General features: G+C 46.9%; 5 protein-coding genes and 3 long non-coding RNA genes across 15 annotated transcripts; 5 read left to right on the top strand and 3 right to left on the bottom strand.

The window, feature by feature from the left end:
• The first annotated feature begins 13,519 nt into the window (after positions 1 to 13,519).
• On the top strand, positions 13,520 to 52,215 carry Hnf4a (hepatocyte nuclear factor 4 alpha). Of its 3 annotated transcripts, none has more exons than XM_035446784.1 (10): positions 13,520 to 13,685; positions 33,798 to 33,972; positions 34,906 to 35,000; positions 40,888 to 40,994; positions 41,646 to 41,801; positions 45,244 to 45,331; positions 46,733 to 46,888; positions 48,646 to 48,882; positions 50,768 to 50,920; positions 51,855 to 52,215. In XM_035446784.1, the coding sequence occupies exons 2-10, from the start codon at positions 33,959 to 33,961 to the stop codon at positions 51,995 to 51,997; spliced, it is 1,149 nt and encodes a 382-aa protein (XP_035302675.1). In that variant the 5' UTR covers positions 13,520 to 13,685; positions 33,798 to 33,958; the 3' UTR covers positions 51,998 to 52,215. The 3 variants fall into 3 exon arrangements, with proteins under 3 accessions (XP_035302675.1, XP_035302676.1, XP_027279297.1); XM_035446785.1 differs by having other exon boundaries at positions 13,520 to 13,747; positions 50,768 to 50,890; XM_027423496.2 differs by having other exon boundaries at positions 13,520 to 13,747.
• Positions 52,216 to 85,874: 33,659 nt separating this feature from the next.
• Ttpal (alpha tocopherol transfer protein like) lies at positions 85,875 to 102,011 on the top strand. Of its 3 annotated transcripts, none has more exons than XM_027423491.2 (5): positions 85,875 to 86,007; positions 89,686 to 90,148; positions 94,104 to 94,297; positions 96,777 to 96,887; positions 98,010 to 102,011. In XM_027423491.2, the coding sequence occupies exons 2-5, from the start codon at positions 89,701 to 89,703 to the stop codon at positions 98,286 to 98,288; spliced, it is 1,032 nt and encodes a 343-aa protein (XP_027279292.1). In that variant the 5' UTR covers positions 85,875 to 86,007; positions 89,686 to 89,700; the 3' UTR covers positions 98,289 to 102,011. The 3 variants fall into 3 exon arrangements, with proteins under 3 accessions (XP_027279292.1, XP_027279293.1, XP_027279294.1); XM_027423492.2 differs by having other exon boundaries at positions 85,896 to 86,007; positions 89,683 to 90,148; XM_027423493.2 differs by having other exon boundaries at positions 85,943 to 86,079.
• A 4,259-nt stretch (positions 102,012 to 106,270) lies between these two features.
• Serinc3 (serine incorporator 3) lies at positions 106,271 to 126,280 on the bottom strand. Of its 2 annotated transcripts, none has more exons than XM_027423490.2 (10): positions 126,125 to 126,280; positions 121,880 to 122,041; positions 119,529 to 119,722; positions 117,179 to 117,258; positions 115,097 to 115,234; positions 113,836 to 114,005; positions 111,372 to 111,462; positions 110,818 to 110,998; positions 108,332 to 108,556; positions 106,271 to 107,603 (listed from the first exon to the last, which is right to left on the bottom strand). In XM_027423490.2, exons 1-10 carry the CDS (start codon positions 126,161 to 126,163, stop codon positions 107,465 to 107,467), a joined length of 1,419 nt encoding a protein of 472 aa, XP_027279291.1. In that variant the 5' UTR covers positions 126,164 to 126,280; the 3' UTR covers positions 106,271 to 107,464. The 2 variants fall into 2 exon arrangements, with proteins under 2 accessions (XP_027279291.1, XP_027279290.1); XM_027423489.2 differs by lacking the exon at positions 126,125 to 126,280 and adding an exon at positions 125,818 to 126,112.
• Positions 126,281 to 138,253: 11,973 nt separating this feature from the next.
• On the bottom strand, positions 138,254 to 138,810 carry LOC113836497. The gene is made up of 2 exons (XR_003486798.2): positions 138,564 to 138,810; positions 138,254 to 138,437 (listed from the first exon to the last, which is right to left on the bottom strand). It is a non-coding gene; the product is annotated as an uncharacterized LOC113836497 (long non-coding RNA).
• Positions 138,811 to 138,821: 11 nt separating this feature from the next.
• Pkig (cAMP-dependent protein kinase inhibitor gamma) lies at positions 138,822 to 209,163 on the top strand. Of its 3 annotated transcripts, none has more exons than XM_027423486.2 (4): positions 138,822 to 138,949; positions 185,838 to 185,907; positions 203,606 to 203,779; positions 208,446 to 209,163. In XM_027423486.2, exons 3-4 carry the CDS (start codon positions 203,629 to 203,631, stop codon positions 208,523 to 208,525), a joined length of 231 nt encoding a protein of 76 aa, XP_027279287.1. In that variant the 5' UTR covers positions 138,822 to 138,949; positions 185,838 to 185,907; positions 203,606 to 203,628; the 3' UTR covers positions 208,526 to 209,163. The 3 variants fall into 3 exon arrangements, with proteins under 3 accessions (XP_027279287.1, XP_035302914.1, XP_027279288.1); XM_027423487.2 differs by lacking the exon at positions 138,822 to 138,949 and adding an exon at positions 139,024 to 139,134; XM_035447023.1 differs by lacking the exon at positions 185,838 to 185,907 and having other exon boundaries at positions 138,927 to 138,949.
• A 656-nt stretch (positions 209,164 to 209,819) lies between these two features.
• Ada (adenosine deaminase) lies at positions 209,820 to 234,018 on the bottom strand. The gene is made up of 12 exons (XM_027423484.2): positions 233,885 to 234,018; positions 221,097 to 221,158; positions 217,968 to 218,090; positions 216,002 to 216,145; positions 215,278 to 215,393; positions 214,152 to 214,279; positions 213,533 to 213,604; positions 213,351 to 213,452; positions 213,059 to 213,123; positions 211,100 to 211,229; positions 210,540 to 210,639; positions 209,820 to 210,058 (listed from the first exon to the last, which is right to left on the bottom strand). The coding sequence occupies exons 1-12, from the start codon at positions 233,915 to 233,917 to the stop codon at positions 210,042 to 210,044; spliced, it is 1,092 nt and encodes a 363-aa protein (XP_027279285.1). The 5' UTR covers positions 233,918 to 234,018; the 3' UTR covers positions 209,820 to 210,041.
• On the top strand, positions 214,180 to 215,638 carry LOC113836498. The gene is made up of 2 exons (XR_003486799.2): positions 214,180 to 214,321; positions 215,348 to 215,638. It is a non-coding gene; the product is annotated as an uncharacterized LOC113836498 (long non-coding RNA).
• Positions 234,019 to 234,046: 28 nt separating the features above from the next.
• On the top strand, positions 234,047 to 251,322 carry LOC103160742. The gene is made up of 4 exons (XR_003486779.2): positions 234,047 to 234,200; positions 234,586 to 234,726; positions 238,935 to 239,010; positions 251,109 to 251,322. It is a non-coding gene; the product is annotated as a cellular communication network factor 5 (long non-coding RNA).
• Positions 251,323 to 286,182: the final 34,860 nt, after the last annotated feature.

Here is a 286,182-nt window from a genome sequence, read left to right as displayed (position 1 = left end):
TGTAAGCATATGCCATATATGTGCAGGTGTCCCGAGAGGCCGGAAGAGAGTGTCAGAGCCCCTGGAGCTAGAGTTAACATGCATTTGTGAGCCATCCACTGTGGGTGCTGGAAGCCAAATTCAGTACCCCTGGAGTTTGCCTCTACCTTCTAAACCACCAAGCCAATTTATTCAGATCCCACACCCAGATTTTTAGAGACAGAGTCTCACCCACAGTATAGCCCAGGCTAGCCTTGAACTCATATGCCACCCTTCTGCTCCTGAATGCTAAGATTACAGGAGGGACCCTCCAGTCTAAGATTTGTTTATTTGTTAGATATATTTTGAAACAAGGTACAGTGTAACCCAGGCTAGCCTTGCATTGGTTAGGGAACTGAAAATGATCTCAAACTCCAGATACTCTTGCTTCTGTCTCCTAACTTTTTTTTTGGGGGGGGGGTTGAGACAGGGTTTCTCCGTGTAACAGCTCTAGTGGTACTGGAGCTTGCTTTGTATACCAGGCTGACCTCAAACTCACAGAGATCTGCCTGCCTCTGTCTCCTGGGTGCTCAGATTAAAAGCATTCACTGCCACTGCCATTGCCCAGCTTACCCTGCCTAGCTTTAAGATGGGTTGTTTACTTCCATCCTGGACACAGCAATAGACTTAGCATCTCTAAACAAGTTTCTCTGTGTTGCTTAGAGAGGAATTAGAATGTAGTCTCATGTGACATCCATGCTCCAGCTGGGCTTAGCCCTCACATCAGCTTCTAGAGACTGTGCAGCATAGCTGCTGGTTCTGGAACCTGCCTGGCTTCAGACTGAAGTCTAGCTGTGTGACTCGGGGTATGATCCTTAGTCTTCTGTGTGTTCTGTTTGTCCCTTGATGCCTAGAAGCATGGCTGACATCTCTTTCATAAGGTTGTGATGAGGGTGGACTACAGCTCATATAAAGTGGATTTTTTATTAATTAATTAATTTTGTGGTGCTGAAGATTAAATTGAAGGCTTTATGCATGCTAGACCAGTGCTCTACCACAGGCTCATCCATAGCCTGTGATGTCCCTGGGAGGGGCTACCTGTGTACCCCATGGAAAGGGCCATGTGCATCTTAACCAGTGATGTTATTTCCTGTAGCTATAGAGGGTGCATCTTCCATGTGCAAGCAGCAGTGGGCCTACTGTGTGCTAAGCCTCTTTTTAGCTGTTATAGAGCAAACAAATGAAGGAGGGCAAGGCGACAGGTTCTAAGAGGCAACTGTCTGGAAGGGTATATGTGCTTGTACTTGCACCATAGGGAAAAGCTGTACTGGTCTAGTGGCATGCAATCCCAGTACATGAATATAACCCCAACACTCCGGAGGACCAGGGTGGAGTTCAAAGCCAGCCTCTGAGACATAGTGAGTTCAAGGCCAGCCTAGAATATTTGAGACTCTGTCCAAAAACACAAAACAAAGACCTGGATAGTATACCAATAAAGTCTCTTTATATGCATTATACCTAATTCTCAAAGTGACCCTGTGGGGTGAGCAGTGTTGTTGCCCATTTTACAGATGAGGAAATGGAGGCACAGATTAATCAGGCCACTCAGCCAAAATGACCAAAGGCACTCAGAAGTGACACAGTGCCAACCCAGGAAGGTGGGCTGGGATCTGTGCTTTTACTAGGCATAGCATATACAGTATGTACAGTATATACGGTATTTATACCACATTGCACAGTATATACTATATATACCATAAATACAGTGTGCACATATATACAGTATATATAGTACATATATACCACATTGCACAGTATATACTATATACAGTATGTAGAGTATATACAGTATGCACAGTATATACAGCATCTATACCACATTGCACAGTTTATACTATATACAGTATTACAGTATACACAGTATATACAGCATCTATACCACATTGCACAGTTTATACTAAATACAGTATTACAGTATACACAGTATAGACAGTATCTATACCATATTGCACAGTTTATACTATATACAGTATGTACAGTATACACAGTATATACAGTGTGCATGGAATATACAACATGCACACATACACAGTACATACAGTATGCATGGTATATAGCATATATATACCACATTGCACATATATACTGTATATACAGCATATATAGTATGTGCACAAAATATACAGTATGCACAGTATATATGGTATACATAGCCAGTGTGCTCTGAATCGAGGCTGGTGATAAAAGGTTTTAAAGCCACAGGACAGAATGTTTGAAAGGTGCATGACCACATTTCCAAGCAGCATGGCTTTCATCATGTCCCATGGGGGGAACAGGGTTGGTTGTATCAGGACATGGACAAACACTTATAAATCTTTCTGAATTTACTTTGCATTGAATTAGGAAGCCTTAAAATGTCATATTAAGACATTAAAAGCTCTCAAAAAACCAAAAAAAATCCATATTCTTTTTAAAAACTTAACATGTGCCTTCAAAGAAAGACAAATGGCAAGTAAGTGTTTGCATGTAAAGAAAGTGGAGCCAATCAGTCCCCGAGTGAAGAGCTGTGGGGAGGACAGATGAACACTGGAGGCTGACTCGAGTCAGGAGGCTGTGTCAGGTCCCACTCGTTCACTTGCTAGCCGCTTATTTCATGACTCCTACGGGACTCCTACTGTCCAAAGCACTTTGAAACTCAACTTTTTCGTTCCTCTTAACGGCCCAATGAGGTAGGTGCCATAATGATGATGTTTCTCAGGCAAGACAGCAAGGCTCAGAGAGGCTAAATAACTCACCCCAAATCACACAGCCTCTGAGTGATGGGACCTGAACTCCAACCAGTTCGTATGAAGGAGAGCAGAGCTGGCTGACATAATAAACAAGCCCAGAGAATGGACCTCATTTACACGGTTATCCTTCTTACCTCTTGGAAGATGCCTCTGTTTTTTACCCCAACACCCCATTGCAACAGGTAAAATTTTCTTTATCACCCTTGCTTAGCTCCTGGTTCTGAGAAAGGGGTAAACAATGTCTGTTCTGTTCCCCATTCTGGTAGCCCAGCTGACAGAGGGAATTCTGGGATTCTCAAGATTCTTCTGTGCACTGCAGAAGCCTTCTGTGTGGAAAACGTCCCTGTTATATATGTTGATGGAGAGAGAATGCGTAGAAGGCCTTGGCGACAGTTGACAACAGCTGTGGATCACAGCAGCCCCAGCAATGAGCTCCTTCCGTTGAAGACGGTGAAGTTGCAGCTGTGTGTGGTAGCTCACATCTGTAATCCTAACTCCCGGGATGGTGAGGCAGGAAGGTCATGAGTGAGTGGTTAGCCTGGGTGACAGGGAAACCTGCGACTCAAAACAATAACACCCCCCCCCAAACAATGGTGGTGCTGCGGATCTCCACGAAGGGTGCAACAGGAAAGAGGCTGAAGTCCCTTGCTCTGATGGCACTTGCAGTGTGGTGAAGACAAGGGACAAACAGCTCACTGAGTATGTAATGTCACAGCCTTCGGGGATAACGGGATTGATGGAGATAGACAGACGTGAGGCAGTCTTAGATTTGAGTGGTCAAGGAAGACCTCTGAACGGAGGTCACCTGAGATCCCATCCAAATTACGATAAGAAATCGGACCTGAGAAGAACTGGAGAAAGGGCTCCTCCGGCAGAGGAAGCAGCGTGTGCTCGCGGCGAGGATTAGGTCGGGGTTAGGGTGGGGTGTTGATAACAAGGCTGCTGTGGCTCGAAAGAGGTTAGCGCCGGGAGCAAAGGAAACGACCATTGGACAAGCTTAGATCTTCTGCAATCCTTCCAGCCACAAGAAGGATTTATTGTAATAAATCTTCAGAAGAGCTGAGATTTATTATCCACGTAGCATCAAGCCCCAGAGGTTCTTCTCCCATGGGTCTCAACCCCTTAGGGGTCTAAGGACCCTTTCACAGGGGTCATCTAAGACTCTCCAGAAACACAGATATTTACGTTACAATTCATAGCAGTATCAAAATTACAGTTTACAAAGTAGCCACAAAATAATTTATGGTTGGGGGTCACCACAACATGAGGAACTGTATTAAAGGTCACAGCATTGGGACAGCTGAGAACCACTGCTTCAGAGAATGCAGCAGGAACCTTAGAGCAACAGTGGTGCTCTAAGCCTCTCTGACACTGCCCTTTACCCCCATGGCCTTCTGACATCTGTTCCAAATCCTTTTTGCCCTTTTCTCTCACTCTTTAAAATTGTTTTGTATTTTTAATTTATTTAGAAACAGGGTCTCAAGGAGCCCAGGCTAGCCTTCAATTTGCTATAATGGCTGGAGCTGGTTTTGAACTCTGATCCTCCAGTTTCTAAGCGTGGGATTCTAGGCATACACAACCAAGCCTAGCTTTACTTATTTACCTCCAAGACAGTCTTGCTGTATAGCCCAGGGTGACCTTGAAATTGAGATCCTCCGCCCTTAGCTAGAATTACAGGTGTGCTCCACACGTCTAGCCTGGCTTTTTGTTTTCAGATGTCAGTGAAGTGTGAAGCACTGTGGATGGCACACAGTAGGTGCTCCATAGACATTTGTAGACTGTGCAAACATAGATGGGGACAGTAGGGTCTGTGTACTCAACAACTGGCTGAGTTCTTGGTGTGGGAAGGAAGCCACAGCCCCTGCCTGGGCCCTGCCCTAGGTAAACATACCTCCCTCTTCCCAGACAGCCGCTGTTTGAAAAGTGTCTGTTATTGGACTGGCCAAGGCTTGCCACCACACTGCCAAGGCCCCAGGATTCCCCAAGACAGCAGAGGCAGCCACACTTTGGGGAGGACCTAGGAGGACCCCCGCAGAGTTCTTGGAATGGACCTGAGAAGGACTGGGAAGGCAGAAAGACCCTGGGAGCAGGCAGAGGGAGGCCTGTCCTGAGGGGAGCCCAAGGAACTGGAGCTGGCATTGGTGACCCTTGCAGGCCTTAGCTGTGGACACAAGAGAAACCAAGAAATAGTCCCAGGCTTGGGCCTCAGGCATCTGTCTTGTCTGAAGTTCAGTTTCCTCAGATGTACATTGAAGGGTGATATTTGGATTTGTTTATTTGACACAGGGTCCCACTCTGTAGCCCAGGCTGGTTTGGAAGTCTCTATGTAGTCCAGGGTGGCCTCTTATTCATGGCAATTCTCCTGTATGAGCCTCCCAACTGCTTCGATACAGGTGTTCGTTAAGACAGTGTCTGATGTAGCCCAGGCTGCCCCTGAACAAATTATGTGGATGACAACGACCTTGTACTTCTTACATCTACCTCCCTAGGGCAGGGATTGCAGGTTGTGCCCAGTCCATCCGGGTTCCACTTCCAGCTACTTTTAAGAAGGTGGAAGGTTGGGCTGGACAGATGGCTCAAAGGTTAAGACCACCTCTTGCTTTTCCAGAGGACCTGAGTTCAGTTCCCAGAATCCATGTTGGATGCCTCACTATTATCTTTAATTCCAGGGGGATCTGATGCCTCTGGCCTTCACCAGTGTTCGAGTGTACACACACACACACACACACACACACACACACACACACACACACACACACCACATATACCAACCACATACACACACACACACACACACACTCTCTCTCTTAAAATTACAAAATTAAAATTAACTAAGGAAAAAGGAATAACATTAATGCTGTTCCCTCCCCCTCCTCCCTTCCTTCTTCCCTCCCTCCCTCCCTTCTTCCCTCCTTCCCTCCCTCCCTCCCTATTAATATTGCACTGCCAGCTAGTCAGGGCATGCTAGCTCTGGGCGAGGCCACAAGTTAGTGTCAGAAACCAGGCTAGAATGATGACTGGTGAGACCTGGAAGGAGCCTTTGAGGTCACCTGTTACCTGGCCTTTACCATGAAATGCCACTGAAACAGGGAGGATCCTTTGTCAGGTGTGTGAAAAATGTCCCATTGCAAAAGCAGGGACTTCAGGACCAGAGAACTCAGAGCCCTTCACACAGGGCCATGGGCTGGGAAGGCAGTGTGTAGAGACCTGAGTGAGTTTGTCCCCTCCCACAGAGCTCTCTCTGCCCCTAGCTTTTCCAGGAAATGCTGTCTCTTAGATGTGTTTCCACACCTACAGCCTAGTTTTAAAAACTAGGTTTCTAGATATTTCACTTTGGTTTTCTTGTTTGTTTTTTGTTTTTGTTTTGTTTTGTTTTTTGCTGGTGTGTGTGGGCGGGGGAGATCCTGTATAACTCAGGGTGGCCTTGAACTCACAGTGTAGACAAGGATGACTTTGAACCTCTGATCCTTTGCCTCCACCTTTCAGATGCTAGCACCATGTGCTCAATACAGGTGAATGCTACTGTTAGTAATGGTCTTTCCAGACTCTCGGCCTCTTACCCAAAGAACTGAAAATCAAGGATCACACAGATGTACAGAAGCACCTAGGTAACTTCATTTGACAAGGAGATAGTGCAGGTTACCCAGGGAGACACTGTCATGATTGACAGCAGGCCATATGAGTGAAAACACTCAAGAGCCCTGATTGTTGTCCCAGGCTTCCTTCTGGGGTTCAAGAGAAGGAGGAGCTGGTTACTAACAGGTGGTTCTCTGTTTCGATTTATGGATTAGGCTATATAGTCATTCTCTGTTTTGCATGTCCCTTCCCATAATGCACCTCTTTTAATCATATGCTCACCCAATTATGCAGAGACACGAGATGGTAAATAGGGGGTTCTCCAGATATTACTAGAAGATTTCTGCCATGTACCCAAAGCCAATTTAGGCCAGATGGGTTCTTCTATTCTTCACACCCAGGTGTGCTGGAAATACACTGTACAGAAACTAAATCTGAATGTTTCCAGGAGTGGGGAACATATGCAGAGATAGGACTATATGTAGCCCAATGCGGTTGGGGGCCCCTGGGTGTTCCAAGGTTGCTAGATGCATTACTTAAAGGGGAGCGCGTACAGGTGAAGGAACTAGACTACCAAATGCATAACTCCAAACCAAATGGGGGCCCAAGCTGAACTATTTCCTTTGATTGCCTGCCTTACTGCCCTCCCTGCTTTATGTCATGCTGTGAATGGGACCTGTGGCCTCATGGATGCTAGACAAACCCTCCAGCAGCTGAGCTACACTCCCAGCCCTATTTTCTAGACATTTTAAATGACAGGGTGTTAAAAATAAAGTCAAGAATGATGTCATACCCCTGTAACACCAGTGGTTGGGAGGTCAAGACAAGAGAACCAGGAACTCAAGGCCATTCTTTCTTTCTTTCCTTCTTTCTTTCCTTCTTTCTTTCTTCCTTTATGTTTTTTTGTTTTTTGAGACAGGGTTTCTCTGTGACTTTTGAGGCTGTCCTGGAACTTGCTCCATAGACCAGGCTGGCTTCGAACTCACAGAGATCTGCATGCCTCTGCCTCCCGAGTGCTGGGATTAAAGGCATGCGCCACCACCACCCGGTGAGACCCTGTTTCAAACAAGATTATATGACTGAATTGTATGTTGCCAAAGCACAGAAAGACAGTAGATCAGCCATCCCCCAAGTCTCTCTCTTTTCTTAAGTAGAAAATCTTTCAAATATGGAGAAATGCCCAGAAGGTAATATTTTGTGAACAAGGATAGATTCACCTTTCACTCTTACCAAATCCTACCATGTGGTCATATGTTCTTTGAGTTCGGTTGTGTTGGTTTTATTATTTTATTGACTTATTAGTGATGTGTGTGTGTGTGTAGAGGCACACTGGTGCCACAATGCATGTGTAGATGTCCTAGGATAAGCCTCGGGCGCCGATTCTCTCCTTCCTCTATGATGGGCTGCAGGTTTTCAGGCCTGTGTACTGTTTCAACTGTTGGGTTATCTCACTGGGCCTATTTATGTCGTTTATAATCTAGCCCCATGGATCTGATGCTCTATTCTGACCTCTGTGGGCATCAGATATACATATGGTACATAAACATACATGTAGGCAAAAGAGTCATACACATAAAATAATAAAGTAGCTGGAGAGGTGGCTCAGCAGCTAGGAACACTTGTTGCTCTTGCAGAGGACCAGGGCTCAGGGCTCAGGGCCTCTTCTGACCTCCTTGAGCCCCAGTCACACATGCCATGTATACACGTGTGTACAGTTAATACACGCATAAAATGAACGAACTTGAAAGTCTAAAATGAAGCACGTTTATTTATTCATTTATTTCTTGTGTGTGTCTGGAGTGAGGCAGGTAAGTGCATGCATGCTAAGGAACTTGTGACTCTCAGGACAGCTTGTGGGAACTGGTCTTCTCCTCCCACCTCTCGGATGCTGAGGGCTGGACTCAGGTCATCAGGCCTACAACAAAGCACTTTCACCCCCTGAGCTATCTTGCCACCTTGTTGTTATTATTGATGTTTTGTTTTGTCTGTCTGTCTGTCTGTCTGTCTGTCTGTCTGTCTGTCTGTCTCTGTGAGACAGGTCTCCCCAGATAACCCAGGTGGGCCTTGAACTTGCATCCTCCTCCCAAGTGCTGGAATGTAGACACAAGCCACTATGTCCAAGCTGAGGACTGAAGTTCATTTTGGCCACAGTTCTGAAGGGGGAAGTGTGTGGTGTAAGCAACTCCTGAGGGCTTTCCCTCAGGAGTTGACATCATCAAATGCTAACTAACTCTCGGAGACCCTTCCTCCAAAATATCATTAACATAGGCATTTGACAATTAGATTTCTGATACCTGGTCACCTGGGGACACTTACACACCCCTGCAGACATCATTACACTTTTGTCATGTGGATGAACAGTGATCTAACCTTAGCCACAGAACAGGTTATCCCGCTGGGCGTTGGTGGCACACGCCTTTAATCCCAGCACTTGGGAGGCAGAGGCAGGCAGATCTCTGTGAGTTCGAGGCCAGCCTGGTCTCCAGAGTGAGTGCCAGGATAGGCTCCAAAGCTACACAGAGAAATCCTGTCTCAAAAAAACAAAACAAACAAACAAACAAAAAAAGAACAGGTTATCCCTTATTGCCTATTTTCAATGCCATAATTATTTCTTTCATTTTCAAATATATGCAGACCTGTCTGTCTTGGTTAGGCTCCTGTTGCTGTAATAGAACACTGTGATCAAAGCAACTTGGGGAGGAAAGGATTTATTTCATCTTATAATTCACAGATCACACTCCAGCATTGAGAGAAGTCAGAGCAGGAACTAAAGACAGGGACTTGGAGGCCACACCCTTTTTATCTAGAATGTTACCAGAAACTACCACAGACAAATAGAATGGTTCTTCCCACATCACTTAAGGCAATGGGACAACTCCTCAAGTGAGGTTCCCTTCTCAAATTGACATTGAAACCTACCATCACACAAAGTTCAAAGTCATCCTCAGCTGTATAGCCAGTCTGAAGACAGCCTGGACTACAGGAGACTATTTAAAAAATTAATCAATGGACGGCATTGGTGGCACATGCCTTTAATCCCAGCACTCGGGAGACAGAGGCAGGTGGATCTATGTGAGTTCGAGACCAGCCTGGTCTCCAGAGCGAGTGCCAGGATAGGCTCCAAAGCTACACAGAGAAACCCTGTCCAGAAAAAAAACAAAACAAAACCAAAGCAAACAAACACACACACACACACACACACACACACACACACACACACACACACACAGCATACAGGAAGCCCTAGGCTTGATCCCCTGTACCATATAAGAATCCACTTTTAGGGGCTGGAGAGATGGCTCATTGGTTAAGAGCACTGGCTGCTCTTCTAGAGGACCTGAGTTTAATTCCCAGAACCTACATGGCAGCTAGCTAACTACTGTCTGCAACTCCAAGACCTGACACCCTCACATAGCCATACATGCAGGCAAAACACCAATGCACACAAAATAATTAATAGTAATAGTAATAACAATAAAAGAATCCACTTGTAAACTCAGGAGATGGAGGCAGGAAAATGAGGAGTTCGAGGTTATCCTTTCCTCCACAGTGCATTGGAGGCCAGCCTGAGAACATGAGAGAGACCCTGTCTCAAAAGACAAACAGGAGGAGGAGTTTATGAGATCTTACCTCTCTGTAATGACGTGTTTGAAGTTAAATTGGTTGATGGAAGATGGAGAGACATTTTCTTCAGGGGTGTGCCCTGGTGAGATGCCACCTCGTGTGCGCACGCGCGAGCACACACACACACACACTACATACACACACACACACTACACACACACACACACACACACACACACACACGCAAACACACTACATACACACACACACACATACACACACACATACACACACACACACACACACACTACATACACACACACACACACACACACACACACACACACACACACGTGCGCAAAAGGTATGAAAGTGGAAAGTGGGCCTAGTTAAGAAGAGGGAAAGGATTGGTGGGATGAAGAGTGTGGCAGGAAGGGCAGCGGAGGGAGAGTGAACATGACCAAATCATAACTGGACGTGTTTGAGAAACACGATGACACTTTCCACAGAGGCTGTGCTGTTTTAGATTCTCAACAGTAGAGCACGGGTTGTCCATGTCTCCACATCCACACAGACACTCTCTATCCCAGGCTGCACTGGAACTCACTCTGTAGATTAGGCTGGCTTCAAACTAAACCCATGGCGATCCCCCGGCCTCTGCCTCCTTATTGCTGGGATTAAAGGTGTGCACCATCTATTCCCTGCTTGGGTTGGGTTTGGAGGCAGAGTATTGCTATCTAGCCCAGGCTGGCATTGAACTTTAGATCCTCCTGCCTCTGCCTATGAATTCTGGCATGGTAGGCGTGCACCACGACACCTGGCTTTCTTACTCTGGTGGGTTTTGTCTGTTTTGTTTTTCTGCCATGTCCAGTGATGCTAGTCTTTCCATGGTTGCCTTGGTCATTTGATCGTTTCTTTGAAGTGTCTGTGTGAAGTCCTCAGGTGAAGTTGTCTGTTTTCTGGCATTGGGTTGTCTGTATTCTTACTGGTGGTTAGATGATTTACAGGGATTGTCCTCCCAGTGGACTGCCTTTCTACTCTGTTGATAGTGTTCTTTTGATGTGGGTTCTTTGAGAGCAATGGAACTTTTCTTGGCTCTTAGTAAGCTTAGCCCAGAAACCTAGAGTGCTGGATGATCACGGTCATCAAAGCCATCCTGGGCCAGTGGCTTCTGGGCTCATTGTCTCAGAAGAGTAAGAAATGCAGACCGGGAGAGAGTAGATGGAACATAATTTTATTAAGAAAAGTCAAAAGAACTCAGAGGCAAGAATGTCCTCCTGCCACCCTGCCCCGTGTTCTTTGGGGGTCTTATGGTGGGAACTGAAGGCAGACTGAGGTAATCTTTATTGGGACTGGTCACTTTTAGTACATCATGGGCTGAAACCATGAGGAGTCCACATGTCCTACACAGCTCTCTGAACCCAGCTAGACAACTTCCTGTGTTCCAGAATGACCTTGAACCCCTGATCCTCCTGCCTTCACCTTCCCAGTGTTGGCACAAACATGTCCAGCGTGTCAACCTCATTCTTTTACATGTGGGGACCCTACACGTCTGCACTGCCTTTGAGTTTGGTTATATTTCATTTGAGATATTTGGCCCCTGAAGAGACTGCTTTGTCCGGCCTCTGAGATCCACAACCCATCTTCCCTGACATCATGATTCCTGGGCTGGCATCTGAGACCCCCCACTCAGTGACAAGAAGCTAACATCTGGACCTATCAACATTGCCCCTGCTAGGACAATCACATTGCATAGTAAGGTCTTTATTCTGGGCCCAAGTTTTTCTCCTATCTATTGGTTCTGGTTACTCTCTGGGATGGTAGGAAGCAGAGAATTCTTATATCCCAAGTAATACTTTGTTCTGCAGTGCTGGAATGAGTTTCAGGGATTTGCACGTACTGGGTAAGAAGTCTAATGAGCTACCACCTTGGGCCCATTTTGAACCCAAACATAGCTGAACGTTGAGCACCTGCATGCCAGGTGTATAAGGCTTATCACTGCCAGTCCACAAAGCCCTCTATAAAGAGGCTCTATTGGTGAGTCCTATCTTGTAGGTGAAGCAAATAAGCTCTGAAGAACTTGTAACAGTTCAAAGGCCACAGCCCCAGCCTTAAGCTGAACTGCCTCTCTGCTGCCCCACAGCGCCTGACCCAGTCCTCTCCACAGCTGCAGTCATTCTGCGAAGGGCACAGCTTTTCCAGCCTATCCTGTCCTAAAGGGCACAGCTTTTCCAGCCTATCCTGTCCTAAGTGTTCCTCTGAAAATTCAAGCCCAGTGCCAGTGTCCATAGATGGTCATTTCAGGACAGTGTGCAGAGGGCATTGACTCTTCCAACCGGAGGCTGCATCTTCATGAGTGACCCATGACATTCTAGAGTTGGAGTAGCTGTCTCCAAATAAAGCCGAGGGCTCTGTTACATCACCTGCAGCTGAGTGAGCCCCCCACCCCCACCCCAGCATCCCTGGGATTTATTTTTATCATATGGAGAGGATTTTTTTTTCCTTCCCCATGGGGTTCATGCTGTGATTCAAAGACATTCAGGTAATTGTGTTTTGTTTCTCTGTTTTAAGACAAAACATGTAGCCCATGCCAGCCTCTCTCTCCAGCTCAGGCTGGCTTTGAACTCCTGATTCTCTTGCCTCAGCTGCACTGGTGCTGGAATCATAGGTGTGTGTCACTGTGGCCAGATGGGGTTTGGATCTTTATACTGTCTGTGTTTTGCAGCCAACATCTTTGCAGCACTCACGGTGTGCCAGACAAAGTTCTAGCCCTTCATCTACACGAATGCCAATAGTCTCCACGATAGCCCAGAAGACTACACATTATCAACAACATTTGCAAGTAAGAACACCACAGACACAGGCCCAGTGCAGTGGTAGTGTATGCATTCAAGGCCAGGAAGTCTAGGCCCAGACTTTGTTTCTTGAGCCTTGGCATGCTGCTACACTTTCTAGGCATCTCCACTTTATCTTGCAGAGTTTTTATTTTGCAGACCAAGGACACAGAAGCATTTAAAGGCAAATAATTTTAAGTTAGGATATAGCAAAATGGTTTGTTTCATTCTGACTATTTTCTATTGCCCTCTACTTAGGGAATGATATTTCACTTGAGGGGAATAACATTTCCTTTGAAAATAAATCCAGCAGCTGGAGATGTAAGCCCGATTGATGGGGTGGGGGTCTAGCGTGTTTGAGCCTCCCGTCTTTATAACTGCATAAAAACTGGCCTGGTGTCGCATTCCTTCAGTTCCAGCACTAGAGAGGTGGACCAGGAGGACCAGAAGTTCATGATCATTCTCAGCTATATAGCAAGTTTAAGGCCAGCTTGGGCTACGTGAGACCCTACCTCAAAAAGGAAAAAAAAAAAATAGGGGGGTTTATAAAATAAATCTAAGTAAAAAGAAGTGACTTGGTGCAAGAAAATTTGTATGTAGGTGACATTAGGGACGGTTACCAATACTGGTCTCGGGGGAAACACGTGATGCTTTTAGGAAGTCTGTCCCAACTGATTTGTTAGGGCTAGTCTGTGGCAAAACGCCTGGCTCCCCTTAGCCGGTCTCTAGCTCTCTTAAAGTGCATGTCCCTCCTTGGTTAGCAGGGGGCGCTAGTACACACCCTTGTTTCCGTAAGGAAGCACCTAGTCTCAAAGCTTCGGACTGGGGCAGGCACAGCTTGCTTTTCCTGACATCTCGCTGGCCCAGACAAGTGTCACAGTCAATCTACCACCTGCCTGTAAAGAGAAAGAGTAGACCAATGTGAGCAGTCCCGGGTACACTCGGAGCAGACTTCGATTTGCAGGTCCTTACCCACCAATGTCCTGCACGTGACCTTCGAGTCCCTGTTCCTAGGGACCCGAGAGGGTGAGCCTGGCAGCCCCTCTAAAAACAGATCCTCCACGCCTGTTGGTGCCGACTCTTCATAACTGGTCAGGCTTTATCTAGGTTCTGAAGGGAGTTGGGCTGGGGCTAGGCGTTGGCTGTGTTTTGTTTTGAACGCACAGAAGAGCAGCTGAGTAGCTGGAAAGCAGAGGAAGGGAAGGGGAGAGCAGCAGCTGACAGCCTCGTGGAGCACGAGGTTTCAGTCCTCAGGAGACCGCTGGAGGAGCGCTCCTCCCCTCTGAAACTTTTAAAAACTATTTTTATGTGTCCATTAAGAAAATGGCTTATTAATTCACTTGCATGCACACACGAGTGCTCGTGTGTTTGTGAAGGTCAGGGAACAGTTCAGGAGACTGTTTCTCTCCTACTGTGTGGGTACCAGGGATGGAGCTGAGGTCATTTCACGTGTTTATTGTGTGTGAGTGTAAGTGTGGCAGTGAAGTTATCTCAGAGATAACCAGTGAGAGAGGGTTCTGTCTTCCTGCCACGTGCATCCTGGTAGCCATCTTTATCCACGGAGTTACCTCACTGGTCCATTGAAGAACTTCTTTCCTTCTTCTTTTTCGTTTCTCTCTCTCTCTCTCTCTCTCTCTCTCTCTCTCTCTCTCTCTCTGTCTGTCTGTCTCTCTCTCTTTCTTTTAAATACGTGGTCTCATATAGTGCAAGACTATCTATCCTTAAACTCACTATATAGCCAAGGATTGCCTTGAACTCTGCCCCCAATTTCCAAGTGCTGGAATTTTAAAGCGTTTGCCACCATGCCCAACTTATGATTCTCAGACTGTTTATTTCACTTTGCAAAAATTTTACTGTAGGCATGGAATTCTTTTCATTGATTGTCTACTATGTACCAGGCACCGAATGGCATTCTCTTCCTTAAGCACGAATGTAGTATGTATGTATGCATGTATTATGTATTGGGGAAGGGTGTTCTACAGTGATCACAGGGAGATCCAAGGGGAGGAGTTGCTTCTCTCCTTCCACCAGGTGGGTCCTGGGGATTGAACTCAGGTCACCAGGCTGAGAGGCAAGCAGCTTTATCTGATGAGCTCACTGTGGGCATTCTCATCAATTCCTCCTCAAGGGCCTCTTTGGAGAACTCTGTCACACTCCATTAGCTGGCCTTTTCTTTGTCTCATTTGAGCCTGCCCAAGGTTTGGGGTGTACGATGAGGAACGCAGTCAGTGGGCGTCTCCACATCGGGAGCTGGAGAAATGTAAAAAGATCGTCAACAAGTAACTGAACACACCGGCCATTTCAAGTCGGCGAGCAAGGAAGACACAACAGAGACAGAGAATAAAGGTTGAGGGAGGCACAGAACTCACACAAAGTGTGGGAAAGTGACGAGTCTGGGGCTGAAGATCCGCCCTTACTCCAGGGATGACAACAGTCAACAGATGTGCAAAGGCCCAGAGACAGGAAGGAAAACATGGAGAAATAAGATGAGGTTGGAGACGTGGGGACACAGTAGTGAAACCCTCGTGACAGGAGTCTTATGAGCTTTATAAATGCCCAGGACACTGTAAAAGTTTAAAGAGGGGAGAGGTCTGAGGCAAGGTATGTTTGTGCATGATTACCCTCGGGTTTTGAGTGAAGAGGAGCTGGCACAGGAACCAGAGTGGGCAAGGAAGAGTTTGTATAAAGACTTATGCTGGCTTCCAGAAAGCATGGTGATTGTGCCAAAGTTGACTGCAGTGGAGCAGAAAAAAAAAAAAAAATAAGGAAAATTCTAGCTACTGTGGAGGTGGCATGGACTGGGTTGTTTGTTTTTTGTTTTGTTTTTTGATGATCTAGAAGGACAGGAGGACACAAAGCACAAAGATAGGAACTGATTCGGGGGTGGGGGTACGTATGACATGTTGTGATGACGGTGTCGATGATGATGTTAAGAACCTCGGAATGGAGGAAGCCATCCCACAAAGCTTCCAGTGTGTTTAATATGATCCTCGATAACAATTAGGTGTGATTTTTCACTCATATCCTCGTGTTAACTTTTATTTATCTTCATTTTATTATTAGCATACACATGTGTGGTGTATGTGTATGTTTGTGTGAGTTTATGTGTACCGTGTGTGCAGGAGCCATGGAAGCCAGAAGGGTATTGGATCCCATGGAAATGAAGGTATAGTGTTAGACCCCCGGAAAACTCAGGCCTCCAGGATCTCAGCCCCGGACCTCGGTCACCCCAATCAGCAGGCAGATTCGAAAGCTTGATGCAAAAAGCATGAGGCTTTATTGTTGTTTAACGAGCTAACCCCATGTTAGCTCGGGTCTTTCACGTACCTGCCATGGCGGATGGCTAGCAAAGACAGCTCGAAGGGGCTGCACAGAGATCTTGTTGGGCAGTGTAAGGGGAGTGTCTAGGGGTACGCACAGGCTCAGGATTGGTGTGCCTCCAGGCTTGGAGGGCTTGCCCTGTGTTGATTGGCCAATTGGTTGTTATGGCCCATAGGCCCTCCCAGGGTGGTTTCTATGCTCTGCACATCATTGCTGTGCACTTGTCTGTAAAGCACACCCAGAGCCGTAAAGCATAGCACCACCAGCTAACTTCTGATTGGTTCCTTGCCAGGAGGCAGGCATCTGACTTCTAGTGACTAGGACAAGGTCATGGCAAGCACGTGTTACTGTTATGGCTGCAGAAATGGGGAGCTGTCCCTTCAATAGAAGGTTGTGAACTGCCACATGGGTGCTAGGAACCCAACTAGGGTCCTCTGCCAGGACAGTCAGCACTAGTCAACACTAAGCCATCTCTCCAGCCTCCATGTTAACTTTTATGATGGGAGAGTGGCACTTAATGTTATGAATACCATTATAAATGAGAATGAATGCAAATGAAGCCGGCACAAAGCCTGGGGACTTCCTCAAAGGTGCCCATTATGACTGGCGCAGTGGTCAGGGACTGTGATTGGAGTACAGTGAGGCCTCTGAGAAACGTATGTGACTGCAGCGTCTCTGAGCGCCAGTACCCACATTGGCCACTAGGAGGAGCCCTAGAAGGCCAAATCGCGGTGCTGAACCAAGTCAGGCAGATTTGCAGAGCAGATTCTGCAGCACCCTGCTGCAATCGCTAGACAAGTTGGGCTAGAAGAGGGTGTCGGAACGCTGAGCTCTGTTAGGTGGCCACGCTTCTCTGCGCAGTTCCTTTGGCCCTTTTCCTCTGGCTCTCAGCCTCGCCAAGGACATTGGCTGACCCAGGGGGGTGGGACCGTGGCTTTGCAGGGGATTGCGAAAGCCGAGATCCAAGGTGCAAAACTGCAGACTGGCAAGTGACTCAGCAGCCAGTAGCCCCCTGCCTGTCCTTCCTGAGCAGTGGTTCTCAAGCTTTCTAACCCTGCGACCCTTTAATACAGTTCTTCATGTTGTGGTGACTCGCCAATGATAAAATTATTTTCGTTGCTTTTTCATAACTGTAATTTTGCTGCTGTTATGAATCGAAATGTAAATATCTGTGTTTTCCCAAGGTCTTAGGCGACCCCCGTGAAAGGGTTGTTCAGACCCAGAGGGGTCTCAACCCAAAGGTTGAGAATAGCTGCTCATGAGTAACAGCCTGGATCACTGCTTTAAGCTTTTCCTAACTTCTCAGGTGTAAGATTGTCTCCAGGCAGGAGAGGGCCACTGGCTTAGCTCCCCATATCCAGAGTCCCGGGTCACCTGGCCACCAGGCGCTGTCATCTCGCTCAGCTTCCCTGTTCTCAGGCAGTAGCTCACTATTTAAAATTCACTTCCTTTATGTTTACTTCCTTTACTGCCTGTTCCCACCCCACCTTCCCACCGAAATGCAAGCAGGCCAGGCGGACAGCGGGGTTGCCGGACAAAGCCCCGGGTTCTCAGTTCTGTTTGGACTTGAGATAACCCATGCCCTTCCTTAAACTTTCAGTTATATTTTTTATTTTTATTTGTTGTGTGTGTGAGCGTGGGTAGATGGTCACTGGGTGTCCTGCTCCTGGAAAGGTCAGAGGCAACCTGCAGGGATGGTTTCTTACCTTCTAACAGTCAGGCTTGGGAGTCCATGCCTTTACCTGCTGAGCCATCTCATAGGCTCCACCCCCCCTTTTTTTTTTTAAAAGTATAAACATTTCTAATGCATTGTTTAGGATATAATTATTCTACAAAGTATATGTTGCTTATATGAAGTTCCAATGTCACTGGATGTTTTTCTTTTCATTGCTAATTGCAATCCTGTACTGGAAGGCTTTCGCCTGCTGTCTTCCTTGCTCCTCTCCAGCCTCCACAATAATGATGCTGCTAAAGCTCAATGCTCGGACAGACGAGCGAATTCCTTCAATTCTTCCCTCATTTATTCAGCCAATCCATTTATTCTAATCACCATTGGGTCCCTGAGAAACAATGGTAAGCAGACAGTCCAAAGCAGGAGGCAATCGCCATCTGATTAGACTATGGTAAATACAACGTAAAACCTTGGGGACTGTGAAGGGACATAGGAGGAATCCCCAAGGCCACCCAGGTCATCAGGACTTTTCTGGAGAAAGATGACCAAGTTGAGACATGGAGAGTGCAAAGGTGAAGAGAGGTGGGACCCCCACCCCCGTCACAAAGCAGGGCAGGGCCCTGGGGTTCTGCAGGTGGCTGCAGACAGAATGTCACTGGGTGTCACTACTCACCAACAGACTCCCAAGTGATGCCAGGGTGGCTTTACTATACTCATCTTACACATGGGGAAACTGAGGCCTGGAAGGTGAGGGGCCTGGCCTTCCCAGGACAGACTGGGAAGTGAAAGTGTAACTTCAAGCTCAAGTCTAGCAGACTCAGAAGGGGGCCTGTACTCTTCTAGAAAAGCTACTGTGCTGGGGGCCAGAGCCCCAAAAGGAGGACAAGGAGCCTGGGACTCAGAGGGGAGCCCGACTCTGGACAAATGTGCAGGCTCTCAGGTTAGCAGAAGAACATGAAGAGACCGTGGGAGGTCTTAGCAGGTCCCCAAGGGCAGCCTCTGTGCCTCTCACTTCTATCTAGGTTGGGACTTGAGGCCCCTCGTTGAGGCCTGATTACTCCCATGGGTCCTGGAAAGGTCTTCAGTCTCCATGGTGACCACCTCCCACCCTCCCTGAAATCTCATTGTGACCAGTATTAAGGGATTAACTAGCCGGCAGCCCTCCCAGGGTCTTGGGTGCCAGAGTGGCAGCAGGAAGTTCAAGGATGAGGAGGTTACCCACCGTGCGTGACCCCATAGGACCAGGAGGAAGATGTCGGACAGGGGCCAGGGCTTCCCCCAGGACCCACCAGGTATGCTCCTGAGTTCGCATCTGTCTGGAAGGAAGCCCAGAGTGGTGGGAGATAGATGAGGAACTCAGGGAGAAGTCCAGAATTCGGGGTATGTGGGAAACTTTAGCCCCAGCCCAGGAAGGTCAAGAGCCCTGATAGGTGAAGGACTTTTGATCAAAATAGGGTCCAGATCCCCTCAACAAGAGACTCTTTAATCTTCATTTTGCAGTTGGGGAAACTGAGGCAGAGAGAGAGGAAATTGAGTTGCTTAAAGTCAGTAAACTGAAGCGGGTGAAAAATTCAGAGGGGACCTCAAGGTAGCCTAACCAGAACATTGGTAAAAATAAACAAAACAAAACCCACTGTCACATGGTCCTCTCTGTCCCCAGGAGCCTGCAGCAGCCTGTCTCACAGGCCCTGCTTTCTTCCCTTCTCATTGCTTTCCCCTCCTGACGTCCCCAACTATATACCCAGTCACCCCAAGGCTGGCAGAGAGGTCTAGACCGGCTCCACAGTGCCAAGCCTTGTCTATGCCACCCAGGGGACGGCTAGTCTCTGGGTCCCCATTTTGATGACTTGTTCACCCTTTAGCCTCTCTGGGGACTTTTGATCCAAAACAATGGATGTCCTGGCAATCCAGCAGCCAGGGAGGGAATTTAAACCCCAGGGTCTCCCCAGGGACTTAGCTGGCAGAGTGCTTGTCTAGCATGCATGAAGCTCTGGGTTCCGCCCCCAGCACCGTATGCAAGTGAGGGTGCACACCTGTTATCAGGAGATGTAGGCAGTTGGATCAGAAGTTCAAGGCCATTCTCCACTAGATAGCAAGTGGTCTAAGCTACTGGTACGAAACCCTGTTGAAAAATAAAAATCTGAAACTTAGCTCCCCGGGAAACGGAGTACCCCTGGCTGAGCTCCTAATGGTGTCAGGTAAACTACCGACCACCACAGGAAGTGAGAAAAGCAATGGACAGAACAGAGCAGGAGGCTGGGTGATAACACAGGGTATGTGCAAGGCTCCAGGCAGACAAAAGGTAAGAAACAGCAGTGGATGGTGCAGAGGCTGGGAGTCCAAGGGAAGCGAGGCTTCTCAACCGGTGCCGTTTAGTATCTTGTAGCAATGTAACAATGTAACAAGGATTAAAGACTAAAAACTTCAACAAAAGAGATTAAAATAGTAAGTAGTAATGGTAACTACATGTACCTCCGCAAGGACAGGTGTGCAGCCAAGATTGTGAGGTAGGAATTACCTCCATGTCATTCTGTCCCTGACCTGGAAGCCACTATGATGTTGCCAATAATAACAGCAAGAGCCACTCGTACCTGGAATTGGAGCTGTCTACAAACTGGGGACGGGACCAGGTGTGGTGCAAACATCACGCATGAGTCAGCGTTCTGACTTGGTGAGGCAGTTATCCCAGACCCACCTAACAGATAGGGAAACTGAGCCTCACCACAGATTTGACTCATACGTTGTCAAACCTGGGCCTGCATTAGGGTGCTTCCAGCTCTCCCTTGCCCCACAGAAGTTCTGAATTATGGCCATCCACCAGAATTTTCTTGGAATTGCTGACACCTAGCACCATGCATCTGACTCCAAGATTTTTGTTTTGAGATAGAATGTGTCTATATGGCTCAGGCTAGCCCTCCACTCACCAGGATGTAGCTCAGGTTGGCATGGAATTCCTGGCGCTCTTGCTATGATTCCATGTGTGTGCTACATTGCCTGCCTGACTGTCCAACCCCAAGATTTGTCTGTTGGTTTATGACAGGACTTAGAATCATTGTTTTATTCTTCTTATTCTCCGGGTGGTGTTAGGGATGGAACCCAAGGCCTATGACATGCTAGATAAGCATGCCACCACTAAGCACAAGCCCTTTAAGACCCAGGGTGTAAAAACCTTTTACAATTTCAGGTGAGCCAGGTGGTGGTATCTCCCCCTTTGATACCAGTGCTTGGGAGGCAGAGGCAAGAGGCAAGCAGATCTCTGTGAGTTCAAGGCCAGCCTGGTCTACAAAGTAAGTTCCAGGACAGCCAGAGCTGTTACACAGAGAAATCCTGTCTCAAATACAAAACAGTCTCAAGTGGTTCCGTTTCATTATCCAGACTGAAATTCTGCTTGGTTTTCTAAATGAGAAACCAAGACCAAAGAGAGAAATGACCTTTCCCAGGACCACACATGGCTGAAAACAAAGCTGGGACCAGGCATTCAGTGGCTTTCATGGAACCGTTGTTCAAATAAGAAATGGAATCCCCTCCTGGGGCTTTGGAACCAGGGCTGGATTTCCACCCCCTACCCCATCCCCCACCTCAGTCCTCTTGACTGGAACATTTTGTGCAATAAGCAGCCTGTGCAACTGCACACAGTGATCCTGGCCTATCTCAGAACTCCCAAATACTGACTTTACCCTGATGACCTCAGACAAATCCCCTGGACCCCTCCAAACAGGAGTCAGGGGTGATTAAGGGTGACTTCTAAGTGGCAGACTCATTCCTCATCCCCAAGACCAGGACTTATACTCAGGGGCTCCCCGTGACCCCTGAAGTCCCACAAAGGTCAAGGTCACCTCACAGAACACAAACAGGACAGTAACACCCTCAGCCCAGATGTCATAAGCCACCTGGCAGTAGGCAAACAGCCCACAGGAAGCACCGCCCACGGGGCCCAATCCTGGCCTCTTTCCTGACCATTCCCCAGACTATCCACTTACCCAGACCTCCTTAACCTTCCCCATGGCATCTCCCACAACAATACACTGCTTTCTGCCCAAGCAGCTTCCATGTCCTTATCCTGCCAGCCTTCCCTGGGTACTTACTACATCCGGGAAAGTCTCAGAAGGCTGGGGTAGTCTCGGGATTGGGAATACAGGTTCTGGAGTCAGCTTGGATTTCAGTCCTGCATCTCATTTCCTATCAACTGTGTGAGCTTGGGTACACCAGCGCCAGTGGAAACTTCTCTGGGCCAGCGGTCTCACACCAGCATCAGAGCAATGTGAGGAGTCATGAACAAAGCCCTGGACCCACCCTGACACAAACGTCCACACATTGGCTCTGTGCATCTTTGGCACTATTCAACCTCATGGGAAAATTAGAACTTAGGCATTTTCTCAATTCACAAGGAAAGAAACTGAAGCTGAAGGGTCTAGAAAGTCAGGGAAGGGCTCTGGGTTCTGAGTCTTTTCTCTAGGGCCTGATGATTCCAGGGACAAGACATAGCTAAAGCTGGGAGGTGCCTCTACTTCATGCATCTGCTGCGGGGACTACTCACAGACCTGAAGGACACAGTGACATCCCCTGACTTGGGCCTCTGGTGGCTCTCAGACATCTGCCAGCAGAGGGAAATCCCCCTTGCCCTTAAGGTCCTTCAACTCATCACTCAGGCCCTAGACCAAGGCTACTTAGAGCAGCCTGTTCCTGGAAAGAATGCATCCTTCTTTTTCTCCATGTCCCCATCTGCTGGGTCTGGGACAGAGCTTTCTTGGCATAAAAAACCAACTATTAAGAGCTCCTCTAAGGCTGGGGGGTTGTGCATGCCTTTAGTCCCAGAATTTGGGAGGCAGAGGCAGGCAGAACTCTGAGTTTAAAGCCAGCCTGGCCTACAGAGTGAGTTCTAAGACAGCCAGGGCTACACAGAGAAACTCTGTCTCAAAAAAAAAAAAAAAAAAAAAACTCTTTTAAGAAGGCATCATTGGCCCCCTCAGTGAGCTCTCAGGAGCCCCAGAACCCAGCTTGCAAAGCCTCCCTTTGCATGTCCCCTAAGATTCCCTGACTGAGACATTAGAACCAAAACCTGCTGCTTCACATCCCACGTTGGGAAGCTTCCTGGCTGCCTTTATCTCCCTGTGGTAACAGAGCAAATATGCTCAGGCCCGGGAGCAGGGGCACATGCAGGCTGTTGACTCTTGAGCAAAGCCTCCCCTCCGGAGGGCGCAGTGGAGGCTGTTGGAGGTTTGTGGAGAGGCCAGTGGCCTCTTGCATAACCTAGGAGGGCTCCTGCCCACCCCGCGGCCTTTTCAGGGTTAGGGATGAGGCAAACCGCAAACTCATGCCCAGTTAATTTTTTAAAGCAAGACCAACAGGCTCAGCAATGATTAGCAGACAGGTAAGTTCATCTTAATCACACTGAGGACAGAGAGGGAGGAAGAGGCCACTGGAGGCCCGGGGATGGGGCCCAGTTATCAGTTAACCACACAAATGTTGTTTCCTTCTAAAGCCACTGGCCTTCAGCCCCCAGCTCCCTCCTCTTCCTCTCTGAGATACTGTGGTCACTGAGTGAGCAGGCAGTCATCACTCATTGAGTAGAAGCAACATGTAGTCATTCACAGTCTGTGAGATGGGAAAGCAATGGAGTCCCCTTTATTAAGACAGAATTCACCTGTCACCACTAATTAGCCTAAAGCAAGTCCCTTCTCCTCTCTGGGCCTGGTGAGAGGCCCCAGGTCTTTGGCCCAATTCCCAACCTGCAGCAAGTACCCTTCACTAGGGCTTCGGGGTCTCCATCTGACAAGATGGCTTTTCCAGTCTGAAGTTCCAGGAGGTCTCGATGGAACTGAGCCATGGTAGACAGGGCTCAGGAGCTCCAAATGGAGCAGTAAGGCTCCCAAGACGACACTTACCTGGTTTCAGTTATTGGCACCAAGAAGCATCAGATTCCAGCTTCAAGCAGAGGTGGTCCTCTCAGATAGGAACAGGGGTCCCTGGGTAGTGAGCTGGGGGCTTCAGGATGGCCTGGTAGGTCCCAGCTGCCTAGGACTCCTACCATCGGGTCTTGGGAGCTGCCAAAGGAAAACAGCAAAGCCAGGCCAGTTTCAAGCCAGGTGGCTGCCTGGACTGGAGTTTGGTCAGCAGTTGGGGACCTATATTGTGAGATAGTTAGGACTTTGTCCACAAACTGGAATTTGAAATTTCAAAGGGGCGAAGCTGAAGGCCCTACCTACCCCAGAGTAGAGATGGCTCTTGGCTTCTTGCCCCCACGACTTTTGTTCTTTGTCTTGATAAAGTGCTCGTTTCCCCTGCACTGCGCCCCGGGTGGCAGGTGGGGGAGGAAGGAGAGGAGATAGAGGTGAGGTGAGCTCCTAGAGGAGAAGCTAAGGCGCCAGGTGGCCCCAGGTGGCTGCATGTCTGTAGTATGCCTCTAGACCTGCATGTGGCCCGAGACAGGGCCCTGGCTACTCAGGTTCAAGAAAACACCCCTGCTGTACTGCGATAGGGAAACCAGCTGGAGCCAGACCCAACCTCCAGGATACTGTAGTTATTCCAGGGATCCTGGGAGTGGGGCACCACAGAGGGAGAGGCCCTTGAGCCCCATAGTCAGCCTTGGTCCACATGGCAGACTCTTCTGCTACTTGATTCGTGGCCTTTGGGCAATTGCCACATTGAGTCTCATTTGGTCTTCTAACATGAGGACAGCCTGGGCCTCAGGAAACATGAGAGGAGTTGGCGGTTCTTATCTTGAGGACAAGCACATGCTTGCATGGCCATCTGCTGTTATTGCAGTTTGCTCTATGGGCTGAGGATGCTGCTCAGGCAGAGGGCTTAGCTAGCGGGAGAGACTTCCCAGGGTCAGTCTGAAGCGCTGTATGGACCAGTGGCGGCGGGGAGGTGGGGCGCGGGGGGCACAACTGCAATCCCAACACTCAGAAGATAGAAGCAGGAGAATCAGAGTTTAAAGCTAGGTAGAGAGCTTGGGCTCCATGAGACCCTGTCTCAAAAAGAAAGAGTGAGGGAGATGGATAGGCTCCATTGTGGCAGGGCCCCTGACCTCTGTTCACACCAGGGATCTCCCAGCCCACATCTTAGTCAGCAGCTACCTCTCTGGACCATCCTCTTCCCTGCTCACACCCTGTCTCCATCTACAAGGTGAAGGGGTTGGGCCTGAAGGCAAGCTTTAAATCCATCTCTTCCAGAGCCTGCTACTCCTCCAGCTGAGGCTTGGCAGCTCAACAAGAAAGGACCGAGGTGATGAACAAGTCCCACATTGATGGTATCCAGGCAGGAAAATGCCCTACCTAGGAGCTCCCCAGAGTAGGGGTTCTGAGATCCAAAGATTATGTGGCCTGAGGGTCCAGAAGTCCCTAACCGGTGATGACAATCTGTTTGTACATTGTATCCCTGGGCATCCATGAGGAAGGTCCCAGTACCCTCCTCAGATATCCAAAGCCACAGGTACTCAATATCAATACCTGCTGCACTTGCATAGGACCTATACACAGCCCACTGTGTTTTTAGTCATCTTCCGATTGTATATGCTACCATGAGAGTGCTGTGTAACTAGTTTTTAATTGTTAGGCTAAATTAGTGAAGGAGTAATGCTCAGGCATGTGGTGCTTGCCTGTATTCCAACTCCTAGGAGGATTGCTTACCCCCAGGAGCTCAAGGCCAGGTTGGGTAACTCAGTAAACCCCATATCGAATAAATAAATATCCCCTATTTGTACATGTTGGCATAGGTATATAGTAATAGTAATGATACTTGTAATTTTGGTACTATGTGTGTCCATATGTTTATGGTTTATTGAGCTTCGTGCGCACGCATGTGTGGGATGTGTATATACATGTGTATGTCTGTACGTGTGGAGCTGACATCAGGTGTGTTCTTCCATCACTTTCCACTTTGTTTTTATACAAGGTCTAACTGAGCCTGGGGCTCACTGATTGGTTAGGCTGACTGGACAGTGAGCCTTGGGAGCCTCCTGTGTCTGCCTCCTATTACTGCGACCAGAAACAAGCTACACCATGCCCAGTTTTTCATGTGGGTGCCGGGGATCTGAACTCAGGTCCTCACTCTCGTACAACAAGCACTTTACCCTCTGAGCCATCTCTCCAGAACCCTTTTATTGTTTTTAAATAAAAATTATTTATGTTTGTGGGTGGAGAGAGACAGAAGGTGAGGGCAGAGATAGAGAGGTGGGGTAGGGGGTGGACATGATCTTGAGGAGGTCAGAATGCTTTGCTTTAGGAGTTGGTTCTCCTTCTGTGGATTCCAGGAATTGAACTCAGGCCAGTAGTTTTGTGAAGCAAACTCCTGCTAAGCCATCTCTCCAGTCCTGTTGTTGCGTTGACACAAAGTCTCATATGTTCCAAGCTGGTCTTAACTCATCTTCTTTGCCCCTACCTCCCAAGGGCTATGATTACATGCATGTCCACTATGCCTAGCTCAGACATATTTTTTTCCTACTATTTTCCATCCAAAGTGTCAGTCTTTGAATATACAGACTGTGGGTCAGGAGGGCTGACTTATGCCCTGGTCACTTACTCCCTCAGCCACCCATCTGTGGGAAGGAAACACTCCATTTTCCTGATGCTGAAAACAAAGCTGACAAAAGTAGAATCTGTGGTGACAGATGTTGACCCACATATGCTGGACTCCATGATCTATAGAGACAATACTGAGCAAGGACAGCTAAGTGACCGTATGATCTCAAAGACAATGAGCAGGGACAACTCTCATTGTCCCTGTAAGTAACAGTGTGATCTCACTTAATCACCACCAAACAACAATAACAGCAAACCCCACAGGTTAGGCCCATTTTACAGAGACACTAGATTCAAAATAGCTTGTCCCAACTCCAGGACTGTTAGATCACAGAGGGGGCGTGTCTAGGTGAAGGAGGGCATTGCCCAGAATAAGCTGAAGGTGGAGGGAATTATGAATGTGACAGTTATGCAATTCATGATTGATGGGTGGGTAAGTTGCTATGGGTGACTTGTGACTGGGTGGGACATGGGTGTGGAACATGCAACACGCCATGTGGGCCATGGTTTGTGTAGCTAGCAGTTCTTCTCATGTAAGCTCTCTTGTCCTTTCAGTAGATCTCTGTCTATACACGATGTGTCCTGGCCAACCCTCGTTGATCATAGACTGAGTTGAATGGAACCTACCTACATTTTCATCTATAAAAAGATGCATTGTTAATTTCTTAGCTAATAAAATTCTGACTTGCTAACGACCACATTCCACTTGTAGAAATGTGGGATTGTGTCTCTTCCGGGCAGACAAGTCACAAGTAGGACAGATATGTCCAATGCTGTGGAGTGGCTTTGGATGGCCTGTCACATGTCTCCCCTTTCCTCCATCCCAGCCCTGCACCCAGGATCTCTGGGACCAGATGTTGCCAAGTGGAACTGGAAAGGACCTGAATGTGTCTTAAGTCAATGTTAGACCTTTTTAGGATCTCGAGGTGTGGGCTGCAGGCTCCAATCTTTTCTTTCCCCACAACTAAGAAGTGGAGGGGGAGACTAGGATCTTCCCCTGCTAAAATGAAAGGGAGAGTTGCCCAGAGAAAAGATGGGAACTAAAAAGCTATTTGAATAATGGCAAAAATAGTTTCTATCTGTTTTTAATCATGTGAGGATGTACAGGATAGGAGCAAGGGCATGCCAGGGAGCAAACACAGTCACCACACTTGCAAGGCAAGTGCTTTGTGACCTGTTGAGCCATCTTGTGGGCTGCCAGGAATAGTTTCTAAACCTAGGGCAATCGCCCCAATTATAATCACTTCCTTCCCCACAACTGCCTCCCACAGTCTCTCCCACGATCTTGTCTCAAGGGATAGGATGGACAGGAGCACAATAAAGAAGGCTTCCAATGGTCGCACCAGAACAGTGTGAAGGCACGTCTACTTGCTCACTCTTTAACTCACACACCCATTCACTCATTCACCTACTCATTCATTCATTCACCCTTTTACATACTCATGAACTTCACTCATTCATTCAAGTCCCTCACTTTTCTGGTTCATTCACTCATTCCTAAGCAGCCTCCATCTCTCATTCTTGCTCTGCGTTATTACCGTGCCCTCTGGATTGATCTTCCAACACACTGAGCAAGACAGGCCCTAAAGTTCCCAAAGTTGCTGCCCTCACACTCAGCCTTTAGTGACCTTCTCTCCCCAGCTAGTGTGAGAGTTTTAAAAGTGTCAGCAGAGGCGGTGGTGAGTTCAAGGCCAGCCTATTCAACAGAGCAATTTCAAGGACAGCCAGAGTTGTTACACAGAGAAACCTTGTCTTGAAAAAGCAATAACAAAAAAGTGTCAGCAACAGAACACAGAGGGGGAATCTCATCATTGTTCAGACCCCAAACAAAAATACAAGAGGACAAGTGCACAGGGCTCATAGTCAAATCTCATAAAGGATGTAGCCAATGAAATGAAAAAAAAAAAGATTTTAAAGGCTTAAAAAAGTGGGGGAGGGGTATAGAAGATATAGGACTGAGAGATGGCTCAGCACTGGTTACTCTTCCAGAGAACCGGAGTTTAATTCTCAGCACCCACATGGTGGTTCACAGCTGTCTGTAACTCCAATTCCAGGGGGTCCAACACCCTCTTTTGGCCTCCACAGGCACAAGGCATCCATGTGGCGCACAGATAAACATGCACGCAAAACAGTCATACAGAAAACTATTTTTTAATCTGAAAAAAAAAACTGTTTTAAAGGCTGGAACAAGTGTTGAGCCATGCAAAGACATTTTGAACACAGAGCTGCCCTGAGACTGTATAGGTTACATCCATGAAGCCCACCCCAACAGGAAGAAGTGGACAGAAAGAAACAGGGAGGCAGAAAGGGGACACAAAAGAAGAGGAATTGGTTGGCCATGGTGGTACATCCTGTTCATTCTGGCTCTTGGGAGGTGAGGCAGAAGTGTCAAGAATTTGAGCACTGTCTTTGCTACGTAACAGAACAAAACTGATGGGTTGGGGGTGAGACACTGGCCAGCATAGCTTTGTTTTGTTTTTTTGTTTTTTGGTTTTGTTTTGTTTTGTTTTGTTTTTGTTTGTTTGTTTGTTTGTTTGAGAGAGGGTTTCTCTCTGTAGCTTTTAGAGCTTGTCCTGGAACTTGCTCTATAGACCAGACTGGCCTCTAACTCACAGAAATCTGCCTGCCTCTGCCTCCCAAGTGCTGGGATTAAATCTGAGCGTCACCACCGCCCGGTTTACTGGCCAGGGAGCCTTAACAGTTATTTTTATATCTCATGTAATGCCCAAACTACCCTTTCAGACTGACTGTAGATTTGATAGAGGAGAAAACAAGGCTTGGAAGGAGAATCATTTACCCAGGGTCACAGTTAGCAGGTGGTAGGTGCCTGAGCATAAGCCCCTGTCTGAGGGCCAACAGATCTTGATTGTGACTGTCTTGGGAGGGGTGGGGGCTGTGGAAGCATTCAGTGTGACAGGAGACCATCCCTAGTGTCTGGGTCAGCTGGAGCAGCCGGGAGCTATCAGGAGCCAGGTGAGAACCAGGAAGGCAACCCGAAGGACCCGAAGAGTCTTCTTTGGCAAGGATTCAAATGACCCAAGTGTGGGCCTGCGGCTCAGATTCCCAGTTTGAGGGCCTTGGACTAGCTTTATCTCTGTCACAGCATCCAGGATGGAAGTCAGTGATTTGGGAAGTGGTTGGCTTAGGAACTCTTGGAGATAGACTTGTCAGTGTCTAAGTATGTCGGCTAGGATCTCCAACTTGGAGTGACACTGGCTTGGGGGCTGCTGAGGTAAGGGTCCAACAAATGCCAGCCCTGTTAGATGTCTGCCTTGGAAGATTGGTAACTGAATATTAATGAGCTGGGGCCCAACAGTTGTAATTAGCACCCCAGGTGTCAGTCAGAAACCAACAAACAGCCAAATCCCTGCGGCTCCACCCAGCCTACCCAGCAACGGGGGTGATTAACCATTAACCCCCACTCCTCCCCACAGAGCCTCCACCCTCTGCAGAGGCTAGGCCAGGACGCCAGGCTGAGCCTCCCAGAGGACAGTTTGAAACAGAGGAAGACAGAGAAGGGACTTGGGAGGAGGCAGGGAGAGGGCGGGGACGGGGGCTGGGGCTCAGCCCAGGGGCTTGGGTGGCATCCTGGGCAGGGCAGGACAGGGGGCTGAGCCGCGGGTAGGGGAGAATGCGACTCTCTAAAACCCTCGTCGACATGGATATGGCTGACTACAGTGCCGCCCTGGACCCAGCCTACACCACCCTGGAGTTTGAAAATGTGCAGGTGTTGACCATGGGCAATGGTAGGTGGGGGCAGTTGTGCCCAGGTATGGAGTGGATCTTTGACACTGAACTTTGGGCTGGGAGGAGAAATATAGAAAATTGTAGGTTGGTCCTATAGGCTTGTACAGGTGTTGCCAGGGGAAGCAAGTGGGCCCACGTACTATGGCCAGAGGCATTCTGGTTGAGGGAGGCCTACGCAGGTAGATTTCCAACGGAAACAGTAGTCCCCAGATCGTCCCTATTTAGGCCCTGGGACCTCACACTGCCTTCCTTACCAAGTTACAGCAACAGGCCATGATGGTGAGTTTCCTTTGGGTGGCTGCAGAAATCCCACCCAACATGGCCCCATCTTCGGGCCCCTGACCTGTTCCTAGAGATGGTGACAGCAGGCATGGCTACATTTCAGGGAAACTGGAGTTCAGGGGTCAGGGGACAGGGATTTTTCAGGCTTCCTAGCTAAAAAGCCAACACAGCAGTGCGGTTTTACATTCATGGTCCTAGGTGTCCATGTAAGTGCATGGGTGGTATGGCAAATGGAAGAATACAGCTGCGTGTTTGTTCTCCCTTTTAAGTTCCTGCCCTGGCTTCAGCTCTGTGTGTTTATTGAATGGTTTGTGGTTGTATCTCCAGGGGCATTTGTTTTTCTTGCTTGCGTATATGTGTGTATGCATAGTGTCTGTGACTGTAGGTCATGGGCCTATAACACGTTTGATGTGGACTTGTGGACATGCCCTGTGCTTCCTGCCTGGTGGCCCTGGATGGCATTTTTCATATGCACATGTGCATACAGCCCCTGTGCTGTTGGGCATCGCTCTCGGATGTACACAGTTGTGTAGCTCCATTGCACAGGGTTTTGTTTGTTTTATTTTATTTTGAGACAGGGTCTTTACTTTTCAGAACTGGCTGTTCTGAAACTCACAACATAGACCAAGCTGGCCTCAAAATCACAGAGATCCCACCACCACTGCTTCCCAAACACTAGGATTAAAGGGGTGCACCACCACACCTGATTTGGCTGCCTTTTTGTTTTGTTTTGTTGTTTTTATGCAAAGAATATGTTCCTGAGCTGGCCTGAAACTGAGAACATATTCCCAGGCTGGCCTGGAACTTGGGATCCTCTGCTCCAGCCTCCCAAAACATCAGGGTTATGTTGTGAGGGTCTTAATTCTTGCTATATACTAGACGTTGAGATTCACATCAATAGTATGTGTTTGTCTCTGAGCCAATTCTGTTGTTGGTGTATGTCACCCCAGTTCAAACATCTGCTCCAATATCACTGAGAATATGTCGGTAGGGGATAATGGTTTTCCTTTGCCAGGGGATTGAGAAGATAGGCTTCCTGGGGGATGGGAAGCTCCTGAGAGGGAGGGGACCAGGTTCCAGACTAGCCTTGCAGAGATGGCACCTGGCTGAGGCTGGCCTACCACCACCCTCCATCCGTGACTGACTGTACAGCAGATGTCAGACTACAAGGCTTAGGTCTGGAAAGCTGTATTCTCAATTTAGCTAGAAAGAAGAGGCAACGTGTATGCTCTGTCCATGGTCAGTCCCCCCCAGTTGCCTGCCCCTAATAGCTCTTGCTGTGTACAGTGTGTTCTTGGGCACATTACCCCCTCCTTTGTCTCTTGTGCAGTATAAAAATGGGTTCCTTTACTCCAGCCCTATTGGCCAAAAGCTTTCAGAAGGATGGACAGCTTGGAGGAGGAAAAACACACTGGAAGTGGTGAACAAGTGGCTTCTGCCCAGAGATGGAATCATGTGACCCCCCACAGGGACAGCACATGCTGTCACACTCCTGGCCACTACACAGCCCCTTCAGTACCTAGGAGTGCACCTGCAGCCAAGCCCTTACATGTCCTGAGGACACATCAGTCACCCCCAGCCCTGGAAAAACCCTTCCTCCCCAGCCTCAGTCTCTATCTGTAAAATGGAGATGGGTAGTGCATAGTATAAGGTTTACAAGAGCTTTCCTTGGTGTTTGATCCTGGCTCTGACATGGATGCTCTCTAGGACGCTACATATGATAGGAGGGTCTGTGTGCCCTGTTGGCGTTGTGGTTATAGGAGGTTGTCCTCCAAAGTGACTGGGGTCCATTCTGAGCTGAGGCTAGAAGGTTCTAATGATATCTGCTCCCACCTCCCATCCCCAATTCAGAAACGGCAGCAGAAGGGTCCTCACAGGTACCCGGGCATGGGCGGCATGGCCAAGCACAGCACACCACCCCATAAACCCAGCCCCCTCTGCTTGGCAGCAGTGTAATGACACTTGGCAAGTCCCTTTTCTCTCCGAGCCTCAGTCTTCTTAAATGGGAAATGGAAGTGGCCCTGCTGACCTCTGGGGAGATGATCCGGCTAACTATGCCCAATCCAGGCTGCCCAGGAAGAGGACACCTTGCCAGTCTCTGTCCGGAGTTGCGGGCTCAGCTCTCCCTGGGGGTCGAGGGAGGAGAGGCTGAGGGAGAAAGGGCACCAATGAAGCTTAACAATTATCCCTGCCTTGGGAATAATTCACAGCTGGAGGGGGCTCCACTGTGAACATTCAGGAGTCCTAGGAAGGGTTCAGCCAGGAGACAGCAGAAATGAGAAGCAGCTGCAAGACTCTGCATATGCTGCGAGAGTTCTCTTCTGCTGGGAGAGTAGCATTTAGTTCACAGACACAGATCTAGAACCTACTGTATGCCAAGCACTTCTGGCAGACTTACTGGACCTATGAACAGCTCGGAGAGATGGCTATGCTCCATCTGACAAGTGGGGGAGACAACAACAAGAAATAACCCGGTACCACCAGACCAATGGGGATTTGAGCCCATGCTACAGGGTTTCAGAGTCTATGCTTTAGCATGCCACAGCCCTCTCCCATTTGCAATAGGACATTCCTCTAGGAATCCAAGGTCATATACAGAATCTCTATGGAAAAGTGTGTGTGTGTGTGTGTGTTGTGAACATGCATGAACTTTTGTTTTGGGGGAATTATTATAGAGTTTATCATCTTCTTTTTTGAGACAATGTCTCAAGAAGGCAGACTGACCTCGAACTTATTATGTAGCTGAGGCTGGCATTGAACTCTCAATCCCCCTGCTTTTACCTCCCCAGTGAAGAAATTTCCTAAAGAATTTATCTGTGGTGGAAGATTTGCCATTAGAAAAAGAGAGATCTTCTGCTGACTTTTATTTTCTTTAACCTAAAACTAACCAGACCAGTTAAACTGATCCCTTTTGTAGCTGGGGAAATTGAGGGCAGGGGAAACTGGAAGTGGGAAAAGGAGCTGGCCTAAGACCAGAAAGAAGCTGGTACAAAGGCCCAGGACTCCTGACACACAAGCTGAAACCTCCTTGGCCAGAGGTCTTGAGTGCCCTCCTCACACTCTCATGGGGAGATGGCTGTGGTCAGCACCCAGCCCCAAGGCAAAGAAAAGGATGTTCTTGGTGTATACCTTTCCCCTCCTTGGGAGATTCTGTGGAGTCTGAGGCTAAACTCAAGTACCCCTGGGCTAGTTCTCCTGATAAGGGTCATCGCTGTCCTTTCTGAAGCTCCCAACTTGGAGTCTGTAAGTGACTGCTGCTAAGTGGTGGTCAGTTTTCACTCCTTCCTGAGGCAGCTGGTGCGAAGGCTTCCTTCTCTGTGGAGAAATAAGTCCTTGCAGGTGCCCCAAGAGATCAGCAGTTGGTTCTGATTTACAGATTGGAAACTGAGACTCTGAACACAAGTGAGTCTGTGAGCAGAAGGGTGGAGTGGACATTGCTTCCAGCTCTGGAGACCCCGCTATAAGTCTCAGGCTTTTGTTCCCCCTCACTCTCTGCCCCTCCTGGGTTATCACTCATTCTCTTTTGTTGCAGACACATCCCCGTCTGAAGGTGCCAACCTCAACTCATCCAACAGCTTGGGTGTCAGTGCCCTGTGTGCTATCTGTGGAGATCGGGCCACAGGCAAGCACTACGGAGCCTCGAGCTGTGACGGCTGCAAGGGATTCTTCAGGAGAAGTGTGAGGAAGAACCACATGTACTCCTGCAGGTGAGGAGCCAGCTTGGGCCTCGACTTACCCAGTTGGGACATGGGTATATTGGGATTCATGTCCTCCAGGGGTCCCTCTTGAGGCATCTGCCCTTCCAGACCTTCAAAGATAGTCTGGTTTCTTAGTATCTGTCGATCCAGGTAGGATCAGCTACTTTAGCGGTTGCCTACAAACCTGAGAGAGGATAGGACCAGCCCTCCAACCTGCTTCTTTTTCTAGGTTCCAACAAGGCATTGGCCCTAAGCCTTTCCACCCTATCACCATGGCCCCCAAGATTCTGAAAATCTCTCTTTCAAATGCATCTCTCGTTTTTGGATAACAACAGTAAAACATTAGCAGTGGTTGGCTGAGTCCCATGCCAAACCTATAATATCTCATTGCCCCCTGTCAATGCCCTTCCAAGGTGGTCACAACTATTATCCTCATTTTGTAAATGAGGAAGCTATTTCTTGGAGAGCTAGGAATTTACCTGAGGCCAGCCAATTCAAATAAGTGGTGGAGGCAGTGTTGAAACCCATCCCTCCCCAATAACCTTACCTTTATGCTTTGTGAGCCAACTACTGACTCTAAGCCACAGCTAGCAAGCCTGCTATGGGCTGTGGGCTCTCATAGTATGTAGTGGGAATAACTATGCTCTGGTGCAAGAGAATAATGTTTCTAACCCAGCTCCACTGACAGTCATCTGAGTGATCAAAGTCACATGTCACCTTTCTGGTCTTCCATTTCCTGTGTTGAGTGGGACAAATTGGACTTTTGGACGGTCTATAGACCCCTCTGGCTTCTGATGGGTTTAACATTTGAACTCACGGGGTGCAGAGATGGAGCAAGGAAGCTGGGAGTTGGGTCAGGGTCAGAAGTAGCCAGGGTCCTCATCCTGCCCTAATGGGGGGAGGCTGTGTCTTCTCCATCCTACCATCCCACGTCCTCTCCAGATTTAGCCGACAGTGTGTAGTGGACAAAGATAAGAGGAACCAGTGCCGCTACTGCAGACTCAAGAAGTGCTTCCGGGCTGGCATGAAGAAGGAAGGTGAGCCTCAGCCCTCCCTACACCCCTGCCCCACCTGCACCCGGCTCCAACCAACCCGGCATTTACAACTAGAGCCATACTTTATGGCTCCTCCACAGGCCCTGGGATGACTGGCTAATGGCTGAGAGGAGGGAGGGCCTGGGGATCTGACCACAGGGAGTGGCTGGGCTTGGTCTTGAGAAAGATTCAGAGATAAAGCTCCCACTCACTCACTTCAGCTCCCAGCAACTGCCACTGGGCCTTCCTGTGCCACCATGAGGCAGCCAAGATGGATGCTTTTTCTAATGGATACTGAAAGCATTAGGAAAAGCATAGAACACCACATGGCAAACACCCAAGCGCCGGCCACCAAGACTTCACAAATACGACCAGAGGACCCTATTTCAGGTGTCCTGTCCAAGGACAAGCACCCCAATTCCCTTAGTCCTCATTTCTGGGTGTCAGGCAATCTCTAGAATTTTCCCTTTGCAAACAGTGGGATGAGACCCCAAACTAGTCCTGATGGTAGAGATGCAATTTCAGAACACAGTCTAAGTCTGCCCCAGCCAAGTCAGACACATGCCATCAGACACGGAGTTGGCTCTTTCTCAGTGGTTCTTCCTCTTTCATTCCTGTGACAGTTCTGTGAGGCTGGAACGAGCACTGCCCCCTTTTCATGGCAGAAGGAACTGAGGACCACAGTGGTTAGTCACCTCGCTGAAGCCCCCATGGCAGTTACTGGAAGAGCAGAGGTCCCAAGCCCAGGTTCATGCCATTTGAACACCTCGGCGCTGCCTACACTGTGCCCTCCAGGCCTCATTTAGGAATTGTTTTCAGCGGGCAGAGCTGTAGCATGGTGGTAGAGTCATTGCCTGGCAAGCATTCAGGGCCCTGGGCTGGCCCCAGCCTACAAAATGAAGAAAGACAGAGAGACAAACAGAGACAGAGAGACAGACAGACAGACACAGAGGCAAGGTGAGAAGGAGGGAGAGAGAAAGGGAAAGAGGGGGGAAAGAGGGGAAAAATTATTTTCCTCTTAAGCTCAAAAATTAAAAAAAAAAAACCTTTAAACTCTTTTTTTTTTTTTTAAATAACGAGTTCATTTCCAAATCTCTTCCCTTCTCTCAGCTCACTTTTCCCATTCAACATCTACTTCCAGCCTATAATGTGTTCTTCTGGCCAGACCCTCAGTCTAGTCCTGTGGGAACACACACACACACACACACACACACATACACACACACACACACACACACACACACACACACACCGGGACCCAGCCTATCCGAAGCCTAGCAAGACGGAAGGGGAGCTAAGCATGACAGTCTCTGCTCTCCCATTCTGAGATTATTCTTACTGTCTGTCCCTCCGAGGGTCCTTGCAGGTCCTCAGTGCAAGTTCAGGAGTTTTGTTAGAAAATTAGAGCCCAAGAATCCTACTACACACACCATATTCTGGCAGACCTCTGCTTCTCTGATGGGGGCGGGGCTTATGCTCCCCTCTTCCCCTGCTGCTTCCCATGGGCGGCTCAGGCATCTTCTCATTGAGGACTGCTCTGTGGAAGGGGATCGAGCTGCATATGCCAATGTTAGAGACAAGATAAATGACTGCAGCCAAGGGCCTCGTGTTCTTCATTCTGCTAGCCAGTGATTCTGTTTTCCAGTCCTCTGTGACATTAAGCACAATGACTGCCCATAGGACATTGTGTTTGAGAATGCACCTCTCCTGTAGGGTGATCAGCACTTGGGAGAAAAGCAGACAGACCAATGGGGCAGGCCGATGGCCAGCTAGTAAGTCTGCATGTGGTCATGTGTCTTTTGTTAAAGTTTCTGAGGGGAAACTGAGGGAGGCTTCCAGCTCCTCAGTGATCCATGAACCAAGTGACTCTAGATCCCAGCTCCTGAGAGAAGAGGAGCCCACCCACCCAACCTTAGCTCAGCCTTGAATTGAACTGCTTGCTTCTTGGGCTGAGAAATCAACCTGCCAGGAGGACAGGAGGGCCACCATGTCACCAACAGAGAGTGTTGCAGCCAGTAAATGCTCCTGTGTGTGTGTGTGTGTGTGTGTGAGAGAGAGAGAGAGAGAGAGAGAGAGAGAGAGAGAGAGAGAAGAGAGAGAGAGAGAGAGAGAGAGAGAGAGAGAGAGAGAGAGACTCACCTACATTATTGCGGGATTGTGAGGTACAATTAGACCAGGAGTGCAGAGCGTTCTGGACCACCACAGGAAGGATATTGCTCACTCTGCCTAAGTCATAGCATCCCCAGTACCTGTCCTCAACTTAATAGGAAGATCCCAAAGTCACTGACGGGGTGATTAGGGACACGTTTTCACTTATTTTCCTATCACCCACTCCTGCACATGGACTTAGGAACTGATACCCTAAAGTTCTCAAGGGCCAGAAAGTGAGCTGTAAACAGGGTTTCCAGAGCAGCTTGGGCTAGTAAAGGAAGATCAACCCAATACTCAGGTGAGGAAACTGAGGCAAGAGAGGTGATATGACGAGTTGGGGTGGGGAGAGATTTACGGCTCAAGGTTGTGAGAACGAAGCCTCAAGCTCTCTGGACTGAAATTTGGGAAGATCCACTTAGGGTGGCACATTCTGTTCTTGGTGACAAATCTCCCGCACAGCAGAGAGCTCCAGAGAGATCTCACAGGCCTGGAAGTCCATCCTGGGCAGAGGATATGCCACAGGGGGCTTCCCTGGAGGGCAAAGACTGGGGATGGGGAAGCCTGAGGGTGTTAGTGAACAAGCAAACAGCTGGTGAGAAATTCTGTCCTGTGACTAAGTCAGGGAGAAGAACAGCTGCCCAGCCTTGGCTCTCAGGCATCAGAAAGCCAGGCCAGAGAGAGACCAAGAAGTGCAGAAGGAGCATGGCCCATCCTGTAGGACCGTCCTCACAAGCCCAGCTCAGCCCCCAGGCCCACCCAGGGTTCTCTAGGAAGCCAGGCTCATGTCCTCTCCACCTCTGTCCTGCCGGTTAATATTCAATGGAAGTTACATTAGGTCCCCGACCCTGCTAATACTGCGCAAACATTAGGAAAACATCATTCCGTGACTGAACTCGCTCGGTGCTGATAAGGCCACGCTAACCTTGAGGAGCTCTCTCCACAGCTGCTGACAACAGTCTTTCATTCGCCCGCCTCCCCGCAGCGCCCAGTGGGGGCAGGCGACAGGGCAGGCTGGGTTGCCAGGGAGGGGTGTGGCAGGCTGGTACAACCGATGCAGTGGTGGGGACTTGTATACCTCAGGGTCTCTGTCCTACGCTGCCTGACTTTCCTGTCTCTGGGTTTTTGTGACAAGGTCTCACTTTTCTCTTTCCTTTACTTTTTTAGATTTATTATTATTATGATTAATTATTATTGTGTGTGTATATGGGTGTGTGCGTACAGCAATGAGCACGTGTATGCACGCGAAGACACTTTCAGAAGCAGAAGAAGAGGTGCTAGATCCCCTGGAGTTTGGAGTTACAGTTGCTTGTGAGCTACATGACGCGGGTGCTGGGAACCAACTCGCATCCTCTGTGTGCAAGTGGTCCATTCTCTCATCAGCTGACCTATCTTTCCAGGCCCCAGCATCTATAATCCAAGCTGGCAGACCCTCCTGCCTCAGCCCCCCAAATGCTGGGATCACAGGCATGAGCCACTACTCCCGGCTCTGGATTTCGACATTCTGAAACCAAGAGGGAGTTGAAGAGTCAGTGTTCCTTGAAGTCATATGCTGTCTTATCCAGTGACAGTGACATCTTCACTCCACAAATATATGCTGCATACCTACTGTGTGTTAGGGTATGCTTTAGTGGCCAGGTTAACAGTGAGAAAGAGAGAGGAAGGTCTGGCTTTTGGGAGCTTTGGAGCTAGATAGTAAAGAATTCAGCAAATAATGCTACAATAGATACCTTGGGGAAATTTAAAACAGAAGAGGGCAGAGCCTAGGGTACTACACTGTCAGAGGAGGTTGAAAAAGCACCTGAGGTAACTTTTTTTTTTTTGAGAAAGGGTTTCTCTGTGTACCCCCTGGCTCTCCTGGAACTCTCTGTGTAGACCAGATAGCCTCAAACTCATAGAGATCTGCCTGCCTCTTCTGAGATTAAAGGAGTGGGTGACCACTGCCTGGCGATATTATTATTATTATTATTGTTGTTGTTGTTGTTGTTATTATTATTGGTTTTTCGAGACAGGGTTTCTCTGTGGCTTTGGAGGCTGTTGTACTGGAACTAGCTCTTGTTGACCAGGCTGGTCTCGAACTCACAGAGATCCTCTGCCTCTGCCTCCCGAGTGCTGGGATTAAAGGCGTGCACCACCAATGCCCAGCCAGCGACATTATTTTTTAAAGACTTGCTTTATTTTTAATTGTGTGTCTACAGACATAGACTTGAGTGCAGATTCCTGCAGAGCGTTTGTGAGCCACCCGATAGGAATTCTGGGAACCAAACTCAGGTCCTAGAGTAGTACATTCTCTTAACCACTGAGTCATCCTCTGACCATTGAAGGTGATGGAAAGGGGGGTGTGAGGCGTCAGGAAAGGCTGGGCAAAGGCCCTGGGCACATGTGTGGCCTGTGTGGGTATCTACACAGAGGGAGAGGCAGTTGTCGGGGACAGACTGAGTGAGAGGGAAGTAGTAACGGGGAGATGGCCGTGTGCATCCAAAGGAGCCTGATGAGATGGTAGGACCGCCATTGTGACCTGGATATATTTAGGTTGACCTGAGAGCAGTTCAATCCCAAAGGTAAAGCCAGAAGCCTCTGGTCTCAGGACCTCTAGGAGGTCCTGGTCCAGCCCATGGGAGAGTGTGGGGCCTTTGGGAGCAGATCAGGGTCTTCTGTGTGATGAGCATCACAGCAGGTCCCCGTGAATGAACCAGTGTGTGTGTGTGGGGGGGGGGGTGTCTGTGTGCAGGGAAGACACTGCCTGCCAGTTCCCAAGATGGAAGATGGGCAGAAAGCAGGCTAAGGGGTAGGAGCTTCAGATAAATGGGGAGACAGAGGACCCAGGGAAGGTATTCCAGCCATCACAGAGTGAGAGCTCTCTGCAGCCTCACACTCCCTCCTCTTCCTTCCATAGTGAGGAAGGGGGGCAGGTGGGACAGTGAAAGGATGTCTGATACTTTAGGCCTGTGCTGACTTGGCTAGCGGTGGGTGGTGGGCTGGAGGTGTGGGAGGCAAGGCCTTCGGTCCATGGATTCTGGAGAGTTCCTGGTGTGGGAGGAAAGAGACTGCCTTCTCCTCTTTTCCCAGGTTAGTATAGAGAGCAGGGTTCCTCCCAGCAGACAGTCCACTAAGGCAGCTGGGCCTCCAGGTCCCAGTCCAGGACTTCTGCCTGGCACTTAGGAATCCCAGGGTCATCTCTGTGTCACCAGGAAAAAAGAGTTGCTCATCTGGAAGGGAAGGGACCAGGTGGCTTGCAAGCAGAGAATGTGGATCTGGGACGGTGGCAGATGCTCACTGTATTGCTCCACTGAGTTATAACTAACCTTCCCCTGGTGTTGGCCTGTCATTCCTTCAGCCTTCTTATTGTATATAGGGCAGGGGGAAGTTTTGGTGTGTGACAAGCTTTGCAAATTGAGTTAGGAAATGTCACATGTGACAGGCAAAATGACTCAGCGGGACATCTGCCACCAAGCCTGACAACAACCTGAATTTGATCATTCCTGGGACCTATATGGTAGAAAGAAAGAACTGATGCCTATAATTTGTCCTCAGACATGCGCGTGCGCGCGCGCGCGCACACAAACACACACACACACACACACACACACACACACACACACGGTAAATGTCCCCCTGCAGCACTCTGGCAGCCCCAGCCCAGGTTGAACCATCTCCTCCCACATCTCCCAACTCCTTAATGGTTGTGGAACACCCTCCCTCCTCTCAGTGCTCCTCCTTACCTCTCTCTGCCTCCTCATAGCCGTCCAAAATGAGCGGGACCGGATCAGCACTCGGAGGTCAAGCTACGAAGATAGCAGCCTGCCGTCCATCAATGCGCTTCTGCAGGCAGAGGTCCTGTCTCAGCAGGTACCAAAGGACCCTCTCATCTTCCTGGGCTCCCTTTCAGGGAGACCTCACTTCTACCTCAGCCTCCTCCTGCCAGACCCTGGAGCCCCATGTGGAAAGGGCCACAGAAACTGCAGAAGGAGAACTGAACCCAATGCCACACACTGGTTTTGTGACAAATAGAACCTAGATCTGGCACCCTGGGGGCACTGTCTAGTTCATCTCCGTGGCCATGTTCACTCAAGTGCTCTCCTTGAGGGCTCAAGAGAAGTCCTACCAAAAGGAAGTAATCGTTGCAACAAGGTAGCAAATAGGCTTAGCCAACCTCGGGCTGCGTGACCTCAGGCAAGTCACAGTGCCTCTCTGGGCCATGGTGACTTCGTATATGAGATGAGGGTGATGCCCTGTTCCTCTCTTACACCCAAGGAGTTACTGAGACTTGGAGGAACTAGAAGAGATGGGAGCGGGGTAGGCAGTGGGTGGTGGTCCAAACGGAGTGCTCCCCTGCTTATGAGTCCTCCCTGTCCCTTTGCTCAGAGCTTCCTACTGTCCTGGCAGTACATGGAGTACAGCTGTTAGCAGACAGGGGACTTCCTAGGGAATGGGCTCTGTGCAAGGGACAGGAATTTCAGGGAAAACCCGCCATTCCCAGCATTTTCTTGTCTCCTACAGATCACCTCCCCCATCTCTGGGATCAATGGCGACATTCGCGCCAAGAAGATCGCCAACATTACAGACGTGTGTGAGTCCATGAAGGAACAGCTGCTAGTTCTGGTCGAGTGGGCCAAGTACATCCCAGCCTTCTGTGAGCTCCTTCTGGATGACCAGGTAAGGGCCCATGTGCTGGGAGCGGAGGTGGCTGCTGGGCCATCAGGGTCCAGTCGACCTACCCAAGACAGCCTTGGACTGATTTGATTTGATTCAATGAAACATATAGCACTCATGTGCTCCCAGAACTGTTTAAGTAACTCTACAAATATTAACTTAGTCCCCCTAAGGGCTATTAAGTAGGAATGTTTCCCATCTTCCAGGTGAGGAAACCGGGGCACAGAGAGGTTAAGTAAATCACTCAAGGTCACACAGCCAGTAACCAACATAACTGGGATTAGAACCTGCCAAGGACGATCCAAAGTCCAGACTCTTAATCAGCGCATCATTCAGCATTCCTGGTGGTGTTGACAGGGATCTGAAACCGGGGATCAGGAGATTTGGACTAAGCTCTGGGCGATTTTGGGCAAATTACTTTGCTCCAAGGCCCAGTGTTCTTATCTACCAAGTGGAAGTTATTTCTCCAGAGTGTTGTCAGAACTGGGGCCATTCTTGTTTGAAAAGTGCAGGATGATGCAACAGCATTTCAGCTGGACTCCGCTGCCTGCCCCAGTGTTGTTTCTTGCTTTTCCCCGAGATGCTTTGTCAGCATTTGTGTTCCAAGACACCTTCTCCAGACTCCCAAAATGGGTCCAGGGCAGGGAAGTACAGGGTTAGGAGGGCTGTGTGCATCTTTGGATGGATAAGTTTCTGAAATGCACACACTCCCCTTGGCCTCCACAGACATCTTCCTGCCTGGGTAAGGGGGAGGGACCAGTCACCTTCCCAGCATTGAAAGCCCCAGGTCTTTGCCCATGAGTTTGATACTACAGCATCTTGTGTCTTGTTATTTGCTTGGGGGATTGTTTTTTGGTTTGAGACAGAATTTCTCTGTGTAGCCCAGGTTGGCCTGGAACTCACTCTGTAGATCAGGCTGTCCTTGAACTCACAGAGATCTGCCTGTCACGGCCTCCCAAGTGCTGGAATTAAAAGTGTGCTTCACCACGCCGGCTGCATAGTTTCAGTGTTTCAGAGAAGTCATGAAGCCCCGTGGTTGTTCCTCTCTGCAGAATCTGGGTCCTCCCACGCCTCTTTAAACACCCATAAAAACACCATGGGGCACTCTAGGTCAACACTGGCTTGTCTGCTCCTTGGCCTTCTTCTGGTCTGTACTCCAGACACATGTCTCTCCTATGGAGAGCTGACAGTCCGGGATCATGTCCAAGCTGTCCCTGCTTTCTCCCACTCCTCCTCGTGCCTCAGCCCCGTGCCTCTGCTGGAGAGCCTGAATTAATGTTTAATCCCCCCTGTTCCTTCCCAGGAACTTAGCTGGACAACAAGATACCCCCAAGCTGAGCAATTGTTAACCTCCGTTTCCCACCCAAACCTCCCTGGCTGGGCTCAGAGCATTCTCGGAGAGCAGTGATGGGTGGCCAGTAACATGGGCCAATCATTAATGCTCCCTTGCCTGCCCACACCCCACAGCTGTCATGTCTGAGGGTTGGATCTGGGAACCTAGTCATGGTACATAAGGAGACCATATTGCCTAGCATGCTGAGGCTATCTGTGAGATTTGGGGACATGGCCTTCCAAGGGACTTGTTACAGGGACCATCTTCTTGTTATACCTGGATAGCCAATTCCTGAATCTGGAAGGCCAGGTCTAACTGGATAAGCGGACTAAAGCATAGAGAGAGAAAGAGATTGGCTTACATCTCAGAGCACATTGGCCACCACTCTGGGATTTGACTCAGTCCTCTGTTCTGGGGTCTAAGAGCCACAGAGCTAATGGTTGAGAGCACCACAGTGCCTTCCAGGTAGAGAGGGCTCAGTGATTAGCGTCTTCCATATCCCTCTCTATTGGTCACAGAAAATAGTGTCTTACCTCCAAGCTCTCCCATTCCTCCCCACTTTTAGTTTCTCTCGTGGGTTCCAGCCATGGTGGATTGGAAAGGCTTCATAACGGGCAGGCTCAGGAGGAACCGGAATTGGGAGGAAGCCAGGGTGCTGGCTCAGTCATTCATTCCATTCTTTTCTTCATTTGTTTCACTAAAGATCTGCGTGATCCCTGTGTTCTGAGGAGCTTCTGGGCTGTTCAGCAAGTCACCTCTTTAAAGAGGTTTGCCCTGCTTTCCTGTCCACACAGCCTCTCCCATATCACTGCTCTGTGTTCCCTTCCCTCCCCTCCCCTCCCTTCCCTTCTCCCTCCCTCTCACTCTCCCTCTCCCTCTTCTCTTCCCCTTCATTTGCCCATTGCAGCACCCCCCCATTCCCTTGCCCGCTTTATCATTCCTTTCCCCCCACTCTCAGCCTGGCAGTTGTATGAGCTCAGAGACTCTTGTGCCCCACTCCGTCTGGGAGGGGCGGTGCAGTGGTTCAACAGGTAAAGGCGCTTGCTGTCAAGGCTGATTCCCAGGACCCACAGAGTGAAAGGAGAGAATCGCTGTTCTCTCCCCTACACACACACACACACACACACACACACACACACACACACACACCAATACATTTGTTTTAGATGAGTGACACATTGGAGGCATCTAACATTTGACAACTAAATGAATGAGCACCCAGCAGCCCCTGACCTTCCCAGCATGGCTTGCTAGCTGCAGCCTCCCACAGAGTATGCAGATCCCCAGGGCCACCAGCCTGCTGCCATTCTTTGGTCTTCACACAAGCACTACGACCAATGGCTCTAGAGCACAATGTCCTGTGAGGCAGCCAACTTGACCTCAACTTCAGTCTTCACAGACTGCCATGGAAAGACAGGGCATGGTGATGCCCTTTACTTACATAAGCACATTGTAAGAACACACGTATGGAAGCTCATGAGGTTTCTCTGAAAATCCCAGATTCTTACCGTGTCAGCAGAATGGGCTCTGCAGAGATCTTTAGCATCAGTGACTTTCTAAACTCAGTGGAGCTTTGGGATCAATAGGGAAGCTTGTTGTCTACATACCCCAGGTCCAGCTCATGCATATAGAATCAGTCACCGGCAGTTGAACCCAAGACTATGACTTTCCCTAAAGTGCCTTAACAGTTCCCTACAGCTGGCACATGGGTAAGAACTTGGAACCCACAGTTTTAAAACATCTGGGACAAGCTGACACTCTTTGAATGTCTGGTTTGAGGCATGCACATCATGTATGGCCTATGCCCTGATGAGGCCAGGGCACAGCTCTTTCCCCAAAGATGGAGACACACTGGTTCAAGAGCAGAGTGAACAGGAGGTGCCCTGGTTGGGAGAGCACATGCTTCCACCTTCCTGGTCTCTATAGAATCCTCCCCCATGGTCCTTGCTTCATCAGTCATGAGAGGTAGGCAGAGGTTTTGTGGTGTATTTTTTGGAGCTCAGGTAAGTAAAGGAAGAAGGGACATAGTACTGCCTTGCCAAGGCCACTGACCTGACTCTGAGCAGCCTTCCTGGGGTGCAGATGCTAAGCTTCACCCTGCCTCTCTTCCAGGTGGCCCTGCTCAGAGCCCATGCTGGTGAGCACCTGCTGCTCGGAGCCACCAAGAGATCCATGGTGTTCAAGGATGTGCTGCTCCTAGGTGAGGAGGCTGCCAGTCCCAGACAGAGATTGAGGGATGGAACCCAGCTTGGTATACCCACAAGGGAAGAGTATCTCCATGGTAACACACAGGGACCAGACAGGAAGATCAGAAACATCCAAACTGGATGTGCTGTTGTAAGCCTACAATCCCAGCTTGTTTAGGAAGCTAAGGCAGGAAGTTTACAAGGTCAAGACATGTCTGGAATTACATGCCATGCACTACATGGAGGGCTCAGGTCAGCCTGAGAAACCTAACATGAGCCTATCTTCAACTAAAATTAAAAAATAATTGAAAAAAATCTAGCAACTATCAGTTGAGAGTTCACTAGCAATACCTTGGACTGGCAAGATGACTCAGTGGGAACAGCACCTGTTGCCAAGACTTACAGCCTGAGTTCAAGCCTAGGAACCCATGCGGTGGAAAGAGAAAACCAACTCCTGAGATTGTGCACTGACCTCCACGTGCACACTGAGACACACAGAATAAATAAATAAATAAATAAATAAATAAATAAATAAATAAATGCAATTTAGGAAAACTTTTAAGGGGAGCCTGGAGGTGCAGCTCAGTGGTAGAGCATATGCACCCCCCAGCACCACAGCAAAATTAAAACAAATGTAGCCCAGCCCTGTTCTTAAGCTTGACCAAAGTATAAGGCTCCAGAACCCAGCTCTCAGGTGATTCCCCAACTCAGATGTAGGAAATAGAGTTGCAAGAGAGGGGGTCTTCTAGACTTCCAGTTAGAGAGCAATCTGTTGTCCCTGGAATTTCAAGTACATTTCAAAGTTCTTTGTGGGGTTGAAACAAAAGATGGCTGGGAATGACTCAGCCTCCAGCCCATGTCACCTGGGTCTTTAGGACATACTTATTATTGGAATGCTTGTGTAATACACCCTATATGTCAAGGACCATGTTATCCACCAGACAAATGTGTATGACCTCTTTCAATACAACAACCCTAAGATAGTTGTTAGATATTCCCATTTTTATAAATGAGGAAACTGAATCACAAATAAGTCAAGTATGTTACCTAACCACACCCAGCCATAAGTGACAGAACCATTCAGATGGGGTGACCCAGTTCTGGAATCTGTCCCTTGACCTTGACACTTTAGTGCCTCCTGAGTGGGCCTTGGCTTTCCTTCATCTTGAGTCATGCAGGTAAAAGGAGTTTGGGGGAACATGAAAGGTCTCTGAAAAAGCCAAGTTCCTAGCTCACCCAGAACTTCAGGCATTCACCTTCCTCATTGGCCTCAGATTTCTGATTTGTAAAATGGGCTTGGTGATCCCAGTAGCTCCTCCCAGGAATATCAGGCACACTCTTAACTGCAAATCACAACAGGGGTGACAGGGGACAACCAAGGCAACAGCCCCATCTTCTCCCCTCCACCCATCCAGGCAATGACTACATCGTCCCTCGACACTGCCCAGAGCTAGCAGAGATGAGCCGAGTGTCCATTCGCATCCTTGATGAGCTGGTCCTGCCCTTCCAGGAGCTGCAGATAGATGACAATGAGTATGCCTGCCTCAAAGCCATCATCTTCTTCGACCCAGGTACCATCCACACCTCCTAATCTGTCCTTCACATCCCCAGACCTGCTGTCACACCCCTTATATATAGGCTCACAACCTCTTGGATTGTCATGACAACCAGAAGTTATTTTCATCAACCCCATCGAGCAGATGAGGCAGACTAGGGTTCCCGGGAAGGAAGGACTTTACAGGGCACAGACTGCAAAAGCCTGGGTTTTACATTTTCCATCTTCACCCTTAACATCCTTTCTCCCACCCTCCATTATTGGTGCTCTCCTGTCTCTTGTTGATTACGTCTGGAGCTTTCAGCAGCCTGTCAGCCACAGGCAGCATCTTCTACTCTTCAGTTGTTGAGATGAGGATGCTGCATCCTCTTCCTTCAGGTTCTCTCTGTCCTCTCCCTATTGGTTGTGTTGACTCTTGTCCCTGAGTTTGCACTGTATGTCTGTAGTCACATCTTTGTACAAAGCCTGCTTTGTTTCTCAGTATCTTCGGTCTTACCTGCTTAAGTGGGCTGGGCACTCGGCGCTGTCCTTGGTGCTAGTCCCTGATTTCGCAGAGATGACCTCTAGCAATAAAAGCAGCCAAGAGGAAAATGACTACCGTTTATTGAGGACTCCCGGGTGCACGGTTTTAAACACTTCATGCAGATTATATGCAACATGATACCTGTGATATAGGAACCATCTTCACCCCATTTTCAAATAAGGAGAAGATGAAAATGTAGAGACTGACTCAAGCAAGGTCACACAACTAGGAACTTGTAGAGCATAGACTTGAACTTTAGGCCATTAATTTATATACATTTTTCAAATTCATGGTCTTGATTTCTGCCTGTAACATGCCATTTCCCAGAGAGCAAGAGTCTAGTTCCAGTCCTGTGGTGCAAAACTTGATACTGGGAAGGTGGTCATTGCTCAGTGACAGGTGTGCTATTACTAACCTCAAGGCAAAGTCAGCAGCTTGGTCCAGGGAAGGGAACCTAGTCTAGGCTGGTATAGATCAGGAATTCATGAATGATGATTGACTGAAAAAAAGTGCAAAGTGTAGGTGGAGTCTCTTTCTGCTGGAGGAGCTGAAGACTCAGCTGAGTCTCCAGGTGACAGCAGCAGGCAAGGAAGGGTAGATGTTCAAGTACGGGGTCTAGATGGTGGAACCTTATCTGTGGGCCAGGAGCCCCAAGTTCGCATCATGGTTCTTCCAACACCTGATTGCATGGCCAAGTCTTCCTTATTTCCCTTTGCCTGAGACAAGGAGAGACTGGGGCTCTCAATAGTAGAGCATTTGCAAGATACTGGGTTTGATCTCTAGTATAGCATAAGAAAATTTAAAGAGAAGTGAGAGTATAACATGCTATACCATGCTTAGTATATTTTTCTGCCTGGGTCTAAGAAACCACTATTTATTCTAGAGTAAGCTAGCTGTTGAGGACCCAAAATTCTTGTCCCAGCACTGGTGAAGACTCTCTGTCTTCATGGAGCTGTAGAGATGGCTCAGCAATTAAGATCACTGGCTGCTCTTCCAGAGGTCCTGGGTTCAATTTCCAGCACCCACATGGCAGCTCAGAACTGTCTGTAACTCCAGTTCCAGGGAATCTGACACCCTCACACAGATGTACATGTAGGTAAAACACCAATGCACACAAAATAAAAATAAATAGAATCATTAATAATAATTTTTAAAAAAAGATTCTCTGTGTTCCAAGATCAATAAGTGGCCCAATTGGGGGCTACAAGTTAGGGGATTTGGACCCTTCCTGACCACCTCTCCCACTGCAGACGCCAAGGGGCTGAGCGACCCGGGCAAGATCAAGCGGCTGAGGTCACAGGTACAGGTGAGCCTGGAGGACTACATCAACGACCGCCAGTACGACTCTCGGGGCCGGTTTGGTGAACTCCTGCTGCTGTTACCCACCCTGCAGAGCATCACCTGGCAGATGATCGAACAGATTCAGTTCATCAAGCTCTTTGGCATGGCCAAGATTGACAACCTGCTGCAGGAGATGCTGCTTGGAGGTCTGTAGCACTGGGGTGCCGGTAGGGGTGGGGGGGCATGGTAGGGGTGTCATCTCTTTGTAGATCTGAAGTACTGCCTCTTGAGACAGGCTTCTCATGAACCTAGCTGGCCTCTGGACTCCAGTGCTTCTTTAGTGGGAGCTTTGGACAATCTGCCTTGTCTGTGGGACCTTGGCTTCTCACCAGGAAAAATAAATAGAGATAAGGACAGAGGTCCACTTGTTCAGACGCTGAGGGTCTAGCATGAGTCAGTCAATCACTGTTTTAAGGAGGAAAGAATGTCATGGAAATAGACAATTACCAAATGAATAGCAAAACATAAAAATAGACAGGTCACATGAGGGCCTTAAGATGAGTCGACCAAGAGATGCCTCCCTGAAGTGGTGTCTAAGACTGATGGGTACAAATTACTAGATTTTAAAATCTTGGAAAACATTCTAAGCGGAAGTCATTTGTTCTAGGCTCTGAGGTAAGATTCATGTGTGAGGTGGCATAGTTGGAGGAGATGAAGGTGGAAATTAACTAAAAACCAAGTCATTAACGGGGCTTGATGGGTCAGGATCAAAAATTTGGGTTTTAGGCAGTGGTCCAGGACTTTAATCTCAGCACTTGAAAGGCAGAGGCAGGCAGATCTCTGAGTTCCAGGGCCAGCCTGGTCTAAGAGTTCCAGGACAGCCAGGGCTACATAGAGAAACCCTGATTTTGAAGGAAAAAAAGGGGGGTTATACAGGAACAAACCAGTATAATTCCAACAACAGGGGGCTGTGGCAGGAGGACCAAGAGTTAGTGAGGCAGCTTGGGAAACAGGGAGACTTTGGAAGGAAATAGTAAGGGAAGGGAAGGAATGGAGAAGGAAGGAAAGGGCAGGGAATTTGTATTTTACTCTCTCTGCAACTTTTGTAAAGAGGCTGAAAATTGAACTAAAAGTTTAAAGAAGCCAGTCTGACTTAGGGGTCAATAGTGAGTTGAAGGGGGCAGGGGGCAGTGGGAGCATCCAGGAAGGGTATTCTTCCTACCATTGGAGACAATGGTAGCTTAGACTGTGGGAGTGGAGCAGGCAGAGAAGGAGGAGACTCTTTGGATGCAGCAGATGCTGAAGCAGGGAGGGACAGAAGCAGGAAAAGGGCCAAGTCCGAATGTTTGCTCCGAGTGTTGGAAACAATGGTGGAATGATTTCCTGACAAGGAAGATGGGAAGACCTGAATCTCGGTCTAGGGTGGTGAGCAGATGACCCAGAAGATCCACCCTGGACTTGACACGGGAGATGGGTTAGAGAGGATGGCCCAGCAATAGAGGCAAAGCAGCCTTGGGCTTTCTAGCAATAGGAGTCAAAAGAGGTGCGTCACAGAAGGCTTTAGAGAAGACCAGCCAGGGGCATGGGAGAAAAGCAGGAAAATTATAGAATCCAAGAAAAGGTATGTTTTCAGGAAGACAGGGTACAATGGTGCTGAATGGGGGGGGAGAGGGGAAGGAAAGAGAAAGAAGGAACGGGAGGGGAGGAGTGTGGGGAAGGGGTGAAGTTAGAAACCAGCGAAGGACTAGGAGAGAGGAAGGAGTGGGAGCACGCAGGGTCCGTCTCTTTGTTGAGTGCAGCGTCGTCGGCAGGTTTGGAGCGTGGAAACCAGGTTGGCAGAGTATCACAGAGTAAGTGATGGGAAAGTGACACACAAAGGACAAGCCTCTGATAATGTTCCCTGAGAAGGGTAGCTGGGCCAGAGCTGAGACTGGCTTGGGATGGCGACTTTAACCCCAGAATAAGTGCCCAAGAGACATTGTTGGTCGTGACGAGTAGCCTGACTGCCGCACTGAGGAAAATGGTGCTGCAAGGCTGTGGTCCTTTTCCAAGACTTCCGGTCCTGACGGATGCCCTTATTTCTATCCACAGGGTCTGCCAGTGATGCACCCCATGCCCACCACCCCCTGCACCCTCACCTGATGCAGGAACACATGGGCACCAATGTCATAGTGGCCAACACGATGCCCTCTCATCTCAGCAATGGACAGATGTGTGAGTGGCCCCGACCCAGGGGGCAGGCAGGTGGGCAGCCTGGGGTCTACCCAGCAAGGGGTACAGAGGGGTCTAAGAAAGGCGTCAGGAGAAGATCGTATCTAGATGGTGGGACCAGGGACGTACTTCTCTGTGTTTTGGAGTAAGGAATGGGGGGAGGCTGTTGGTTAAAGCTGTTTCTTGAGTGAGGCTGTGTGTTCAGCAAAGTGACCGACAGTATCTACTGAACGAGGCAATCCACCATTGAGAATGTTTGTTGGCTGAGAATTCCATTAGATAGTGTCATCCACCAGGTGAAAGTGTTCACTGACATAGGTCTGTCCAGATGGATGTGGCCATCCTGTGGACAGCTGAAGAAGACTGGCAGTTAAGTAGGACTGCCCACTCTACTAGGCCATCATCTGAGGGGAACTCTCCAATGGCTGAGTCGGTCATTGGGCCAAGCTCTTCAAAGAACAGTATCATCAATGAGATGAGGTGGCCACTGGAATGAAAGGGATTTTATAGTAGTCTACTAAATGAAAGCAGGCACGCAGGTCAAAGTCGCTCACCCAACCTGTGATAGGAACGAAGCCTTTTCATTTGCATTACCCTTCTCCTAAACATTGAAGAAATGCCAGTTTTGGCCCTGTTGGCCCAGGACCTCAACTGCTGCTCTTTCTTCCAAGTCAGTATTTTTATCACATATTATATTGCCTTTGGGAACAGTCACACCTGGACCCTGGTCTGGAAAAAGCAGCCTGAGCCTCTATATCTAATGGTGGACAGATGGATGGTAGGACCTCGTAACATAGATTTTAGAGTCTGGGAGTCCTAGATGTTTGAGCCATAAGAACCTTAGGGAATACGTCCATCATCTTATTTTATATAACTGTCTCGGCTGTGGAAGAGCTTCCCCAGGGCTCTTCAGTTATTCCCACAAAGGCTGGAATTTAGAGCAATTTCTATCTCTTTCTCATTTTAGCCACTCCCGAGACTCCACAGCCATCACCACCAAGTGGCTCGGGATCTGAACCTTACAAGCTCTTACCAGGAGCCATTGCCACCATCGTCAAGCCTCCCTCTGCCATTCCCCAGCCAACAATCACCAAGCAAGAAGTCATCTAGCAAGCCGCTGGGGGTCGGGGGTTCTGCTGGCTCACACCTTCAGGGAGTGCCTGGGTGTAACTTAAGTCACAGCAAGGAAGATGTGACAAGAGGGACAGTCCCAGAGCAGCCATGGAAAGGGTGTGGGGCCCAGAAACATGGGCTGAGTGTCACATGCATTGCCACCCCTGACCCCACACCCCGGAAGGCAGGGCTTTGCCTTGAGGAGACCCTGGCTGGGAAGTTTTCCAGTGCCTGGACTATTTTTCCCAAGTTGAAGCCACTGTCTTCATCTTTCTCCGTATCTTCCCTCAGCTTCTTCACCCCTGAAGGATGACTGTCTGCAGTCCCTGCAGGACCTTGTTTAAACACAACTCCCTTCTCCTCCCCCTGCTGGGACCTCTTCCTCCCTGGTGCTGGTCAGGGGGTCTGAATACAAAGCTTCTGAGGCTGAGGCAGCTTGTGGTGTGGTACTCCCTCCCCTCTTCTGCTGTGACAACCTCAGGTGGCCCTCCATCCCATCCTCCGTTGTTACCTTCCTCAGCCATTCTGACTTCTCCAAAGCCACCTCCGGAGGCTGAGGAAGATGTAGCAACCATTTCCCCACTCATTCGGAGAACCTTCTGTAAGCACTGACCTGGGTGAGGCAGAGGGCAGGAGTCACCATCCCCTCTCTGCCAGTACCACCATGATTCTTCCCTCCAGCACGAGGCTATAACTTGGGAGTGATAAGCCCTATGGCTTTCTACAGCAGAGTCATCCAAGGGTGACAATTGCAACCGGATGTGGAGAGAGGTGGGAGCCATGGGAAGGCATCTGGAAAGAGGCAAGCTCTGCCTCTGTCCTTTGACAGAGAAGGTGGGCTTCTGGTTAGCACAGTAGATGACACAGACCAGTTTATGGGAGGAGAGCCCGAACAAAGGCCCGGAAGTAAAGAAACATAGCATGGGAGGGAGACAATGAAGAAACCAGTCTCCAAGGAGCTGAGACAGGGCACACGCTGGGAACCATGGAACCTTGAATGCTAGAATGAAGTCGGGAGTAGCTGCAGTGTGGACTGTCAAAAGATGAATACAGCATCCTGAAGAGGTAGGACTGCTAAGAGGGAGCAAGGAGGCCAGGCTAGGAGTGAGACTAAGGGATGGATCAGAGTTCTCCCCAGGGCCTGCCAAGCTCTTCTGTACTCAAGGATGACACCGTAGGCATTTGACATCCACCATCTCATAGAATCTTCAGAAGATGAAAGCAGAGGATCTTAATTGTCTCATAAGAATGAGGCTATTGTCTCCCCTGTGATGGAATTCAGAGATTTTCTCATCCTTTACTGGTGTCAACCCTAGAGGCTTGCTCTTTCCAGAACTGGCCAGCTAGAGGGTGTTCTAAAGTCCTTTGGATGTCAAGAATCCTGTTTGCTGCGAAGTAGTGAAGTGGATTCATGACTCCAGTCCTCTTTTTCCTCTCCTCTCCCCCAGTATGAGTGAGGAGCAGCAAGGGTGTGGTTCCTAGAAGAAGGACCTCTCTAGTCTGGCCATCTAGGGCCGAGATGGTCTGGGTGAGGGGCAGGAGAGGGATAAGGAAGCCTAGGTCAGGGTTACTTGAGGAGCTACATTCAGGACACATTCTGGAACCGCTAATCCCCATCAGTCAGCGTTTAGCCCTGCCTGACTCTTGGTGGCTATGAGTGGCCTCTACAAAGTGCCACTGACCGATGGGAACATAAGCAATGTTTCCACGACTGGAGGTGTGATAGATGGGAGGAACGAACTATGAGACTGAATACCACAGTCCATCAAGGCTGACCCTTCTGAGTAGGTGTCTAGCACCCCAGTGTCCAAAAGTGCCAGCTTTAGTGTTGGTCCTCTGTAAAAGGGTATGGAGGAATCCTGAGGCCACCTACTTAAAGAAAAAATACCCAGAGTCCAGGATGGTCAGGATGAGTTGTCCTTAACCCCTCAAGCTAAGCCCTGGGTCTTGGAACATACTTTTCCATGCTCAGAGCCCTCAAGCCTTTCTTGGCCACCCTCACTCCGGTGCTCCCAGGGAATCCAGGCAGATTGTTCAAACTGCTCTGCAGGAGACAGGGCAGCTGAATTCCTTCTGGACATTGTCTTACCCACTCTTGTCCCTCCAATCCCAGTGATGTTCATGCAAGGAGTAGGTATGTTGGCCTTCAGTGGTAGCAGTCTTCTGGGGCAGGGGTCAGCCATTGCCCCATCCATCCTTTCCGAAGGAGAAATCCATTCTGCATTAATAACTATTACAATATGGGAAAAGTGAAATAAAGAAAAGTTTACTCTTCTGACTACAAGCTGAGGACAACAACTATGTTGGAGTTGTTTTTTTCTGAGTTTTGGTCCTAATACATAATATGATGGACTAAGTACAAGTTGGAGGCAGACAAAGGTGGGTACTGCAGTTTTTTCCCCTGAGACACCCTCCTTTCTCAGGGAACGTTCAGAAACTTCCAGAATTCAAGAGGCTTTCCTGAGAGTGGATGCAAGAGAAGGGAGGATCAGAAGTGGATGTCCTCTATTTCTTGTGATAACCATGCCATTTGCCTTTGCTAGAACTCTCTGTGACCTGTCCTGGTAAATAGGAGTCATAAACTTCACACCAAGCATCTGTAAAGTAGACTGTAACCCCATCAAACTAGTCGGCACCTTCCTGTGGGTGTGCAAACATTTACGGGGGTCCCATACCGATTCCCAAATCTCATCATTACTGCCCCAGGGGTCAAAAAAAAAAACCCAATAACAGTTCCTGCTCCTGTGTTTTAGCATTAGTTTATCCAACAAAATAAATGGCATGTATGTTTTCTAAGTCCTTGTACTGGTGTCTTTTTTCCCCTGTTAGAATAAGGATAGTCTGGGTAGTCACAGTGGATAAGAATGCTTCCTTTTCAGTTGTCCTGTGAAAAGGCTAAACTTTATGGATAATTTCACATCATATAGATGGGAAAACTGAGGCTCATGGCAGTTATTTTCTTTGAAAGGCTGAGGTAGAAGTCCAGTCCTGCCCTACCCCACCCGTGTGTGTGTGTGTGTGTGTGTGTGTGTGTGTGTGTGTGTGTGTGTGTGTGTGTGCTGGAATTTTCATTCGGAAGCCTGCACATGTGTATGTATATATATGGGCTGATGCCCAGGAAGGGCAGAGAATGGCTTCTTGTGTTGTTTCAAGGGCATTGTCTGCCTTGTCTCAGAAGACGAGGTCTTTTGCTGACATGGAGTTCATGGATTAGGCTAGGCTAATGGCCAGCAAACCCTAAGGATCTACTTGTCTCCATCACTGGGATTTGAATCATTTGCCAGGAGCTAGGGAGATGGCTCAATGGTGAAGCGCACTGACTACTCTCCGAGAGGACCAGGGTTCAATTCCCGGCACCCACATTGTAGCTCACAACTATCTATAGCTCCAGTTCCAGGAAATCCAACTTCCTTTTCTGGCCTCCAAAGGCACCAGACACAAATGTGGTGCACAGACATACATGCTGGGAAAGCCCGTGCACATTAAATAAGCATGTGATTCTATACCCAGCTTTTTGTTTTGTTTTGGTTTTTCGAAACAGGGTTTCTCTGTATTGTTTTGGAGGCTGACCTGGAACTCGCTCTGTAGACCAGGCTGGTCTTGAACTCACAGAGATCCTCCTGCCTCTGCCTCTGCCTCCCAAGTACTGGGATTAAAGGCGTGCCGGCATAAACCCAGCTTTTATATGCAGGTTCTGGGGATTGAACTCTGGTCTTCGTGCTTACAAGATAAGCACTTTACCAACTGACTTATTTCCCCAGCCCCAGTCCTGGCTTCTTAGCTCAGGGTATCAGGTATATGGGGAGAGTGAAAATCAGTCTTCCCCCATAAAGAGAGAGAGGGCAGTGGAGAGATTGGGAAGAATAGCCAGAGGTTCCAAGATGGTGCTCTCTTGGGGGCCACATCAACCTTTCAGACACATGGACACCAGGATGTCATAAGAGCAAGAGCAATCAAATGATGTGTGTGCCAATCTCAAGGCTATTTTGATCCTTTCCCCTTAAGTAGATAGCCTGATGGCCAGCCCCTGCAGATCACACCCTCACATCCATGCTGCGGGCAGCTTGTGGAAGCTGGGCGTCTGCCTCTCTTCCCAGCTGTGTTCCCAATATCATTACAAGTGGCCACAATGGGGCATCTCAGCGTCACAGCTGACCAATGAGAGATCAGGGCTTTTCTCATGGAAAGCCCATTTATCCAGCATCCCGGGCCATCCAGGGATGGAGAAACCTTCTAATGCAGCGACACTGGTAGCCTTTTGTGGTCAGTGCCATGTAGGCCTGTCACTCCGCCTCTGCAAGCCCCAGCTGTAAACAGGAGCACTGCTCAGAGGGATGCTACAATCACACAGGTTTCTGGAGAGGACTGACCATTCATCTTCTATCTTCAAGAGCACCCACTAACTGCCTCTCAGAGGCCACTTCCACACTCCCGTCCCTTCCCTTAGCCCTGAACACCAGGAAATGCTTTGATGATGTTGCAATAAGCCTTCTCCACTCCTGCCAACATGGCTGTGGGGGTGGGGGTGGGAGTGGGAGGAGAACATTTCGGCCTTAAATTGTGCTTAATAAATCCATATCAAAACCATAAACCTCAGACTGCCATAAATTCCCCAACCTTGTTTCCTCCACCTCACCTGCCCTTTGCCCTCCGGGCTCAGCGTAGGCAGCCAGCGCCTCAATCTCGTTCCCATTTCAGTTGCTGAACAATATCAGGTAAAGTGAGAAACAGAAGTACCCTCATTCAAAGTTGAGAAAAGCGAGGGAACTATGGCCTGACTGAGACCTGGGCCTTCTGGGAGGGTTCTTCCAGTCAGCCCTTCTCTAAAGGTTCTTCCCCAAGACACAAACTAGGGGCTTCTTGCCCCATGATCCCCAGCAGGGCCCTAGTGCTCACAGTAGGACCAGAAACCCAAAGAGCACTGAGTGATCGGCAGGCAGCTCAAGGAGCCAAAGAAAGTCTCAGGTAGCCTGAGTGACCTAACACCTCAAATTGATGAGATTGTCAACTTCCTCAGTTGTAGAGCCCAGATCACCTTTGATGGACACTTCTCCAGTCTGTGTATCCTATGTAAAGTCCAAGGTGAGGTCTAAGGGACCAAAGCCCCAGAATCCCTTGCAACTGTTTGATGATGGAGTGGGGACATGGTGTCAATCAAGTACAGTGTTCCTGGAATGCTTCCTCTTTGCCTAGCTTGCTGGACATAATGAAATTCCACCACTCTCTAGGGCAGTTATTGTTCTGTCATCTAAGTGAGGGAACAGGCTCAGGAGAAAAAGGGGACTTGCCAAAGGCCCTTAACCCATGTGACAGCTGATCAGGTGTCCATTGACTGATTCTAGAGGCCACCATGAGGACACTGGGGAGCCATTGATGACTCAGTCTTTGTGCAGTGGACACAGTGGGGAGAACACTGGAAAGTGACAAAGGTCAATGGGCAAAGACCCAAGATGAGGCATTCTGGGATCACAGAGAAGGAACACCATGAGGCACCTCCCTTCCTCTCAGAGCTCATCTTGTTCACGTGTAGAGGGAAAAGCAACACGTAGCTCAATATTAAGAACCAAGGAAGGGCGGTGAGGTGGAAGGAAGGGAGAGATTGCTGGTGTCTGGGAAAGGGAGTGGCGTGCATGTTGAAAGAAAGGATTCAGAGGCAATAGCGAGGCAGAGAAAAGTACACTTGAGGTGGGGTTGAAGTCAGAGAAGCCACAGAAGGCCTACAGACAGGAGGCCTTCCCTGCATTCCCCTTCTGGGTCTCAGGCACAGCACATGACATCTGGACCTTCCCCAACCTGAACCTTTCCTTCAGTCCATAGTCATTCTCTTTAAACTCAAAGCCACTGACATAAATTGGAAAGCTGTAAAAAGAAAGGACTGCAAGCCAGGCGTTGGTGGCGCATGCCTTTAATCCCAGCACTCGGGAGGCAGAGACTCTGTAAGTTCGAGACCAGCCTGGTCTACAAGAGCTAGTTGCAGGACAGCCTCCAAAGCCACAGAGAAACCCTGTCTCAATAAATAAATAAATAAATAAATAAATGACTGCAAAATTAAAGCGGGAAGAAAATTAATTTCAGCTGTAGACAGACAGAAGTGGCTAGAAAGAGCTCTACTTTCATTTCTTCTCCCTTTGTATGTTCACTTGTTTTATTTCTTCCCCCCACCCACTTTGGTTTTTTGAGACAGAGTTTCTTTGTATTGCTTTAGAGCCTGTCCTGGAACTCCATCTGTAGACCAGGCTAGTTTCAAACTCACAGAGATCTGCCTGCCTCTGCCTTGTTTGCTTGTTTTAATCTGGCGTTTGAGACTCTGTCTCTTGAGTAAAGATTGAGGGTCTGAGCTAGACTCAAACTCTCAATCCTCCTGCCTCAGAATTCCAAGTGCCGGGATTATGGAGGTGTATCATCATACCAGCGTCCTCTCCTCCCTCTCTCCCTCCCTCCTTCCCTCCTTTTCTCCCTCTATCCCTCTCTCCCTCTCTCCTTCCCTCTTTCCCTCCCTACCTTCTTTGTTTGGAAAACTGGAGTACAGTGCAATATGCCTGTAGTTCCAGCTATTCAGAAGACCAAGGTAGGAGGATGACTTAAGGCCATGAGTTTTCAGCAAGCCTGGGCAACACGGTAAGACCCACTCTCAAAAAATAAAGTGGGAGATGAGTAGCTAACAAGTATCACAAGAATATTGAAGACATCTCCTCACCCAATGGGGAATTTTTTTCTTGATGTTTTCAGAAGGAAAGACCAGCTGGACAGTGGTGGGTGTACACCTTTAATCCCAGCACTAGGAAGGCAGAAGCGGGCAGATCTCTGTGAGTTCGAGGTCAGCCTTGTCTACAGAGTGAGTTCCAGGACAGCCAGGACTACACAGAGAAACCTTATCTTGGGGGGCAGGGAGTAAAGACCAGAAAAGGGGCAGACTTTGAGGGCCATGTCACCTAATGCCATTCATGTGGATCTGTTAAATCTCTCAGCATCCCTCCATGACCCTCAACTCGCATCCAGAAGCGTGCTTGCTTGCTTCTCTTCTCACAGTGGTGGGGCCTCAGGTGATGGACAGAGGAATCCTGGGGAAATGAGAACAAACTAGTGGTTTCCAAGCAGGGAGGGCTGTGGCCAGTGTGTGTGTGTGTGTGTGTGTGTGTGTGTGTGTGTGTGTGTGTGCAGTTTCCTGACATGGCATGCATATGAAGGGCAGAGAATAATTTGCTGGAGTCAGTCATTTCCTTCCACCATGCGTGTTCTGGGGACTGTACTCAGGTCACTGAGCTTGGTAGCAAGTGCAGCACCACCTCACCCCCTTTGTAGACTAGGTCCCATATAACCCAGATTGGCTTTAAATTTGCCATGTAGCCAAAGACGACTTTGAATTTTTGATCCTCCTGCCTCTATCTCCCGAGTGCTGGAATTACAGGCATGAGCCACCAAGCCCTGATTCATTCAGTGCTGGCAACGGAACCCAAAGCCTCATATATGCTAGACAAGTGCTCCCTGCTTCGTGCGCTTAAAAGACCGAGAGAACAGTGTGTGTGACAGACACAGCGTGGAAAGAGAGAGCTTGGGAGTGGTGCAGGTGAGGGGCAGGCGCACGGCATGAGATAACGGAGCAGGCAGATTCTACAGAAGGCCCGGGATTCCCGCCTGCTACATGCGGGTCTCCTCCCGGCCTTCAATCTATCACTCATTCATCTGCTACAAGAGGACTTTCAAAAAATGGTTTTAAAGTACATTTTATTTGTTGTGTGTAAGGGGGATGCCCATATGCATCGTAGCATTGTGAGTGTGAGTGTGTGTGAGTGTGGGTGTGTGTAGGGGGATGCCCATATGCATCGTAGCATTGTGAGTGTGAGTGTGTGTGAGTGTGGGTGTGTGTAGGGGGATGCCCATATGCATCATGGCATCCTATTTGTTTTGGGGGGGATGTCTGTGTGCATCGTGGCATTTTTATTGGAGGGGATGCCTGTGTGCAGTATGGCATCTTATTTCTTTTGTGTACATGTGTGAGTATGTGAATGGGGATGCCAGTGGGGAACCAACTCGCAGAAGTTGGTTCTTTAGGGTTTTTTTGTTTGTTTGTTTGTTTGTTTGTTTGTTTTGACAGAATTTCTCTGGCTGTCCTGGAACTCACTCTGTAGATCAGGCTGGCCTTGAACACAGAGATCTGCCTGCCTTTGCCTCCTGAGTCCTGGGATTAAAGGCATGCACCTCCACCACCTGGATGAAATTGGTTCTTTCCTTCCACCATGTGGATCCTAGGAGTGAACTCAAAGCGTCAGGCTTGGTGGCAGGTGCCTTTACCCACTGAGCCATCTTTTCTATCCCTATAGTAAGGGTTTTTACGGGTTTAATTAAGTCCCTAAACCCACCTACCTCATCAGTGAGCCCTTGAAGGAGACAGAGCAATTCTGTCATATTAAATAAGAAGTATGGGAGGGATGCTGAAGGGGACTCCATAGCAAGAATGTAGGTGGCCCTTGCTGGCAAACAGCAAGAAAATGGTGACCTCAGTCCAGGAGGAACTGAATTCAGCCAACAACACAAAAAGTTGGATCTTTTCTTAGAGCCTGCAGTTAGGAATAGAGGCAGCTGGCTTTAGCACACAGTCATGTCAGGCCCATTCTTCCGACCTAAGAACACTGCAGGGTAGAGGAAGTCAACGCACAACACTTGACCTCATTAGAGGTTTCCAACAGAGAACAGAGACGGGTGTTGGTGGGAGAAGATCACATTTGAGGAGAGTGGTCGAGAACTTGCTGCTGAGGATGAAGAAAAAAAACAAAAAAACAAAGCATGACATGAGGAAAAGTGGACGAGCCACGGTTTGAGTGGAGCTTTGCCTGTGTTACTTGAGATGTCAGTGAAACACCTACAGAAGCACTGAATATCCAAATCTTGGGGGAAGTTGGGGCTGGAGAGGGGAGGTCCACACCGAGTTGGGCAGAGAGGTGTCGTTAGCCTGTTCTAAGCACTCAGGATGCTGAGGCAGGTGAGTGGAGATTCTGGGGCTGCATAGTGAAAGAAACTTTGTCAGAGAGAAAGAAGGAAGGGGAGGGGGAGAAGAGAGAACAAATTACCAGTGCAACCAACATGTCTCTCAAATGCTTTGTGTTTCTGGGAAGAGGCAGAATCCCCATGAGCGTCTGTGGCAAAGATGAGGCAAAGCCACAGGGACAGCTGCAGCCGCCAAGGGCCGGGGCTGCTAGGTGGAGGGGAGAGGTGTTCAGGGGACCAGGGTTAGAAGTGCTCTGACATCTTGACTTGAAGCCTGTTGATGATTGGGGTGTGGCAGGGAACAGTGGCTTGATCTCATTTAAATGGGTGCAGGTAGCACGGAGGTGAAAGGTGAGGGCTTATCTTGGGCCAGACTTCACAGAGGCTGGGAAGAGGGTCCAACAAAAGCAAACAAAATGAAAGTTGGTGGTGACGACAAAGGTTCCAGGTGCCTTTGCTGTAGGCCTACTGTATGTTACACATGCTCGCTGTCTATGTGGACCTCAGTGAGGCTGTGGGGAGGGTAAATGAACTCTCATTATGCAGAGGAGGGAAGCAACTTGTCTGGATCCATAGGCAGCCTGGTGTGCCCTGGTAGGAAAACACAAGCTGATGTGTCCTACACACCATTCAAAATGAGGGAAGGAAGGAAGGAAGGAAGGAAGGAAGGAAGGAAGGAAGGAAGGAAGGACTGAATGAATGCCAGAATGAGTGATTGTCACTGGACTCCAGGTGCTGAAGCCTCATCAGCACACTCAGGCTGAGGCTATGAGAACGTGGTATTTTTAGAGAAGTGGAGGCCATAAAACTTGTACCAGTCCCCAACACCCAGTCCCTCCTCCTGAGCTCCGAGATTGTGCCCGGCCTTGGGAAGGGCTCCCCAGCCTTATCTTGGAAAGAATGAAACTGTAAAACTCTTTATGGCATTGAGATCATGTCTGGCAGGAGCAGCGATTGTTGCCATAAACCCGAGCTTACCCTGCAAGGAGGGCGATGCCCTGTGTTGCAAAGAGTCAGGGGACAGTTGAGCAATGCCAAGGGAGTGGCTGCTGCTAAGCTGAGTGCCTTGGGCCTGTGAATTAGAGCCCATTGCAGACCTAGGCCATACTGCCCCTGGGTGGTACTCTTACTTTTAAAGTCCACCATGCCTATTTCCACGTTATGATGTCATTGAAACTAGGATGTGTCTTTAAGTCACACATCCCCACAATGGCTGTCAGTTAGATCAGTGAGGGTTGTGGCCTGGTTGGTTCTGGTCTTTTTTTTTTTTTTCTGTGCTCTTACTGCTCTTTTTGTTTTATCACAAGTGACATTAGGGCCATTTGAGGAAGGGCCATGGACAACGGCAGTTTCCGGAAACCTCTTAATGAGAAGACTGGAGCCTCTGCAGCAGTGTCCCAGGAAGAGTATCTGGAGACGCCCACGGAGCAGCCCTCCTAGAAACACTGCACGGTGGAGAAGCACCAGTGTGGACAGTGACAAGTGAGAGTAATGGGAATGGCGTTTTAGGAGGCAAAGGGACCTGGAACTGCTGGATGGTGACTGCAGGGTTTTGGAGATTCCTTAATAAATATGGTTTTTTTCTTACATTTTCCTCTTTCTTTTCTGCTTTCCCCATACAGTCCAAGTTAATCTCCACCTTTCTGTGTAGCTGAGGCTGGCCATGAATTTCTCATCTCTGCTTCCCAAGAGCTGGAATTACAGATGTGCCCCACCACAGCCGTTTTATGCAGTGCCGGGGATGGAACCCAGGGCCTTCAGCTAGGCAAGCATTCCACCAATGAGCAACTCCCAGCCTAGTGTTTTTATTTTTCTGAATAAACAAAAGAGATACAAGGACCACTAAGAAGCCTGGTATGGTTGCTCAAGCCTATAATCTCAGCACTTGAAAGGCTGAGGCAGGAGGATATCCAGTTTGAGGTCAGCCTGGGGTACATAGTGAGTTTGAGCCAGTGTAGCTTGATTCATGCATGGTAAGACGTTATATCAAAAAGAAGAAAGAACAGAAAAGAAAAAAGACAGGAATGAAGGAAGAAATAAAGAGAAAGAGGGAGAAGGGGGAAGGAAGGAAGGAAGGAAGGAAGGAAGGAAGGAAGGAAGGAAGGAAGGAAGGAAGGAAGGAAGACACACCTATAAACATGGCTGAGAGTGTTACCACATGTGTACTCAATATGTGCAAGGCCCTAGGTTCAATCTCCAGAGCATATAGACAAAGAAAACAAGACAAATAAACAACAACTCAAAGATCTAAAAATCTCATCTTTAAGAACTTGGGGGGGGGCATGCTATCATGAAACATCATGACCAGAAGCAACTTGGGGAGGAAAGGGTTTATTTGGCTTACATACCCCAACTCACAACCTGTTGAGAGAAGCCAAGGCAGGAACTCAAACTGGCAGGATCCTGGAGGCAGGGGCTGATGCATAGGCCAGGGAGAGGTGCTGCTTACTGGCTTGGTCCTCAGGGCTTCCTCAACCTTTCTTACAGAAGCCAGGACCACCCGTGCAGAAGTGGCCCCACCCGCAATGGGCTGGACCCTCCCACATCAGTCACTAAGAAAATGCCCTGCAACTTACCTGTAGCCCCATCTTATGGAGGCATTTTCTCAGTTGAACGCCCTCCTCTCTGAAGACTCCCTTGTGTCAAGTTGATGTAACACTGGCCAGCACAATGGCTGAACAAGTAAAGGCACTTGAGGCCCAACAACATGAGCTCAACCCCAGGGGCCTGCGTGGTCAGGGGAGAGAACCAGCTTTTGCAGGTTGTCTTCTGACCTCCATACTTGTGCTGTGGCACTCCCTCCTAATAAGTCAATGTCATGAAATTAAAAAGAGGTCTTTCAGGGGATAGTGAGGATAGGCCTGGCTATGCAGCCCCACCCAGACTCAAACTGGAAATCCTCTTGTCCCAGGATCTTGAGGCTTAGGTTATACTTGTGCACAACCACACCTCGCTCCAAAAGTTCTTTGAACAAATGTAAAATAGAAATTCTAAGTGACAAGAAAGTACTATGTCACCATTTGGCTGGCGGTATTTTCTTCCTTTCTATGTGGTACATAAAATGCTGGCTCCTCTTAAAACCAAAGCACCTCAAGCAACCACTTCCCTCTCACCAAAGACAGAGGATCGATGAATATCAGAGCCAAGCTCTCAGCAGACCTGTGCTCTCTCGGTGCCCAGACCTGATTTGATCCGCATTAGCCACTAGGTCAGACATTCCTCATTCAAAGTCTTGTTCCAGCTGGACGACAACCAACTGTGCCATTTGAGGCACTCTGAGAAGCTATGAGCTGCCTTGTTCAGGGTTCCAGCAGAGGAGGGGTTGTAGAATGCCGGGTGAACCAGCCACCCTGTGTCACACTGTTCATACCAGTCGGGCTAAGCCTGCTCTGAATGACACTGTCACACAGCCTTCACACCCTTCTCAGGACACTGGCTTTCTGTGTGCCTGGGACAGCCCTACCTTTCACAAGCCATTCTTAGACTAACAGATGTGACTGAACTATCTATCCCCTTATTGTCCAGCTGAGGCAAGTAAGACTCAGAGAGATTAGCGACAGGAACAGCTCTAGAATCTACATCCCATTCCCTCAGATTTCTTGGCTGTTGATGAGTAAGGAAGGAAGGAAGAACAAAGGATTAAAAATGAGTAGAAAGCTGGGCAGTGTCGGTGCAAGCCTTTAATCCCAGCATTGGAGAGGCAGAGGCAGGCGGATCTCTGTGAGTTCCAGACCAGCCTGGTCTACAGAGTGAATTCCAGGACAGCCTCCAAAGCTACAGAGAAACCCTGTCTCAAAAAACCAATAAATAAATAAACAAATAAATAAAATGAAAATTTAAAAAAACTGAGTAGAAAGAAAGGGCATCCTGGTCTCGGGTTTGCAGAGGCTTGTGAGTGCGTGCGTGCGTGCATGCCTGCCTGTAGTCAAAAGCCTTTACCTGGGAAAGCTGCACAGTTGAGGGGGACTAAACCAGAGCATCACAGCTATCAACCTCACCATGCCCCACTTCTCCCTGCTGAGACTCCTCCAGGGCCTCCTGTCCGGCTTAGAACAAAACTCAAACTCAGTTTGGCGTAGGTGTTTATTCTTACAACGAGGCAAGAAGATCATGAGTTGGAAGTTCTTGGCTATACCCGAAAACCTAAGTCTCAAGACAAAGAAACAAACAAAAGTACCTGGGGAGGGGCTTGTCTTGGTCAGTGGGTGGGTGGGTGGGTGGGGCTTGACATTGAGCCTGGTATTCTGAGTTAGATATACCCCTGAACTGACAGGATGGAAGGAAAATGCTACTTTTACAAGCAGTACTCTGACCTCCACAAATGTGCTATGGCGTGCTCCCTGCCCTCATATAAATAAATAAGTAGATTAGGATTGTTGTGTTGTTATTATTGTTTTGTTTTGTTTCCTTTGTTTTTGTTTTTCAAGATAGAGCTTCTCTGTGCAGCTTTTGGAGCCTGTCCTGGAACTGGCTCTGTAGACCAGGCTGGACTCAAACTCACAGAGATCTGCCTGCCTCTGCCTCCCAAGTGCTGGCATTCAAGGCCAGCGCCACCACTGCCGGGCAGATGTAGGGGTTTTTTGTTTTTCTGAAACACCCTCTCAGAGAATCAAGTGTCTCTTTGTGAGTTCAAGGCCAACCTGGTCTACAGAGCCATTTCCAGGGCAGCCAGGGCTACCCGGGGGAAAAAAAAAAAAACTCTCAAAAAGACAAAAAGCAAAACAACAACAACAAATGCCCCTCAGACTCACTAGGGCCCTGAGCCCTCCCGTCCAATAAGCAGATCGTGATTTGCCCCTGTATTCCCTCCTCACTCTTGGTCATCCCTCTGTGGTCTTTCCACACCAGCCCTCTGGACTACTTCCTGTGTGTCTTTGTGCTCAAGGGTTCCCATTTCCTAACTCTTTCTTGAGGTCTCTTTTGTCTGGAACACCCTTTTCCCTACTCTTAACACAGCCACTTCCTCCTACCCATTTGGGTCTCTGCTCCAGTGTGGTCTCCAGGAGACGCCCTCTGTAAATATAGCTACATACAGGAGCTTCTGCAAGCTCAACAATCTCTGTAATGGTTTAAGTCTACCCTTACTGCGTGCAAGGGCCCTAAGCTATCTAAAGGGAATGAGCATGGCTGAGTGCCAAGCAGACTTCATCTGCAAAGTGGGCAGCCGGCTGGACTTGGCTGGAGATCTTAGCATCGCAGCCCTGTTCTAACTTGTCATCTTGTTTGATTTTCTTCATTGCCCTTAAAACTACCAAAAGCATCTGTGTATTTGCTTATTGGTTTATTGTCGTCCTCTCCCCTTTCCTCCAAGGGTGCTAACTCCACAAGAGCGGAAACTTGGCCAGTCTTGTTCAACATGACTGTGTTAGGTAGTCTCCAAGATGCACCCTGAAGACCCCCTTTTTCAGGTATCCATGCCATCGTATAGTCATTCCAGAGAGAATAGGGCTTCCCTGAATGACACTGCAGACTTCGGAGGCAGTAGAATGCAGCTTCTGAGGCACCTGTCTTGGGTCCCCGCTCTGGGGTATACGGAAGCCTTGATGAAGACACTCGGGGAGCCATGGAGGTGCTCTGAGGCTTGCTGCCAATTGGCAGACATGGAAAAGAGCTGCATGAGAATGAATGATCCAGCCCATCAAGCCTGCTGGTGACCATGGGCCCAGTGACACTTTTCCCTGCATTGTCATGGAAGACCTACTCACTTAAGCCATACTCCTCAAGTCCAGCATCCCCAAACCATGAGCTAATACATGCTTGTTTGTTTAAACCACAGTAATTAATCTTGAAGTCCAAGCTGCATAGCAGGACATTTATATTAATGTTGACCAAAATATATGCTTAATTAATATTGGTTAATAAATACATCAGGGGCTCAACAAATATAAAACACATTGCAGAAACGAGTATTTGAAAGATAACTATCGATGTGAATAGTAGAGAGAGTGGAAGCTAACTCAGTGGTAGAGTGCTTGCCTAGCATGCACAATTTCTTAGATTCAATCCCTCCCTAGTGCTGATAAAAAATAAATATTAAATCTATTTGGAGGTTTTAACATTGAATTGATCTATGTATGTGTATGGGGAGGGCGTGAGCATGCTACAGCACACAGATGTGTGTTAGAGAACAATTTACAAGTTCCTTTTTCTCCCTCCACCATGTGGGTCCTGAGGACTGAACTCAGATGAACAGGTTTTCATGACAAGCGTCTTTACTCTCTGAGCCATCTCACCAGCCCAAATTAAATCAGTTGAACAGCACAACAAAGACCTTCTAAGTCACCAATGGTCCTTAGACAAGAAGTCTGGGCAAGAGTTTTTTCCACCACCAGATCCTCAGCTTCAGGGATTCTCAGCATACTGATTATAGATTCCCAGGTTCTGTCACCAAGTTTGGTTTCTACAGTCTTGTAGGCCTGTCACTCTGTCTTATGATTCATATATCCACAAAAATCTTCCCTCAACAACTTTTTATTTTTAAAAAAGATGTGTTTATTCTTAACTTGCTGTGGGTGTTTTGCCTGCAGATACCTCCATCAAATGCGTGTGGTACCCACAGACACTAGAAGAGGGCGTTGGATCCCCTGGCACATATGGCTGTGAGCTGCCATGCAGGTACCAGGTCCTCCAGTAGAGCAGCTAACTGCTGTTAGCTGCTGAAACATCTATCTAGCCCCTCGACTCTTTCTGTGTGGCACAGTGCTGGCAGACAGGGGTTCCGGAGAGAGATAACCCCCATTTCTCCTCCTGTGGTAGCAAAAGGATAGAGATCTTGACAGGACTGTGTACACACACAGGCTGTGCGGCAAGTATTGGAGCCCAGGGGCTGCAGTCAGGGTGGGAGAAGAAAACAAGCAGACTGGAGAGAAGGGCCTTCAGGAAGGAGAGGATAGTCAGGGTCAGGGGTGAGAGGGAGACCTGCTTTCCATTTGATGCCCTTTTGCCCATTTTGGATGTTTACTTTTCACCAAGTACACATGGCAGAGTCAATCAATGGAACAAACAATCATGACTAAATAAACAATTCAGTTAGCGGGTGCTTTTGTAACTGCAAGCATGCTGCCTGCTCTTCCCTGTGATGAAATACCCATTTCCTGGTGTCTTGATCCATTTTCTGTTGCTGTCACAAAATAAGGAGACATAACAGTCTATAAAGAGATACGCTTAGCTCATGGTTCTGGAGGCTGGGAAGCCTATGAACACAGTACTGGTATATGTTGAGGGCCATTGATCTGTATTATAACACGGTGGAGGGCATTGTGTGGTGAGATAGAGTCATGGTGCTAGACCACTTCTGCAATGACTTATTACCCATAAATCCACAAGCAGATCATCACCAACCCATTTCCCCAAAGTTTCCACCTATCAATTCTGCTGTGTTAGGGACCACGTTCCAAACACACAAAATTGAGGAGACAATATTCAAACCACAGTGCTTCACATCCTTCAAGACGTGTTCAAATGCCCTGCTGCTGTCTTACCTGGTATAGCCCCCACTGATGACGCCCACGTGTGCACCATCAGATCTCTTCCAGTTCCTTCCCCTCCCCCACCCCAGGAGGTGTCATGCCTTTTGACTTCTGATGGAATTTGGCAAAACACAAGATCCACAGAGATCAAAGGCAGTGAGGGGAGATATTGGATGCCTACATTTACTTTTGGCTGAGGCCACATTATTCTTCCATGGCTTCTGCTTTTGGTGTCACTTCCCCACCGCCAGCTGGTCTGAGCCAGTACCACTGTTTGGTGTACATTTTTTTTTTTTGGTGGCCTTGAGATACTGGCATCTATTGCAAGCCCTCTGGTCCCTCACCATTCCCTAGAGTTGCCCTTTGCCTTCCCACCCCACACGGTGTTGGGGTGGAACCCAGCTGGAACCCTGGGCTCCTGCATCCTGGGCAAGTGCTCTACCTCTGAGCTACACCCCCAGCCCTCAAGTCAGTTTTTCTGTTCCCAAGCTGACAGAGGGCTGTGCCAGGTGTCTAATGGGTGGAGGCTACAGACAGCATTTGTGTAGTGCCGAGGATCAAACCCGGGGCTTTTTGCTAGACAGACAAGCACTCTACCAACTGAGCCCCAATCCTTGCCCTGAACTTAGAATTTTCTGTATATTTTATATGTCTGGCTTTCATGGGTAAAGGCCTTTATGACAAATAAACAATGAGATTCAGAAGGTTCTAGATTTCACCCATCAGAAAGAGATGGGGCGAGGCAGGCTGCCCTGAAGGTGATTCCTAGGTGCTGATGGGTGCAGAGGTCTGTAGGAAATAGGAGTCTCCCAACAGGTAGTAGACCACTGTGGTCACTGCCTTAAGGGTAAGTGGGGACCCTCTACTCATGTCTTCAGTAAACAACTCCTCAGGGCCTGCTCCATCGAATCGCAGTGATGCACCTTAATCCAGTAATCTCTCAGACAGAAGCAAGGCGTCAGCAGGGCGTGTGGCTTGGGAGGGTCTCTCTGCTCACAACTCCACCAACCCAAACATCCACAGCCTGCCTCTTCTCACCACCTTCCCTCTCCTGGCCCTAGTCCTCCCTACCAGAAGCCCAATCTTGCCTCCCTCCTGGCCTCCCTACCCCAGATGAACATAGCATCCACCCTCTGCAGTGTTTATATAAAGCACAAATTACTCTTAGCCTCACTTCACCTTATCAGGCCACACGGAGGAACATCCAGGTTTCGAGCACCGTGTGGTGGTACACACCTGGAATCCCTGCATTCAGGATGCAGACACAGCAGAATCTTTGCAAATTTGAATCTAGCCTGGTCTGCACAGTGAGTCCTGGGCCAGCCAGAGCTACATGGTGAGACCCTGTGTCAAACAAGAACAAAAACAAAAGGCCCCCCTCCACCATCTACCAATCTAACTCCCCTCTCCCTCAGAACCAACAACACTGGCCCACACCTCAGGACCCTTGAGCTCTTGTTCTCTCTACCTGGATGGCTCTTCTGCCACAGTTTCAAAATCACTGCTCAGACAGGAGAGATGGCTCAGAGGTTGAGAGCACAGGCCACTCTTCCAGAGGCCCTGGATTCCATTTGCAGCACACACATGACTCACAACCTTCTGTAACTCCAGCACCAGGGGACCCCCCAACCTCTTCTTCCCTAATTGAAAACATGCTGCACAAACATACATACAGGCAAAAACACCCAGACACATAAAATGAAAAAACAAACAAGCAAACATGGCTGCCTCTTGAGGTTCTGAGGCCACTAAACCCCATGAAACTGGCAGCACATGGGCAGTTGGGGAGGACTGCAGACGAGGGTATGCAGCTGGGAGAGGTGCTTCAACTACTTGAACTGTATACTGTGTGCAGTCAAATCTTAATAATAAAGTATTAATTATACCAGAAGGATCTCCTTGGTGAGGCTTCCCTCCTGGTTTGCATAGTAATAGTGCCCTGAAGGCGGGTATGCTGAAGACATGGTTGCCAGCCTGTCTCAGTTGGAACTGGGGAAAGGAACCTTTTGGAGGTAGAGCCTAGTATAGGGAGTGTAGTGCTGAGAGGAACGCAAGAGGGCTGATGGGAGTAAAGATGAGAGTGCCAGGGCAGAAGGCAGCCAGGCGCTGGCTCTAATAAGTGGAGGGATCTGAGGCTGGAGGTGTCAAGGGAGTCACCCAGGTTGTTCTTGGGGTCAAATCCAAGTCCCGACTCCTAATCAAGCAGACTCTTAGGTTAGGGGCACCTGCACATCCTCATAAGCCCAGGACTGCCACCCCTTTCTCATTGACTGATGAGGAAGAGGAAGCACTCTTGCCCGAGCTCATCCGGAAAGGAGGAGCCTCGCTTTGGTTTTTCCCTGGCTCTGGATGACATTCGCTTCCTACCTCTCCTACAGCTCTGAGCCTCACACCAGGTCCCAGCCTGGACCTCAGAGGGGACTAGGAGTTCAAACCTTGGCCTTTCCCAGAAGCTTTGGACAAAGTCAAAACATTCCCTGCGCCCTCTTGCCTTCCCTTAGCCCATAAGGTTGGGGTTCCCCAACTCTAAAGTAAAAGATGACCCAAACACCCTGCTTAAAAGACTACTATTTTTAAAAAGTGGCAAAGCAAGGACAAGGCTTGTATAAGAGATAACAGTGATGACAGGGCTCCCGGCAAACGGCTGGGCTGTGAGGTGTTGACCAATGAGCAGCAGGTGTTATGGCCTGTGGCCCAGCCCCCATAGGAACTGAAGTCTCAAGTGGAGTCATGGGCAGAAAACTCCCATCATCCCTTGCCTGGGGAGAGGCCTGACATCTCCTTTACATATCAGGTGGGAAAGGGGTAATTTCTGGGACCACTCCCCACAGATACCATGTGTTACCCATCTGGTTGGGTCTGGCATGTTTGGTATTTCCCTTGCTGAAGAAACACCTGTAAGCACTGAACATTACAGAGAGTCGATCAGTTCACTTCTTCCCAGGCCTGAGAGAGGGCAGTGAGCAGTCAGTGGCCATGAAGGAGGAAGGACAAACCTAGCATCAGGCAGACAATTACTGAGGACCACTCTGTGACTAGGATACCAGTAATTCATGTCATGTCAAGAGGGACCTAGAGAGGGAACCAGGGCTGGGCCCCAGTTCCCCAATTCCTGAAATGGGGTCTCCCACTGTGAGGAGCTTGGCCATTAGGCCCTCTGAGAATTCCAGCCTGCCTTTCAGAACTCACAGCTCATTCTTAGATGCCAGAGACCCCCTCTGGAGACCCCATATTATTTGTTTGTTTGTTTGTTTTAAGCAGAACCTATATAGTGCAAGAGTTCAAACAATATGGAGAAACACAGAGTACAAAGTTCAAAATGATGACATTTTGCTCTCCAGAGACAAGTCATCCTGAGTGAGCTGGCCAAACTATGTAGTTAACAGCCAGTCCCGAGGGTCCAAGCACCGAATCCGCCCCCACTCCCCCCCACCCTTCACCCCCCCCCCCCGAGCCAATTTGTTCAATGGTTTCACCAAGCTGTACACTTAATAGTGTTAAGCAGTGCCATATGTATGAATTGTGCTATAGGAACAGTTTTAAAATCCGGAAAAGTGATATACTCTATGTATAAAGTCCTCAGTAACCATGTCTAGCTCTGCTGGGGTGGTGGGGGGAGGGGGTGGCTAGAGAGACGGCTCATGGATTAAGCACTCTTGATGATCAGAATTTGTCCCAGCATCCAAAGTCGTCTGTAGCTCCAAGGGATCCAATACTCTCTTCTGACCCCCACAAGCACTGGCACACACACACACACACACACACACACACACACACACACACATTTTTAAAGTAATTTTTTAAAAATAGTGCCTATTGGATGGGGTATTTACAAAGTTAAAATGAGGAAAGGACCAGGTATGGTAGTGCACGCCTTTAATCCCAGCACTCAGGAAACAAAGGCAGGAGGATTTCTGTGAGTTTCAGGCCAGTTTGTTCTGCATAGGGAGTTCCAAGACAGCCGAGTTATACAAACAACAACAAAGCAAAACAAAAATCCTGTTTTGTTTTGTTTTAGAGGATCTATGACCCTCTAAACACAGCTCAGCATTCACAGGAAGAACTTAGTCCATGAAAAGCATATTGAGCTGGGCATCGGTGGTGCACGCCTTTAATCCCAACACTCGGGAGGCAGAGGCAGGCAGATCTCTGTGAGTTCGAGGCCAGCCTGATCTCCAGAGCGAGTGCCAAGATAGGCTCCAAAGCTACACAGAGAAACCCTGTCTCGAAAAACCAAAAAAAAAAAGCATATTGATATTGACATTACTTTTAGTTTAGGAAAAATTTTCCCTTTTATTTATTTGGGATGACACACTTGTCAGTTTGAGAGTTTGAGAGTGGGAGTCAAAGGACAGCTTTCAGGTGTTGATTCTATCCTTGTACCATGTGGGCTCCAGGGATTGAACCTAACTCTTTAGGCTTGAGTTGCAAATGCCTTTAATAGCCAGCCATCTTGCTGACCCCTTCATGTTTTCTTTTAATTATTAAATGTGTTGGTATCTCTCTATTGAAGATTGGCTGGAGTGCCCCCAAGTGTTCACATTCCGTCATTGCACCCTTTTATCCAAGTTTAGAGGTTCACTGAAAACAAAGTGTAGTTTGTGCACAAATTAGTGAATTTCGTTATTATGTTTTCATACATATATATCATTGTACTTTGTTCAAGTCCCCACTTCCCTCCTTGTCCCTATTTCCCCCATATCCTTCCGCCCCACCCCAATGATTCTCCTAATTTCATGTCAAATGTGTGTATGCACATACACAAGTGTAACTAAGTCTAGACTCCATACATTTAAAAAGTGATATTTTCTTTCTTCTTTCTTTTCTAACTAATAATTAAGTAATTATTGTTATGTCTGTGGGTGTTTAGCCTGTCCGTGTGCCTGGTGCCCACAGAGTCCCAAAAAGGGCCCCTAGACCTGGCGTTATAGATGGTAGTGAGCTGCCATGTGGGTGCTGGGAGCCAGAGATCTTACTCACTGAGACATCTCTCCAGACCCTCCCATTACCTTCTCTCATTCCTCTTTCCTCCCTCTTCTTTTGTGTCCCATACATGTCATATATATGCTAATATGTATTGTATATTATGTTCCACACTTTAAAAAACAAGCATGTGGCATTTGCCTTTCCAAGTCTGGTTTATTGCATCCATTTTTCTACAAATGACATAATTTAATGGGGGGGGTGTTTTGTTTTGTCGATTGGGCTTCTTATCTGTTTGTTTGAGAGAAAGTTTCATGTAGCCCAGGCTGTCCTTGAACTGGACCTGTAGCTGAGGATGGCCTTGGCCTTATTGTCCTCCTCTCTCCAGCTTCCCTGGTGTTGGCATCACAAGTCCGCACCGCTACACTGAATTTATGCAGTATTAGGAAATCCAGGGTTGGGGATATGGCTCAGTTGGTAAGTGTTCACCTACCATGCAGGTAGCACTGGTTTTGATGTCCAGTTATCTCATAAAGCAGGATGGCACAGGCCTGTAGTTCCAGCATGTGCGAGGATCTGAGGTTCAAGGTCATCCTTTGCTTATTCTTTACAGCTGAATACAATTCCATGGTGCATCTATGCCAACTTCCTTTTTCTTTTTTTGTACATTTATTTTTATTTTATGTTCACTGGTGTTTTGCCTGCATATGTGTCTATGTGAGGGTGTCAGATGCCCTGGAACTGGAGTTACAGGCAGATGTGAGCTGCCATGTGGGTGCTGGGATTTGAATCCAGGTTCTCAGCAGTGTTCTTAGCTACTGAGCCATCTCTCCTGCTTGCCACATTTTCTCTGTCCATTCATCTGTAGCTGAGTGCCCAAGCTGTATCCATATCTTGGCTGTTATACAGTGGGCATCAATAACCCTGTATAGCTTTGTGGAATGCTGGCATTGCTTCCTTGGGGTGGATATCCAGGAGTGGCATAGCTGGATCATATGGTGGATCTATTTTTAGTATTTTGAGGAACCTGAATACTGATTTCCATAATGACTACAACAGTTTACAGGCTTCAAGTCTTGATTCCAAAGGGCAATTCTTTGCTTTTCTTTTGTTTCAAGGCCACATAAAAAAAAAAAAAGTACCCAAACCTACACTAACTCAATGGGTCCCAAGTCCAGCCTCAGCCTTGCTATGATACCCTCCCTGAAGGGTGCCAGAGGCAACTCAGCTGGGAACAATTCTACCTCCTCTGGATTCAGGTGCCAATGTGAACATGCTCTGGCTTTTCAGGCACTGCCACCAAAATGTATGTCATTGTGACATTACCTATGCTTAAAATGCTTTCACCTTAAAAATCAGCACAATAGCTTACACCCATAAGCCCAGCATTTGGGGGGGGGGCAGATGAGGCAGGAGGCTTAACAGTTCAAGGTTATCCTAGGTTACATAGGGAGAGCGTCTCTCCAAACAAAAACCAAACAGTAATAATCATGCTAGCTCTTGCCAGCCATATAAGATGTGCCTGTCTGCTTTTCTTCGGGGTTTTGAATGACCTGCAGAGTGCCTGTTATTTTGTCTTCTCCTTTCCCCACTATGGTGAACTTTGGGCATCATTTACGTCAGTTAATGGAGTTGAGGCGGAAAGTGCTTGATTCAAAGGCTGAGAAACTTGAGCAGTCAGCAAGCACTGGCCAGGGGAAGGCTGATAACAGCTAAGATTTACTAAGAACTCTATGGTGCCAGGCCTTGTGCTGATGGTACGATGTGGGTGCGCCCTCGTTTGATCCTGGAGGCAATCTGGAGCAATCATCTATCATTAATCAGAAGCAACCCTGGAGCTCCAAGGTTACCGCTAGAATTCTGACCCAGGGCCCTTGGGTTCAAGTGTAGAGCTCCTAGGTAGTACATTTGGGGGGACAATATGGAGGAGGACACCAGGGAAGGTCTTCTAAGTGGGAGTATCATGTGACAGACCCTGAAGGTAGCCAGCTTGGAGTTACACAGTGAGAGCCTGATCAAAGAGGGAAGAGAAAGGGAAAATTCCACTTGGTGAGAGCAGCCCAAAGCACAAACCCCACCTTTGACCTTTGACACAATTAAAGCAGATCTGTGTATTTTTTATCTCCCACCCCCCCCATTTCTAGAAAGTGTGTGTGGAGAGAGAGAGAGAGAGAGAGAGAGAGAGAGAGAGAGAGAGAGAGAGAGAACATGAATACCATGTGTGGAGATTAGAGGAAAGCTTCAGGTATCTTCCACCATCACTCTCCACCTTAGTTTTTGAGACATGGTCGCTCACTGAACCTAGAGCTTGCTGATTCAACTAGACTGGCTGGTCACCTGCCTGTCACCACCTCCCCTGCTTAGGATTACAGATGTGCACCGTCTCACCTGTTTATCGTTTTGGTGTTTTGCTTGAATGTATGTCTGTGTGGGCTGTGCCTATGAAGGTCCAGAAGAAGACATCAGATTCCTTGGAACTGGAGTTACATTCTCTGTGAGTGCTGGGAATGGGACCTGGATCCTCTGTAAGAGCAACAAGTGTTCTTAACTGCTGAACTGCTACGTACCATTTTGGGTTGGGTTTTTGTTTTGTTTGTGGGTTTGTTTGGTTATTTTGTTGTTATTATTTTGTTTTGTTTTGGTGGTTTGTTTGTTTTCTTTGTTTTCTTTTTTTCTTTTTCTTTCTTTCTTTTGTTTTTTTGTTTTTCGAGACAGGGTTTCTCTGTATTGTTTTGGAGGCTGTTCTGGAACTCACTCTGTAGACCAGGCTGGCCTCGAACTCACAGAGATCCTCCTGCCTCTGCCTCTCCAGTGCTGGGATTAAAGGTGTGCGCCACCATGGCCTGGCTGGTTTTTTTTTAATTATTTATTTTATGTACATTGGTGTTTTGCCTGCATGAATGTCTTTATGAGGGTATTGGATCCCCTGGGACAGGAGTTACGTACAGTTGTGAGCTGCCATGTGGATGCTGGGAACTGAACCCCGGGTCCTCTGGAAGTGCAGTCAGTGCTCTTAAGCACTGAGCCATCTCTCCAGCCCCCTGGTTTGGTTTTTTGTGAGTGCCCAAACTCAGGTCCTTGTATTTGCATGGTGAGTGGTTTGCCAAGGAAGTCATCTCCCCAGCCCACTCCCCAAATCCCTTTAAACGTGTTCTGTAAAGAAACATCCTCCTAATCTCTGGAAGGAGACTCCACCCCTGCACTGCTCTTCTGCCCAGTAGACAACTTCACAATCTCACTTTAGCACACCCGGTCAAGCTGCCAACACAAGCCCCCAGTCCGATTCAGGTGTAAGCCTCCTCCACAGCCCGGCCAGGCTTGCTGGAGGGCTCGGAATGGATGCCTGTGACCCGCTTCCTCTGAGCCAGGGATGCTATGGGGGTGAGGAGGGTAAGCAGCCTGGCTGTCTTCCAGCTCTTGGGACCCAGCAGGCACTGCAAGCCTCCAATTTAACTGGAAACCACAGAGATGGTCACGTGCTCAGGCCTTTCTTGCCTTTGACCTTGGCGGATACCCTTCTCTTGTGCATGCGCATCATGGGAAGGGGGCAGGGCGTTCCCCTTAGAAATCCACCCCCTGTGCCTTGCGGCCTACCCTCTCCCTCCAGGAGACATTTGGTCACCGAGCCAAGCAGAGTCCTTCTTTTAGGCGGTTTCTGCTCACCCTGATCCGTGGGAGACCCTCAAATATTCTGCCCCCGAAAAGCCTCGAGTGTGGGCTGACCTCGGCAGTCTCAGACACGTGTTCTGGCGCTTCCCCCTCAGCCCTAGAGGTCCCTGCATCAAACCTGTCCTCCCTCCTTCCCCGGAAACAGCTGCGGGGTGGGGGTGGGGGTGGGGTGGGAGGGCTGCATCTTCTGCTCCCTCCTTCATCTTCCCATCCCGGGAGACCTGTGGATAAACGCGGGACCATTAGATAGGGGAAGGGTTTCTGTCCCTCCTGGCCAGATCTTAGCAGTGGGGAGTTTGGCACTGTGCCTTGAAAAATGATCATAGCTATCCTGGACTTTCTCTAGCTTTGTGCAAGTCCCTTCCACTTGCCTGAGCCTCCCTCTTCACATTTCTTCACCGGGCTTGTGATGACGTCAGGAGTAAACCAGTGAATTTACACAGCCTCTTCAGATCTGACACACTGGGACTCCCAACACAGACCTGCAATTCCTTCCATGTGACCATTTTGCTTCCTCTTCCTTTATTTCAACAGGGTCACATTGTATAACCCCAGGCAGGCATTGAATTCACTATATAGCCCAAGCTAGCCTCAAATTTGAGATCCTCCTACCTCAGCCTTCTGAATGCTGAGTTTATGGACTGTTTGCTCAGCTGAGTTTATGGAGTCTGTTTGCTCAGCTACCACATGGAACTCAGAAGATCTGATGCTATCCCACAGTAGCTCTGTGGGTTAGTAGCCTGAATATACACAGAGAGCCTAGTACAGTGCCAGATGTGTGGTCAGAACTAGGTCTAGCTGTGTATTAGGACAATGGAAGGTGAGAAGAGCTCTTAGGCTGGCGTTGATGGAACAAGAGGTGGGGTCTCCCCCATCCCTGCCCCCTCACCACTTCAGGCCATGTTTTGGAAAATATTTAGTCTGGCTGGGATCCAAAGCCCCTGGGAACAGACAGGACATCCTGTCCCTGTCCCTCCAAGCAGCCATGCTGACTCAGGGAGATCAATGTGTGACCACAAAAACACAGCTGGGCTCTGACCTCTTCTGGGAAATCCACATGGCTAAGCCCTGGGCACTACACTATTCCTGTTCAGAGACCTGCAAGGCTCCCTTCTAGGGCCTGATTGTGAGCTCTTGGGCAGAAGGTGGCACACGGAGAAACAGAAGGCATGCCAGGCCTGAGGGTCACAAGCTTCACATGACCCTCCGATTGAAGTCAGACATCTCTCTTGTGCTTGCCAAGCTTCTGACTCCCCTCCTCCCCCACCCAGGTCTGGATACTTTTCCAGCCAAGCCAGGCTCCAACAAAACCACTGGTTGGGCAACCCTTGACCTCAGACTGGGTCATACCCATCAGTGAGATTGTTGAAGAGCATGGGATGTTTTGTTCTTTAGACTCCCAAGAACTAGAGTGAGTCCTTCTCATCCCCAAACTCCAGCGCCCAACCCAGTAGTGTCCTTTACTTGTTTTGTAACTTTGGGCAACTCTACCCCTCTGAGTTCCAGCCCTGCGCCCTCCCCCAAGAACTTAGGGACCCCAGGGGGGCAGGTGGCCAGTGAGGGCAAGGTATTATTGTAAACAGCACTGGATGCCAAACAGAGAGTGCTGTGGGCACAATAGATAGGAATCCCTAGACTCAATCTCCGACCCCACCCCCACCCCCACCCATCGCCTCAATCAAACTAATGAACAGCAAGAGGTGTATGCTACAGTGGGTGAGAAGGTCAGGGTTCAAAGCCAGGGGCAAAGGAATGACCCACAAGTCCCTACCTCTCTCTGAGGACCTTTAGGTAGTTAACAGGTACAGAGAAAGGGGAGCTGTTTACAAAGTTGGTGACACAGTTTAGCTACTCAGCTGGTAGAGGAGCTTGCAGCCAAGCCTGGTGACCTGAGTTCGAGCCTCAGGACTCACATGGTAAAAGAAAAATATGATTGCCAAAAAAGTTGACCTCTGACCTCTACACATGTGCCCATGAACACCCACATCACATACACACATATCACACAGAGACACACTAAATTAATAAATGTATATTTTAAAACATTTTTTAAAAATCCAAATGCTTTGCCAGCCCCTGTGTGGCCACAGGTAATTTCTTTGAGCCTTGTAAAACTGTTGGGAGGAGTATATTATCTCAGATGCTCTGGAATCCGGGGCTAGCAGACAGTAAGCCCTGACAAGGACTAAAGCATTTCTAACTGTGTTCACACTGCTGCTGGAGTCATACAGCTGTTTCTGATGAGTCACATGGGACTCATATTTCGTGAGTGTCTACTATGTGTCTACTGCTACTAGAAATCATACAACCTGAGTATGTACAAGCACACACATACACATATGTACATACAAGGTAGCAGCTTGATTTTCATTTGGTTTTTTGTTTTGTTTTGTTCTGTTTTGTTTTATGGGTTTTTTTGAGACAGGGTTTCTATGTATTGCTTTGGAGCCTGTCCTGGCACTCACTCTGTAGACCAGGCTGGCCTTGAACTCACAGAGATCCTGCTGCCTCTGTCTCTGGAGTACTGGGATTAAAGGCATGGGCCACCACCACCCCGCTGATTTTCACTTTTTAAAACCTTGATTTTAGGGGGCTGGAGAGATGGCTCAGTGGTAAAGGGCACTGACTGTTCTTCCAGAGGACCTGGGTTCAATTCTCAGCATCCACATGGCAGCTAACAACTGTAACTCTAAGATCTGACAGCCTCACACAGACATGCATGCAGGCAAAACACCAATACACATAAAATTTTAAAAAAATAATAATAAATTACTAAAAAAGAGACATTTAAAAAAACTTGATTTTATAAGAACAAAACAGATGTAGAAAGTCAAATTTATACCTTTTCCAGGTGTGGTAGTGCATACCTTTAACCCCAACACTTAGAAGGCAGAAGCAGGCAGATCTCTGTGAGTTCGAGGCCAGCCTGATCTACAAAGACTGTTACACAGAGAAGCCCTGTCTCAAAACAAAACAAACAAACAAAGAAGAGTTATTTCAAGGGTCTAGAGAGATGGCTCAGCAATTAAGAGCACTTTCTGCTCTTGTAGAAAGACCAGGGTTCCTCTCCCAGCATCCACATGGCAGCTACCAAGCATCTGTAACTCCAGCTCTAGGGAACCCACTGCCCTCTTCTGTCCTCTGAGGGTGGTGCACAGACGTCTATACATGCAAGCAAAACACCCACAAACAGAAAATAAAAAATAAATCATTTCTTTTCTTTTTTCTTTTTTTGGTTTTTCGAGACAGGGTTTTCTGTGTAGCTTTGGAGCCTATCCTGGCACTCGCTCTAGAGAGCAGGCTGGCCTCGAACTCACAGAGATCCACCTGCCTCTGCCTCCCGAGTGCTGGGGTTAAAGATGTGCACCACCAATGCCTGGCTAAAATAAATAATTTCTAAATGACTTATTTCGAGACAGGCAGGCACTCATAACTGTTAACCTGCGTTTGATCCTGGGAACTACATAGTGAAAGGAAAGAACTGATTTCTGTTCTTAAGTTGTCCTCTGACCTCCACATATGTGTGGTGATATGTGTGTGCTAACACATACACAAAAGGAACGCATGCATTTTAAAATAGTGTAATTTATAGCAAAGTACGGTAGCTCATATCTCTAATCCCAGAACGTGGGAGTCAGAGGCAGGAGAATTCCCACAAGTTCAAAACCAGCCTTTCTACACAGTGATTTCCAAGCCAGCCAGGGTTACAGTGCAAAACCCTATATCAAAAACTGGGGTAGGGGCATCTGTAAGATGCATTTACATGCTTATATATTTCTCTTTAAAATAGTCTCTTGAATTATGCCAAAAATTCCAGTGAAGTATAGACAGCCCAACACAGCTCAGTGGCACACTAGCAATGTCAGGATTTATTTCTTTCGAGGTGAGACGAAGCTCGGAGAGCAGGCTGTTTGCTGCCTTCTAAGCTAAGATGCAGGATAAGCTGCTCTTTGGTGACCTTTCTGCTCTGGAGTGAGTGGTCATAGCTAACAGACATTCCAAGTCACAGTGTGCCAGATCTCTGCACACGCCATTCCTTGGAGGTTCCCAAGGGGCCCCTACACAAGGCTCACAGCCCTCCTTTACACACATGGAAATGGGTCTTTTCTTTCTTTTTTTATTTGAATTAGAAACAAGATTGTTTTACATGACAATCCCAGTTCTCCCTCCCGTCCTCCCCTACCAGCCCCCCCCAACTGAAACCCTACCTATCACACATCTTTTCTGCTCCCCCTGGATGGTGAGGCCTTCCATAGGGTGTCATCAGAGTCTATCGTATCCTTTGGGATGGGGCCTAGGCCCACCCCCGTGTGTCTTGGCTCAGGGAGTATCCCTCTATGTGGAATGGGCCCCTAAAGTCCACACCTATGCTAGGGATAAGTACTGAACTACTACAGGAGGTCCCATAGATTTCTGAGGTTTCCTCACTGAAACCCATGTTCCTGGGGTCTGGATCAGTCCCATGCTGGTGTCCCAGCTATCAGTCTGGGGAGCAAGAGTTCCCCAATGTCCAGGTCAGCTGTTTCAGTGGGTTTCACCAGCCTGGTCTGGACACCTTTGCTCATTACTCGTCCTTCTCTGCAACTGGATTCCAGTTTAGTTCAGTGATAAGTTGTGGGTGTCTGCTTCTATTTCCATCAGCTGCTGGATGAGGGCTATCGGGTGGCATATAAGTCAGTCATCAATCTCATTATCAGGGGAGAGCATTTAAGGTAGCCTCTCCTCTGTTGCTTAGATTGTTAGCTGGTACCATCTTTGTAGATCTCCAGACATTTCCCTAGTGCCTGATTTCTCTGTAAACCTAAAATGTCTCCCTCTACTATGGTATCTCCTTTCTTGTTTTCTTCTATTCTTCCCCTGACTCAACCTTTCTGCTCCCTCATGTCCTCCGCACCCCTCCTCTTCTCCCCTTCTCATTCTCCTAGCTCCCTCCCCTGGAAATGGGTCTTTTCAATGTGATATTCCAGATCTGTTACTTCTGAGTGTCCAAGACAGAAAAGGATACAGAAGTTCATGCCTCTGCTCAACCTCTTAATTGTCTTGTAATCATGGGCACTGTCTTGTTCTTCCTTGATCTGAGCCTGTTCTCCAACCTCTGAAGCCAAAGAGTCAGATTGTGAGTGATCTCTAGGACAAAGTGAAAGCTGGGGCTGTCCCGCCATAAACTTGAATTCAAATCCAGCTCATCTTAGATTGATTTCTGAAGTAGAATGTCCTGTTCTGTAGAGACCATCTGGTCTGTTGCTGTCCACTGGATTACTATAAGGCATAAATCAGATGGCAGGAACCCAGTGCCTCACTGTATACAGCTGCTCTACACAAAGAAACTCTTGCTCTTGTCTTGTTTATCTGAGACCCTTCTTCCAACTCCAACTGCTCACTGGGAGTAAGGAATGCCCCCCATGCACCAAGATTATCTCCCCCTGCTGTCAGCCTCTACAACTGCAGTCTGTGCTCCCAGCAGAAGGCCTGGTTAAAGAGAGGTTTAATCTCAACACCTAGGACAGCAAGGTTAAAAGCTTTGCTAGAAATCGACCATCTATTTGTTCAGTTTGAGCAAAGTTTATTATTTTTGTCCGAGGAGTCATTTAATTGTCCTTTTTAAAATTTTATTTTGTTTATTTATTTGCTTAGGATGACTGTTAGTTACTTCTCTGCTGTCATGATAAATACTCCCACAAAACCAGAACAAACTCTTCCTTTCTTTTTTCCTTTTTTTTTTTTTTAAACCCTCCTTGTTTTTTCAGGCAGGTTTTTCGAGGCAGGTTTCTCTGTGTAGCTTTGGAGCCTGATCTGGAACTCACTCTGTAGGCCAGGCTGGCCTCAAACTCACAGAGATCTGCCTGCCTCCTGAATGCTGGGATTAAAGGCGTGCGCCACCACCGCCTGTGGAACCTTCCTTTCTTAAACCAGGGAATAGTCCCAAGCAGTCTTCCTGCTTCAATGAACACGATTAAGGTCATGCTATACAGACATGCTGGTGGTTCTAGAGTCTGTTAAGTTGACAATTAACACTCACCATCACAAGGATCTATCTAGATGCTCTGAGAATTTGAATGGTTTGGCCAAGGTCATATAAGATGACCAGATTTGGAGCTGGAGAGATGGCTTAGAGGTTAAAACCACTGGCTGCTCTTCTAAAGGTCCTGAGTTCAATCCCCAGCAACCACATGGTGGCTCATGATCATCTACAATGAGATTTGGTGCCTTCTTCTGGCCTGCAGGCACACATGGAGGTAGAATACTATACATAATAAATAAATCTTAACAAAAAAAAAATACCAGATTTGGGTGGCTGAATCATGTCCTGCCCTCTGAGATGTCCTCATTGTAGCCTCTGGAATTCATGAGTATTTTATGGGGTAGAAGAGATGTTATAGATGTGATTAAGGTTCTTTTTTTTTTTAAGATTTATTTATTCCAGACAGTGGTGGTGCACGCCTTTAATCCCAGCACTCAGGAGGCAGAGGCAGGTAGATCTCTGTGAGTTCCAGGCCAGCATGGTCTACGGAGCTAGTTTCAGGACAGCTAGGGCTGTTACACAGAGAAACCCTGTCTTGAAAAACCAAAAAAAAAAAAAAAAAAAAGTATTTACACGGTAGTGTTCTGCCTGCAGGCCAGAAGAGGGCACCAGATCTCATGGCAGGTTGTGAGCCACCATGAGGTTGCTGTGGGAATTGAACTTCGGACCTATGGAATACTGAAGAGTAGCCAATGCTCTTAACCTGTGAGCCATCTCTTCTCCAGCCCATTATTAAGATTCTTGAGGTATGAAGATAATTCTGGAATAACAAGTAGGCCCAATGTAATTGCAAAAGTTCTAAATGGGAGGCAGGAGGACAGGTAGGATGGTGAAATAATCTAAGTGGGAGACAGGAGGATGGGCGCGATGGTGAAATAGTCTTAGCTATAGTCTTACTCAGGAGGTTGAGGCAGGAGTATTGGAAATTCACGAACAATCTGAGTAACTATCTCAAAAACAAAACAAAAATTTGAGACAAGGTTTTATTTTTGTGGCACTGGCCAGCCAAGGACTTACTATGTAGACCAGACTGGCCTTGAACTCACAGAGATCCTCCTGCCTCTGCCTCCTGAATGCTGAAACTAAAAGCACAAGCACCACAATGCCCATATTTCTCAAATATCTGAATAGGGCTGACAAAAGAGACATGAGCACACACACTTGTAATCCTAGCACTTGCAAAGCTGGCACAATTAGACTGTGAGCTTGAGGTCAGCTTAGACTAAAGCAAGTTCCAGGGTAGGCTGGGCTACCTCAAACAAACAAACAAACAAATACCACTACTACTGATGTAGTTCAGTAGTAGAGCGCTTGGCTAGCACAAACAATGCTCTGAGTTTGAAACCCCCCTTCTCTCTAACACACACACACACACACACTCATGAAGGAACCAGGAGTCAGTTATAGCTGTGAGAACAGAAACTAGATGATGCAGTGATGTGTGTGTGTGTGGAAGGCCATGGACAAGCTGAAAAAGACAAGAAGAACCCAGAGAAAATGCAGCATCTCCAGCTCCCTGGTATCTTTAGCAAGGCTGGAAAATACATTTGTGTTGTTTCAAGTCACTATGGAGTGATTTGCTATAGGAGGAACATGAAACTAACAGTTAGATTTGGGGTAAGGGGAGCAACAGCACACCTATTCACAACTGAGTTTCTTTCTGAGCAACAACAGTTTCTAAAGTATGGGTGTGCCCCATATGTTACATAAGGCAACACTTTGTTTTAAAAATAGACTCCTGTTTATCTGAAATTCAAATTTAACTGAGTGTTCTATATTTTATTTGGCAACCTAGAATGTTGGGGATTGGAGAGAACCTAGGATCACAAGTCTCATGGCTTGCAGCCTGGGGTGATTGGTACTCATTTACATGCCCAGCACTCGGGAGATAAAGGCACAAGGATCATGAGTAGGGGGGCCAGCCTGGTCTAGATGATGACACCCTACATTAAAAACAAACAAACAAACAAACAAACAGATAAACACAGCTCAGGATTCCTAGGCCACTTCACAATTCTCCCACACATGCAGTCTGGCATCTGGCAAAGCCTCTATGTCCTTACATCCTCTGGGCCCTTCCCACAGCCCTAAGACTCCTCTTATCCCTAAGGTAGGGAAAAGAAGAGGTGCCTTAAGGTCATTCCTTTGGATCTGACATTCTTTTGGACCACCAGAATTTTTCTAGAAATGGTTTGTTGTCCCTATTGTACCTGAATGAGGAACCTCAGAGATTTGCCCCCAAAGTATAGTTGCACAAAACATGGATATGCATGTAGCGAGGGTAGTTAATGAGCCAGGCATGAGCTAGTGAACCCTTTTCCAAAGTATTGCTGTCTGGAGACAAGCGCATGAGTCCAAAAGCAGGAAACAGGTAGTTACTGCGTCGGGGTCTGGGGCAAGAATCGTATTATTATTCATGAAGAGCTGAGACCAGGAGGCTAGGACACTGGGTCAAAACGGTTCAGCTGAGGGCATACTGACATGGGACAGCCAGTCCAGATATCAGCTGAGGACCAAGGAGCTCTGGAACGCCAATCCTGAGGTCTGGGTCTGAAGCCGGTTACAGCACCGACCGCCTCCTCCCTGTCAGGAAGTAGGGGATTTGCAAGCCCATGACGATTTAAACGAGAAAATGGTGTAGAACACCAGGCATACGGCAGAATGTTCCAGGGAAGCAGCTGCTTTCCTCCTCCGGGCCTCAGTTTCCCCTCAACGCACCCGGCTACACAGCCAGGGCCGCCAGGTGGAGACAGACCCAAGGCAGCGCCGCATCACGATTCACTCCCGCGCGCTCCCGGTGGGCGCCGCCTTCGCGCGCCCGAACGTCACTTCCGGCGCGAGTGCCGGGCGGGCCGGCCCGGGAGTGCGGGTCGGTAGTGCGCGCGCTGCCGCCCGAGGCTCCTGCCGCCGTGACCCGCGCTCCGCCTGCCGCCGGGCTGGTGAGTGCCCGCGAGCCCGTGCGTGCGCCCAGGGGACAGAGACAGGGACCGCAGAGGGCGAGACTGCCGGAAGTGAGCCAGAGGGGCGGGAGACCCCAGGAAATGGGGACACCTGGGGAGGGGGCGACGACCGGAAGTAGGGGCCTTGGAACGCTGTCAGGGGCGCGGAGGTCTCTGGGGCTCCGAGAGAGATGGTTTCCGGCCTCCGGTTGTTTTGGGAGAAAGGGAATGCTCCACGGGGAGATGGCTCCAGGTTGGGAGGATGCTAGGCTTTGTATCCTGACCCCAAGGCCACCCGTCACGTCGTTTCCACGACTGACAGCCCCTGCTGAGCTGAGCCCTTGGGGATACAACAGGAAGCTGCAGGTGGAGGACAGAGATGATGAGGCCAGGGTGGGGCATGACACTTCTCTCTGCCTCACCGGGCAGGGTTTGCCATACTTTCCCCCATGTTTACTGAGTGCTGTCATGAACCGGCGGCACTGGGGGCTGTGGTGACCCTGGCAGGCAAGGTCTCTGCTCTGTCGGGATTCGCACTGTAGGGGGTCAGTTTCTTCCTTTGTAACATGCAAACAGTGATGATAATATGCTGGCTCAATGTTCCGAAGATGAGATACGGAGTTTGACCGTGTAGTTGGGTGGTAGAGTAATGCCTAGCATGTGCAAGGCTCTGGGTTCTGTCCCCAGCAAGACACAGAAAGAAATAAGAAAAAGGGTGTACAGTGTAGAGCTTGATTCAAAGCAAAACCCTCAAGCGTGTATGACCTCTTTCCATCAGTCCACTGGGATGTGAGCTGAGCAAGGCAAGGTTTTATTGTTTCCCATTGTGTCCCTAGCATCTGTCAGCACAATGCCCGACACATACAGGAGGCAGTCAGTGATTCTTTCATAAATGGATGGGTAGGAACTGACTCTGAAGAGTTTCATATCAACACCTGTGACACTGAGCAAAAGTTTCTAAGGAGCACCAGGAGCCCAGAGCTATGGAAACTTGGAGGGACTGGTCCTGAGGACATGGGCAGGCTTTACAGAGTAGATGACATTGCAACTGGGCCTTGGAGATGTTGAGTTGTGTGGTTGGCAGCAAACATGGAGAGGAAATTTCATGCAGAGGCTATCAGACAAGTGAGAGTTCCAAGAATGGTGGGTCATTAGCTTGTCTTCCCAGGCAGGGGAGGGGTGGAGGAGGAAAAGATGGGGCCTTGAAGGCTAGTTCTTGTAGCCTGTGACACAACAGTCAATCTCTGGTAGGCACCAGTGGGTGGGGATTCCAGGCACCTACCTGTTGGTCGTTGCCATGGAAACAGCCCATGGTGGATCCAGTGAGGCCAGAATTATCCTATTCCTTGCTCTATGAAGCACATTGAAATAAAGCATTTATGGCATGGGGTCTATATGTCCTAATACCTTGTTTGGTGCTACACGGTATTACAAATCGATTACCTGGATATCACACACTGATTACCTACATATGTGACAAGATTGGGGATATCCTAGTCCACAGAGCTGATGTCCAGGCAGCTCAGACAGCCTGGAGTGGGTGAAGACTGAATTCTTCATGTCACTGTCCCCTTTTGCCTGGATTGTTGTTGACCCTTCGATATCGTCACTTCATTCCAGTCCACTTTTTAAACTAAAGTTACTTTTCATATAGCTTTCTGTGGTGTACACATGGCATGGATACGCATACATGAAGGTCAGAGGATAGCCTTGAATTGCTTTTCTCCTTCTGTCACATGGGTTTTGTAAAGTTTGTAAAGTTTAATTCCAGGGATTGAACCCACGTAGCCAGGCTGGAGCTGCAGGTGAGCCATCTGGAAGGCCCTAGTGTGGTTTTTGAGACAATAGAGAGGTATTTTGAAACAGAAATCATGCCAAACCCTCTCTGCCCTCTTCATTCAGCACAGAAGTTTGAAGTTCTCACTGGCATACAGTGCCCTGGCCAGTAGCCCCCAGAAAGCCTCTGAACCCATCTGTTTTCCCCCTTCTTACTTCCTTAGCTATAGCTACACTGGGCATCTTGCTTCTTGGAAAAGCCAGGCTTTTTTTTCAAATATCCTTACTGAACCCTATGGTGTGTTTGGCTTACCCTGTCATCTTTGCTGAAATGTTGCCTAGGCAAGCCTTTTCTGACTGCCCTGTTTAAAACTGCAATCCTGGTGCCACTCCCTCCTTCTCCTCTTCATAAGAGTAGACTGTATATTATGTTAGAAATTGTCTCCCATCTCCACTGGGCTCAACGAGACAGGATTTTTTTTTCTTTGCTTCTGCATCCACAGTTGCCAGGGGGAAAAACCTGGTACATCATAAGTTGGTACATATTTGTTGGATGCATGTGTGCCACCCAGTCAGGTCTTAGGGTGAATTTGTGTGGGTTGGGAGGAGCTGGAGTTAGAACATACTATTGAGAGGGACCAGAATATGCATGGAATGAGGACATCTTTGGAAGCAAGTGAAGGAAACTGGTGTGGCTAGAGGTTGGAATTTGAGAGATGGAGTGGGTGATCCTAAGATTTGGAGGGAGTGGCCTGCTTGGTCACTAGCTGCCATGGACCAGAGGGAATGCAGCCAGGACATTGCAGGTATGTGCAAGGACTCTGAGGTGGCCCCTGCTCTCCTTTTTGTGCATGGGGTGGAAGATCACTGTCTGCTCATGGACAAAGGCTTAGGCTCTGCAGCCAGGGAGTCCTGCTCCAGCTTATTCTCAGGACAGCTCAGGCAGCTGGCCTCTGATTTTCATCCCATAGTGTGTTAGCGCAGTATTTTAGAGAACATGTGTTTTAGTTCTGAACTGGATCTGAATCTCAAGGTTGTTTGAGTTCAAGTTTATTTGATGACTGATCAAGCCTCTATGTAGACCCTTCCACAGAAGGCATAGTGTTGGGCTGTTGGATTTGACTTAGGTATGTGACTCAGGTCAAGACCATTCCTCCTTGGGACCCATCTCCCTGGGGTTACTTGCCCAAAACTCCCACTCTCCCATTTCCCACTCTTGGGGTCCCATGCAAGCAATGCTTCACCTTAAAATATTACATGCACAGGGATTGGAGAGATGGCTCAGAGGTTAAGAGCACTGTCTGCTCTCCCGGAGGACCTGGTTCAATTCCCAGCACTCATATGGCAATTCACACCTGTCTATAACTCCAGTTCTAGGGCTTCTGACACCCTCACAGAGTGCAGGCAAAGCACCAATAAACATAAAATAATAAATTTAAGGAAAAGATTCTGACTCAAGGAGCTGGAGAGATGGCTCAGAGGATAAGAGCACTGGTTGCTTGCTCTTCCAGAGGACCTGAGTTCAATTCCCAGCAACCACATGGTGGCTCACCACCATCTGTAATGAGATCTGGTGCCCTCTTCTGGCTTGCTTGCAGGCAAACATGCCGACAGAACACTGTATACATAATAAACTTTAAAAAAAAAAAAAAAGATTCTGACTAAAAAATAAAGGTTAAAAATAAATACAATACTAATAGTAAGCATTTTTTAATTATGTGCACACATATATGTATGTGCACATTTGTGAGTGCGGGGTCGATTGTCTCCTTTCACCTTTCTGTGGCTCTCGGGATCAGACTCGGTCATTGGGCTTACGTGACCTGTTGAGCCATCACAAAGGCCTGGTCTGCACTTCGTCACCCTCACTTGTGACCTGTGTTGTGACCTGTGTGTCAGCAGGGACCCGCATAGCTAATGTCAGAAGAAAGTGACTCTCAGAGAACCAGCCCCTCCGTGGCCTCGCTCTCCGAAAATGAGCTGCCGCTGCCTCCGCCTGAGCGGCCCGGCTACATGTGCTCCCTAACAGAAGACCTGGTCACCAAAGCCAGAGAAGAACTTCAGGAGAAGCCCGAATGGAGACTCCGGGATGTGCAGGCCCTTCGAGATATGGTGCGCAAAGAGTACCCGTACCTGAGCACATCGCTTGACGATGCCTTCCTGCTGCGCTTCCTGCGGGCCCGGAAGTTTGATTATGACCGGGCCCTGCAGCTGCTGGTCAACTACCATGGCTGCCGGCGGAGCTGGCCAGAGGTCTTCAGCAACCTGAGGCCCTCAGCCCTGAAAGACGTTCTTAACTCCGGATTCCTCACAGTGCTGCCCCACACGGACCCCAGGGGCTGCCATGTCCTCTGCATCCGGCCAGGTACTGTGTAGTCTCTCTGGGGTAGGTCTGTCCTTTCTCTGCTTCCTCTCATAGTTCACTCACTTTCGTGTTTTAGTGAAGGTTCATTTTTGGTTTGGTTTTGGCTTTTGAAAACAGTCCAAGCTGATCTCAGACTCACTGTGAGGCCAAGAATCTTGAACTCCTGACCCTCTTTGCCTCTGCCTCCAAGGTGCTAAGATTTTAAGTGTGTACCACTATGCGTGGCCTCAAAGCTCTTTTGACTACAGATGACAAAGCCATCTCAAGACTGACTGAGGACCACGGGAATATTTGGCCTAATTAGTAAGAAACCGCTCCAAGATCCACCACACTGAAGCTGCTGCCACTCCTAACAGGTCCTAGACACCAGAGCACAGGCCCCAGGACTATCTGTGCTGGGCATAGACAGTATCTTTATACTTTTTACCCCCGGAGGACTAAAGCTAAATCTGGCCCCTCAGTGAACTTCTATCAGTGCAAACTCAGATTTCCAAAGGAGAGAGTGCAATGGGCTGAGGAATCTGGGCTTGGGTGTGGGGTACAGGCGTGATTGCCAAGCCCCTCCCAGGGCCTCCTCTGAGTGGGCTGAGGACAGATAGAAGTGAGACAGTGTGGGCTGGGCAGAAGCCTGGAAAGATGCCCACTCTGTGCCTCCTTCCCCCGTTGGGTTAAACCCTGACAAGGTCCTGTTTATTTTTATTTATTTAAAATATTTTTGCAGTGCTGGGACTGGACCCTGGTGTGCACCGGCTGTGCAGGAGCTGTGCCACTGAGCTGTGATCAGAACCTCTTGATTCATTGCTGATACCCACACTTCATAGTGGTACTTGGTGTAGCTTTTTTTTTTTTTTTCTGCACCTTTTCCCTTTTTATTGGTTTTTTTTTTTTTTTTTTTTTTGAGATAAAGTCTCTATGTAGCCCTGGCTGTCCTTGAACTTACTATTTAGAGCAGGCTGACCTCAAACTCACAGAGATTCACCTGCCTCTGCCTCCTGAGTGGTGGGACTTCAGCATATGCCCAGCTTTTTAAAAGTATCTTTTTAATATTGCACAAAGAACTGTGATAGACTCAAAGGTAAGTAAACATCACATCTATTCACCCTACTTTCTAGTGTATTAACTTCACTATTCACAGAAGACAGGAGGTGGCAACTTAGGTATCAGGAAAGATAATGAAAAATCCATCCCTGTTTTGCCTTCTTGGCTCTGCTCAGATCTTTGGCACAGGAAAGGAAGCTCCCCGTTTAAAATTGTGGCCCTGGGAACAGGTGAAACGGGGAGAGAGTTTCTGATGGCAGTTTTATCCTCTTGGGCACCAGGTGCACTTGAGGAAGGCCCTTGGCTCCACTCATTGCAGAGCCCAGAGGCTAGTGAAAGATGACAGCACTCCTCCTAAGCAGGCCAGAAAGTGAGCCTGTGCTGGCAGTCCTGTGCCTGCAGATTCGCCTGAAGGGGCGTCGGGCGGTACAGCTGCCTCCGTCTCTCCCTCTGCCTGGATGCCTCACACCACTTCTAGTCTTGTACCAAACTGTTTTTGCAGTATAGACCATTCTCTTCACCCGGAGCCATGTGTCAGGCATAGCTGGAGCTGCTTCACCTGCTGTGCTAGGCACTTTCCAAAATTAGGTTTATTTTAAAATAAGCAGTGCAGATTTCTGAGCACCGAGAGACCTAGAAACCGGCCAGCAAGCTTTGTCTTGCTACTGTGAACTCAGTTCAGAAGTGTTATCAGATGATCCGATGTCACCATGCTGGCTCTGCCTCCTCGTGGCATGTGGTTGTGCTTGTAAGATAAATTTCCTCCTTGTGTTTGGGTGAGATCTGGCCCCTCCCTGCTGACCTAGCTTCTTAGGAAGACGCATACCTACAAAGTTGTGTTCCTAACTGGGTTTTACTTGGCTTTTTTCTTATCTCTTTTGAGATGTATTCAGTTGAAAAGAAGATATCCAATTATATAGAGGCAGGCTTAATTCATATGAACATTGATCATCAGGTTTGGCAAAGATTAGTTATGAGAATTTTGTATAGGGCCAGTGAGATGGCTCAGCAGGTGAAAGCACCTGCCCCAAAAGCCTGTGTTCTGATCTCTGGAACCCAAGTAAAAATGGAAAGTGGCAACCTAGGATTGTCTTCTGACCTCCATACATGCTCTGTGGCACACATGTCCACTTACACATAAATGGGTACATGTATCATATACACATAGTGAAAAATAATTTTGTGCACAGTACATATCCCATTTTGAGCAAAATGAAATTTTGTTTTTTAATATATTCTCTCCTGATTTCATACACACACACGCACAATCACTTTGTTCGTGATCCCCGTTATCCTTCATCACGCTTCCCTCTGAATCCCCAAGACCCTTTTTCTTCCCCAAGAAATCCCCCAGTGTTCATGTCCTGTGTCACCCCTTACAGGGAATGGGTGGGTGGGGAGTGACCCACTTCATTTAATTAGGGTTGCTTCTAGTGCTTAGGATGGGAGTTATTTACCTGAGCAAGAGGATTTTACCACAGAAGACTATGACTCCACTTCCCCAGCATTTGGGAGGGGTTTTTGTTTTTGAGACCTGTCTCATGTAGCCCAGGCTGGCCTTGGACTTTCTGTGTAGCTGAAGATGACCTTGGACTCCTGTTCTCACCACCACCACCTCCCAAGGGCTGAGATTACAGGTGTGAGCCCAGACCCAAGTGAGCTGTGTCTTTGTCTTTGTCTCTGTATCTCATGGGACGGAAGGTCTTGGTTTCCAGCTGGGCATGGCAACCTTTGCTTATATCCCAACACTCAAGAGGACCCCTGAAAATTCAGGGTCAGCCTAGAATACAGAGTGACTCTGTCTCAACCCCCCTCACCCCTGTCTCCCCCCAAAAAAGTAGTAAGAAGAAAAAGAATAGGGATTAACAATCAAAAATACCATTGTCATTTTTATCCTTTTCCCAAAGAGAGGCCTCATTAAAGATGCAAAATTAATGAAGTATCCATCCCGCAAGGAGGAATTTGAGGAAAGGCCTCATGAAACATATCTGTGCTCCATTCTGTAACACCCTGCAGGTATTTGTGAGTTAGGACTACTCACTGTTTAGATGACAAATGACCAAAAGCACACTGCAGTCAGTTGAAACAACTCAGGTGACATCTAGGTTCAGTTAGATTTGGGGGTGAGGGGCAACTAGAGAGGTGATTCCATCTCTGCCCGCCTTGGCATGGGCTTCATTCTCAGACCAGCTCTGGTCTCATGAGCCCCTGGACCTCAGGCTTACAGCTTTACTGCTATAAGAGGGATGAGTGATCTTCCCTTTCCCAAGAACCATACCCTAGATGGAATCTGGCTCTGGGTCACCTGGTTTAGAGCACATCATGCTATGACTAGGATGTCTACCAGATTGGCCAGTCAGTTCTGTGCAACCTGTGTGGCCAGAATGGAAAATCAGGTGGTGGTGTAATGACACTTGATGGCAGGAAGCAGCGGTGGCCAAGAAGGTAGGTGTTCACCCTGTTTACTTAAGAGACAGGCTCAGTGGTGGCACACCTTTAATCCCAACACTTGGGAGGCAGAAGCAATCGGATCTCTATGAGTTGGAGGCCAGCCTGGTCTAAAGAGTGAGTTTCAGGACAGCCAGGGCTACATAGAGAAACCCTGTCTTGAAACAACTCCCCCCCCAAAAAAAAAGAGGGGGGTTAGAATGCTGAAGCATCTTGCCCAAGGTTGCACAGCTCGTAAAAGTCCAAGGGTAGCATGTCTGGCTTCAGAGCTCACACTTTTAACCTCAGCTGTGTTTTCATCTGCAGATGTTCTGCTGGGTTTGGAGTCTAGAAAACAGCTGCTGGGCAGGATCTTGGTGACAAGAATATCTTTTTCTTCCATTGCAAAGCCAAGGTTTTAGATGATGCATCTTTTTCTGAGCACTTGTTTGTATTCATTCCGTAACTCTGTCTATCCTTGTGACCTCAGACAGATGGATTCCGAGCAACTACCCAATCACTGAGAATATTCGAGCCATATACTTGACATTAGAAAAACTCATCCAGTCCGAAGAGACACAAGTGAACGGAATTGTAATTCTTGCAGACTACAAAGGCGTGAGCTTATCAAAAGCATCTCATTTCGGCCCTTTTATAGCCAAAAAGGTGATTGGCATCCTTCAGGTATGGCCCCTGTTCACAGTGTACCCATTCTATGGTTACTTTCTTTCCTCACAGCCTGCCCACTTGCTCCTGTCATAATGGGGACTATACAAACCCTACTTCCCACTGCAGTGGAAAGAATCTACAGTCCTCTGCCATGATTCCGAAGGTACCTGTGGGGAGGTACCTCTCTGTTCTTTTTTTTTTTTTTAACATATTATTTATTTGTTAATGCATGCCAGCAGAGGGCAGCACCAGATCTCATTCAAGGTGGTTGTGAGCCACCATGTGGTTTCTGGGAATTGAACTCAGGACCTCTGGAAGAACAGTTAGTGCTCTTAACCACCGAGTCATCTCTCCAGCCCACCTCTGTGTTCTTAATGGTTCACAAAGCCCTGTCATTACAGTTCAGTCCTTCTGGGAACACTCTGAGAGAGGCAGGAATTCGTTTTCCTTTTTGATAGATGGGGTAACAGAGACCTAAAGAACACATGGTCTACTCCACGTGTCACAGATAAAAAGTTGAGCTCTTGTTCATTGACATGCCCCTTGGGTGCTGCCTCCTGTGAGCTGTGAAGTGCCAGTGGAACAACTGCCCTTCCCTGGGGTCCACAGACGTCCAAGCCCTTGCTGTGAATTGACTTATTTAAGCAGACTGTTTCAGTGTTGATCATCATTTTATTTTGCCTTGTTTTCTCAGACAGACTCTCATGTGCTCCAGGCAGGCCTCAAACTTGGCATGTAGCCAAAGGTTTACCCAGTCCTCCTGCTTCTGCCACCATGCACAGCTCCATCAAGTCTGATTTTCCTTAGCTTCTACTGTTTTTATTTTCTTGTGCTGGGAATAGAACTCAAGACCTCATGTATATTAGGCAGACACTCTACCACTGACATACATCCCTGGCTTAATGTTTTGTTTTGTTTTTAATTATTTTATGTGTATGGGTATTTTGCCTGCATATATATCTGTACGTATGTGCTTGGTATTCCAGGAGGCCAGAAAGCATTAGATTCCCTGGGACTAGGGTTACAGACTGTTGTAAGTTGACGTGTGGGTGCTGATACTCAAACCCAGGTCCTCTGGAAGAGCAGCAGTGCTCAGGTGCTGAGCCATTCTTCCAGATCCTGGCTTATGGCTCCTGCTGAATAACACATAGACACAGTGTATGACACATAACACATCCACACAATGTTGGGTTTGGATCTGTATTTTTCTAGTAATGTAATATCACCCAGAAGGGACCAAAATTCCAGAGTTAAGTAAGTTTGGGAACTGTGATGTAATGTGTCCCCTTCTTGTGAATGTCACTGTAAACATCAGTGTATTAAGGCCTGTGAACAGAACTGCACTTAAAGACATACCCCCGATTATTTAAATGGATCTGGAGATTGAACCTAGAGCCCTGCATGTTAGGCAAGGCTCTACCATTAAGCTACAATCCCAGCTCTTTTTAAAAAACAGTTTTTATAGCAGGGCAGTGGTGGGGCACACCTGTAATCCCAGCAAGTCAGAGGCAGAGGCAGATTTCTGAGTTCAAAGCCAGCCTGGCTTACCGAGTGAGTTCCAGGACAGCCAGGGCTATTTCACAAAGAAACCCGGTTTTGAAAACCCAAACAAACAAAACAAGACAAAATAAAACAAACCCACTTCATATTTTGAGATAGGGTATCCCCGAGTGGCCCAGGCTGACCTTGAAAGTACTATGTATATTAGTTACTTTTTTGTTGCTGTGATAAGGCAACTTACAGAAAAAGAAGTTTATTTTGTGTATGGTTCTGGGAAATAAGAGTCTGTCATGGCAGGGGAGCATGATATGAAGAGTCAAGCATGGTGGCAGGAAGGAAGCTGAAAGCTCACACCTTCAACAGCAAGCACAAAGCAGGGAGCACTAAAACTAGTGAGGGGCTATGTGCTCTTCCTCTAGAGGGCCACTCTTCCTCAGCTTCCCAAACCGTGCCACCAAGTGTTCAGATACCCAAGCCTGTGGGGGAACATCTCATTCAGACACCATACTCTATAACTCAGACAGGCCTTGAACTCACAGTCCTCCTACCTCAGCTTCCCAAATACCTATGATTACAGGCCTGAACCACCAAGCCAGGCTAAGGAAACCTGTATGACTATGTGAGCCAGTGTATTCCTCTGGCTCACGTATTTCCCAAGCAGGCCTGCTTCACATCATGTCTGGTACACCCTGCAAAGTGCAATTGGGCAGCTCTGACCTGGAAGGTCTGATGTTTTCCAGCTCTTTCTCTGTCATGGTAGACTGCAGCTTCCTGCTAGAGTAGCCGCCCTCCACCTGCCACCTTTGCCTAGTCTTCTGACCCAGACTTCCTCAAAACCTGTCTTATTTGTTGACACTAGGCTGTCTCTGAGGCAGCTGTGAGAGTCAGAGCAGACTGCCTGTGCTTCTTATGGTTTAGAGGGGAAGGGCAGCCGCAGAGGGGCCGGTACTGAGATACTGCCCATGCTCTAACATGGCATTTCTTTGACCCACAGGATGGCTTTCCCATTCGGATAAAAGCAGTCCATGTAGTGAATGAACCTCGGATATTTAAAGGCATTTTTGCCATTATAAAACCATTTCTGAAGGAGAAAATAGCAAACAGGGTGAGTGATTTCCTTTGAGCTTGATACTTTTTAAAATCTCCCTTTTTTTTTTCTCACTTGATTTATTGTGACACCTAGAACATCATTATTTTTGTTCAGAAACTAATTTGGAAGTATAAGGCACTTAACATGGTCCATCCTTTTTATGAGGGGAAGATGGAACTCGTAAGAATACATTGTTTGCCAATAATGAGTATAGGACGAGGGTGTTGCATTACTACTGGGCCTCTTGTAGCCCAGGCTGAATGGTGGGATTTTTATCATAAGCTCCCTCCCTGTTCTGTAATCTATTCAGACTTCCTGGTCTCCTGGCTTAGACATTGTGAACCAACATTGCATTTTATGTGTAAGAGGGTCTAGGAAAGGGGAGGAATGGGTCACCAAGCAGGTGGATTGATCATCCATAACTCAGAACTTCATGCATGCTAAATAAGTGCTGTACCACTAAGTTACACAGCCAACCCTAGATGACACTTAAAAAAGGGTCCCCCTTTCTGACCCACAAAAGGCCCTCCTCTTTTCATCTTTCTCAGGGCCACTGATGCAAATGTGGTAATGACAATTTTATCTTCCTTCCTTGCACCCAGAGACACTGAGGTCACTCCAAAGGCTGGGTTTACAGGTTCACACTTTTTCTTTTGTTTTAAAGATCTTTTAATGTTAAAGTAAGTGTGTGTGTGTGTGTGTGATGTCTGGAACTGGAGTTACAAGCTGTTTTGAGCCACCTGATGGGAGTGCTGTGAACCAAACCCAGGTTTCATTATGGCATTTTCATCCCCCATTACCCTCTTGTCCCCCTCCCACTCCCATTGTTCATCTTCCTTTCAAGTAGTTCCCCTTCTTCCTTCTTGTCTTTTTTTGTCTGTTTTGGTGATAGAGTCTATTTAGGGTTACTTACAAGGTCATGAATAAAGGGCCATTTACAGGAACATGGACACTTACATGTGGCTATAACACTGAAGAAAATTCCCCCTCCCCCCAGCAAACATTAGCTGCCTATAGATCCTTAAAGAAGGAGTGAGTGGTCCTGCCCCCAACACCATGATGGAATGTTGAAAGATGCAGTCTTGTGCCCGTGATCACAACTGCTGAGTCTATGCTTTTTGTACTGTTCTGTTTCAGTTCTTTCTCCACGGGTCTGACCTGAACTCTCTGCACACAAACCTCCCAAGGAATATCCTCCCCAAGGAGTATGGGGGCACAGCTGGAGAGCTAGACACTGCCACCTGGAATGAGATACTATTGGCATCAGAGGAGGACTTTGTAAAAGAGTTCTGCCAGCCTGTGCCTGCCTGTGACAGTCTCCTGGACCAGCCACTGCTATCTGAAGGACTGATCTCAGATGTACAGTGTGATGACTCCATGCGAGCCATGAAGTCCCAGCTCTCCTCCTGCTATTAGCACTCTTCTGGGAGTCACCATTTATAATTCCTTCATTCCTTAGAAATACACAGGCTTAGGATGCCAGTGCCTCAGTCTTGCTCCATCATTACGCAGTGATGGGGCTGCCTAGGGAGATTCAAGGGTGAGCCCATCACAGGCAGACCTTTGGCTACCTGGATTATTCCAGGGAAGACAAGGAAACTGTCCCAGTGAATCGCAAATGTTTGCAACTGCTAGTCTGGATAAGCTGTCTGTATCTGTATCTTGGTAGCAACCAGGGTCAGTCATCTAAAGTGACTATGAGAAGACAACTGGATTGATCACAAGTCTGAAGCAATTTGGTCACAACTCTGAAGCAATCTGCCAATCCTGAAAAGTGGCCCCATATGAAACTGTTGAGAGTCTCTTTCCCAATAGCTGTAGGTGTTGACCTCTGTTGCTCATCAGCAAAGTGCAAGGTTCAGGCCCCTGTTGTCATCACTGGGCCTGGAAAGCACTGTAAACTGAGCAGTAGAAATGCCAGGACCCAAGCAGTGCTTAAAGATCAGATTTGGAAGCCCAGTGCTTCAGAGCATCCCTGGGATTCCAAGGTTGAATCTTGCAATAGAAACTTTTCCCAAACCCATAAAGCCTTAGCTCTGTTCGTCATGAGATCATACAGGTCAGCACAAAATCCTGGATTCTAGGACTGACTGTGTGGCTAAGGAGTCAGGTGTGTGACTGGACAAGACACGGACCTCAGCTTTGTCATCTCCAAGGTGAAGCTACATGGAATGGGGGTTATTGGGACTGCTGAAGTTGTCAGGGTTCCTGCTTGGAAAGATGGCTGTGTAGAGGTAGTTGGCTCTTGTTTTGTTTTGTTTTTTTTTTTTTTTTGTGGTACATACCCAAGCCTTATGTAAAGCAGTGTCACCATTTGGCCAGGCCTTTGGTGGTAACCAACTGCCTTTGCAGAATGATGGGTAAACTTGAAAGGGATGGCTTTCGTGAGGCTGGCCAAATCTTGTACAAACTCCTTCCACCTTGGAGACACTAGTAGTAGAAACAGCCAGAGTAATTTGCCAGATTTGGGCTTCTTCTATTTTTGTGTGTGGAAACACACTGGAGCAGGTTATTGCTGGTTTGCCTAGAGGCCCTGCCAAGTGTTTATCTATTGTGGAAGGACCAGTTGGCTAGAACATTAGTTTTGCATTTAGGCACTTTAGACACCTATCAAGATTTTAGCCTTAACCCAAGCATTGAGTGAAGTAATTTATCTCCTGGATTTTGACCTGTTTCTTTTGGTATTCATCGTGAATTATGATGTTAAATAGTGTTACATGCTGTTGGTTGTGTATTTACTAGACTAAGCAGGCTTTCCATACAGCTTACAGGCATGGCCTTGAGACTCAAAGGTCAGTCGATTGTTACTAAATTTCCTAAAACATCTACAGAAGTTCTTAATGGAAACTTAACATAAAGATGCCAATTATGGGGGACATTCTTTTCACCGTAGATGCTAATCCTTGATCTTCTAGGTCTTGACTAAGCTTAAGTGCCAAAACACGCCCCTCTTGACTGCCCAGAGACTATGGTCTATTGACCATAGACTCTGCTATTTGCTTTAGCTCCTGCCAGGTTTTCTGCCTAAAAAGATGGCCACCCACACACCTGAAAAGACCCGTGATGGCTCCGAACCCAGCAATCTGGGTGAGAGAATCTATTAGAAGCTTACTTAGGTCCTAAGGGGGAAGAGAGCACAAGGAAAACATAGACAAAGGGAAAGATTAATTTCTCAGCCCCGCCAGGCTCTCTGGTCTAAATCTTGTCATGTGACTAGCTAGTCCTTTGTGTGCTTGTTTACCAAACTTTTCTGGTTAGGCCAAGGGGGAGCTGTTCCCATCAAGCCTCTGAGAGCCTGGGTCTGCTGTCCCCACAAGCTGTTCTGCTTGCTGACTCTAAAAGGTCAGTTTTGGCACCTCCAGTTTGAAGCAGGCTGAGACCAGGACCTGCTGGTGCACAATAAAGCAGTTCCTGGGCTGAGCAGCAGGGGTGCAGCAGAGGAGAGTACATTGGTGGAGGCAGCAGATGAGCAAGAACTCAGGAGTATCTGACTTTAGGGAAAAGCTCTACCCATTTCACAGACAGCAAAATGAACTTTTCCTAAAATTCAAGGTTGTATGGTGTTGGGAAAAAAGCGATAGTGAAATAGAAGTGGGTTCCAGCTTTATCTTCCTCCATGGCCTTGAATGTGCCACTTGACACCCTTGATCACTGGAGAAAGAGGCTTGTATGCTGAACTCTGAATCCTGTTCCTAATTGGCTCTCTGGCCATAAGGACACTCTTCTTGCTTTCTAAAAGCAAGGTTATTTAAGAATGTAGGTCAAGTGAATTGTTGCTGAAATATGCTAGTTTAGGAATCTGGGCATTTTCTTCTCCTGATCAAGTTCGCTACAGACTTCCACTAAATTCAGTTCCCTGAAACCTATAGTTCCTTCATGGAGGGAGGAATACAGATAAAATCTACAGAAACAGCCAGAAGTGTTGGCTTCAGACCTTGGCTTTCTCTGGGCATAGGAGGGGTTTAGAGCATTCAGATTTCATCCTAGGTTTTTGTTGTTGTTGTTGTTGTTGTTGTTTTTGGGTTTTTTTTTTTGTTTTTGTTTTTGTTTTCCGAGAAAGGGTTTCTCAGTGGCTTTGGAGGCTGTCCTGGAACTAGCTCTTGTAGAGCAGGCTGGTCTCAAACTCAGAGATCTGCCTGTCTCTGCCTTCCAAAGTGCTAGGGGGCATGCACCACCACCACCCAGCCTCATCCTAGGTTTGTAAGCACCTCAAGTTACAAGGCAGTTTCTTCAGAAATGCAGGCATTCCTCTGACTATCTGAGACAGCTTTAGTATCCAGCAGGCAGTTTAGGCAGAAATCATGTCATCCTTCCGGTCATTCATGAAAATTGCTTTTTCATTTGTGCAGTAACAGCCACACTGCTGTTGTAGCATTATGACAATACCTCACCTTGAAGTCATGCACTTCAGGTTTTCCTGTAAAATCTCCTTTAGGAAGGAAAACATTAACTCAGTTGATGCAAGTGTAGCTCTCCGATGGTCATGCCAGGCTGCAACACCAATGGGCTGCTCAGGACAGCCAGCTATCTTGCTAAGGTGTCTCAGTATTGCCATCTGTTCACTTTGTTAAATGTCAAGCAAATTTTTCTGCTCTCCTGACTCAAATGCTCAGCTTCAAATGCAAAAAGCACGACCAAATACTTCTCCATGGGAGCTTGCTCCACAGGAAGGCCCCGTGTAATTTGCAGCTAGAGAGGACCACACGTTTACTGGTTTTCAATTACCTGGGGTCCTGTGTGTTTTCAATCTCACTGGAGGCTTTTCCATCAGGCAGTTAAGTGGTGGCTGCTTTAGTCTCCCGGATGTGCCTCAGCTTCTTGACATAGTACACAGGAACTCAACAGGTAAAATACTTGAAACTTCTCAGTGGCCAAGACCTTGGACAGCCTTCTGACAGGTGGAAATGGGGCTGTTTCCCTGAGCAGTCTAGGCCACTGTTTTAGCCCCTGGTCACATTCCTTACTTCAAACTGAAATTCAGTTTGGCTTTTAGTAGAGGCACATGTGGTGGATTCATCTACTTCAGTGTTCATTTTGACCAAAAGTTTATTTTTCTAGGGCATTTTTCTAAGTGGTGAAATAATGTAATTTTAGTATGCATGACTGGATCTCCAACAATAAAAATCTCTGTAAGGCTAAGTATGTGATCGTGGTTTTGTTTCTTGAGACAAAACCTGGATGTAGTCCTGGTAACCTAGATAGACACAGGTTTCCTAACCATGGGCCCAAGTATAGCCTCCTGCCCTCTAGATGAGCTTCGGAGGGGCACTGTGGCAGGCACTGGCTGCCACTGAGCATGAGCACTTAGAACACACTATCTGTGTATAAAGAAAAATGGATTTAGCTCCACACAGTGGTGGAAGCATATATTTTTCAGGACCCAAGACTTGAGATGTTTCTCTGGACTGACCCTGAATCCTTCCAATGACATCTAATGATTCCTAAAGAGCACCTGTGGCATGGACAGATGGACCAAGTACCCAGAGTACAATATTTCATTTAAATCTTCATGAATGAAATGTGTTGCCCCTGTGAGGAAAATGGCCCAAAATTGTTAATTAGCTTGCCAAAGACACTCAAAGCCAGGCCGTCCAATGATCTTGTATCAGGAGGACATGATGGGTGGTGTTTAGTGGCACACATTGCTCACTCTTAACAATCACATAACCAAGCCCTATGAGAATGGAATGGGAATCTTTCAGAGAAACAGTGAGCCAAATGAAGTGACACATGGCTGTTAAATCCCTGCTGTTCTAGAAGCTGAGGCTGAAGTTTGGGGTCAGCTTGAACAACATCACCAGCCCCCATCTCTCCACTTCATCTTAGTCAAAAGGCTAAATAGCACCAGAGTGGTGGTGCATGCCTTTAATCCCAGCATTCGGGAGGCAGAGGATCTCTGAGAGTTCAAGGCCAGTTCTAGAACAGCTATTGTTACACAGAGAAACCCTGTCTTAGAAGAAAAAAAAAAAAAAGAAGTGAGAGACCCCTTTTTGGGGGGGGGGGGATTTCAAAGATACAGGGTTTCTCTAGCTTTGGAGACGGTCTTGGAACTCCCTCTGCAGACCAGGCTGGCCTCACACTTACAGAGATCCCCCTGTCTCTGCCTCCCAAGTGCTGGGACTAAAGGCTTGCACCACCACCGCCTGGCAAAAATTTTGTTCCTCTGTAGAGGCTTGAGCTCAGTTCCACTCCCACCCCTATCCCCCCCCTCCACACACACACACACACATTTTTTTTCTGAGACTGAAACCTCATTTAACATTTTCACCCAGAAGCACCTATACACAGGTCCAGGCTATAGGGGACACTGGGATGGGGCTAATGCCACCCACACTAAGCTGCTACCTGCTGTTTGCTTATAGAGCAGACAGCAGCCAGTCTGGCTGGCAGAGTCAGCTGAGAAACTAGCACAGGATGCAGGCTTACTGCTGGCCTTTAGTGATGCAACAAGTAAATGTACATGCTGCAGTGTTGGAGCAAGCTCTCCAGGTGAGTCTTTCTGCAAGTCTGTTTCTCACTCTAGGATGAAAACAGTCTGACAATTATCTCCACTTTAAGGTACTTGTGAGGATCAGTACTTCTCCCAGGTCTCAGGCAGAACTTTTCCAGGCTTCCTAAGCACATAGCGCTGGTTGAACCATTGCCACAGTCAGTGGATATAAGAGTTTTATGTGCTTGGATTTAAGGTTGGTAAGTAGGCTAGGGCTGTGGCTTAGAGATGGGGCAGATGAGCAGCATGCAAAAACAAAAAACAAAACAAAAAAAAAACAAACAAAAGAAAACATGGATTTGATCCTCAGCACCATAACAGGGAAAAGGTAGTAATAATACCTTTTAGGGCATCACTCTCCTTAGAGGATTTAAAATAAATAAATAAATAAATAAATAAATGTTCATGTCCTGCTGGGCAGTGGTTGTGCATACCTTTAATCCCCCAATACTAGGGCAGAGGCAGGCAGATCTGAGTTCCAGGACAACCAGGCCTATACAGAGGGATCATCTCAAAAAAAAAAAAAAAAAGCCAGGTCATATCTCTTTAAGCGGAGCACTCAGGAGGCAGGCAGAACAGAGTTTGAGGCCGGCTTGGTCTATATAGCCAGTTCGAGTCCAGCCAGTCTCAAAGGAAAAGATACTAATGCCTACTCAGGTGATGTGGGCATGGTGAGCAGTCTCTCCCTGTGTGCCCCCTTTCCATTCTGTCTCCTATACCTTGATGGATCCAGGAACAATGAATGAGGTCTACCTTTAAGCCAAGCTCAAGGTTTCTCTCTGCTTTGCCATTTCCTGGGTAACCTTGGGCAGATCACCTTCTAAACTTTAAAGTTTAAACTTTAAAGAGAGAAAGGGAGGAAACCAATCACAGCAGCAGACATTGTTAAATCACTGCAAATGTAGCTATTTACATGACCTTTGGGGGCAGGGCAACTGCTAAAGAGTAAACCCAAGGCTTTGGGCATATAGGAAATACTTTATTTTTACCTTTTAAGGCAAGGTCTCCCTATGTTGCTCAGACTAAAACGTGACCTATAGCCAAGGCAGGCCTAGGGCTTGTGATCTTCCTGCCTCAGCATTCTGAGTACAGGGATTACAGACATGCACTACCATCCCTGGCTTCCAAGGCCATTTTTGGCAGTGCTTTTGGCATGGTGGCTACTGCCTATAGTCCACCTCAGTGTTTAGTGAGCAGAGGGGGGGCAGGACTCCTGAAACTGCAGAGCCAGCCCAGCCTACAGAGTCTTGAGCCAGCGCAGCCTAGAGCAAGACCCTGTCTCCAAACAGACTGACCTAGAGCAGTGGTTGTCAACCCTCCTGATGCCCTGCCCCGTTAATACAGGTCCCCCCCCCACCATAAAATTACTTTTGTTGCTACTTCCTAACTGTAATTTTGCTGTTATGAATCACAATGTAAATATTTTCCAATGGTTTTAGGCAATCCCTGTGAAAGGGCTGTTCAACACCCCTCCCAAAAGGGGTCATGACCCACAGGTTGAGAACTGCTAAACTAGAAAGTAAACTAATTCAAGCTGAGCCAACTAGCTTTCTCCCAGTTGTAGCTAGGCTGAAATGGCAGCCTCTGCTGTTGCCTTTGATAAATCCCTAGGATGTGCCACTGATTGCTGAGTCAGGGCCCTCAATCTGCAGACAGGGGTGTGCTGAAGGATCAGGTGGACTCATCTGGAATGGGATGATTCAAAACAATGTCCTGTTGTCAAGTATGACTTTAGGCTTACTGAAAATGCTGGCATTCTGCATGCTTGTGTCCAGTTCTGCATTTGTATCTTGAAGGGATGTTTCATGTTAACAGCCAGACTTAACTCATTCTTAGAGTGCAGCCAAGCAAAGGTGGAACTGCTCTCTTTTAAAGAGAACTTGTTATTTCAAATTAATCTCAAAATTATCATGGTGGGAAAAAACCCTTTATTGGACTTTATTACATTATTTTGAATCATATAAGGCAAAGAATGGGGAACTATGTTTTGAAATTTAGGGTCTTTAAATGTCTGACTGACTCCCCGCATTGTTAAGAGCAGGGAATCTGCCTTACAGTTAAGATCAAGGGCCAAGCCTATCTGCCCACAAATCCTTGTAACTTGATTTCCACATGAATCGATAGGAGAGTAATTCCAGTAACTCCTGTCAAACCCAGCTCCCCTAGCCTCCCAACTCTACTCAGCTGTTTCACTCTCTGAAACCACCTCAAACCACCTCTATTAGATTCTGAACATCTCTGGTATTTTGAGTATTATCTAGTCTTGTTTTTATCCATAGTGACACTGGCACTTACTGTCAGAAGTGCTTAAAATAGGTTCACTCTATGAGATAACTTTATCATCAATCGTGTGTACTGATACTGAGGCTCAGACCAGTGTGCTTAAAGTCTTAAGCACAGTATGTACTCAGTAAGCATTAGATGGCCAGTCAATAGCTAGACAATAGCACAGCTCAGACAAAGACTCAGAAGGTCTGACTCCCAAACCTAGTCATCATTTGAAGGGACCACTCCATCCTTTGATACAACCAGGGTCCCAAATAGAACCTATTTACACAGATTAAACCAGAATCTCCCAGAAATCAATGTCTCCTATCCACTTAAACACTAATGTGGAAACGGTCTAAGCTGTCATTTTCTCTCCAAACCTTCTTTACTTCTCTAATTTCAAATCTCAGATGAATTGCCCCGGTATCTGTAATGAACCAAAGTTACAAATCCTAAGGATACTCTCTCTAGGAAGTCCACTGTACTAGCCTCTATCCAGAGACCTCTTCTCATGAGTTTTCAGCACTAATTATCCATGCTGGTCAGCTCATTTTCATTTAACTTACCCCAAGATGGAAGAATGTGTGTCTGTTGTGTCTTCACCCCTACAGAGCGTAGTGCAGACCAAACACTCAGCCAGTTTCTATTAAAAAGCCTGCTTTATTATTCCTTCTCATGGACTGCTTTTCAGGAATGTCTTCTTTGACAGTGCTTTAACTACCTCTTACTTTGGTCTTTCTTTAGTGACAATATTAGGGCTAGTTTCTAAATGAACATAAGACTTAACTTACTAGTCAAATCGTAAGTGTCAGAAGAGAAGCGAAGCATCTGCCTGAAAAGTCCGATTGACACTCGACTCTCCAAACAAGCAAATACTGATCAAACCTCATTTCTCAAGGAGCCTTGAGAAACTAGGTATGGTGTCCCAGACTTACATTTCAGTACTTGGAAGCTAAGGCAAGATTTAAGTTCCAGGCAAGTCTGGGATACAAAGAAAGGACCCTTTCTAAGAAACCAACAAACAAACCAGAAACTAAATATCTATTTTAATCAAGTACTTTGATAGTGCAAATTTAATAAACTAACATGCCTCTGACTTTTATACTCATAGCAAGGTCATTACATAACATTGCAGTGTTTTCCAAGTGAACTTTCATTTTAATCCAATCTACAAAGCATTTACTGGTATGACACATCTGACAAAGCCACAGACGTCTATCAAGCAGCATCAGTGTAGTATAAAAAGTAAGTAAAGGAACTCAATAGCCTTCTCTCAGCCTTATCAGCAGCCATGTTTCTGGGGAAGGACCTACATACATAATTCCTTGCCAAAAACCAGGATGCTAAACCTCTGAAGAGCCTATGCAAGAAACTGTGCCTGTGTCACTTAGCAAAGACCTTTACCAAGGGAACTGTGGGGTTATTGCATTCCTTTTTTGGTTTTTAAGGAGACTGCAATAGAAATATATTAAAGATAGCCTCAACTATCCAACAATCTTCTAACTTCCATTTGAAACAGAAGCTGTAGGAATCTACACGTCTTTATAAAGAACTCTCTTCACAGCACAGCTGTAGTTCACGCTAAAACACAAAAATGTTCCCTTTGTGCTATAGTCTTACAAATAGAATATATATATATATATATATATATATATGAGAATGAAAGCTCAGATTCTGCATGAAGCATTATTCAATCTTGCCTTTTGATATAAACATGAATACAGCCAAATTTGCAAAGCGTTCACTTAATAGTTTAGTTGATGAAACGTTGAATGGACCTGCATCTTCAGCAAAGGAGACTGTCAGCTTTAGCAGTGTCCTTGGCACTGGAAGCTCAGCTGAAGTCCCGGCCTGTGAGGATGAGTGGAGCCACAAGAGTCCAGAGGTACAGGAGGAGGCACACCCAGCTGGAGCCCATTTTGACCCACACAGCTAGCCAATTGCTGGATACTTTCTGGAACTTGGCATCAGGACTAAGAAAACCAGAGCAGGGGGAAAAAGCACTTAATATTGCAAATCAGAATCCCTCCCATTCCACTCACCCTGGCCAATGCCAAGAAACCCCCCAGGGAGACTTAGCTGCTACCTTAACCCTAGTATGGTCCTAGTAGGGACTTGAGAAGCTACTTTCAGTTACTATGGCCAACAGACTGCCTCTCAAACAGCATTTCCTTCTTGCTAACAGGAAAGACCTAACTTCTTCCAAGGAGGTTCTTATGTACCATCTGAATTACTTACTCTAATTACCAGCAAAATGGAAATAGCCTCCCTGACATGGTCTCTGCTTAGGACATTATTACTTTGACCAGAATACTTTAATATGGCCTCTCTAAAAGCACAGGAAAAAATTATCACTGTCAGGCTGAATGGTTTTATGCTATGATTTTCTTTCTTGAATAACTCATCTAGAAAAGTTAACCAATAATTTGAACTGCAAAGAATTCCTCCTGGGTTCTATTTCAATCAGGACATGTTGGCACATGCTCTTAATCCCAGGTGTTAGGTGGCTGTGGCAGAACCAGAACAATGGAAAGTTTGAAGCTAGACCATAAGAAACAAACAAAAAGGACTCCAGCAAAGGACACTGAATACAGACAGCTTCATTCTGAGGGAGAAGGGCTCCGCATTAAGGACAATTCACACAGATTTATAGGCATTCCCAGGGGCTGAGTATTCTTCTGCCTTTCCCTATGTCTCCTACCTGTACCAGCTGGTTATGGTCATCATGATGTACAAGGAAGCACAGCAGAGCATCCAGTGGAAGAAGGAGTAGCTATACTGCACCCCTTCCTTCTCATTATCCACAGCCCGACGAGGCTGTCCATCTTCTTCATCGCTGGCTCCATTGGTGGTATCACCAAGGATAACACTGTCACTCCCAGAGAGGGTCAGCTTGTTAACTTGGCTATTGCTTGAAGTACGGATGCTGGAAAGTAATCCCAAGAAAATCACATCAAAAGGGAGCCATTTTAGATGAAATAATGCCTTTGGCCTACATCTAGGTAAGGTTACACCATAGTGGACCTGTAATGCCAACATTCAGAAGGCTGATTGATATAGGAGGATTGGGAGTGGACAAACATACACACATAAAGTCATTTTAGATAATAAAACAAATGCACTCAGAGTGGTGGCACATGTCTCTAATCCTACCACTCAGAAGAATGAAGAATTCAAGGTCACCTTAGGCTACAGGACTTTGAAGAAAAAAAAAACAAAAAAAAAAAAAAAAACAAACCAACAGGCTGGGTGTGGGGTGCCTTTAGCTCCAAAACCTGAGAGACAGAGGCACTTGGATCTAAGTGAATTCCAGGCCAGCTTTGACTACAAAGCAAGTTCCAGGAAAGCCAGGGATACACAGAGAAACCTTGTCTCAGAAAAATAAATAAATAAATGAAACAAAAATTTCAGCACATAAACACTGACAACCTGAATCTAACCCTTAGAATGCAGAGTGGGAAGGAGAGGCCCGGCTCCTGAAAGCTGTGCACATTGCTTGGGCACACACCTACCCACTTGGGAGGTGAAGGCTAGAGAACCAATTCTAGCTCATCCCCAGCTATACACCAAGTGTGGGGCTGGCATGGACATGAGCTCTGATCTCAACCAAAGGCCGAAAAGTAGCCAGCCAGCTTAACAATCCCTACTCTAGGCCATCTTAAAAAAAAATCTGAGCCAGCTAGGCAGTGGTGGCGCATGCCCTTGGGAAGCAGAGGCAGGCGGATCTCTGTGAGCTTGAGGCCAGCCTGGTCTACAGAGCAAATTCCAGAACAGGCTCCAAAGCTACAGAGAAACCCTGTCTTGAAAAAACGAAACAACAAAAAAGCCTGCTGCCAAGTCCCATAACCTCAGTTCAATGCCCAGGACTCACATGGTGGAAGGAGAGATGCAAGTCCCACAAGTTGTCCATTAACAATTTTCATCCTTAACCATGGTGCAACTGTTGCTCCCTCAATAAACATACACACAAAATAAAATGTTTAAAAAAATTAAGTCTGGCCGGGCGTTGGTGACACATGCCTTTAATCCCAGCACTTGGGAAGCAGAGGCAAGTGGATCTCTGTGAGACCAGCCTGGTCAACAGAGCAAGTGCCAGAATAGGCTCCAAAGCCACAGAGAAACCTCGTCTCAAAAAATAAAAACAAAAACAAAATTTAGTCTGTACATGAAGTAGAAGGCTACTTAAACTACAATGACAAATGACTAAAATACCATGTACCAAAATGTTAACAAAATGTTAAAAGTAGATTGAAAAGTAGATATTCCAATTTCCTATTTTATATGTGGTCATTCTTATTTTGCCAACTTACAATACTAAAATTTTATCTTGGCTAATTTTGAATATTCCTTACTTTAAATTAGATAAATATTAATCTAATATAATCAATTATATGGAAAAATGAAATGAGTGGATGGGTACAAATGAAGTATATCTGTGATTTTGTACTAGGAACTATTAAACTTACAATTTTTTACTTAATATAAATAAGGAAAAAGAATAACTTATTCTTTTTTTTTAAGATTTATTTATTTATTATATGTACAATGTTTGTCACCAAATCTCATTAAGATGGTTGTGAGCCACCATGTGGTTGCTGGGAATTGAACTCAGGACCTTTGGAAGAGCAGGCAGTGCTCTTAACCGCTGAGCCATCTCTCTAGCCCCAAGAACTTATTCTTTTTCCTTATTTATATTAGGAAGTACCATATACTCTTAACACTTTCTGCCCTAAATTCACTGTATTTTTTTTTCCAAAAGATAATTCTCAGTATCCTAATTTCCAGCTTATCAAAAATCAAGTGAAGATTTTTATCCTTCTATGCAAAGGAGGTACACCACCATAAAACCAGGAGGAATTATGAGAGGATTTTCTGAACTTTCTTTTTAGTGTATTTTTTTTTTTTTCCAAGTTTCTCTGTGTAGCCTTGGCTGTCCTGGAACTCATTCTGTAGACTCACAGAGATCCACCTGTCTCTGCTTCCTGAGTGGTGGGATTAAAGGCAAGTGCCACCAAGCCTGGCTGGATTTTTCTAAACTTTAAGAAATATACTCAGCTGGGTAAAGCAAAGACATGGAAAGGACTTTTTATTAAAAGGAGCTGCATTAATTCTTTAGCATGGTTTAAAAATAATGTATTATTCACTTTCATGAGAATCTTCTATTAAGTACCCTTACTTAGAACTTACCTAGAATATATAAGGCAGATAACAAAGATAGTCAACCCCCCAAAATCATCCAAATTCATAGAGTGTCCATTCTGTGATGACGGAGTAGAGGCAGGAGCAAGAGTAGTTGAATTTGCTGGAGACACAGTGGGTGAGGTTAAATGTGTTATGATGCTCCTAAGAGAGGGGTTGCAGGAACGGTCTGAAAATGGAAATGTTTTATTATCATTAGTTAGAGCTCACTCTTGTTCCAATGAGCAATCAGAGGTGTATTGTGAAACACAGGAAAGTTAAGCTTAGAAGAACCCGAAACTCAGTAGGCAATACAGTATTTACGTCTTACCCAATGATCTAGCTTTAGAAAAATTAGGTTTCTCAAGTTTTATAAATGTCTATTTTGACTACATTGGTTTTGTGTGGTTTAAGAGACTGTGCTCAGGTTTTCCCAGCAGAAGCACATCCCTAGTTTTACGTCACTTACTTAAATCTACTGTGAACACTGGCCATTTTCAAGTGTTTTATTGTTTGTATACCCCCCACAGGGACACTGTCAGTGAGTTATGGCACTCCCTTACCAGGTTCATTGGTCATGGCCGACCACGTGAGATACAAGGTGTACAGAGTGATGATGGAGGACTGCAGGAGGCCAGAACGAGGCTGATGTTCCTAGGAAATCCAGACAAAACAATGTCACATGATCTGTAAGCAATGACTTTCTGAAAGTCTGCATGCCTCCCTGGGAAGCACTGAATTGTTAGAAATTTAAAAACCTTATTCTTCCTGACAGTTAAAAGAGGACAGATACCCCTTCAGGTTCAGTTAGTCTAGAAAATAAGAAAGATAATGCGGCCATGCTGTGGTGGCGCATGCCTTTAATCCCAGCACTCTGGAAGCAGAGGCAGGCAGATCTCTTTAGAGTTCCAGGCCAGCCTGGTCTACAGAGATAGTTCCTGACTCCAGGACAGTCGGGGCTGTTACACAGAGAAACCCTGTCTTGAAAAACGAAAATAAAGAGATGCATCTACTGCTGGTTTGCAAAGCATTTCACAATCTTGAAACCGCCTTTATATCTATCACGCAAAGGCTTTCAGTTTCTAGACTCTTTATATGAAGAAATGTCCACTCAGCTCTACCACATAACCGCTAGGTGGCCTCCCACTTCTTAGAAACTTGTTTTGTTTTTCTTTTTTTCTGGATATTGTTTCCCCAACACAATCTTACTCCAGTTTCCAGCACTGCCAGGACTAAAGATGTATCATGTCCAGCTAGTAATTAAATGTGAACTAACAAAAATAATCAACTGATCCTTCCTGAATGCTGGGATTAAAGTGTGCAGCACCTTGCCCGGTGCTGAGCTCAAACGCAGGGCTTTGTGCAGACTGTGCAAGCTTCTACCAACCAACCAACCAAGCCACACCCCAGGCCCTCAATGCTCTTTTAAAAATATTATTATATATCTATTCTGTGTGTGTGGTGGGAGGGGGACCTCAAGTATGATCAGAAGTTAGTTCTACACTATGGGTTCCAGGGATGACACTGGGGTCATCTGGCAAGCACCCTTATTACCTGAGCCATCTCAGACACGTCATGTTTTCTTGAGAAAAGGCCCCACTATGGTTTTCTAGACTAACCTCTAATTCTTAAGGGATTAATTGTCACACTTCAGCCTTCTAAGCAGCTGGGACAGCGGGGATATACCACAAACCCTGCCATTTTCTGACTTTAAGAAACTAAAACAAGGGGCTGGAGAGATGCCTCAGAGGTTAAGAGTACTGACTGCTCTTCCAGAGGACCTGAGTTCAATTCCCAGTACCCACATGGTGATTCACAACCATCTGTATGTAATGAGATCTGGTGCCCTCTTCTGGCCTGCAGGCATACATGAATGCAGAACACTGTATACATAATAAGTAAATCTTGGGGGGAAAAAAAAACAAGTCAACGGCCATACCACCCTGAATGCACCCAATCTCATCTGATCTAGGAGGCTAAGCAGGGTCGGGCCTGGTTAGCACTTGGATGGGAGACAAGAAAAGAAAAAATAAAAAAGCTTATCTGGTATTACAGGTATATCCAACCATACTTTAAGTTTCCTCACAATTTAAATGTTCTTTTTATTTTTTTTTGGGGGGGGGGTGTCGAGACAGGGTTTCTCTGTGGCTTTGGAGGCTATCCTTGAGCTAGTTCTTGTAGACCAGGCTGGTCTTGAACTCACAGAGATCCGCTTGCCTCTGCCTCCTGAGTGCTGGGATGAAAGGCGTGCGCCACCACTGCCTGGCTTAAAATAATTCTCTTAAATTGTCTTTTTTCTTCTTCCTTCGGTTCAGAGCTGTAGTAGTCCAGACTGGCCTTCACTTACAGAAATCTTCCCACTTCAACCTCCTAGGTTTGGGCTAGTACTTTTTTCTTCTGATTTACTTTCAATCATGCGTGTTTAAGTGTCCGAGTGAGCGCATGCCACTAGTGTGTGAGTGCCCTTAGAGGTAGGTGATGTGGCATCTGGGCACTGAATTGAATCCCCTGGGAGAGCAATATTTGCTGCCAGTTGCTGAGCCATTTCTCTAGACTCCTTATCATTTTTTAAAAAAGTGTGTATGTTGTGTATATATATGATATGTACATGCATGAGTGTGAATAAGGACAGATGTATGTCTTGGTATGTGTTTTGAGGTCAGAGGACACTGGTTGTCAGTCCCTGCCTTGTTTTCTGCATCTTTACTACATCTCCCAGGCTAGCTGGTCACAAGTTTCCACCTCATCTCACAGTAGGAAAATAGATTACAGACACAACTACCACGCCCAGCTTTTTACATGAGCTTTGGGGAGCTGAACTCAGGTCCCTGTTCTTGGTGCTTTATCCACTAAGTCATCTCCCCATTTACTCTTAGAATGAAAGCTGAGCTTGGTGGCTCATGTCTGTAATTCCAGCACTAGCAAGGGGGAAGCAGAGTCCAAGGCCAGCCTGGGCTACAGGAGACCCTGACTTTAAACACTGCCTGGAATTTAAGCTTCACAAGAGAAAACAGAAAACCATCTTACCTGAATTTTGGAGAGAATGGATACAATAGAAACTGCAACACAAAAAATCAGGTTAAGGCTGATGAAAACCTTATTTTCTGTGCAGCCATCTGGTCTGGTGTAGAAGATGTAGAGCAACACGGCAAAGATGATTGACAGGATATAAAACAAGCTTGTAAAAGACAGCAAAGCTGGAGGAGGGGAAAAAGGTATGAATGTCCACCATCCAAATAAATGGCTAGAATTAAGATCAATTTTCCTCTAGGCTATATAAGTAAAGAGACTTAATTCATTCCTATGGTGAGCAATAAACTGCAGGAAAATCTGAGATGCCCCAAGATTAAAGTTTCATATTGTTTTAAAATTATTCACCATTTAACTCCAAAATCCACTTTTAAGTAAATAAACTTACAACCTGGATTGCCTAACCTGGGTTTCATGGGTTCATTCAAAAATATTTGGTGATTTCAGTTTGAGTAATCTCTGAATTACATATTAAATATGTACATAATCTTTTCTAGATGATTCCTGGTCTTTCAATGGCATAATTCAGGACCAGGTGAGGTGGGTGAACACCTGTAAAACTGGTTAAAACCAACCAGCTAAAGGATCACAAGTTCAAGGCTAGCCTGAGTTACACAGAGCTCCTCTCCACAAACAAGGTCACAGCTGACAGGAACTTCATGCCAGAGATGAATGACATCTGGAGCAAACAAAACAGGCCCTTTTTGAGACAATTTTATTCTTCAGCCACTGGCTCCTTAAACCTGGCTCCCATCACAAATAATGAGATAATCTCCCTGGTCTGGGAAAACAGTGCCTTTCCATTCACATAGATAATTAATTAGCTGTATAATTGAACCTGAATCAAAAAAAATGTTTGTGTAGCATCTCAGCAGAGGCAGTTATATTATGAACTGAGAGTCCAATGACTGAATGTACTATGCTCACCTTCCAGCAACACACAATTCATAATTAACTGACAAACTAGCTTTTTAAAAGGAAGCTATAGGGGTTGGAGAACATTTCTGGCTGTTGTTCTTCCAGAGGGCATGGGTTTAAGTCCTAGGGGAATCTAATGCCCTCTTCTGGCCTTCATGGGAACTCCACAAATGTGGTTCAGATATAAAATCAGGTAAAACACACACCCCCACCCACCCACACAATTTTTAAAAAGGAAGCCCTACATTGATTGACTTTGAATATTTAAAACTGGAGGTTTTAATATACTCCTACTTAAGGTTAACAAGTATGACTCTTGGAAGTGAGTTTGGACACTTACCAGCATACCAGAGCCTTGGGTTTCCTTCTTCCATTCGATTTACCCATGATTCATTCCAAGAGTGAGCCATGTCTACCAAGAGCACCAGTTGGATGAAGATGAAGAAAGTGGCCCCCATCATGCCAGCAACAAACCAGACTGTAAACAAAAAGAACAATTATTCTTCATCATAAGAGTAACATCTCAGAATGACTACTGAACTTTATGAGCAGACTTCAACTCTAGTAAGTGAGGCAGTGAAGACATTCTGTCTACAGCAGTACAGTATGACTATTATCATTTCAAACTCACAGGTGTTCTTTGAGGAATGTCAGTTGCAATTCACGCCTTTAGAAGCATTTTACCTGTGTGCATCAGATAGACAGCAGAGAATAATTTCTTTGAGACAATCCCCTCCCTTCCATCATGGTGAGACCCAGACTGATCATCAGGCTTTGTGGCAAGTGCCTTCTACCTTGAGACCTTTAAAACTTGTTTTAGATTGTATCAAAGGGAGCCTGGTGAAATGATCCATGAGACATAGTTATCAACAGCAGTTAAAAGTACAAGTCCTTTAAAAAAAGGCCAGACCAAGAGTAGGCTAATGCCTTCAAAATGTCTTCTGGTGCTCAAGCTCAAGGGTACATTGTTTTTAAAGACAAAAACCACAAGTGCAGTGTTTGAGTGGGGTTGAGTAACATTGTCTTTTAGCAGAGCTTAGCACTATCTTCCAGATACCACATGATAATTATTTTCTATTTACACTTCCTCTAATTATTTAAGTTTTGTTTTAGCTTGCACAAACAAAATGATTTTGGTTAACACATTCGGACCATGGTCAGGGTCACAGATAGTCCAAATGCACTGCCAAGGTAGATTTGGCTATTGGGGAATGGAAGACTGAGGAGTGCCCAGGCAGACACAAAACAGAGTTAGGACAAGATGGTATCATTCAGCGGCTGGAGAGATGGCTCAGAGGTTAAGAGCACTGACTGCTCTTCCAGAGGTCATTGAGTTCAATTCCCAGCAACCACATGGTGGCTCACAACCATCTGTTTGAGATCTGGTGCCCTCTTCTGGTGTGCAGGTGTGCAGATATACATGGAAACAGAATGTTGTATACATAATAAATAAAATCAAAAAAAAAATGGTATCATTCAGTCACTTCACTAAACCTCACATAACTTTGTGAGACTTTTCCTAAACCAGGCGGTGGTAATCCACCTGTTCGCCTGTAATCCCAGCACTCAAAGAGACAGAAGCAAGCAAAGCCCTGAGTTCCAGGATAGCCTAGTCTGCAGAGTGAGTTCCAGGACAGCCAGCCCTACACAGAGAAAACCCTGTCTCAGAAAACCAAAACCAACGGGGCTGGAGAGATGGCTCAGTGGTTAAGAGCACTGACTGTTCTTCCAGAGGTCCTGAGTTCAATTCCCACATAGTGGCTCACAACCACCCTGAATGAGATCTGGTGCCCTCTGCTGGCATATAGGCAGAAGACTGTATCCATAATAAATAAAATCTTTTTAAAAAAAGAAAGAGTCAGGCGTTGGTGGCTCACGCCTTTAATCCCAGCTTTTGGAAGACAGAGGCAGGCGGATCTCTGTGAGTTCGAGGCCAGCCTGGTCTCCAGAGCAAGTTCCAGGACAGCCATGGTAGTGCACAGAGAAACCCTGACTTACAAAACTAAAAAAAAGAAAAGAAAAAAAGAAAACTAAAAAACAAAAAAGACATTCCCTTTACTTTTAGGGAGCTGGGGGAACCACATAGGAAACTGTCAGATATCACTGCTGCCATGTCATAGAAGCAAATTAAGATGGGGGGGAAGGCAGCATGGGAGTGTTACATTCTGATGTTGACAAGCTCTTTGATGGCTTTTCCTCACCAAATAAGAAGATTAAATAGTACAAAATTAACACACAGTTCCAGAAAAGCTGAGAAGTGGTCTAAAAATACCTCCTGGTTTTAATCCATCAGTGCCCTAATATGTAGTCATACAACTGGACACCATGTCTTAAAGGCCAGTTCTATAAAAATCACTAACAGAAACACAAGCTCTTAAAACACCAGAGTTGTACACATCAACCCCTCAGCAGTAAGTCATACCTGAAGTAAAATGGCCCCCAGGGATGTAGAAAGATCCAACCATGATACCAATAATGGCAGCAATTTTGAAGAACCAAAACCTATTAAAATACAAAAACAGGGTTAGGAGAAATGCTAACCTCTATTTTACACTGAGAAAAAAATGCATTTCTGATGATAAAAATAAAGCCTAAATTTAAGCATTTAAAACATTAATGTCTAAGATTGTTTCTTTGTTTGACCCAAGTCTATTCTACTCAATATTTCATACAAAACATATTAAACCAGGGCTTGTGACATCTGCGGTAGAATGGAGGGGGCTGAGGATGTAGCTCAGCGGTAGAATGGTTGCCCAGACATGCAAGGCCTAAAGGTCACTCTCACCACCACTGCCACACACACATATATTATAAACAATGTTATACTGACTGGTCCAATAAAAAGAAAGTTGAGACAAATAACCCTTCATATGAGCTTTATTAGAGTTACCATCATAGCCACAGGCAGCCATGAAGAGATAGATGAGGGTCCTGAAGGGGAAAGGCCTTCAATTCCCTTCAGCTCCCTGAGAATATGAAGAATTACAGCATCTTATGATGAGATCCTTAAGGAAAAATTCCTGGAAAAGGGTGGGTTATTGGAGAATTTGGAGGGGTTGCTTCAATACACAGTGTGTGTGTGACCTAGCATAGGGGCTAGTCGTCACAAGGCAGGATGGCACTAGATAAAAATAAATGTGTAATTCAAGGGTGGTTTGGCCTGCTAGTAGCTTACAAATGGGAAGAAGGAACTTTGTAAGAGCTGTAAGCTCACAGCACATGTTGATTATTAACTCTGGTGAGAGCTGGGGGTGGGTGGAGTGGAATGATTTCCATGAGAAAAGGCAGATAGAGGGTCTATAACCTAACAGCTGGAATGCAAGAGAAGTCATTCACATGAGTAAATTTCAGAGTTTTCTTACTTTTAGCACATAAAGGTAATGCCTTTTCTAGAATTTTAAGTTTTAACAGTGTTAGTTAGCTACATGGAAAGTCATTAATCATTACATTTACGAAAGAAATTACCCACCAATTCATCATTTACAAAATAGGACAGAAGGAGGTTCAAGATTTGGGTTCAATTCCCAGCACCCACATGGCAGCTCACAACTGTCTGTAACTCCAGTTCCAGGGGATCCAACAACCTTACACAGGCAGGCAAAACACCAATGCACATAAAATAAAAACAGATTATTTAAAAACAAACAAAAAAAACAAAATAGGACTAAAAGACTTTGTCCATAATCACAGAGCTCATTAGCAAAAAGGCCAGAACCAAATCTGACTTTCAATCTATAACCTTTACTATTGTCTTGACCTGAGTCAAACTGGTAATCTTACTAGGGAGATGGAGGTAAGAGGATCAAGACTTCAAAGGCCAGACTGGCTGATGAGACCCTGTCTCAAATAACCAAAGCAATCAACCAACCAATGTGGCTTGCATGACAGAACATGAAGTATCAAGCTTTGAGAACTGAACATACATCAACTTCAATCCTATCTTCAACCTTTTCCCAGCAAAAACATCTTAGGCAAAATATTTAGCTTATCTGAAATTTAGTTACTACATCTATAACAAATACAACATTTACAAAGCTCCCATCAGCTTCCAACTGAGAAATTTATGTGAAAGAGGAACTGTGGTCAGAAAGGGGAAGCAAGAGAATAATATTTTTCTTTTTTTTTCTTTTTTTAAAACTGTTTCTTGCCAGGCATTGGTGGCGCACGCCTTTAATCCCAGCACTCGGGAGGCAGAGGCAGGCAGATCTCTGTGAGTTTGAGGCCAGCCTGGTCTCCAAAGTGATTGCCAGGATAGGCTCCGAAGCTACACAGAGAAACCCTGTCTCGAAAAACCAAATTAAATAAATAAATAAAAACTGTTTCTTATATACTATGTGTGTGCTCATGTATGACTGTATGTGTCTCAAGTACATGCTTATCTATAAATGAAAAAAAAATGTGTCTAAGCATTGTGTTTGATCTATTTTACAAGGTACTATATATAGGCACCTGAAAGAATGCTCCCAAAAAATTACAATAAATAGGCTGGACAGTGGTGGCGCACAACTTTAATCCCAGCACTCGGGAGGCAGAAGCAGGATATCTGTGAGTTCAAATCCAGTCTGGTCTACAGAGTTCTAGGACAGTCAAGGCTACACAGAGAAATCCTGTCGAAGAAAAAAAAAAGAAATCCTGTCGAAGAAAAAAACCACCCAAAAACAATAAATGATCTTTCATGTATACATCTAACCACTGTTTAATTATTCCATTGCTTCTATTCAAATAGCAATATAGGTGAGGAACCATGAATATTGAAAGACAATCTTACATACCCATTGTGTATTGCTGCTCTGGGATCTTTACTTGTTTTTACTTTTAACATAAGCAAACAGAAGGCAAAGAAAAAGATGGCCACAGCAAAGTTGATCCGATATACAGCTTTAAAACCGACCAGCACATCACAATCTTTCTCTGCCTTTATATCAGGCACCTTGATTTGAAATCCTCCTTCACAGAATCCAGGAATCTGAGGAGGCAAGGAATTTCAATGCCATGAGAATATCAACACTGCAGCAATGCTTATCTTACTCCAGAAGCAGGATTTATAAAAGAGACAGACCGCTTCAGCAATTTTTTAAGATTGAGAACTGAAATTTCTCTCTCCCCAATCGACTTCAATCTTATTACCTAAGAAAATAAAAAACTCATATTTAAAAAACAAAAGCACCGGGAGGTGGTGATGCACGCCTTTAATCCCAACACTCGGGAGGCAGAGGCAGGCGGATCTATGTGAGTTTGAGACCAGCCTGGTCTACAAGAGCTAGTTCCAGGACGGCCTCCAAAGCCACAGAGAAACCCTGTCTTGAAAAACAAAAACTAAAATAAATAAAATAAAAAACAAAAGCTGGGACGGAAAGATGGCTTAGTCATAAAGAGCACTTGTTGCTTTTGCAGAAGACCAGGATCCAGTTCCCAGCACCCACATGACTGCTCACAATTGTCTAGCAATAACTCCAGTTCCAGGAGAGCCAATGCCTTCTTCTGACTTCCAAAGGCATCAGGCATATACACACATGCAAGCAAAACACTTGTACACATTAGTTAGAATGTATTTGGCCCCCATAATCTCACAGAGAGTGACACTAATCCACAAGTGTCACTGTGGAGGGTGGCCTTTGAAGTAACCTATGCTCAGCATAAGGCCCAGTGTCTCAGTTGACTTCCTGTTGCCTGTAAGATGCTGGACCCTCTCAGCTCCTCCTTCAGCACCTGGTCTGTCTGCACACCAGCATGTTCCCTGCCACCATGATCATGGACTGAACTCTGAATCTGTAAGTTGCCACCTCAATTAAATGTTTTCCTTTGTAAGAGTTGCTGTGCGGAAGGGTGTTGGTTGCACACGCCTTTAATCCCAGCACTCGGGAGGCACAGGCAGGATTTCTGTGACTTCAAGGCCACCCTGGTCTATTACACAGAAAAACCCTGTCTCAAAAAACCAAAGATTCCCCTGGGTCATTTAGTACGCCCTTCTCTGAAGACAGGGTGTAGCTCAGTGGTAGAATAGTTTGAGGCTATGAGTTCGGTTCTCCATTAATCCACATTCCTGAGGTTATTTCAATTTTCTCAGAATTTTTTAGCTACAGCAAATTCCTTCCATATTGTAGTTTAAAACTTATGCAAACAAGGAAAAACCATTTCTAAATTCTGTATTCTCTGGGTTAAGACTAGAGCCCAACAGCCGGGCAGTGGTGGCGCAAGCCTTTAATCCCAGCACTCGGGAGGCAGAGGCAGGCAGATCGCTGTTGAGTTCGAGACCAGCCTGGTCTACAAGAGCTAGTTCCAGGACTGTCTCCAAAGCCACAGAGAAACCCTGTCTTGAAAAAAAAAAAAAGACTAGAGCCCAACAATGCTCATTCTGACTTCTATGTCTGTAAGAGGACTAACACCTCATAATCTTTCTTCCTTTCTTTTTTTTTTGGGGGGGGGGTTGGAGACAGGGTTTCTCTGTGGCTTTGGAGGCTGTCCTGGAAGTAGCTCTTGTAGACCAGGCTGGTCTTGAACTCAGAGATACACCTGCCTCTCTCCCGAGTGCTGGGATTAAAGGCACGTGTGGCTAGCACCTCATATTCTGTGTCCTGACTATATCCAAAGATAATTTAAACCAGGTGTGGTGGCACATACCTGGAATCTCAATACTTGAGAGGTAAAGGCATGAATATCAAGAGTTCAAGGCCAGAAGGGAACTGGGATTACCATGTAATTCAATCTTGTAAAGAGTTCAAGGCCAGCCTAAGCTACATGGTTAGAAGGACAGTCTAGGCTACAAGAAACCCTATCTCACAGTAATAGTTATAACAATAATGTTTAAAAGCCCTAAATTACTGGGGCTGGAGAGATGACCCAGGGTTTCCTCCTGTGAAGGACTGGGGTTCAGATCCCAGCACTCATCTGGTGGCTCTCAACCATCCATAACTCCAGTTCCAGGGTACATGACTCATCTTCTGACCTCTACAGGTATGACACACATTTGATGCACATACATACATGTAGGTAGAACACTCCTACACAGAAAATCTTCTAAAGGTATTTTAAGTGATCTTGATTGAGTAACAGTAAAAGAATTGTAAAACATAAAAACTAATTTAAAAAAAACACATGGTAAGATGTTGTAACTTCTACTTACCTTCTTTAGCTGAGTTTGTATGCCATCTGTCATCATGATACAAGACACAATAGTGCCAAGGATGAGAATAAAAGCATAGATGAGCCGAGTTACAGTGGAATTCTTGCTGATGGGACAGCAGCTGCATAGCAAACATGATGCACCACTACAGAGGCATGGAACCTGTAAGAGTACCATGGGCCATGAGATACATCCTTCATCAGCTGGACAGTGGTGGTGACACCTTTAATCCCAGCACCCGGGAGGCAGAGGCAGGAGGATCTCTGAGTTGGAGTCCAGCCTGGTTTACAGAGAGTTCAGGACAGACTGCAAAGCAATACAGAGAAACCGTCTGGAGAAATAAAAAATTGTTCTTTAGACTTTACTACAAGAAGCCCACCACACAATGCTTGAGATATACAACAAGCTTCCAAAATATTATATTCACAGGGAACATATTTTGTGTGAAAACATTAAGAGAAATACAAACATATCTCTACTTTTTGGTTACTGAGAACCTTAGCTCCCAAAGTGATGATTACTATCAGGTATGGTGGCTCATGCCTTTAATTCCAGTACTTGTGAGGTAGAGGTAGGTAGATCTCTATGAATTTGAGATCAGTGTGGTCTACATAGTGAGTTCCAGGCCAGCCAAAGCTACCTAGTGAGAGACCCTGTCTCAACAATACAGTGTTGGTTCACACCTTTGATCCCACCACTCCAGAGGCAGGTAGATCTCTATGAGTTTGAAGCCAGCCTGGTCTACATAGCTAGTTTCAGGACAGCTAGCTGTTATACAGAGAAAACTGTCTCGAAAAACCAAAAAAAAAAAAAAAAAAAAAAAAAAAAAAAAAAAAAAAAAAAAAAAAAAAAAGAAAAGAAAGAAAGAAAGAAAGAAAAGAAGTTTAGACACTGATTTGCAACACAGGTTCAAAGCCAGAAAGTTTTAGACTGTTTTAATTTTTGAAAAGCGGTGAGTGACAAGAGTTCAAGCAGAGGGGTTTCTTATTAGGGGAAAAGGGGAGGGGGAAACCAGCTTCTAGGAACAGGGGCAGTGGGAAAGAAGAGAGACAAGGCAAGGAGAGGCGGAGGGGGGAGGGAGGGAGGAGAGAAGAGAGAGACGAGAGAGAGAGAGGGGGAGGGAGAGAGAGAGAGAGAGAGAGACAGACAGACAGACAGACAGACAAGAGGATGGGAAGTGGGCAGGGCCCTTTTAAAAGGGAACATAGTGAATATGCCCAGGTGCTGCTCTTAATGCTGCAGCTGAGGGTGTATCCTGTTAAAACCCAAAGACAGGCCAGTACAGTACAAAGACAGAACTGTGAGGAACTAGTCTAATCTCAGAACAAAGCTGCTTTTGCCTCAAAGTAGGCTGAGATGAGAGCATGGCCCCTCCTGCCTCTGAGCAGAAGCAGAAAGAGTTAATCTTAACAAGCTTTGGCTGCAATTTATTTTTAGGGCATCCAAATATCACTGTAAAAAAAGCCATTCCTGCCCGGAGGTGGGAGCAAACGTCTTTAATCCCAGCACACAGGAGGCAGAGGCAGGCTGATCTCTTTGTAAATTCAAGGCCAGCCTGGTCTACAGAGCAAGTTCCAGGACAGCCAGGGAAATAGTTTCTACACAGAGAAACCTTGTCTTGAAAAACAAAACAAATTCCATCCCTCCCTCCCTTCCTCTTTCTCTCTCTTTGAGACATGGTCTTTCTATGTAGCCCTGCCTGTCCTGGAACTTGCTCTACAAACCAGGCTGAGCTAGCCTGGATCTCATAGATCTGCCCATCTCTGCCTCCAGAGTACTGGGATCAAAAACATGCGCACTATGCCCCAGTCTACTCCACTCTTTAATGAGTAGGTTCAGACTCTGCTTGAAGCTTGACCCCCCAGTAACCCGTTTACCCTGCATAGATAGTCAATTCAAACAAACTACCCTGTAAAATTTATTTCCTAGGGAAATAACAAAAATTCTGCCTAACTATCAAGAAATGAACCTCAGTCAGTCACCCAGGGCACCACCACTACACTGAAACTGTCTGCCAGATTTGAGCCACCACCCCATGAAAGTAGTCCCCTTAGAATGAATAGCTGACAGCTTCTATTGTCTTGCCTGCAGCAGCCATAGAACAATGTATCTAATAAGCTCTCTATTGTCCTTTTCTGTCTTTGATGGATTATTCACATCCTGGCTATTATTGGCCTCAACCCAAATCTGCAAGAAACGAAAGTAAAAGGACCACTAGCAAACCCAAAAGGCAGAGACACATATTCTCCCATCAAACTCAGAAGGCAACAACTCTGAAACCCCATGTTAGATCTGCAGCTTCCACCCATTGGGCTGCTCAAGTCCTGTGTGTGGTACTTTGCTATAAAGGTCCAGGAAATCATTACACCTATCTGCTTCTCTAGGTCATAAACACCTTGAGGGGAAGACCACTTCTAGTGTTGCACTTCACACCTCTGCATAGTAGGAAATCGGTTAACTGCTGTGCAATCTCCCAGTCTACTACATGCTCTGTCTTTTCCTGTTTGAATATGGACAACTCCACTCTTTCTGTTGCTCAAGGCAAAAACCGAGTCTCAGAGGCTCCCTCAAGTGACTTAAAAGGGCAACTTCTAGAAAAGAGGAGGCCATAAATCCCCATTTAAAGGGATGTTTTAAAGCTAGGGAAGAACCAGTTCTCATGCTCGTGTAAAAAGAATTACATATCAACCCCACTCTGTCTTCATAAACAAAAGCCAGGCAAGGTATCGCACATCTGTAACCCCAGCACTGGGCTACAAAGTGATATCCTGTCCCCCAAATAATAATAATTTGAAGCATTTTGTTAAAACATAGGCCAGTTGTGGGAGCTCACACCTATAATTCCAGCACTAGGTAGATTACTGCAAATTCAAGGCCAACCTGGGCTAGGAAGTTAAAAAAAAAAAAAAAAAAAAAAAGTAAAGGCTAAAATCCTTTGCCTGGCGAGCTAGCATACACCTGTAATCCTCATACTCTGGTGGGTAAATCAGGATATTAGTGAGAAGCCTGGGGACTGGGAGTGTAACGAGGGGACACTCAAGAGATGCGTTTAGCATAAAAAAAAAAAATCCTGGTTCAATCTTAAATACAAAAAAACAAAAAACAAAACAGTAAGTATCTTCATGATTTGGTTCCTTGATATCCTGACCCCTTTGGAGGGAGGGGGAATGGGAGATGGGGTGGGTACTGGCAGTCGGGAGATTAAACCTTCCTGTTTGATACAGGGTCTCTTAAGTGCTGAGATAAATGATCTGCCATGCCTAGCTCTCCACAGCCTTTAATTTCCTATTATTTTCTTCCCTCATTCCACTCTTATTACTAACCCCACTGGAAAACATTAATTAATAAAATATACAAGCAGTTTCTAGATATAAATGCCCGGACTGCACCATTTCACATAAAACACAACTTGAAATGATGCTGTCCGGGGGGAAAATGAACAAGATATCTGCGACATTACCCCCCCAAAAATGCCACGGACATGAAGCAGAGACGGAATCCTTGGTTCATTACATCAGTTCGGGAATAAGAAAACAATTAGGGAACTGGTTCAAGGTACCATGCTCCTCTGAGACCGATTCGTTATTCGGTGTAGTCTCTTTCCTAGATCCTAAAATTAACTTTTTAAAATGTCTTAACAGTGACAAAGTGATTGACTGGTCATTTCTTCACTTTCTCCTCACAACAGCTCTAGAGGGGAGAAATGCTAGGTTGTTTAATCCCTAAATGTTTAGGCCGCAGCGCTACTAATTAAATGTACAGCCACAGCCAGTCAGTTTCGCACCCGAGATGCAGTGGGGCTGACTTAAAAAAAATGCCTTCCCCAACCAACACTGCAGAGCACTGGCATATGCCGAGCTATGAACGAGAAAATTACTCCAGCGACCCTAAATTTCATGACGCCACCTCCAACCCACTCGTGAACCCCGCCTCGGGACCTCAGCGTGGCGCGTCCTCCTTCCGTTCCGCCGGAACCCAGGGTCCGGAAGGCTCGCGGGGGCGGGGCGTCGAAATTGTAAACAATGGCGGCCCGGCCTCCCGCGACCCTCCGCCCACACCGAGGGCCAGCCGAGCCGCCGCACCCCGACCCCGGCACCGCAGCCCCCGGGGCCTCGGCCCCGCGCGCGGCCCCAGCCTGCCCGCTCCCCTCTGCCGGCCTCGGCGAGGGTCGGGCCCGCCTTGGGCGTCCTGACTGCCATTCCCCGCGCGCCCAAGGTTCCGGAGGGCCCAGGCCTCGGGACTCACCCAGCTGGCCAAGGAGAAGACGCCTAACACGGCCCCCATGGTGACGCCGGGGCCGAGACCCACCGCTCCGGGCGGCTGCTTGCGCGGTGGCTAACTGCCGGCTCAGGCGTCGCCTCAGGAACGCGACGATTTCTCAAGCCGGAAACAAGGCCCGCCCTTCGCAGGACGCCCAGCACGTCAGCGAGTGGCCCCGCCCACGGGCCAGTGACTCATTGGCTGAGGAGGAGGAAGGCGGGGCCGAACACGAGAGGAAGGCGGGGCTACGGCTTTGGAATTGCAGGGGGTGGGGTGTGGAGAGGGAGCGAGGAGAGGAGAAAGCCTATCCGAATTAAGCATCCTGTAGACTGTTTAATGGTGGCCGGGCAGTACATTGTGAGTATGGAGAGGTGAAATGTTTGGAAGGTCCGAGGCAAACAAGCTATGTTGGGTCATGTCATAAGCATCCAGGACCTGTAATCCCATCACTAGATGATTCAAGGCTAACCTAGGCTACATAAAGAGTTCCAGGCAAGCCTGGGCTATAGTGTGACCCTGTATCCGACGGAGAGGGTTGTTGTTGCAGCCGGAAGTGGTGGTGCATGCCAGGAACCCCAGTATTGGAGAGAATGAGAGGATCAAATGTCAAGGCTAGCCTGAGCTATATAATGAGTTCTAGGTCGGGCTGCTGAGGGAGAAGAGACAGGGATTGATTGGTTCACCCGCCCTCCTCCACAGTGGAACTGATCACTTTTCAGGGTTTCTTGAACCCATGTTCTCGGGCCGTGGTCACACTGGCACAAAATAAATTCTTATTTCCTTTAAAAAAGGAGGACCATGATTTTACATCAACAACTCAGAATTGGTGACCCTGGTATGAGGAGACTGACAAAACAAAAGCTCCCTGTTGTGATGTGATGGGTGTCTGGTCCAAAAGAATGCAAACTATGGTGCCTATTAGCATACCCAAAGCAGGCAGGCCTCCAGGCTCACCCAGTTCCTCAGGGTCTTCCCAGCGCCTCTCACCCCGCCCCCCACTCTCCAGCCACAGGCTTCCCTTCCTTCCCCAGCTTCTCAATCTGCTCTCTCTCTCTCTCTCTCTCTCTCTCTCTCTCTCTCTCTCTCTCTCTCTCCCTCTCCCTCCTTCCCTCTCTCGCTTTCTTCCTCCCTCTCTTGCTCTCCCTCCCCCTCCTTTCAAGGCCAGTTCGGTCTGCTGTCCATGTTCAGTCCACTACTTGTCTCCCTGTTCTAGACCCTTCCAGATGCCTCACTCCTTCATATCTACCATAAAAACCTTCCCAGCCATGCTCATGCCCTCTTTTTCTTCAATGAGCACCATGAAATGCTATAGGATATGGTTTCAGCAAAAGTGTATTCAAGGGCTGGGGATTGTAGCTCAGTTGATAGAGTAGTTGGCCCTGAGTTTGAACCCCACCACCACATAAGCCAGACCTGGTGACTTACACCTATGATAGCATTGCTTGGTCTGTTGAGGCAAGAAGATCAGAAGTTCAAGGTCAGGCCTGGTGTAGTGGTGCACACCTGATAGACAGAGGCAGAAATGACTTCGAGGCCAGTCTGGTCTACAGAGGGAGCTCTAAAATAGCGAGGGCTACATAGAGAGACCCTGTCTCAAAAAAAAAAAAAGAAAAAAAGTCATACAAGGGTGTCCTCTTCCATGTATAGAGTTTGAGGCCAGCCTCAGCTACATGAGACTTTACCTTTAAAAAAAAAAAAAGAAAGAAAGAAAAAAAGGGGGGGTCAGGAGGTCAAAAGAGACAGATGAGCAGTTAAGAGCAAGCACTGGCTGCTCTTCCAGAGGACTCAAGTCCAATGCCCAGCACCCATAAGACCTTCTGTAACTCCCCTTCCCAGGGTCTTTAACACCCTGTTCTGACCTCTGTGGGCACCAGGCACACACACACACACACACACACACACACACACACACACACACAGTGAACAGACATACATGCAGGCAAAACACATAAATTATAATAAAGTCATAAACCAAGGCACTCTCAAATACACTGGTGGAAACATCTCAGAATTCCTTGGTCAGATTGGCTAATTAATCTTTATTACTAGTTGACATAGGAGGGCCCAGCCCCTGTGGTGGTATTATCCCTAGGCAAGTGGGTCTGGACTATAAAAGAAATTTGGCTAGGCTGGGTGGTGGTAGCAACCCAAGCCTTTAATCCCAGCATTTAGGAGTCAGAGGCAGGGGAATCCATGTGAGTTTGAGGCCAGCCTGGTCTACAGAGTGAGTGCCAGGACAGGCTCCAAAGCTACACAGAGAAACCCTGTCTCAAAAAGTCAAAAGAAAAAAAGAAAGTTGGCTGAACACAAGCCAGAGAGAGCAAGCTTGCAAATAGCCTCTCTCCATGATCTATGATCTTTCAACTCCTGCCTTGAGCTCCTTTCCCTTTGCTGTAACTTGTAAACTGAAATTAACCCTTTTGTCCTCAAATTGCTTTTGGTCCTGGTGCTTATCACAACAACAAATCAAACTATGGAAGATAAGTTACAGCAAAAAGGAAAATCTATGCTCTTAGATCTGATGCTATCTGGTGACAGACTTGGCCTCTTAAGTTGGTGGGAGCTAGGAAGCCAAAGGCCTGTTAAGTTAATCACAGGATGCAAGGTCAGACACACAGGTGTGAGCAAGAAATGATAAAGATGACCCAAGGAAAAACCACCAGTAATTAGGCTCTGGGCCTTCGACATTCCAGTCTCCACAATCACTGACGTTCTCATCACTTAATCAGTCTTTCAAAAGGTTCAGTGGAAGGTGCCACCCTTTCAGGAACTATCATTCCAGATGCCCCAGACGATGAAGCATCATATTTTGTGCAGGCAGAAGCCAAATACTAATTTTTCCCTTATTGTTTGGATGGCTCATTCCTAGGATCTGATGGAGACAAGGCTAAGTAGCAGACAGGAAAGTATCTTCAGGAGACAGGATGGCTGGTAAAGCCATTAAAGGGACCATAGAACAGCATCGAAGTCTAGCCATTATGATCAAGGCTTGATTTATGTATTTTTTTTTCTGTCTTTGGCTAGCAGAAGTAATAAACTTAAGATAATAATAATTCAGAATATTAACCAGTGGTTCTCAACACGTAGGTCAAAAACCCTTTGGGTGCTGCGAATCAGATATTTACATTCTGATTCATAACAGTAGCAAAACTACAGTTATGACATAGCAATGAAATAATTTTATGAGCCGGGCATTAGTGGTGCACTCCTGTAATCCCAGCAGAGGCAGGTGGATCCCTGAGTTCAAGGCTAGTCTGATTAACCAGGACAGCCAGGGCTACACAGAGAAACAAAGAACAAACAAAGAATTTGTCTCAAAACAAACAAAGAATTCTTGTAGCTGGGTGTGGCTTTGAGGAGGCTGAGGCAGGGAGATCTTTAGGTTCCAGGCCATCCTGGACTACATAGTAATTTCTAAACCAGCATGGGATGAGACCCTGTCAGCAAAACACAAACATCAACAAAAATAAACAACAACAAAATAGCACAGTTTTACCAGGAGGAAAATGGGTTTCAATCCTGTACTTCTAGCTGCCTCCCTTTTGTCTACTCTGTAATTACCATCTCACATGGCATTTCACATTTCATGGAGGGGCAATTTTGATATTTCCCCCATCCTTTTACTATCTTTTTTTTTTTTTTGTATCAGCACAGACAGAGGAGGGGGAGCCTAAATTGATTATGAGGGAGAAGACAATCTTCAATAATATTCAAGCCTACTGATCTGATTTCCTTTTTTCTTTTCTTTTCTTTTCTTTTTTTTTTTTTTTTTGAGACAGGGTTTCTCTGTGAAGCTTTGGAGCCTATCCTGGCACTCGCTCTGGAGACCAGGCTGGCCTCAAACTCACAGAGATCTGCACGCCTCTTCCTCCCGAGTGCTGGGATTAAAGGTGTGTGCCACCAACGCCCAGCCTCTCTTCTTTTAATGTTCATTCATTTTTACTTTATGTATATGCACTGTATGCATCCCAGGTGTCTAAGGGGCCAGAGGAGTTTGGATTGTGGAACCAGAGTTACAGGAGATTGTGAGCCAACATGAAGATTCTGGGAAAACAACTGAAGTCCTCCTCAAGATAATAAGTAAAGGGGTTAAACCCTCCCAATTTTTACAAAAGAATTTAAATTGCAGCTCTCTGAGAAAGGCAAAACAGGTGTCTTTTCCAACAAGGGGCCCTTTATCTACAAGGCCCTTATATTCAGGGTCGAGGGAGAGAACTAATAGAGAGCCTAAGTCAGCCTCACAGTATCTCAAGGACAAACCCAGCAGCCTTCTTCTGGGACACATCCAAGCTTGTACAGATGTGTCCAAAAATGATAACATTAAACCTCAGCCAATTTAAAAACTACTAATGTAACTGCTGCTTGCTTAACCAAGTATGTAGCTGTCCCTGAAACTCCCCTTAGCTGTGCTTAAAGGAGCCTGCATGTTCCTCTCGGGGTTGTTGCCATTTTGTACAGGTGAATGACCCCGCATGCATGCTGGCATAATAAACACTCTTTGTTGTTATATACTATTTCAGTCTGGGGTCTTCCTTCACCGTTTCCTCAGATCCTATATAAAAATACTCTTATTCACTGAGCTATCTCTCCAATCTCGGCCCACCCCACCCCCATTTTCCTGTGTAATAGCCCTAACTGTCCTGTAACTCTCTTTGTAGACCACGCTGGTCTCAAACTCACAGGGCATGTGCCACCATGCCCTGCTCTTTTTTGTTTTGTTTTGTTTTTTGAGACAGGGTCTCATCATTTAGTCTTGAATTGCCTGGAACTTACCATGTAGAATAGATGTGCTTTGAACTCCCTGGAATCCTCCCACTTATGCCTCCCCTGTGCTGGGATTACAGGCTTGGGACATGCTGCCCAGCTCAAGCCTAGTAATTTCTAACCACCTAGCAAGACCACATGTTTGTCCAAGATTACATGCCTTGTAGGCTGTATACGCCAACCTTTTCCATGGTTCCTCATGTTAATTAAGTCTCAAAGTTCCTGTCATCCAGAAGAAGATAGACTTGGGGTCACTGTACCCCTTTATCTAAGCTTACCAATGTGCCATATAATCCTCTTTCTAAGTTACTTTTCTGTTGGTGTGATAAGACCAAGACCAAGGCAACTTATAGACAAAAGTAGTCGTGTAAGGGGTTAGAGTCCATACTCATCATGAGCGTGTTGTGCCCCAGTCACAAGGATCCCCAAAGAGACCAGGGAGACAGACCACCCACCTGTTAGACCCCCAAAAACTCAAGTATCTGGGGTCCCAGGCCATGTTCAAGGTCACCCCAATCACCAGGTGGATTCGAGAGCTTGCAGCAAACTGCACAAGGCTTTATTGTAATTTAACGAGCTAACCCCATGTTAGCTCGGATCTTTCACCCACCCGCCACGGCGGATGGCTAGCAAAAGATGGCTCCTAGGGCCTCCCAAGAGATCTTATAGGACAGCGTAAGGGGAGTGTCTAGGGGTATGCACAGGCTCACAATTGGTGTGCCTCCAGGCTTGGAGGGCTTGCCCTGTGTTGATTGGTCAACTGGTTGTTATGGCCCATAGGCCCTCCCAGGGTGGTTGCTATGCTCTCTACGTCATTGCTGTGCGCTTGTCCGTAAAGCACACCCAGGGTCGTAAAGCATAGCGCCACCAGCTAACTTCTGATTGGTTCCTTGTCACGAGGCAGGCATCTGACTTTTTAGTGTCTAGGACAAGGTCATAGAAGCAGGTGTTCGGCTGTTATGGCTGCCAAAAGGGAAGCTGGTCCCTTCACACCATGCCTATCCTACAGGGGGTGGGGGGAGGAACCCTGTCTAGCAAGCTGACAAAGCAGCCTCAAGAGGGGGTGAAGTTCCCTGTCTACTGCTAGGTTTTAAAGACAAAAGTTACAGAATTACATCTGTAGGTACTGGTTGGTTTCTGATTAGTTGACATTTGGGAACAATTAGGAGAATTTCTCAAAGTCATATTTTGGCATGAAATACCTGTGTACCAATTATTTTCATTGGTCAGTGCTGAGAGGGAGCTTTCTGTGGTTTCTATGGCTTTGCCTTGTTACTTGCAGGTGGCCTGTTGTACATAATACTAATAGTTTTCAGAACTATATCCTAGAGACTACAGGGGAGGTTTTGGTCTTCCCTGGAGTTTCTTTTGTGGCCAAACAGTTCCCAGGAACCCAGTACCTAGGAGGCCAGAGGATCTAGAGTTTCCTTGTGTCAGAGGCCTATGTGTCTTCTGTAGCCTGTCATGGCTGCTAAAGCAGGGGGCTGAATGAGGGTCTGGTCCCTTTATTTCTAAGTTATTAGAAGTGAAGCCTTTGAGTTTAGTTTTCCCCTTTCAGAGGGCAGGCATTACAGCAGGCGGAGAGGGAGTCATGACACTGGAGCAGTATATAGTCTGATGCACATTGCAGGCAGGGTGGAGGCCGGGAAGGGAGGGGAGGGGAGGGGAGGAGAGGAGAGGAGAGGAGAGGAGAGGAGAGGAGAGGAGAGGAGGAGGGAGGGAGGGAGGAGAAGAGGAAGAGGGAACTAACTGGGAATCCTGTGGGCTTTTGAACTGTCAAAGCCCCATCCTCCAGTACCACACCTCCTCCAACAAGGCCACGCCTCCTAGTCTTTCCTGGGGACCAAGCATTCGATTATATGAGCCCATAGGGGCTATTTTCATTCAAACCACCACACCCTCTTCTGCTTTTCATTGCTACTTGTCTATTTGCGTACTGGCACCTGCTGCTGAGCCTAGTTAGCTAGAACTCCCACAATTCCACACTTTGGCTTTTGCCCTAAACAGTTAACCACCCACAGTTCTTTCATTCACCGTGTGTGAGTGTGTGTGTGTGTGTGTGTGTGTGTGTGTGTGTGTGTGGGTGGGTGTGGGGTGGGTGGGAAGGGGTGTATGTGTCCATGAATGCATAAGTGTTTGCCGCCCCCCGCCATAGGGTTTCTCTGTGTAACCCTGGCTGTCCTGGAACTCACTCTGTAGATCAGGCTGGCCTAGAACTCAGAGATCCACCGGCCTCTGCCTTCTACATTAATGCTATGCTGGAATTAAAGGCATGTGCCATCAGGCCCAGCAACCCCTTCTACTTTCTTTCTAATTTTTTTTTTTTTTTTAATTTTTCAAGACAGGGTTTCTCTGTGGCTTTGGAGGCTGTCATTGTACACCAGGCTGGTCTCGAACTCACAGAGATCCACCTGCCTCTGCCTTCTGAGTGCTGGGATTAAAGTTTTATGCCACCACTGTCTGGCCCCCTTCTTCTTTCAAGTCTTTGTTTTTCTAAATAGCTTTCAAATTTGTTTATGTGTGTGCATGTATATACAGAGTTGCCATTTCACATGCGCCATCCATTGTGTTTTTTGAGACAGGGTCTGTTACTGGGATGGGGACTTACCAGTTGGGCTAGGCTGGCTGGCTGTCAAGATACAGAGATCCCCCTGTCTCTGTGTCCCCTGCACTAGGATTATAAGAAAGTGGCACACCACTCAGCTTTTTACATGGCTGCTGGAGATCTGAACTCAGGTCCTGGAGCTTTCAAGACAAGTACTTTACCAACTGAGCTATCTCCTCAGCCCATCTATTTTTTTTTTTAATCTAGATTATCCTAAACTTTTATCGTGGTTTTCTTGTCCTATTGAGCATCCTTAGACCAAGTGGATCAGTGCTTTTAACAGTCTCTAATCCTTCTTATCCCCAGGCTTTCTCCAAATGAGAGTTCTTAAGTCACAATACCCAGCTATACCTCCCAATAAAATATGTTGTTTTACAGTCCTTGATCAAGTTCGAAGGTTAGCACTTCTGTGAGAATGTGACAGCCAGCCCTAACCTGATCACTGTGTTATTGCATGCCTAGGAAGAAACCACTCTATCCCAGTCATTACTGACTCTTTCTGTTTTCCTGGGTGGTCTGGTTTGAGTGATAATTTAAACAGGACTCCCCTGTGATGGCTAAGGAACCTTTTTTTCTTTTATCTTTTTTTTTTTTTTGAAACAGGGTTTCTCTGTACAGCTTTGGAGCCTATCCTGGTACTCCCTCTGTATACCATGCTGGCCTTGAACTCACAGAAATCCGCCTGCCTCTACCTCCCAAGTGCTGGGATTAAAGGCTTGTGCCACCAAGCCACTAAAGCCTGGCAATGGCTAAGGAATTTAACCCAGTACTAGCCACCTCTAATAGCTGTTGACTTTTGTCTTGAAATACCTGTGAGATCCTGGTAGCCTACAGGTGTTAGATGAGATAAGAAGAAAAATGGTGTCATTGTTGTGAAGTAATTAGCCACTTTGTTCTGGCTTTTGCAAACCCACTTATGGCTCTGGAACTGGGATGAGATGGTCTCTTTATCTCTATACAATGGGGATGGCAAACTACCGAGGGGAATGAAGCCATTTTCTCATCCAGATGTGGGATCCTGTCTCAAAACAAAAACAAAAATCCTCCAGCACAATTGACACTCTTTTATATAGAAATGTTTCAAAATAATAATTTTAAAATAGCAATGGATCATGCTAAAGTTCTAAGGTATATACCTTTGAATGTAGCGTTTTTCTTTACCAGCTGTACCATGCAATTTCCTAGGGCTCTCACAAAAATCTTATTTAGGGTAGAAGGCATGTCCTACCTGCCTTGAGCGACCTTTTCGACCCATGCTTTACCTAATCAGATTGCAAGCCTATCCAAAGGTACCTTTGGAGCCACCTTATCTCACTTATAAAGAAAAAAGATTGCTTAACAGCCCTTGCAAGATGTAACTTCAGAAGCCACTAAAATTGTAGAGTTATAGTTCAGTCACTCAAGTGTGATGACTCTTGCTGGGGAGCTCACATCCACACCTATCCTTTCCTCGGGTGCCTCTATATTAACCCCCATGCTTAAATTGATGTTAAAATCTCTTCTTGAGCCGGGCGTCAGTGGTGGTGGTGGTGTTGGTGGTGCACGCCTTTAATCCCAGCACTGGGGAGGCAGAGGCGGGTGGATCTCTGTGAGTTTGAGGCCAGTCTGGTCTACAGAGCTAGTTCCAGGACAGCCTCCAAATCTACACAGAGAAACCCTGTCTCACAAAAACCCAAAATAAATAAATAAGTAAATAATATCTTCTTGCTAGGCAGTGGTGGCGCATGCCTTTAGTACCAGCACTTGGGAGGCAGAGGCAGGTGGATATTTGTGAGTTCAGGGCCAGCCTGGTCTACAGATGGAGTTCCAGGACAACCAGAGCAACACAGGGAAAGCCTGTCTCAAAAAACCAACCAACCAACCAAACAAACAAACAAACAACAAAACAACAACAAAAGCTTCTTCCTAATAAATTCCAACTATGCTTCATATTGGCTCCTGAAATTCTTTTCTGTGAACCCAAGAATCCTGGCTTTACCTGAGTAGAGGTCTCTGAGAAGAACTCTTCGGGCAGCTGCAGAAGACAACATTGAGCTGTGTCTCCAGCCTTTGCCTTGGCATTATGAATATGTATGTAAACACATGTAGGCCGGCATACACACATCTATCATCTAGCACTCCAAACACATGGTGCTGTACATTTAACTTATTCATCGGGTAAGTATTTACTAAGCTTTTACCGTGTGCTGGGCACTGTTCCCGGGGATAGATAGCAAACATTAGGGAACAATGTGCCTGTCCTTAAAGGAAAGTGTGCTCTAGTGGGAAGAAAGTAGCAATAAACAAATGTATAGTAAAACCGTCAGACACTGGATAACAGCAGTGAGGAAGAAGAGAGAATACAGATAGAGTTTGTGGGGAATCTTTAATTTAAAGATAATCAGCTCAGGTATTTTTGGTCATGGGATATAAGTGCAGAGGTACAAAGTTAGGAGACAAACCATAGGGATATCTGGAGGCAAGGATCTGGATACAGTGCAGCAAAAGTAAATGCCTTGAGACAGAAGTCTGCTTGACTTAAAAAGAAAAAAAAAACAAAAAACAAAAAACCCACAAAGTCAAGTGTTGGGGGCAAATCATTGGTAGAGTGTTTGCATAGCATGTGCAAAGTCCTAGGTTTGATCAACGTTGCAAAAATAAATCAAAGGCTGGGAATGAGGTTGGATGTGGCGGCATAGGCCTTTAATCCCACAACTCCAGAGGCAAAGGCAAAAGCAGAGGCAGACAGATCTCTGTCATTTCAGGACAGCCTAGTCTACATATAGAGTTCCAGAATAGTGAGGGCTTTATAAAGACCATGTTCCCCATCACTCCCTCCCCCAAAAGGAGAATCAATAACAGGACTACTTGAGGGAATAGGATGAAAGACTTAAAAATTAGCAAAGAAATAGCCCAGAAACTGACCAAGGCTACTACTATGACTTAGTGCCTGGAATTTACCAGCCACCAGCAATTACTCCCTTACAAGGCCATAAGAACTGGGTACCAAGAATTCCCAGATGGCCACCCTCCCCTAGGGGCTCATGAAGGAAACAGATTGCCCCACTGGCCAATGTGTCAATCATTAACAATTAAGGGTCCCTGTGAAACAAAGAGATAGCTACCATTAGTTAGCACATCCTGAGGTCTGCAGGTTTTACAACTGGTGTGGTCAGGAGGCTATCTGATTCCCAGGCCTCCCCTCAAGACAAAGGGCTTCCTAGGAACCCATGATTCTGGTCTTGTATTGGTGACAGAGAGTCAAGGCCCCTCCCTAAGCTTATGGTTTTTGCCTTTAAAAACGCCTGAGCCTGGGGGACCAGGCTGCTCTCTAGCCTGCATGCTGAGAGAGCCCGTTTGTACAAACGTCTACCTTTCATTAAAGCCTCTTGCTGTTTGCATCAAGTTTCTGCCTCCTCTCTGGTGGTTGGGGTGGCCGAAGTCCTGGGAAAAGATTCTGGAGGCCTGAGCTTCTCGGGGTCTTACAAGGAGATCTTATTACACCGAAAGCTTAAAGATAGGTAGGTCTACACATAAACTGTGTCCAGAGCTGTAGCTACTTTGGATCCTATTATTTTAGGCAGAGTTTGGACTTTTGAAGCAGGATCTCTCTCTAGCCCAGGTAGTGGTGGAACTCTCTGTAGAGCCTAGACTTGTCCTGTACTCTCAGTGCTCCTCTTACCTCAGCTTTCCCAGTGTTGGGATTACAAGTGTGAACCACCATACCTAGTTTGATTCTCTTAATTCTTTTTATGAATGTACCTATCTTATGGATGTACAACCTTTTATTTGTTCAATATCCTAGCAATGCACATTTCGTCTCAACTCTTGCTTTTAAGAACAATGGAGCTTGTGACAGCCAGCCCTAACCTGATGGCACTGTTATTGCTTGCCAAGGAAAAAACCATTCTACCCTAGTCGTTAATGACCCTCCTTTCTGGTTTCCAAAGTAGTCTGTTTTTTTTTTTTTTTTTTTTTTAAAAGATTTTATTTATTTATTATGTATACAACATTCTGCTTCCATGTGTATCTGCACATCAGAAGAGGGCACCAGATCTCATAATGGATGGTTGTGAGCCACCATGTGGTTGCTGGGAATTGAACTCAGGACCTTTGGAAGAGCAGTCGATGCTCTTAACCTCCGAGCCATCTCTCCAGCCCCCAAAGTGGTCTGTTTTGATATGACTTCCTGTGGTGGCTAAGGAACTTAACCCAGTACTGGGCACCTGTAATAGCTGTGACCTTTGTCCTGAAATGCCTGTGAGAGCCCAGTGGCCTGCAGGTGTCAGCCATGTGAGATAAGAAGAAACAGCGGATTACTGCTTATAATGGGGATGAGAAACAACCAACTGGAGTGAAGCCTTTCTCATCCAGCTGTGGATTCCACAGAGCACGAGATAACTGTGATGCCCACCTTTGATGTCCACCATTACAAACCCTTCCTTAGCCCCCTCTGGCCCGACAAGCTCCTGATTTGACTAGAAGGCTGTTGTCCTTCTGCTAGCAGTAAAATTAAATTCACTTACCCTAAATTCGAATTGAGTCTTAAGTCTTTGGTCTTTCCCAGTGGATTGGGACTCCACAACAGTTAAGAACATCTTTTGTGCTTAGGGTCCTATGATTCTGCAGATTTTCCCAGGAAGTATAATTGCTGATTACAAGTTATTTATTTCCCAGGCTGAAATTAATTCTAATCAAATTCTCACCCCCCACCAACTTTGTTCCCTATTTGCCACACCAGAGATTATAATAGAGAAATCTGTCACTACACATCAATTTCCTAGTCTTTATTTCCATTCAAGGCGCTGGGTGGTAGAACACTTGCCAAGCAGGCAAGAAGGTCCTAGGTTCTACTTCTTTCACCACCAATAAAGTTGGGAGGTAGAGGCAGGGTTCAAAGTCATTTGGAGGTCCATAATGAGTTGGAGGCTAGCCTGGGACACACGAATCCTTGTCCCGAAAAAAGAAAGAAAGCAAAATAAAGAAAGGAAGAAGAAAAAAAGAAAAATCGAAACCACAATCAATCAACCAAAGGCAACTGAAAAACAAACAAACAAATCTCATCTTATTACCAACCTAGCAAACTTGGGCCGAAGGGGCCCTCTACTCCACATACGGTCGCCTTTCGAGTGCCGAGGATGAACAGAGACACAAACAGCATCCGAGGCACAAGCCCTCCCCTCGAGCCTCGCTGTTCTCCACGCCCATCTTTCCCGGGGCCACCTCTCTGGGGAGCTAAGGTCCCAGCTTCAGGATAGCTTTCCTTCCTCCACCCACTCCTCGCGGGTGCCGAGCGCCTTCCCGGTCCTGCGTCCCTTCCCGGCCGCCGTAGCGCGAGCGACGCGGGAGTTCAGCAGCCGCGTCTCCTAGGCAACGGCTCGGCGGCGGGCAGCGGGCGCCAGGCGGCCCCGGGGAGGCGCTCGCGCCGGCGGCCGGGGCTCCGCGAGGCGACGAGGCGGCAGGTAAGCGGCGGCCGAGCGGGCGGGCGGGCGCGGCTCGGAGAAGAGAGGAGAGGAGAGGAGAGGAGCGGTCCGCCAGGCGGCCGGCGAGGGACGGGCCGCGAGGACGCGGAGAAGGACGGAGGGCTGCACTTTGTCCCCTGGGCCCGGTGCCCGCGACGAAGCCCTCTGACCCCGGCCGGGTTCGGGTGGGTGCGCTTTCGGCTTTTATTCTTACGCGTCCCTTGAGGCTCATTGGAAAGTTTTCTTTTTAAGTAACATTTTTTTTTAAAGGCTCCTTTTCTATGAGGGTTGGTCGTCGAGTAACTAGGAACTGCGTGTGTCGCTCCCCGGGGGGCCGTCGCGATTGGACTTAATCCTGCTTCAGTTTTCTCACCTGCTCAATGGGGATAATGATGACACCTGTCTTATAAGATGACCACAGAGTGTATTTATATATAAAATCCTCCATACGGGGGAGCTTTCCTTGTTGCTATTGCTACGAGGAACATCATTGAGGATTTATTGAGAACCAGGGCCTGGGCTGATCGCCAGCGGTTTAAAAAAAAAAAAAAAAAGTGAATGAGACATCTTGTCCTTAGGGAACTCCACTCCTGCCCGTAGGAAACAGACCTATATGGACAGGAACTTGGTGTAATTCGAGCTCCGGTTTTGCACGGACAGGAAACTGAGTCAGAGAGGACCCTTGTAGACCTTCCCGGGTGAGAGTGATGGTCCTAGGGAGATAACACAGGAAGGTCACTTCTGAAAGGAGATGTGGAAGCCTGCCGTTGTGTTGGCCAGGAGAGGAGGCTGGTGACATGCCCAGCGTTAGGAAGACAGTCCTGAGGAGACAACCTCCGACTTGTAGAGGATCTCCCAAGAATTTCAGGCAGGAAGAGAGTCTGAAAGGTAGAAGAACATCTACTTGATGTTTGAGATTAAGATTCTGCTCTTCCTGACAGACTTGTTTTTTTGGGGGGGGGTAGGGAGTAAAGTTTCAGTAAGTTACGATTTTATTTTTGGGGCCTTCAGGGGATTGCTTGTTTTATACATAGTTTTTTGGCACATCAGGCTAGTCTTGATGCTGTTATGTAGCTGAGGCTAGCCTTGAACTCCTAATCCTTGTGTGTCTACCTTATGAGTTCTAGGATACAGATGTGACCTGGCAGAGGACTTTAATCAGATGGGTATGCTTGATCAGAGGTACACCTCTCATCCTTTTTGTTCTCATCAATCTTATTTTTGTTGATTTTCCGAGACAAGGTTTCAGTGTGTACTTCTGGCTGTCCTGGAACTCACTCTGTGGACCAGGCTGTCCTTAAACTCAGAGATCCGCCTGCCTCTGCCTCCTGAGTGCTGGCATTAAAGGTGTGCACCACCACAGCCTGGCTTGAGGATCCCTCTTTGTGGTGCTGGAGGTGGAAGAGACCCTTGCCCATATTAAGCAGGTGTTCTGCCCCTGGACTATGTCCTTGGTCTTCTTAATGATTTTGTCTAACGCTGACTCCCTCCCAAAGGCTCCACCCCTCCCAAAGGCTCCATCCCTCCCAAAGGCTCCACCCCTCCCAAAGGCTCCACCCCTGGACGCTGCATTCAGATCATTCCCACTCTCTTCAGCTGCCGTCTCACAGTGGAGATGAAATTGCAGCACACAGTGACACATGCAAACCACAGCAAGTATGAGATGCCAGGCACTCCGAAGTACTGTAACGAGAAAGTTGGTCCTCATCGTGGCCGTTAGAGCTTAGGTAGGAAAATAATACCTCGTGATGGGAGGTATTATGGAGTACCTCTGGTCAGGGAGTAGGGTGAGTTAGCTCTGTCTGGAGAAACAGACAGGTGAGAATGGTAAAGGGACAGTATTTCAAACACATTCAAAAGCAGTGTTACAGAGCCCAGCATGGTGGCACCTGTCTGTCTTCCCAGCATTTGGGAGGTGGAGGCAGGAGGACCAAGAGTTTAAGCTCTGGCTATATACAAGTTCAAGGCTAGGCTGGGTTTCATGAAACCCTATTTCAACACATACATATACACACACACAAGTTCATTAGTTTGTTTTGAGACAGGGTCTCACTGTGTAGCCCTGTTTAGCCTGAAACTTGCTTTGTTGGCCAGGCTGGCCTAAAACCCACAGAGATTCATTCATCTGCCTCTGCCTTGGAGTGTACGATTAAAGACGAGCCACCACACTTGGCGGTATTATTTATAGTGGTGAAAGCTGCTCCCCACAACTGGAAGTGGGCTATCAGTACTGAGCAGTTGTGGTGGCTCACACTTGCAATCCTAGCACTCAGGAGGCTGAAGCAGGAGGAGCAGGAGTTTGAGGCCAGCCTGGGCTACATAGCCAGGCCTTGTCTCAGCAAACCTCCCCCCCCATAAAACAAAGCAAAGCAAATAATACTGAATAATAATGAGAGAGATTTAAAAAGGGCCCAGATCTGAAGGTTGCTGCTTTGTACACTCTCGGGAGAACCATTCTGGAAGAGGAAACCAAGAGAGTGGGTGGTAATGAAGGCCCAAGGCAGAGGTCAGCTTTGCTAGATTCCACTGAGGTGGCAAATAGAAGTTAAAGTAAGAATGCACCATCCGAATAACTAAGTTCCAGGGGTCACTAGGAACCTGACTGAGCAGATGTGGTGAAATGTCGGGGGTGGAATCTATAATGTCCTAGCTTGGAAAGGTTCGGTGTAATGTATCAGTGGGATGAGGTAAGAGTGGGATGTGAGAAGACAGAGTGTAGGCAGCTCCGAGAAGGGTGGCTGTGGAGGGAGGGAGGGAGGGAGGAGGCTGGAGCGACTGAGGAGTAAGGGAAGGGTGTTTTTTAGAGCACGAGAGAGCTTCAATGCAGTTGGCATAGAGCTGGTGGGAGGGTCGGGCAAGGGAGTGGAAGGGAAACTGATAGATAACACCATTTGCTCTGAAGTTAAGAGTGGGGCGGCTTAGGGGAGAGGTTATTGCTGGCAGAAGTGCACTAGCAGAGGGCAACAGACAGAGACAAAAGGCGTCAGTGTGGAGAGCAGGCCAGGCTCTCACTGTTGGCAGGCAGCAGGCCTTTTTGGATTAGTGTCATACTAAGCACTTCTCATGCACTAATCTCAATGTAACCTGTTCTGTTGGTGGGATGGATTGCTGGGGATTGAACTGGGGGCCTTGAGTGTTCTAGGCAAGCACTCTAAAGCCCTCAATAAAACAGTCTATAAAAACCTTGTGAGTCAGGACCTGTTATGATCTCAAGTAGAATGGATGAAAGCTATGGTAAAATGGTTACCTAATCTGTGTGTGTGTGTGTGTGTGTGTGTGTGTGTGTGTGTGTGTGTGTGTTTGTGTATGCATGCCTGTGTGTGCAGATGTGGTGTTCTGCACCTGTCTGTCCAAGTGTGGTGTTATCCTCTGTCACTCTCCATCTTGCACTGAACCTAGAGTTAGGCTGGTAACCAGTCAGCCTAAGGGAGTCCCTTTTCTCCATTCACCATTGTGTTGGAATTACAGGCATATACAGTCACACCTGTACTTTAAAAAATTATATGTATATGTGTGCCTGGGTGTTTGTATGTGTACCAAGTGCATATATGAGCCCTGGGTACTGGAGTTATGAGCCACCATGTGGGTGCCGGGAATCAAACCCGGGTCCTCAGTAATAGGTTAATAGTAGCAACTGCTCTTAACCTGAGCTATCTCTCAGTCCCACCCTCATCTTTTTATGTAGGTGCCAGGGATTCAAACTCAGGTCTGCATGATTGTGCAGCAAGTGTTCTTACTGACCATCTCCCTAGCCCACAGCTTTTTTACTCTTAGTCACTACCTACATGGTGTAATGCTGAGAAATTTCAAGAGATTAACTTAAATATATGTGGATATAATAAGATTAACTGAGCAAATAGCTACAAGAGAGAGAAAAGGCCATGCCCCCTTCTCTTTCTCCTTTTCTTTTCTTTCTTTCCTTTTATTTATTATTTTTTTCCAAGACAGGGTTTCTCTGTGTAACATCCCTGGCTGTCCTTGAACTCACTATGTAGAGCTGGCTGTATTCAAACTCACAGAGATCCGCCTGCCTCTGTCTCCGGAGTTCTGGGATTAAAAGTGTGTGTTACTACCATAAATCTTTTTTGTTCGTTTGTTTAAAAAAGAGAGACAGAGAGAGGGAGAGAGATAAGAAAAAAATTTCACAACCTGAGATCTGCTTGAGAGCACTCTGGCTGCCATGCTGGCATTTATCAATAACTCGACACTTCTAATTTCTGAAAGATGCAAGTCCAGCCTCTCCCTTTGTCCTCGAAGCAGCTCTGTGAGGTGGGCCAAGATCATTCTTTTTTTGTTTGTTTGTTTTGTTTTGTTTTTTTGTTTTTTGAGACAGGGTTTCTCTGTGTAGCTTTGGAGCCTATCCTGGCACTCTGGAGACCAGGCTAGCCTCTGCCTCCTGAGTGCTGGGATTAAAGGCATGCGCCACCAATGCTCGGCCAAGATCATTCTTTTTTCAGAGGGGAAACTAAAGGTGAGAGGATTTAGGAGACCCCTTCTGGTAGCTATGTCCTCTAAGTACTGGGGCATAAGACCTAAGCTTTTCTATTCAGTTCCTATGTCCTTCACCTCTCCCCACCTCCCTTCCCCTCTCCCTCCCTTCCTCCCTTCCTCCCTCCCTCCCTCCCCCCTCCTTTTCTTCAACTGAAGATTGAATCCAGGGCTAGTCAAATGATGTAATGCTGAGCAATAAATTCCCTCAGCCCTGGTCCCATGCTTCTTTTGAAACAGTCTCTAGCCCAGACTAATCATGAATTCCCACTAAGTAAGGGAAAATGACTTTGAACTTCTGAATCTACAGGTGTGTTCCACCATGCACAGGTTCCTGTGGTGTTGGGGATTACACTCAGGGCCTCAAGCATGCTATGCTAGACAAGCATTCTACCAACTGAACCATGCCCAAGCCCCTGTTCCTCAAAGACTTTTTGGAAACATATTACAAATACCTTTTAGAAAAAGGCACCTTGGGAATTGCAGTGGTACTGTCTTGCTCCTTTCAGTGGTTACAGATGCTCTACCAGGATTCCCAGCTTTTCTCTTCACATTGATTCGTGGAGAAACTGCTCAAAGATGGCAGCATCTGTGATTCTGTGTTCTACATAGAAGATGCAGTCAAGGGTGACTTTTTTTTTTTTTTTTTTTTTTTTTTTTAAAATCTTTGGCCAGGCATTGGTGGCTCACACCTTTAATCCTAGCACTCGGGAGGTAGAGGCAGGTGGATCTCTGTAAATTAGAGACCAGCCTGGTCTGGTCTATAAGAGCTAGTTCCAGGACAGCCTCCAAAGCTATACAGAAAAACCCTGTCTCAAAAAACAAACAAACAAACAAACAAACAAAAAAAACATTTGATTTATACTTTGACAGTTTCATAAATGTATACACTGTATCTTGATCCCCCTTTCCACTCCCTGATGTCCCCCAACGTGTTCCTTCCCACCTTGCTGTCTTACTTTATATGTTGACAATTTCATTAGTGTTGGCTGATGGGCTGTTGACTGATCTGGCTGCCTTGATTATTCAGGGCGTGTGCATTTATCTACAGCTGTAGTGAGTTCATGTTATATCCAGAAGACTGCACTTCACAATAGTCTGGCTCATATATTCTTTTCCCCCCATCTCTTCTGCAATGCTCCTCAAGCCTTGGGCACAGGGAGTGTGATACAGATGTCCCATTTAGGGCTCAGTACTCATGGTCACTTGTTCTCATCGTTTTGACAGTTAACTCCCTTCATTAATCACTTGCCTAGTACAGAAAGAAGCTCTGACTAAGGTTAAGAGCAACACAGACATATAGATAGAAATATTTAGAAGGCAGTTTGATAACATGAAAAAATTAGCAAAAATAAAAATAGTAGGTTCTTCTCTAAAGCTAATGATATTTGCAGCCGTGGTCTTTTGACCAGGTTTATAGTACCAGGCATGAAGTCTCTCCTGTGGGCCAGGCTTCAGATCCAAGCAGAAAGTGGTTGGTGACTTCCAAGAATTGTGCCACTATTGTACTGTGTTGGTGTTGTGGTTTGCAGGGTCTGGTGCTGGGTGAAATCATTACTATCTTTTCTTCTCCAGCAGCCTGAATAACACTGACTGGCAGTAGAAATCTAGAAAGACAAAGAATAGCAAGCACTCTTAACTGAGCATCTCCAGCCCCCTTAAAAGTCAATCGTAAAGAAAAATGTCAGCTGAGGAGACAGCTTAGTGGCTAAGAGTGCTTGCCTGGTAAGATTGAGGACCTTAGTGCAATCCCTAGCACCCAAGTAAAAGTTCGGTGTGGCCAAGTACATCTGTAATCTCCGCTCCAAGGGAGTGGAGAGAGAGAGGAGGAGATCATTGGGGCTTGTTGGCCAGCCAGTCAAGCTGCATCGGCATGTTCCAGGTTCAATGAAAGATCTTCTTAAACACACACACACACACACACACACACACACACACACACACACACACACACACACACACACACCCTGGCTTCTACAATGTGAGAGCTCCTATGTGTGCACACACACATTTACATATTCATGCACACACATGCATCTTCTCTAATCTCTGTTTTGATCCAAAAACCGCAGAAGAATTCCAACCCCCACCCAGAGAGCCACCATAATACCATGAAAGAGAATGGCTTTCCAGGCCTGATTTGCTAAATGCTTTTGCATTTAGCTCCCTTTCTTCTGGAGCCACTTACTGAATTTAAATAATGCTTAATATGTCAAAAGTTTAGATTGTCCTGGAGAGTTCTGTATAATGGAATTTCCTTCTTTTTCTGATTCTGTATCAGTTTGAACCCCCCCCCCCCAACAGGGTTTCTCTGTATTGTTTTGGAGCCTGTCATGGAACTGGTTCTGTAGACCAAGCTGGATTCCAACTCACAGAGATCCGAGTGCCTTTGCCTCCAGAGTGCTGGGATTAAAGGTGTGTGCCACCAATGCCCTGCTGAATTTTTCTTTTTATAGCATTTCTCTTGACTAGTCTCTTCCATAATTACTTCTGCAATGTGTGTGTGTGTGTGTGTGTGTGTGTGTGTGTGTGTGTGTGTGTATGTGTGTGTGTGTGTTATTAAATTCTTAGCTTGGTGAGGATAGGAGTTCCTCACTGGACCTTTAACCAACCTTCTTCGTAATTGGGGTTTAGTCTGTGTTTTCGGAACTAGTGACTGAGTCAGTGCCCCTTTCTTTTACTGCAGAACTCTCTTCAGTCACCCTGTCTTAGGAAGTCACTGTTAGTGGGGGCTACTCATCGGGCTTCGTCAGTGGATCAGATTCTGTGTTAGGGGAAAAACCATAAATGTTTAAAAGGTAATTTCAAACCTAAACAAAAGAAGAGCAGAGTATAAAGTAATCCCTATTACCCACCATCCAGCTTTAATAATTACTATATTTTAGGATGAATTATGATTTGAGATGAAGGTGAAGAGAACATAGAGGTTTTAGGGTGCCCGTTTTGATTTTCTGGGGAGAGATGCAGGGCATGTAAGATGAGCACAGTAGACAGAGAGATGCTGGTGGCCCACAGACAGACCAGCCTGCCTTTAGTGACAGGTTACTGTGAACACTACATGATTTGACATAAGGAAGTGCAAAGAACAATGCCCACTGTATGGGGAGTGTGACTGAGGGGCCACTGCTGCTGTTGGCATTATGATCACCCTGCACAGCAGGAGAAAGGCAAGTGTGGCACTCAAGTAGTAAACTTGTGCCACCCTTTCCAAGCTGTAGTTTTCTTGGTATGAGAGCAGGGCTACCAAGTATCTAAGCCATCTAACCCATTAAAGCATCACGAGTAATGCATGTAAATGTATTTATGAATTAATATTAAGGATCATTTTCCAGAGTGTTCTGACCTAGAGGAAATCATATCCCTGGAATATGCCTGAGACTGCATGAGTTTCACCCCCATCCCAGATCCACTTGTCAGCCCAGCAAATAAATCTTATAACACAGTGTTTTTCCATTTGCAAAAAAGATGTGTTTTATTGTTTGTGAGATAAGGTCACTATATGGATCCTAGTTAGTCTGATACTTGCTATGTAGACCAGGCTGGTCTCACTGTGTGGTAGCCTTGCCAAGTAGATAAAGGAATAAAAATCATTTCCTGAGGAGCCCTTGGCTAAGGGGCAGTGTTGGGAAACTTCTGCAGCAGATTCTCTTTTACCATCTTTGAAATATAAACAGTGTCCTTATTTGTTCAGCTTTCTCACAGTCATTTGTCAACTCGTAATTAAAGATAGATCCATAATCCACAGATTACTGCATTACTTTTCCCAAAGCCAGGATTTCTGTAGAAAAATTAGTCTTTTATTTTTATTTTAAATGAAAATTGAGTTTTAAACCGACTGCCTTCTCCTCAGTGCTACAAAGAATTCTGATCATGCAGAACATTCTTCCAAAATACACACAGACTTATCTGTCCAGATAAGCATTTGATTCTGTGGGAAGAGAAATGGACTATCCCTGATGCTTCTAATAAACTGCAGTGTTTGTTTGGACAGGACAGTCAACTGTCACATCCCCTGGGTCACAGAAACCCAGGCCAGAAAGCCAGTGCACTAGACCCTAATTCTCAGAAAGTCTTAAAACTTAAATATTTCCTTAAAAAACAAAACTCCAACTAGTTGCCATTTAGGCTTGACTTTTTTGTTTGTTTGTTTTTCGAGACAGGGTTTCTCTGTTGCTTTGGAGCCTATCCTGGCACTGGCTCTGTAGACCAGGCTGGCCTGGAACTCAGAGAGATCCACCTGCCTCTGCCTCCCTTCTGAAGTTTGATTGATACTTCTTTTCAAGGGAGTTTGCACAAATCCTCTCTGGTCATTTTCTAGCCAGCATCTTACTAGAAGGTGCTTTGCTTCTAGTTCAGTCTTGTCTTTCCAGTGGGTTGGTTTGCTTTTGCTACAGACTCTTCCTACATAGCTCACAGTGACCTTTAACTCATGATCCCTCTCCTTCCCCTTCTTCCCAGGTATTGGCATCACAAGTGTGTGCCAGCATGCCTTGCAAGCGTACATGAGTGTGTGCGTGTGCATGCAGCTGCAAGTGTCTGGAAGTTGGAGGACAGTCTTGACCAAAGATGCTGGTCCTTGTCTTCCATCTTGTTTGAAGCAGAGTCTCTATCATTTGTTGATGTATGTGCAAGGCTAGGTGACCTGTGAACCTCTGGGGAATTTTCTTGTCTCTGCCTCCCTTTAGTATGTGGGAAGCACCAGGATTCTAGATGGGTTCTGGGGATTCAAACTCAGGTCCTCACACAAGTATAGCTATCTAGCTCTTTATCCACTGAGCCATCTCCCTGGCCTCTGGCTCAATTTTCATTGTTTTGAGAGCACTATTCTTTCTTTTGAACTGTCATCTCTTTTAATAGAATATAAATGGATTCCTTGATCTTGTTAATCATTGAAAAGTGAAATTGTTACTAGGGTCTTTTTATTTATTTTTTTAAAACAGACTCTTAGGCAGCCCAGGCTGACTTTGAACTCTCCTTGTATCAGAGGATAGCATTGAACAGTGCTGTCCACAGTTTGGGAAGGGCCCTGGTGGTGGGTGAGGCATGGAGCAGTTCTTTGCCCAGTTGTCAGTATTATCACACTTGCAGCAAGATCCAGTGGAGTCCATTGCTGCCCATCATCTTTGGAGACAGCCTCAGCTGCTGCTACCAAAAATCTGGTATCTCTGTCTATCAGAAGAAGCCTTTTTTATTAAACACCTTAAAAGCCGTATTCGGCAGATCACTCTGAGGGGTTTGAGGGCCATCATCTAATATATTAAGTATACCCGATTTTAAACAAACTTTACTTGTTTTTAGTTACTTGCTTCAGGCTGAACCTGGACAATATAAACAGATGGCTTAAGTTTGTCCCTGTAAATGAATTACATTTGTACTTAGCATGACTACAAGCATAGTTCTGAGCACATTAAAGAATATTTGGGGGCGCATGCCTTTAATCCCAGCCCACGGGAGGTAGAGGCAGGTGGATCTCTGGGAATTCGAGGCCAGCCTGGTCTCCAGAGCGAGTTCCAGGATAGGCTCCAAAACTTCACAGAGAAACCCTGTCTCAAAGAAAAAAAAAAAAAAAAAGAATGTGATCATTTATAAAGTAACTGACCATTAACTTGCATATTTTAATTATCTTTCACAGTTTACAAGTTAGTCGATTTTATGATTATGATTTTACAATTTTATCCCTGTTAAGTTTGAGCCTTAAAAATTTGAATACAAGATTCTTTAGCATTAAAATAAAACTTTAAAGCATAAATACAGCCCACAGAGGGATTGGTAACTTTATTTTTCTGGTCTTTATGACAGTGTGCTTTCACAGTTTTTATGACTCAGTTTATAGAAATAGCTAGACCTACATCTTCAACTTAGTTTTTCTTAGTCTAAATGGACCTGAGGAATTTATAAACCTTAATCATAAAACATACATTGTTTAAGTGATTAGACATATATATCTAAGTCAGTTTTTGTTACCCTGAGTTGACCTTTATAACCTTAGGAAGAGAGATCCGCCTGCCTCTGCCTTCTGAGCACTGGAACTAAAGGGGTGCGCCACCAATGCCCAGCTTTACAAGTTTTAAAGTAACTTTTTGTTATAGATTTTACAAATTTCAAACCATACTCAATGAATTTACAAATCCCGAGATTCAGAAAATTTACACAACAGTCTTACAAATCCTGATATAAAAGAAAGTTTAGATTTTGGCAAAAGTTTTAGAGATTTAAGAGGGGAGTCTTTAGAGAGTTAAACAAAACCAAGAAGAGATTTGAGATAAACAGTAATCCCCCTGTGGGGATACTTTACATTTTAGTTGTTTTAAAGAACATAGTGGGTGGGTAGGTGGTGGAGGCTTGTTCTGTTTTCATCTTCTCTCTTTCACAGAGTCAGGTGGCCCACCTGACCCAGGACAGACTTTTTAGAGGAAACTTTTAAACAAGCATGCTTGGGTCTGGAGTGGGAGGGCCATAACCCAACTCCACAGCCAGCTTTATATCTATTAGAACAGCTTGTAGCAATTTTTAATATTATCTATACCCAAGAGACATTTGAATCCTTGTAAAACTGAATTTAATAATCAGGGGAAGCAACTTGAATGAGCAGAGTAACAAAAGCTCTGAGATAAGACGTACAGGGAGTAAAGAGGGCTTAGAGATTTTGGGATCATTTGCTTATGCAATGGCAGTAGTTGTTATAATCTTCGAGAATTTGGAAATCAAGGGTGCCATTTTCTGTTCACTGAGCTGTACTGAGGCCAAGCCTTTTGCAGAAAAAAAAGTGAGGCTTTAATAAAATTTCTGTGTCCAAAGAGAAAGAGATCAGAGAAGGCAGATGAGGAGTTGGTGAATCTAGTTCTGAATGAGAGAGCTCATGGTTAGTGCAAGCAGGAAAAATGGCATCCTTTAGAAACAGCAAGAGGAGGTGGGAGAAGCTTAGGGAAAAGGGTCACAAAGAGGAAGCCACCAGGATTCCAGTGAAGGGAGGAGTATGTGCCTTAACAGAGGGATCCTTGACAAGTGCATGGGGTGGGGGAGAAGTAGCTGAAGAGGCAGACTCTAAAATTTGGAGTCACTTATATGGTGGGTAGCAGAAGCCAGCAGAAACAAATGATCCACTCTTTAGGAGAGTCAAATCCCAGGTTTCACCACCAGGTATGTTTGAAGGGGCACAGTAAGAAAAACAACAACAACAACAACAAAACTGCAGCAGGCCAGGCGGTGGTGGTGCATGCCTTTAGTCCCAGCACTCGGGAGGCAGAGGCAGGTGGATCTCTGTGAGTTCAAGACCAGCCTGGTCTACAAGAGCTAGTTCCAGGACAGCCTCCAAAGCCACAGAGAAACCCTGCCTGGGAATCCCCCCCCCCCCCACACACACAAAAAAAAAAAAAAAAAAAGAAAAGAAAAGAGAGAGAGAGAGAAACTATGGCAATCCATGGTATGGTTTAAGGGAAGGTTTTTATTGTAGATAAGAGAGAGAGAGAACACAGCCAGAGGCATCTGGAAGAGTCCAGAGCAAAGAAAAAGAGATGGACTTGGCAAGGGCGGGTAGCAAGAGAGGGAATGGAGAGAATAGGAAGAGAGGAAGAGTAAGATAAGATAGGGAGAGATAGCAGGGAGGAGGAACCTTGTTGCAAAGAGAAGAGCGGAGGAGGGGAGCCTGGGGAAGCAAAAGTGGACTTTGAAATGTATGCCAGATACTTGTGAGTAGGGACTGAGGGCCTGGAAGGCAGCATGGACTACAGTGTGCAACCGCAGGTATAGCCAATGGAGCCATAGGTCCCTGTGTCAAAGGTAAGGGAAATGACTTGGCAGTCGGGAGCTGATTTCAACAGTTCTGAGGAATGTTGACTTTTCTCTAACCACTGAAAACCCTGTAGTCCAATTTGAGCTCATTTCTAGACATTAGGGCAGCCTTGATTGAGACCTAACACTTTTTACACATGATCCAACTCCTCTTTAGGGCCCCTAAGGCCCTGGGGATCCAGCTCCTGACTGCCTCTCCTGCTGCTTCTCCTTGGCTTGTTGGGTTCTGGAAGGCTGTAGCATCCTACTCCTGAAACTGTGCTGGCTCCTTTGAGAGTGTTTTCCCTCTTCTCTGCCTGGGACTCTTTCTGGACGTCTTTGTGCTAATCTCTCTTCTTCTGTAATCTTTAATGCTACTTCCTCTAGATGAGACCATACCTGACCACTCAGGACAGCCAGCTCTCCTGCTTCCTTTAATCATTGACCCATTACTCTGTTTAATTTCTTTTGTAGAATTTGGTATTGTCTGAAGTGATTTGTTACCTCTAATTGTTTTTTGACCATGTTATGTTGTTCATTATCTCCTTTCTAGTGCCTAGAGCAGGACACACCATGTGACAAGCACTTGGTGAATATTCCCTGAAGGACTGAACTTAACTGATGAGGAAACAAAGTCCCAAGTGACTCTAGGTTTTCTTTTCTTTCTTTCTTTTTTTTCTTTTTTCTTTCTTTTGTTTTTGTTTTTTTCGAGACAGGGTTTCTCTGTGTAGCTTTGGAGCCTGTCCTGGCACTCGCTCTGGAAACCAGGCTGGCCTCGAACTCACAGAGATCTGCCTGCTTCTACCTCCCGAGTGCTGGGATTAAAGGTGTGTGCCACCAACGCCCGGCGACTCTAGGTTTTCTATGGTCACATGTGTAAGTAATGGAGCCACAACTGGCACTTCAGGCCCAAAGGTCCTGAGAGTTTAGTTTGGCTTGTTCAAAAAACCGATAGGACCATTAGCTGAGAAAATAGACAGAAAGGAAGAGCAGCACTATTTCATACTGGAGACATGGCCAAGGCCTGGGTCTCAGAGAGCTTTGTAGATGATGACAAGGGGCGTAGTGCACATCCTGAGCCCAGTGGAGGGTTGGCAGGTGTAAGCGAGCAGATGCCATGAACAAACAGCTCTCTTGAGCTCACTGGGATGAATTCCTCTGTAGACTGGGACCATATGCATGCATTTCTTTTCTTTCTACACTGCTGAAGATTGAACTCAAAGCCTTGAGCATGCTAGACAAATGCTCTACTACTGAACTACGCCCCTGACCTTGGTATCCATTTCTTGTGGAAACCATTTCAGAAAAAAGATCCTGTCAACTTCAAAGTATCCCCTGCTGACTGTGTCACACTGATCTCCCAGTAAGAAATCCAGGCAGGGTGGTGGGCTTCCTGGAAAGGAAAGGAAGGCAGCATGCATGTGTTGGGTTTTGGATTTGTTCAGGAGAAGGCACCATGTGGCACCCAGATCTCTTATCATGCCCCAATTGTTCTTTTGTTTCAGTTACGAATAGATGGAACAGGAAAACTCATGCTTCAGTCATGAGTAGATGAAAAAACTAACCACGAGACTCAACAAACCCATGTGGAGCTTATTGAAGGGAAAGGGAAGAAGAAAAGGGGGAAGGGGAAAGAGATAAAGAAACAGAGAAAGGAGAGAGACAGCGAGCATGTGGAGGTGCTCGATTAAAAGGGGAAGCTTGCACATGCGTACTGAGTCCTTACGCAGCCCCATAAGGAATGACGTAGTTATGATGTGGCCACCCAACACAGGACCCTTTGAATTGCCTAAGTATCTATCTGCCTGAATGCCCATTGTCAGGGGACGGGGTCAGCATAATGCTGGGTTCCAACACCAATGATCCTGTAGCTTTGAATTTGCTGGGCCCACCCTCTCCTGTGTCACTCCTAGCACAGAAGGTGCTGAAAATGAAGCATTCTGTTTGAGGTGAACCCCAGCACTTGGGAGGCTGTGGCCAGTGAGGTGGCCCAGCAGTTAAAGGTGCTCATCACATAAACCTGACAACCAGAGTTCAGTCCTTATAATCCACATTAAGATGGGAGGTGAGAACTGTCTCCACAAAATTGTCCTCTTGACATGCAAAATGCATACTATGACACATGCCTCCCCTCAGTGATGGTCAATGAAAACAAACAAAAACAAGGAGGTTGTGGCAATAGGATTGCTTGTGTCCAGGAGTTCGAGGCTGTGTGGGCTTCATGTTGAGGTTCTGTCTCATGACAGAGGGTATAACTCAGTGGTAGACTGCTTGTCTAGCATCCAGGAGGGACCTGGGTTCCATCCCAGCAGGAGGGAGCAGGTTCTTCAGAGAGCAAATGCAATAGCCCAGATCCCAGTACCGTGGCTGGGAGGAGTTAGGCTGTGGGGGCTATAGAGCAGCGGGAGCACTTAGTGTCTCTGTTGCTTCGATGGAAACATTTGCTTGCTCATGGGGCGTCTTCAAGAAGCATCAGGCTCAGAAAGGCCTGGCTGACTCTGATTAACTGTTCCCTTTTTAGAGTCTGTGACCCGAGTCTCTGTTTGGAGGTACTTATATAATGTATACCACCTGTTTTCTGTGTATTTTTAGCAGTGGGGTTCGGGTAATCCTAATCCTGTCTGGAAAAGAGCAACTGTTTACCAGCAGCGCGTGCCCGTGCGCGTTCTCTTCACTTTGACTCATGCTGACTCACCCTCATTCTCCTTCCCACTGCCTCATAATGAGCTTGCCTGGGAGGGAAATTTTAGGGAATTCAGTTAGCTTTTTTAAAAAAAAATTATTTAAATTTAGTTGAAAGCCATCATTGACTTCGTCTCAGGAAAGGCTAAAGTTTATGCCACCCTGGTTAGCCAGTGTGACTGATACCATGTAGCCACCATATCATTCAGCATTTTGCCTAGATAAACTCATGCCTTTGACTGAGTGGCAGAAGTGTACCTGTGAAGAAGAGAAACATCTTGCTCTCTGAAAATTGTTGTCACCTTCATTTCTGTTGGACTTGGAAGTTTTCCTTTTGAGATAGGAACCAGAAGCTGAATTGGAGCCAGGGCTGTGATGCCCTCATGATGGGCTCAGGACTGCAGAGCAGGATTCAGACAACACATGGAGAAGCAAAATGGGGAAGGCTTACAGAGTAGAATGACTCATACCCTGTGTCTTCATTTATCATTCATTAAATGTGTTCTGTTGATCATCTGAGACACACTAAACACCAAGGCTGCAGCAGTAACAGAAACACTGCCTGCTGTCAGGCCTGACAATTGAGTGTGCTTGTCTTTCTGGACCTCCCATCCCTTGAAGGTTTCCATTTGTTCTTACTGTTACAATGTTGGTGGGGATAGGAGTCAGGAATCCACCCCACCCCCCCCCACACACACACCCCGCCAAGACAGGGTTTCTTTATAACTTTGGAGCCTACTCGCTTTGTAGACCAGACTGGCCTGGAACTCACAGATGTCTGCCTGTCTCTGCCTCTTGAGTGCTGGGATAAAGTGCCACCACCACCAGGCCACAAACACTAGGACTGCACTCTACCACTGAGCTACCACCCAATCTACATGCTTCATAAATGTAAAGGGAGCGTAGTATTATCTTAGTTTGCACACGTGCTTTGGCATATGGCTTCCTGGAGAAGGCACAAAAGCTGAGACTAATGGGCCAGTAGAGGTTAAGTCGGAGTAAAGGTAAAGACAGGTAGGGGTGGGATGGCCAAAGAAAGTTGGAGATTAAAAAACGCTGTGACTGTGGCAGCCTTGGAGTAGTGGAGGGGAAGAGCTAGCTTTGGGGAGAAGTGAAAGGCGTTTATGTGATGGAATGAATACAGCGAGGTTACACTGGACACATGTATCTGCAGACATTAGCAAGGACCGGTCCCAAAGAACTGGAGACCAGTCATTAAGTGGGAAGTTTCATTAACCTGAGTAAAGTTTACTTATGAGAGAAAGCTTGTGGCAAATGCATGTATTTGTGGAACTAGCAGCCCAGACTTAACCTGATGCAAGATCAGTGGGGATGCCGGGTTCTACCTTACCGCTAACCAAAGACTGGGAACGAGGTCCCTGGGAGAAGGACTGCTCTGGCCCATTGCTGCTGGATAGGCAGGGATTCTCAGCTTGAGAACACACCAGCCTTTTGGCTGTCAGTGTTTTGAGGACAAACCTCTCACTGCTCTGTAGGAGCCTAAGTGTCTGCACAACCTCAAGGTGGCCATGAAAACCCTTTCTGGAGCATGGATTGTGAAGAAAGTCTCATAGAAGAGGAAGCTGTTGCCAGGTGGTGGTGGCGCACGCCTTTAATCCCAGCACTTGGGAGGCAGAGGCAGGTGTATCTCTGTGAGTTCGAGACCAGCCTGGTCTACATACAAGAACTAGTTCCAGGACAGCCTCCAAAACCACAGAGAAACCCTGTCTCGAAAAAACAACAACAAAAATGAAAGACAGAAAGAAAAGAGGGGTTGGGGAGGGAGAAAAAAAGAGGAAGCTGCTGAGATGCTTGTGGGTAAAAGCACTTGCTATATAAGCCTGAAGATGTGAGTTCAATCCCTAGTGTCTATAGTATAAGGAGGGAGCCACCCTCAGCAAGTTATCCTCTGACTCTACAAGTGTGCTGTGATCCTCAGGCTCATTAGCATAATACTCTGCTGTTTTGTTAATGTTGTTCGCTCTGTGACCCAACACCCATTGCAGTTGACCTCAAGGCCTTCTGTACACCAGACAAGGGCTCTGCACCACTGAGCTACACCCAGAGCCAGTATTTTGTTGTTGTTTTCAAATGAATTTATCACAATGTTTTTAGGAAGGGGACAGTGTGATTTGTCATTTTAAAAAGTTGTATTTCATCAACTATCGTTATTCTTGTTTTTCAGTACTCATTTGGTTTATTTCATGTGCGTTGGTGTGATGGTATCACATCCCCCAGAACTGGAGTTACAGACAGTTGTGAGCTGCTATATGGTTGCTGGGAATTGAACCCAGATCCTCTGGAAGATCAACCAGTGCTCTTAACCCTTCAGTCATCTCTCCAGCCCCATTCATTGTTATTCTTAAGGGAAGGATATTGATTTACCTTCAATGTTGCTATTAGAAATACTGTTTTATTGTTTTTGTTTTTTGAGACAGAGTTGCCCAGGCTGATCTTGAACTCCTTGGACTTATGTGGGCAAGGCTAGCCATGAATTTCTGATCCATCTCTACCTTCCAAGAGCTAGGATTTTAAGTTGTGCATTGCCACACCTGGCTCAGGAAATGTTTCAATTTCTATTAATATTAAATAAGCAAACATTAAAATGTATTGAGAGATGCAGGACTGTTCAACTTCCTTTTTTTTCTAAAACAAAACAAAACAAAATAAAACTAAGCAACAAGGAAAACAACTTACAGGAGCAGCACTTAAAAACACTGTGGAATATCTTTAGTCTATGAAGTTGTGGTTCTGTAGCTCCTGACAAGCTTCTTGGGTTTGTATGTAAGTTTTTGTTCTTGTTGTTTTGTTTTTAAGATTTATTTATTATGTATACAGTGTTCTGTCTGCATATATGCCTGCAGGCCAGAAGAGGGCATCAGATTTCAGTACAGATGGTTGTGAGCCACCATGTGGGTGCTGGGAATTGAACTCAGGACCTCTGGAAGAGCAGCCAGTGTTCCTAACCTCTAAGCCATCTCTCCAGCTCCTGTATGTAAGTTTATAACTAGTGTTGTATTTGTATGCGTTGGCTGGAAATCTAAGTGTCTAAAGTGCTTTTTCTCTCGGCTCAGCACTCCTCAGGGGTCTCTGCTGGCTCGGAAGCCCATTGGTCTTACAGATCCATCTCACCATCTGTGCTCTTTCCACCTTGATTTCCTAGAACCCTGTTTTCTTTTTCTTTTCTTCTGTCAGGTCCACTATGCCTTTGTCCATCCTTCTCACTCCTTCCTCCTCATGCTTGTCTCACTCATTCCTACCAGGGAGAGCCTCCATCAGGGCTCTCCTACCTCTTTACTCTGGCTGGCTTTTTTCCCTTTCGTTTTGTCTTGAGCACAGCCTTATTGTGTAGCCCAAGCAGGCCTCAAATCTGAAATTCTCCTGCCTCAGCCTCTCAGGAACTGGGATTATGGTGTGTGTTACCAGGCCCAACTCAGCTTGTTTCTTGTGTCTGTATCAGTGTCAGGTACAGACTATGCAGGGCACCCTTGGACTGGGCCAGGGTTGTGGAGTACAGGAGCACCATCCAGAAACCTTTTAGGGGATACTGTAGCATGTGTGTCTCCACATATTTAGTAACCAGACGTGTTTCCATTTTACTGTATTACAAATAACTCTGGTATAAATCTCATTTATGTCAGAGTGTACACATGTTTGTAACACAGAGACATATATTGTCCTTTAATCCCAATACTTAGGTACACACAGGTGCATCTCTGTGGGTTTAAGGCCAACCTGGTTTACATAGTGAGTTCCAGGTCAACCAGGGCCTTATAGTGAGAGCATGTGTAGTTGTTTGAATAAGAATGGCACCCATGCTGGGTGGTGGTGGCGCACACCTTTAATCCCGGCAGGCGGATCTCTGTGAGTTCAAGACCAGCCTGGTCTACAAGAGCTAGTTCCAGGACATCCTCCAAAGCCATAGAGAAACCCTGTCTCTCCTGTCTCGAACCCCCCCCCCCAAAAAAAAAGAATGATCCCCATAGGCTTATATATTTGAATTCTTAGTTACTAGCGAGTGGCACTGTATGAAAGGATTAGAAGAATTAGGAAATGAGGCCTTTTGGAGGAAGTGTGTCACTAGGGATGGGCTTTGAGGTTTCAAAAGCCCTTGCCAGGCCGTTTTCCTCTGTGCCTATGGATGGATTAAGATGTAGAACTCACAGCTGCTTCTCCAGCACCATGTCTGCCCTGCTCCCCACCAGGATGATTATGGGCTAAACCTCTGAAACTGTAAGTGAGCTCCCAATTAAAAGCTTTCTTTTATAAGAGTTGCCCTAGTTGGATGGTGCTGGAGCAAGCCTTTAATCCCGATGCTCAGGAGGCAGAGGTAGGTGGGTCTCTGTGAGAGATCCATGACAGCCAAAGCTACATAGGTAAACACTGTCTCAAAAAACAAAACAAATACACCCCTGCCCCCCCATAAAAACCTAAAAAAATAAAACAAAAAAGAATTGTCTTGGTCATGGTGTCTCTTCACAGCAATAGAACAATAACTGAGATACCATGTCTCAACAAAACAAAACAAAAATAACCCTGTCTGTACATGCGATGTGTATGTGTGTCCATGCCCCACAGTGTGCATATAGAAATCAGAGGAGAACTTGCAAGAGTTGCTTCTCTTCTTTTACCATATGGTCCCAGGGATCTCACTCAGGTCCTCATTTTTGGTGGCAAGCACTTATACCTGTTTTGCCATCTCATCAATCAGTTTAGTTTTACGTTGAGCTGGTGTTTTACTATGTATCCCTGGCTATCCAGGAACTCATGCTAGCCTTGAATTCTGTGATCTGCCTTCCTCCACCTCCTAAGTGCTGGGATTACAGGTATGTGCTGCAGTACCCAGTTGGTCCCACACATGTTTATTCATGTGTGTGAGTGCAGATACACATGCCACAGAGTATATGTGAAGGTTGGAGGTCAGTTTCAGTTAGGACAACAGTGTCAGTCCTTGAATTAAACAAGGTTAGCTGGCCCAAGAGCTCCCCGTTCTCACTGTAGACTCACCGGAATTATAGATATACATGGCCAGACCCAGCTTTACAACACTTAGGAGGGAGACGCAGGAAGATCAGTAACTGAAGGCCAGTCTTGGCCACAAAGTGAGTTCAAAGCTACCTTGAGTTATGTAGTGAGTCACTGGCCAATCTGGGCTATAGGGCAACACTCTGTCTCAACAGATCAAGAATAAATTATCTTTTGTTGTTGTTGTTTGTTGGTTTTGAGACAAGAGCTCATTCTGTAGCTCAGGCTGGCCTCATGCTGAGTGCAGTACGTCTGCGTCAACCTCTGGTATGCTGCAGTTGCAGTTATGAGTTATTGTGTCTCATTGGACTTATATTTCCCCATGTCTTCACACACCAGAAATTATTATTAAAAAGAAATCTTTGATAATGCACATTCAAAGCAGAACACCCACTCTAGTCATCACAGGGCTGAATTTTCATCCTTTGGAAATTTACATTTCATCCATTATAATGTATTGTAATAAATAGCACTTTCTCTTTTTTTGACAACTCAACAAAACAATAAAAGCAATACAAGTACACAAAACTAAACATCAGAACAAGAAGACTTGCCAGGCTTGGGGTGCAGGCCTGTAACCCCAACACTCAGACTTGAGGCAGAAAGTTTGAAAGTTCAAGGCCTGCTTGGGATATAGACTGAGTTCAAGGTCAGCCTGATTAACTTAGACTCTATCTCCAAATAAATAGATAAGTAAATATTTTAAAGATTTATTTATTTATTGAGTGTATATGTGTTACTTTCAGGGTTGTCTGTCATCTAATGTGGGTGCTGGGAACTGAACCCACTCTGCAAGAATAGCAAGTGCTCTTAACCACTGAGCCATCTCTCCAGCCCCATTTTATATATTTTCAAATGACTGGAGATGTAACTCAGTAATAGAGAGCTTGTCTTATATGCACAAGAACCAAAGTTTAGTCTCAATACCACAAAAAATTACTACAAAAAGAAAAAAACCTGAAAACAGATATGCGCTGTAAGAGTAAGAGTCTCATTCCCTCTGACCCCCTGAAGACCCTGGCTTTTTAAAAACTTAAGCCTTTAACTTTTCTTTAATTTTTTTTTTTTTGGTTACCTCAGCATCTCTAAAATATGCACAAACACTTAATTTTTTGTTTTACTTAAGGGAAAAAAAGGATAGGATAGGATCTCACTATGTAGAACAGGCTGGCCTCAAATTCACAGAGCTCTGCCAATTTCTGCCTCCTGAATGTTAGGATTAAAGGTGTGTGTACTGCATGTGTGTATGTGCACATGTACGTGGGTTTCAATGGAGTCCAGAAGAGAACATCAGATCCCCTGGAGCTGGAATGACAGCTGATTGTGAGCAGCCTGATGTGGTGCAGGGAATTGAACCCATGTTCTCTGGAAGAGCAGCCAATGCTCTTAACCACTGAGCCATCTCACCAGCCCCTCAATGTGTAATTTTTAAAGTGTTTTTTTGGGCAGGTGAGATGGCTCAGTAGTTAAAGATGCTTGCTGCCAAAACTAATCCAGTCCCTGGGACCTGTGTAATGGAAGAAGAGAACCAACTCATAAACACAAACACACATGTATGCTATTAAGACTTTCAAATATAGAGGTTAGAGAGGTGCTTCCGTGGAGAAGGGTGTCCTGCTCTTCCAGGGAACCCAGGTTCAATTACTAGCCCCAACATGGCACCTGACAACCATTTGTAACTCCAGCTAAGAGGATCAGGCACCTACTTCTAGCCTCCCTCAGCATCAGTCACACACATGGTGCACAGACATACATGCAGGCAAACCCCCAATACATATAAAATAAAAATAAGTGTCAGAAAGAAATATTTCTGCCAGGCAGTGGTGGCGCACGCCTTTAATCCCAGCACTCAGGAGGCAGAGGCAGGTGGATCTCTGTGAGTTCAGGCCAGCCTGTCTTCAGAGTGAATTCCAGGACAGCCAGAGCTGCTGTAAAGAGAAACCCTGTCTTTTAAAAAAAAAAGTATTTTCATTTAGACAGGTAACTTGATTTCTTTCCTTACGCAGTTTTAGGTAAGCTAACATTTCTGAGCTTTTACTTTTTCACTTGTAAAATGAGAATAGTGATAAAATGTGCATAAATGTCTATGAGGATGAAAGGAAATTGATTCCTTTTTCTCATTTATAAAGCTTTAGTTGTTTTTATTTTTTCTGTGTATAAGTATTTTGCTGCATGTGTGTATTTATATGTTCCATGTGCTTGCATGGTGCTTATGGAAGCCAGAAAGCATCAGATCCCTGGGAACTGGCGTTCTGGACAGCTGTGGGTCCTGAGAACTGGATCTGGGTCCTCTACAAGAGCAGCAAGTCCTCTTAACCCTCATCCATCTCTTCAGCCCCAAATTCTCTTTTCTTGACGTGCTGTTTAACAGAGTATTTGAATCCAGGCATGTCAGCACATGCCTTTAATCCCAGCACTGGAAGGCAGAAGCAGAAGGATCTCTATGAGTTCAAGGACAACCCAAGGCCAGCCTGGGACTGCAGGCACTTCCTTCTACCCCTGGCTGCTGCTTTGAAGGCTCATGCAGGGGATCTGATACTTGTGCAGCAAGCTGTCATGGCTTCCCAGCCCCAAGAAACCTATTCTTGTTTTGAGATACTTTTCTGTAGACCAAGTCCAGCGGTTCACAGGCAGAGCGGGCTGGGTATTTAACAATGGTGCCATAGTGTCTGCACTGCTGCTTTCTTTTCTATTCAGTATTCCTGTCAATCATTTCCACCTGTTGTTTTGTAGCTAGTAAGTCCTGGAGCCAAAAAGGAAATTGAGGGTGAGGCCAGTCTGATGAGTGTTCTCTGACATATCCTGCCATATTGTGGAGGTCTGTTGGCTCTCTGCTTCCCTCAGTCCATTGTTAGCTCTGTAAAGGGTCTCACGGCATGCATGGTACGTCTTTGTGGGTCCAGGCCATCCGGTCCCAACACATGTTTATAAATGCATGGCTGGAAGTTGGTAGTATCGTGGTGCCTTCTGTATAACTGCAAGTGCCTTGATGCACATTACCAACAGCAAGCAATGTCCATTTCTTGACAGTTTCTGGATGTGATCTGTGCACCTGTGACAAACCTAAAGATGATCATCAGATTCCATTGATCCCTTGAAAGAAAATTGTTTGAAAATAGACATTTTCCATAGATTTTTTAAAGGGTTACATAATGTACAGTGAGTAGGAATCACAGAAAGGAGGAAAGCATTTCACTGATACAGAGTCTCACGAGCATACTTTTTGAATGTTCCTTCAGATCAGTTGCTTTTATGTCATATGATTAAATACCTGACATAAATAATTAACCATAAGGAAAGAGGGATTTCATAGTCTGAGGAGCTCAGTCCATGGTCACTTGGACCTTTGCACTTGTGCAGAGCATGGTGATAATAGGCGTGTACAGCAGAGAAGAGCTATTCTCAGCACACAGGAAACAGAAGGGAGAATACAGGAAATAGCCAGGGCAAGAAACAGCTTTGGGCATGCTCCCAGTGACCTACTTCAGCTAGCTGCCACCGTCGACCTTTCACCAGCTCCCATGTTAGAATCTATCAAGGGATTAAATTAAACTATTCATTCGGTCAGAACCCTCAAGGTCTAATTGTCTCTGAAAACATAGTGTCCCCCCCAACCCGAGAGAGAGAGACAGACAGACAGATGGAGAGAGCAAGGGAAATCGAGAGAGCAGTGTGCTTCATTCATTTCCCAGGTATGTCTTAATCCAGTCAAATTTTAGAATTGACCATCACGTTCATCCCCTTACCTCTCAGAGCCACTTGTTAGATGAAATATCCAAGGGCTGGGGATTGGGGATGTAGCTCAGTTTGCAGAGGACTTGCCTGACATGCACAAAGTCCCGGATTTGATTCCCAGCACTGCATGAATGGGCCATGGCAGGCCACAACTGTCACCCTGGCACTTGGGAGGTGAAGGCAAGAGGACTAGAAGTACAAGGCCATCCTCAGGGGCATAACAGGGTTAAGGCCAGCCTGGGCCGCATAAGACCCTGTCTCAAAACTAAAGAAGTAACGGAAAAAGAGTCCATGATCCAGGTATCCCAGCTCTTTGAGATTCAGATCCCTGGTTTCATGCCTTGCAGAAGCCCAGAGTCCCCAGGATTCTGTAGATTTCTTGGTGAATGTGTGGCATGTGCTTCTTTAGGTCACCTCTGTCCCTTGTCTTTGCTTTCTTTTTCCCTCTGTCCATCTCTCCTTCCTCCTACCCCCTCCCTCTCTCATCTCTCCTTTTTTTTTTCTTGTCAATTTTGGGGGTTGAAGCTGAAGGTCAAGTTAGCACTGAACTATGCTCCTGAGCCATTTTTATGTTTCTTGATTTGTTAACTCCTAATTTTCATCAAGAACAGAGGACACAGTCATTAAAAGCATGGGAAGAAGTATTGGTGGTGGTGGTTTTGAGGTTTTAAGGAAGGGATCCCAAGTTTCTGCCATCCTCTTGGCTCCTTGTTCATCCTCTTGTTTGTAACCCACAGATTGACCCTGGACCCAAGTTCTTCCTTCTGTGTCCTGCAGGGCACTTTGAAAGCTGCAGCTTTTATTTCTGTTGCATTTCTCAGAGCTGAACTCAAATGGTGCTTAGCTGTGAGACCCGTCCATCTGACAGAAGTCTGGGTAGAAGGCAGGCATGGTTATAAAGAGCTGCCTTCCTATATATATGTTGAAATATCTTTTTGGATTTTATGAGGCCATCCCAATATAGACCCTAGGTATTTTTGTTTGTTTTTTAAGTAATGCTCTTGAATTACTTAACTATGTCACTGACACAGTGAATAGAACCTGTAAATACTTTGGAGATCTTGTTTTTACCTAGAACAAAAGATTTTTTTTTTTAAAACCTGTGTGTATGTGTGTGTGTGTGTGTGTGTGTGTGTGTGTGTGTGTGTGTGTGTGTAACAAAGGACAGCCTGAGGGAATAGATTTCTCTCCTTCCACTTTGGGAGTCCTGGGAATTGAATTTAGGTTGTTAGCCTGGTGGACTGGTGGTGCCTCACTACCCATTGACTGGTCTCTTGAGTCCCAGAAGAACTGTGTTTGTTTGCCTTTTTGTTTGTTTGTTTGTTTGTTTGTTTGTTTTTCAAGACAAGGTCTCTCTGTATAGCCCTGGCTGTCCTGGAACTCACTATGTAGGCCAGGCTAATCTCAAACCTGAAGATCTGCCTGCCTCTCCCTCTGGGATTAAAGGAGTGCAGCATCCCTGCCCGGCTAGGAACTGTTTTGTTTTGAGATTTACTAAGCCAATTCCAATTCCTATTTCTGTCCCCAAATTGTTTTCTTCCTCTGTTTAAGTTCCTTTAGTTTTATTCTCTCCATCCTTTCTTTGTTTTTCTTTTGTGAGGCTAGAGATCAAACCCAGAGCCTTGTGGATGTGGATGCTGGCAAGGGCTGTGCCCTTGAGTTCCACTGCCACCCACCCTCTTTTCCTAAAGAAGAATGTCTTATTTTCATGGGTGTGGCCTTAACAGGTCCTTCTAACAATTAAGGACTCGAAGAAGTACCTAATTTAATGGCTGCGTCTTGCTATCCAGAGATGTCCTCGTTTGGCAATGTGGTAATTTGTATATCCTTTTACAGATGTAAGTGACTCTGGGAACGGCAACAAAACATAAATTTATGAGCTGGGTAGATTGTCTGAGTTAATCCTGAGTCTCTGAGATAAGGCCTCTGTTTTACCAAACAGTAGCCTTGAGGTTTGTGGGTAGTTGGTGACTTGAGTAAACATGTCACCAACGCTTACTTTGTAAACACTTACTGATGGGTGTCTCTACGTAGGTATTCTTGCCTTGTTATCTTCGTGTGATAAATACCCACATTGGGAGTCAGTGAACCAAGAAGAGCACATTGCAAGCTGGGGCTGTGAAAGGTAGAGCATTTGTCTAGGGTACCTGAGGACCTGGGTCTTGTCCTCAACATTACAGTAATACTACAGCTGGGCATGAGGGTAATACACACCTTAATCTCAGTGCCCTAGAGCCTGAGTCAGGAGGATTGCCACTGAGCTAAGGCCTCTGCACAGTGAGCTTCATTCAGGTTAGCTAGGGCTATGTAGTAAGATTCTGTTTCAAAGCAAAACATAACAAAAATTTAAGGTTTGTTGGAGTCCTTCCATTTTGTCTTCTAGTGAGTGTTATTAGCAAGAACGAAGGGTAAGAAAAAAAAACAAGCTGTGTACCCTCTCCATAAACTACTTGTCCAGCATCACTCTTCACACTTGACATCTTTCCTTACCAGCCTTTTCTTTTTTGTGGCTGCATTGTATGACAGAGCTGCAAGCCTCCAACATAAATAGCCACTCTGAATATAGACCTAACAAACGCTTTTTTCTCACTTCAGAGTTAGACAGTCTTTAATCCTAAAAACAAAGCAGCTTTTAGAGGTAGCTAGTTTTTCCAGACAGACTCGTTGGCCACACTGTTTGTGAGTTAAAGCTGTTGAAGGTTCTGCACGCCTCTTGTTTTAGCCCTGCCTTTCTCTCCTGTGGGCGTGCAGTGAGCTCCAGGGGCATTGGCGATCCTGTGCTGACTGCTTCTGCTCTGGAGTTGGTGGGTAACACTTCTGCTGTTTGTTTGGCACACATGTGATTACATATTTGTGGATCACTTTTGAAAACCTTTATCCTCCTACACAAACTGTCATAAGAAATGTTCTCTGTGTAGGTCTTGAGCTGGGCATGGCAGCATTGTAGCAACACAGACAAACTCATTATAATCATTTTGAAGCATTTATCTATTATTCTTCATCAATAAAAACTCAGGAGTCAGATATTGGGGTAAGAACCTGAATGACTAAAGGAGAAGCAACCAGTGACCTCCTCTTTCTCTTGTTCCTTGTTCCAAGAGGGCTGAGAATCTCTAAGTCCCGCTCTAATTCCTGTGTTTCTCTATCTGTCCTCAGAACTCCAAAACCTCTACTGCTAATTTTGGTCAGTTAGTAGCTAGCTCTGCCCTCTGATTTAAAGTAAACTTTTTGTCAGAGAATGATCAGAATATCCCACACAACATTTGCCCTTTTTGTCTAAATAAAAGGAATAAAAAGGAAAGGTTTTAAGTAAAACTGTATGCTGTAAGAACAATTATCAGGTAAGGATTACATTAACAATGTCCAGTCCATTTGCATTTGGCAAATTCAGAGAAATTACTCCATTATCTATCCTGTCTTGGTGAATCCAAAGTTTTATATTTAAACCATTTTCTATCATAACTTGTATTACCATTTTTTGTTATTGTTGTTATTGTTTTTGTTGTTGTTGTTTTTCAAGATAGTGTTTCTGTGTAACAGCCCTGCTGTCCTAGAGCTTGTTTGTAGACCAGGCTGGCCTCAAACTCACAGATATCCACCTGCTGCTGCCTCCCAAGTACTTGGACTAAAGGTGTGTGCCAACATCGCCCTGCCTTGTATTGCCATTTTTTAGACCTAAAGACATCTTTTTTAGGTAAACAACTTAAGCATTTATGTTTTTTTTTAAGATTTATTTATTATGTATACAACGTTCTGTCTCCATATATGCTTGCACAACAGAAGAGGGCACCATATCTCATTATAGATGGTTGTGAGCCACCATGTGGTTGCTGGGAATTGAACTCAGGATCTCTGGAAGAATAGTCAGTACTCTTAACCTCTGAGCCATCTCTCCAGCCCCCTTAAGCATTTATGTTTTTCAACCTTATAAACTTTATATCTCTTATGTAAGTTTCTTTTTTGAATTTGGTAACAAGGAAAATTGTAACTATAACTATCTAGTCTTCAACCCCATCAAAGAGCCAAGAAGGATATAATATTACTTGAGTAAACAGGAAGTGTAGAACAAATAACTTTCAAAACTATAGAAACAACAGAGACAGCTGGCTCCCTGGACAGTCACCCAAGGTTCCTCTGCAACATTGGGGCATCCATCTTCAGCCTAAAGGCCTAGAATATCTGACAGACTTTTCTGTGAAGCAGGAATTTTGAAGGACTGCCCTACTTTGTCTTGGCAAAATTTGGTAGTTGCTTTCTTTTGTGTCCTGTTTGTCTAATTTGGATAGTATACTGTCAGCAGTTGAGGCAAGGGCAGTTTCTTGCCCAGTGGCTAACTTTGCCATAATAAAGGCAAACTCCATATGGGGATTCTTTGATGCCCATCATCCTTTTTTGAGGTAGGTTGGTGCTGCCAGGTGCAGACATGTCTCACTATGATGAAAATCCTTATGTTACTAAAACATCTTAAATGTCATATCTTGTAGGTCTTTGAAGTGTTTGAAGACCATCTGTCTATCTAAAATATATCTCTGTTTGACCTTGAAAACATACCCACATGGCCACAAATTTGATTGTTAGAGATGACTAACTACTAACTTACATTCCTTAATTGTCTTAAACAGTTTATAATAATAACCTTTAAGGATTAGAACTTTACATTTTAAAATGCATAGGTACAATAACTTCAACAAGAGTAGAAGCATGCATACAGTATGTTAAAACAAAAATAACCTTAAATTTGTATCAGCATACAAAAATATTTTAAACAAGGGTAGAAACATATATACTGTATAACAAAATAACCTTAAATTTATATCAATATACAAAAATCCATACCAATGTAAAATAAGACTAGTAGTTCCTTTTTTAGTTTAAAAGTAGATTCAATAATCTCCCTCTTATCCTATCATTCCTATTTTCCTCTTTTTCTTTTCAGAATGAGATCCCTGAATCTAATCTCCTTTGTTTATTTCCTCCCTGACTATGACCAATAACAACTTGCAGCTAATCCCCCAGACTATGTTAAACATCCACAAATCCACTGAAACGATGAAAAACTACCCACCCCATCTTTTGGGAATTTGTGAACATTATGTTCTTTAAATTACTTTCTGTTGTCTGGAAGGGACGATATTCTTAGGGAACCCTGAGAAAATTGAGAGAAAGAAAGGGTTTATCTGAAGTCTTGACTGGAGTAACTGGACCATCTCAGCTGGCAGCTCTGAAGTTGCTTTGGGTGTAGGATTTTGAGGAAAGTGTAACAGGGGCATTTCGAGAGGCTGGATAACTTGGGCTGCTTGTCTTCATTGATGTTTGATCCTTTTGTTTTGAAAACCCACAAACTTTTAAAGGTAATATATAGGGGCTGGAGAGATGGCTCAACGGTTAAGAGCACTGGCTGCTCTTCCAGAGGACACGGGTTCAATTCCCAGCACCCACATGGTAGCTCACAACTACAAGATCTGACAGCCTCACACAGACATAAGACATACATGCAGGCAAAATACTGGTGCAAAAAAAAAAAAAAAGTAACATATATACCTGCATCAACACAAGTATGGAATGTGCAATGTGTTCAAAGATGATTTTTTTGTTTTATGTTTGAGTAAGTAAAAGGTGTCTGTTTGTTTGGATTATATAACCAAACCTCTATCCATGCCATATGGAAGGATGACATGTAATAATAAGTCATGAGGACTCTGTAGCCAACAAGATTCATCATGTCTCATCCAGCTCAGAGCTGTTCCTATAGTAGAGGATCAGCATATACATCACCTGCCCCATATAGTCTCTTTTGGTTTCTTTTTTCATGTCTCTAGCCAAAATTTTCAGGAGGTCTTCCCCAATCAAATTTGCTCTTCATTAATTTTGAAGAGAACCATAACTTTTATAGAAATAAAGACATAACCTCTCCCCCAAAGCAACACACTTCCCAACTTGCATTCTGAAGCTAAGACATCTCCAAAGCACATAGGCTGGTTTAATTCAGCACTCAATTTCATAATCCAGTGTCTTTCGGCAGCTGCTGTTTATTCATTAGCGTTCAAAAAATACGAAGTCAGTAAAACACCATACAGGATCCAGATGTCTTGTGTATTTTCCATGTTTATGTAGCTTTTTTTCTTTTATATTGCTTTGCTTTCTCTTTAAAGACTCTATCTATCTATCTATCTATCTATCTATCTATCTATATCTATCTATCTATCGTTGTTTTGAAGGTGTCAGACCCCTGGAACTAGAGTTACAGACAGTTGTGAGCTGCCATGTGGTTGCTGGGAATTGAACCGAGGTCCTCTGGAAGAGCAGCCGGTGCTCTTAACCGCTGAGCCATCTCTCTAGCCTTCTATTTTATTATTTTTAAACTATTTTTTCTATGACTGTCTATACCCATTTTTTACTGTATCTTTATAAAGTTTTTTTTTTTTTTTTTTTTTTTTTTTTTCTGTCTGGACCACTTTTCTGCATGCCTGCAGCCTTCTCTAACTGCATGAGCCAAGCCTTAAACTTATACATCTCCACACATAGCACTGGCTGGCTCAAGCATGTATACAGTGGCTGGGAGCCCTGTCTCTGTACGACCGGGCCCACCTGAGAAACTGCAGGACTAGGACGCTGTGTTTGTCTCTGTGTGTGTTTGGAACTTTTTTTAAAGCTTTCTCGGGTCCTGTGTATAAATATGTGCCATGTGTTGGGTGTCAGAGAAAGTATGTATCCAATTATTCTCTATCAATAAAAACTTGGGAGTCAGCTGGGAGTTGGTGGCACACACCTTTAATCCCAGCACTGGGGAGGCAGAGGCAGGCAGATCTCTGTGAGTTAGAGGCCAGCCTGGTCTACAAAGCTACACAGAGAAACCTTGTCTCAAAAAAGAAAACAAAAACAAAAAAACTCCGGAGTCAGATATTGGAGTAAGAACCTGAATGGTCAGAGAAGCAGCGGAGAAAGTGACCAGTGGTCTCCTCTCTCCTTCCTCTATCCCAAAGGGCCAAGAATCTTTCTAACTCCTCCCTCCCCTGTACTTCTTTTGTCTCTCTATATGCCCTCAGTCCTCCAAAACCTCTATGGCTTGTTTTGGTTAGCTAGTAAATAGCTCTGCCCTCTGATTCAAAGTAAACTTTATTGTCAGTCTTGGGAGTGTCAGAGTGAGATCAGAATATCCCACAACGTCATTCAGATGTTGCTTATTTATGAGATCTTTGAACACTATTAAAGAATATGTATGGATTGGGATTTATGATTTAAGTCTTAAAGGAAGTATGTATTTCAAACTCATAGATAAATGAATTAAAAGTCACATGCTCTTGAAATGTGATTTCTTTTTATAATCTTTTGAAGCTCAGCAACTCAAGTTAGGTATCCTGAGGGCAACACATGTTGAGGGGCCTGGGGGTGGCGTGGGGAGGGAATGTGTTTGTTGAAATTGTCCAGGAGCAAAGCTGGGCTCACTTGAAGCCCAGAGATTTGTCATCCAAATATGTGCAGATTGCTGATGCTATAAATAGTTTGAACTCAAGTAAACAGCCTCTTCCCCTAGCTGCTGTTTGGCCATTATTCACATGCCAGAACAGGCTGGAACAGCACCCGCACCAGACTCAATTCATTGCACCCAAATCCTGGCCTTCTCTGCTTGGCAGAGCCACCCGCTTCTCCAGGTGTTAAGTGACTGGAGTCAGGTGTTTGCCCACTTTAGTGCTGTACATTGGGCTTACTCTCTGGCCCAGCCTGTTGTGGGGCTTTGTCAACTGGCCACTGCTCTAGACCAGCCCTGGCTAAGAATATCGGCAAGAATGAAAAGCCGATCCACATGACTGGACTCAAGCAGACTTAGGAGGCACAGGCAGTGTCTTTTCAGAGCAGAGGCACACATGCTGTTTCTTTTGGAACCCAGAGAGAGTGGCACCACTCACCAGAAGTGCTCGGCTCTGTCTGTGCCAACAGCTGGTGTATGTGCCAGAGTCTGGCATTTCCAGAGCCCCTTCAAGACTCATGCACAGTGCTGGCAGAGCAACCAAGGACATTCCATGGTTGCTTACTCTGTTTCCTTTGTGGGGGTGGGGAGGTGTCTCTCTCCCCTTCTCTTTTGTCTCCCTCCTGCTCTTCATCTCCCTCTGCTGTGTTCACTCACACTGGCTGCAGGTCAATCAAATGCCCATGAAGGGCTGAGGGCCAGATGATAAGGTCTGGTAGAAAGACCACTGGGTAAGGACCCGAGAGTCTGGAATCTTGGATTCAGGCATTATGCTGGCTTGCCCCCTGTCACCTGACAGGATGTACATAGGAGGTCCCCTGGCCACTGTCTCACTGTCACTACATAGCCTTGCATACAGGTGCAAAGGTCCCTTTTAAGAGACAAGCGCTGCCTACTCCATTTCTCTCTTCCCTGCTGTTCCTCTGAAGGGTCAAACAGGACTTTTCCTGTCTCTCCCTTCTTCTCTTTCTCTCTGTCTCGCTCCCTGTCTCTCTCTTCCCCCCATCTCCCTTCCCTTTCTCCACTCCCACAATAAAACTTAGCACTTAAGCTCTGTCTACCTGGTGTGTTTGTCCGTCACTCGCCATGGGATCCGCAAAGGTCCCCCTCATGCCATAGTCATAACACTATCTGTTCTTCACTTTTCAAAAGAGGATACTCCTTACCCCCTTTGTTTTCATGGGGTTGGTAAGAAAGTTTTTGTGAAACTACTTTCTGGATGATAGCAGACTACAGGATATGAAGGGGAGGTATGGTGGTGTCAGAGCTGGGCCTGTGAGGAACTGTGTGAGAATTAGAACTAAATATGCTCATACTGAAGTGGCAAAAACAGCAGTGGTTGCATTAATGACCCTTAGGTGACTGAGGGTTCTAACTCTGAAGGGACATTGGGTTTATAAACATGGGTTTACAGATGGTGACGTAAGCAAGAGATCTGCTGAGTGCCACCATGCCTGGCCATGATCAACTTAAAGAACAAACTATGTGTTCAAAAAGGCACCGTTCTTCTGTGTCCTCCTCACTCTGAAGCTACCATTTATTTTAGTATTGCCTGCCCTTTTATTTTATGTAGTCTTGTATAGTGTAGGCTGGACCCAAACTCACTGTGGAGGTAAAAATGATCTTACACGTCTGATCCCCCTGCCTCTACCTCTGTATGCTTGGATTGCAGGTGTCACACCATGGCCTGCTTGTTTATTTGTGGTGCTTGGATCAAAACCAAGGCTTCACAGCAGCTAGGCAAGCCCTCTACCACTGAGCTACCTCACTTCCCCCAACAACAACAGAAGTACTTTTTTTTTAACATTTATTAACACACATTCAGTAATTTAACAGCCCTTATTATTAACAAGGCTCTCCAATTAGCTTAACATATGTGTCTTTCCAGTCAGAGCCAGACAAGACAATATATTTCTATATTGCATCCTCCTGCCTCAGCCTCCCAAATGTTGGGCCTTTAGAACTGGATGCATTGTTTACTTTGAAACAATGTCTTTCCTCTGTGAAGTCCCTCTGCCTTGTCTTTTGAAGTGGTCAGGATTAAGTGGCTGTCAACCATGTTGTACTGGTATCTACACTTCTGACTTTGAGCTTGGAGACTGTCTTGCTGCAGCTCTGGGAACATCTCAGAATCTGAGATTCTTTCCCATCACCCCCCCCATGCCCCAAATCTTTCCTGGAATTCCTAATTAGGGCCACATTGAGCTTCCAGGATTGTTCTGCAATCAAGATCCTTTTTGCCTGTATCTCCCTCTGCATTGCAAACTGTCCTCCTCTCATTCTGAGGTCCTCCCCTTGAAGTGTTTGTTGGCTTCCACATTGATGCGCTCATGTTTGTTAGTTTTCTTTACGCTTTATGGAAACAATGTGCTCAGAATTCAAGACAGGAGTTTAAAAACCCTCCCCTTTGGAGGTAGCTGTTTGCCCCATAAGCATCGTATTCATAGGAAATTGTTGGACACCCCCTGAGTGGAAGGAGTGGTTTACTTCAGGGCACAGGAACAGGACCAGCAAGTAGACTGAGATCCCTCAGATGTCATAATAAGGAGGTCAGGTTCCTGGGAGAAATCTTAGACCACCCCTGCTTATGTAAAGACCCCTGACGGCCCCCCCCCCCCCGGTTCTGTAGAGCTTCCAACTGTGTGTTGCAGGGGTAGGGGTAGGAGCTGGCTGCCAATTAGATATCCTAAGTCCTCCATTACTGTCTCTTCTAGGCTGAGACCCTCCTTGGGGTTCCGTACAGCAGTGTGCTTCTCATGTCCCACGGGTGGCACCACCATGCCTGACGATGGCTGGCACTGCTTTCTTTTAGAAACTGCTTGAAGGGAAATTTCTTGTTCTCCAATGATCCTTTCCCAGAGGGAGGGCCTTGTTCATAGTATACAAGCTGCTAGTGCATAAGCGCGCGCGCGCTTTTGTGTGTGTGTGTGTGTGTGTGTGTGTGTGTGTGTGTGTGTGTGTGTAGGCATGTGACCATCCACCCAGGACTGTTTGAGGCACTTGGAATGGATATATCAGAGATGTTTTAGTCTTCCCAGTCTGGTAGGAGAACACACAGCAGGTACTTAAAATAACATACTAAGAGGAATTAGCATGGAGCTAATGTGTTGCCAAACAAGGCCTTCCCAAGAAAGTGACATTTAATGTGGGGTCTGGTTAACCAGAACCAGAGGGCAGGGTAATCAGAGTGGCAGTGGCAAGGTAGAATCTCAGGGTAGCCAGGCTGCCTCTGTGAAACGTGTAGGTTGTGCTACCTCAGTAAGGGCCTTTGCCTTCTGGGAGGGTACTACCAGATGGTTCAGTTTAGTGCATGCTTTCCAACTGTGAGGACTTGAGTTCAGATCCCGGAAGTCATGTAAAAAGCTAGGAGTGGTGGTCTGTATCCTACTAGCACAGTGAGGAGAAGGTTGATCCCTGGAAGGTCAAGGGCTAGTCTAGCCTATGTGGCAAAGTTCAAGCAAATCTACTGAACGTGTCTTTGTGACTCTTGTGGGTTGACTATACTGCTTCCCACGTGATTCATGTTTCTGATTCCCAAACTCTCTGTTTGGAGTTATGTTATGATAAATCTTTCCACCAGCTGCCCAAGTTCTGCCCGCTGCCTTAGGGCCCCAAATAATACACAGAGATTTATAATAGTTTACAATGCTGCTGGCCAATTGACTAGGATTTCTTATATGCTAGCTTAGTCTTAATTATTAGCCATAATCATAAGACTTATGGAGGCCACCGGTGGATCACATGGCAGCTCTGTAGAGAGAAAAGAGCAGTGGGAAGAGGAAGAGCAAGAGAAAAAGGACTACTTCCTGTTTGTCCCTGCTTATATATGAGTCTGCCTGCTATGTCACTTCCTGCCTGTAGCCCTAGACTTCTTTTTACTACATTTCCCAGAATCCTCCTTGACTCCTAGTCCCACCTATTGCTTTCCTATTGGCCAACAGTACTTTTTCAACCAATAAGATAAACATACACAGAAGGACATGTGAGTTCGAGGCCAGCCTGGTCTACAAGAGCTAGTTCTAGGATAGGCTTCAAAGCCACAGAGAAACCCTATTGTGAAACGCAATAAAATGCGGATCGCAATGAAGTCAGAGCAAGTTTGATGAACAGATTTTTAATAGGAAAGTATTCACGCAACGGAGTCAGTTACGTACCACCAGGCGGACCAGGGCACAGAGAGCCTCATACAGGCGATCCTCATATTTAAAGTCTTGCTATGTCACTCTGACCACTCCCAAGTGTGCGTGGTCTGCGTCACCTGTGCCAGCCCCCAAGAGGGCATGGCTAGCATTTCCCCTACAGAGTTAAGCACTATGAAGCTCTCTAGTGATGTCTGCATGCCGGCAGAGGTGATGGGTGGCTTTCTCACCTTTTTTCTTGTTCTGTAGGTGTCCACTTGTTTTACATAAGCAATTATTACTATAATTAGAAAAATAATGGCAAGAAACTTTTTTTTTTTTTTTGGTTTTTCAAGACAGGGTTTCTCTGTGTAGCTTTGGAGGCTGTCCTGGAACTAGCTCTTGTAGACCAGCTAGTCTCAAACTCAGAGATCCATTCACCTGCCTCTGCCTCCCAAGTGCTGGAATTAAAAGCATGTGTGTGCCACCACCACCTGTCCAAGAAACTTTTTTTTTTTCCTGTTTGGTTTTTCAAGACAGTGTTTCTCTGTGTCGCTGTAGCCATCCTAGAACTCACTCTGTAGACCAGACTTGCCTTGAACCAAGAGATCCACCTGCCTCTGCTGCACCACCCGGCTAAGAAACTCTACTTCCATGTGTAAACCTCAGTATTATGTTTTACAGTTGTCTAGAAGAGCATGGCCTTTGTAGCTTTGTGGCACAGAGAACAAGTTGTAGACAGAGGACCAGGTTAGGTTCTGAGCACTCCCATTGTGGCTCACAATCATCCATAACTCCAGTTCCAGGGATCCCATGTCCTCATTTGACCTATCCAGATAGGCACCAGGCACACACATGGTACACATACATTCATGTAGACAAAACACTCACACACATAAAATAAATATATAAATCTAGAAAGAAATGGAGTAGAAAGTGTTTGAGGAAGACACCCAGCATAAGATCTCTGGCCTCCACATGCAGGTATACACATGCACACACATGTACACAAACATGTATTCATATAGAGCGCACACAAAGAACTTCTTAGGGAAAGTGCTGTTATGATCCCATCTTCCAATGGGCAGCCAAGGCACAAACTGATTGTCCAGGGTCATCCTCAGTGGGGGGAAGACAGGGCTGGGAGAACCCCACATCTCTCCAGTTGTTCATGTTGCACCCATAGCATTCTCAGGCTAATGGTTTTTCTTCTACCACAGCTCACCAACTTATTCCAAAGCCTTCTGATTGGCAAACACACTGCCATGAAGAGCCTGTTTGCTGGAGTACTGATAAGCATCAAAGTTTTCTGAGAACTAATTAAAATTCCTAGTAAGTTACAAAGGGCCACAGCCTTCCCCATCTGCCATAAAGAGCTGTGTCCAGCAGAGTTCTATAACCTCCTGACCCCATGGAAATAGTACACACATAGATTGGCTCTGCCTCTTTGGGGAGAGGCAGTTAAAATCACCCAGCATTTTGGTAACAAAGCCAATAAGCCCACCCTCTGACCTGATGGAATGGAGTGTTCCCTTTATCAGGCTGGGTGGGATATCTTGTTTTAAGAATAGCATTGGCACATATGTGACATTCATTCTGACTTAGTCAGGAGCTAGGAGCCACGGTTTCTAATTTTGACCCTTTTGTTTTCAAGCTGTGTGTCTTTAGGCATGTCACATAACTTCTCTGTTTAATCTTAGTGAGGAAAGAGTAATAATAATTCTTCTAGGAGTGTTGTGAGATCAAAATAGATGATAGAGAGCCAACATCTGCCCAGTACTTGGTCTGTACTGACCATTGTCTTAGTCCCCTTGTAAGCATCACTTCTCAGAATCCTAAAATGAAGCCACCAGCATCCCATTTTACAGTTAGGAAAACAGAGGGAGAGGGAGGGAGGGAGGAAGAGGCAGGAAGAGAGAGGGAGGGAAGGGGAGAGAGAGAGAAAAAGAGAGAGAGAGAGAGAGAGAGAGAGAGAGAGAGAGAGAGAGACTCCTGACAGTGCTCACGGTCCCTGCCCAGGTCCCTTGCTTCTCACAGGCAAGAGTGGAGAGCCTTGCCCATCTCCCTGCTGGAGTGCACTGCAGACGCAATATTCTTGTGATCTAGCCTAACCATTGCTGGGTTTGTCCCTAAGGACAGTTACATTCTCGCATTCTTTTACTTGTTTATCTTATCTAGTAGTTTGTTATCTCTTTTCTTGTCCCCTGGGACTCCTTCAGTGAATACTTTTGAGTTTTCTCCCAGAGAAATGTCTTAGCTCTACTGCGAGGGCCCAGGAGCCAAGGCCAGGCAGTATCTTGGGAAGAAGGGGTTTCTTCCTGCTCAGGCATGTGACTGGTAGCCTGGAATAAAATGCTCTGAGATGCATTTGATAATAAGCTCTGTACACACTGGCTTCCAGTGGGCTATCAGGCAGGAAAGACACCCATGTTATCATTTCACTGGTGAAACCAAGGCCCAGTGACTTGGATTGAGGCAGGGCTGAGACCTGAAGCCAGTTCTCCAGGCAACAGACTAGTGGTGTGTCCCAGCTTGTCCTTTGTGTGCATAAGGACAAAAGGACACACATACTGTGCTGAGCACACTCATGGAAAGGTGGAGAAATGAAACACCTTGGAGGACTGGGCAGAGAGGCAGAGATGCAGGATCCATAGAGAGGCTTCCTGCCTAATGGAGCACATTATACACCACAGAAATGCATGGAAGCACAGCCGAGTGCAGGCAGCCAGTCTTCCCAGTGACTGTAAAGCAGAGGGACTCATGCCGGGAGTCCTGGGACTGACCTGCCACATAGGAAGCCTTTTGTCACTGAGGCCTCAGTGTTGAAAATTGAAGGAAGGATGTTTGACAAATGTGGCAGGCTTGGGATGCAGTTCCGGCCCCCTGGCTCATTGTCCAGAGGAAACAGATCTCTCCCTTGGACAGAGATGGAAACTGAGCAAGTGGGTTGAGTGGTTGACATCATCAGGCCGAGAATTGGATTACAACAAATGGGGACTCACTTGGCCAGAGACGTGGGAAACACCCTCTAAAACCTCAAGTGCTTTTCATTTAGGAGACACACAGAGAGAGGGCAGGGACGAGCTGCCTGCTGCTCCCTACACGGCCCTTCTTGAACCCTGGCTTCTTACTCTACCTTCTGTTCTAACCCAGGACCTCTGCACTTGGAGGAGACTTGGCTCCTGTGAGTACAACTGCACTGCCTTGTCTACCCCACCCCAGCCTGCCGCCCACAAAGGGTCTGTTTCTATGTTATGATGCATGGACAATTGCTTCAGGCATTACAGCTTTCTCTGCAGCTGCCCAGGGCTGCAGAGTGGGAGTCTCGTTCTCACAGGCAGGCTCCATCCCCACTGGAGACTTTCTTACCACATAGCTTCAGCAGTCTCCACAGCCTTCAGAGCACCTCCTTGCCTACATGCAGGCTAAGAAGCCAAGTCCAACTGTAGAAATTACTATCCCTGAAATTGTAATCGTTTTCTAATTACAAAGGTTTTTAAAAATTCCAATGAAAACGTTTTACATATTCTTGAAAGACATGTCTCACATATAAAATTGGTGTATGAAAACCTAATCCTCCTGCCTCTACCTCTCAAGTGCTGGTAATATGTTAAATTTCGGATACCAGCTTGTTTAGGTTCACAAAGGCATCTCCCATATACTGTAGCGATTATGTGGGGTGCTCCAGGCTCAGAAGGAGTGATCTTTAACCTTGGCTTTGTGCTGTCTTCCTTGACCATATAAGCTCTGACGCTTTCCTTCTCTTGGAGTCTGTTTTCAGGTTTTTAAACTGTGCAGAGAGGAAGGGAGGGACACTTGTTACCTCTCGGTCCCTCTGTGGGTCTCAGCTGAGGTCCTCAGGTGGCTAGCGATGGTTTGTGGCATGCTGTGGCCCATCTCTTCGACTAGAAGAGTAAATAGATTGATAGTTGAAAATTACTCTATTTTTATGTGTATGAGTGTTTTGCCTGCATGTATACTCAGGATCTGCCTGTACCACTTTCATGCCCAGTACCTGCAGAGGCCAGAAGTAGAGTTACAGACAGTTTTGAGCCAAACAGGTTAAATATATTTGAGAACTTATAGCTAAAAGAGAAACATTCCAGCCTTGGAAAGCAAAAAGCAGGGACAGAAAGGGTGTAGCTCAGAGTAGAGAGTTTGTCACCATACACATGGCCTCCCAGGTTTCCATCCCCAGTACTACAAAAAATGAAGCCACCGTGTAGTAAAGAGCCACCCAAGGAAAGTATGAGGTCTTTTGCAAGTGTTTGATATACTTTAACATGAGCTTTCTCATTTGTACCTAAATGAGGGGGCAACACCAGATGATCGCATGTGTGTTTCTTCTGAGGACAACCGTTGTTGCTTTTGAAGCAAAGTGCCCTTGGTTTTCAGTATTCCAAACTGGCTAAAAACTGGCTGGGTGGGGAAATCAAAAGGACACTGGGCAGGAGACATGGCTCAGTGAGTAAAGTGCTTGCTTGTGTAAGCACAAGGACCTAAGTTCAGATCCCTCGCTTCAACGAAGTCAGGTTTAATGGCAAGTGTACTTATAATGTCAGAGCCGATGGAGGCCTAAGGGCAGTCATAGGATGCCCTGGAACTGGAGTGAAAGGTGTTTGAGCTGCCTGGGAACCACTGTGGAAGAGGAGGAAGTGCTCTTAACTGCTGAGCCATCTTTCTGGCCTCTACAATTCCATTTCAACTTAAAAACTACCACTTTAGTTTTTAGTTTGGCAAGAAAGATGAGAGGTGAAAAGGGAAAAAAGTGCCCTGTACTCGCCTCTGTGCCCTTTCTTTTATTCTAGTGTCCTGGCCACCACCGCTGCGGGAAAGGATGTCCATAGCTGGGATGCAAACAAAAGCAAAAATCAGCTTTTGTTCCGGGTCTTGTTAATTCTTTATCTTTAGGGCCATCAGAGACCCTAATCCTCAGGAGGATGTATTGTTTGGAAACTGTTTGAAGTAAGGTCAGGATTAGAGAGAGAGTTCTCACAGTCACTTGGCATATCTTAAAGCTGCAGTGGCTGTGCCATCCAAGTTGGACTCTGGCTTCCCTGTAGCAGGGCACTGGGAGGCTCGGCCTTTCAACTGTGCTGCAGCCCACAGCCTGGCCCCTAGAACTGGGGACTCTGGATAGGGACCATCCCCCTTTCTCAGGAGGTAATAAGACCATGATGCTCTGAATGAAAGGACAGGGCTGGGGCTACGTGGCCTCTTCCAGGAAGCAGGAGTGGAAAGTGTGAGTGGCATGCCTTCTTCGTATGTGAGTGCTATCAGAGCACCATTACAGGGCTTTTCTTGACACATGCCACCTGACATATACTGAGTTTAGGGCATCTTGGGAGTGGAGGTAGGCTGTGTGTTGAGCTCTTGTGTGGGTTTTCTGTCTTCAAGTGTGTGTTACATGAAAGGCTGGGCATCTCAGCTCTGCTGATTCCTTTTTGTCTTCACAGCAGTGTTGGGAGAGGTTTTCTCCATTTTACAGAAAGAGGTATGGATATGGGAAGCGACTTGCTCAAGCTCTCACACCTTGCAGGTGATAGAGGTAGTGTGCGGAATGAGAATAGGCTGTCTCTGCCACCATTAACTCCCCTGGAGCTGCTGTCCTGTCCATATCACCTCCTGGGGCTCACTTTCTCTGTCTGCTTGAAGAGGGGTATTGTACCAGAGTCAGAAGGCAGAGTGGTGTTTTAATCTAATTCTACAGCTTAGGTCACGTGCTTTACTTCTTTACCATCCCCCACTTAGTTTGCTATACATTCTAGTCTGCTGTCTGGCTCCTGGCCTTCTGTGATCCCTGGACTTGTTGGTGTCTAGTCTGCCTATGTTTTCAGTCTAGAGTTTGGTGGGAAAGCAGCAAAGTGTACCACCACCTCACTTAGCTGAGAGGTCCTGGACAGACCTTCACTCCTTTTCCAGAACCTGCTTGCCTTTGGGCAAAGCTGGGATCACACTAGACCTGTCCCACAGGGTGTTGTGGGGTGGATGAAATACAGTAAATTAGTACCTGTAGATTGGTACCAAACTCTTTTGTTTTTTTGTTTTGTTTTGTTTTTCGAGACAGAGTTTCTCTGTGTAGCTTTGGAGCCTATCCTTGCACTCGCTCTGGAGACCAGGCTGGCCTTGAACTCACAGAGATCCGCCTGCCTCTGCCAACCGAGTGCTGGGATTAAAGGCGTGCGCCACCAACACCCGGAGGTACCAAACTCTTAAGATGGGCATGGTAATTCACACCTGTAATCCCAGCACTTGAGACGCTAAGGCAGGAGGATCGCCATGAGTTTAGGCTATCCTCAAACCTATGTAGAGTTGCAGGCCATCGTCACCACAACCACCACCATCAAAATGACAAAACAACAAAGTAAAACGGAACTGCATGCTCTGGACTGCTGTTTTACCACAAGGAAGAGTGCTAGTGACTCATAGGATGGTATTTATGTGAGGCACTCCAGGACTGCCTCTTGCTCTACAAATCAGGCTACAGGGCTGCTTTCTGTCATCCGGACCCCTAATGCTCAACTTCAAGTCAGCCATCAGCATGGAGGCAGGAAGAAGAGGTGGGTGCTCCTGCCTGGGAGCAGAGGGTCCTGGCCTGATGGCTGAAGGAAGAAACTGTGGCAGCTGCAGCTGGGAGAAGCTGAGCCCACCAGTCTACTCATCTGAGCTCAAGGCACCAGACATGATTGCTAAGCAGAGTCAGAGGTGGAACTCTTGGAAACCCTTCAGCGGTGCTAGAACACTGGCCATCTTCCCCTAAACAGTGTGGTTTCTCTGGGCGTTGCACTCAGCTGAGAGGCCAACAGATTGTGAATTGAAGATTAGAACAATTACTGTATGAAGCCAGCATTTCCCAAATGTAAAAGCAGCTTTGCTGATGTTTGAAGAAATCACTGCTTCCATTTGGCTCTGTAGGACAGGATAATGGACGTTTGAGCCTCAAAGCAAGGAAGTGTCTGTGGCTAATGGACATTTGTGCCCCAGGGCTCTAGGTCAGCTTTGTGTAGTGCTTTATAGATGTGGTCTCTATTATTCGGTAAGTTTGTGTTGAGGGGCTCATATTGTTGTAGAGTTTGAATCCACTGGGAAAGACCAAAACCTTAGACTCAATTTGAATTTGGGTTAAACGATTTATTCTTACTGCTAACAGGACAACAGCCTTCTAGTCAAATCAGGAGCTTGTCAGGCCAGAGGGGGCTAAGGAAGGGTTTGTAATGGTGGACATTAAAGGTGGGCATCACAGTTATCTCATGCTCTGTGGAATCCACAGCTGACGAGAAAGGCTTCACTCCCCTGGGTTGTTTCTCATCCCCATTATAAGCAGAAATCCGCTGTTTCTTCTTATCTCACATGGCTGACACCTGCAGGCCACTGGGCTCTCACAGGCATTTCGGGACAAAGGTAGACAGCTATTAGAGGTGCCCAGTACTGGGTTAAGTTCCTTACCCACCACAGGGGAGTCCTGTATAAATTGTCACAAACCACATCACCCAGGGAAAACAGAAAGAAGGGTCGTTAACGGCTGGGATAGAGTGACTTCTTCCTGGACATAGTGCCATCAAGTTAGGGCTAGCTGTCACATTCCCACAAAACTGAGCACTGGGCTAGAGGAATAGGTGATTATAGACCAGCTTTAGTTGTTTTCCTTCCCACCCCTCTTCTTTCTGAGACAGGATCCGATGTAGTCCAGGCTGGCTCAAACTCACTAGATAGCTGAAGCTGCTCCTCCCTCGGGCTGTAAATTATAGGTGTATGCTACCAGGCCCTGCTCAGAATTCCACATGATTCCTAGGTTGTTGCTGTTGTCTGTGTTTTTTGTTTGTTTGTATTGTCTAATATAAAGCATTGATGTTTAAACCGAGTTCATGTCAGGCAAGCACTCCACCACAGGGCTACCTCCTAAGCCCTGCGATTCAGGGAAGACAGCAGGGGAGTGCACAGTTACTGTGCCATGTGCCAAGTGGAGGGCTGTGGATCCCCGCTGAGGCTCTGAGCTTCAGCTGCTCTTAGCCACACTCTCCCTCCTGTTCCTGTGCTAACAGCTTTGCAGCTCTTGCTGCAGCAAGGACACTTGCTCCCTCACCTTCCTGTCTCCTATGCTTTAGAGGAATGGAAGAAATTCCTCATCACAAAATCCAGGGGCCCTCCTGGCATGGCCCAGGATTGGGAACCCCAACTATAGGGATGAGTGACTGGGAGCCTAAAGTTTCCAGTGGATTTTCTGTTGGGTTTTTGTTGTTGTTTTGGTTTGTTTTTTTGAGACAGGGTTTCTCTGTGTAGCTTTGTAGACCAAGTTAGCCTTGAACTCACAGAGATCCACTTGCCTCTGCCTCCCAAGTGCTGGGATTAAAAGTGTGGGCCATCACCTCCCAGCTGGATTCTCCAGTTACAAACTTAGAACATATTTAAGGAAGGAAAGCTAGACAATGCAGAAAAAAATACTTAAATTGTCGAGCCAGGAGTTGGTGGCTCATGCCTTTAATCCCAGCACTCAGGAGGCAGAGGCAGGTGGGTCTCTGTGAGTTCGAGGGTAGCCTGGTCTACAGAGCGAGTTCCAGGACAACCTCAAAAGCAATGCATCGAAACCCTGTCTTGAAAAAAAAAAATTATCAGTCAATGCTTTCACTTTTCAGGTATCTGTCTAAGTAACCCTCTCCTCATGTTGCTATGTTTCTCCCTAGTCTTAGTGTCCTTGCTTTTGTGTATCTTGGAGCATGCTCTGGTGCTGTTTACTATACAGGCAGAAGTAGCATCTGAGTGGGTAGGGGCTGCCGCCTCAATTTGTCCTGCTCTGCTAGTCAAAACCTAGGTGTTAGGTCTCCCAGATCATGCTATGGTGGGAATATGAAGGGGATAAGACCTTTTAAATTTTTAGTTATTTTAATTTGTTTTGAGACAGGGTCTCACTATGTAACTCCAGCTCTCCTGGAATTTGATGTGTAGACCAGGCTGGCCTCAAACTCAAATCCCTCCCTTGTGCTAGGATTAAAGGCATTGCACCACCATGCCTGGTCCTGGCCAAGATCTTATTTTAAAAGCTTCTTGGGCTGGAAAGATGGCTCATCTGTTAAAGGCTAGGCTGACAACCAAAAATGTAAAAAAGCTTCTTTTACACATCACACACTCACCAGGTCACCAGCCAAGATGGTAGTCAGCCAGCAGGTTACTGAAAAATTTTGAATTGTGACCTAGAAAGTGTCTGAATCATAGCTTCATAAACCACCCTCCTCCCCCAGGACTCTGTCTCTTATACACATTCACTGACACACATGTACACACAGGAGGCAAACAAATAAAATTTGAAATTAAATGTACAAGAAAGTAACAGAATAAGAAATTAAAAACAAGCAAACAAAAAAACCTTCCTGGGGTTAAAGAAATAAAAGGAGCCAGGTGTGGTGGTGCATGCCCTTAATCCCATCACTCAGGAGGCAGAGGCAGGTGGAACTCTATGAATTGGAGGCAGGCCTGGTCTATAGAGCGAGTTCCAGGACAGCCTCCAAAGCCTCAGAGGAACCCTATGGGGGTGGGGGAGAGCAAGAGCGCATCTCAAGTAAATAAATGAATAGAAAAAAATAAATGTAAACATAATTAACTTGGAATAAAACAAGTGTGTGAGTCTTGATGCCCATGAGGGTTCACAGGAGGGTGTCAGATCCCTTGAAGCTAGAGCTATGTGCATATAGGCTTTTGTGAGCTGCCTAACGTCAGGATCAGAACATAATTACCGAGCCAGCCACCCAGGAATAAGACTTTTAATTGTTCTCAGTCCAATGGAGGAATAAATGCTCACTTACAAAAAGACCCTGTTTCAACAAAACAAACCTGTTGTCATGGGTCCCAAGAGAGGCCCAGAGAGTTGTGTCAAGCCTGAAAAGGCAGAGGATCTGTAGCATTGAACCCCACTTTCAGTTCATGTTGACATTTTCATGCGGTCAGCCAATACTCATTCATCACCTGGACTGTGCATGGTGATGGATGGATGGTGGAAAACCGGAGTGGTCCTTCCTAAATGAAAGTTCACCCAGAGCAAGAATAGGTGTTCAGCCTGCATGAACAGGCTAAGTGAGGTACAGGAGAGTGTGGGCCAGGGCTTCCTCAAAGAGGTGGTGCTTAGAGGGGTCAGGAGGCACTGACACCATGAGCCAAGAGCCAAGGGGTAAAATTAAGGGGTGTCATGGAACCTGAAGACTAAGGGAGGAGCACGTGAGCAAGAAGATTGGATGCAGGAAAGGCTGAGGAGCCAAAGGAGGCCGTGGTGTAGGCAAAGCATAGGGGGTGGGAGGGGGAATGAGACTGCTGAAGGTTACAGTGCAGCAGGACCTGAACATGGGGCCTACATGGTGGTTGCTGCCGTGAAGAAGCATAGAAGGCAAAGACTGAGTGAGTGAGAAGCAAAGCAAAATGTGCTTTGTAGGCTGTATGGAGATAGGAGGTGAGGCGTCACTGCTATTTTATTGAAATCGTTATTGTCAATAAGAAAAAGTTAGACGCGAAGCCCTGAAGCAGAGGAGAGCAGAGGCTCTCCAGGGAACTCTGGAAGGGCTGATGCAGTTAGGCAGTTCTCTTGGCAACTGTGGTGAGCACTTGGCTTCTTTGACCTTATTTCTATCATTTCTGTGGTTTCTCCTCTGTCTAAATGATTCATACAGTATTCACATTTCTCTTACCTAGTCTCGTGGGACATGGGAGCCAGAGCATCTGCTGGGAGCAGCCAGCTAGCAGATGCAGTGATCTGAAGCATCCTCTCCCGTCGGCCAGCCACTCCCAGGGCTGGATACAGTGGGCTTCCTAGAGGGGAGGCAGTTTATGTTGTAGGCCTTATTTACTGATTAGGCAGGCTGTCACTTTGTGGTCTTGCTGACCTTAAGTTCACAGAAATCTGTATGCCGACACAGAGAATTCCACCTAGGCAGAATCATGTCTCAAAAAACAAAACAAACAGAACAATGGAATAGAAACCCTTTTCTGTTTTGATCCTTACCCCCACCACTCCCCACCTGTCCCAAAGAGTAAGAACAAATGAAGCTCACATGTAGGTATGTATGTAGCTGTGTGGCATCACACACCTGTCACCTCAACACTGAGAAGGAGCTGGTGAGGCCAGTTGGGACTACATAGGAAGACTGTCCCCCACAAAAAAGCAGCAGTAATATATGCAATTTCACAGTATTTTTTTTTTCTTCCTAGCTGTTCTGGAAGTTTCGCTATAAACCAGGCTGACCTTGAACTCACAGAGATCCATCTGATTCTGCCTCCTGAATGCTGGGACTAAAGGCGTGCACCACCACCACCCAGCTGCAATATTCTTTTAAGCAATTAAACATAAACTTCTTTATAATTTGAAGTGGCTGTGTGTTGCCTTGGCATGCTGATACCCAGGAATTTAACTTCATCCCATTTAGACAGTTAATTCCTCACAGTATCTTTTACTCATTTGAATATGTCTCTGGTACCAATTCCTGAATACTGGGTTCACTCAAAGAATGTGCTCATTTCATGTTAACAGATACTGCAAATTTGTCTTCCCAAAGGCTGCTCCAGCTTACAGCCTAGATTGTGCCTGGCTCTAATCTTGTTTTCTTTTCTTCTGGTTTCTTAGACTTTCCACACTGATTAATCCAGAGTGAAAAATCTGAAGAGATGCGAGCAGGAAAACGGAATTAAACTAGGTGGGTAGTTAATGCAGTTCACACCTCTGTGTGCCATCACATCCTAAGTTTGCCTACATGTCTTTTCCCTTTTTTTTTTTTTTTTTACTTGAAAGAAAGTCAGTAGGTTCTAGATGAAGTTCAAGGGGAATTTTAGTAGACTAAAAAAGGCAGGGTGGCTCTTAGCAGCAGTTATATAACGTCACGCTTCAGTGACACGGGCCTGTTTCCCATTCAGGCAGTTTCTTCACAGCATAGGAAAGACAGCTTCCTTCCGGTGTCTTAGCAGGTTTCTTCAGCCATATACCCAAACAGATGGAGTCATACGTAGCTGATTAGCAACTTTGGGTGTGATGCCAACTTTTTCTGCATGTATCTGTTATAAAGACATGTTCACAACAACCAGGGCATGTCATGGGAATTGTCATTTTAAGACTTTGTTAGAGTTACCCAAACAGTCAGAGCCCAGCCCTAGCGCAAAGAAATGGGCACAGCCCAGCAGTCTCATGAGGAGGGATTGGGCAGGCACCTTCCATTTGAAAACAAACTGCATACACAGTGTGAATGGGCTGCCTGGAAGTGTGCTACCTATGGCTAGTGGTCATACTTCTTATGATAGTCAGGTGTTCTGGCATAGAGGCACTGTTAGCTTTTCTCTCTCTCTTCCCCTTTCCTTTCCTTCCCTTCCCTTCCCTTCCCTTCCCTTCCCTTCCCTTCCCTTCCCTTCCCTTTCCTTTCCTTTCTTTTCTTTTCTTTTCTTTTCCATACAAGGTATTACCATGTTACTCTGGTTGGCCTGGAACTTCACAGAGATGCACCTGCCTCTTTTTTTTTTTTCTTTTTTCGAGACAGGGTTTCTCTGTGGCTTTGGAGGCTGTCCTGGAACTCGCTCTTGTAGACCAGGCTGGTCTCGAACGCACAGAGATCCACCTGCCTCTGCCTCCCAAGTGCTGAGATTAAAGGCGTGCACTGCCTCTGCCTCTTAAGCAGTGGGATGAAAGGTATACATCACCATAACACACCTGGCTTTTCACCTACAATATCTAACCCTGAAAATCCTGTGACTTGCCATGCATTGTTAAGTTGGGAGTACGTGGTCCACAGTCATCTGCCCACTCGTGCAGGTGTCCATGGCTGTAACAAAGGCCACATGTGCCCAGTTGACCCATGTCTACCTGGGTCTTTTCCACAACTAGGATTGTGAGAAAGGTGCAGAGAGCCTGATGGTGAGCTCATCTCTCTTTGCCAAGAGCTCATTGGGTCTGTTGTGTTCCCCGACTAGGAATTGGCGGTGAAGTCAGTCTTGTAGGAACAGCACAGCTCTAATGCAGCATGGTTTAGACTCACTCAGGAATGGTCTTTTATCTCAGTCTATCAGCAGTGTGACGTGGATACTAGATATGGCAGCAGAAGGGGCAGACATAGTCCTTGCCTTCAGGGAGCTTGAGTCTGGTCGGTAGATGATGACCGTTAGAAATGGCCTGTAGAGGGCTGGAGAGAGCGCTCAGCAGTTAAGAGCACTGACTGCTCTTCCAGAGGTCCTGAGTTCAATTCCCAGCAACCACATGGTGGCTCACAACCACCTTGAATGAGATCTGGTACCCTTTGCTGGCATTCGGGCAGAAGACTGTATATATAATAAATAAATAAAATTTTAAAAAAAAAAGAAAGAAAGAAAGAAAGAAAGAAAGAAAGAAAGAAAGAAAGAAAGAAAAAGAAATGGCCTGTAGAGGAGTGAGCCAAACAGGCTCAGCCTCAGGCTTCTGGAGCAGCACTGGGAAGGTGCCCCTGAGGACACAAGGGCGAGCATGGGCTTGTGTAATGCAGAGGAGTGGCTGCTGACCTGAGTCTGTAAATGGCTGTGAATGGTCCAGGCTTTATTTACCCTTACGGCTCTAAGCAGAAAGTCACCTAGTCAGGGTTAGAAAGGCGACCCTGCAGACACTGGGCCAAGTTAGTTTCCTTACCCTCCATCTGCTGTCTGCTCAGGGCCTGTACTCCTCCTGCCAGTGGACCCTGATGAGGGAAGGTCACAGCCTGGGGAGGTGATCTCCTTGGAGAGCATGAGGTGGGAGCATGGGTAGAGACATCTCGTGTAAAAGCAGAGTAGCCCAGTGCAGGTCCCTTTGTAGCTGTGAGCCCAGCTGCCTCGTCTACTAATGGATGGTAAGCATTACCTTTCTTCTGTTTCATTCCACTGTGGATATTTTACACGAACAGTTAGGGCTTCAGATCCCTCTTGTCTTGTTTGTCACATAACGCGTTATTGAAGTCCTCACAAGGATACTGGGGTTTCACTAGCTGCTGTTTGTCCTGTGTCCTCTCTCCCATGATGTCATCTTTAGGGAGGAGTGAACAAATGCTGACTGAGGACTAGGTGTGTGCTTGGCCATGGCCATAATCAACGGCTTTTGGAAATAGTATTTGTTTAGATGGTGTCAAGTATTAGATGCTTTGCTGTGTATCCATGGCTGGCCTGGAACTCCCTATGTAGAGCAGGCTAGACTCAAGCTTACAGAAATCCACCTTCCTCTGCCTCCAGCGTGCTGGGATTGCTTAAGCACTACTACAGCCATCTCACTTTCACGATTCTTAATCTCATTTAGTTCAGTCTTGTGAAATACCCAAATGTTACAAATAACCAAACAGAGGTTTCGAGGCGACACCTCTTTGACACAAGGTGAAGAAGAAGAGCCCATATCTGACCACTGTAGCACTGGCAAGACTGTAGACAGCTCAGAAATGTCAGAGGCCATGGAGAAATGAAACACAGCTCCTCTGTGTTCTCTCGGTGACTAACACATCATCTAGATCCAAGCTCTGGGGCAGCTTGTCCAGTTAGTGTTTTTCCTAAGACCTTTTCTCCAGATACCTTGAGACCACCTCTCTGCCTTGTGGGTGAGTTCCCTGACAGCTCTGAGTGTGGCTCCCTGGGTGTTTTCCTTTTGGCCTCCAGCCTTGCTCCCAGAGGAGGCATTGCTACTCCTGTGAGAGAAAGGGAGCAATGCGTGCCCTACCCTGGCATGCACACTGCAGGTGCCCTCCATCTCAGGAAGAGCCATGGCCACTAGGACAGTGCTCTTGAGTGGAGTCACTGGAGCAAATAGAGGTGCACAGGTGGGAAGCCTGTTGGTTCAGAGCTGTGTCTACACCACACCATCCAAAGAGCACATGAAAAAGTCAGTGTGGCCTGGCCTATCAGCGTGTCCATATTACCCAAAGCAGTGTACACAATTAGCACTGCCCTTATTAGAATTTTAGTGGCATTTCTCCCAGAAGCAGGTATGTGCTTAGCCATAGCCACAGCAGAATAGTGTCTAGATTTGTTCTAGGAAGATTTTTTAGGAAAAAAAAAAAAACCTAGGCTGGGCAGTGGTGGCACACGCCTTTAATCCCAGCACTTGGGAGGCAGAGGCAGGTGGATCTCTGTGAGTTCAAGGCCAGTCTGGTCTACAGAGCAAGTTCAGTTCCAGGAAAGCTAGGGCTGTTACACAGAGAAACCCTGTCTCAGAAGAAAAGAAGAAGAGGGAGGAGGAGGAAGAGGAGGAGGAGGAGGAGAGGAGGAGGAGGAGGAGGAGGAGGAGGAGGAGGAGGGAGGAAGAAGAAGAAGAAGAAGAAGAAGAAGAAGAAGAAGAAGAAGAAGAAGAAGAAGAAGAAGAAGAAGAAGAAGAAAAACCCTAAAACTCATGGACCCATAAAAGACCACGAATAACTAAAGTACTCTTGAGCAAGAAGAACCAAGCTGGAGGTACCACAACACCTGATTTTAAGTTATATTACAAAACAAGTAATTAAACTGGTGTAGTGTTAGCCTAAAAACCAGACATGTAAGCAGGCCACTGTGCTGGAATAGAAAGTCCAGAAACAAACTCACACATGCAGTGTCAGCTAATCTTTAACAAAGGTGTCAAAAATGTGCAGTGGAGAAAGGGACAGTCTCTTTAATCAGTGAGGAAGCAAGATGGGAAAGAGTAGTATATTTTTATACCATACATAAAACCCAACTAAAAATGGCTTAAAATTTATATATAAGACCTGATAGCTGGGGAGATGGCTTGGAAGTAAGAGCACTTTTCTTGTAGCATGAGGACCTGAGGACTTGAGTTCAAAATTCCCCCTATCCACATAAAAGGGGTCCATGGGTTTGAGGACCTATGACCTTCACACTGGGAGGTAAAGACAGGTGGGTCCTGAGAGCTCACTGGCTGGCTGGCCAGCTTAGCTCAGATGACGAGCTCTGGCTTGGGAGAGACCCTGGCTCAATGCAGTAAGTCAGCCTTTCTTTGGCTTCTACATGTGCATATGGTCACATGCAACCCTCCTCCCCCATCCTGGAGCTCTACAAGTCCTAGGACAAAGGAGAAATCTCCATAGTATTGGTCTTGGTAGCAGTTTTTTGGATATGACATCTAAAGTACATCAAAGCCAAAGTGCGACTACACGGCAGAGGCAGAGGAGACAGTAGACAGAATGCAAGGTGGCCAGCAGAGTGAGAGAAGTCATTTGTAAATCATTATATACAGCGGGGATTTAAATAAAACAAAATATGAGACTCCTGTAACAAAAACAAGTACCTCAAATAGTTCCATCTAAAAAATGAGCGAAGTACTTAGTTATTGAGGGTTTTTGTGGTTACTTTTTGATTCTTTTATATTTGTTTGATTGTTGATGGTTTTTAAATTTGCTTTAGTTTTTGGTGATCTGTGATTGGGTCCCATGTAGCTTAAGCTGTCCTCAGACTCCCTGTATAGCTTTAGATGGCTTAGAAACTCTTAGTCCTTCTGCTCCAATTCCCAAGGGTTGCGATTCCGGCATGTGTTGCCACTCCAGCTTTTTTTGTTTGTTTGCTGTTTGAGATGAGGTCTTACCATATCACCCTTGCTGACCTAAAACTTGTAGTAGTCCTATTCCCACTCTTCCCAAGTGCTGGAATACTTCTGGTATTTTTGTTTTGTTTTTGTATTTTTGACAAGAACTCATCTAGCCCCAGCTGGCCAAGAATGACTTTGAACTTTTTTAACTTTTAGATTTATTTATTTTATGTGTGAGAGTGTCTTGCCTGCATGTGCATCTGTGTACCACATGGATGCCTATATTAACTCTGGAGGTCATAAAAAGGTATTGGATCCTCTAGAACTTGGAGAAAGCAGCATCCGTTTCCTTTCCTTTCCCCAGCAGTCCTCACAGTGGGCAATGTCTTCAGAGATGAAGAAACCAAGGCTCAGAGATGGGCTCTGATTTGCTCCCCTGGTATCCCTTGGTGATTTGTGGAGATTGTGACTCAGTTTCTCACCCACACTTCACCCTTCCCGTCTCCTTTCAGCACTGGTCCTAGTGACCAGGGCAGGATCTACAGCCCTTTCCTCTTCTACTTTCTGTAGTTCCAGGATTTGGGGGATTTCAGCCTTTGCCTGTCTCCAGCCCCTCTGCTCAGATTCTTCCCTGCTTGCAGAGCCCAGGTCTCTAGTGGGAAGCTGCCATGAGACTAGAGCTCGCCAGCTGCTTATCAGCAAAGCCTGTGCACCCTGCCTGCCAGCTGCTTCCCAGGACACCAGGCTTGTGTCCTCTCCTGATTTAGGGCCTCTGGGGAATCCCCTCGATGCATATATTTGCAGTGGCTTGGTTGCAGCGTCAGTTCCCAGGATGTTTTTTTCTACCAATTCCTGTTTAGGAGGGCTAGCCTCTGTTCCAGCTGCATTTGGAGCACTGAGGGCTACAGCCATGTGTGCGTTGACACTGCTGGGCTTTGTGGGGGGACTTAAGTCAGGGGCACAGCTTCATACTTAACACCTTGTGTTAGTTAGGGTTTCTGTTGCTGTGAAGAGACACCATGACCACAGCAACTCTTATAATGAAAACATTTAATTGAGGGTGGCTCACTTACAGTTTTAGAGGTTCAGTCCATTTTTATCATGGCAGGGAGCATGGCGACGTGCAGGAGAAATAACTGAGAGTCCTACATCTTAGAGGCAACAGGACTATCACACTGGGGGCTGGCTTGAGGAAAAAGAAACCTGAAAGCCCACACCCACAGTGACACACTTCCTTCAACAAGGCCACACCTCCTAATAGTGCCACTCCCTTTTGGCCCCCCCTTTTTTTCAGACCACCACACATGTGTACACATTTTCTTGGTAAATGTACATAGTTTTCTTTAGAGTATTAAATGTGTCTTTGACCTTTGGAAACAGTCCAGTGGCCCATCTGAATTTCCAGGCACCAGGATCATGGGCTGAGATAGGTGACCTAATATTGCTGAAGCTCGTGGCTGCTCTATGGGATGTTCCAAACTCCCATCATTGCTGGGGACCTGATTTGGCAGAACACACCTGTGCTCATGCACAGAGATCTGAGAAGGTGCCAGGTGTCCTTTATCACTCCATTTATTCCTTTTAGCTATAGCTCTTAGCTACCAAGGTTTGTAACATTTTATTTTATTTTTTTAAATAAAATGAGCTATTCTTTTTTTAAGAATTATTTATCATGTATACAGTATTCTGTCTGCATGTATGCCAAACACCAGAAGAGGGCACCAGATGTCATTACAGATGGTTGTGAGCCACCATGTGGTTGCTGGGAATTGAACTCAGGACCTCTGGAAGAGCAGGCAGTGTTCTTAACCTCTGAGCCATCTCTCCAGCCCCCAGTTTGTAACATTTTAAAGTTTATATATTACATCCTGAAGTATTCCTTAATTCTTCCCCCTTTGCAGGTGTGTGGGCTGTCATGCTCTCCCATCGGTAAAATGGAAACAAGGGCTGTTGTTATACCAGTGCCCCGCCCCACCTGTCATTTATAGATCCACTGAGGGGAAGGGTTTGAAAGCACACTCAGTGCTTCTAGCAGTTCTGCCGTGTGCCTCACACACCTTAAATTGCAAAGAGTTAAGGAATTTTCAGTCAGTCTCCCTCACTAGACCATGAACTTCCTCAAGGCCAGACTTGTGTCTGGCTGTTTTTCTGTCCATAACGTGTAGTCACAAATCTGGTACACAGTGAGTGAGTGAGTGAGTGAGTGATTAGTGAAATTTTTTGGATGAATGGATGAATATTGTAGAGATGATAATATCTTGCTTCTTTTGATCCTACACAGTATATTTGGGAGTTAACTTTGATAGGCTCTTAGAGGAGCTGGAGAGGAACCCTGAGCTGGAAGTGACTCAGGTTTGCTCTAGTTCTCTACTGTTGTGTAACACATCACCTCTTCACCTGGGAGTGGAAACAGCAGTCATAACTTACTATCTCCTCCATTTCTGTAGGTCAGGACTTCAGACAGCTTGCTTGTCTGGGTAATTCTGGTTTTTATAGATAGTAGCTAGAGCTGGATTAACAAGGGTCATGTAATAGCCAGTGACTGGCCAGCTGCATTTCCATCCATGCAGTTCAGGCTTCCTCATGTGGTCACTTCCCAGAGTTAGTTTGGGTTCCTCATGGTATGGCACCCTCTGATTTCCTGTATTGCACAGTGCTGAAGATGGGTATCCCAGGAGAGCCAAGTGGACACTGAAGTCACTAACTTCATCCTAGAAATCAGACACATCGTTCATTTTATGTTAGAAATTAGAGACTAGGGTATAGCTTAGCAGTATTCAGAAGACCCTGGGTGGAATCACCAGAAGAGGAGGAGGAAGAGAAGTTAGTCCCAAAGCCAGTTCATAACTCATCCAAAAGATTTAAATTAGACCCTCTATTATGTTTTTTATTTCCTTGATGATCTAAGACTTCAATCCAGGATTGCGTGTACTAGGCTGGTGCTCCATCCCTGAGTTACATCCCAGCCTTTTCCCGCCTTTAGATGTCAGTCCTGTTAGACAGAGGGTCAGAGAACTTGTAGACGTGTTGCACAACTGCTGTAGAGATAGAAGGCTCTTTCCCCTTTGTTCCCAATTGAGATCCCTAAGGTTGGGGGACCATGCCCACCTGGCACCTGCAGAGCTGGAGCTCAGCCCAGCCCGGGATATTGGCAAGCCTGCCTGGAAGTGATTTCACTTTCCCTTCCTGCCCCTCCCCTCAGAGTAGTGGGGGCTGTTCCTCTCTGGAAGGTTTGCTTTACAGCTGAACCCCAGCTAAGCTTAGGGATGGCAGAATGGCAGGAGGGCTGGAGAGAAGCATGCCTAGCCACCTAAACAGTCCAGCAAGACTGTTTGCTATTTCATCCCAGTGGCCGACAGATTCCAGCTCCTAGTACAGCACAGCCCTGCTGGGAGGGCATAGCTGTTAAGAGGGTGAAGTTTTTAAAACTAGTACCCTACATTATTTTTCTATTGCTGTGTATTAAGAATTTTGAGGCAAATTCATAGACTCAACCAACCATACTGAAAAGACTAAAGAATTTGATCTCCAACACAAAATCCAATGCAGAGAAGTAGGTGTGGTAGTGCCAGCCTATACTCTTAGCAATAGGGAGGCTGAGGCAGGGGAATCAGAAGGTTGAGGCCAGCTTGGAATACATGGTGAGACTCTGACTCAAAACCAGAAACCAAAAGTGAGAACAATTCAGCACAGAACTTTGCTTAAGTGTGGTTAAGTACATCTGGTGTTTGTTTTGGCGAGCACAGTACAATGTTGTCTTGAGCCTTCCCTGTTTCCTGTTCCACTTTTTGAAATTCTTTCTTTGAGGCTAGAGACTGGGGTGGCTGGTGGGGGAACATGAAAAAAAAATGACAGAAAGGAACAGACACTTAAAAATCTTACTAGATACTAGGCCTTATTCTAGGTCACGTCCATGCTCTAGCCTGGTAATAGACTGGGTCTTGCTCCACGTCTTCCACATGACCTTGGACAAGCTATTGACCTCTCAGAGCATCCTGTGTCTTTTGAGAAACAGCCATGATAATGGATGCTTTCTTTGTCTTAAACTTGGTTTACAGCCAGAGAGAGACCCAACCTCTGTTAAACCCTCTGTTTCCAGTGAGCCTTGAAAATCCCCATAGCCACATGCAAGGCAGTTATTAGCACCTGTGTTTCACAGTTGTCCCTTGGTCAGATGGTTGGCCAGGACCGTAAGGGGCTATTCTGGGGACAGACATTAGACTTCAAAACACTAGTTGTATCCACGGCAGTAGCCTCCAGGCACCAGGCTTTCTTGACCTACACAGTGAGAAAGAGGAACGCTGGTGGTTTTGAGCCCTGTGGACCTCAGAGCAGGAGTCTTTAAAGACTTGAGGCTAGGGTGTCACCTGTCTACTTACAGTACTCGGGAGGTGAGGGTGGACAAGAGGGTTTTGGCCTACAATGGGCGGGAATTACATTAGGTTTGAGCTTTAGGTTTGAGAATTACATTAGATTTAGATTTAGAGTGTAGCAGAGCAAACACAGGCCATGAAGAAAGCAGAGATGAAGAAAAGCTGCAAAGGAAGGCAAGGCTGGGTCAGAATGGGGCTTCAGGGTTGACACAAGAGCCTGGAGTTTTGCTGATGTTGAATGGAGCAGAGGAATCACACAGCCTAGTTTCTGTTTCAGGAACAACTCTGGGGCTGCATGGGAAATTGCCTTTGGGTAAGAGGCACACAGGACTGCATTGAGGGCCTCTGCATGACTCTTAGCAGGTAGACAGTGCCACACTGTAACTGTTTTGCAAGCGGAAGTGATGAAACCTGGTGACAAACTGTAGGTGGGTGGCAGAAGAGGAGGAGGATCAAGAATGTCTCTACGGTCTCAACTCCAGCAGCCTGTGAAAGGGGGGAGGCTGGAAGTGGGCCGGCTGATGGCTTGACACGTAAGGTTTGCTGGTGGCGAGTAAGCCCAGCCCATCGACATACAAAGTGAGCAGAGTCATACATTCGAAGAGAGTTTGAAGCTCTTTGGGGCTCATTAACATACAGGATTTAAAGGTGGGGACTGCCCCCCACCCAGGGCACACAGATCACAGGACTAAGGACTTGGGGGAGAAGCTCTGATGTATGGGTCCCAGCAGGAGGCAGGAGGACCCCCCCCCCCAAAAGTGACTAGAGAAGTAAATGAATAGATAGGTGTCCTTGCTCGATAATAGTACAGGGTTATTGGTAGTCTTGTCTGCCCCAGCACCCTACGTTTCCTCCAATCATACCCCTTCCCACAGCAGGCTTCACTGCTGCGCCCTGACCCTGTAAGTCGGAGCTTTCTCTGTTCTGAGCTGGGAGCCTGCTGGCACCACTGATCAAAGCCGTGCCCAGGGTAGCTCTCTGCGTGGGTGCTGAGTACTCTGGGGTCCTGCACTGTATGTGCACTCAATGCACTAGGAGCACTTTGATGCCAGCCCTAGTGGCCTGTCTGCTTCCGGCTTCCTTAGCGAGATGGTTTGGGGACTGTTGGTTTAGTAGATCCTGGCTTTCCTGTCAGGTATTTTCTCACAGCTCTTTCTGACTTTAGAGAAGCTGGGCAGTTTTTCTCACCTCGAGAAACCTTCCACAAGACCATTTCACACTCCTGTACCCCATGCCCTCTATAAAAAGTCTGCTTGCTTTTTCTGTAACTTCTGCAAAATACTTCATTTTTTTTTAATGAAAAAAAAGAGCAGGAAATGACCTTTCAGATGTATTTGGAAAGCAGTTTGGAATTGTAATGGAATCTGCCCTAGCAATGAGGACTAAGAGCTGCAGACTCAAGCAGACTGTAGCTCTTGGCACAGCCCAGGGCCTCTTCAGTTTACAGAGCCTATTGTCCTGTGGGGACAATAGTAAGCACCTTTGGGGGCTTCGGCCTCTAACCCTGAGACCCCAGAATACTCCAGAATATAAGGGCTTCTTCCTTCTCGCCTGGGTGTTGAAGGTCAGCCTGGTTCCCTATAAGCATCCAGAACCCACAGAGTTCTCCAGACCTCCAGGGATATGATAGCACTCTGGCCCTTAGCACCCCATGAAGCACAGACTCAGATAGATGGTGTTCACACATACGGGCTGTTGGCTCTGCCTGTGTTACTCCTAGGCCACTTTCAGCTCCTGTGGGGTTTCTGAAGGGTTTTTGTTAGTTTGATTGGCTGGTTTCTGCGAGAAGGTCTCCCTATGGGACTCTTATGTGTAGACCAGGCCGGCCTTGAAGTTGTGGGAGTCTTCCTGCCTCTCCTTCCCAGGTGCTGGGATTGTAGTCTGATGTCACCAAACCTGGTGCTCCACCTTTTTCTTTTTCAGTTTAACCCCAGAGCCACTTCCCTGACCTTACCACCTTTAAGAACCATGGCTACAGCTGGAGCACCCTCTCCTCTCCTTCCGTACCCTCTCAATGGCTTTTCTTGTGTCAGCTTGTAAATGTCTTGTCTCCAGTGTGTACCTGAGAAGGTGCCTGGCCAAACGGTGGTGTGCAGTAGACAATGAAATGTCCAGGCTGGAAGAGACTTAGCCGTCACACTCTATTATTTGAATAACGATGGGGACAAAGGAGGCTAGAAGAGGAGGGTCTGGGAGTCTGCCTCGGGTCTGAGGAGAGCTGGGAGGGTGGAGTCAGACCTTTACTGCTGTGTAACCCGCCGCCTGGCCTTTGCTCCTTCCACTCTCGGGTCTAGAACACAGCTCATCACTTACCAAACTTGGCCTGTGGGCTAGATCTTCCAGATAAAATAGTGCCGATGCTGGCCAGGGTTGCCTATGGTAGGATCCCTATTCCACGCAGCAGCGAGCGTGCCAGAGAAGGAGGGGTGGGCTTTGGCTCTCAGCTGCACCGTCAGACAGAGTAAACAAAGGGGCTGGGTGAAATGTCAGAAGGAAAGCTTTCCTGATACCTCAGCCACAGTGGGGCACAGCAATGTTTTATTAATTGGTACCTCTCACATCTCACGGAACTTTCCAGCCCCTGTAAGCCTGTATTTGCACTGCATCTCCACTCCAACCCCAGGAACTTTGGACTGTTTTGGTTAGTTCCTAGCCAGTATGGCCCAAGGGGTAAGTAGGGAAGCTGCCTGGACAGATGCACTAGATGAGTTCCACGGCAGCACACCTGTGACCTCTGACCTCAGTGATGTCAGCGGGACCTTTCAGCTGGCTCTAGGCATTAGGACCTGTAGATTATTGAACCTTGGGTGGATCACTCTCCTCTTGTTACTCTGATGATCAGGTCTTACTCTGTCACCCTGGCTGGTCTGGAATTCTCTATGTAGACCAGGCTAGCCTCAGACTCACAGAGATCCACCTGCCTCTGCCTCCCAGGATGAAAGGAATGTGCCACTGTAACTCTAGCATTCTCCTTTGAGCCTCGGTGTTTCCAGGCAGCAAGAGGCTTTTCTAGATAGGCTCTGGAGTCCCCCTCAGTTTGACTCTGACATAAGCTTTTTGTTACTTGTTGAGCATATACTGTGGACCAAGCCCTGTCACGATCCTGAATGCATCAAAGCTGTCACTCTGCTGGAAATCCATGATGGGCCAGGGCTAAGGGGAGAAAGCAATGCAATCCCACATGTTGGTGGCCGTTTATTGAAAGCATTCTTTCATGTCAGTATGTGTGACTGCATCAGTGTCGTGTGCCTTATTTTATTGTTTTAAGATAGGGTCTCATGTGGCCCAGACAGGCTTTGAGCTTACTATGTAGTCAAGAATGACCTTAAATGGGGTGTTGGTGGCACACACCTTTAATCCCAGCACTCGGGAGGCAGAGGCAGGTGGATCTTTGTGAGTTTGAGGCCAGCCTGGTCTCCAGAGCGAGTGCCAGGATAGGCTCCAAAGCTACACAGAGAAACCCTGTCTCGAAAAACCAAAAAAAAAAAAAAAACAAACAAAAACAAAAACAAAAAAAAACCAAACTTGTGTTCCTCCTGCCTCTGTCTCCTGTGCAGACATGCACAATCACACTCAGCTTTGTCCTACTCTTTTTCTTTTTAGTCATTGACCATTTCTGAGCCAGGTGTGACCATGAGCCTATTTTTCTGAGTGTCTCTCATGCCAGCAGAGGATGAAGGACCTGAGGGTGAGCTAGAGGTAGAGGTAGGGAGTGGATGAAAATGCCAAAGGAAAGCTCTGTCATAGACCAGCTTGTGTGGAAGAAGTCAGCTGAGGGCCATGGAGTTTTGTCTTGGGCAGCAGGCTATGGAGGTAGCTCCTTTCCCAGGCAGGAGAAAGAATAAATGAGACTTCTGAGAAGTAACAGAATGATGCTGTTCCTACTGGTGTCACCCAGGTGTCTGTCTCAGCATGAGAGAGTCAATGCTGAGCAGGTGGATGGCCTTGTGCAGAGTGACGAGAGCATGCCGGACAGCATGGGAGCACCAGGAGTTCAGGTGCTAGCCTACAAGAGTGAGAAAGAGCGAGCTGAGAAGTTGAGGGAGGCTGATCCACTCCCCAGCTTCAGTTTTCCTAATTTCTCAAGTGGAGTGTAGAGGAGTCCTGTGCACAGGGTGTTGACAGTGGCCCAGCCTGGCTGCTTGGGAGTAGGACTCAGGCTGTTGGTAGTTCATTATCTGTTCAGTAAGTGGAGTAACCAGAGCATGCAGGCATGGGAAAAAGTCCTCAGGGGACAGTGGGAAACAAAGAAAAGAACAGGCTTGCCCTCTGGGAGGGAGGTTATAAAAGAATGACCTGTAACATGTTTGTTGTGTGTACATTGTGTACTCATATGAAACATGGGGCTGAGCATGGTTCAGATGCAGGTATTTGATTTTTAGTAGCACAAGATGGGTTGAGATGGGAACAAAAATAAGATAGCCTGTGGAGAACTGGGCAGGACTTAGGACAGTGAAAAAGCACAGAGCCTTTGATGTGGCATTTCTGCTTTTAAGGGAACAGGCTCCGGGTCTTGGGGGTGGAGAGGAATTAAATTGGTCTGCAGCAGTGACCGCAGAGGATCATGCAGCTGCTAACGGCAGCTGAGGGCTGGGAGGACTTTGGATATATTTTTAGCATTTTGATATAATCATTGTACAAGGTTTCAGGGTAATTTGGACTTGTTTCTAAGACATATGCATGAATGAAGAAAAGCAAGATGAAAAATAAAGTTTTGGCCAGACTTGATAGGTCATTCTTTAATCCTAGCATCTGGGAAGCTAGAGCAGGGGCATGGCTGTGATTGGAGGCCCATTGGGGTGTATAGTAAGTTCCAGCCCAGCGTGGTCCACAGCAGGAGACCCTTTCTTCAAAAGAAAAGAAAGGACACCCAGCAAAATGCCTTAGTGGGTAAAGGCTCTCACCTCACAATCCTGACCTCCTGACCACCCAGAACATACAAGGAGAAAGCTCCACAAGATGTCCTCTGATTTCCATATGAACAGTGTGGCTCCCACACACCTGCACTCACAGACTTCATGTCGTGACACACACCCATAATAATGAAGATATAAAAAGTAAATGGAAATTTTGTTTATAAAAATTTTAAGGGAAAAGGAAGGGAAGAAAGAAGGGGGAAGGATCTTGTGTATGACACACACGGACATTTCTGGAAGGACCCAAGATAAATTGTGCTTAGGGAGAGTGTCTGGGGTAGAGTGGATGCCCCCAATTCTTGCACCTTTCCATTTGCACACTGTGCATTTTCTTCCTCTTGCATCCATATCTTAAAGCTTGATGACTTATGGGGTGGTGTTGTAGTTCATTGGTAGAATACTTGCCTACCATGCAGAAAGCCTTTAGTCACATCTCCATCAGCAATAATTAGTAATAAGAACATAACAATTTCCCTAGAGAAGACCTAGAAAGTAAGCCAGGTGTGGTACACACCTGTAATCCCAGCGGCTGGGAAATAAAGGCGGGAAGCTCAGAAGCTTAAGGCCAGCTGCGGTTACATGGTGAATTCAAGGCCAGCTTGGGCTACATGAGACCTGTCTCAAAAATGCAGAGAAAATATAAAGTACTTAAAGATCACTCATAATTGAAATATTTATATATGTGATTATATGATTTTATTTTTACTTAACAGTATACATGAACATTTCATGTTTATCTAACTGTTGAGACAGGGTCTTGCTATGTAGCCCAGGCTATCTGGACCTGAGATCATCCTCCCTTAGCCCCCTGAGTAGCTATGATTCCAGGCCTATTTCACTACAGGATGAAAAAGTGGAGAAAAGTGAGCTTAGGTGTTTGTACATGAGCTGAAATCTCCCCAGGGCTGTATTTGGAATCACTGATCCCTGAGGGATGGGGACAGTCGCTTTCTAGGACTGATTTTGGGGGTTAGCAGTGATCTTTCTCTGTGCCAACAGCATTAGCTTTCTGTCTGTGCAGCTCATAGGGTCAGACAGAGTAAGAGCAAAGTCAGAGCCCCAGGGAGTGTGTCCCAGAGAGAGGCTGGCACTTTGTATCAGCAGGTAACTCCATCTGCTGGTATCAGACCCTGAAGATAGGCAAAAAACAGTGCAGCTCTCTGGCAGGCAGAGCCTTTCCCTGTAGTCCCTGGAGTCATTCTGTCATCCTAGAGATCTGTAGCAGGATAGAATGGGTGAGGGGGTGGGGGTTGGGGGGGTGAAAAGCAATGTGATCCCGGCCTATTTATAGAGCACTCCTCTGCAGCAGGGGCCGAGTGCAGCATCTTGGAAGGAAGCAACGGAGCAAGTTGGCTCAGTTGCCAAGCTCAGGCCTTTCAGTCTGGTGCACTGAAAATCCAGACACAAATCCCTCTCTTCATGGAGGAAACAGGCTGCAACAGATGGTGTGGGCTGCCCAGGGTTTAACCCATTTCATGGGCAGCTGGTGTCACATGGGGAAGCACCTGAGCCTGGGAGCCACATGGATCTGCCCGAGATCTTTCCAAGTCAGGTTATAAAGCTACATGCAGTGCTTATTTACTGGATAGGGCCGCTGAGAGTGATGGATGTAAAACAAGTGCCTGGTGATTGGCCTGTCACTCTTTACACTTGGTGGCATTTTCATTTGTATTGTTACTACAGTGTTATCACCATTACAGTGAGCCATTTACCTGTACTGGGGCTTTGAACACTTTCCCTAGAGGGAGCTGGAGGCAGAGTGACTAGCAAGCAGAAGGAACCACCTCCAGGAATTCCTTTAGCTGAGGCCCTCACCACAGCTAAGAAATCTAGACACGGTGCGCCATCTGCTGGATTCTGGAGGGACTGCCTTACACAGAATTCCTCCTCCCCCAAACCCCCCACCACCACCACCTATCCACACCTTCATTTTATAGGTGGGGAAACTGGCCTTTGCTCCAAAGAATAGGCTGGATGTACAATATGTACAAGTACATATGATGTGTGACACAATCCCTAAATAGTCACTGTGTCCCCTCCTGATATCCATGGCTCTCTTTGCTCTTGAGTGTTGTCCACCACAGGGCTGTAGTGTTCCTGATTTCACGCCTTTGTTCCCACTCCAGCCTCCTCTGTGCGCCTGCCCCACCTTTGCCACTGGAGGGCTCATGGGAAACTTGAAGCCAGCCAGGAAACTATCTAGTAAACAGTTGCTTTCCACCTGCCTGGTACCCAAATGCTCTGTGGGTCCTATTTCAGTAGCCATGCCTCTGTCCAGCTCCTGACTCATGTCAGAAACCAAAATTCAGCCAGATAGTGCCCACATACTTGTTCCTCAGGTTGTGTCTAGGATCTGTCTCAATGCCTGCTTGATCCCTCTGCCTTCTCACACCTGGCCTCCCAGAACCCTCCTAACTTACTTCCATCCAGGCCCTGCTCTGCTTGGACATTGGAATTGTCTTTGAAATGCACAGCTTGTTCTCATGACCTTATCTAAAACCGTCCAGGATATGGTCTGCCTCTGTCCACCCTCTGTCCTCGGTGTCACTGTCCCCTCTTGTGAGACCTTGCTGCTCTTCCGCTCTACCCCATTGTTTTTCAACAGAGCCTCGAGACTTTCTGTTCCCTTTCTTAGGATACTCTTTTCCTCTCATTATATTTGTAAATGTTACTTTGAGACAGGGTCTCATTCTATTATCCCAGAGCTCACTATGCAACTGTACAGCTCAGGCTGGCCTCAAACTTAGAGCAATCCTCCTGCTTCAGTCTCTTGAGTGCTGGGATTACAGCATGGTGTAAGCCACCATGCCCAGACTCTTCCCACACCATTCTTGGATGTTGACAGACATGGTATTTCCTGACCGAGTCTTGGTTGGGTCCTGGCCATCCCTGTGGCACCCTTGAAGCCCTGGACACATGATCATGACAGCTTGATGCTGAATTCAGTGAACTTTAAACTCTGAGAGGTGGGGGAAAGTGCTGGCTTGTTCTTTGCTCTCTCTGTAGCTCCTGGACTGTGCCGGGCACGTGATATGGTGAGCTGGAAGTGCTGGTCTTCAGGGCTACTTTGAATGAAGATGTAATGTGTGTGTGTGTGTGTGTGTGTGAGAGAGAGAGAGAGAGAGAGAGAGAGAGAGAGAGAGAGAGGGAGGGAGGGAGAGAGGGGGGGTGGGGAGGTCAGAGGACAATTTGCAGGAGTCATTCTCTACCACATGGTTTTCAGGGATTGAACTCAGGTCATAGGGTGTGGTAGCACGCTCCTTTACTCACTAAGCCATTTTCTGACCCTCACGCATGTTCTTTCTTTTCTTTTTTTTCTTTATTAAAACAAGGTTTCTCTACATAGCCCTGGCCATTCTGGAACTCACTCTGTAGACCAGGTTAGCTTAGTGCTCACAGAGACCTTGTCTCTGCCTCCCATGTACTGGGATTAGTCAGTCATCATCACCTGGCCATGTGCTGTTCTAGAAGATGTGGATAGTACTCTAACTGGGGCCACAGTGGTTTTGGTTCCCTTTGTCCCGCGCTTTCTGCTCAGTTCCGGTGGAAAAGGCAGTTGTGTCATTATGTCAGAGAATATCAGCACCTCACTTCTGCTCTCCTGCTCCTGTCCCCACAGGCCTGAGGAGCGATGCGACAGGCATGATGGAGGTCGAGTCCTCCTACTCGGACTTCATCTCCTGTGACCGAACAGGCCGTCGGAATGCAGTCCCTGACATCCAGGGTGACTCGGAGGCCGTGAGCGTGCGGAAGCTAGCTGGTGACATGGGCGAGCTGGCACTTGAGGGGTCAGGTCAGAGCCTGTGCTGAGCATCCCGGTGGGCAGGTCGGGAGGTGCTCTGCTAGCTCTTGCTAGTCTCCAGGTCTCACCGTTCCTCAGAGAAGTGTGTTTAAATGGGGCTGTCCATGGTCAGTAGCAGAGCCCAGCCAATGTCTAGGTTGGAGGATGCCAGCATCTTGGTCCTGGGGACTCTGGCAAGCATCTAGGATGTTTCCCTTCTCCCGCCCTCAGTCCAACAAGCCCTGTCAGGTCTCAGTGATACACCCTAACTCCCTCTGCCTCATGCCCCATCCTCTCTTCATCCCCATAGCTACCACGTTACCTGCTGTTCACCAGGAGTCTTTGCCCTTCCTGCACAGCAGACAGCAGGATTTCTTTAGCCATCCAGCCCTGCCAGGCTTCTGCCCCAGACTCCCTGGTAACACCTCAGAGCCAAGATGCTCTCCAGTGCTCCCCAGAAGTTATGCCCTGCTGGCCAGCCTGGCCTAGGGTTCTCCTCAGGCCTTGTTACCCATACCTTCCCCCACTCGTCCTTGTCTAGTTCTGTCAGGGTGCAGGGCTTCTTTGTCAGGGCCTTTACTTCACTGTTGCCCATCTAGAAGATCCCCGATAGAGCTAGAGCCTCTTGCTGTCCCTTTACTCTCAGGTCCAGCTTAGCAGATGCCCTGAGCAGCCTCCTCTGCGAGCTAAGGTGCTGCCCCCGCCATATTACCCTCAAAGGTCTCACTTCTGTGACTTTGAGCTCCAAGAGAGAGGGGCTTCTGTTCTTCCTGCACATGGCAGGCAGTTGGTGACCACAGGCTGAATGACCCAAGGAAGAGATCAAGAGGAGCCACCCAGTAGTACCTGGGACCCCCTGCTCCCCACTTCTCCTTCTGTTATTTGGAGGACTCTCTCAGCTCAGATCCACAGATAGCTGTAGATCCCTCCTTCCCTACCAGTTCTTCTCTGCTGCAGGCCCCGAGTCCATGCTTGCAATACACACCACTTCCCGCAGTACAGAGTGGCTTCCTCCAGTGTCACTCCAGGAGCAGTCGGTCCCTGTTGGGCCATAACATTGTCTTTGTCTGGGTGGCCCCAGTCTAGAGTTCTTAGTCCTCAATGCCCAGAAGGGGGACAGAACAGAGAAGATGTTGGGGGCAGAGACCCCACTTCTCATGTCAATTCAGGCCAAGAGAAACTGGGAATTTTCCTAGGTTCAGCCAGAAAATGACTGTAGTTCATATGACAGTCTCCATGCCTTGAGAGAGTGCCCTGCCTCTTAGCGTCAGAACCTCACCCCGTTTTCCTGTTGGAGGCCGTTGGCCTCCCTTGTCTGCTCCCTCCTGCTTGCTCAAGTGTGGACACCTCCACAGTGCTCATGCCTCATCCCTCTGCAGCTTCAACTCCCATTCCTCACTGTTTGCTCTCTCTTTCAACCGGAGTGAAGACCTACAGGCTGTGAAAAGCTGCGCTGGGCTTCTTCACCAATGCATGGTCCATTTGTGGTGGTTGCTTCTCACTGTGTCTTTTATGCTGGGGCTTTCCCTGACCACAGCTTGTCTCTAGCAGGGGAGCTCCCTTTCTCCCTTTGTCTCCGTGGCCCTGTAAGCACCCCCCGCCCCACCCTCAGCTGAGCTGCTCCAGCCCAGGCTGTCTTGTGCCCTCTGTGACTAGCAGTGTTTGGCACGTGACAGGCACCTACTCAGTGGCTGCTCACTGCTCGCCGAATGAGCAGTGTGTCCAGCTGGCACACTGGGCACAGTGCCAAGGGTTTCTTCAAGACTGCTGTGCTCTCTTCAGCTCTAATCAGCTTTGTTTGGTGCCTTTCACCCTCCTTGGCCATCATAGCTGCTGGTCCCCTCATGCAGGCCCTTATCACACTGTTTGTCCTAACTGTGAGTCTTTGTGGTATCTGGGTCCCCCCAGCACAAGATACTTGCTAGCCAGTGACTGACGTCTAAAAAGGAGACATGAAGACAGAACAGTGCTCGCTGCCAGGGATTGGAGTAGAGTTGGGGCGAAGTGATCTGCTATGAAAAGCCTCTGTGAAGAGGCCTCGAAATAAAATGTCTCCAGGCATTTCGGTGCCCAGCAGACTCACAGAGACAGAAGACAGAGCCTTAAATGTCACCCCTGACCCAACAGCTAAGGGCCCCAGAATTTTTCTCTGTCACAACTTCCAAGAGCCTATGCACAACCTGAGTAGGATGGGACTGTATTCCTCAAAGACTTAAGAGGTCCTAGCTCCATGGTCTCTCCAAGCCTGTGCCTGCTTGGTGTGTAAGCACTCTCCAGTGTGGTGTGGACGAATCTGTCTGTTCCTGGTGACTTGTCAGACAAGGAGCAAATGTTGCTTTTCTTTGCCTAAGAGGAAGAGAAGCCACAGTGTAGTCATGGACCGACAGTGCACAGACCCTGGGTAGCACAGTTTCTTATTCCCTGATACGGGCTGATGGGAGAGGACCTTCTCCCCAACTAAGGGGGAGCCGGGGCTGGCACAGAGGAGGCGTGATTGTTAGGACTTAGGGTCACATCCTATGCTCCAGTAAGCCAGGTTCGCATCTCATTCCTCAGTATGCCAATTACAGGAACCAATAGGGGCTGGATTGATGGCTCAGTGGTTAAGACCACTTGCTGCTCATATAAAGGACCCAAGTTTGGTTCCCAGCACCTACACTATGTAGCTCCAGTTGCAGGAGATCCAGTTCCCTCTCTGGCCTCCAAAGGTACCATGCATGCGTGTGGTACATGCAAAACACTTACACACATAAATGCAGGCAAAACACTTATACATGTAAAGTCAAAATAAATTAAAAGAATTTTTTGTTGCTTTTTTTTGGGGGGGGTTCATTTCGAGGCAGGGTTTCTCTGTGGCTTTGGAGGCTGTCCTGGAACTAGCTCTTGTAGACCAGGCTGGTCTCGAACTCACAGAGATCTGCCTGCTTCTGCTTCCTGGGTGCTAGGATTAAAGGCGTGTGCCACCACCACCTGGCCAAATTAAAAGAATTTTCAAGAGCCAGATTAATCTGAAGATCAGGAAAAGGCAATTTATTCAGTGTGGCTATTTAGGGAGGAGGAATAAAGAGATCAGGTGACCCCTCCAAGTTCATCTTTGGGACCCTGCCATGAGGGCAGGTTCAAGTAGAGACCAGAGTTGTGCATAGCTAAGCAGTCCTTCACAAGGTGTGGTTCTGCCCATCATGGACCCTTCACTGTTTAGGGCCCACTGTCCTTAGGATCTGACAAGTTGCAGAGCCCTTTCCAGGAGAAAAGTCCCTCTGGTTGGCCCAGGCTTTAGGCTTTTCTTCAGCAGACCCTAGGGCTTACCTAGTTTCTTGGGGTCTATTGTTTCAGTAGTACAGTCCAGGTGAGGGACATTGTGTTTAGAATGTCTTCATCCCTGCCAGGCTGATTACTGCAAAGTGACTTGCTACCGTTTCTACCAACAGAGTAACAGAGCAGAGATCATGTGGAGTTCAAAGGGTTGAAGCTAATTTGCTCAAAATGCAAATGTTACCTGGGTTGTGTGTTAAGCCTCCAGAGGCCCAGAAAACCTTGTGGGATAGAGCCTTGGTTCAGTCACCATCCTCAGAGGAGGTAGCTTAACGCCAGGCAGGCTCAGATTGGCACATACTTGAGCCACAGTGCTAAGTTCTATTCACACTATTTACTTCCCTTAGCAATCAGGGCCTAAACTGCCGTGCAGGGTGCTGGGAGGCCGTCCTGCCAACAAGCCTCTATAAATTGTAGAGAATGCAGCTTAGTGGAAGATGTTAGACTTGGTAGTAAACAGGCTCTCCATCAACTTGCCCCCTGAGCCTGTTTTCTCATGGGTCTCATGACCCCAGCCATACCTTCAGGTTGTTGTGTGGGTTGTTTGTGCCTGCAGTGGCCAGGCCCAGAGCTCAGTTCAGACATAAAGACAGGCCTAATGGCAGAATGAGATGGACCTTCAGTGGCATCACAGTGTTATTGGGCTTGAAAGACTGCACGACTGAGTTTTAACCATAAGCAGGCTCTGTGGAGGATGCTGACTCTGGGAGGCTTGAGGATAGAGTACAAGCTGGGTACACCGCTGTCAGATAGGTGAGGCAGAAGCTGCCGGCCCCACCTCCCAAAGGGGTTTGAAGAAGCTGGGAGGGAGGAGACTCAGCTCACACAGGGACTTGAGAGCAGGCCAGATTGTTCCTCTCAGCCTACTGCCGTGCCTCACTTCAGCCCAGCCCAGCCCAGCCCAGGTTTCTGGCTGGATGCTGGCAGTGGTGTCCTGAGCTGAGTCAGGCAGTCCATATGTGCACCCTCTATTTGGAATGTGCAGGCCATCGTGGGCACTCCTGAGCTGGACTGGTTGAGTCTGCTGTACTGTCCTCAATGAATTCCCATTTACTAAGCACATACTTCTTGCTGGGAACTTAGCAGTCGCAGTTCCCTACTGGAGAGCACACGCTCATCTCATGCTTTTAGCACCTGTCCATAACCCTGACCGTTACTGACTTTCACTATACTAGCATCCCTGCCAGCCTGTCCATGGTAAGAGTGAGGCATGAGAGAGCAGGCTAGCGCCTTTGGTCACCCCCTTCCCAGCACTTAGCCTGCTCAGATGCTGACCACAATGATCAGTTTGGCTGGTCCTTCCAGACCCCCTGTGCTTCAGTGTGTAAATGTGTCTAAAATTTACTTCTCCTCTCCCCTGCAGAAGGACAGGCAGAGGGAAGTACTCCAGACAAGGAGGCCAGCAGCCAGCCCGAGAACAGTAATGTGAACACCTCGTCTTGAGTCTGGCCTTGATCCTAGAGGCTAGAAGAGAGACCTGCTGTCCCCTCCTGGAACTGGAGCCCTGGCACAACCCAGCAGCCTCTTCTCTGAGCCCATATCCCAGGCCAGCCAGGCCAACTAAGAGCCTCGTGGAGCCTCTGTGGCCCCTACTCCAGCAAAGTTCTGTTCCCACCCCCACAGGCTCTACTCTCCCCCCACCTCCCAGAGTGCCAAGGCACACCATCACCATGGGATGTTATTTATTCAGCTAAGCGGGGCTTGAGCCAGGCTCTGCCCCCCAGGTGAGCAGCCCCCACCTGGACAGGGACTGTCCCCACACCACTCATCCCTCTAACCAGCTGCCTACATCAGAAAGATCTTCCTAGCCCTTTTTTAAAGCCTCTTTTACATTTTTTAAAAACATAACTTTTTTCAGCAGAGAAGGGGGAGCTGACAATCACTATTTTCTGTTTTGGTTTTGGTTTGTTTTAAGCTTAGTTCTGATGTTCTATGCAGCTCTGAGTTCCCCCGTGGAGTCGCACAGATCCAGATGTAGGGAAAGGATTTGGACTCAAAACTAAATGACCAATTCTTTGCCCTTTGTACCAAGAGAGTGTACCAAGAGGTCCCAGGAAATAAACGCTGATGATTTGTGTGCCTGGCTGGCTGAAGATTCCTTCTTTTAACCACCAGGTGCACAGCTGGGCTTGCACCCCACACCCTCAGCCAGCAGAGCTCCTCTGCTGCCCTCTGTCCTGCAGTGACCAGTACACCTCCTCACATGGCATCTGATGAACCCTTCCTTACCCCATCCTCACACAGCCCACGGCTACAACAACCTGAAAGGGGGCCTGTGACATGGCTCAGTGTGTAAAGGGACTGCTGCCAAGCCTAACAACCTGATTCAGTCCCTGGCACTGCTGTGGTGGAAGGAGAGAACCAGCGCTCACAAGGTGTCCTCTGAAATATACATGTGTAGCTTCCAACTATCTAAACTCTAGGTCAGGGGATATGGTACCCTCTTCTGACCTCCTCTGGCACCAAGCACACACATTCACAGATACATACATGTAGGCAAAACACCCATTTACATAAAAATGAATAAACCTTTAAAATAAAAATAACTGCAAAGGACTCTGATTAAAGAAGCCAAGAGTTCAGGAGCATGTGCTCAAACACCTCTGGAAAAATGTCACTTCGGGAGGGAATGTCCTGGCTCCTCCCAGCCCAGTGTCCAGCATGGGGCCCCAAGACTCTTCATTCTTACCCACCCAAGCCAGCGGCCCCATGACCACATTCACCGTGTGCTGCAAGATACCAGTCACCAGCTGCTTTATTGAACAACAGATTTTTAGCCTTAAAGGAAGGTTCCTGATTCATACCCACGATTGGCAAGGCCCCTGGGCCCTAGCCAGAACACCTGATCAGAGGACAGACCTGGCCACTCCAGGGTCTGGAAGGAATGAAGGTAAGAGTGTCACAGAGTTGTGCAGATTCCATCCACAGGCTGAGGCTCAGAGAAGTGGCCTTGCCATCTTCAGGGGACCTGCCCTCCTGGTCAAATCAGAGAAGTAGAAAGGTCAGACCACTCATAACACATAAGGCATTGGGGAAATCCCAGAATTCCAGGCCCAGAGAGTAACTTCCTTTCATAGACAGCAAGATGGGCTGCAAGCAAGGGAATGTGTGGCTTGCCATGCACAGAAATGAAGGGGCGCATGGGACTAGGACTGGGTCGACTTGTTCAGGTCACACTCCAGGTTGCTGTGTCCAGATAGTAGCTGCTCAGGAAATAGCCATCCTGACAAGAGGCTGACTGACAAACTGTGCCCAGAAGCCAGGAAGTCCTCACTTATTCTCAGCGTTGACCCCAAGCCCCAAAGGACTTCTACCAGCCACACACAGAGTCAAGGAGGGACAGGATGGGGTTGTTACTGTGCCCCAGCAGAGGTATATGGTCCCCCCAGGATTTCTGCTACGAGGCACATAGAAGGTCAAAGAGGGCCGGGGGTGGGACAGTTGCTGTGCTGTGTACCTTCAGCCTGCGGTGGCCATTGGTATGCTTTGTAGAGTTGTTCCAGAATCTCCTTCTTCTCTTCCTCAGGGAGGAAGCTTGACTTTGCTGCATTGATGTTCTAGAAGGAAAAAAAAAAATGGAGTCGCAGAGCAAGGAAGGGAGTGGCCTTGTGAACTAGGGCAAGGGGCTTGTATTAAGCCACAGGACAGCATGAGCTGTAGCGGGAACCATGGGCCCCCATACTCAGTGTGGGTGTGAGGCGGTTAGATGTGGGCCAGAGACGCAGAGAGTCACTCAACATCAGAACCCAAGACCAAGGTCTTAGCCTAGGAGTAGCCTAATGGCACAGAAATTTCCACAGCCAGACACACCTTTCTGGGGAGAGGGACCAACCCACCTGCTAAGCCACCTGGTCCCTCAGCTGGGATGTCAGTGCCAAGGGATCTCTGTGGAAGGCCTTTGGTGCTAGGCTTGGCTTGGCATGTCAGGCAAACCCACTGTGGGTCTCCAGAGGTTCCAGGCAGTCCTCACACAGACACCTGGTCCAAGTGTCAGGGCCACAGCTCACACCTACTCACCAGTCGCTTGAATTCTTCCTCAGTAAAGCCCATGTCCCGTTTGGTCATCTGGTAGTCAGTGTCCAGGGTGGACTTGAAGATGAGAGGGTCGTCTGTGTTGAGTGAGTAGTTGGCCTGGTCTTTGTTGAAGCTGCGGGAGCGGCCGGCAGGGAGAAAAGAGCCCCTTTACTCCAAGAACCATCGCTGCCTACTTAGAAAGCTCAGGAGCTGATCTAAAGCTGCCCTGCCAATCCTGGGGCAAAGGCAGAAGAATGGTCCGAAGTGACAGCCAAGGAGGAGGGCCATTTGGAAAGCAGGAAAGTAACAGCCCCTGAAGCTACCATGCCCTATAGGCTTCTTCTCCGTACTGGAGTGTGGTTGGCACCCTGCCTCCCTTTCCTAGCCAGGCTTCAGTTCCTTACCGTACGACACAAACTTCCTGGCACAACCCTGCCACCATCTTGTTGAGCTTGATTGGTTTCTGCTAGCTCCAACCTTATTTGCTTGGATAGCAGTATTCAACACCTTTTTTATTGTTTTGTTTGTTTTCTTTAAGATTTACTTATTATGTATACAGTGTTCTGCCTGCATGTATGCTGCAGGCCAGGAGAGGGCACCAGACCTCATTATAGATGGTTGTGAGCCACCATGTGATTGCTGGAAATTGAACTCAGGACTGCTGTACTAAAATGTTTGTTTATTTATGGTGTGGATGTGCATGTCATGGTGTATGTTTGGAGGTCAAAGGACAATTTGTATTAGTCATTTTTCTGCTTCTACCATATAGGTTATTGGGTTGTCATGCTTTGGAGCTAGTACCTTCACATCCTGAACCATCGTACCAGTCCCAGAAAGCACCATTCATTCTCTGACACCACACTTTTTTTTTTTAAAAAAAAATATATATATATATAAGATTTCCTCTGTTTCCTGTTTGTGTGTATGCCCATGTTTGTGGGTGTGCAGAGCTAGAGGGAGGCGGTGGCTGTCTTCCTCTGCCACATTCTTTGGGGCCAGCAAGCCCCAACAACCTTCCTGTATCCACTCCCCACCCTAGTAGTGAGGTCACAGGTGTGCATGGCCATGCCTGTCTTTTATGTGATGCTTGGAATCTGAACCCTGGTCCTCATGCTTGAACAGCAAGCACTCTTAGCTACTCATTTGTCTTCCTAGTCCTTGACACCATGCTTTTGACTTTCCTTCTCTTTCTGCCTGTCCCTTGATGGCATTGTCAGTGCCATTAGTCCTCTTCATCACCATCTCCTAGAGTCTTTGTTCTTCAACCTTTGTGTTTGCATAGATGACCCGACTCTTTAGCCAGTGTGCTGCAGACCCATGTGCCTCCAAGAGCTGCCGTTTGGGGTCCCACAGGCACCATGTACCTGTGTACTCAGGAAGCCCAACTTGTCATCAGAGCCCACTGCTTCCATCTGTGTAAGCTTGGCTGATAGACCAGTGTTGGGCTGTCCTTTGTCAGCCCTAGTTCTTGCCATCTGTATCCTGCCTTAGGAGAAGACAGCACTGTCCTCATGAACCCTGATGAGGGCCTGGTCACAGCACAGGAAGGCCCTGTTCTTAGTTGCTGATGGGAGCTAGGTAGTATGAGAGACAGACATTCCAGGGAAAAGCTTCAAGCTGGCATTCAGGGGAGTGCCCAACAGCACCAACAACAGCAAATACCCAGACAGACTCATCTGCCCACAGCCCAGGAGACAGAGTTGGGTGTCAAGAATGTAGAAGCCTCTCCTGGGAGGAGGCATTCTGCTGTGGCTGACGAACTATGGAACCCGAGCTCTTCCTCGTTAGTAGGTGGGGACCACAGCTTCACACTCATTTGTTGGACATGGACAGCAACGCCTGTTTCCCAGCAGCCAACATGACTTTGTTACTAAGAACCAGGGTGACCAGGTACCCATTGCTACACTCCCTCCCCTTCCTTTTCAGAAGAAAACCAAATGGGTCCCAGGAACCAGGTCTCACCGAACAACTGCATGCTCCGTTTTGGGATCCCAGGCGCCTGTGAGATAGCTGGACCAGGGGCAGACCTGCAAGAGGCAGGTGTGTGACTGGCATGGTGGGCCTCAGGCCAGACCCAGAGGGGCTGAGCTACCCGCTGTGGTGCCATTCTAACCAGCTTTGCAAGGACACCCTTCCTTGCTTCAAGCCCTGAAAACCTCCACCATCTGGCCACTCCCACTCAGCTTGCCTGTTCTTCCACCTCTGTCCAATGGCATGGGGTAGCCAGAGACAGCTCCCAGCCTCGGACCCTCACCTCAAAGTGCATGTTTTCTTGTAGTAGCCTCTTATAGAGGGCCTGGTCCTCCAGTGTGTGGTAGCCATGTCCAACCCTGTTTGTCTTGAGTACATCCACAGCCTGTGGAGAAGCAGAGAGGCGGTAAGTGCAGGAGCAGTATTGGAACCAGGAAGAAGAGGCCCAGGGTCTCTGTTCCTTACCTGTTGCACAACCTCAGCAGAGCCCACCTCCCCAGCATGGACGGTACGGTGAATGCCACTTTTCACAGCTCCCTGGACGGGAAGAAACAGGTTGGGGGGTAGCTTCAGAGCTACCCTAGAAAGGGGTCCCTAGAAAGCACGGTCTTTTCCACACTTGGGGGTCTAAGTTTTAGTGGGTGTGACTGTCCTCAGAGTCAGTAAGTTCATGGGACAGTGTGGCCTAGTTTCCCAAGTCATGAACAAAGTGGAAACTATCCTTACTTTTCATCTCCTGTGCATGGATACTATTTGAAGGGTTTAAACACATTGTCCAGTATTCTAAAGCAAACCTTACACTGTTTTAGGGTGGAGTGTGAGAAAGCCAGGTTAATATGACCAAGACCTAACAGGAAGGGAGAACCAAGAAACAGGGCCCAGAGAAGTAGCAGTTCTGTCCAAGGTCACACAACAAATCACAGGTAGATGCAGACTCAAAAAGCTCTCCCATCACCATGCAGGGGCTTTTATTTATACCCCATTCTGAGTCCCTAACCCCAACTAACACTCACTTGGGGACGCAGGAGGCTCCAAGCTCACCATCCAAGCTCCCCCAGGACATCTTTCCCTTTCTCAGGCCCACCTCATAGGCTTGCACATGTCCTGGGAAGAGGCTACTTCCTTCGATGGTCTCATCACCAGCCAGGTCGATGCCCACCACAGTCTTCTGATGGTACTTCTTACACAGCTCCAACACCTCAGGGGACCAGTCTGGGAGAGAGGTTCAATGGACCATCCTCAAACAGTATGGGGGTATGTCTGCCCAGCTGTCCCACTGGATGTTCTAATCCCTCATCTGAGTGCAGAGAAGACGTAGGATCTAGCGTCTTGTCTTCAGATCCTGACTGCTCTGCCTCCCCTAGCCAAGCCTCACAGTTCCTTTTCCCAGAGAACACCACCACCAACCACCGTACATGGCAAGGGTTCGCTGAGACAGAGGCTGCTGCTCTCTCAGTGTTTATCAACACCACGGCAGACTGACTCCCACGCAGAAAATGAGAAAATAGAGCCTAATATTTAGCCCATAATATAGGTCACAGGAATGTTAGTCCATTGCTGATGAATCATTTACTTTATGTTAAGAGCCCCATAAAGTTATCATGATGCGGGCTTACAGGATGGCTCAGTGGGTAAAGCCATAAGCCTGATGACTGAGTTCAAACCACAGACTGCATCAAGGATTAGAGAGGCAGGCAGGCCATTTATTGTAGCAAGCCCTGTAACCTCACATCAGCCCTTGGCTTTGGTTCCCACTAATCCTTATGGTGGGGGCACAAAGTGAGTATGACCATCCCTGGGTGAAGTGTGAGAGCTCAAGAGGGGTGATGTGACTTGCCTGGGGTCACAGAGTGGGCTCTGCAGGTTAGAGCTTGAGCCCTAGATGTTTGACCAATATTGCTAACAGAGGAGGAATCTCAACACCCCAGAAACCAGACCTATGCAAGAGGCTCTGGCTCAGATAGGACCGGGCCAAACCACAGAGTCCTGTGGTCTTAGATGGTTCCCTATTGTTTAGTTTCCTTTGGCTGTGACCTTCTTGTCAGTCACGTGGCTGTCAAGTCCTAGATTTCCTGTTAAGGAGACTCACTAGAGCTGCTGAGAGTTCACTGACGTCCAGAAAGCTCTGGACACATGGGTAGAGAGTCTGGGACAGAGCAGGTACAGCCCTGTAGCCAGGCCAGGCAGCCGGCAGATACAATGATACTCACTGGGTTGGTGGCGCATACAGCACAGTATGGACCGGACCTTGACCCCGAATTCTTGCTCTCCCTCCTGCAGGCCCTGGTTCACAAGATCCACAACCTCGTCAGGGGTGACATCCCCTCTGTGTGGGGAGAGAAGGAGGGAGGACTTCAGGCCAAGGGAAGGCCATGGTCAACCATGGAACTGGAGCAAGGAGGAGCAGCCTTGCCCCTGAATTATGTCTTCCAAGGAGACCCGTGGACATGATTTCAAGCTCCTGTGCTGTGGTCTACTTCCTTAGAGCTGTCTGGGCACTGCCAGATTCTAGCTTGGGGATGTCAGCCCTCCCTATTTCTAGATGGAGAGGGGACTAAATTTCGGCCTGTGGAACTACCACTTTCTATATGTATCGGGGTCTTGACTCAGAGGGAAGGAGCAAGGGGGCTTCAAAATATTTCAAGATGGAAGGGATCCAGACCAGAAGACAGGAATGGGCCAGACTCATTCATTGAGCAAAGCCTCTACAAGTCACTGGCTGAGCCAGGCAGACTCAGGGGCAGCTAGCTGAACATTTCACTTAAGGCAGAGATACAGCCACAAGCAGAGAGACAGAGATCATGCCTCTTCTGACTGGGTTGAGTCCATGGGCCAGGCCAAGGCCAGGGCTCTGAGCGCTCCATCCTCTCTTCTCAGCTGGACAATGCAGCCCCACTCTCACTCAGCACAGCCCCCTCCAGCGCTGTCACTCACTCGGTCTGGTTCCAGGGGATTGGGTCCACTTTGGAATTGGCCAGCAGGTGTGGGCTGTAGCGTACTTCCACATACACCACACCCTCCTTTGCCTTCATCTCCACAAACTCGTAGGCGATCCTTTTGATGGCCTCCCTGCAGCCCCTGGAACGGGAAAAAGACAGGTTGACAACAACCTTTTTTTTTTTTTTTTTTTTTGGTTTTCGAGACAGGGTTTCTCTGTGTAGCTTTGGAGCCTATCCTGGCACTTGCTCTGTAGACCAGGCTGGCCTCGAACTCACAGAGATCCTCCTGCCTCTGCCTCCCCAGTACTGGGACTAAAGGCGTGAGCCACCAACGCCCAAGCAACCTGGCAAGTCCTGGCATCTGCACTTCTGAATTACAAACTCATTCTCCCTCACCCTTGGGTGACTGACTACCTCTAATGGGCGTGTCTCCATGTTTGCCCTGAGCTCCATTCTCCACACAGCAGTGAAATGGAAACCAGGAGGCCAGTGAGATGGCTCAGTAGGAAAAGGTGCTTGCTATTAAGCCTGACTTCCAGGTTGCACAGGGCGGAAGGAGGGCACGGACTCCTGAAAGTTGTCCTCTGATCCCCCTCCCCCAATCTAAAAATCAAAGAGGGCTTAGGGGTATGGCTCAGTGGCGGGGCATGCACCTAGCATCCTCCCACACCTATGGCTTTCAATTGTGCAGAAAGAGCTGACTCCATGCCAGCCCCAGTGGCACAGTGACCAGCTTCCCTAGCATCTTGTTCTTCACATTCTTCCTCTGGCCAAGGACCATCAAGCTTGTCCCTCCCACCTCAGGACTCCTTGCTTGCCCCGGCATCCTGCCAGGAGGAGGTTCAATGGATGACAGAGGATCTCGGTCTCAGCTCTTGCATAGGGAGGGGCTTGCTCTCTGCCTTTCCCAGTTCCAGACCCCACAGCTCTCCCATAGCTGTGGTTCCATAAATTCTCCAAGTGCATACTGAGCCCTCATACCAGACCCAGACTCTTAGCACACACTGAACAGGAACTTGCATCCCTGCCTTTTGGTTATCTTCAGACAGGAGAGCCAGGTAAAGGGCAAACAGAGTCCACCAGGAAGGAACACTGTCAATACAGATAAAGCCAGGAGGTGGTGTGGTAGCCTACAACATGGTCAGCAAGGTCTCACTGAGAAGGGACACGGGAGATATGTGCAGAAGGCAAACCGTGGGCTTCTAGGGAACAGCATTCCAGGCAGAGAGAACAAAGACAGAGGACCTGAGACTGGGGTATGTTAGTCCCCAGGGTAGGGGAGGAGTCAGCGTCTGCCAAAAGTAAGGGATCAAAGTTGTAGGACCAGTGCAGCTGGTGTGCACCTGTCATGTGGGTTTTGGTGTTTGCTCTGAGGAACACAGAGAGAAGCTGATAAATCTGGGTCAGAAGGCTGGCTTAGGTTTTCAGAGTCTGAGTCCTTTCTCTGTCTGACACTCTCCAATGACTTTTCAGTGACTAGTAATGATCCTCATTCAAGCAGTGACCCAAGACATCAAAGAACAACCCAACTCCATCTCCATTTCCCACTCTAGTGCCTGGCCTGGCCTTCCCTCCAAAGCTGCAGACTGGGGCATGGGGAACCTGATTCAGGGACTACCCTGCTCTGCACCCGTGTCTTTTCTTGACCTAGGCCAAGGGCTCTTTCTCTGAGATCTGTGATGGTGGCATGGGTCTGGGGATAGTAGGTGTTAAAGGGCAGTGAGTTCCGAACAAGACATCCCATAGCCCGACCAGCACAGGGCTTCCTTCAGCAGAGCCTTCTCTGCCTCTGGGTGGGGTAAGAGACTAGGAGTCCAAAGGTCCAGGAGAGACTGGCAGGTGCACGCCATGGTAAGAAGCAGGCCTGGAGGTTCAGGGCGCCTTCCACAGAGGCTCACTCTGCTCTTGGTTACAGGGACGCGTTTGCCCTGGGATACAAGGACCGGGAGGGAGCAACTCACGCGATAACAGGCATGTAGTAATCAAACTTGGCCAGGAAGCCCGGAAGCGAGAGGGGCTTGTCCATGCCGATGACGCTGCGCAGCCCCTCCACTGTGTCTGCTGGGAGGGCGATGCCTCTCTTCCTGAAAATAACACCGAGGGTGAGGGGCTGCAGCCAGGGCTCCGTGGGCAAGAGCACTGGCTGCTCTTGCCAAAGACGTTGGTTTGCTTCCCGAGATCCACACAGAGGCTCACAACCATCTGTAACTCCAGTTCCAGGAGATCCAATGCCTTCCAGCGTCCTTGGCAGGCATCAGGCATGCATGTGTTACACATACATACATACATACATACATACATACATACACACACACACACACACACACACACACACACACACACACACACACATACTTGCAGGCAAAACACTGAGACACTTAAAATGGATTTTTAAAACTATACTTAAAAACAAAACAAACAAATGAAAACAAAATGTGAGATGCCAGGACAGGATCCAGCCAGGCCTCTCAAGGCAGCATGGAATAGACTGGTAGCCCCCATAAGAAACAAGGGGATCCTTCCATCTTGCTTCTCCCTGGGACAGATGAGGCAACTGAGCTCCAAGGCCCAGAGAACAGAGTAGAGGTCTTCCAAGACTTGTGGCCAGAAGCCATGACAAATCACGCATTTCCCATCCAAGTACTCCAGGCCAAACCCTGCTTGGTTCTGAGATTAAATGCATTCAGGGTGGTATAGCCAGAGACAAGTCAATACCAACAGGTTGGCTGATGCCAGGGTGAGTACCATGGCAAGTTTAGGACTTCTTCATCAGGTCCAGGGGCAGGCAGAGATGTCTGGACGTATGTCCAGATAGAAGCTAACAGACACAATAGCTACTATGCAGTATCATAATTCCCAGGACAGGAGCTGGTATCAGGACCTGCTGCTCTCCCCTCCGGACTGGCATGTCATAGCAGACTGCCCCACCCAGCATAGGTCTGCTGTGCTGGCCACTCAGCTCAGGACTCTGCCCCAACACCTTGGAGTCTGCTTCCTACATCAGGAGCTCTGCTTCCCTGTGGACTGAAGGGAGCTGGTGTGAACTTGGTGTGACTTTCTCCTTCTGCTGTCTCCATTTGCTGTGACTTAGCTCCAGTTCACAGTGTCTCTCTAGGCCTTGGTTTCTCCTATTTTATCACCACTATTATTATTAGTGGTGTGTGTGTGTGTGTGTGTGTGTGTGTGTGTGTATTTAAAAGGAATAATAAGGGGCCCAGAATTTAGCTTCACAGTATGCAAAAGCCATAGGTTCCATTCCCAACACAGCCATAAAATAAGCCCTAGACCCTGTAGTTTCCCAGTAGGTTAACACCTAGGTCTCTGTGCTCCAGCCTGTGTATCATGAATCCTCACTAGTCCCAGATCACCATATTTGCCTTGGGGATATATTCCGGCCCCTGCTGTGCTCCTGGCCCATAAGGCAGGTTCTCTGGTACCCCCTGGTCCCTCCAGGTTAAGCTTCTTGCTGTTGGCCAGCCTGCCTAAGTCACCTTCCTAAGGCCATGTACAGCCATGGTGAGAGACTTCAGGGGACACACTACTAACTATGTTCAGAGACAGTGGTCAGACTGCAACCCTAAAGCCCAGAGGATGGTGAGGCCACAGTAGGCATCTGGAGACAGACTGCAGATAGACAAGGGAAGGGACAGCGGTGGCTCAGAGTAGTGAATGACAGCAACAGAGGGAGGCTAGATCTGCATATGCTTTATAGAGAGCCCACAGGGTGGCGAAGGATCCCAGGAAGGAGGGAAGAGGCACTATGAAGGGCAGAAACCCAGGAGCTGGAGAAGAAGAGATGGCTGTCAACACAGTCACCAAGACAGAGAAGGGGTCACTGGCTTGGGCACTGTAAGCCAGGCCCTCTTCTCTGCTGCCTGAAGACTCCAAGGCACCCCCCGCCCCGAGCTCACTGAGGCTAGAAAAATCATACCAGGGACTGGAGAGATGGCTCAGGGGTTAAGAGCACTGACTGTTCTTCCAGAGGTTCTGAGTTCAATTCCCAGCAACCATCTGTGGCTCACAACCATCTGTAATGTGATCTGGTGCCCTCTTTTGGCACGCACTATATACATGATAAATAAATAAATAAATAAATCTTTAAAAAAAAGGAAAAATCATACCAGCACCACCCCCCAATATCCACTTCTTGCTCTTTCACTCAAGGATACTCATGCCTTCTTGATCTGACTAATGAGCCTTCTTTGACCATTTGATAATACCCAATTAGTGTCCCACCCAAATGAACTCGCCCTGTGGCAATAGCTACCAGCTCCAAATGACCAAAGGCCAGAGCCATCTCCCTACACTGGAGCCACAGATGCTGATAGTGACATCTGTGAGTGACCTTTATAAGGTATCCTAATATAGCGCCGATCTACTCGTTTTCCAGGCCTTTCTTTACAGAAATCTCTGGTTGTGTTATTGATAGTAACAGACTGTGCCAGACCCTTGAACTAAAACCCTGCCCTGTGCTCATGAGGAGGCCTTTGGCATCTGTGGCTCCGTCTTCCCATCTGTAACATGAGGTGAACAAGAAAACTGCCCCCCAAGCTGTGGGAAGGTGTGCTCAGTGTAGCTTATATGTGATATGCTTATATCACATAGCTGAACAACAGCCACATCCTGGGGCAGGAAAAGGTTGATGGAAGCACAGCGTGGAGGAAGGAGTGCCTAGCAGAACTCTCCCAGGGAATCGGGAGCCATGCTCTAGAGTTGGGAGACAGATTCTCAGGTGGCACCTAGACGCCAGGGGAGGCTGTCTCATGGGACAGAGGTAGAGTCGAGGCTAGATATTGGAGGCAGTGGGGAAAGCGGAGTCCTTCCAGGGTACACAGAGTGCTTAACAGCAAAGGAGTGAAGGATGCTGGGGGCGGGGCTCACTTTTCCTGAGAGCTCAGGATGCTCGCCTCCCACATCCAACCTGTGGAGGCTGGAGTGGAAAGATCCCAGGACATCACCATCTTCTCTGTCAAGGGCTGGCTTGACTCCTACAAGGGATGAACAGAGCACTAGGAGTCTTCAGGGGCCCCCAGGAAGTGCTGTACATTGCACTGAATCCTGGAGAGGGCAGTGGTTGTCCATGGACTTACTTGCCAAAGTATAAGATGGTTTCCAGCTTGATGGCCCCATCCAGGTGGACGTGCAGCTCTACCTGCAAGGGGCAGAGAAAGGGCATGAGACACCGCAGAGCCTGAGGTCCCCTTCGAGGCCCCCTCTTCCTGGACACTTAGTCAGTACACCTCAACTCTTTACATGAATGCTCTTTCCTAAGCTCACCTGTATGTGCTGGGGGAGAGGGTTGGCCAAGTGCTTGTGTTATGTAGTTCACAGCTCAGGATATAAACGCTTTGTCCAAAGTCACATAGCAAGCAAAGGAAGCAGGGACACAGCCCTTGCCTTAGCAACAGCTGGGGAGCTACAGAATCATCATTCTAACCCCAATCCAATCCCCAAACTTCTGATCAGAACTATGAGGCCAACCACAGGCCCAGTGGGAGCCAGCCACGGCCCCACCAGAGCTGCTGCTCTCAGCCACTTCACTCAGCCACCTCTTGAGCTGAACAGGAATAGCCAAATACAGACACCTCAAAAACCAGGCTCTGGGGCTTGGGAGACAGGTTGGTTTATAAAAGACTGCTGCACAAGTATGAGGACTTGCTTGAGTTCCATCAGCACCCACATAAAAAAGTGTGGTGGTGTACACTTGTGATTCCAGAGCAGGGAAGATGGAGATGGGAGGGTCTCTGGGGGCTCTCTAGCCAGTTTAGCCTAATCGGTAAGCCCCCGGGTCCCTGCGTGACAACCTGTCTCAAGAAATAAGGTGGGTGGCACTTTAGGAATGACACCTGCTATTGACCTCTGTTTTCCACATGCAAACACATACACTCACTCACACCTGCATGTGCACCTGTGCTTGTGTGCACTCGCTCTCTCTCTCTCTCTCTCTCTCTCTCTCTGTGTGTGTGTGTGTGTGTGTGTGTGTGTGTGTGTGTGTGTGTGAAATAAAAGTCAGACTCCAGTGGAGGGTACAGCTTTGTGGTAGAGCACAGACTTGGATGTGCAAGACCCTGTGCTCCAAGCCTATCACTGCAAATATCTGAACACCAGGCTCGGTGTCAAAAACAGGGACTAGTCCAGCCTACCTTAGCAGGCAACATATTTGGCAACTAAGTCTTTGTAATCCTCTAGAAAGGGTCTTGGTGATCATCCCTTATTTGCCCAGTCCTATGTGTAACACCTTGTACACAAAGCCAAGACTACAAGAGAGAGTCCATTTGTCTAGGCTCCCTGCTTTACCCTTGTCTGGCTGATCTCAGACGTTTGGCCTCTTTGGGCCTAAGCTTCAACCGAACAGTATGGGATAACACAGTCTTCTACAAAAATCATGACAAAGCATTTAGATAGTGACTGGATAGGTGTGGCCCAAAGGAAGCAGTCACTGCCTCTGGGAGACGGTGCTTTCCACAAGCTGTTAAAAGGTACAACAGGTGCCAGGAGCCAGTGACCTAAGGGACTTTGTATTTGCCTGTTCCAGGTCATGGAAGAAACTTTCTGGACCAAGGGAGACCCAGAAGTGGTATTTCCCAAGGTGTGGTCATATCTGGAAATTGGTGACCTAGATAACAAGGTTGGCAGGCCTGGCTAGGAAGAGGAGCATCTGGGAACTGCTGACCCAGGAACTCTCATAGCGCCTGCTTCCAGCAGAAGAAACCAGGCCCAGGGCAACAGCGAGCAGAGGTGACAAAGTCTCTAGTAGGCAAGTCCTTAGAGTGACCAGCACCTGCGAGAAGATAGAGCCCCTACCGCACTTGGTTAATAATTGCTTTGAGTCTCCAAATATGTCCAACACTGGAACCCTGAAGCTCCCTGCCCATGGAGCTATGTTACCTAAAGCAAGTGACTGTACCTCTCTGTGCCTCTACTTTCTTACCCTAGGCTGGAGTGGGGTGTTATCCACCCAGAAGCTAGGGCCAAATGACTGGGAGGGATCACACAGTGGGACCAGCCTCTGTTCACTCCTTTGAAATCTGGAGAAAGATACCTCATTGTGTATAGCGTGATTGAAGTCGAGCTGTACTCTGTAAGGTTAAGATACCTTTATTCAGATAAATACCAGCCAAATGCAAGCCAGAGTGTGCCCAGAGGCAGCAGGCTAGGAAGGCCAGAGAGAGGGGCTCCCACGTGTCTGACGCCCCCTTAAGAACTCCCCACACGTCATCCTGAACTTCCCCTGACCATGCCCTGGCAGGCACACCTATACCTAGCTCCTAGGAGGTGGGGCTACAGTGTCTCCCTACAATTGTGCCTCTGGGTTCTTGTCACATGGAGAGAAGAGTACACCTTTCCCCTAGGTCTTCATGAACCACCTGAGTGGTCCATCATGAAGCTCTAGGTATACAACAATTGCTTAAATCCTGCCATCTATGTTTGTTTTTGTAAAATAGTCTCCTATAGCCCCAAATTCACTCCATAGCCAAGAATGACCTTGAACCCTTGGTCTTCCTGATCCTTTCTAGGAAGATCTCACTATATATCCCAAGCTAGCCTGAGATTCATTACTACCTCAGGCTGACCTCAAACCTGCAATCCTCCTGCATTAGCTTGTCCAGTGTTTGGATTATGAGCATGAAGCCATCATACCCAGCACTTGGGAGTTTTCATTTGAGTAAAAATAGTGAAGCCCCTGCGTGTTGCTGGGGTTACAGAAGCAAGCAAAAGAGACAGTCTTGTCTTGTTCCTTTGGCACACACAGTCCAGCAAGGGACAACTAGGAGCATGTGGATAAATATACAGTTATATACTGAGATGGTCCCGCAGGAAGCATTAACTGTGCCATGAAAGACAGCAACAAACAAACTTGGCTAGGCAGCAAACAGCCTTCCAGCAAATCTGGACCAAGGGCTGAAGGATACAAAGGGAACCGAATGGGCGAAGAGCATTTCAGGTGAAGATAACAGTATATGCAAAGGCCCTGTGATGGAGGAAACGGGGTGTATGGAGGAAGGGAATGCTGAGCTTGGGAACCCTATAACAGCACCACCCAGCAGGGTTGTTGTATTTGGGGATGTTGATGGAAGCTAGGGTCTCAAGCAGGCTGGTAAGCACTCTTTTACTAAGTTACACTCTCAGCCCTGGTTTTTTGTTGTTGTTTTGTTTGTTTGTTTGTTTTTTCTGAACATGCAGTCAAGGCTGAGAAGAATGCCCTGGAGCTTGATGCTAGAGGCCTGAGCAAGGGCAGAATCCAGATAGGGAATGGAAGTGAGAAAGTGGAAAAGGTTTTGATTATTCTCCTATCAACCTTACTTCTGGATGGCTGACACAGAGCCCGGGAGGGGGCAGGCGATAGATGCGGATTATAGGTAGGAGCAAGTTGGCCACATTTGGACACTGATGGAGGTAAAGGTGGTTACTGAAAAGGGGGAGGAGGGTTAGGGGGCAAAACAAAGCCTGATCTTTGAGAAGAGATGATGGGGAATGTACTGTGTATGTTTATCTTATTGATTGTTAAATAAAATACTGTTAGTCCTGTCTAACTTGCTGTCTCATAGGCCAAGGAGTCAAAGAGGATTCTGGGAAATTTAGTAGAGAAGTGCTGATCCAGGCAGGAAGTGACATAGCAAGGAGACTCATATTTAAGCAAAGGAGAAACAGGAAGGGCCCTTTTTCCTGTTTGCCTGCTCCAGCGGCAAGATGTGATCCACCAACAAGGAGGGATGCCAATAAGGTGTCCGATAAGATAAGTCTTATAAAATATATAGATGTATGATAATTGAGACTGAGCTAACAGATGAGAATCCTAGTCATTGGCCAAGCAGTATTGAACCTAATACAAGTTTCTGTGTATTCATTTGAGCCTAACTCGGTCAGGCGACTGGCATAAAGCTCACACACATGGCGGTGGGGCTCAGGCAGCTTTTGGCAGAAATATTTATCGTAACAGAATGGTGTCAGTGAGTGGGATAACCCCCATTCCCCAAGATTCTCAGAGAAAGAGGTAAACCTGCCGCCACAGCCTGCCCTGTCCGGCCGCTGAGAGGCATTGGAGCAGCTTCCATATGCTCTCGCCATCCCAGTGCTTCTGGAGTTTAGACTTGGCACTCCCAAGATGATAAAGACAGATCCAGATAAAGAAAAACCTCTAAAGGTTTACATTACATTTAAAAATATATGTAGGCTTGTGAGAGAAAAAGTAACAGGAGAAAATAGAGTAGCCGGTTGTGGTGGCCAACGCCAGTAGGATTTGCTGAAGGAAGCAGAGACAGGAAGATTTCCACAGAGAAACCCTGTCTCAGGGAAAAAAGAAACAAAAGGAAGTAAAAGTAGAATAGTAAAAAAGCCACCTAGAGATGAAAAATGCACAGAGAATCTGGATACTAAATGCCATACTTTTGTCTTTAAATTGTTTGATTGCCGAGGAAAGAATTACTGCTGCTAAAATACATTTGATTATAAATGCTGCTAAATTAATCCAACTTCTACATTTTAAAAATGCTTTGACTTCAAAATTTAAGTTTAAGGACAGGCTACTTAGAAATAAAGGTTTTGCTTGTATTTCCACAGAAAATCAAAAGCTGTTGATTCCTTCCAGACTAATATGGTTTGATCAAGCAAGACCCCCTAAAGCTGAGATGATACAGCTTTACAGACTACAAAAACAAGGACTCAGTCAGGTTTCTATGTTTTATCATGATCCTAATGGTATATGAACATCGCCCCCAATCAGCAGGAAGCAGTTTAGAAAGAACGACGCCCATATTCCCAAGTATTGTTTATAAATGTTTGTTTTCATTTAAATGAGGTTAGTTATAAATGATAATGAGCATAGCCAATCTCTTTTTAAAGAAAGAAAAGGGGAATAGGATATAGGAATGAATACTTTAATTGGTAAAGATTTTCATTTATTGATACAACTTTAAGGTCAATTTTGTGATATGTATATGTCTCCTCTTGTTTAGGTATTGTGTTTATACAGATCTTTTACCTATAATAGTCAGAACTTATAATTAGGTTAGTTAGGTTTTCTAGATATCTAGAGATATATTTGAGATGGATAGGTATTCTTCAAACCTTTCAAAGACCTACAGAAATATGACATTTAAATGGTTTAGGGTTTTTCTTGGCAATGAGACACAACTGCTCCTGGCACACCAATTACGTCAGAAAGGAGGATGGGCATCGAAGAAACTCGTTATGGAGTTTGCTTTCAACATGGCAAGATTAGCCATTTGGGCAAGAAACTGCTCTTGCCTGGACTGTTTGTTGCTGTATAAACTGGACATGCAGGACCCACAAGAAAATGACTGCTGAACTTATAAAACAAGACAGTACTAAAGGGTTCCTGTTAAAATAGAGGAGTGTGCCAGACACACTGTGGCCTACAGGCTGACGATGGATGCCCCAACATTACAGAGGAACTTTGGGTGACTGTCCAGGTAGTGAGATGTCTCTGTCAATTTTAGAGTTTATATATTATCCTTCTGTGGTCTTTGATAGAGTTGAAGACAGATAGTTATGGTTATAGTTTTCCTCAGTTATTATAAAAGATAGGTTATCTTTCTTTTTATTTAGACAGAAAAGAGGAGATGATGGGAAATATACTGTGTATGTTTATCTTATTGATTGTTAAATAAAATACTGTTTGGCCAATTAGACAGCAAGTAGACAGGACTAGGAGTCAAAGAGGATTCTGGGAAATGTAGTAGAGAAGTGCTGATCCAGGAAGGAAGTGACATAGCAAGGAGACTCATATTTAAGCGAAGGAGAAACAGGAAGGGCCCTTTTTCCTGTTTGCCTGCTCCAGCGGCACGATGTGATCCACCAACAAGGAGGGACGCCAATAAGGTGTCCGATAAGATAAGTCTTATAAAATATATAGATGTATGATAATTGAGACTGAACTAACAGATGAGGAATCCTAGTCATTGGCCAAGCAGCATTGTACCTAATACAAGTTTCTGTGTATTCATTTGGGCCTAACTCGGGCAGGCGGCTGGCGTAAAGCTCACATGTGGCAGTGGGGCTCAGGCAGCTTTTGGCAGAAATATTTATCGTGACAAAGAGAGATCAGACAGACAGTGGGTCAGGGCAGGGTCTTTGGTCTCTGTGTCTCCAGCAGTGGGAGCCAGGGGTTTGCAAGAACACTTAGAGAATGCACTTACATGTCAACACGAGATGCTTCCACAGTGCTTTCTGCTGCAGTATAGCAGGGACGATGGTCAGGATGTGACTGCCCCACCTGCCAGCCCCCAGGAGACCATCATGAGCAGAAAGGCTCCCAGAAGCTCCAGACAGATAGCCAGCGAGCCAGCTCTAGAAGCATTCACGTTGTCTTGGGCTGCTCTGTCCTGTCCCACTTTCCAGAACAAGAGCCCTTCTGAGGCTAGAGCCACAGGCTACAATGACACAGAAAACTCAAGGTAAAGAAAATCAGACACCAAGGGATACAATATAGTGTGTCCAGAAAGCACACCTAAAGGAAACTCACAGGGCAGATTAGGCCAGAGAAGGAGGGATCAAGGAGTTAGCATGTGCTGGAATCAGGAAGCCTGCTGGGAACTGTTCACAGAGATGGGTTTTCAAGGGAAATATTTTCAATAGGGAGGCACCTCTTAAAAGCATTCTCTAGCTTCCTGGGTGGAGAGCAGGCTGGGTGTAAACCTCAACAGAAGACTGCTAGCAGGTCCAGGCAGGAGCCAGCTACTGTACAGAGCGTACCACGCTGTACATACAGTAGGTGCTTAGCGAGCAGGAGTCCAATACACAACAGCTCCCCGAGGAGGGTCTCAGAGAACCACGCAGGGGCAAGGGCATCTCTGGGGCCAGCTATCCACCGTGATCTGCAGAAGCTGCCACATGGAGCAGGTTGGTTGGGAGCAAACACATAGACCACCTGCACAGACAGCTCAAAAATCTAGACAGGTAACCCACTGAATGCTCCAGAAAACTGCCATTGAAAAGCCAATCCACAAGCCCAGATAACAATGGAGGTACAAGTTTGGAGCCTGAAGTGGGGCCCCTGTCCTCCTGGCCATGTTTAGGAAAATGAGCAGTTAGAGAGTCTATTGAGTCTATTTGAGTATGTCAAAACCTTAATGGCAATGACTCCACACCCATTTTACACAAGAGGAAACTGAGGCTCAGAGAAGTATGTAAAGCAGTTCTCAACCAGTGGATTGCAACCCCTTTGGAGATCGAGTGGCCCTTTCACAGACGTCATATATCCTGCATATCAGATATTTACATTATGATTCATAATAGTAGCAAAGTTACAGTTATGAAGGAGCAACATCAATAATTTTATGGTTGGGGTTCACCACAACATGAGCAACTGTATTAAAGGGTGGCAGTGCTAGGAAGGTTGAGAACCACTGCTCTAAAGATTCAGAAATCAGTCCGTGAACCCAAGTCTGCCCTTGAGCTCCTAACTACGGTCCTGCTGGCCTCACCCCAGACAAGACAACCTAAGGCGATAGAGCCAAGGCTCTCAGAGCTCCCACTGTCCTTAGACCCTTCATCACATTTTCTCGTGACCACTAGGCAAGGCTCACATTAGATCCAGTTGCTGTTGCATAAATGGATTTGTGAAGTAAAGCTCAGAGTAGTTTAAGGGCCTCCCTAGAGCTGCACAGACTGACAGTAGGGTCCAAGTCCTCTGCCTAAGTCCAGGTCTTGTTCATGGCCATGGCACCATCCTGACCCTGGTACCAAGTCTCCATCCAGCCTTCTGACCTCTCTGAAGAGGAGTTTCATGCCTCTCTCTGCAGTCACTCTGCAAGACTAGCTCACAGTTGGCCATTATGTGGGAGAATGGCAGGAAGCCCTCCTATGGTTGCTAGGGACAGGAAGCAGCTTAGTAACTGACAGATAATTACTGTGTATGAGGAATTAAGGAAGTACCAAGAGAGGTGAGGTCCAGAGAGGTGCTGTCAGGTCACAAGACATGCTGGAGACAGTGGACAGAACCAGGGCAAGGGTCTGAATCTCAGCCTCCTTGGCCAGCTGCTTTCATATCTGATTCAGGCCTATAGAGGAGGGGCAGGGGTTGTCCCAGTAGGACAATGTGTCCCCAGGCCTCCACATGCCTAAACACACAACCCTGTTGCCTTTTTTTTCATTCCTTTTTCTTTCTTTGCTTCTCTCTCTCTCTCTCTCTCTCCCCTCTCTCTCTCTCTCTCTCTCTCTCTCTCTCTCTCTCTCTCCCTCCTTTTTTTTGTTTTTTGTTTTTTTTGTTTTTTTTTTTTTTTGAGGCAGAGTCTCTCTACATAGCCCTAGCTGTCCTGGAACTCACTCTGTAGACCAGGTTGGCCTCAAACACACAGAGTCACCTCTCTCTCCTCCCAAGTGCCACCACACCTGCCTCCTGCTCTGTTTTCATTCCACTTTGGCTTCTCAAGGAGCAGGGATCTGTCGCTGTCACTCTGTTGTGTCTTAGGTGCCTAGTATAGCACCTGGCACAGAAAAATGTTCTGAGTCTACTGAGTGTCATTGGTTATCCTCCTTGTCCAATCTTAATGTCAGCAATGGCAGATCTGGCAGAGAATCCAGAGGGACAGAGCAATCAGAGCCCAGAGGAGCTACAGGTGCCCACACCAGCCCGATACTCTCCTTCCCACCCCGACACTCTCCTTCCCACCCCGACACTCTCCTTCCCACCCCGGCACTCTCCTTCCCACCTAATCCTGGCAATGGCTTGGATGGAGCAGGAGTCAGGGGTCAGAACTCATGAACCACCACTTTTTGGCTGACTTTGGAGATGAAACCAACAAACAGGGTAGGCTTAGGCCAATGAACTATCTCAGCCTCTCCTCCTTCAGGAAGTCCTCCAAACTCAGCTCAGCCTTTTCTGGGCTCCTGTAGCTCCAAGGTACAGACCAGAAGGAGTCAAGCAGCCCTTGGGTGTTTCCTGCAGCCTTGGAGCCTGGAGGCGCTGTCTAGAGCTATTCACAAGCCACCCCAGAAGTTCCCCAGCCAGCGGGAAGCATCTTCACCTGAGGGAAATTTTATGACTCAACAATGTAGGAATGCAGCCCGTTTACCCCCACTTTAGAGGTGATAAGACTGAGGCTCAGAGAGGAGCTTGCCTTGGGTCACAACAGTATTACAAACAAATGAACACCACAGCCAGGAAGTTGCAGGAACCTAAAGCCAGGAGCTTTTATGGAAACAATATGTCCCTCGCATCCTGCAAGACAAGATGCAAGGCAGAGGAAAGGATAATGTGACCAGGATGAAAGTAACAATGGTGGTGTTGGTCCCTATAGACAGCAGCTACCAGTGGCGCGTCCACACTAAGCAGGCCGCACTCGGTGTCTGTGAGACGGGTACAGGTTTAATTCCCATTTAACAGGGAAAACTAAAGTACAGTGAAGTTACTTAACCCCAGAAACTAAGTGGGAGAGCAGAACTGGCCCTGGCCCCCACAGTGCTGTCTAACCCTGCAGCTACTCCGAGGCATGGCTCACCCATACCCCTAACCCCATGATAAATAAGGCATTCAACCTCACTTTGGGGTCCCCTTGCCCAAGGCTATCCCACAGTGCTGCCTTCCCCAACCCCAGGGTGTACCACCACAGGACTCTCAGGACACGTAGGCAGGTGAACAGGCCTCTCCCAGTTTGCAGGGCACCCTCCCCGGAATATGAAATCAAGAGTCAGGCTGGCCTCCCTGTCTCCCTGTGTGACCACAGAGTCCTTCCTCTTTCTGGTCCATCATTCTGCTCTGTCAAACAAAGACTTCCATGAAACCAAATCTCCATCTGTCCCCTCCCCAACAACTGTCACACAAATCTAAACGGGTGAGACGGTCTCTTCCCAGGGGTAGTTTCATTTTAACGGGTGGCTCTGGTAACAGAAAAGCACCAAGAAGCCAAAGAAGTACACCTGCTCAAGACAAGAAGTGAGCGTGACCCAGAGTCCAGGAAGCACCCATTGTAACCTCCGGAAGGAAGCACACCCTTTAGAGCCAGGCACTGTCGCAGAAACCATAGGGGTGTAGGTGTCCCCAAGGCTCCATAACAGCGGTTTTTCTGTCCCGACTTATTGAAGGGGCCTGAGTTTCAGGGCCTGCTTACCTGAGAACTTATTGTTGCCACGCTGAGAGGCAGGGGTTCTACCTCGGTCTGTCTGAAGGCCAAGGCCAAGGCACTGATTCTAAGCCCTTGCCCTGTAACATCCCTGCTTCTCCTTTCTCCCCCACGAAAGAAAACTGACAAATGAGTTAGCAAAACAGTTAATAGCACCCACTTCAGTTTTAGCACAGTCTGAGTTGTAGCCCAGCTATGCTGCTCTCTGGCTGTGCTACTTTGGCAAGTTCCTTAGCCTCTCTGAGTCAGTTTCCTCCTATGTAAATGAAGATAACAGGACCTATCCGGAAGGCTGCTGTGAATGAAATATGACTTAATTCATACAAAGCAGCTATAACCGCACTCAGTACAGAACACATACACATCCAACTGTGAGACAGCAAAGGTGCCCCGGGATCATGCTACATATGAACCTTCACAGGAGGAAAGGCTGGTATAGAAGCAGCCTTCCCAGCCTGGACCAGTTCCCTCAAAGTCTAAGATGTGAGATGCACAGATAGTATAGCTATGAGCAAGCTCCTTCTCCTCTCTGGTCCTCAGACAACTCCACTTGCAAATGGGATGCTGAGAGCTGCCTGTTCAGTCCTTCAGGATTCTATGAATAAAGCGGTTTTAAAGGTTACTGGTACCCATGACCACTCCAAAGATCCTCAGCTCCCATCACAACCAGAGGCATGAGGTCAGTGTGGACCTTTAACACAGGGTGGCAACTGGAGCCATGGGACTTTCTAACCCTGCTTCAAGTGGGCATGAAGTGATGAAGTGATAAGGGTCACTGGTGTACGTACACACACACACACACACACACACACACACACACACACACACACACACCCCTATCTACCTTCTTCAGTGCCCAGCAATACTTAGAAAGCAAGCACTCAAAGCACATAGCAGGCACCTAGGTTCTTGCTCCTCCAAGCAGGCTGGTGGACCAGCAGTGTTACACTGCTTGGGGTCAAGACAACAGAATCTCTACCCCACCCAAACCTCCTCAGTCACGGCCTGCACAGTTAAAGCCAGGTTACTTGAGTGCACATCTAAGTCTGGAAGGCAGGGCTGAGGAGATGCCTCAGTGAGTAAAGAGCTTGCAACACAAGTGTGTGGATCTGAGTTCAAATCCACAGAGCCCACAGGCAAGCCAGGCATGATAACTCATGTCTGTGATCCCCAGCACCCCTCTTGTGCACCATGGTGCCTAGCTTAGGAGATGGACTTTTGAAGCCAGCTCTCAATATGGGCTCTTCTCCCAGCTGGGCTATCTCCTAGTAAAGCTCTCTATACCCATTTCTGCAATTGTGCATGGAAATGGCACTGGCTACCTTGCAAGATCATTGCCAGGATGGACAGACTCTGATCACAGGGACTCCTTCCCACTTCTGGCAGCTAAAGAAGCGTTCCTCACTCACCATGACATGAGACCTGTCACACTGCAGACATAGCAGCCAACAAGCTACCTTTCTGCTCAAGCATTGCCTTCTAATTTCTGGACACTGGTGCTAACAGACCTAATAATAATGAAGCCCTTTTCTCCAGGTGTGGAGTCTGAGTCTGACCTGACACCATGAACCAGGTGACAACACCAGGGATTCTAATATATTATCACTCCCCACAGAGCTGTTACGAAAGGCTACCGAAGTGTGGCCTGCCATCCATCTTTAGCTTCCATCACTCACTCCCATCAGGAGAGGTGGTTCCCTTGACCAAGGGTGGAGAGAATTCAGGCCACTAAAAGAAAAAAAGAGAGAGAAAGAGAAAGAAAAGAAAGGCCTTCAATGGCAAGGGGACTATGGTGGGAGCACCAGACAAGATGAGCTTGGTGGGGGGTGGAGCGTGGGTTGGCCCTGCCCTTCTAGCCTCTAGCTTCTGAAGGCAGGGGCAGGGTGAGTTCCCGATGGTAAGAGCAGGCCCTCCAGGCACATGTATGTAGTACAACAAACACACTAGATTCTTACCAATGTCTTTGCCATATCTGCCATCACCACTCAACATCTGCTTCTTGGAGAGGTAGGTCTGAGGCTGTCTCGGATTCCTCCCGGAGTCCTCAGTCCTACACTCTAGTTCACTTTGTCTGGTTCACTACTGGGTCTAGTGCCTCACTGGACAGAATATGTAAGGGCTGCAAAACTGGCCTTGGGAACCAGGACTCTCCCTGACTCACATTGTTTCCAAGAAACCACAGCTTGTGGGCAGAGACAAGGGGTCCTCCATTGGGGTCAAGAGCCACGGCCTGACCGCAAACAAACCCATTGTGGCCAAAGGCCCAGGGTGCATAGGAATTCCTCCCCAGCGCCCTGCTGCCTCCTGGATTCCCTTTCTGGCTTGGATCACAGATTGTTCCCACAGGAGCATCCACAAACCCAAGTTACCTGATGCTCACAAAGCAATCATAACACTTAAACATAAAGCCATTCACTAAACATTTAACAGCTCGAGACCCTGGGCCCCAATCTACTGAGGTTCAGGCATCACGTCCCCGCCCAGGCTCACACCGCTGCGCAACCCCACCCACTGGGTGCCCATTTGACAGACAGCGAGGCTGAGACCCAGAGTGGACAGGGCATGGGCAGCAGCCGAACCTGGAGGCCGGCCAGAGGCACCTCCAGGTTCTGGACGCTCCCTGCCACATTGTCTCTCACTTGACATCCCGGAAGCAAGCAACGGCCTGGGCCGAGGGGAGACGCCAGCGGGAGTCCTCCTATGCTTCTAGGGTGAAGACTCCCAGGGCTGGGCCCGGCTAAACCCTGGGGCAGCCCGGGGGCAGAACCCGGGCGACAGAGCCCCTCCGCGCTCACTTTGGGCTTGTTGAAAGCGGGCGTCTGGGCCATGGTGCCGAGTGTGCACCCCGGTGTTGCTCTCTCCGCTGAAGCTCTCCGGGTCCGCGCTGGCTCGGCGGCGGGGTCGCTTCCCGAGGACTCTCAGAGAAGGCAGAGCGCCACGCTCTTTTTTACCGGGCTGCCCCGGGAGGTCCCGCCCACTCCCCGCCCACACGGGATACTCCGCCTTCCAGGGCTCGGGCTCCGCCCTTGGCCCGCTTGCTGCTCTGGCGCGCATTTCCCGGAATTCAGGACCCCAGACCTCCCCGGCGGCTACACCCTAGAAAACACCCAGGTGAGCCCCCAGAAGGCGTGACCCCAGTGTCCCGGCCAAGCCCTGGCCCCTTTTCGGTCCCTTCTGCACCGAGGCTTCCACTGTTGCCTGGGAGCCTACTGTGTGCAGACCGGAGCTGGAGGCACCTAGCCCCGGAGCCCTCGTGGGGCTGGATTCTGCGTCATAGACCCACTTGTTGCAGAATGCCAAGACAGAGTGTGTAATTAGGGAGATTTAGCGGAATTAACGACGGCTGGAGCTCACCGTGTGAGGGCAGGTGGGATTCAGAGGACATTTCGTTATGTGTCTGAGAGATTCCTGGGAGCTAAAACTGAAAGGACACCATGGTGGCTGGAGACACGGGGGGGGGGGGCGAACAGAGAAACACCCAGTTTATCTCTGCCAGGGCAACTACGCTGGAGAAACGTGCCCCCGTATGGAGACCTATTCAGAATGCTCACAACGACTCTGAGGGGAAGCGCACCGGACTGTCTGCTCCAGAGAATATTATGCACAGTAAAGTGAGTTCAGCTACAAAGCACAGCAGGTGTGTGCAGACACAATACCAAATGGGGACAGAAAGAATACGTGGAAGAAAACTTCATACAGGCTGGTCAACTTTTAGAACGTAGAAAAACACCACCAAAAATACGTTTGTTTAGCTGTATGCCTCAGTGAGGAGGAATGTAAATTAAGGAAAACATACTCTTAAGTCTAAGCACTGTCATTCCAGGGGTGGGACAGGATAAATCTGTGGGAAGACTGGGGCACATAGAAACATCAGTTTAATGACAGTATCCCAGAACTAGGCTAGATGCAATGTCCACTTTCCATCTGTAAATAAACAAACCTATAAATAAGAGGGGGAAGTGGAGGCCGCAGAGTGGAGGGCTGAGGCCAGCAGGTGAAATCACGTTATGTTTCACAGTGAGGTTTGCGCCTTCCTATGAGCCTGCTGGGAAGTGAGTGAAGGTTTGTCAGTGGTTTCCAGACAGCATCAAACCTTTATTTGGAAAGATCTTCCAGCTGCAAAGTCTAGAAACTCATCCAGGTTGACATCACAGGTGAGCTGGTTAGAAATATAGTGTTGGCAGAGGGGGCAGGGCCGCTGTATTCTAGGAAGATTCTTAAGCAACTTGCGTTGCACCTTGAGGTGAAGACACCTGGGCACCCTGGCATGAGGGGACAACATGAGAGGGGCTCTGAGGAGGGTAAGAGACAGTGGGAACAGATGATAGAGTCAGAGCCATGCTGCATGTAAGCTACGGAATCAGGATTTGGGATTGGGTTACATGTGGTACTGAGGGAGTGAGGGAGAGTGTGGATTGGATCAAAATGGTCTTTCTAAGACAGGTGGTAATATGTAACTTTAGTATTTAGGAAGCTGAGGCAGGGAGATGTTGGGCTATTATTGAGATTATTGAGATTCTGTCTGGAAAAAGAAACATACCTAACACATTGTGGCTCTGCGGGAGATTTCTCACTTTGGATTCATGACACCACTGTCCCATGTGGGCACACCCTCGGTGGCCAGTGTCGTGGAAGCACTTTATAAACATCATCCCATTCACTCTGCCCCACACCCTGTTATGCAGGGACCATTATCAGTCTACAGATGAAGTCCCCGAGCCCGCAAGAGGGCACTGCCCATTGGACTCCAGGAAGATCAGCGTGTTGTAGAGAGTTCTCGTACTTAAATTTGGTTCTGACTTTATATCTGGGTCTGGGCTATGACAGTCAAGTCCTTCTCCAAAGTCAGTCCAGCACATTAGAGAAAGTTGAGGCCATGCAGATGACTTGCTGTTTCACCAAAGGTGACGACGTTTTGCTGGTCCTGTCATTGTCTGATGGAGTCTAGGTTCAGGCTTCTTGTCCTGGGCCCTGGGAGGGCCTGAAGGTCTTGCTGGTAGAACATGGCAGAGGAGGCATCTAGACTATCTTATCTGAAGGGGTTTGAGGCTCTTTCAGCTTCCACTGGGGCCTCTTGGTTTTTCTCTCTGGGAACTTGAGCCACCAGAAGACGCTGTCACTGGTGAAAAGTCTGTGTTTGGCTAGTTCAGTTGGCTATTAGCCAAGCCCCACCTTTCAGGCACCCCTAACTCCACCATCTGAAGCATTGTGAAGCCACCCTTCAGCCAACCAGCTGACTCCAGTCAGTGCCCAGTGGAGCCCAGCCACGTTCCTTGCTTGTAAAGCTGTGGCAGGTGTTTTGGGGCAGGTACTTCACTTGCCACAGCCCCCTAGCTTCTGTTCCTTAGTGTGCTCCATCCTAACTAGACCTAGAAAAGTTTCTAGATGCCAGACTGTCGAAATTCTGCTCTGTAGGCAGGACCAAACTTCCAGGTAATGGCTGAGTGGTGCGTTACAGGTACATGAATCACCCTTCTGCCAAAAGCAACCTCATGGTGTACACCATCAACTCTTTTGCCCATGGCACAGGCAGAGGGGCAGAAGGTGACAGGATGGAGAAGCCAGGACACTTATTTCCTCCACTCCCCAAGTCATCAAAGAGAACTGTCTTTCTGGCAAGGCCATAACTTCTAGCAGGCTTCTTCTCTCTGTATACCTCTCCCCGCAGCTCCCCTGTAGCCCCTGTCTCTAAGACAATGACCCCAAGAACTGCTCCATGTGTGGCTGCTCTCGCTGAGCCATGCTCCTGGTGTTAGGGTTTTCCTAGATGCAGCTCCTGAGACAAAGTTTGTGGTTTATTTGAAGAGCTCTTAGGAAGCTCAGTAAGGGGAATGTAGAAAAAGGGCAGGACAGTGAGAGAACTCCATAGCAGGCAGGTGACCAGGCTGAGGTTAATCCAGTTGGGGGCCTAAGGAGGGAGAGGCATAACCACACACTCCCTTCCATTATCAGGTGTGCTCGTGTGTTTATTTTGCAGTACCAAGGATCAAACCCCAGACTCCTTGAATAGCAGGCAAGCATGTATCCCCCCAGTCTCCTCTGGTATTGTTTGAAGCCTCTTCCATTAATTTCTTGGTGCCTTGAGTTCAATACAACTGGCTAAGCTTGCTCCAGTGGCTGCATAGGACCTGTTGCAGAGAGACAGATCTGGGGACATCCAGGTGTCATTGAGAAGTAGTTTTCATCATGTAGAGGGATGTGCAGGTTACTTGGGCAGTGCACATGCATAGCCCACACATCTGTAGTCAGCACATTTGTTAACTTTCCTCCATTACTCTATTTGAGTGTGAAACAGGTGTGGCTGCTCTCCCTGAGCTATGCTCCTGGTGTTAGGATGAAACCAGGTGAAACAGGCTGGTCTCCAGCTTTTCTATACAACACATATAAAGCGGAGAGCAGAGGAGGGATAGAGAGAGATGCCTTCCCTCCTAAATGCATTCTGCACACACTACACTGTTTGTTACTGAGGTAGGTTCTCAGGCACACAGGAACCCTGGCTCTCCTAGCCTGCCTGCAAAACTAAGCTCAAGTCTAACCTCAACCAGGGTGGAGTTGCTCATGCCTGTATTCCCAGTGCTTGGGAAGTAGAAGCAGGATTGCCACAAGATTAAGACCAATTTGGGCTACAGAGTGAGGCTGTGTCTCAAATTCACATAAATCCAATTCTAGCCAGTAAGTTGCATTATGGAAACTGCTTCGGAGTAATCCCTCCAGCTAAGCCAAGGGAGGCTTTGGTAATAACATTGCTGATGCAATAGCCAAATAGCTAATGTAACAAGATTTGTGTGGGGGGGTAGGGTGGGTTGGAGTGCTTCACTTAAAAAAAAAAAAAAAGACCTACAATTACTGGGCCAGGCTTTTAGTCCCAACACTTGGCAGAGGCCAAGGCAGGCAAATCTCTTTGAGTTCAAGGCCAGTCTGGTCTATATCGTGAGTTCCAGGACAGTCAGAGCTATGTAGAGACCCTGTCTCAAACACTAAAACATTAAAAAAATATATAATCTTTCGATAGTAACTACTGTAGCAAAGAGGATATAACAAGTACCTGGTCTAGTTCTGATCCCTGATCTCCGAGATTCTTGCTTCTTCAATACTTCTGAGTGGTGGTCCTCTCCATTCCTGCTGATTCTACAGCACTGGGATATCAAGGTCATGCTCCAGCCAGTTGGAAGTTTGAGGTAGCCAGGCTCAGAAAAAGCACATTTAATTCATTGTAGTTAGGGTCATTGTAGTAGGGTACAGGTGAATTGGGCCACAGAGTTGCAGGGGCATAGGGTGTGCTGGGAAATGTAGTCCAGTAACATCTAAAGTCAGTCAGAGTAGGAAAGTATCTTCCTTGTGGAAGCCCTTTTGTTCCCTGTTCAGGAGACTTGCTCCCATCTTCCTGAGGTCAGAAAGCCCTCAGGGGCTGAAGAGATGGCTCAGTAGTCAAGAGCACACGCTGGTGTTGCAGAGGTTCTGAGTTTGGTTTCCAGCACCATGTAGGTTGGCTCACAAATGCCTGTAACTCTAGTTCCAGGGCATCTAATGCCCTCTTTCAGCCTCCATAGACACTGCACTCATGTGCACCCCACATATATAAATAATTGAAAATAAAAAAGTCATGTGAAGAGTAAATGTGGTGGTAATTCCAGCCTTTGGGAAGTGGGAGCAGAAGAACTGGGCCATCCTCAACTACCTAGTGAATTTGAGGCCAGCCTGGTCTACACAAGGCTTTTAAAAAGAAAGAAAAGTTTCCACGAGAAGAATGAAATCATATCATTAGAAGGAAAACAGATAGGACCAATTTATTTAAATTAAATAAATCAAGTTAGAAAAGTAAGTCACATTTTCTCTCAAGTGCAGACTGTGGAGGAAAACTGATCATGAAGGAGGTTGTTAGTGAGACGGACCTTCAGGAGGAGGAGAAGAAACGGAGAAGGTAACGGTGTGTGTGATGGAAGCACACTGCACATGTGTCCCCATTATTTTGTATGATTAATGTACACTAATTAAAGAAGACCTATGACTTGCATTAGCCAATGGGTGGATGGGTTCATTTTCTCTCCAGATCTCCAGGCCAAGGCCAAGGTCTGAGAAGAGAGTAAGCTTGTGTGTTGTGGGGTGTGTGTGTTGTGGTGTGTGTTTGTGTGTGTGTGTGTGTGTGTATGTGTGTGTGTGTGTGTGTGTGTGTGTGTGTGTGTGTGTGTGTGTGTATGTGTGTGTGTGTGTGATGGAGTATTAGGGGACGCTCTGGTCATTGTGGTGACCTAGGATAGAGGGAGCTGAATCAAGTTGATGGCTGCAGGTGAGAATTTCCAGGTAGCAATGCCAGTGGCCGGCACCTCCTAGCTTCATACAGATGTGTCCCAATGACACTCACTGTTTACCAAGCACTTATTATGTATCATCTCATGTTTGACATCATCTAATCCTCCCAGCTGCTCTGCAGTCCCCAGGGGCAAGGACCACCATCAGCCCCTCATTTGTGTAGGAGCCAAAGCTCAAGGTTGGCTGCTGGTGAGAAATGTACCAGGGTTGAGTGTGAACATGCTAAGCAGTGTGCTTGGGGGAAAGCAGGTGCAGCTGGCCATAGCCAGGCCTGGGGGAAGAGCCTGGGCAAGGGGCAGGAACCAGGGTTTGCGTCCTGGCTCTGTTCTGATGCCAGGTGACTGAGGAGTGTGGCCTCTTCATTTGCTCAACACAGCTCCCCAGCTTGACTCTATACCAGGCTTTGAGATCATAGGCGACGTCTCACTTTGCTTATTCATAATTCTTCAGGTAAGCTATCCCCTCCTAATGTGACACGTCATAACACTGATGTTCCCCTGCGAGGCTGAGCACATGTCCAGGAGCCTCAGGGTTACAGAGTCAATGCTGACAGAGCAGTTACAGAGTGCAGATGGTCAACACTCATGATGACCTACGGCTTGCAGCCTCAGGCAAGCCCACAGCCCCTATTTCCTACTCTGTATAGGGGAGACGGTGATACAGAGTCACTAACTCATGGAATAATCCAGACTCATCCCAAGTTCAGGGCCAATGTGTGGACATATCTGGCTCATAGTCTGAGCCATAGGCAAATCCCATTCTCAGACCAAGAAGAGCATCCTTATTGGATAAGGAGCCATTACAAGGAGGTAGCAGATGCCACATCTGAATGCTCAATGTGGTGGCTCATGCTTATAGTCCCAGCATTCCAAAGGCTGAGGCAGGAACACCTGAAATTCAAGGTCATCCTCAGCTATATGCTGAATTTGAGGCTAGCCTGAGCTACGGGAGACCCTGCCATGAATGAACAACAAGTGGGTCTATGACACACTGAAATACTGGCCCAGCAGCAGATCCTCCAGCCACCAAAGAGTGTTCAGTATTTCGGTCCCTTCTGCACGGAGGCTTCCACTGTTGCCTGGGAGCCTACTGTGTGCAGGCCGGAGCTGGAGGCACCAAGCCCTGGAGCCCTCGTGGCCCAGCAGCAGATCCTCCAGCCACCAAAGAGTGTTCAGAATCCCAGGCTTCAAAGTTTAAGATCTATTCAAGGCTGAGGATGCAGCTTAGTCGAGACAGTACTCATGCAGCATGTACAAGGCCCAGAGTTCAGTCTCCAGCACTGGATAAGCCAGGGTGCATGCCAGTAGCCCTAGCCCTCAGACAATGGAGGCAGGAGGATCAGGAATTCAGGGTCGTCATTGGTTACACAGTAAGCCTGAGGCCAGCCTGGGTACACAAGACAGGGATTCAAATAAGCAAACTAACAAAAGTAACAACAACAACAAAACTCACCAAGAATAGTAAGAGCAGAGAACATGAGTATTTTCAATTTCGTTGAACTTTGTAGAAGCTAAAGAAAACATCTGTGCTCCAGATTTGGCCCTGAATGTGTGAACTCCATACAGCCCTATCCTTGCTGGCTGATCTCCCAGGATCTGAGTGGGAAGAGAGCCTGGGAGAAGATGGACCTCACCTCAGGTTACAAAATAGGATTAGCAGCTTTTCACAGCAGGAAATCCCAGATGATAGTGGTTAGAAGACACTTTTCTCTTTCTCTGTTGTATGAAACCCAGATGCAGGTCATAAAGGTCATGACTCTGTGAAGACAGCTCAGCCTCTTTCTGTTCTGTTGCCCGTAGCGTGAAGCCCCCAGGCCCAGCGTCTACTGTAGCTTCTGAGGCAATGACCACTGGAACCCACAGTTCCATGATCAGAGCAAAGGAAGAACAGAGCCACTAGTGCCTTCCCTTTAAAGATTCAGTTCCCTGAATCTCTTTACAGTTTCACTTATGAAGTTATATGACCAGACTTAACTGCAAAGGAGCCTGGGAAGTTTGTTACATTTTGGTTGGAAAACAATCCTCCCAGGTAAAAATGAAGGTCCTGTTACTAAAGGAGAGGATAACAGGGACCCAGCTCAGTGGCGGAGTGCTTGATTAGCACAGGCATGGCCCTGGGTCCCATCCCCAGCAATCTGTAAAACTGACCAAGAGGGTGTTACATAGTGGAAGGTGAGGAGCCCCTTTGTCCCATCAAATGGTCTGGTGCATTGAGGAGGGTAGGAAGAAAGTATGGCCAGATACTGGTGTCTATGTGACTTCTCTTAGTATATGTCTTTGAGTTTCTTTGTGATGAAGAAGAAAAAAAAAGAGGGCAATCCAGGAAGAGGGCACTGGTGTGGAGGACTCATCAAGGAAATGAGCCCTTTATGAGCACACGATAGGGTCTCATAATATCATGATGGGGAGGGTCTCATCCTGTCTGTGCCCACTGTGAAAAGAGCCCTGGTTGACCAGTTGTTCCTCAGAGCAATAGTCAACCAGCCCTCTTCAAATGGCAGTCTGCTCTCCATTTCTGGGTGTTCAGAGGAGCCTGGTTCCTCCAACCCCTGAGCGTTGGGGGAGCTCAACAAGTCTATCTCAGCGGCTACCTGGAGCATTCAGGTCTCAGGCAATGGGTTTCTTGTCCACTGCCATCCATTATTGGTTCTATAGCAGCCACATTTAAGCTGATTCTTCCTATCTGCTGTTATCACCTCACAGGTGTTATTGTCCCAGCCATTGGGTGCGTGGGTGTGTGTCCGTGTCCTTGTCATTCTCTCAGAATCCCAGAGAATGGTGACATTAGGTAGGTGATAGCAGTCAGCCACAGCTAACCACTAACCTCTGGCTTATGCTCTTGTCTGGGGAAACCTCAAGGCTCAAGAACATTCTGTGGTGTTCCCAGCCTAGCTGCCTCTTCCTCATTCAGCTCTGGGGGTCCTTAATGCCTCAGAATTCTCTTTCTCTCTGCATCTGGACATAGCTGCATCTCAGCTCTGGCCTGTACCCTTGCTAAAGGGCAGGACCTAACTATTCTTCCTAGAACCTGAATGGGATGGGCGGGCCCTAAGCTGCTGGATATGAGTTCCTGGCCTAGCCCACTCCTTAGATGTCAGTTTGATCTTTGATGAATTAAAACTCAAAGGTGGGGTTGAGAATGCTATTTCTAAACTAGAATGCTTGAGTTGATCTCCTTCCAGAGGTATGTTCTCACTGGAGTATGGATGAAGTCCAGTGTCAGTCCCCCAAGGGAGCCTGCAAGAGTGTTACCTGTCTGTAAGAAGTTCTTAAGAGCCAGGGGTGATGGTATATGCATGTAATCACAGCACATGGGAGACTAAGGCAGACGGATCATGAGTTTGAGGGAATCCTGACCTGCACAGTGACAGTCTGTCTCAAAAGATTAAAACTTGCAGACTGTGGTACAATAGCATGAGTCTTCAGACCCCAGAAACCCCCAGTGGCCTTCTGTGATTCTCTCTCTTTTTTTTTAAAGATTTATTTATTATGTATACAGTGTTCTGTCTGCATGTATGCCTGCAAGCCAGAAGAGGATGTCAGATCACATTACAGATGGTTGTGAGCCACCATGTGGGTGCTGGGAATTGAACTCAGGACCTCTGGAAGAGCAACCAGTTCTCTTAACCTCTGAGCCATCTCCGCAGCCCCCTGTGATTCTTATGGTGAAGAGGTGAAGAACTAAGTGGACAGCCTTCCCAGACTGGGGAGTTTCCTGAGGCACAGGGTTTTCAATGCCAAAACGAAAATGGTGTCATGGAAAACCAGAATTGCTGATGCCCAGCAGAATACTCTATAGATGCCATCTTGGTGCCCTTGTGGCTTAAAAGCTTACTCTCTGGGGTGTGGGGAGATGACTTAGTTAATAAAGTGTCTTCCATATAATCATAAAGACCTGAGTTCAATTCTCAGAACTCACATAAAATTGTGCCTGCAAAGCCGGGCAGCGGTGGCACCCGCCTTTAATTCCAGCACTTGGAAGGCAAAGGCGGGCAGATCTCTGTGAGTTCAAGGCCAACCTGGTCTACAAAGCAAGTTCCAGGACAGCTAAGACTGTTATACAAAACAAAGAAACCCTGTCTCAAAAAAAAAAAAAATTGTGCCTGCAGTCCCAGCCAGCACTGGGGAGGCAGAGACAGGAAGATCCTTAGCAAATCCTTGTTTGCCAACTAGTCTGGTCAAGATGCCGAGCTTCAGGGTCCAGGAGAGACTATGTCAAAAACTAAGGCAGAGAGTGATTGAAGAAGAGACAGAATTCACCTCTGTCCTCCAAATGCATATATGCACTCCCTTCCTTACATACACACACACACACACACACACACACACACACACACACACACACACACACAGATACACAGCACACACACACAGATACACAGCACACACACACAGATGCACAGCACACACTCAGACATACACAAGCACACACACATAAGCATACACAAACACACATACACAAGCGCACACACAAAAGCATATGCGTGTACACATACACACAAGAACAGACATACAGTGCTTACTATCTGCTGTCACATAGGTCACATGTCCCCATCCCATGTCACTGTAGCGATTCCGCTGGGGCATGGGGTCATCCCACTTGCTGACCCCATTTTGTAACGATAAGCCTTTCTGCCAATGCCGCCCAAGCTCTGCCACCACGCTTTATTCAACAACCAATAAGATAAACATATACCCAGAAGGACGTTCCCCCATCATGTCACCTAGCATTTTTTTTTTTAAATTTCAATTTTTTCTTAATTTATTTTTTACATTCCAATCCCAGTTCCCCTCCCTTCTCTCCTCCTGTTCCCCCCTCTTGCTTCCCACCTCCCATCTGCTCCATGGAGAGGGTAAGGCCTCCTCTAGAAAGTCTACTAAGTCTGTCCCATCATCTTGAGGCAGGACCAAGGCCTCAACACCCCCCACACCCTTGTGTCTTGGCTGGGCAAGGTATCTCTCCATATAGAATGGGCTCCACTAAGTCAGTTTGTGCATTAGAGTTAGATCTTGGACCCCACTGACAGTGGCCTCATATATTGTCCCAGTCACACCATTGTCACCTATATAAAGGGAGTCTACTTTGGTCTTATGCAGGTTTCCCATTTGTCAGACCTGAGTCAGTGATCTCTCACTAGCTCGGGTCAGCTGATTCTGTGGGTTTCCCCATCATGGTCTTGGCTCCTTTGTTCATATTATCAATCCTCCCTCACTTTGATTGTACTCCAGGAGCTTGGACTATTGGTCCATTGGTTAGTTGTGGATTTCTGCATCTGCTTCCATCTGTTTCTGGGAGAGGGCTCAAGCTTCTCTGGGGTTGTGGATTGTAGGCTGGGTATCTTTTACTTTATGTCTGGTATCCACGTATGAGTGAGTACACACTATATTTGTCTTTCTGGTTTTGGGTTACATCACTCAGGATCATTTTTTTTCTAGTTCTGTCTATTTGCCTGCAGATTTTAGGATGGCATTGTTTCTTACTGCTGAGTAGTACTCCATTGTGTAAATTTACCACATTTTCTTTATCCACTCTTCAGCTGAAGGACATCTAGGTTGTTTCCAAGATCTGGCTATTATGAATAATGTTTCTGTGAACATAGTTGAACAAATGTCCTTGTGGTGTGAATGTGCCTCCTTTGGATATATGTCCAACAAAGGTATTGCAGGGTCTTGAGGTAGGTTGATCCCTAATTTTCTGAGAAATCACCATACTGATTTCCACAGCAGCTGTACAAGTTTGCACTCCTACCACCAATGGAGGAGTGTCCCCTTTCTCCACATCCTCCCCAGCATAAGGTGCATTGGTGTTTTTGATCTCAGCCATTTTAATTGGTGCAAGATTCAATCTCAGAGTAGCTTTGATTTGCATTTCCCTGATGACTAAGGATGTTGAGCATTTCCTTTAAGTGTCTTTCTGCCATTTGAGATTGTTCTGTTGAGAATTCTCTGTTTAGATTTGTACCCCACTTTTTAATTGGATTATTTGGTGGTTTGATGTCTAGTTTCTTGGGTTTTTTTGTATATTTTGGAGATCAGCCCTCTGTCAGATGTGGGGTTGGTGAAGATCTTTTCCCATTCTGTAGGGAGCCGTTTTGTCTTGTTGACGGTGTTTTTGCTTTATAGAAGTTTCTCAGTTTCAGGAGGTCCCATTTATTAATTGTTGCTCTCAGTGTCTGTGCTACTGGTGTTTTATTTAGGAAGTGCTCTCCTGTGCCTATGTCTTCAAGTGTATTTCCCACTTTCTCTTCTATGAGGTTCAGTGTGGCTGTATTTATATTGAGGTCTTTGATCCATTTGGACTTGAGTTTTGTGCATGGTGTTAGATATGGATCTACTTGCATTTTTCTACATGTTGACAGCCAGTTATACCAGCATCATTTGTTGAATATGTTTTCTTTTTTCCATTTTATATTTTTAGCTTCTTTGTCAAAAATTAGATGTTTATAGGTGTGTGGGTTGATATTGGGGTCTTTGATTTGATTATATTGGTCCACCAGTCTGTTTTTATGCCAATACCAAGCTGTTTTCATTACTATATCTCTGTAGTAGAGCTTGAAGTCCGGGATGTTGATGCCCCCAGATGATCCTTTATTGTTCAGGATTGTTTTGGCTATCCTGGGTTTTTTGTTTTTCCATATGAAGTTTAGTGTTGTTCTTTCAAGGTCTGTGAAGAATTGTGCTGGGATTTTGATGGGGGTTGCATTGAATCTGTAGATTACTTTTGGTAGGATTTCTGTTTTTACTATGTTGATCCTACCTATCCAAGAGCATGGGAGATCTTTCCATTTTCTGGTATCATCTTTAATTTATTTCTTTAAAGACTTAAAGTTCTTGCCATATAGGTCTTTTACTTGTTTGCTTAGAGTTACCCTAAGATATTGTATGTTATTTGTGGCTATTGTAAAGGATGATGTTTCTCTGATTTCCTTCTCAGCCCGTTTGTCATCTGTATCCAGTAGGGCTACAGATTTCTTTGAGTTAATCTTGTATCCTACTACATTACTGAAGGTGTTTATCAGTCGTAGGAGTTCCCTGGTGGAATTCACCTAGCATTTTTATGACAGTTCTGGAGAGTCCAGAGTGGGCTCTGGAGCAGGGTGCCAGATCCAGTCCTCAGCTCCAGTCCTCCCCAGGTGTATCTCTTCAAATGCATTATTTCAATTTACTTCTGCCCTATTTTCCTCATCTGCAAGAATAAGAATATAATCCAAGTTCCACCTCAACCGGTGATTGTAAGGATTAAGTGATTCAGTGGATGCAAATCCCTTGGAATGCTGTCAGTCATCCAGCCAGAGAGGCCACACCCTTTATGAAGACATGAAGCGTCTGTATTTCCTAGCAGGCCTGGTCGATAGGAGTCTTGGGATAGTGGACACAGCCTCCTGGATTCCAAAGTCTGATTATATAATTAATCTGAACCTTGAGCCATTTCAACCTAGTTCCCTGTAGACATGCTGACTCCAGTAGCGGATCAATAAGGAGGAGAATATCTCATTTTCACTTATCACTATAACTACTTGGATTGTGCAAGTGAGGTATGACTAATCTTTCTTATTGACCAAAGCATTAAACAAACAAACTGGCAAGCTCTCCTTGTGTTTTTGTTTTTCTTCTGTAAGAATAGACCCTCTTAGCTGGGTGGTGGTGGCACACACCTTTAATCCCGGCATTCTGGAGGCAGAGGCAGGTGGATCTCTGAGTTTGAGGACAGTGAGTTCCAGGACAGCCAGGGCCACAAAGACAAACCCTGTCTTGAAAAACAAAACCAAAACCAAAATAGACCTATTGGTGCCACTTGGAGCATTTAGTGTGAGAAATGAGAACATGTGTTTTCACGTTGTCACCCTCATTGTTGGTACAAAGACCTCCTTCACCAGCTCTCTCTCTCTCTCTCTCTCTCTCTCTCTCTCTCTCTCTCTCTCTCTCTCTCTCTCTGTCTCCTCTCTGACAGAGGTTAGCTATGTAAGGCAGCTTGGCTCGGAACTGAAGCTCTTCCTGCTGTGGTTTTCAGAGTGTAAAATGTCAGAGAAAGTAGCTCTCTCTTGCATGATCCTGTGAGAGTCTGTGTTTTAGGGTGAGATTTCTGATGACCACAGAGATACTGACTTTGGTAGCTTGTTTTAGACCTGGTACTTGGCACCAGCCTTGAATTCTGCTTTTCCCAACTTCAAGGAAGCAACTATGTTATTTTCCTGTCACTATGACAAACACTCAGATTATTCGGCATATATGGAACAGGAAGATTCAGGGGTTTGGTTTGTTTGATATTTTTGGCTCACAGTTTTGGAGGTGTGGGGCCTGTGGCACACATCATGCTGACCCGGAAGCAAGAGGAGGAGCTAGGTTTTATTATCTCTTGCAAAGACACAGCTCCAGTAACCCACATGAAGGCCTCTCATGAGTTCCACCTCCTAAAGCAGAGGTTCTCAATCTATGGGTCGAGACCCCTTTGGGCATCACCTATCAGATACTTACATTACAATTCTTAATAGTAACAAAATTACAGTTATGAAATATCACTGAAATAATTTTATGGTTGGGGGGGTCACCACAACATGAGGAACTGTATTACAGGGGTCACAGCGTTAGGAAGGTTGAGAATCACTATTGAAGCCTCTATCAGCTTCCCATAGTGCCACCCTGGGGAGTAAGTCTTTGCCCCAAGTGATTGGAACTGGACTGAGTTTGCCCTGAGATGCAAACCTCCCAGATATCTTGGAGGAAGTCAGAGTATTTGTGCTGTTGTTGGACTTTCTCCAGAGGAAGGGAGAGGAACTAAATTTTGTCTCTCCCTGTAGGGGGTTGAGAATTAGAGTGATTTAAAAGCAAGACTGCTTTTTAAAGCAAGCAAGCAAGCTGAAAAACAAAACAAAGCAGCAGAGGGCCTTTTAGTCTGAAGTTTAGTTATTGTGTGGAGTGCCACACACGAGTGTGGAGATCAGAGGGTAACTTTGTGGAGTTAGTTCTCTCCTTCTGCCTTTCTCACCAAGGAAACTTTTATCAAGCTTATCAAGCTTCCTTTTGAAGCTCTTAGTCTCATTAATAAAAGAATTTAGAATAGATTCAAAAGGAAGCCCAAGAACAATTTGATTAGAGCCTAAAAAGAAAACATAGTACAGGTTAGGTGAAAATCCTAGCAGCCATTAGGGAGACGGAAGAAAACTTATGTCTGTTAAGTTAGACATGGAACAGGATAGACAAATTATTTAAAAAGGAAAAGGTAGGTTGGAGGGGTGGTTTAGCAGTTAAAACCACTGCTCTTTCACAGGACCCAGGTTTGAGTCCTAGCACCTATGTCAAGAGGCTCCTAATCACCTGTAACTCCCATTCCAGGGGATCCAACACTCTCTTCCAGCCTCCGAGGATAACTGCACCCTCATGCACACACACAAATACATAATTAAAAACAATAATATAGGGGATAGAGAGATGACTCAGCAGTTAGGGGCACTGGCTTCTCTAGAGAACCATGGGTTCAATTCCCAGCACCATATGGCAGCTCACAACTGTCTGTACTCCAGTTCCAGAGGATCTGACACCCTCACACAGACACACATACAGGCAAAACACCAATGCACATATGCTAAAAATCAGTATTTTTAAAAACCAATAATATGAATAAATAAATAAAATGAGCAGTCATTCTGAAGAATGGAAGTAGGCTAATGAGATGAGGAAAGAGTCCATAACAGCATCTGGCCACACAGTGTACGGTCTTTTATAGCCCCCTTATATAGCCCCCATCTCCTGCTTGTATTTGGTGGTTTTATTTCATACATTAATATGATGCCAGGATAAGAGAGGGCTTCCGTCTTCCTCAGAAACCCACTTCTTTATATGTTAATCTTGATTTTTATTCATTTTTTGGGGGTGGATGGGATTTGGTCTATATAGCCCTGGCTGGCCTGGAACTCACTGTGTAGACCAGGATAGACTTGAATTCACAGATCTCTGTCTGCCTCTGCTTCCTAAATGCTGGAATTAAAGGTGTTTATCACCATTCTTGGCCATATATTAATCTCAATGTAGCTGTTTTAGTTCCTATCCTCCCTACACACCTTAGTGGGTTCTGGGATGGAGCTCAGGTCACCATGCTTACACAGAAAGTGCCTTCACCTGATGGACCGTGTTGCTACCCCTGGCTTTGGATGCGCAGATAAACTAATGATGGTGTATTAGATACACCCCTGGTCAATGGCCCACTGCTTTGTTTTGCTCTTTGTCCTGAGTTACTGCATGAGTGCTCAGCTCCAAAAGGAAGAGTTGCTATTCCTCACAGTCCAGAAGAGGGCTGCGTTGGGACATTATCTGTGACCTGCCTGCAGTGGTCCCTTACAGACCAACACCAGAAGGCCAGGAGGAGGGAGTTTCTAGCTCGTCTGGGAGGTGCATACAAAGGCTGGCCACATGTTCTTCAAGTATCTCAGTCAGTCTAAAGTAACATCAGAGGTGCTGTTGACTGTGAGGTGACTCTTTGAAAAGCTCTGCCCATAAACCACATACTTGACTCAAAGCACTTTCCAGACCCAGTCACTGTTCAAGGAACCCAAATTAAGGAAGCCAGTTTTCCAAAGCCCAGACCTCTGAAGGAAAGCCTCTATCCTGTGCCCCAGCAGGTTCCTCAGGGGACACATGGGAAGCTTCATCTTGCTAGCATCTATAGGGCAGGGGGGCCTGGAAGGGTCTGAGAGACGCCCACTACTGTCTTGGGTCCCAGTAACTCAAGAGTCCATCACTTGGCTGACTTATCCCTGAAGCCCACTGAGAAACAAATAGTCAAGACAGAAGCCAGGCAGCAAGGGCTCCATCCCTGCTGAGTCAGTGTTACTGAGCAGCCCTTGGCCAAATTCCATAAGGACACCTTGAGAACAAGGAATGCTTCCTGAGCTGTAGCCACCCACACTCCCAGGTGAGGGCAGCCTCTGGTCTTAGGTGGGTCTTAAGTCACCCAGAAATCAGGGAGGGACCATATAAGCTCTGGCTTTCCATTTGCCTTTGTGGGTCTCTGCCTACACCCTCCTTGTACTGTGCACTTGACTGTGAGATCTGCCCCGCCCCCACCTGCTTGCTTTCTTCTGCCAGCTTCTCAGGCATGTGATTCATGGTTCAGAAAAACCCTTCTGGGAATTCTGAAATCTGACTTCTGTGGACATAGCCATGTGTTCTTCAGCTCCTGACAAAGCAGCCTTTGGACCATTTTTCCCTCCACCCCTCATCCCCCTTTCTTCAGAGTTCACTCTGATTTCCACTACAAAGCTTTTAATAAATCAGTCATCAGATGACCTGCCCAATTTACCCCTCGGTCGTTGCTAGCTCAAAGGGAACATTTCTCTTGTTCTGAGGACCCCACCCAGGCCAGCCATGGTCGTCCATACTTGTAATCTCAGCACCTGGGAGGTAGAGGCAGGAGGATTAGAGATTTAAGATCATTCATGGCTTCATAGCATGCTTGAGGCCAGCCTGGACTGTAAGAGATCCTGTCTCAAAAAAAAAAAAAAAAAAAAAAGGCCTTTATCAGGCAAGATGGTACCTCATGTCTGGGAGGATCATAGCCAGTGTCCCCTGATATTAGGGACATTCATGCTCTAAAATGCTCATGCCTTTGGAAAGCAGATGCTAAATCCCAGGGTAAGGTCATGTGGTCATAGGTCATATGGATCCCTATTTGGGAGTGACTGTGTGCTTTGGTCCCTTTATCCTCTCCTTTTAGGTCACAAAAAATTAGTAGACTCAGCACGACATGGAACCCCCTCTCTACCAATGGCTTCCCCTGCGGCTGCCCAGCCCCACTCTGGAAAGGAAGCATTTCTCCATGCTGTGCTGATGTCTGACCTGTGTCCTCTTGGATCTGTAAACATTTGGTTTCTGGACTGGGCAGCTCTGGTCCAGCTGAATAAATGTTCTTTCCATGAGCAGAGATTGAAGCACATGGTTATGATTTGTGTTCTTCTGTTTTGTATTTGTGTATGTGCTTGTACATATGTGTGGGTGCACATGTGTGTTGGTGCGTGTACGTGCTGGTGTGCATGCAAATGCATGACATATGTGTGGAGGCCAGAGGACAAGCTCAAGTGTTATTCAGGCATCATCCACCTTACTTTGAGGCAGGGTCTCTCACTGCCCGGAAGTTCATGGATTAGGCTAGGCTGGCTGGTCAGAAAGCCCCTGGTGTCTGTCTGTCTGTCTGCCTCCTCAGGGCTGGGAGTGTAAATACACACTGCCAGGCCCAGCTTTGTATTATACGAGTTCTGGAGCTCAAATCAAGTCTTATTGCTTACAAGACAAACACTTATGAGCCTTCTCCCCTGCCCCAGGTTTAGGCTTTATAAAAACTCCTCTTATGGCTATAAAGGATGCTATGTTATTAAAAATAGAGTTTCCCCAAATATCTGAGAGCATACTGATTTAATATATGTGTTCTTTTAGTTTCTTATCTGTGTTCATGATAATTGTTGACTTCATGCAACTGTTGCCACACCATCTTATTACTCTGACATTAGCCTTTGTCCGTGGTGACTGACTTGTTGAAGGCTAAAAACTCTGAGGGGAACAGCAATGGTCTCATTAGAGATGTATTTATATGAGGGTCTCCAGATCCCAAAGAAAGTGGCAAATGCTCAGCTTGGCCCACCGTGGTTGATTACAGATGACTATGGTCATCAGAGTGTCTGGCCCCACCCCATGCATCCACCTCACAGGGCCTCACCTATCTCATAGGAATGAGGGTTTCGAGCAATTCAGCAACTCTTCTGGAGGATGCAGAGGTGTGATGTCCCTCACCTTGGGTAACCTCACGCCCCTTGGTGTTGGTGTTTTCTGAGACATCTAATGTAGGATATCTGACCCATTGGCAACTCCAGGAAGCATTGTTTGCTGAGCTCAAATGCTTCCCTAGCACAGACGCTTGCTTCAGCCATCAAAGTGAGCCTCTCCTGATGTATCCTCAGACAGTATTGGGCAACCAGTCTTACATATCTAGGTTGAGATGTGTGTGTGTGTGTGTGTGTGTGTGTGTGTGTGTGTGTGTGTGTGTGTGTGTGTGTTCAGGAGCATGCATCTCTAGGGCTGCAGTTGAGAGGCTTCTAATATATTTGGCTTATTCTTTTCTGTTACCTCTTTTGAAATTACAACTTTGGCAAGATTATCACAAGCCCTGCACAGAACACAGACGTGCAAGAGCAAACAAGGAAACTGGTGAAGGGTCCAAATGTGACTCTTTAAAATCCAGTCATGCTTGAGGCTTGCTTAAGACTGGCCTACAGCCAGGCAAAATGATACAAATCTGTATCCCCAGCCTTGGAGATGCCGAGGCAGGAAGATTGTGAGATAAAGAAACCTAGATACAGACTCCTCCTCCCCTCTTTCTCTCTCTCCCTCCCCCCTCTCAAAAAAAGAACCACTTAGAACACCTAAAAATTGTTAATGTTTGATCATATAAACAAATGACCTCATTTATTCTGTCATAAGTGTAGCATCATTAAATAATTTGTGTACTTGTATTACTTCAAGGTTTGTTTATTGATTGCTTGTTTTTGAGACAAGGTTTCTCTATGCAGCCCTGTCTGTCCTGGAACTTCTGTGTAGACCAGGCTGGCCTCGAACTCACAGAGATCTACTTTCTGTAACCCAAATGGTGGGTTACAGAACTCTCAGTTACCCCTGCCTCACACTGGGTTTGATGGTTGCATTATCCAGCCTAGCCTTCAACACTCCTTTTCATTTCATTTTTGTTTGTTTATTTGATTATTTTAGTTTGTTTTTTTTGTTTGTTTGTTTTTGTTTGTTTTGAGACAGGGTTTCTCTGTAGTGTTGGCTATTCTGGAATTCACTCTGTAGACCAGGTTGTCCTTGAACTCAGAGATGTACCTGTCTGCCTCCCTAGTTCTGGGATTAAAGGTGTGTGCCACCACCTCCCCACCTGGCATCAATATTCCTTTTCAAATGGGTAGATTAGTCTGGCCACATTCCTTTGTCTGTGGACTCAAGTTTTATCTTAAAGTCTATATAATCTCAGTTTGTGTTGAAGGGACCAGCTCCCCATTTCGGCATCCATAACAGCTGAACACGTGCTTGTCTGACCTTGCCTTGGTCACTAAGAGGTTAGATGCCTGCCTCGTGGCAAGGAACCAATCAGAAGTTAGCTGGTGGTGCTATGCTTTACGGCTCTGGGTATGCTTTATAGACAGGTGCACAGCAATGATGTGCAGAGCATAGCAACCACCCTGGGAGGGCCTATGGGCCATAACAACCAGTTGACCAATCAACACAGTGCAAACCCTCCAAGCCTGGAGCCACACCAATCCTGAGCCTGTGCGTACCTCTAGACACTCCCCTTACACTGCCCTATAAGATCTCTATGCAGTCGGTTCGAGCTGTCTTTTCTAGCCATCCGCCATGGCAGGTGAATGAAAGACCGGAGCTAACATGGGGTTACCTCGTTAAACAGCAATAAAGCCTCGTGCAGTTTGCATCAAGCTTTCGACTCTGCATGGTGATTGGGGTGGCGGCGGTCAGGGGCTGAGATCCTGGAGGCCTGAGCTTTCCGGGGGTCTTACAGTGTGTATATATACATATATGCATACATACATAATCTATCTATCTATCTATAGATATATATGCTGCCTTTTTGTATATGGTATATGATGTGTTTGCAAAATAGGATTCTCTAAAAAGAGTTTTATTCCAACTGGCTTATGAATAAAGAAATGCTCATAAATTAGCTCAAATTCCTTTTAGTTCATAGGACTCAAGTCATTGGCAAATAAGTTAATTTGTTGGTAATATAAAACCAAAAAAATTTATTTATGTGTATGTGTGTTCTGCCTGCATATATGTTTGTGTACCACATGTGTGCCTGGTTTCCTAGGCACTGGCAGTAGAGGGCACTGGATCCCCTGGAACTGGAGTTACAGATGGGTAACCAGCACCATGTGGGTGCTGAGGATTGAATCTGGGTCCCCAGGAAGAAGAGCAAGTATTCTTCACCAATGAGCCACCCATCTCCCCAGCACCCTGACTCTGCATCTCTGTTTTTAAGGTCTTTTAAATAACATAACTCCAGTTAAGTAAACACTTGTTTAGGTTATTAAGGTGTGTTTATGAACACATGACTATAGATACATATTCTTCTGAGAGCTGAATGTGTTATGTGTCCAAGCTTTATCTGCTTCGATGGGAGATGTCCTTCTGTATATATGTTTCTCTTGTTGGTTGATGAATAAAACACTGTTTGGCCAATAGAAGCAGGAAGATAGGCAGGACTAGGAAACGAGGGGAATTCTGGGAAAGGTAGGCAGAGAGAGCCTGCTAGTAGGAGACACCATGTAGAGACCCGGAAGTAGGATGCCCCAGGTGTTCTTTGGTCAGATAAGGTCATGTAGAAATACATAGATTAGTAGTTATGGGTTAATAATTAAGAGAGAGCTAGCCAGTAAGAAGCCCTAGCACAACCCAACAGTTTTATAATTAATATGGTGTCTGTGTGTTTATTTGGGGCTCAAGGGCAACAGGACCTCCTGGCAGGACAAGAAACCTCCAGCAACATGCTACTGTTGTACAAAAGTTAAAATGATAAAGATTTAAATCCAACATACACCCATGCATGTACACACACACACACACACACACACACAGAGAGAGAGAGAGAGAGAGAGAGAGAGAGAGAGAGAGGGAGAGGGAGAGAGGAGATAGACCATTCTGAGTGTCTAGCAACCATGTTTTGGAGATCAAGACAAATGATCTTTTGAGGTTAAAAGGGTGTCAGGTAAGGTAAGGTCCTACCCTCCAAGCTGGCCAAAACTCAGAGGGTGACAATCCTCGTAAGTCACCTCTCTCTTGACCAAGAGGGATGTGGAGACCACAGAAGTTGGGCTGTACCCAGGACATATCCTTCAGAGGACAGCCATTGGGTAGGTGGCTCCCAGGGGCTGTCTGAACAGACAGTCTAGCTGAAACAGCAGCCTCCAGTTCTGGGAGAGTAAGTGGAGTGTGATAGAGGAAAACCTGATGTCAGTTTCTGGTTCTTCACTTGCACACACAGGTAAGCTCACCCACATATGTGCACACACACACACACACACACACACACACACACACACACACACACACACACACACACACACACGTCCACCCACACATGTGCACACACACACACAGGCAAGTCCACCCATATATGTACACACACACACACACACACACACACACACACACACACACACACACACGTTACGATAAATATTTCTGCCAAAAGCTGCCTGAGTCCCACCGCCATGTGTGTGCTTTATGCCAGTCGCCTGACTGAGTTAGGCCCAAATGAATACACAGAAACTTGTATTAGGTACAATGCTGCTTGGCCAATGACTAGTCAAAGCATTTTTAAAATGTAGAAGTTGGATTAATTTAGCAGCATTTATAATCAAAGTATTTTAGCAGCAGTAATTCTTTCCTCGGCAATCAAACAATTTAAAGACAACAGTATGGCATTTAGTATCCAGATTCTCTGTGTATTTTTCATCTCTAGGTGGCTTTTTTACTATTCTACTTTTACTTCCTTTTGTTTCTTTTTTCCCTGAGACAGGGTTTCTCTGTGGAAATCTGCCTGTCTCTGCTTCCTTCAGCAAATCCTACTGGCATTGGCCACCACAACCGGCTACTCTATTTTCTCCTGTTACTTTTTCTCTCACAAGCCTACATATATTTTTAAATGTAATGTAAACCTTTAGAGGTTTTTCTTTATCTGGATCTGTCTTTATCATCTTGGGAGTGCCAAGTCTAAACTCCAGAAGCACTGGGATGGCGAGAGCATATGGAAGCTGCTCCAATGCCTCTCAGCGGCCGGACAGGGCAGGCTGTGGCAGCAGGTTTACCTCTTTCTCTGGGAACCTTGAGGAATGGGGGTCATCCCACTCCTGACACCATTCTGTTACGATAAATATTTCTGCCAAAAGCTGCCTGAGCCCCACCGCCATGTGTGTGTGCTTTACACCAGCCGCCTGACTGAGTTAGGCTCAAATGAATACACAGAAACTTGTATTAGGTACAATGCTGCTTGGCCAATGACTAGGATTCTCATCTGTTAGCTCAGTCTCAATTATCATACATCTATATATTTTATAAGACTTATCTTATTGGATGCCTTATTGGCGTCCCTCCTTGTTGGTGGATCACATCGTGCCGCTGGAGCAGGTGAACGGGAAAAAGGGGGTCCTTCCTGTTTCTCCTTTGTTTAAATATGAGTCTCCTTGCTATGTCACTTCCTGCCTGGATCAGCACTTCTCTACTACATTTCCCAGAATCCTCTTTGACTCCTAGTCCCGTCTACTTGCTGTCTCATTGGCCAAACAGTATTTTATTTAACAATTAATAAGATAAACATACACAGTACATTCCCCATCACACACAGGCAAGGGCACCATACATGTGCACACATACTTGTAGGGAAAGGAGATGTTGTTTTCTTAAAATTACTTCCTGCTGAAATGGGCCACTGTGACTCCATGGGATCCTGTAGAAAAAAAAAAAAAAGCAACAAAAAGTCTGGAGAAGACTAGCTGTATCATTTGTAGCTAGTCTCAGCGTGGCAGGAGACGCTTGACTGAAGTTCTTACCTGAAGCTCCGGCCAGGGTGTAATAAGAAGGTGCACCATTTCAGCTAGCTAGTCTGGAATTGTCTAGAGCAGTATAGTCCCAAACCGGTCTTAGGGTGGTGTTTACTAGTTCAAAGACATCAAGTTGAATCAAGTGGAATCAATGAAGTGGAGCCATTTAGGTGGCTGGAGAGACAGCTGTGGGTGCTGGGAACCGAACTCTTCTATTTTTGGTTGTGAGCCTAGCCTTTAACCGCTAAGCCATCTCTCCAGCCCAGTGTGGGATGCTTGGAAATCAGGATGCTTGACCAGTAAGATGAAGTGGACTTTATTAGGAGGAAATAACTTACCCAGGAAGCAAATGATGGTGGCGGGCTCCCACTCCAAGCATGCAGACCCTGCCACCCGGATGCTCTCTGCAACCAGAAGAAGGGGCTTCCCAGCCCCAATCCAATCCTTGGCACCAGACTGGTCTGGTAGGGGGAGGTGAATATCTCACTATACGTACTTGTTACTCACCACCCCCCCCCCAGATAATCATTAGAACAGTCCAAAGAAAGACACCTAGTCAACAACCCTGACCTGTCTCAGCAGAGGGCACAACTGCTAGAGGAAAAAAGACTGAAGAAGCCAAGGGGCTGTTCACAAGGCTCTACTAGTCACCCCAAGAGCCTCAGCAGACCCCGGAAATACAATAAAAAGGGTTGTGTGTGAATGTGAGCAAAGTGTGACAATACACATCCGAATGGAAATGTCAACCAAATCCATTATTTTATAAGAAAACTTAAAGAATAAAAGAGTTTCAGGCAAGCCTAAGCTACATTTTGAACTCAAGGCCAGCATGAGTTATTCAGTAAAACCTTGTCTCAAAAATAGCAGGAAACCAGGGTATTTAGCTCAGTGGTACCATACTCACTTGGCATGTTGAAGGCTGTGGATTCACTCCATAGGACCAAAAACATTTTTTATGTTTTTTTGATAAAATGAGAATTTAAAAGAATTTATTGGACTGGTGAGATGGCTTAGTGTGTAAAGGAGCTTGTCATAGAGCCTGATGACCTGAGTTTGATACTTAGACACAGATGGTGGAAGGGCAGAACTGACTCTGTCCTCCAAACCTGTATGCTTCTTCACACACAAACACACACACACAAAGACACAGACACACACACACACACACACACACACACACCCAGACACACCCAGACACACAAACACACACAGACACAGACACAGACACACACACATCCAGAGAGAAAGACACACACAAAAAGACACAGACACACACACACACACCCAGAGAAACACAGACACACAGACACAGACACACACACACACACACACACACACACACACACACACACACACACACACACACGTAATGACATTTTAAAAGAATGTCCCTCCCAATTTATTTGTCACATCTCTGAGTTCTTTCCAGCATTCCAAGACCCTGAAAACTTTGCTCCAGTCTGAGTCATGGCTGTCTTGGGGATTTCCTGGGCCTTCACCACCAGCACCTGAAACTCTAAAAGACACATATGAGGTTTCTGTTTATATTTGCCCAAGTGTGAGATTCTTACAAATCTAGCATTCCTGTGTCTGATTATCACGGGTCCTAATTCTAATGCTGACAGGCTGAATATAACAAAAAGCCATTTTTTTTGTCAGTTATGAGCTTTAGTCCTTTAGTTACAACTGTTTAAAATCTTGCCCATAGTTAAGTCCCTTTGTTCTGTTTCCTTTCTGGATGCTTTTTGGAAATAACTGTAATCCTCAAGTTTCCAGGAGGTTCAAGAAAAAGATGGAAGAAGTACTGTGGTCTTGTGTGGGTCTCTGAAGATGCTGGGACCATACCATAGGATGGAGGTTTCCAGACCTCTAAGGAGGGCATCAATGATGGGCTTGTGAAAGAGCCAGGTAGAAACAGGCAAAACAGGAAACACTGAAGGCAAGACTGGAGCAGCTTGATTTCAAATAACGGCCTATGCACTTCGGCAACTTTTCATTTCAACCTTTGGCCCATTGGTGCTAGTTCCCAGGGGCCAGCTGGACAGGACTTTCAGGTTGGAAGAATCAAAGAGGTTTTGCTTCACCGCATCCTCTCAGTTCCTTGGGAGGGACATTTATTCACCCTTGATTTAACAGTTTCAGGGTCCTAGGTGAGACCAATGCCAGCCTTTCCACTTCAACCCTTTTACTGGACATTTTCAAATATAGTGTTTCCTTGGTTGTCACTGGCAGTGGGGGACCCCTGAGAGGACTTAAAGATGTTCCCTTGCTGAGCCTCTTGTCATTTGTCTATCCTGACATTACAATAGGACTACTTCTAAAAACCAAAATCATGATGACATAAGGACTGGGTATGATTCTGGAATTTACTGCACTTGGGACATGACTGCCTAGAAATGAACCTTCCTTGTGGCAGGGGATTTTCCCTAACAATTTTGTTATTGATATTATATTTACATATTATGTTATATATAAATATGTTATATATATGTATTATGTAATACAGATAATCATATAATTATATAATATAAATAATATATAAATATATAATATAAATATATATTCTATATTATAAATGCCTTCAATGGAAAGAACATTGCCAAAAGAGAAAACAGTGCTGGGGTGTGGCTCAGTGGGTAGAGTGCTTGCCTCGCATGTAGGAAGCCCTGGGTTCCATCAACAGTAGTGCATGCCTGTAAACCCGGCACTCAGGAGGCAGAGGTTGGAAGTTCAAAGCTGTCCTTGGCTATATACTGAATTTGAGACTAGCGTGGGGTACATATGACCCATATCAACAAAGAAGATTTGGGAAAGAGGTGGTGAAGTCATAAGTAAGGAAAAGAAAGCAGCAGGTTTCCCTAGGCCTGCTAGGCGGGGCCCCACACTCTAGTTGAGATGGTTCTTAAACCTCCACTCCTCACAGTCATTTTAACACCATGTGAGTGAAAAACTTCCCTAGTGCTCTAACTTGTCTCTACATCATACCTGAGCCCCAGGGACCAACTGACACCCAACGTTCTTGTTACCAGTAGCCAGGCAGCCATAGCCGTCCATCCTATTCTGGTTAAATCTGTAACACCAGACTCTCTGCATCTGTTCCACAGTGCTGATTCTGGCCACTGGAATGTGCATTTTCCGGCTTAGACAAACTCCTCTGACATGCTTGTGAGAGAGTTGACATGTTAGGTGATGTAGGCAGCGTTCAGGGTTATGGCCATAGACAGATTCTGTGCTTTAGGTTTGTAACAGAAACCTGATGTCTCAAGGTACCAGTGCATTTTGGGATATGGAGTGTTCTGGGGTTTGGGCAAGCACATGATATATGTTATTTACCACATCTATGAGATGTGTATTAATGTCCCATAATTCAATACATTGCTATTTCTGCAATGCTTGGGATCAAACCCAGGCCCTTGAGCATGCCAGGCAAACACTCAGTCAGCTGAGCTACACCTCCAGTCCCCAGGCAAACATCTAGTCAGCTGAGCTACATCAGTTCCCCAGGTCAAAGTTTTTCTACAGAGTGAGTCTGATGGTAAACGTCCCAAGTTTAGGAACATGTGGGCCTCAAAGCTGTATAGGTTGCAACATTTGTTTTTACTATACTTTAATGACATTGTGTCATTATCATGTGGTCAGTCACTCTTTGAGGACAACTCAGAACATTTGTATCCACAACCCCCTTGGAATTTTCCAGCATGACCTTTCTAAATTAAGTTTGAGGACTGAGGGACTCGTCTGCTGTCTCTGTCCAGCGCCACATGTAGTGATGTCCTTCCTGGTCCCCTGAGTGTGGTGTTTGTGTCTGGTGGGAGGGGAAGGCAGCGTGCTCAAGTCTCTAAGACCCTTTCACAGTAGAGGGGGAGAGCCAGATGGTTCCCCAGGGTGGAAGGAGGAACAATGATTCTGGCAAATTTTCTCTTAGTCTCAAGCAGTCATCTCATCTGAGGGAGGCAGCAGAGTCCCAGGAGGTCCCTCAGCACCTGCTGGGTGTCCACCTCTCATGGCTGATGCCTAACAGCAAATGTCATGTTTTCCATCAGCACTCCAGGAAATGCTTGTCTCAACAGGCCTGAGGGGATTGCTGTGGCTAAGAGATGGGCTGGACCTCCCCTGCAGCATAGCCACTGTGAGGGGCCACAGAGAATACAATCACTAGCTCTCCAGTTCTGTTTAAAACAGAAATGGTCTCGATACCGCCACCTGGGATTCATTTACAAATTCATTGATTTTGAGGTCTTGGTATCTGGTCCTGCTTCAGAGGTAAAGGCCATGAGCCTTTCTCGAGAGAGAGAGAGAGAAGAGGCAGCAGACTAGAGCTGGCTTTCCCAAGGTTCGGTTCCTGTTCCCTATAGTCCCAGGCAGCTCTTCTGGGGAGCTCTCAGTCTTCCCATTTCATGATTCTGCCATCTCCTGGAGCCTTCTCTGTCTGGACAGAAGCAGGGGTAGATTATGGTGAGGCAGGTTTTGTTACCACATGACATCATACTTCTGTCCGTATCCCTTTGGCTGGAATGTGGTCCCATGGGCCTAACTGCAAGGGAGACTGGGAAATATTACCTCACTCTGTGCCAGGAGGAAAAGAGACACAGGTGTCAGTGCTGCTACAAACTGGAAATTTATTTACAATTTTCTGATTTTTTGAATAAAATCAAGACATTTTATTATTTTTTGAGATATGGTCCTTATGTAGTTCAGGCTGGCCTTGAACTTACTAGGTAGTGAGTAAGAACTCCCTTCTTCCTCAGCTTTCCCAGTGCTGGGATTACAGGTATTTGCTACCATATCTAGTTTTATTTCATGCTGGGGATTAAACCCAGAGCTCTGTGCATTCTGGTAAGCACTGAGTGAGCTACATTCCCAGCCCCTAAAAATTCAAATTTTAAAGATGCCACATGGATTGAACAACAACTGTCCATGATCCATCTGACTGACAGGCTCCCAGTTTTTGACCCTTGGGCTGGTGGGTCTCATCTTAGGAAAATGAACTGTCTTTCTACATGGGTAGACATGTGATAGGTGAAACAATCACCTCTCACTATTGGTGTATCCTCCTATTATTCAACAAACATATATTCAACTTATACTCCATAGCAACTGATAGGCAGTGAGCACTTGAGATGAGTTCTTGTTTTCTCCCTAGAGAACACATGTTTATTTTTGCTCCTGGGTAGAAAATAATATTAGATTTTAAAAACTAAATTGTAAAGGTTGAGACTCCAGCTCAGTAGTAAGAGTGCCTGCCTAGCATGTGCTCATTTCCCAGAACTGCAAAGAAAGAGATAGGAAGGAGAGAAAGAAGGGAGAGAGGGAAGGAAGGAAGGAAGGGAGAAAGGAAGGTAGGAAAGGAGGAAGGAAGAAGGGAGGGAGGGAGGAAAAAAGGTGGGAAGGAGGGGGTATGGGAGGAAGAAGAGAGGGAGGAAGGAAGGAAAGAAGGAAGGAAGGAAGGAAGGAGGGAAGGAGGGAAAGGCCTTCTCTTTTCTGGAGTTACTTGGCAAAGTGTTAAATCTTAAAAGAGCTGAGAAGAGATTCCTGGGGTAGGAGCTGTTCCAGGCCGAGCTTTGGTTTCTCTCTCTGAGGAATGGGGACAATGACAGCTATCTTACAAAGAGACTAGAGAAGTAAGGCACATAGGAAGTGTTAGCCCAGCTCCTGACTCCCCAGCTGCCACTGTGGTGAGACAGTGGCAATGATTTGGGGACAAGAGGCACTGTGACTGCTTCCCAAATCCTCTGCCTGCATTACTGAATATTCCTTGGGCTGCACACATGACGAGGACCTGCAATGGGATGTAGTTCCATACTAAGAACTCGAGTGCAGGGACAGCTGCCTTCTGACCTCTGCTCATGGGGACATGGGCTCACACCCGTCACTCCAGGAGGGAGGAGAGATGCTCATTGTAGCATTGCTCTACAATGACAAACAGACATCTTCTTCCAGACATCCACGGAGAAGCATCAGCAGAAATCTTAAGGTTTCTGAAGGGACTGTGTGAAGGTGTGGGCTGCGACAGCTGGGCCTACAAAGGGAAGGTTAAAGATGAAACTCCACCATGCTGTCTCTAGGGCCTGAGCATGTCCTCTGATCTCACATGTCCTGTGTGGGGAGGTTCTGCCATTCGTCCCATTTTATGGGTGAGGACATCAAATTTCATCTCTTAACTGCTGAGTAATACTCCATTACGTAAATGTTCCACATTTTTTTTTTTATCCATCCATCTGTTGAGGCACATCTAGCTTGTTTCTAAATTCCAGCTAGTTTGAATAGAGCAGCCACGAACATGGTTGAGCAAGTGTCTCTGTAGTAGGATGACGCGTCCTTTGAGTATATGCCCGAGAGCTGTACAGCTGGATCTTGAGGTAGATCAATTCCCAGCTTCCTGAGAAATCACCATACTGATGTCCTTAGTGGCTGTACAAGTTTGCACTCCCACCAGCCATGAATGGGTGTTCCCTTTACTCCACATCCTTGCCAGCATGAGCTGTCACTTGTGTTTTTAATCTTAGCCATTCTGATGGGTGTAAGATGGCATCTCAAGTAGTTTTGATTTGTATTTCCCTAATGGCTAAGGATGTTGGCTATTTCTTTAAATGTTTCTCAGATGTTTGAGTTTCCTCTTTTAAGGATTCTTTGTTTAGCACTTTATCCCATTTTTGATTGGGTTATTTGTTTTTCTGATCTTTTTTTGAATTCTTGATATATTTTGGATATTATTCCTCTGTTGTATGTGTGGTTGGTAAAATCTTTTCCCATTCTGTAGGCTTCTGCTTTGTTTAAATGTGTAACAACTGTTGAACTGAACCTGTTAAGTTCTAGCTATGCCAAGATCTGCGCCTAACTATGGACTCAGGCTAAAATCTTTACCACTCCTTTATTAATGCCCATTTAATTTCACATCCCATTTTAATTTCCATTACATATCCAATCTGTTTTTCTGTCAATGTGTCTATTTTTCTAACTTGGAAACAACTAAAAAACAAGGTCAGCTCTGAAGAGCATTGGTAATATTCAAGCACAGTTTTCCTAAATCAAAATGTTTTAGGCTTCATCCATTTCATATTTCCAATGCCTAACTCATACTATGTATTTAACATAAAATGAAAAATGATTCAATGTATTTTAAATTTTCACTGTCTCTTTTACATGCAATATATACTATGATCCTGTCAACACTTTAAAAACTCTTATCCTTTCTTTTTCTTTTTAGTTTTTTTTGCTTGTTTGTTTGTTTGTTTTTGTTTTCGAGACAGGGTTTCTCTGTGTAGCTTTGGAGCATATCCTGGCTCTTGCTCTGGAAACCAGGCTGGCCTCGAACTCACAGAGATCCGCCTGCCTCTACCTCCCAAGTACTGGGATTAAAGGCGTGTGCCACCAACACCTGGCTTGAAAACTCTTTATCAATTGTCAAAAAGTTTAATCAACATAATCAATGTAGCTATATTTTGTCTAGTGAGGCCAGCTTGCCCAGAGATCATGTTCACCCAAATTTCAATCTACTTTTATATGAAAATGTCATAGTCAAACACCTCACTTTGTACACTAAATAAAAAGAGTTTTTTAAAAAGATTTAAATTCGGGGCTGGAGAGATGGCTCAGAGGTTAAGAGCACTGACTGCTCTTCCAGAGGACCTGAGTTCAATTCCCAGCAACCACATGGTGGCTCACAAACATCCGTTATGAGACCTGGTACCCTCTTCTGGTGTGCAGATATTCATGGAAGCAGAATGTTGTATACATAATAAATAAATAAAATCTTTTAAAAAAGATTTAAATTCACAGGCTAAGGATGTTTCTCCATGGTAGAGCTCTGGCCTAATATGCCTCAAGTCTTGGGTTTAATGCTTAATGCTGTGGAAAGGAAGACATGATGCTCACACTTGTGTTCATACTCCTTCATGCCTCTTTATGTGAGGGATGGGGAGAGACTTACACTGGTCCCAGAAGACCTTCTCTTGGGGTCCTGACCCAGGTGGGTCACAGTGGGACACAGTCAGGCAGGGACCAAGAGTTCTGCCAAGAAATTACATTTCCCTGCCTGAGTCTGGAAAACTGGAGTTTATCTGCTTATCTGCTGCCTCCATCAGTTGTCTGTTCGTTCATTCATTCATTCATTCATTCATTCATTCATTCATTCATCCTGGGCCAGTTTCTAGATCTTCTAATAATATCTGGGAGACCTGGACAGGCTACTTCAGTATCCCAACTTGAGTCTATTATGGATTAGGCACCATTCAATATTTTATTTTGTGTGTGTGTGTGTGTGTGTGTGTGTGTGTGTGTGTGTGTGTGTGTGTGTGTGTATTCCTCAGGAATGCCATCCACTTTCTTTGAGACAGGGTCTCCCACTGGCCTGGAACTCACCAGTTGAGCCAGCCTCTCCAGTTCTTAGATTACAGAACCTCACCACTGCACTTGATATTTTTACACGGGTTCTGGGGACTCCAGTCCTCATTTCTGTGTAGCAAATGCTTGACCAACTGATCCATCTGACCAGCCTCTGTCTTATAGGTGCTAACTAGAAACAGAGGCTGCTGGTGCCATAGAGCTGGTAGCTCTGGGTAGCTCACCTACTCTGGAGGCCTCCTGGAAGAAGTAACACAGAAGCATGGAGGGATGAAAGAGGAACAGCTGTTGACAGAGTTCAAGATGGAAGAGCAGGGCTTTCATTCTGAGGAGAGGCGAAGTCAGAGACTTACACCTCAGAGCAGCTCTGGGTGCCTCCCGACAACCCGGGGATAGGCCCAACACAGGCATAATCACATGCTTTTGTAGAATTGCCACAATCCTATATTTTTAACTGATAGAGAACGCCTCCTCTGACCCATCCAACTTCCCTCTGCTGTTTCCTCTCGCCTTGGGTGTCAGGGTGTGTGTGTATGACATTTTCAGAGATGAGGCTAAGGAGAAATATTGTGGAGTAGTGCTGACTCTGACAATAACTACAGTCAAAATATGTCATCCCAAAGAAGATGCTGACACTGAGCTGACTAATAGGTAGTGTCAGTTCAAAGAATCCTCAAGATTAAAGATCAAGGAAACCCAGCTCAAAAGCTCACAGCTTTTGGTTTTGTGTTTGCATCGCTGCAAAATCTAGTCTGACAACCATTGTCTTCGGGTTGTTTTCATTTTGAAGTAGGGACCTGCTATGGTGACAAGGTCTTCAGGGCTCAGATGATGGTCCTCCTGCTTCAGCTCCCTGAGTTCCTGGGATTAATGGGTTTACAACCATGTCCGGCTGGCCTTGAAGCTTTGCTGTGAAAGAAATTTAGTTTTCCAATAATGGGTGGAGATGCTGACACTTTTCCAAGGACCAACAATAAAGAAGTTTTGATCAACTGCTATAGAAAAGATGAAATTATCTCACTTTTTAGTGGAAAAATGACACCACAAAATTGTTATACAATAGTAGCTTATTCTAAAAGTATGCAACTAAGATGCAGTGATGAAATTATTACAGAGATGCTTTACACTAATGTAAACATTGATGCACATTTAATTTACACAGTCGCCTGCATGAATGCAAAGATAATCTCATATAAGTTAATGTTTATTGTTACTATGCAACTTTACCATGCTCAATATGTTTTATTATTAGAATGGTGTAAACTCTTGCTGCCTGTGTTACCAAACATGGAAAGGATTTGGGGACCTATCTAGCGAGATCAAGGCCAAAAAAGGAGGGGAATGGTATTTCCTTCAGCCTCCCAGCAGAGCAGGAATCCTCTCCCACGAGCCTCAGCGTCACAGACATGGGGATTGGAGTGCTCCTCCAGTCCCGTGCTGTCACTGTTAGGGGTGAAAGCCCTGGCTGTGAAGTTCTCCTGTCAAGCTGATTGCTGGCTCCAGTCCTCCTTTGGCTCCTGAGCATCCATAGGGCTGCAGACATAGTTAATTCTCCTCTCACCTCATGATAGCTCTGAGGTGCAGGGCTCAGGTGTTTTGTCCTTGCCTAGGGTGACCTGGCATCCTGCAAAGACTTCTCCATTGCCTTGTTTTCCAAAGTGTCTAGAATCTTCCACACACACACACACACACACACACACACACATTCATTCCACCATTCAAGGAAGAGTTAGTGACACTGGGAAGACCGATACCAATTCACATGCCATGTGGTCTTCTGCTTTATGGCAATACTAGAAGTAGGCAGTCATAAGCTTATACACGAGGAGTCAGAAGCCCAGAGAGGTTAATAACATGCCTAGCTTACAGAGTACACAGGGGGTGTCACTGGACTTTGATTTCAGAGTCTGTGTCTTTAGTCACCATACCCCATGGCTGGAATTAGGGAGTTGCAGGCTGTGGGGGCGGGACTAACACCACAGATCAGATGTGAATAGAGGTCCATTCATCACGAGTCTCAACAGTTACAGTTACATATGTGACTAACAAGAAAACTTTAATACACACGAGGCGAGACCAGGTGGTATTAGAGAAACAATTCACAGGGGAAAAGTTAGTTGTGGTAAAACTCCTATAACAAAAACTGCCACCCTAATGTTTGGAGGCCAGCTCGGCCTTGCTGAGTCAATGCACTGTCACAGAACCAATCTCCAGAAGCTTCATTTGGACCTGCTGAGCAGTGGCTCCCACTTCCCTTCCTCTAGCCCCTGGCAGCCAGTATTCAGCCTTCCTTCTATGAACTTGATAGCCCCACACACCTTGCACAAATAGTCCGTTTTTGTTTTTTTCTGACGTGTTTTGGTTGGCTCAGTGTCTTCAAGATTGCTCCATGCTATGACATGTGTCAGAATTGCCTTTCTCTTTGGGATTGGATAATGGTTAGTTGCACAGATAGATGTCATAACGTACTTTCCAAAGCACCAAGCCAGCTCTGAGGGGGCCAGAAGAACAGAGGGCACCTGGCAGCTGAGTGTTCCTAGGCATGTGGCACCTTGACATCCTGTTTCCCTCAGTCACATCCTTAGCAGACCACTTGCTAAGTGAAAGGGCCCATGTGACAGTTCCCTGTTGCCTGGCCTATGTACCCTAAGCTTGGCCTGGGAAGGTGAGATAAGCACCCACTTGCTCTCACCTCACAGAGGCTCTGTTCTTCCCAGCCCGGTGCAGGTCCCTGTGAAAGGGCCAGGCATTGCCTACTGACAGGGATCTCACAGCAGGATCTAGCAGATCTAGTCAGCCCAGCCTGGGGTCAAGGGGGGGGTAGTTAGCCTTTGTCTTTACCCCTCCCAGTTCCTACCTTCCCAGGCCACCAGGAAGCTGGGTCCCCAGCTCTCAATGCTGTTATAATAACAGCCATTCATAGCTACTGTACCCTGCACGGTTCACCAAGCAGCCTTCACCCTGGCTTCACAGAACCCTCACAATGGGCTACCAGGGAGGGAGGGGGAGGGAGGGGAGGGAGGGAGGGAGGAGGGGGAGTGGGTGATAGGGACTGGGTAGTTGGCCATTTTGGAGGTGAGAAGAACAGGACCTAGGGAAGATCAGTTGATGCATTTGCTTGTTTTTTTTTCATGTTGGAGAGCATCTGGAAGGCCCATGCACCTGGAGCAGAGGAGTGGGAAAAAGCAGAGATAAGTTAAACGTGGGCACCAACAAAATCCTATGAGACCTTGTAGACCATGCACAAGAGTCTGGCTTTTAAGCTGGGCATGGGGGTTCATGCCTGCAGTTCCAGCACGTGGGAGGTAGAGGCAAGAGGATAAGGAGTTCAAGGTCATCCTAGCTCCACAAGGAGTTCAAGGCCAACCTGAGACACATGAGCCTGTGTCTCAACAAAAAAGAGCTTGGCATCTATCATCTATCTATCTATCTATCTATCTATCTATCTATCTATCTATCTATCTATCTATCATTTTTAGGCACTCTGTAGTAGAATTCCCACTGACCCAGGAGAGAGTTCACAGTACTGAAGCAACCTATCAGCTGCTGTCCCATGCTACCCAGGCCAAGCTCTGTGTGAGGTCTTCTCGAAGCTCTTCAGGTCCCCTTATTTGGTTACCCAGGAGTGGTGAATAGACCCAATCACAAAGAAGACAATAGCCAGCAGGACAGTATGTCCCCATCTTTTGGAATTCAATGGAAGTTGACAGCAGTATGGAGTGTGGCAGAGGACAGAGGGTGGCCCCGGGGGCCTGAGAGAGGTTCCCAGGGAAGAGCCCTGAGGATGGAGCAGAGGTAGCCAGGCTGAGGGAAGACCAGAAGGGGCAGGCATGGATTCCAGGAGGAGGAACAGCAGGTAAAACAGTGAGAATAGACAAAGCCTGAGGCTCTTGGGGATTAGAAAATTGTCACACGGATGGATTGTTAGCCTGGGTGCAGGGCAGCAGTGGACAGGGGTCTGTCTGCCCTCTCCCTTCATGCATTGTGAATATTTCCTGCCGACAGTGGTAAGCCTTTTCTTGCAGCCTTTCTTTCTCTCTCTCTCTTTCTTTCTTTCTTCCTTCCTTCCTTTCTTGTCTGTCTTTTGTGTGTGTGTGTATGTGTGCTCATGTGTTTGTGTGTGTGGTGTGTCTGTGTGTGTGGTGTGTGTATGTGTGGTGTGTGTGCATGTGTGTGTTTGGTGTGTGTGTCTATATGTGTGTGCATGTGTGTGTGGTGTGTGCATGTGTGTGTTTGGTGTGTGTGTCTGTATGTGTGTGTTTGGAGTGTGTGTCTGTATGTGTGTGTGTGGTGTGTGTGTCTGTATGTGGGTGTGTGGTGTGTGGTGTGTGTATGTGTGTGTAGTGTGTGTATACATGTGTGGTGTGTGTGTGTGTGTGTGTGTGTGTGTGTGTGTGTGTGTGTGCATATATACATGTGGAGGTCAATGACAAGTTTGGGGAGTTGGTTATTGCTTTCCACTGTGGGCTCCTGAGATTGAACTCAGGTCATCACACTTGTGTGGCAAGCCCTTTTAACTGCTGAGCTTTCTGGTCAGCCCCAGATTTCTTTTTTGTTTGTTGTTTTTGTTTTTGGAATAGGGTCTTGCTCTGTAGTTCAGTCTGTCCTTGAACCAACAGCCAACCTATTGCCTTAGTCTCCAAGTGCTGGGATTACAGGACCAAATCACTATACCTGGCTTTTTTGTGGACTTCTTTGGAGCTGTGCCTTCTGTGGCATATAACCAGCCTCCTAGTGTTGGACACTGAGGTTCTTCCCATGTTTTCACTGTTATAAGCAAGGGACAGACATCTTCACCCACATATCTTTATACAAGTGTACTGTTTCTGTACTACAAAGGTGAGAAGTCCTGGGGGCTATGTGGTGGATAGGATTGAGCACTGTCTTGGAGGGACTGAGTTGGCTCTGTTTACCACCAGCCTGGAGATCACCAGGGCAGTTCTTGGCTGGGTCTCTCCTCCAGGGGCCCCAAACAGGGACATTTGGGGAGCAGGCTTGAGCAGCAGATAAAGAGCCTTGACCACATTTTCTGGTTTCCTGTACCAGATAACGGACATGGGAGAGAGGAGTCCCACCCAGCTCAGAGAACTCTTGTTCCCCTTCCTGTTGCATATCCAGCTATCAGCTGACATGGTTGCCAGCTGCCAGCGTCCTCCCAGGAGACGATAACAGTGCTTAAAACTGAGCGTGGACTTGGGTTCAAATCACAGCTCTGCCACCAAAGTGATCTTGGGCCAGTTCCTAGGTGGCTCTTGCACTTGTGTTCGAGTTTGCCCAGTGAGGGGAAACACCCTGAAAGGCAAAAGGCGTATGCATTTGCCTATGCCAGACATGTCATGTCAGCATAGTCAAGCAATGTATGGCCTTCGGCAACAGCATCCTTCACTTAGCATGCTCTTCTCAAGGTCCATCTGCACCACGGTGTGAGTTGCCACTCCATCCCTGTGGTTGCTGAATGATACTCTGTTGTGTGGGCCAACCACATATAATGTGTCCTTTTCTCAGCTGATGGCTCTTACAAATGATGTCATGAAGAACATTTTCATGTAGACATTGGGTTCTGGACAATGGGAGCTGACGGCACAGGAACAGTAGAAATGAGAAAAGCCACCTACAATGAAGAAGACAGGCATAACCCCTTTATTGAGACTTCAGCCTGTTGTAGAATGGGTGTGGGTTCACGTGGATCTGTAGAAAGCAGACACAGGGCACCTTTGGGATGAATCTAGCCTTTCCTGATTTAGGAGGGCTCAGCCCCCCCCCTTAGCCCAGGGCTTTTAAAATTGTTCTCCAACTTACACCTTTAGCAAGTTAATTTCCATATCCCAAAACATTTTAATTAAGCTTCTCAGAGGGACAATGCCAAATGTAAATACTTGGTTAAGAATCCCAACCAAGAATTGCATAGGCTTTGAACCCCTAGGAAACTCTCAGATAAGACTTCAAAAAGAAGGTACCAGAACAGGGTAGCAATCACAAAAGGCAGATCAAAGCTAGGTGTAAACACTCTGAACCAGCTGCACCAGCTGCAGAAATCTTCAGGGGCTCTTGCCACATCAGCCCCAGCCAATGGGGGCAGCACTGAGCAGAGGGGACCAGGCTGATTGCTGTGCAGAGGCAACAGAAGAGAGTTGGCCAAGCATGGCCATTTTCCAATGGGCATGGTTTTGTATGTTTGTATTTGTGTGTGTATACAGGAGTGTGTGTGCATGTGTGTGTACACGGAAGCATGTATGCAATGTGATAACGGAGTTTCTGTCCCACCTGGTCCCACAGCCATTTAGTCCCAAATAAACACACAGAGGCTTATATTAATTATAAACTGTTTGGCCAATGGCTCAGGCTTCTTATTGGCTAGATCTCTTAATTATTAACCTATTCCTATTAAACTATGTATCTCCATGTGGTCTTGGCTTACCCATAATGCTCCGGTATGTTACTCCTTTGGTGGCTACATGGCATCTCTCTGGCAACTCTCTGCATTTCTTTTCCTAGCCTTTTCCTAGTCTGGTAGCCCTGCCTATACTTCCTGCGTGGCTACATCCTACCTGTCCATTGGCCGAAACAGCTTTAGTCATCAACCAATAGAGAAATATATATTCACAACATACAGAAGGACCTCCCCCATCACACGTGTGTGTGTGTGTTTGTGTGTGTGTGTGTGTGTGTGTGTGTGTGTGTGTGTGTGTACAGAAGTGTGTGCCCATGTGTGTGTACACAGGAGTGTGTACATGTGTGTGGACACAGGGGTGTGTGTCCATGTGTGTGTTGATGTGAGATGTTTTCTTCAGTCACTCTCCATTTCATTTTTGGAGACAGAACTCGTATTCGTACTGGACCTGGAGCTTGTCGATTGGACTAGGTTGACTGGCTACTCCAGGGATCCTCCTGTCTCTGCCTCCCCATCACTGGGATGACAGGTGCACACCACCACCTCTGGCTTTTTCACTTGGGTTCTGGGGCCCAAACTCAGGTCCTCATGCTTACATAGCAGGCATTTTACTGACTGAACTGTCTCCTCAGCCCACAGGCATGGTTTTAAAAGAGATTCTTCATTCTTCATGGGTAAACACCTTGGCCTTGTACTTGCTAATAGTCCAGTCAGATTGGCTCAGAACAACTGCTGCTGGCATCTTCTTTTACATGAATGTTCTTGGATTATGATAAGTCTGAAGAAGGACTCCCATGTTTGAGTTGCTCAGAAAGTACAAGGGCTTTGTAAAGACATACATCTCTGCTCCAGTAGGGAATGCCCGAGTCAGTCTGCATTACAGTCTCAGGAAAAAGCATTTCCCTAATGACCAGTGTGTGTGTCCATGCAGGGTTGAGTGGCCTGGCGTAAAGGCTAAACCAGCAAAGGGGACAGGCATGGTTTGAAGATGGATGCTAAGCCTTTTGTTCCCTCAGCACCTGTAGGCACAGACAGAGCGTTTTCTTTCTTTCTTTCTTTCTTTCTTTCTTTCTTTCTTTCTTTCTTTCTTTCTTTCTCTTTGCAAAAGCAGCTTTCTACAAAATACTCTAGGTAACTGTTATCATATGCACACACTCAAAAGTCTAATCTGCAAAGTGGCCAGGGGGCTTCATAACCGGCTGCTCGGAGGTGTTATCTGCAGTGCAGGTAGTGAGCCTAATACTACATGCTCAGGGAGAGACCTCCAAAATCAGGGGTTTTAAAACTCACCAACAGTACGAGAGAGGATAGAGGGTTTATCTAGGTTTTGTTCAGTGACAATGGTCCTTTATTTCTGTTTATCATGAGTGGACACCTTGTATAGCTCAGTCCGGTCATAAGGGCCTCCTAAGCTGTGGACATTCTTACCTTGTGGTCTAATCAGTGACTCTATGACAAACAGACAGAAGAAAACACATACTATGTTTTGAATGGGTAACATAGTTTATTTGCCTTTTGTCGTGCTGTGGTGGTCCCAAGCCAGTTCCAACATGTTTCATTTCTCTGCTCAGCACTAGGAACTCTGGGTCAGAGTAGAACTGTGATACACAGAGGGGCTGCGAGCTAGTTTCCAAGGGAACTGCCCGCTTCTGCCACCCCACTCTAGTGCTGGAGAACTCAGCTTTCCCTGTCCGTACCTTCGCCAACTCCTGTTATTGTCTGTCTTGGCTATAGCCATCTCCATGGTAGGCAGCTCATTGTGGTTTTGATTGACATTTCCTTGATGGCCAACTTCCATCTGCTTCATGTCCAGGGGATAAATCCTGGGTTCACTTTCCTAATTTGGAGCTACTAACTTATCCCAAAGAAAGAAAATTTCTATGGAAAAAGATGTTGGAGACAGCTATAGAATATACCTTAAAGTGATCTTCCCCCGGTGATAATTGCCTGCTTTGAGACATTGAAAAGCCCCAGTGCTCTTATCTCTAATAATTAATTATAAATGACTGGGTAGTTATATGGAAAATATCTATGAGATGGGAACAGAAGTAGGATGAAAATATATCTATTTAATATCCATTTAGTCATGGTGAAAGCGGCTTGTTAAGGGGGCTGACGAGACCATGCCTGCATGAGGACTTGAGTTCAACTTCCAGTACCCATGTAGACAGTCAGGTATAGCTGAGCAGTTGTAACCCAGCGCTGGGGAGGCAGAGACAGGTAGATCCCTGGGGTTCACGGGCCAGTCAGTTTAGCCAAATTGGCAATCTTTAGGTCCGGGTGAGGAACCTCGCTGTGTCTCAAAAAGTCAGCTCTGAGGAACACCACCATGCCTTGCCAAAGCTCATGGCCTTGAGCAGTCACGGGCTGTGACCTCTGACACCATTAGTGAAGCGAATTTTAATTTTCGTAGGGGTGACACAGTGACGACAGGAGCAGTGTGAGAGAGGAGAGATCTGGAACCACAGCTTTAGAGCGTTCAGTCCAGTATGGTGGTGAGGAGCCATCAGGGCTGAGCAGCTCATCCTGGAACTCGGACAGGAGAAATGCTTGTGCTCCCACTGACTGGGGCTCCCCAACTGTGAGATGCTGCTTTGTTAATCCTCCTGGGAAATGCCCTCACATCTTTGCCCCAGCGGTGCCTCACATTCGAACGGATGAATTGGTCATATTTAGGGTTGGCAGGAAAAGTCAGATTCCAGCATCACAGGTTGACTTAATGGAGTAATTATGACATTCCTCCACCCCCAGGAAATAGTAGCTTTTCTTTTCTTTCAGGATTTTTAAAATATATTTTCTTCAGTTTTGACAAATAATTTTTTCTTCTTCTTTTCTTTTTGTTGTTATTCTTGTTGTTGAGACAAGGTTTCTCTGTGTAACAGCCCTGGCCATCCTGGAACTCTCTTTGTAGACCAGGCTAGCCTCAAACTCACAGATATCTGCCTGTGTCTGCCTCCCGAGTGCTGGGATTAAAGGTGTAGAACCAATAATAGAACCAATCCATAGAGATTGGTTCATTTTGTGACATGTCATCACCACCTTGGTGCCCAGATTTCCAGGTAAAGACTGAATGCCTCCTCCAGGCTTCCAGATCTACCAGGATCCCAGGGATGTCAGTGTCTAGGGAGGCTTTCCTCCTGGCCCTGAGCTGGCCCCAGTAAAAGCAGCTGACCAGAAAGAAGGCCTCCTCCTGACATCTTAGAGATGCCAGGTTCTCCATCCTTGCTTCAGGCAGTGGTGATGAAATTCCTTGTAGTGGTAGGACAGGAGGCTGGGCCGGATTCCTGCTTGTGCCTGCATCAAAGGAACCAAGTCTCAACTTGGTTCTTCAGGTTAAGTCTGGTGACCAGGGCCTTCCTTGCAAACCTCAAGTGCTTCTTCCGCACTAGGTGCTGCTCCCAGCTGTAGGTTTAGTGTTGAAGACCTAGATTGTGGAGGTCCTTCCATCTTGAGTATAGCCCAGTGCAGGTGTTGATACTGATATTGCATAGCAAAGGAAACACAGGTTCATTCTGAGCCCGGAAGGGAGAAGTAGATCCTGCAGCTGATGGCCTGTTAGCCAGTGCAGAGCCCAGGCAGGTCATGTTAGGGGGTGTCTGGTGCCCTCTAGTGGGCAAAGAGAGCAGAGCTCTAGCTTCTTCCAAGTTGGGGAGGCCAGACTCAGATAAAAATTCTAATAATAGTGGCCCATTCATTGAGTATTTTCACATGCAGGTACTTTACATGAATATAATATATGCACCAATTCCCTGGTGCATTATCACCATATTACAGAAATATCTAGGATGGGAAGATGACACCATCAGCCTCCACTCCCGGCTACTGAAAGGTTTTTCAGTTGGAAAGAGCTGAGGAAGACATCACCAGCAAGGGACCAGGAGCGGGGCTGGACTTGGAGGTGACTCACGAGGATTCTGGACCCCTTAAGCTGTCCATCCGCTTACACGTCTGCTTCCACAGCCTTCGGAGGACCTTACCAATGCATCCACATGGTTGCCTAACCTATAAAATCCGCAGATGGAAGACATTTCGGTTGCAGTTGTCTATTATTTGAATGTAATTGTCACTTAGGCAAGAGCTGAACGTCAAAGAGAATCAGGCCTGGTGGTGGGGATCAGAATATGTCGACACCCAGCACCTCCCAAAACCATGGCATTGGGCTTCACTGGGTGCCCTTGAGAGGCGTGTTTGTGGCCGGCATTGCCAGGTGTCCACTGCTCCTGCAGAGGACAAGTCCAGTGCCTCAGTGGCCACTGAATGGATGTGGTGTGCTTAGCCTGGTGTGGGGGAGAGGCCGGGCCCCTGCTGGCTTGGACACGGGAAAGGGTTACACAAGTGCGAGGGTTTCTGCATCCAGCTTGCCTGAGCCCTTTGCTGGACAGTGAGGAGGCCGCTCCACAGAAGAGGAAACTGGGGTCTCGACACTGGCTGGATAGCGCTGGGCCATGGAAGTGCGGCCATCAGCTCTACTAGCTTGAATGTCAGCAATCTCAGACATCCTGTGGCTATCACTGGCTGTTCATCACATCCTCTGAGTGTGTTCAGGTCCCATCACCTAAACACTCATCCCACAAACCTGTGAGTGGGAATCATGGCTATTTCTACTTGACAGATAGGGAGTTGGTGAGCCCAGAGGGATGAAGCTGCTCACCTGGAATCCAGACACCATCCCTGGGTTCCAAGCTGCCCAAGATGCCCCTGCTTCCTGGTCAGGGACATGAAGCTCATTTTGACCAGCAGAGGGTGGCATGCCCTCAGAGACAATGCCCAGCATCTAGCACGCTGGCCAGCAGAATTCATTACGAAGTTCTAAGCCTTCAGCCCCAGCCCCATCCCAGACTCCAAGAGGGCCTCGGGAGCAAGGAGAGAGGTGCAAGGAAGTGAAAGGCACCTGTCTCCCTGGCAAGGTGACAGTCCACAGCCAGAGCAATGCCAAGCCTTCTAACACCAGAAGAGAGGCTTCTGGTGCCTAGGAAGAGAACTGTTTTAGCACTGCTCTGCCCCAGCTGGTACTGTTTAACCAGCAGGCAAAGCTACCCAGGGTGGGACGGGCCAAAGGAGATAAGCTTGGGCACTGCCTGTGGGATTGCGACTGGCTTTACTGTCTACAAATGACAGCCTGACAATATCTGTCAGAATCAAGAAGGTTTGTGCAGTAGCAGACAAGGAAATACCTCCATAGCTTCTCCATTAGTCCTCACTCCGTAACAGCCACTGGCCACGAGCCCTGGAATTGTGGCTGGTCCTAATTTAGATGTGCTGTTACTGTGAAATGTGTACACATCATTACAAAACTCAGGGTGTCTGTATCACACACACACACACACACACACACACACACACACACACACACTCCGTGGTGGTGAGGTTGTTTGTTTTTGCAGCACTGGGGATTGAACCCTTTGCATCGTGCAAGTACTCTACCACAGAACCACACTCTGAGTCCTGTTACAATTCAGATATGAAAGAGTTCTGTGAGTGAATGGTGGTACTGACTGTATAATGGCTACTCAGCATACACTTAAAAGTGAAGAAATTGAGCTTAATTCTGGGTATTTCAGGTGAGAGCGTATTGCTGTAAGGATGTCTTTATTCAGATAAACACCAGCCAAACACAAGACGGAGAGAGAGTGCCCTCAGGCAGCAGGCTAGGGAGCCCAGAAAGAGAGGCTCCCACATCTGTCCTCTCCTTAAAAATTCCCTGACCTGAACCTCCCCTGACCTCAAGCATACCTGTAACGGCTCCTAGGAGGTGGGGCTACAGTGTCTCCCTACAAGAGCATTTCCAGGGAATGATGGGTAATAAAAACCAAGGAGAGACTGGGCTGGGATTGATTCCCCAGCACCTGGAAAATTAGTCAGAAGCAACTAGCCAGAGGGGGGAAGGGGAGGGGCACGGTGCTGGGTGCGGGAGGGGCTCTGTGATTTAAATATGTCGATGTGGAACCAGAGCCTGGAAGGCTGGCCTTTCCCCAGCAGGTCACAAGGGCTAAACAGAGGAAGGCCAGCAGCCCACCTTCAATTTCTCATCCCCATCAATGGCCATGAGATACAGAACAAAAAGATCGGGTGCTGGGGGGAGGAGCCAGACAGGCACTCTGTGGGCACAGCCCTAGGGGTCGGGCATTGGGCTGGGGAGGGCTTCCAGATCAAAAGTGGGCTTTGTGTACACATACGGGAGGAGGCTGTCCTGTCTACTAGGACCTGCTGGAGGAATGAGGGCAGGCAACAGCTGGCTTGGGATATGTACTCCCAATAGCTACGGAGGCCGTTTGCAGCAGAACCCAGAAAGAGAGCTGTGCATCTCCCAAGGCCAAGGTTGAGAGAGGCCTGTGAGTGTGGCCATCTCTGTGAGACCCACTCCAGTGGGTGATGGATCCAGAGAACTGGCATGTAGCCAGGCTGGGGCACCTGAAGGGACCCTTCTTCTTCATCACTTCTACCGGGCCTCAAGCCCCGCTGCAGGTGTGAGGGGAGGGCTGGAGAAGAACACCAGCTGGGGTATAAATTAGGAATTTCAGTCATGTCCTGACTGGAATTCTCATTCCTCCCCTCCCCTCTTCTCCTCTTCCTTCCCTTCCCCTTCCCTCCCTTTTTTCCCCCTTAACCGCCACCCCCGCCCCAGAGTCTCATGTAGTCAAGCTGCCATTGAATTTACTCTGTAGGTAAGGATGGTCTTGAATTTCAGAGGTGGCTGCTACCTCCCCGAGTGCTGGGATTACCCATGTAGGCCACCATGCCCGAGTTCTGTCGGTGCTGGGGGCTGAACCCAGGGCCTCATACATGCTAGGCCAGCACTGTACCAACTGAGTTACACCCCTGGACATTCTTATTTTTAGGCTGAGATTGTGTCTGCAAGCTAAGTTGACCTTATATAGGTTCCGTACTCCCATTCTACATAGTTCCCTTGGGGAGGAGAGGTGACAAATAGGGAAAGGAGACAGAGATGAGATAGGGAGAGACAGAGATATGCAGAGAGACTGGGAGAAGACAAAAGGCTGAAGCCTGGGCTCCCTCAGAATCAGCACAGGGTCTCTTCTAGAACACTGTGTTGACCAAGGAGACCCACAAGACATACTTGGGGGTGCAAAGTGACATTGCTTTAGCATCAGGGATCGTGGACTCACTTTGATATGTCTTCCACAAAGGCTTGGCTTTCCCAGCACAGGGTGGGGGCCAAGATGCAGACCCACTGTGTGTCCAGACCCGGTGTGTGTTTAGAAGAGAAAACAAGTTCAAAGAGTTGCCAATCTCCACCCCTCTGCCCTTCCTCTCCTGAAGGAATAGCCCTGTGTGCTCAGCTCAGCCGGGTGGTCAGAGGAAGTGTGAGCTGGGGAAAGAGACAGGGTGTGCCCACCCCACCCCACATCTGCCACTCATTGCCTTTGGTTCCTCATCTGTCAAAGGGGGTGACCTACTAACTTCTGACATTGGTACGGTAGCCATGGAAGTGCTTTAGCAACTCATGATCATCTGAGATCATTCAGAGAGGTGGGTGCCAGTGCCCGTCCTCAAAGGACAGCTGGAGAAGAGAAGGTCAGACTGGAGCCCTGGCCCCCACAAGGTGAGACTGAGGGGTTGTGTTGGCAGAGGGAAGATGAGAGAGGCTGCTGTAGGAGAGAGTCCAAGGCCTAGCCTTGCTAACCATGGGCATGGCTTGAATGGGCCTGGACAAAGGGGACAGAGGTAGCATGGTGGGGAACAGACACACAGGTACACAGGTGTGGAGACTAAGAACACCCGTGGTGGGTGGCAGGGTCCCGAGTCCCATGATAAGAAGCAGAAATTCCAAGGGATTCATGTTAGCCAGGCGGGAGCTGACACTGGTTTGCATGCTTGTTCCTTGGCAGGGTTGGATTGAAAGAGGGGAAAAAAGACCAACTGATTGAAAACAGATTCCTGGGGAGGAAGTATTCCAGGCTGGCGTGAGACAACTGCCTGCAGCCTCTGGCTCCATCTCACCCATTCCCCAGCCCTGACGCAAGGCTGGCTGGAGCAAGACTTTCTTCCTGGCTTCATCAAGCCAAGGGCCCTGCTGGCAGGAGGTGAAGCTTCTGCCATTGCTGCCTGGGTGCCAGAGTCTGCACTGAACTTCAGACATGGACAGTCAGACTGCAGGCCCTTGGCCATGCTAGCTGCTCCCATCCACCTTGATTTCTTGTCTCAGAGGGATTGTCCCCGCTTCCCAGGTGAGCCACTGTGTTGAGAAGAGTTAACCAGCTAGTTAATGGGGATCCACTGGCCATCTAGTCTAGATGAATGGGCGAGCTCCAGGGCCAGTGGATTTATCCTGGGCTTGGGGTGCAGACAGGGAGGCTTAGGGTAGAAAGGAAGAAATGGGTACACTATGATGTGAGGGCAGTGTGGTGCAGGGAAAATTGTCTGATGCTAAACTCAGACACAGGGCTGTCTGTCACAGCAGCATGGCCTAGCTTATGCCAACAGATACAAAGCATGATAGATTAAGGTATTCTGTCTGTCTCTGTCTCTCTCTTCTCTGCCTGTCTCTGTCTGTCTGTCTGTCTGTCTCTCCTTCTCTCTCTCTGTGATATTGTGCTGTATTGTGTAGTGTGTGGGCACATACGTCCAAGTAGGGGCAAAGGTCAGCATCAGGTGTCTTTCTCTATCACACTCCACTTAATTTGTGAGTCAGGATTTCTCATTGAACATGAAGCTCAGCATTTTGGCTAGGCTAGCAGGACAGTGAGCCCTGGGGATCTGCCTATCCCTGGCTTCTAATGCTACAGTTGCAGATGTGTGCTGTCATGCTCTGTGGATGGAATGCAGGTCCTCAAGCTCGCATGGCCAGAGCCCTTACCCGCTGATGGTACACGTTCTTTGGAATGCTAAGGCTTCCCACCTTCCTCTTGGGAGCTTCATTTTAAACATTTTAATCTTGGGGCTGGGGACATGCTCAGTGGGTGACGTGATTGCTGCACAAACAAACATGAGGTCCTCAGTTCAGATCCCCAGGACCCCTGAGAAAAGCCAGGCTCTGATCTGAAACCCTAGCACCAGGGGAGCAGAGACAGACAGCTCCAGATTCAGTGAGAGCCCCGGCATCAAAAAGTCAAAAAGTGAGAAGCAGAGAGTGATAAAGACACCTGATGTCACCCTCTGACCACCACACATGCTTCTCTGTGTGTGTGTGTGTGTGTGTGTGTGTGTGTGTGTGTGTGTGTGTAAACATACACAGAGTGTAACATTTACTCTGTGTGTGTGTGTAAATATACAGAGTGTAACGTTTACTCTCTCTCTCTCTCTGTAAATATACACAGAGTGCAACGTTTACTCTGTGTGTGTGTGTGTGTGTGTGTGTGTGTGTGTGTGTGTGTGTGTGTGTGTGTGTAAACATACACAGAGTGTAACATTTACTGTCCTAATGTTTTGGTTTTTCTGTGTGTTAGGAGTTGAACCCAGGCCTTACCCACAGTGAGAATGTGCTGCACCCTGAATTGCACCCCAGCCCACCTTAACTTTTGAAAGTTCAGTGGTGTGCAGCTCACAAAGAACTCTTCCTCCCACAAGACTGAAACTTTGTATCTATCAAATAACAACTGTGCCCCTGCCCTCATCCAGGGCCTAGCAATTTCACTTTCAATGTTTGTGAGTAAACTATCTTAAATTCTTTGTTTATCTGGGATCATCCAGTGTTTGTTTTTTGTGACTGATTTATTTCACTAAGCAGAATGTTGTAACATTGGTCAGAATTTCTTGCTTTTCAAGACAGAATAATATTCCATTGTATGGACATACCACATTTTGGTTGTCCATTCATTGGCCATTGGACACTTGGGTAGTTTCCATGGGTTATCTACTGTATATAGCTTTTTAAAAAGCACTGTGTGTGGAGGGGATACATTGGCCAAGAAGCCAGTGGAGTCCAGGCCTCTAGGTTTGGGCTATGGAGCTTTGAGTATGTGGCTTCCTGGTCTGATGTCAGCTGCCCTTACCTACCTGCCTACTCTCAGCAGTGTGCCGAGGGCCAGCTGGGACCGCAGTGTGAAAGCTCTGGGCAGAGAAGTCCCCACAGGAGACTATTATTGTTATTGCTCAGTGGAGAGAGGCCAGTGGCTTCCCAGAGGCATGAGTCATTCCTGGTGGAATTCCAGGCACCAGGAGAGGCTGTTCTGGGCAACAGAATTCAGATTCCACACAGAGCAAGGGCTCTGACCCTGAGCCCTTAGGGAAGCCACACCCTCTGTCCTGGGCCACTGCTGCTATGAAGAGTCCGTGAATGTCAGAGCATACAGGTTGTTAGTAATAGAGCCTCTAATCCCACTGTCATATGTAACTGTTAGGGAGGTTCAGAGAGGGTGATATACTTGCCCAGAGTTGCACAGCCAGAAGGACTGGACTGGACTGGAGGAGGAACCTCAGACACAACAGTGCCTCTCTGCCTCACACTTGGTACCAATCACCATTGAGCAAGAAGAATGAGATGGCCCCAGAAGCAGGTTGGGCATTCCGTTGTGTTTCAGGGACATTGGTCTGAGGTCTGGCCAACTCACAGCCATCTGTTTACTTTCCCACGTCGTGGTTAACATGGAGACTGCTCAAAACCATAGTAAAGTGATTAAGCTCTTCCCACATCCGTGGCACGGAGCTGAGCTGTCACACGCAGGCTCACATGTCAGTTCTTCTGTGAGTCTGAAACCAGTGCTCTGCCATTCAAAAGCTCTGCATCCTTAATTCAAAGACATTTCCAAGGTCGTAAAATGAGAGCAGGCATGAGCTTTGATGGGAACCTGGGCAGGGGGGTCTATGAGATGCACTCACAGAACGCATGCCCTGTGCCTCCCGGAGCTGTGGCATCTCTGCAGAGCACAGCAAAGAGCCCTCTGTGCCCATTGTCCAGGTGGGACAGTCAAGGCTTAGAACAGTTTCATGACATGCCGGCCAGAGTGGGCAGACAGGATGAGGAGCCACCATGTCAGGACTGGCTTTTGCCCACTGCACATGATACGAAGAAGAGAACTCTGCCCAGAGGGTGCAGATCAGGCTAGACTAAATCTTGGAGATGCAGGACAGGAGGGTAGGGTGATGGGATATGAGTGCCACCCACTGCTCAGTGACAACCAAAGCATCCAGTACTTAGAGCACACTGAGGTGCTCAACATAAAGATGAAATGCTAAAACTACATCAAAACTACACTTAATAATTAGGCCACAACCATCTGGGACCTGACCTTCGATGTCACACATAAAACCCAGAGCCTGAGTTCCTTTTAAATTTTTTGTTACATTTAAATGCATCTATTTTGTGTAATGATGGAGGCTCACAGCAGGGCTCATGCGTGGAGGTTAGAAGCTGGTTTTCCTTTTTAACTGTGTGGGTTTCAGGAGTTGAAGACAGTTTGTTAAGCCTGGTGGTAGGCACCTATGGCCACCTCCAGTTGCTTTGAAAGTAAATTAATTTGGGGTTGGAGAGATGGGGTGGCAGTTAGGAGCCCTCACTGTTCTTGCCAAAGACCTGAGTTCAGTTCTGAGGACCCATGTCAGGTGGCCCACAGACACCTGTAACTCTAGCCTCCATGGGCACCTACATACATGTTGTGCATACACTCACACAGTCACACACAAATAATCTTAACAAGTTTTATTTTTTGCAAATGTGCATGCATGTATGTGTTTCAGTGTGCACAAATGCACACACAGTTGTGTGTGTGTGTGTGTGTGTGTGTGTGTGTGTGTGCCAGAGGCCTATCCCAAGTGTCAATACTTAGGAGCCATTCACCCTGGTTTCTGAGACAGGTCTCATTGAGACTTGGGGCTTGCTGATTGGTCATATGCTGGCCACGGGCCCCAGGGATCCTCCAGTCTCCACCCCCACACCTCACAGCACAGAGATTATGGGACTGTACCACCTGCCTTCTAAAACTCAGATGCAGGGGAGTAAACTAACAGCGTCATGCACAAGCAGCAAGTACTCCAGTGACTGAGCTACGTCCCCAGTCCCTGGGCCTGATCTCTGACGACCACGGCTCCTTACTCAAATGGATAGTCTCAAGAAGACAGCTCCCATTGTAAAATCTACTACACAACAAGGGAGCGAGATGCCCACTCGGACCCTCAGATCTGGGCTTCTCACAATAAGACTAGGTCACCTCTCCCTCCAGTTCTGCCGCCTCTCAGAGAGCTGTGTGATGCTCTCACTGGGACCTGGTCTACCCTCCTCTGCAGTGTATTTCAGTAAACTCTCCCTTGCTTTCGTGTCCTGGTAAAGTCTTTTACCTTCCATATCACGGGCCTTCCCTGGGCCATTTTTTTTTACAGCATGTCGGTGGCCTGTAGGGACAGAAACTCTCCACGATGACTCTCAGGGTCACTTATGCTGGAACTTGTGATGACAGGAAGAGAGGTTCACAGACAGTTGAGGCACTCTGGCTAGGGTAGCCCCTACCATGTCTTCAAGACTACTGCCAATTGTCAAGCCACAAGCCAGGGGGCTCCATTAGACCCCTGTGGATCAGTCTGTGAGGACGACGTCTAATTTCCTTCCTTCTGGAAGTCCCCTCACACACTGTGGCAGCTGCTTCAGGGTGGGTTTGCGACCCATCATGAGAGATTTCTCCTTCCTTTCTCTCCTCACTCCTCTCTGGCATTCACTTGCTGTCATTGCTCCCCAGAGCAGAAGGAATCAATGCCACCATTTGCAAGCCTGACACTTCTCTCTTGGACAGATTTCCTGATCCAAGAAACATGCAGGTGACCAAGCTTTCACATCTCCAGGGTGTTAGTCCTTCTGTTTCTCATGACCAATCTACAGCTGGTTTCTTGTCCCGCGCGATTGTCTCGCCAGCAAGAACAACACAGGACACTCGGACATTAACTTGTTTACATTTGGTGCCTGCCGGATGCGGGCGCCATCTTGTAATGGAGAATGCAGGGATGGCTCCCTACAGTTTCTGTCTGTGAGTCTCTTTGGATGTCCGTCCACCTGACCAACTGGGCACTCTGGCCCCATGCCCAGGAAGCTCCAGAGTCAACCTGAGTTTTACACTCACAGTCTGGAGCCCTCCATTCTTAGGCGGATGTTCTAGCTTAGAGTGATACTTATGCCCCTTGCAGATAAACAGAATGCCTGTCACCTACTAGTAATGCCTGTTGAGCTGAAGTGGCACCTCAGTGCATTATGGTTAGTTGCACAGAGAGATGTCATGACGTACTTCCTTTCACACCTAATCTTCCTTCAACCCCCGCCCCCCCCGCGCCACCGCAGGATGTGTCGTCTTCCAGCTGGCCTCTGTGTGTGGAGGACTAACACCCCTATCTCCACCTCCCTTTCCCCGACGCTACCTATAACCGCATTGAACGTCTGCCATCAGCATATACAATGTCATGCTTAGCTTTTGCTCTCTCTGCTGCCTCTTTTTGCATCTCTGGGGACAGCGCTGGGACTTAACTGAGGACTTCCAACTTCTTTCCGTGTGGCTTCCCGATTCTGACAAACTCAAGGGGCGCTTTCCTAGGAAAGGAAGTAGGATCTCACTTTCTATCACGCTTTCTATTGTAATGACTGCCAACAGTGACCCCTCAAAACCAGCCCCCCCCCCGTAACTTCTTCTTCCTCCTGGTTAAAAAGTGTGACCACTCCCAAGAAAAATGAGACCACAAACAACCGAACAGTGGACCTGGGCTCCTTCTTGGGACTTTGAAGAAAAGTTCCTGAGGCTGGGGATGCCAAGAGCAAAGAAACAATCTGGAGGTGAACACCCCTATGTAGCTGTCTGGGAAAAACAAGTACACTTTAAAAAACATCTAAGCATGGAGATTGTAAAAAAAATTCAAACAAAAATGGATTTTTTGAGGTGGGGTATAAGATAGGCAGAACAAGACTTTTTGTGTTTTTGTGTTTTTCAAAATGGAATGGGAATGATGAAACTCAAACCAGAAATGTTTGCCGAAGTCCAGGCTTAAAGGCAGTATACCACGGTGATGAGAGCTTTTAAAACTCCTAAGGTCAATACACTGATGTAAAACTGGGCTGTATCTTCTGTTCCAAACAATGAAGTTCTCTTAAGATCTGTTCCGGATAACATTTACAATAACTGAATTCAAGAACAAAGATTTTGTTTTATTACTTACTTTTTTTTTTGTTAAGTCTGTCCAACTTAGAAACTGAAGTCTTAACAAAATCAGTCGTTTCAAAACATGTTTTCCCCTAAGCTTTGTCTAAATGTCACACACAAAAAATTAAAACTAAAATCTGTTATTTCATCTTCAGGATGGTTGAAACTGTCCTTCTGGGTATTTAATTTCCTGAGCTTGAAGACCCAAACCAATGAGAACAAAAGAAATAACCAATTTTGTATTCCTTGTCCTCTGAGGTAAGCCAAGATGAAGGGGACAATGAGACCCCTCTCAAATGACCCTACAACCCTGAAAAACAATGGTTTGATCTCAGAAAATCTGTTGACTTGGTCAGAAAGACCATGGAGACCACAGAGGTA

The sequence above is a fragment of the Cricetulus griseus genome, chromosome 6 (assembly GCF_003668045.3).
Source record: "Cricetulus griseus strain 17A/GY chromosome 6, alternate assembly CriGri-PICRH-1.0, whole genome shotgun sequence".
In the NCBI taxonomy this organism is placed as follows: domain Eukaryota; kingdom Metazoa; phylum Chordata; class Mammalia; order Rodentia; family Cricetidae; genus Cricetulus; species Cricetulus griseus.
Note: the sequence above shows the minus strand (reverse complement) of the source record. Positions and strands in the feature narration are given on the sequence as shown.

Coding starts and splice junctions, on each gene's coding strand:
- Ada (XM_027423484.2), bottom strand. CDS start 233,917: ATGGCCCAGACGCCCGCTTTCAACAAGCCCAAA. Junction 215,394..216,001: donor ATCCCCTGGAACCAGACCGA/GTGAGTGACAGC, acceptor CTCCCCACACAG/AGGGGATGTCACCCCTGACG. Junction 213,124..213,350: donor AAGAAAACATGCACTTTGAG/GTGAGGGTCCGA, acceptor TGCCTCTTGCAG/GTCTGCCCCTGGTCCAGCTA.
- Pkig (XM_027423486.2), top strand. CDS start 203,629: ATGATGGAGGTCGAGTCCTCCTACTCGGACTTCATCTCCTGTGACCGA. Junction 203,780..208,445: donor GCTGGCACTTGAGGGGTCAG/GTCAGAGCCTGT, acceptor TCTCCCCTGCAG/AAGGACAGGCAGAGGGAAGT.
- Hnf4a (XM_035446784.1), top strand. Junction 45,332..46,732: donor CAAGGATGTGCTGCTCCTAG/GTGAGGAGGCTG, acceptor CCACCCATCCAG/GCAATGACTACATCGTCCCT. Junction 48,883..50,767: donor GCAGGAGATGCTGCTTGGAG/GTCTGTAGCACT, acceptor TTCTATCCACAG/GGTCTGCCAGTGATGCACCC.
- Serinc3 (XM_027423489.2), bottom strand. CDS start 126,078: ATGGCAGTCAGGACGCCCAAGGCGGGCCCGACCCTCGCCGAGGCCGGC. Junction 114,006..115,096: donor CCCAAGGCTCTGGTATGCTG/GTAAGTGTCCAA, acceptor CCCCTCCTCCAG/CTTTGCTGTCTTTTACAAGC. Junction 111,463..113,835: donor CCATTCTCTCCAAAATTCAG/GTAAGATGGTTT, acceptor TGGATTTCCTAG/GAACATCAGCCTCGTTCTGG.
- Ttpal (XM_027423491.2), top strand. CDS start 89,701: ATGTCAGAAGAAAGTGACTCTCAGAGAACCAGCCCCTCCGTGGCCTCG. Junction 94,298..96,776: donor AGGTGATTGGCATCCTTCAG/GTATGGCCCCTG, acceptor TTTGACCCACAG/GATGGCTTTCCCATTCGGAT. Junction 96,888..98,009: donor AGGAGAAAATAGCAAACAGG/GTGAGTGATTTC, acceptor GTTCTGTTTCAG/TTCTTTCTCCACGGGTCTGA.